A 272,023-nucleotide genomic window follows, 5' to 3' on the forward strand; every position below is an offset into this window, starting at 1 on the left:
TAGGATGCTTTAAGAAGAACAAAACAGGACTCAGAAGTATACAGGTCCAGTACTGAGTTAGTTTGTGCCGAATAAATATTTGTCAAAAGAATGAATTCATTGACAGGGATTTTCCGCCTGTGCCAGCAGCTCTACTGTGCTTCAAGTCATGGGTCTGTGAGCCTGGAAGGATGATTAGGTTTCTTCTAAACCACCAACACTCCTCCACTCAGAGAAAAATACTGCCTCTGAGGTTGCCCTCGCTCTCTCCTCCTATTAGACATCTAGTGACATCCTCCCCTCTGTTCACTTGGGCTCATATTTTACAACCTTTCCCTGATCCACTATTTCACAAGTTCTGAGGAAGCTGAACACACTGTGAATGATCATGAAGTACCTGAGCTTTGCAGTCCCAGCTCTGTCAACTCCAGCAGGCTAATTCTCCCCACAACCACCCTGCTCCATGGCCCAGGTTTTCACCCCACAGCATCAGCCTCGCCATATTTTCAAACTGCAGGTCAAAGCCATTGGTGAGTCACAAAGTTAATCTAGTGGACTGCAGCATTTTTACAAAATAGAAAATATCCAAAACATTGTATGCAGTAAGGGTATTTTTTTTCCCACAAAAACCTCTACTTGAATTATATATATTGATGAATGTACAAGGCTATGATGTCAGATTTTTTTCTAAAAGTGTTATAAAAAAGTTTAAAAATACTTCCCTTGGCTTTTGCATTTGCAGAACATTCCATATTCGAAACGTCATTCACTCATAGATATCTATTATTATATCTTCTCACTTTCTACTCTTCATTTACCCATTGATGCAGCTCATTTTGGTTCCATGTGGCCCATCAGCAAACAGGTGAAAAACTTAGCAACAGGGATTTCGCTGCATTATAAATCTCCTACTCCATGTTGATTCCCTCTGATATACACACACCACACACACACACACACAAATAACACAGTACTGCACATACACAAAGATTGTCTAGGGTATCGTGTGTGTGTGTGTGTGTAAATACTCACACTCTAATGGAAATACAGAAGGGAGCCAAGTTTCACATATGAGCTGTCACAGGACAGAATAGAATCACCACAGGTAAAGTGAGACAACCAGAAGCTCACACAAGGTACACTGCAGAAATCTGTGGACTTGGGAATTTGAATTAACCTCATGAAATTAATTCAAGGTGCAGGGAGATTTCAGCTGTCATCCATATTACAAAGTTATACTAGAAAGGAAAGTTCAGTATTAAAAACTCAAGCCATAATGTAACTTTGAATCAATGTAAATTGTAAATTCAAATTTTCCCTTAGATTGTAGGATACAGCAAGATTTCTCAACCTCGATACTATTGATATTTTGGGTTGAATAATTCTGTGCATTCTGGGATGTTTAGCAGCATCTTTGGTGTATGTTCACTAGATGCTGGTAGCACAGCCCCTCCCCATTTGTGAAAAACAAAAATGTCTCCTGACACTGGGGCAAATTCACCCCAGGCAACCACGGATACAGCGGTGATATCAAAACAATGCTGTGAAGTGCCTCATGGTTGGGAAGATCCTCTGCAGCCATGACCTCTTCTGGCCCATACAGCAGCCCTGTGAGATAAGAGGGCCCTGCTGGAGTTCGTTGCCCTAACTGCTTGGGGTATCTCAGTACTCTTAGCAGCTCAGCCTCTACTTTTCTGTTCTGAAGTAGACAATCTTGGCTTCGTATTGTGAATCAATCACAAAATGAGCCACCGCTTATCTCGTGTTCAATCTTTTGGCAATGCTAAGCAAGAATCAAAATACCAGGTCACAAAATATCAAAAGTAATTTAGGGGGCCAAGTTTGGACACTCCTGCCCTGCCTCGAATCACAAGAACACAGACTGTTAACATCATTCATATTTTTCATTTATAGGAGACTGAGGCCCAGTGAAGAGAAATAACTTCTCCTACATCAAACATGTTTCAGTGGTGCCCCCTGCTCTGGACCCCAGGTCCCCTCACCCCAGGCAGTACTCAAGGAATGTAAACCCCCGGCGATCACAGTCTCAGTCCCTCTGCACCCTGGGAGCAAGTCATAGTGCGGATCTCAGGATGGTGGCATTGCAGAACTCCAGGAGGCACTATTCACATTGACTATGGAAATCCAGGGTACCTCGTTCCATAGTATAAACAGGATTTCAGGGGGCCACCCCATGGCTAAATAGCAAATCTCACAGAAGGGGTAACAAAATAGATACTTCAAACAGTGTCTACCAAAGTGTTCTCAAGCAAATCTAAACTTGAATCTTCAGTTCCCTCATTCCAATTTGACAATTTTGAAGCATGGCCCCTAAATTCTTTGCCACTTCTTCCATTGAGAAGTATAGATTTCTCTGCCTTCCCTCGAAACTGGGCTTTGTGACAGTTTGACTGGTAGAGTCCGGTGCAAATTCTGCTATGCCAGTATATAGACCCAGGTCTTAAAAAACTGCTAATTTTCACTTTATGTCTTTCTGCATGATCGCTCTCGGGACCCAGTCACCACACTGTGAGGAAACTCACATAGCTCCTAGAGAGACGCAGCAGGATGGCAGCACCAACTTGCCCGCCAGGTGAGTGAGCTGTTCACCCTGCAGCTTCCCCTCAAATTGTCTCAGCTTATTCCTTATGGAGCAAAGAACAGCCTTCCCCATGGAACACTGCCTAAATTGCAAACCCACGTGGAAAATAAATGATCGTGGATGTTTTCAGCTAGCTATATTTTGGGGCGGTGGGCTATTATACAGCAACAACAAGGAATATTCATATTTTCAGCCCTCTTCATGTAAATATTATGAAAAGTGAAAGCTTTTGGTAAACTCCAGAGAGTCAAATCAGCTTTATTTTGTATTATTCCAAGATAAACAGGCAGCAAAGCCATGGTTCTCCCAGCCGAGTCAGCAGCTGGCCCATGTTCAGGAAAGAGGAGGTGGTTGCTAATGGCAGTGACCAAAGGAGCCAGGCTGGAAGAGGAGCAGGTGTGAGGAAGAAGCAACCTGGGACAGAATTCTGCAGTTTATCAAGTTTCAGGGACAAAGGTGACCCTGTGAGGTTGTCTGAGACCCTTCCTCCAGACAGATACATGAAAGATATTGACTTTATTTTAAAAGTTCTACGAGGAAACAAATGTCAGTGTCTAGCACTAAGTTTGAGTTATTCCGTCAGGAAATTCTAAACCAAGTCTCACTGGTTTCCTACGTGGCATGTAACCTTGGGTTATATTAGATAAATTAGGGGACAAAAGTAGAAAGTCTGAAAGGAAACAATTAAGGGGAATTGGCTGGAGAGGAAAAGCCAGTTGAAGAGACAAGCTGGAGGATGGGGTAGCACATTCTTGGCCGCAAGGAGACTGCGCCAGAGGGCGTTGCCAAAAATCTCGATTACTGCAAACGGCTATTGTATTGCTGTCTTTTAAAAATATTTTCTCCAATTTTTTTTAACATACATTTTATAAACCATGTAGAAATCTAGTATCCAGGTGCCAATTTGGTGATTGAAATTCATGAATTATTTTGCACCTCAAAGTACGAATACACCAAAGAGATCTTCCTGACCAAGTTCAATGTCTGGTCATTGCCCTTTGTTCTTCCTCCTTTGCGATTCAGAGGCAGGTCTGAACTTGGTGAAAATGACCTTGGACCTTCTTGCTACACTGTATCTGCTGAAAAGCTGAAGGGGAGTGAATTGCAGCTGAATATATACATGTCCTGAAAACCAAAACAATGTAGGCGCTGGCGTTACTGCTGCCACATACATTAGTACTTGAGAAAGTCAAGACAGAGGCGAACTCAGGGGTGAAAAAAAAAAGAAACAGAACTGAAAAACAAAGAGAAAATGAGCCCTGAGGACAGTCTGAGGTTCATGTCCAGCCATGTCTGAAAGCAGTCCTACCCCTGCACGTTGCAGCCCACACAAATCAACACATTCTGCTCTTGCCAAAGACAATTTGAAATGGTCCTGGTGTCACTAGCAATAGTCCTAACTGACTACTCGTACAAAGAATATTTCCTGAGGTGACTGAGGAAGGAAAATCACACATAAATGGTTTACTCTTCAGAAATACTGTAAAGATCCGCATCCGAGGGGGCACTCTTTTCTCTTCTGCCCACCTTCTCTGAGGCAGAAAAGGGCAATGGTGGGGGACTCTTGGGTTTCCACTTTCTTCTCAGCCTGAGCCGCGTGGTCCTCAAATCAACTCAGCTGCTTTCCCACCGCTGACCCCTCTTATCTCTACAGTTAGGGTTGACCACAGCAGTGCATGCTTGTGAAAGAGCCTCAGGGTGTCAAGTAATAAGACACACATAAAGTTTTGGAAAGTGTATAGCTACTTTTAAAGCCAGCCCATAAACCTCCAGCAAGTCAACAAAGAGCACAAGCTGTTCCCAGGTGGGCCCATGTTACCTTAAGCACCAGGCTGAGGACAGGACAACAACCTCACCTCCCATATTTTCTGGGACTGTCTCATGCTTAAACATGCTATCCTGTGACCAAACCATGCATCTTGATTTCGGATTCTGAAAGTATGCCTACTGTTTGTAAAGCAGCACCCGAACAAGTCTGTGCTCTCGGGAAACGAAGCTCCCGTCACAGAGGGTGGGCACTGCCCGGCTGTGACTCAGGGACTGTTGCACTGTCACTGTCCTTTCCAACACCAGGAAGGGGAGGAGTTGGCAGCATCCAGCTCTGAGAGCCCTGAGTACAGAGAGCCCCACACAGAAGAAGAAAGAGTGCTTGGTCCCCTCGAGCCTCAACTGCCAGAGTGTGGCACTTCAGATGATTTACGAGTACTACAGAAATACTCTGCAATTGTCATGTCCTAATTTAAGGGTGTTTTAGAGAAAGATATAACTAGTAAGTAATTTCGTGAATATTATTACCCAAGATAAGGCCAAAATACTTAAAAATCAAGTTAAATTAAAATATAAAATAAATAATACCTCAGTTATTGCTGTTACATCTTCAAAGGGGTCTGCTTCTCTAGATCAATTTCTTAGAGCATCTAGTTTTGCTTTCCCAGTGTTAACCTCTGAATGACCCCCAGCTGAACCCAGAAGTGTCACATTTGGCTATGTAAAAATAGTGACAAGGCAGTTGAACTTACCAGAACTTCCTAAACTACATTCAAAGAACAATGAGTCACATTATTAAGTGTGCCACAGTGGTGATGCCTTATGTGATTCTAACACACACTTCACACGTAGACTTCATAGGAGGGCATATAATAAAGGTTTCTCTGTTCACAACTTAATTTTGACTGTGATTCAACACTTTAACTTCTACTAAAGTGAACTGAAGTGCTAGGTGCCATAGTGGGAGAGGACTGGAGTGGGGAGTTGGTGCAGGGGAGACGGCACTCTCCATCCTCAGTGAGAGAAGGATGGCAAAGCCACACAACCCATTTTATCTACAATCTTCTAGCCCTGGTGTGGGCACCTTTCAGTTACTCTTGCAGGATAACACTCTATGGACCATCTACCTATGTCTCTATATCTACACCTATAGCAAAGGCAAGGAAAAGAGCCTCTCCAACAACAGAAGTAAATTTTAGAAAAAATAATATACTTGGAGTCTTAGAGCTAGTTGTAACCCTGAGGGTGCACGGGAAGTAAAACTATAAGCCTGAATTTCAAAGTCAGAGAACCTACATTCAAATCTTGACTGTCTCGTTGGCTACGTGATGTTCATTGACTTATTTCTTATATTTTTAGGCCTAGTTTCCTCATGTTTAAAAGTAGGTTAGCACACCAATCTCCCCTAGTTCCTGTGACAATTCAGCTATATTGTTTTATGTATAGCACATGGCTCACAGTTGGCAAATACTGACTGTTCATTCCCTACTTCACTCCTCCTTCCTCTTTCAAGTGCATAAGCCCCGTGAGAGGAAAGAGAGTTGGTCGCCTCTAGGAATAGGCTGGGTGGAGGTGCAGGGATGGCTCTATGCTTAAATGTGGTTTGTGGGACAGAAAGCTGCAGCTTTCTCTCACCCCTGCCCCTTAGAGACAGGAACATTTTGTTGGCTCGCAAAGAAATCAGCTCCTCTCCCGCCCAAAGAATCAGACCTCATTGAGGAAGACAGGTCAGGCAAGGACAGAGAAAGATAGGCTGAGACAGGCTGCCAAGGCTGCGCTTCCCAGCCTACTCTGCTGGGGGCCTCTCCCTTGCCAGAGGATACGTTTGGGATCTTCCTCCTATGGATGCTTCTTCTTTCTGTCCAGGGGCCTGTTTGGCGACCAGACTCCAAGTGATGGGCCTGACTTGGCAGGTCACATGGCTTGGATGTCTGTCCAGATCCTGCAGTTTGGATGGATGTTCAGCTACGGCCATGGTGTAGAGCACCTGATATAAGTTAGAAAGGAGACATACATAGGCTTCGTGTCTTCATTATTAGAAAATGAATATATGCCAAAAAATGGAGCAGAAAACTGGAAAGTAACCAGTGATCTCATCCCCTGGAGATAACCACTGTAAGTGAATCTTATCTGTAAGCATCTCACTCTCCCTTTTTAAAAACTAAATTACTCTGTCGCTCTTATTTAAAAAAAAAAAAAAAGTTTTCTTTCAAGATAACACAACATTTGGCAAGTGGTTTCTATAAGGAAGTTTCCGATACAATTCAAGGCTATCAGTTCTGGACGAGCCCCTCATTTTGGAGGTGACAGAGTGCCCTTCAGAGGCCAGTGCTGGTGAGGGGCATTGCATGCTGTTAGAAGCAAAATAGCTGGCCCTTCCTGGGACTCAAAAACTCAGGAGAGAGAAGAGTTGGAGACTGTCGCATCCAGATTTCTGCAGTCACCGGAAGACAAAGACAGGAACAGAAATGGACTAAAGAGCCCCAGCATTCCTCCCCTCTGCAATGCCTCCCATTCACATACTCTGGGCATTGTTCCCCAACTGTAAGGCCTCTCAAGGGCAGTCCATTCTGCTTGCCTCTGCATTTTTAAAGGGGTGGGGGTGGGGTTCGTAATTACTCTATATTGCTAGGAATTAATATTCAATTAGTACATCGTGCAATTAAATGACTTATTTATGATGCATAATTGATAGAGTTTTGTGTATACAGCTTTGCTGAATCATTTAAAAGTTTCAAGGCCTCAGATGACAACTAAGCTTTCTTTTGGCTTTTGGCAGCCTTGCCATCTGCTCTTTTGGGGCAGGTTCCACCAAAGAGGTAGTCGTCCTTGCAGCTCCCAGGTCTGTGACTTTCAAAGCAAAAATGGCTGCCTCTCAGCTGCTGAGAAGCCAGGGCGAGTCCTTGTATTCCTGCTGCCAGCTCAGGAGGAAAAGAGAGTAAACAGCAGGTGTGGAACCTAGACCTCGTCCTCCAGGAGCTAATGGAGCAGAAAGAGTAGCTGGCTGAAGTGCCACCACAGCAAGGGTGAAGGGAGGGCTCCCACCACGGCCCGTGCCTCCAGCCACTGTTTCAGGGAGGAGTGAACACCTGCATGGTCTGGCTTCTGGTGGTGAAATCTCATTGGCTGCCTTCTTCAGGCACAAGATTGCAGCCCAGGCAGGCCGAGCAGGCAGAAAAAATGGGCCCAGGACACGTTCATCTTTGAAGGCTGTATTAGTTTGCTTCCATAAAAAAAGTCCTGCAGACTGAGTGGCTTAAGCAACACAGATTTATTTTGTTATAGTTCTGTAGAAGTCTGAGATCAAGATATCTATCTGCAAGGCTGGTTTCTTCTGAAGCCTCTTTCTTTGACTTGTAAATAACATTAGCTAGGCCAATCTGATCTTCTCTCTCAGGAATGCAAATAGGAAATCTGGAGAGAGGCTATCCATTGGTAGTGGGAAGAGAAAGAAGATGCATGAATAGAAGTTGTTGAACCATGTAGACTGAAGATTGTTTCTGACCCCACCGATGGAAGCCTTTGAGCCACTGTGGACCTATGAGCACTTTCCAGATCCAGTCATCATCCTGAGCTGCACCATCACTGGGGTTTGGGTTCCGAGGTTTGGGGTTAGGGTCTGAGCAATTATACATATATCCAGATAATAAAACCCCTTGTTTGAGCTGATCCTGCTGTACATCTACCTCTTGCAATGGAAAAAAAAAAATACCTCTTGGGCAGTATAGATATAATATAAACCACATGTGTAATTTTTAAGTTTCTAGTAGCCACATTAAAAAAAAAAATTAAAAGCCAGTGAAATTAGTATTAATATCTTATTTAACCCAGTATGTCCAAAGTATTATTTCAATATATAAACAATACAAAAATATTTAATAATATGTGTATGACTGAAAAACTCTAGAGAACCATCCCAGTGTTACTAAGTATATATGTAAAGCTGTTACCTGGATCGTTCAGGTCCTAAGCTTGTCTTTTTCTTTGTTATCTAAATTGAGTGATTTTGTTTCTTTAAAATCCCAACTCCATTGATCTTGGAACACAAAGACATATTTACTGAAGTGTATGAAGCACTCTTGCTTTTCGATTTAGAAATAAGGGGGAAGGTTGGGATGATTTGCCAGCTTGGAAAAATGTACCAACGATTCAGGATCATCTGAACTTACCCAGCTTGTACCATAGAGGTAGGGAAACCGTGGAAATATAACAGTGCCCAGCTCTGTTTCATTGTTAAGACAGTTATTGCAGAGTGAACACTGTTTCCTCCACGGATGAGGAAACTGAAGTTGAGAGGTCACGAGATTTGCTGGAAGCCACTCTGCAGGGCCAAAATTCAAACCCTGAATTCATAAATTGGTACTTTTCATAGTACCCAACGTTCCAGGGACTTAGTTTTAAAAATAACTGTTGTAGAAAATAAAATCTAAGATAAAGTATTGTTGTTATTGTTTTAGCATATTATTCTGGTCCTAACCTCAAGTACTTTGCATATGAAAGCCTCCCCTAGTTGAAAAAGCTGACCCTGGCACAGAGAGGAACTGAGGTTCCATCACCTTCTTGATCTGCTGAGAAGCCTGGGGTCAGGCCAGCCCAGACCTTGCTGGCCACGGTGCTGAACGGAAAATAAAAGTCGTCCTCCTTGTTGGGTGGAGTAAGATGAATAAAATGATGTCAGTTAAGCATGTAGAGCATCTTGGAATAATGGTGCCCTCCCAAGCTATATTTATGGACTCTGTGATCTGCCCTTAGCATGACATGTGCTGTCTGCAGTAAGATTATTCTCTCCCTCCAATCCCAGCAATTGCTCTGGCCTCAGACCCAGCCCAGACCTCCTGGTCCCTAGGATGTATTAAAAAACTCACCTGTGTGGATCTGAGTTTAATTACACTCGCCAAGCAAGGGATTTGGGGAGCTTTAATTTAAGGCTGGTGTTGAATGCTTTTAAATTATTTTAAATTTTCCAAGGCACCCAGGTGCAACACATATCTTTTATAAATTATAGACCAACTGCTGTGGAGGCTGGATGCACAGAGGGGCCAAGGGTCAGAACAGATCCCCAAAGGATGAAATATATTTCTGGGAACGAGAAAGAGCTTAGCGCACACCTATCATTATTGTTAATGGGACTGGGGTGTTCAGCTCACCCTTCAGGCAGCACCATGCAAATCTGACTCTCAGAATTCAGTTTCTTACTGCTCCCTGCCCTCTCTGTAGCACTGAGCCCTGGTGGAATGTGTGTCAAGTTCTTCAAAACAATTACTGCTGCTAGAGGAAAAATGATCAGTGAAGTACTCTGAAGTTAACATCTCCTCAGCGCTGGAAATAGAAATGAATTCTGGAAATGTTTGCATTCTGTTTAATACGAATCTGCAGACATCTCTGCTGCTGTGTGCAAAACAGAAAAGAGATTTTTAACAGATGATAATGAGGTTACGAAGGCGCTTGCAAAGTCTAAAAGCCAGAGTAATGGAATGATGGTCACACTCCAAGTTCTTGCCACAGTAGTGCTGTGTGACCATGGATGAGTTACTTAACTTCTCCGGGCCTCTTTTCAGGAGTCTAACTCACAAAGATATTTAGACCAATAATTTGTTAGAAGCTAAATAATGATGCACGTTATTGGTAAGAGTACAGTAAGTCCCATCATATGCCACTGAAGTCTTCCCAAATGACCACAGCAACAAGGCAGCCAAATGAGTGCTCCTGCGGAAAGGTAAGCAAGCACCTTTCACTCCTGGGACCATTGTGGCCCAGATCCTACTGATTCCTGGACAGAGAGGTAATTTGGGGGAAAAGCCCAAGGATGGAAGGGGAGACCCCTCCACCAAGAAGATTCCACTCACAGTTAGAATTAGAACCAGAAAATTCTGACATGGACCCCAAAGGATGGCCCAAGATGTTAAAATGGGACTCATGTCTCAGTTTTGGTTAAGGCCCCAGAGGCTGAAAAATATCAGTGAACAGTAGGACCCAAGAAAGCCCCAGTCCAAAGTGGGGTGCTAGAACACTTATGCAAGCCATCGCAAAGATTTGTCCCCTAACCATAATCTGCCTAAAGGATTCAAAAGGACTGAGGCTATGGAAGCTGCCGGACTTTCTTTGGAGAAAGGTGAGAGGGTGCTGAGTCCTGCAGGTGTCCCCTCCTACAGTGGGGTCGAGAAGGAGGGGAGCGAAGTCTCTCTTTTCAACCCAGCTGAGATGGGCTTCGAAAGAATCAATTCGGGAGTTTGACTTGTATCCCCTGTGTCATCTCAAGAAGTCCATAGGCAGAGGCTTCCTGAAGCAACTTGGTGGCATAGTAGAGACTTATTTCATTTTCTAATAATAAAGAGACAAAGCCTATATATGGGATAGTAGAGAAGTATAACATGAGGGCTAACTACATGTCCACAAAGGCAATTTTTCTAGATGTGGGACCCCAGGAAGTGAATTGGCTTGGCAAAATCTTAGACTTTACCCACATGGGCCCCTCTAGGGAAATGGGACCCAAGAGGACCATCGGACTGATGAATGTGCAGGGACTGGAGGAGAAGAGAGATTTTAACAAATGGTAATGCCTGTTGCAGCTGAAGGTTCCCAAGAAGAGAATGTCCCCCACAAAAACCAACAAAAAGGTCCCAGTTGGGAACCTGTCAAACCAGAAGACAACCATGTGAATTATAGATATGCCATGAAACACCACCTCGCCTGCCGTCATTCTCCTCTCTCCACCATCTCCAATCCCTGGAGGAGCCAGAAGTACCCAGGGGAAGTAGGGAGGGGGAAATAGGGGAGTATCCAACCATTCTCTCTCGCTTGCTGCTCAGGCCCAAGATGAGAGGAGGGAGAAAATTTAATTTTTGAATTAAGTTTGAAATTTTAATTATTATGGCAATTATTGAAATGAAACTATTCTTAAAACTTAAAGCAATCAGAAGACTTTTTATTATCTAAAAATAATAGGAAATGCCATGGGACTTTCCCAAGCATTCATTCCATGGGTGGATACAAATTTATCGATAAAATAGATTTGAACAGTCAACAGTGAGAAAGAGTAAAATTTTCTACCTGCACCTCACCAAGTTCAAGTCATTCAATGTACCAGTTACATATACCTCAGGGACTGCAATGTGCTAGCAAGGATTAAGTTACTACCCTTTGGTCCAAGTCTGACTTTGTGAGAGCAGATAGTCCGTCCATTCACCAAGCCAGCCAGACGTATGGGATGGCCCATGATGACTATAAAGCCACACTGCTCCTTGTATGCAAAACTTAGAAAGGTTTGGAGATCTGTTCCCTCTCTCTGATTTCTGAATGTTTACTTGGTGTCCCAGAATAAATACACTTCTAGAAGTGCTTCATTGCCACTAGAATGTATATTTGAGTTATAATTACTTTTAGATAAAAAGAACCTCATTTCACTTCATTTAATCAATTATATGCTGAAGCCCAGAGAGGTTAAGACATTTGCTAAGGTCACTGTTCTTTTGGTTGCAAATAACAAAAACCAAACCAGAAACAGGAACGAAGGAAGGAAGGAAGGAAGGAAGGAAGGAAGGAAGGAAGGAAGGAAGGAGGGAAGGAGAGAGGGAAGGAAGGAAGAAGGAAAAATGGGGAGAAGAGAAGAAAGGAGAAAACAGAAAAAGGCAAAGAGGAGAACATTTACTAGCTCACGTATCTGAAAAGTCCTAGCATCATTTGTACAGGTATGGCTGTATCCAGGTGCTTGATTAATGTTATCCCAAATGTATTTTTCTCCATTTCTTAGCAATGCATTTGCTTTTCTATGAGGTGGCAAAAATGGCCACCAGAAGCTCTAGCCTTGTAGTCGATCTACTGGACAACCCCAGCAAAAATAAAGAGAGACTTTTTAGTAGCTTCAGTAAAAGTCACAGCTTGAATTCCATTCACCTGGTTTAAACTGCATGTCCAGCACTGAACTAATCACCATGACTCTGAAGGCTCTGGCCTTGCACATATATCCCCTGGGACTGGAGTGCAGGAACAGCAGCCTCAGAGAAACGTAGGAACAAGCTGTTATTACTTGAAGACAGGGACATGGGTGATAGGCAGGCAAAAGATGTCCACTCTGGACACAGAGACAGTGAGTAAATGTCAAAGTCAGGATTGAAACTTATACTTTTCCATTTCTAAATGTAAGATTTTTGTGGCCCCCAAAGTAATTTCAGTGATGTGCCCCTCTTTTTATATTTTATTAGCCAATAGTGGTAGGGTAAATTTGGAGACTAAAAACTCAATTTATCCTGCCTTCCTAGGTAAAGGACCTGCTAAAAATAAACCCATGTAAATAATATCATTTCATATACAAGACAGCAAATGAAACCATCGGCCTCATTTTATTAGTATTGTTCAAGAAAATAATTTGCACTCTAATTTACTCTGACACTAGAGAAAGCTCTAATTTGATAAACTCCTGATTCAGGATTACGAAGTGACATTGCTTCCACATGAGTGAGACAAAATTTAGAGTAAGCTGGCAATAGAGTCAAATGTATTCTTCAATGCTCTCTGGAGTTCTGTCAACCTATCACAATTAATTCCAAAGTCGAGAGCTGAACAAGGCTTGTGGAAGTGACAAAGTTGTTAATTTCTCAGACAAGAGATCAAGAGCATAAATAGAATGTCTGATGTGAAGTTTCGAGTTTTTCTTTTGTTTTGTTTATTGATTTGTATATAAGAAAAGAAAGCTCTTTTTTTTCAGAAAAATAACTAGATTTTTAAAAAGTCCATATTCCTGCTACACAAAACTTCAGAAGTTTCAATGAAATGAGTGAATTTATACTGGCAGTTGGCTAGTCACAATTCTTTTCAAAAAATATTTTTATTAAAATTTAGCTAACATACAATATTGTATTAGTTTCAGGCGTACACCACAGTTATTCAACACTGATATACCTAGAGAAGTGATCACCATGATAAATCCAGCAACCATGTGACACGGTACAACACTATTACAATACTATTGATTATATTTCCTGTGCTGTGCACCACATCCTCATGACTTATTTTATACCTAGAAATTTGAACCTCTTATTCCCCTGCACCTTTTTACTAGTCACTAATTCTAATCATACCATGCTTTACCTGACGTGCAGAAACATTGAAATGGGAGGCAGGTGGGCTCTGATCCAAATGGAGACTATTTCCATAATCTCTTATTGACTCTCTGCTTCCCGAATATTACACTTAGGATTAAACTGCTCTGCCACAACCTCAGATGAAGTGAGAGGTAGTTGGTAGCTGGAGACCCATGTACCCTGATCAGGTGCCTTCAAGACCCTCAATGTGAGTTATGGTGTCTGAAACAGACACACTGAAGGGGCTTTGTGCTGTTTGAGAGTGCAGGAATCAGTGGATATAATGTTCAACTTTTAAATAAAGTATTATTGTGCACATAGAATTCCTGAGAAAGATGGGCTTCCCCCGACTTCACTAAGGAGAAGCTTGCACCTTAGAGTGGTAAGTGACTTATACTTGGTCTATCAGTTACCAGTCGGTACTGAAGTCTAGCCTAGGGCCAAACACTCAATGAAGGTAACTTTAAAGCTTGACTTCCTTCCTTCCTTCCTTCCTTCCTTCCTTCCTTCCTTCCTTCCTTCCTTCCTTCCTTCCTTCCTTCCTTCCAACAAATATTCCCAAGTGCCCACATTTGCCAGAGTGCAAACGAGACACACTCTCACATCTGGAAGCATAAAGCATCAGGGAAGCAACCATTTGTTCAGTGTTTACTGAACAAATGGTTCCAAGAGTGATGAGTATTACAGAAGTTTAGGACCAGGGGCCTAACCACTCCTCAGGGTCCTGCTTTCAGGAAACACTATTGCCCCAGGTGTAGGACTCTAAGAGTGTCACAGCCAACATGGGGCAACAGCTGGAAGGATGAGGCTGCCCAGGGCACCCTGCACAGAAGGCAGGCTTTGTGCTAGCTCAGTGTGGAAACTGTGACTAGGGCACTGCAGGCTTTCAGATGGATTTCCCATCATTTATCTTCTTATCAAAAGGTTTAATCACTTTCCGCTCTCGTGACTGTATGGGAATAATGAGCTTATTCTATCCCTACCAATACAATGCACAATAGAAACAGTTCAGAGACTATTCGACCTCTAGAATGAATGTTTTTATTGTATACACATCATTAAAACCACAGTAAAAGGAATGTTTAAAGAAGAAAAATAAATCTCAGTAATCCCATGCACAGCTATTACATTTTGCCTGCTGTTCTTTGTGGGAACACCAAAATGAATTTTATGTGAAAATTAGTTATCATGTCATTTCCCCAAGAAGCTGAATACATTCTGACATGAAATGGACCCATAGCTTTTGGAAAAGAAAGTAGACTCCCTCATGATTTTCAGCTTCTCTGTCCAGAATGAAAAAGTACTCAGAAACTGAAAACTAATTGCAGTGGTTTCTGCACAGAGTTGGGTTGCTTAAGTCTTGTTCTGGAAACAGTTAAAAATTGTATTATGTACCTAGAGGGCAAGGTCTATATCATATACCTCGGTGCCTCAATTAACTCACTCCCTAAACAAAGCTTCTTTCTATGAAGTCAGACATATTAAATAACAAAAACAGTAAGAAACCTGAGACATTCTGAGAGGTGGTGGTTGCTAGGACTCTAGGCTGCCCCTGTGCAGAACAGTCAAGTGATTCTTCAAAGTGATTCTGGCTTCCCCAGGTTCCTCTGTCTGCCTTCTCTCCCAAGTCAAAGTCAGGGCCCTTATCCTCTCTTCCCCATCAAAAGGAAGAGAGATCTTTGCAACTCATCAGTCAATTCACCCTGTGGAAGAATTCATGGAAGAATTCATATCTGATATTGTCACTTCAGCTGTATTTAACTTTTTCTCTACTTCAGGAGTCCCAACTAGGTGAGTGGTGAGTGGTGGGCCAGTGAGCAAATCTTCATCTGTATTTGCAGCCGCTCCCCAGGGCTAGCATCACCACCTCAGCTCCACCTCAGATCATCAAGCCTTAGATTCTCACAGGAGCACTGGTCCCTGGTGCCAAAAAGGTTGGGGACTACTGCTCTAGTTGGAACAATTAAGGTGGATTTTAGGCACTTGAAAGTAGGTAAAGAGGTATGGGGGAGGAGGCAGATGAGCCCTAACAGGACTCCACAGCCTTGCTACTCAAAATGTGGTCCCTGTACCAGTGCACGTGCATCCCCTGGGAGCTTGTCAGGAATGCAGAAGCTCAGGCCACATCCAGTGGCATTGGGCCAGAATCTACCAGACCTCCAGGTGGTGCTGCTGTTGCTGGTCAGGGACCACACTTTGAGAACCACTGCCCTGAAACCATTCAGGGAAACTACATACCTGGAGTATCCCCCTGGAGTGTTTTCCTGTTGGGGCAGAAGGGACAGTTAGTGGGCTTTCACTTCCTTGCTGGCGGAGGAGACCAACTAGCAGGGCAGCACCTTGGGGTAGAAAAATTCCTTCCCATTCCTTGCTACCAGCTGTCTCCCAGGTCCAGCCTACCCTGAAGCCACATCTCATCTCCGCCTCCCCTCATTTCTGCTCAGGCCTATCCCTCCGCCTGCAAAATTTCCAGTGTAAATTGTCAGGGACGTGGGATCCCAGTTAATTATCACAGCATGGTCACGGCAAATCTGAACCATGTGATATAACATAGTATAACTTGACTGTCTCATGTTATATACAAAATTGGAGTATGAATTGTCCAAAATTGTAAAAAAAAAGTCCATCAAGAATTGAATAATTTCAAAACCAGCAGAGGTCCTTGGAAATAGTTTATACTTTTTCCCTCACATTAGGCCACAGAAATGCCTACCATCCTTTTTTCAGGATCTGTAATCTGTGAACTTTCTTATTGTTCACATATATCAGAGCTTGTTAGTATTTTGGTGAAAATTTTGCTAATAATAACCTTCACTGGTACAATTTATTATCTTTTAAAAATCTATGATAGTATTATCATCTATAAGATCCCTCACACTAAGACGGATAAAAAGCACCCCAAAATCGAAATCCTTCCAAGGGTAGTTAAGATGTGGTAAAATGCCACAATGAAACTGGTCCACATACTCTGACATGCTCTTAATGTAGAAAAAGGCTCTGCAAAATATTAAAGATAATGCTAGGGTGGAGAAGCAGTTTAAAGCAAAAAGACAACATAGTAATTACAGATTTATGCTTTCCTGGAACACATTCCTCTGATTTTACATTTATTACTATGGGAAAATTTATCTTGAATTATGCAAAGTCTTCAGAAAAGCATCCGTTGCATAAAATGTGACCGTGATACATGAGAATATTTTATTCCTCAGGTCGCTGAAGCCAAAATGTATCCTGATGTGTCTAACATGATTTTTCCCATGGCTATGGAACTCATCCTCTCCCCTGGGGGAGGCCTCGCAGTCTCCCTTGGTCTGTTGGGACCCCACACATCGTATTGCATACAGTTGACATCCAATAACATGATAGTTATGCCATTACCAACAAGAAAGATGGTTTTTAACTCGTTCTCTGTTCTTTTAAATTCAGGCTGATTTTTTTGAGCTCTGGCTTTGAGCATGGCTCTTATCTTCTTTGCCAAATGGAAATTTTACTTCTCAGGGCCTCAGTTGTACATCTTTGCAAAGAGATTTGCTCTCAGCCTATCATTGCTTGGAGGGAATTGTAGGAAGGATGGTGCCCTTCAGAAGTGAGGAGAGGCAGGGGCCTCAGCTGTGTCTCCAGCAGTGGGAAACGGCGGGCACGCATCCATCCACACTCCTGTGTCCATTCTTGCTCTAGGGTGAGGGGGCCATCACAGGTGGGCCACGGTCATCGCATTCTTTGTAATGGCAGGACCTCTCCAACAGTGGGATATATTAGGGTTGTATCTCAGGGCAGAGGGTGGAGTTTGCTCTGGGATCTCTCCAAAAAGTGGCTAGTTGAAATTGTGAGTGATGAGCTCTGAGTATTAAGAAGTAACCAAACCTTGAGGTTGGAGCTGTGGAAAACACTCCCATTTGAAGTTGGAGAGGAGGAGAAGCTAAAGATTATTAAAGAGGTGTGGTGATGGGCCCAAATGGGATAGTTCCTTTGCCTCTGGTTCATAGAGGCCAAGGGAGAAGTGTTCAGTTGAATCATATGAAATTGCCATTTTTAGGTACAAAATGGTTGACCGTTGGCAATTTCATATGGTTTAACCTGGAATTACCTAGTAGAAAGGCTTGAGAGGGGAGTGTGGGGGCATCTGAAGTTTGCCTGTGGAAAGAGGCGGACATAGGGAGGATGGTGGACTGTGAAGCTGAGCTGCAGGGGGAGCTCCGTCTGTACCAAATAGCGGGAGAGGTGTTGTACAGTGGGGGAGTAGGTTTCAAAAGCGACCCCTGCCCCTCTGGGTAGTAGATGCAGATGACAGAGGGGACTCTTCCTGTGCGCTGTCTTCACACCAGTGTTGCCCCCATCATGCTGCCTGTTAATGATTTGTTTTCAGATGCATCCCAAGGGCAGGGACAGTGTCTCAGGCACCTTTGTATTCCCGGCACCTTGTCTGGGTGCCTAGCACCCAGTGGAGGATCCAACAAATGGTGACTAAATTCAAGCAGAAGCCTACAGATAACACAGCATTCCCATGAAGAACTAATAAGTAGGAATCTTTAAGAATAAGGAATAGGATACAGTATTTCCTAAAATTACTGGGCCACAAAATATGGTGTTTTCAAGGAGCATTTCCCAGGTGTTTCCCAGAATGTATTTTGGTCATTCAGACAGGTTGAACTGAAATATATCAACGCATCATCTATGAACAAGAAATTAATAGCATAACTAGATTTGAAGATAGAAATAGTAAAATGCTTAGGAGGAATAGAACTGTTTTCAAAGACCTGAAAAGTATTTCAGAAGTACCAAGTACATATAAATAATTGATATAATATTAATAACTTAATTATTCATTAAAGAAGGTTCTCTAAAGATATTGAAGAAGCAAGTAGATCAGCCTAGTTGAAGATACATACTTGAAAGTAATATGACTTCATTGCTTCAAATACATTCTAACTTTTCTATAATTCAAACTAGTTCCACCATTTTATTCTGTCCTTAAAAGATTTTAATCTATCCATTTAATTCACTAAATCATTTGGAAATATGTGAAAGGTACTGTTCTTGATATATGTAAAGATGAACTGGGAAGGGAATTTGCCTTAAGGAGATTTCTGTGAGAAGAGGTGCTAAGCCCGGGAGATTAGATTAAATGAAAATTCTTCAAAGTACAAAGTGATAAGTGGTATATAAAAGACACAGACAAGTGCCAGGGGCTTCTGTGGGAGGGAGAATCCTTCCGGTTGTGGGATGAGAGATGTCTTTGAGCCGGGAATTCTATCTGGGAAGGTGGGCTGTTGATAAGGAAGGCCATGAATGACAGGAGGAAAGAGCGTCCTCTAGTGGGCTCCATGGACCATGTTAAGCCGCTCTAGCATCATGTTTGTACAATCAAGTAGCCAAGATTTGAGGCTTGATTCTGTGATAAGGAGCCACCAAGTGTGCGATCAGACTGACCAGGGAGCAGCAAGTAACAGTGGGTGTGGGAGAGGTAGAACTGATAGCTACAAACCCATGGAACGGGGCTTGCAAGAGGTTTTAATGGAGACTCATGGGTTCAGTGTAGTGAAATCTTCAGCTTGGGTCTAACTGCCTTGGTGTTAACACGCTCCACCAACCCATGCCTAAGAGTAACCAAGGAGATCCTGGCAATGTGCACCAGGTGAATGAGAATGAAAAGAGTTTTGTTTAAGAGATAAGGGTATTGCAGGAGCTCTGCAAAGCATGGTTTCTTACTAAAAAAGCAGAATTGGCAGAGCTGGGCCATAATGAGAGACACACATTTAAGGAGGTGGTCAAGGGAGGTGGCCCTGAAAGAAGCTGGAGGAGTTAAGAATAAACTCCAGGATCTCCAGATTTAATTTAGGCCATCTCTGGGTCCTAATCGTGTGGGACTGAAACACTCTCCCCAGCTGTCCTTCCGACAGGCCCTCAAGCACTGAGTATAACTCCAAAGGTGTGGGCTAGTCCTGCAGAACTCCTTCCCTGACTACAGCTTCCTCAGGCTGCCCCCATGCATCTGTCCTCGCTAGCCTGGCCCCAGGCCTCTGGCCAGGTGCTTGTGCTGGAGCCAAAGCTACCACCAATAACACTGCTGAGGGATTTGGTCTAGGTCCATGAAGTTGTCCTGCCACCAAGAGAGAAATGTGTACTGACTGATGCCAGGAAGCCTTTCTTTCTCTGCTAGCAGAGGAGGTTTGTGTCTCCCCACAGTCTGCACAATAAATCAGTTCAAAGACACCAGCTTCGAGGCCATACGGGGGCCCTGTTATCATAGGCCAAACTCAGTCAGTGCTGCAGGATTTATTTTCTAGTTCACAAGTCCTGGTTGGCCAGAGCATGTCTTCCCAGCTTTGCTAAATCCTCTCTAGTGTAAGTTGTGCATGAAGCCACAGCCACTGTTCTGGGCCTTTGCTCTTTTCCCCAGGCCAAGTCCAGGGCCATCAGAGAAGGTATCACTTACCTAGCAAACCATAAACTTTTGGGTTGAATTTTGAGTATAAAGATTATTGGGGGAAGGGAGGGAGTTCTACCTAAATTATCAAGAAAATGGTCTCTGCTTTCTGCTCAGCTTGGGGTAGAGAGTTGCTCTTCAGGCCTTTGTGCTGCCCACCACGGAAAACTCTCACCAGAAATTTTTCCTAGTTTCCAGACTCCTAGGTCTTTGGCTGGGTGTCAGCGGGTCTGTGAACTTCCTTAAATTGTCTGCAACATATCTACATCACATGTGTGTATGGCAATGAGGATTACTACTGGTCCTCTACTGGGGTCCTACCAACTCTATATTTTAAGAGATCCATGACTTAAAAATAGGTAAGAATTGTTGCTCCAGGAAGATAAATATCCTCTGTTCTTCCTCTCTGAGAAGCAGGACATTTTGTTCCCATAAGTCCACGAGCTGTTTTCATCTGCCTGGAGCATTAGCTGCAGACAGGGGCCACAAGGCAGCTCTGAAACTGGTATTTAGCTTTTCAGAAACTGGCAGCACTTTCTTCCTGACTTACAGGGGACGTTCTTGGCCCCTCAGCCTCATTCTTCCTGGCCCTTCCCCCTCATAAAACAGGTTTCTAAGGGTGGAAACACACTCAGTTACCTCCTGGAGTAGGTACAAACTGGAGAGCTACAGGGGTCTTCTCAGGACAGAAAGTAATCTGCAAAGAGACTCCAGAGCCTCTTTGTATTCAGCTGCTGACTAGCCCCAGGAAAAGAATGTTAACAGTTTACACTGAGCTGAGTACACTACATAATTTGTCTTAAGAGAAAGAATACCCCCTATAGGTAAACAAGAACTACGGAAGGCTTCAGCAGCAGCATCGGCCCTGGCCAGGAGAGACAAGGCAACAGCGGAATCCTAAAGAGCTGGCAGAAAACAGCACAAGGATGTGTCTAGATGCAAAATATTTGCAATGCAAGGAGAAAAAAAAAATTTTTTTTTTTCAGAAGCCAAGGGGATTTAGTCAACATGAGCACAAAGGAATCCTGGGAGTGCCTTTCTTCCAGTCTCTCCGAAATAGATGTCCTGAGGGTCCTTAAAAATCAGTAGAACTCACCAGAGGAGCAGGGAGGACTGGGCGCTGCACTCCAGTAAAAGCCCAGGAGCCTGACGGCATCAGGGCTGTGCTGCTCTCCCACTCGGGAATGAAACCTGGAAAACTTTTGATGTTAAGAAAAGCTTCAGGTCCATGTCATCTCCATGATGTCTTCCAGATCCTCTCTTCTCAGCAGTGCTGCGCATCCTCGCCACTGTCGACTGCTTCTTTAGAGGAATGGGGAAGTGTGGAAAACAACTCTTTTTAAGAGTGCATTCTGCTCCCAGCTCTGCTTCTTAAGGGGGTATGAGAAGTGGGGCAGCAATGGGCACCTCTGACTTTGGGGAACCGCTTTTTTCATCCCTTCAATATACAATCTCTGACAGGCATGTGAAGTGACTGGAATTGGCTACGGACTGAAGCAAAACAGAGAGCAAACTCAGCCCCAGCAGCTTGTTGCCATGAGAGAATGTGTGTCCAACATCATTAGATAGGCTCATTTTTCAAGAGAAGCAGGAAATCTTCATTTGTATATAAAATATTCCGTTTATAATTGTTGTTTCAAATTTTGGAAAGCAGATTTGTAGGACAAACTCAGCCAGGAGCTGGCTCTGCGCTACCTGCTCTATAGGTAGGAGCAACCACAGGGCACCACACTGCATCACCCCAGGCCTCTCTGTTCCCTCCAAGCTAGACGAGCAATGCCCAGAAGCCTCTCAGAGCACAGCCCGTGCAGCATCCGGAGCCACTGGCTCTGGGAGGTCTTAAGGCTCAAGAAGAGATTTCCTCATTCTATAATGAAGAATTTACCAATCTGCGCAATAATTCTGGCCCCTCCATGAGCACCATTTCTAGTCTGGAACAGATTAACCATCTTTGTCTGAGACAAGAGATGGTGGAATGGCACCCACTTTTGCCTCCTGTGTCCACATTAACATGCATTTAGAGCTTCTCTGAAAACAGATAATCATAAGTTTCATAGCATTATTATACTGAAGTAATAGTTATGGATATCATCATGAAACCTTAATACTCATGTCATGTTACTCTTGCCATGTCCCTGTGAAGTACCAGAGACAGCCACTATTTTCCCTGTTTTATGGACTGAAGCTGAGGGATGAAAAGGTCGAGAGGAATGAAAAGCCTTGGAGCCCCCATTGCAGAGTCAGATTTAGGATTTGGCTCTTGGGGATCTCCTCCCAATACTGCTACCATGAGGCCCCCTCAAGTCCCTCAAAATCTGTGGACATTCTTTTTTTATCCTATGGCAGGGATGGAACTTTCCCCTTCCCTCTTCTTCTTCTTTCTTTCCTCCACTCACCCCTTCTCAGGAAATGAGAACAAATATTCAAAGGCTTATCGTAAAAAATCACTGAAGTCTTACCCCCAGAGGGCTTCAGTAGCAGCAAAAGAAAGGGCTGCTTTGCTAGATTACTTACTCTGAATGAACTGAGCCTCATTCTTCCTCCAACACACTGAGGACCTCACCAATTGGATACCTGGATACTCACCCCTCCAGCACCCTCCACACCCCTCGGGGCCCCTTGAGTACTCATAATTGTTGAAGGGACAAGCTTTCTGGCAATGGACTGTACCTACATCTCCTCTGAAATATTTCACACGAAAAGAAGGTGCTACCCATTTTATGTGGTTCCCTGAGAAGCATAAACAATATGAAGCTAAACCGGAAAGCAATTAGGAGTGCTCATGCAACTTCTCCTTTAAGTAAATTGCTCTCTGATTTAGTAGGATATTACATATGATTCACGAGAAAACATATGGGGGGAAAACACAGCACTGATAGTTATTGTCTATATTCTTATGTATTCCAGCTTTGCTTTTGAGCATAAAAATATTGCTCATGGCCTTCTTTCTCAATCAGTCAATTAGCCAATAGTTAACAACTGTCCCTTTCTCAATCAGTCAATTAGCCAATAGTTAACAACTGTCCCCAGCTCTAAAAGACATTTAGAAAAAATAACAGAAATACTGGGTCCTTCCTAAGTAGACATTTCTCTAAAAAGAACATACAGAAGGCCAATAGACACATGAAAAGATATTCAACCCCACTAATTATCAGAAATGCAAATTAAGACCACAATGAGATATCACTTCAGACCTGTCAGAATGGCTGTCATCAATAAGTCACAAAACAAGTGACGATGAGAAAGTGAAGAAAAGGGAACCCTCGTGCACTGTTGGTGGGATCATAAATTGGTGCAGACACTGTGGAAAACAGCACAGAGGCTCCTCAAAATATTAAGAACAGAACTACCATATGACCCAGTGTGGTTCCCAGGTCTGGCTGTGATACGGGCTCACGGCTAGAGATAGGACTTACGATTCTAAATGTTACATTAATGTAGGAAGGCACCTGTGCCTAACTTATGCAAGAATGACTCAGCTGATTGTTTATCACACACGTGTGGCAGAATGCCACTACTGTTCTCGGACATATGTAAAGCCCATGCGGTCCCCTAGCACAGAAGTGCGTGCTCCCAGCAATAAAGTCGGTGCCTGCCGTTTCATTCTCATGTTGGCTCCTCGTCCATTCTTTCAACTGGGCATCTCACCGAAACCTGCCCTTCTTGATCACTTCAGCGCTGACACCCAGCAATCCCACCTCTGGGCATTTATCTGAAGAAAATGAAAACACTAATTCAAAAAGGTATATGCACCCCTATGTTCACTGCAGTATTTTTTTTACAATAGTCAAACTATGGAAGTGACCTAGGCATCCACAGATAGATGAATAAAGATGTGGTACATACATATAATGGAATATCACTCAGCCATAAAAAAAAAAAAAAAGAATAAATCTTGCTATTTTTTACACCATAGGTGGACCTAGAAAGTAAGTGAAATAAGTCAAAGACAAATACCACATAATCTTAGTTATATGTGAAATTAAAGAACAAAATAAAAGAATAAATAAAACAAGAGAAACAAACTCATAGATACAGAGGACTGATAGCTGCCAGATTAAAGGGGGCAGGGAAAGGGGGAAAATGGGTGAAAGGGATAAAGTACAAACTGCCAGTATTAAAATTCTGGGGGACATAAAGTACAGCATTGGGAATAGATAATATTGTAATGATTATGTATGGTGGCAGATGAGTACTAGTAGACTTGTGGTGATCACTTCGTAGGGTACAAAAAATGTCTAATCACTGTGTTGTGCACCTGAAACTAATATACTATTGTATGTCAACTGTAATTACAAATAAATTTTAAAAAATACTGGGTCCTTTATCCGTCAATGAAATATATATACGTGTGTGTGTATATATGTGTGTGTGTGGGTGTGTGTGCGCGCACACTAATTATATAAAAGAAATGACAGTTAAACTGCTAAAATATGGGACAGAAACAGCAAGTTCTCAGGGAGTTCAAAAGAAAAGGCAAAAGGAGAGCAATGAGAGCTAGAGATATCAGGGAACCTTCCTGGAAGAGGAGATATTTGAACTAAAACTTGAGTAATGGAAACAACCTGACTGAAGCCTCAGGCGCAGAAGTGGCCTTGTTTTAGTTGGCTGGGAGAAATGAAATTTCTGACTGAGTTGCAGTGGGGAAGCAGAACCCTCTAAACAACACAGAGAAAATTTCGGACAATGCAATGGGGAATTAACTGGCTATTTAGTTCAGTACCTTTTTGCACAGAGTTTAGGAAAACTGAACACAGATACAGAACACAGATACCAGAAAGGACAAAACAGTGCTAAGTCCTGGACTGGGCAACTAATTCCTGTTAAGAATAAAGAGATCTTATAAATCAACAGGAAAAAAACAAAGACCTTCTTTGAAAAAAAGGGCACAGGACAATATTCAGCATGTTGTAAAAAAAGAAAAACATAAGAAAAGGCACAACTTCACAAGAAAAATATAAAGTTAAAAAATATGATTTGGCAAGATTAAATAAGAGCAAAGTCAGTGTAACTGACGAAGGGGCACCGTCACCTACTGCTGATGAGAGTACAGACTGGTACAGCCTCTTGCATGAGGTACGCAGATCTTCAATTCAGTAAGTCTACCTTTTAAAACAAGCTAAAGAAAGAATTAAGAGTTTAACAAAAAGTTTGTGCAAGTATCTTCATTCATCCAGTTTATTATGGTCAAAAATTAAAAGTTTTTAAAATTTGAAAGCCAAGAATAATGCATAAGAAATATGTTTATTAACATGGAAGGTTGTTTGCAATGTATTATCAAAAATTTTAAAAGGTATAGAGCAGATCATACCACGGTGTTGCATTGTGTATAAAACTATTTGTGTATAAAACTAAAATGAACAAAACTATATAAACCCAAATACACAAACATATAAAAAATATATACATGTATATGCATACATCTCTATTTATTTCTCTTTACATTTACCTACCCATCTAACTAGATCAGGGGTCCTCAACCTCCAGGCCACTGACAACAGTCCACGGCCTGTTAGGAGCTGGATCACAGAGAAGGAGGCGAGTGCCAGGCAAGCAAGTGAAGCTTCATCTGTAATCTGTAGCCACTCCCCAGCACTAGCATCACCACCTCAGCTCCGCTTTAGATTATCAGGCATTATTTTCTCATTGGAGTGTCGGTCCCTGGTGCCAAAAAGGTCGGGCATCAGTGATCTAGACAGATGGGTAGATAGACAGACAGACATACATGCATGCACACACACACACACATAAATACATAAATGTCTATACACCTAGATGGTAACATTCCATACCTTTAAGTAGTGAGATTGAGTAATGCCTATTTCCCTCTTCTGCAAACGTTTTAAGTTTACAACTTTTCTACAATAAGCATATATAATTTTTTAGATTAAAAACAAAAAAGCTCAGCTTCTTCTGTCAGAAACCTATGTTAGTCCGGTGGTCAGGTGTGAGAGTAATTCGCTGCGATATAAAATGATGCTGAGGGACAGGGCAGTGGTGAGAGGAGCATCTTTATGTTTACAGTCTAGACCTCAGCACTGGTGTGACCTAGCAGGAAGAAATATTGCTCTGCTTCCTGAGACGTGTTGCTTTTCCCAGTGTGTATTTCAAAGAGCAACAGGTACAGATAAAAAGAGAAAACAGGAAAGTTAAGTGACAAACCTGAGACCCAAAAGGAAGATAGTGGCAAGAGGCACAAATTCCAGCATCAAAAGCTGCCATTTTGCAGATAACACCCTAGATATCTAAACTATCCACTCATAAGGGTCTTCTGTGTTTCTGAAAAAGCCGAAAAATGAATCCACATCACAGAAGGGAAATACTTGTTCTAGAATCTCTTTCAATGGACCAGCCATTTCAATTTAGCTCAACAAGTTTGCTCAGTGTCCTCTCCTGAGATCTCAAAAACAAGACTCCCTGCTCTTCTAGAAACACCAATGATAGCAATGACAATATCCTACGCTTATGAAACATTTCTTATATTCAGTGATTCACTCTTCACAACATTATCATGTAGATATAGTAGGTATTATTGTACTCATTTTATAGATGGAAAAACTGAGGCTTAGGGGGAACAACCAGGACTTGACCTAAATGTACTGACTTTCTCCTCCCCAGGTAACTTATCAGAGCATTTAAAAAACGAAACTCAATTGAAAGCAGCCAGTTATTCTAAACATGCATTGCAATCCTTGATATTTAAGCGAAGGAAAAGGCACAATTGTGCAAACTTTATTTATCATCTTGCCTCATTACACAGTCAAATAAAGTTGCTGATACACTGAAGTGTGAACCCAATTTTTTGTTTTGTTTTGTTTTGTTAATACCACAGTGAAATTTCTGGTCTACTAACCAACCTTAAGCATGGCCTTTTCTCCTCTAGAGCAATCTCCCTGGGAGGAGGAAGCAGGCTGTTGGAGGAAGCTGACCTGGCCAGTCCCAGCTGACTGGGAAGCTGAGTGCACCCAGGATCTCTGCCCTTTCACCTCTCACTGCTAGAGCTGTGTTGCCCCATCCTGGTCCCTTCCTGGATGGGAGGAAGAGAGAGCAGAACTAATTTCCTCCTTCATTTCACATTCTCTGGAAGAGGCTGATGTGTGCTTCCTCACAGCTCCTGTGCAGCTTCTTCCTCCAGCTTTGAAACACCCTGATGCTTTTAAAGTAGAAGCTGCAATCTTCAAAGCTATCCCATCCCCAAATACCCCTCATAGGAGAGCAGAATATACTCTCAGTTTCCTTTTGTGCTGAAAAATAAACCTGAGAGGACAAAAGACTCTTGTTGAGGGGTGGCGGCCTCAGGGTCGGCCGGATGGCGCTCTGCCGGGCGGCCTCCAGCCTGGGCAGGGCTCGGCTTGGTTTAGAGAACAGTGTCAACGGAGCCGCTTGTTTGGCTTGGCATTTCCTCTGAGGTCCTTTATTTGTTGGTTAAACTTTAGAAAAAATGAATTTATATGTCTTTCACTTTAATTTTTTTGACTAGGAAGTATATTTGCATAGTTCAAAAACAAAAATAATGTAAAAATGAATACATAGAGAAATTCTGCTCACACCTGTGCCCTCATCTCCCCAATCTCTCCCTTCCTCATAAGCAACCATTTTTATTCATTTCTTATGTTTCTTCCAGTTATATAATATACTTATTTTCTCCTTTTCTTATTGAGCAAACATTCTCAACAGGGGTGATAGCACCCCCAAGGGAGTGAAAATTGAGTTTTGCAAGTGAAAAATTCTTACTCTTTTTATGATAAATTGCAGATATATATATTATACATATAGCACATAAACAAGTATACATAGTATTGAAATTTCATGGGGGGAGGCAATTATGAAAAAAATGTCTTAAAAAGACTTCTTGGAGGGGTGATAATTAAGAAAAGGTTGACTAACACTGTTATAGAAAGTAAGAAAGTAGTATACAATATACATTGTTCTGCACCTAGTTTTTTCCCTTTACAATATTTTCTAGAGATCTTTCCAAATTCATACAGATTTACTTTATTATTTTTTAAAGGATCATAGTATTCCATTATGTAGCTGTACCCTTATTTGTTTACCCAGTTCCCTATTAATGAATACTTGGGTTGATTCTAATCATTGGCTATGCACAGGTATATCTGGATATAGGTGCCTGGAAGTGGGGTTGCTTGGTCCAAGGGTAAACTTCTTTAAAACACAGATAGACATGGCCAGATGCCCCTTCATTCTGAACTCCCAAGCAAGTCTGTTATCCAATGAGTAAGAAACAGGTTAGTTATTCTTTAAATGGGTTAGTCTGACACCTACTGAGGGTCATGTGAGTGGTTGCTAGGCTAGGGGCAAGGTAGTCAGTGGGATCTGGGATCTTTCTTTGGTTGTGCTATGATCTGGGTGTCCCCAGCCCTGAAGAGGGCCAGTATGCCCTTGGTTAAGTAGAGAGATGGCCTTTTGTGACAGTACTTCAGGCAAGGAAGGAGACCCTACATTTTGGATGAAGAGCTTTCAGGCCATGAAAAGGGAACACCACTTGGGATGACCTCAGTTATGGTGTGAGACTTGGCCTCCATCCCCCATAACCAGGAACCTCCAGTTTGCGAGAGGGCAGCTCCCAGTATTAGCCAAACACCACTCAATATTGACTTTCTAGCCTCAGAGCAAAGGGCCTGGCTAGGGAAGTTGTTTCTGCCTGGAATATTCACACTGTTGCACAGCTCAACCCCTGACACAGGTCCCTTCCATTGTCCTAAGCAGGTAGAGAAGTCAAGTTGTAGTGGCCTCATCTTCTCCAGAGACGTTCGTGCTTAACATCGCAACCAACTCTGCAAAATTTTATTTGCTCCTTAAATGATTTAAACCAGTGTAATCATACTTGCTTTCAACGGATATCTCCTGTATTCACAGGTCTGAAAGCAAACTAAATGAAGCCCCTGTGTGGCTGGCTGTCTGCTGCTTTAGGCTCTATTTGGATCCCTGCCTAGGACTGTCAGCTCAGCAGGGGCATGCATCCTATTTTCTGGTGCTTGTTAACTGAGGTCAAATATATCGCAAAATACAGAAATTTTGTGCTTCATTACAATCACATCTAAGCTATTGCTGGGCAGGATTTTGACTCTTCTAATTTATTCAAGATTTCCTCCCCTCCTCATCTCCCAAATCCCTGAGTCGACCTAGTCTTCCCTGCAGTTCTGTAAGCAACTTGGGACTCCCACCCCACCCAAAGAATACTTTTTGGTTGAGAGAATGGATTTAAATAAACAAACATCTGCCATAAACATGACTTTACGGATAAAGTGGGCACAGTGCCTATCCTCACCTCTGCAGGCTTCTCTCCATGAAGCTGAATGCGATAAAGCTTTGTGCTGGTGAGAAACATGATAGAAGTGTCAAACTACATAAATTGTGAATCATAAGTCACAGTTCCATTTGCTCTGTCACAGTGTAAAAATTGCAAATTTTTCATCAAGAAAGAGAAGAACTATGAGCGCTTCTGTATAACTCAGCTGCCATGACACTTCCATCACTCAAGAATGGATGAGTTTGGAAAATCCAAACTATCAGAGAAGCCTTCCAGGTAGAAATGATGTGGTCTTAGAAGTGACAGAGAAACACATGGCTTGCACAGGAATAGTAAAACATCCAGCTAACGAATCAAAGGAGAATCATGTGAGGAAGAACTGAAAATGATTTTGAAACATTGTAAAATAAATCTTGCAAGCATAGGGCTCATTTAGGTCTGATTCTCTCGCGAAGACATAAATAAATGGCAGGATGCAGGACCATCTGCCTGGGGTGGTGGGGGTTGCTAGGAAAAATAAAAGGGCTGGAGGTGGAATATTAAAGCCAGGCAGTAGTCCTTTGGCTGTTGCTGCAAAACTCTCCTAGGGAAAAAAAGTTTTATTATTATAGTTAGGATACGCCTAAACTTATGCCCTAAATTGGCTCAGTTCTCTTTTTAAGGTCAAGTATCATTAAGTTCCAAAGAGATATGACTTGATCTCTGCAGATGGCTGCTCAAGCTGGCTAGTGACCAGTCTACGACCATGTCCTGCACCCTGAGTCTCAGTCAGAGCAAGCTCTGCCGGAGGGAGATGGTAGCTTCTTTCCTCAAATTTAATGGCTTGACCCACTGCTGAAAATACCATTATCAAAACAATGTGGCTGTTGGTGTGCTCTGTTCAGGGTTGTCCCAGCCCTAGGGTTAGAGGTAGAATGGCTTACACCAAGGACAGCTGGCACCTCACTAGCCTGGACAACGCAGGTCGAGAGGTGAGGCAACATCAGGTCCTGCCCGGGCCCAGCCTGAAGCTCTGGCCTCCCCCAGAGCGGGAAGGTGTGCGCAAGTGATGAAGGTTTCGGCCATCCTGAAATGGAGGAGGGCTGGCCAGAAAGGACAGTGAGAGAAGGAACGAGATGTATGAAGGCGATCATCAGTCTCTTCGTTTATACAGGCTCTCAATTGTTTCATCGATTAAATATCTAACTTAAGAGAACGGATGGTATTAAGATAACATCAGATGTTTCCATTTCCTCTACCTTCTCCTTCTTTATCCTCAAGAGTTCCAAATTTTTTTTGTTTTTGTTTTGCGTTGTTGTTTTTTTTTTTTGGGGGGGGTCTTGTTTTGTTTTTTTAACAAAGGAAATTGACAAAGCAGAACATAGAAATCTTTGGCACACTCTGTGAGGGAGAGGGGCGGTGTGTTGTCTTTATAAAAGTGTAGCTAGCATTCTTTTCTGTTCTGTTTAGATCTGTGGCTAAGGAAAAGAATCACACTAGCGAAGAGCAACAGGGTTTCAGTTCCTGGGCGCAAGACGACATCAGGAAAATTAGCTGGCCTTCTGCTCTCAGTCAAAATCTTCCGCAGGGTAGAGCGTGATGAGACAGAGGCGGTATGCTCTGAGATGTACTTCCTGTAATAAATTCTCCATCCGTGCTGGGGAAAATAAAGCATTTTCTTACACATTCATTTGTCAGACATCTTGGGCATACCGAGGTGAGAGAGGGAAAAAAAATAACAGAACCCAAAATAGCACAGCATTGCGTGGGAAGGATGATAAAATTATGGCACTTTGAATGGTGACAGACACTGAGGTTTCATTTTATCACTCTATAAAAGTGCGCCTTGGGAGATTTGCTGTTTCCATTTTCTTTCTCTTCATCCCCATGTTTTCCTCACATGAATATGTACATTGTTGCATATTTTACTTCAATTTTGGGTGTTTTTCTTCACATCATCCCACCTCGGCCCCACGCAGCCGCAGCGTGCTGCTCCGTGGCGGCTGTGTGTCTGCCCCTGCTCAGGGCGGGGGTGCTCTCCAACACTGCGTCTCCAGTGCCCACCCCCACGGACATGTCTGCAGCCTCTGCTGGCCCACGGGCCACATCACTCCAAGACTGAGCATGCTCTACGGCCATGCCACCCTGAACGTGCCCCATCTTGTCTGATCTCGGCAGCTAATAAGGTCGGGCCTGGTTAGTACCTGGATGGGAGACCACCTAGGGAGACCAGGTGCTGCAGGCGTTTAAAAAAAAAAAAAAAACAAGTACGGGGGCTGCTGCCCCTTTGAAGGTAAATGCATCGCCCCATATCTGGGAAATGGAAATCCCTGGATCCCTGGTATCTCTTCCCACTGCCAGTTCACAGAAGCCGGGCGATAAGTATCTGCTGGGTAAGGACACCGCTGCACCTCTCACTTCCAGCCACGGCAGCCTGGAGCAGCTTTGGCATCTTCATCGCGCCAGTTTTGTGATGGACAGGTTGTTCCTCCAGTTGTGGTCAGGCACACACATCTTATCAACTCTACATCTACATCAACCCCAACCTGAACAGGCCAGGGGAAAGAGGGAGTGGTAAACGCCTCAATCTCTCCTTTCTGAAAGAGGGATTTTAAAGGGTCCCCACCTCATCATTTGCATGTGAACTCTCTTAGATAAGGTGTGACCACGGTCTGTACCTGCACACAATGTTATCTGCTGTACTCAATGGATTAGGCAGGGTGCGATCAGAGAAGCAAAAAATGCAGTGGATGATTTAAAATAGGATTTAGAGTTTGTAGAAGTTAGAACTTCTGCAATGGAGACTTCGGACTACCTAATGATGCAGTCTATGCAGGCTGCTGCTTCTGCATCTAGAGTTGAGCCTGCAGTTACCACAGGCCAGCCAGACCATCAGTTGAGAAAGAAGCAGGATGTAGATAAAAGAAAGGAAAAGATGGAACATGCAAAGATGAACTGAGACTCACATAAAACCTTAGGATAAAACTGGAACCTGTTTCTGTCTCTTACCACCTTGATGCTGTGCATGACCAACAGAAGAAGGTACAACCCAATGCTACAGAGCTGCTCACATACCTGGCCCAGGACTTAGAGAAGCTGAAGAAAATCTGAGGGAGTTAGAAGATCAGCAGAGCCGGAGCCACTTGAGAGAGCCAGCAGTGCAGCATCGGTGTGTGCAAGCTGCTATGGTACATGGCGCCCTGCACCCACATTCAGAGCGTAAGACATTGCTCTTGCTTTATCTCACTTTCCAAATTGTATTTAAATTATCTCGTGCAGCCAGGGCTTACCTAGAAAGATGCGGGACGGGAACTCGGGACTGTAGCTCCAGTCTAGCTAAGTTGATACAGTACAAACCACCTTAACACTTATTAAGAGATCTGTGACCTTCCATCTCCAGGTCTCTTACCCCCACCTGTATAAGAAATACTAATCCCAAAGCAATGTATTCATATTCATCAATGTCCATCAAGTAAGGCCCATGGAAACAGGGACCTTGTGATCTGTTCACCGCCCTATTCCTGTGCTAATAGTAGGTGATCAGTCAATTTTGGTTGAATGACTCACTGCCAAAGACAATCAGAACAAATTCTGATTTCTGCACAAGTCTTCAGCCCACTTTGTATTTTTACAAAGGTCTATGAAGTAACAAACATTTACTGAATACCTATTTTGAACCAGATGCTGTGCCAGTACTGAGGAAAATGCAAAAAAAAAAAAAAGAGGCATTCATGCCCTGAAAATTGTAGCCATCTGGCTTAAGAGTTAAGAGGTGACATGGATTCATCTAAGCTAATTAATACCAGAGTTACTTTAGGTAAAAGGCAGGGAGTGCTAATGAATACTCTAGGATTCCTTGTGGGTAACACTTTAGGGAAGGCTTCCCGGAGGAGGCTTCCCAGAGCCAGTGTGTGAAGACAGATGGGGAGGAGAGGGAGAAGGAGGAAGACAACAGCAAAGGAGCAGAAGTCAAAGTTCAAAAGGCCCCTTTGGGGCAGCTGAAAGGCCCCAACCTGGACAGCTTTTCAACTTTGTATAGAGGATGGGAAGACAGAAAGTTGGGACTCGCATCAAGGATGATTCTGCAACTGCCCAAGTATTCCCAATATTGAGAATGGAAAATGTGATCATGTTGATCTTCAGTGATGATTAAAAATGTTAAATAATGACACTCACTAAGAATTTACAGTATGCCATTGCTGTTATTGCCATCACTTAATCCCAAACTAAACATTAGGTAGTTATGATCGCCATTGATGGATGAAGAAACTGAGGCTAAGAAAGATAAAGTTCCTCCCCCAAGTTCACGCAGCCAGCAGGTAGCCAAACTGGGAGCGAATCCATGCCTGCACCTGCAGCTCCGTCTAGAAGCAATCCACCTGCACAGACATGTCAATGACAATTCCTTCCTAACTACCTTAAGACTGCCCAGTCAGGCTGGCAGTTCAAAATCCTAGTGGTGAAGGTGTTGCTGTAAATGCTAAGCAACCAATCAAATGCTAAACTCATGAGGGCCTTCTTCTGTCATTTAATTTCAGTTTTCATTAGGAAAGTAAACACCCCAGACTTTAAACCAGCCACATTAGAAGAGAATTCCTCTGCCTATGAGGTGGTTCTCTCTACCCAGGAGGATGGATTAGGGAGAGAGCCTACATTGTGATACATGTATTTATCTTAGAATAACTGCTTGGTACTTCTTTACTTTCCATTTTATAGGGGTTTCCCCCTGTAGATTATAGGTTTCTTTTGTAAAAAATATTTCAGTTTGTAAATTCAAATGTACTCATTAATGTTAGCACTGAAAATATGTGTGCACGGAGAAATCACCACCTGAGCACCCAGCTTGCAGCTGCCTCCAAACCGATCAGAGCCTTGCCCCGCCTCATGCTGGCAGGAGCCCACCTTCCAATCCTCATACCCAGAACTGCTCCAGCAAGGACAGGCCTGGCTGAGGCAATGAAGCAGGAATGGAGAAGGAGCTCAAGCTAGTAAACGTGTCAATTTATTTGGACTTCCTGCAATTTAAAAGCTGATTTCAAAGGAAAATTACTTCAAGCCTCAGACTCCTTCTGTTGCTGCCAACTGTAGCCTGTTTTTACAGCTGACTGACCATCAGCTAAAAACATGGGTCCCTGGTAGTCTCTGCAGGCCTTGATGGCTCCTTGCTGCCCCAGAGCAGAAGTCATAAGCATAATTACAGCTAATGGAGGCAGGTTGGGGCAGGCCTGCCACCACATAACCACCACCTGCTTCCCCAAGGACAGGGCCCAGGCTTGCACATGCAGCTGTTTGTTGTGAATCCCAAGTCAACAGCTGACATGATTCATTAGAAGTTCACACTCCCCTACTGTAATCCCCTTACGCCTCTCTCACCTTCTTTGCTATCCTTCACACACAGCCCAGTCCGCCAGCTCCAGGCTCCCTGCCTTCCCTCTCTCCCACCCTGGCCCCACGCGACCTCTAAGGTTAATTATGCTGCCTCAAGGCTTCCAGAAGGAAAAGAAACAGTCTGATTTCACTGGGAGTGAATGGGCAAAGGGGCACACGCCTGCGCCCGTGCCCGTGCCCCCCCATAAATCACAGCATAAGTCTTTTTCTTCAGCAGTTTAAATCTGAGTATGTCTCATTAAAAAATCCGTCTCTCTCCCATTGCCAGCCTGAGACTGGGGATTAGAGTTGTCAGAGTGCTCTTTGGTAATAAGAAACATTAATATCACCCAAGTTTCCCAAAAGATTTTTTTGGGGGGAGGGGGGTTCAGAAAGGGTAATTATTTAAATAGAGTTGTTTGGAGGGTGAATCATTAATTAATACATCGTCCTCTCAACGAACCCTTTAAGAACCTATTAACAGAGCCTCAGTTGTTCAGAGGGGTGATTCCTCTGCATGGTTTATCTCAGGGCAACTGGAGTGTATATTGGATCTGCTCAAAGAGAGCCTGTTCTGAGGAAACAGGCAATCTGGAGGAAGCTCTAGGATGGTGCCTCAGCCTCAGCCAGCAGGGTTACTCTAGGCCAAGGTAAAATGTGGGAGGCCAGAAGCAAAAGGAAGCAGCCACCTGCAGGTGGGGCCCAATGAACGCAGGTGTGTAGACCAGATGACCTTTCTCCTCTGCTGCACCCCAGCCCTGGGCTCCTTGCCTGAACTTTCTTTTGTAAAGACAGCAGTCTAGACAAATGGAGATAACCTTTCCAGACCAATCACAACCTTTTGCTGGGATATTTGCATGCAATTCTTAAGGAAAGGTCACCCAGAAAATTCCACAAAGAGCATCCTTCCAAACAACAAATGTGACAATTAAAACAAAGCACCCTTCTCAGTTGATGGCCCGGAAGCAGCTGGGCTCCAGGATGGCTTAGCCGGCCCAGGCCACTGGCATTTGTTACCTGAGGAAAACAATAGCAGCTCTGTAGGCATTTCTGTCGAAAGGGCAGGAGTTGTAAGCAGCTTCTTAGGTCAGGCCAACGAGGTTGCTGGGTAGTTTCACATCCTCCCCAACACTGCGTGTTCTTCTGCCCCGGCGTCCTGGTGCACGGGGTGCGCATACGCACGACGCACGCACGACGCACGCACGCACGCACTGACGCACGCAAGCGCTCATGATTGGCCTATGGTTGTGATCTCGGAGCAGGGCTTGACACTTGGAGCACTGGCTAGGCCTAGAGGCTGTGGCTGTGTCTCTTGCATTCCGCTCTGAAATAGCCAGATCTATCCTGGCTTTGTCTTTGAGTGAGAGAATGTGTGTTGGACTATTAGAACCAAAGGCACATTTCTCACCTTCTTTTACGGTCTCCTATTGAACCTGGTCTTCCTTGGAAGTGATAGTTTGGGGATAGCTTATAACTCCTCTAGAAAGACTCTCAAATGCCCATATATGCTGGCTATGTTGGCGGGTGGGTACTCTATGCCTGCTTGAACCACATTCTATTCAAGGGAAAGCTGACCCATCTAATAAGATTCTCGCTGGTTAGGTGGTCTACTTTTGAACCATTCCTCTCTACCCACACCCCTTCTGCACCGCTCAGTGAACCAGAAGTTGGAGATCTAACCTACAAAAAGAACCATTGATACCCTTCCAATGTGCTATGGCCTATATGCTTTTAGGAAAAAAAAATAAAAATAAAAGGAGAAAGAACCAAGTCAATTGAATTCTGTCTCTCATAAGAACCATTAATCAAAGAAGAATTTCCTATTGGCTGGAGAAATTACTTCTAAAGAGTCATTAAGTAAAGTTAGAACTGAAAATTTTAAAAAAGCCAAAATTAAGGGGGAGCTGGGGCCATCAGCAAGCACAGGGAGCTTCTGATTGGGACTGAGAAAGGCCATCACACAGAATGTAGATACTTGGTCTTAATGATGGAGTGCTTGAATGAGGATTCTTCCAGAGCCTTCCTGACTCCTGTTCGACTTCCAGATGACCCAGCTGTACCTTGGTTTCTGTCCTAGGTTTCTGTTCTGGTCTTCCTCATTGCTCCATATACTTTAACATCAATTCTCCTTTACTAGGCTATTTTCAAGAAGTCTCTATTCCTACCTTAAAAACAAACCTAGAAAAAAAAAAAAGACAGCAATGTTAATGTTAGCACTGAAAATATGTGTGCACAGAGAATTCACCACCTGAGCACCCAGGGGAGCACCCAGGAGCATCTTGGGGAGGCTTGTTTCCCAGGGCCCTACAAGAAAAAAGCAATTATATTAAGAACACATTTAATTGTTGCTATTCTATTTGATTAAAGGAAGGAGGAGAAAAGCCCTGATTTATGAGGCAATCACCAGGTTCAGAGATGATGATCCAGGCAGCCAAAGGCAGTGGCTTTTATACAGATTGAGTAACCTGATTGCCTCAGAGGGAGAAAGATGGGTGTCTGATCTCTCCCACCAGAACAGCTGTCCATTGGAGACTCATGAAACTGAAGTCATGCCAGGTAGCTCTCAGGTCTCTCTCTGGGCAGGGCCAGCAACACTTGCACCACAGCAGACATGGCCTGAAAAAAGGTCAAAACCCTGTTCTGCCTTATTCCTTTGCATTACAATTTTGCCCTTTGAGAGAAACTCCACCTGGGATAATAATCCTGCATATCTAGTATTAGTTCTGGTTCAGAAACTTCTTTTCTTGATACAGAAAGATCTTGAAGTTTCTAACCAATCACTCAGATTTAGCATTTAAAGATATATTCCTCTCACAGGAGGAACCCCTGACCAGACCCCAAATTATACAGCTCTGAAAACTCCTTTCTATTCCTTATACCCTAATCCCAGGCCAAACTCAGGAGTTCTTCCAAATGCATTTGGAGGTGAGGAAGTGGGAGGTTTCATTTGGGGAAATGATGAGGTGCTTCCTTCCTCCTGGGGCTGAGTGAGCTCCCTCTTCAGGACTCCCACGGCCTCAGAGGCCACGGGTCAGGGACCTGAGAAATAGGGTGGAATCAGGTTTCCCTTTAGACCACAGACAGGGGGTCTGATTCCAAACTCCATCCATTGCAACAGATGTATGTAATCTCATGTAATCAAAGTCAAAGAGAGTATTACTAACGGTTACCCTCTTAGGCTCAGAGGTTACCTAATGTAGACAAGCGACTTCATTTACTTAGGCTTTAGTTTCCGTATCTGTAAAACGGGTTTAGAAACAAACCCCACTTCATAAGGTTGGTGTACTAATTCAATGGGATAATTCATGCCAAGGACTCGGCATGTAGAAAGTGGTTAGTAATATGTAGCTCTGGTTTTTATTGTAGCTCAAGGGTCTAAACACTCCTTCCTTGTCCTCCTAATGTCTCCTTTGAGGACAAGGTATGACAGGAGCTAAATTTGATATGACCTACATGCCTCATCTGGGAGAAGGGGTGGGGGCTGGGGTAGGCATGAAGCAGTTCACTGACTGTGAGCCAACAGCTCTGGTTTTGCACCTGTGATTTCACTGCATTCAGTCCCAAAGCACCACCTCTGCCATTTGTAGATAGAGGTGAGAAATGAGTCATTTTTGCCACCCTGCTCAAAGCCCTGATAATTTCAATCGCACCTGTGTTTATTAGTGTTCCATGGGAAAAATAAAATAACTTTTAGTTGAGGATTGGGCACTCAAATGCACCCAAGCTTAATTAGAAAAGAAGAGGTTATATAATTCCCACAAAGAGAAATAGTCAGGGTCTTAGTGCGGCACCTGTGGCTGAACCAGCAGGATCGAGGGCACAGGCACGGTTCTCTCATTCTGGCTCTGCCATTCGCCAGCTACACAGCTGTGGACAAGTTGTTGAAGCTCTTTGAGCCAGCACCTCCTCCTTTACAACGGGAGTAGGTAAAAGCCTAGGAATAACCCCTTCCTGGGGTCATGCTGGAGTCAGTGTTGTGTAGTTAAGCATTTGTTACTGCTGAGTCCACTGGGCTTCTCTCCAAGACACACTGATGGCTCGTAGGCAATTCTGTTAACCATTTCGTATCTCCCCATCAACCGCAACCACAAGCAGGCAGCTCATCCTCCCCTCTGGACCCGTCTTTGACTTGCAGGAAGGACTGTATGGCCCCGAGAAACTCCAAATCCAGCATCAGAAGAGGATTTGTTTCTCTGTCGTCCACAAGTGTTGGCCTGAGAACGAGCTGGAGTCAGTAGAGCCGGGACCATTTTCACTCGATTCCCATTAAAGCTCTCCTGCCCCCGGAGAGAGTCCACATCCAGTGGGATTGTGGTGGGGACGTGAATTAGGGGGATTGTGGCTTTGACCGGATACACAGAAGCCTCCTCCTCCTCTCCTTTCCTCGACTGACTCCAGTTCCTCCCACGGAATTTCCTATCACCCCTCTGATGTTCTTCAAGTCTTGGTCACAGCATTTCCTACCTGACTTACTGTTCATTTTTTCTTACTACTAAACTTTTAGTAATTAATAGCATTAACTCTGGTCTCAGGCTACCTGAGTTTAAATGCTGCTCTACCACTAACTACTTATGTGACTTTAGCTAAGTAACTTAATCTCTGTGTCTCAGTTTCTGCAACTATAAAATGGGGATAATAATATTTCTTCCTTTATAGGGTCATTGGGAGGATTAAATGAGTTTATGCAAGTAAAGCATTCAGAACAGTGTTTGGAACATAGTAAACACTATGTCTACTAGCGACTTTTATTGTTGCGTCCATTATACATCTCGGTAGTAACTCATAATTAGTGGGGTTCTTCAGAGGCTCTATTTCTCAGGAAAGAGGGAATAGAGACTGCCTGGTCAGCTCTGCACTCAGGACATTGAGCTAATCCATCATATTGCAACATATGGTTGAATTCTCTCTGACTGTTTATTGTGATCCCAGAACGACTAGGTTCTTCCTGTTCTTGGAACAGTTCCTCTCACTCCGGAATTATCTGTTTACTCACATTTCTGTATATCCACCCTTCCCCACTTACACAGAGAGAAATATATAGCTATTGTTTACAAACAAGTATATACTAATTTTTAAAAAACTCAAAATACCCTAATATGTCAACCACACAACCACCACCACCATGCTCAACTCCACACCATGGCTTAAGATGGGAGAAAAAGACAGCTATGCTATGTTCCTAATTCTCCCCAAATTAAATTAGTTGGAAATAAGGTTAGCAAGCCCCATATAGCATATCATCCTCTCCCTCCTCAGCCCCCCGACCCTCATAGCCCACAAAGCAGTTTGGAAACAAAGACCATCTTCATGGAACGCGCTGGTGAAAGACGCGCTAGAGAAGGCTACCTCTGCTCTGCCCGGGTGTCTGTCTCCCATGGCAACAGCATGCGTCATGACTTTTCCCAAGTGTCTGTGTGGCACAGGATACCTCCAACATTTCCTGATAATTGCCCGTCATTTACCAGTAAAACAAAAAGGCCATAGTTGGCACTTTCTTTTTTCTCTCCACCCAAGCTGTTCATGCAGAATAAAAATATTTAAAGTCTGCAAGTTGAAAAAGGCTTTTTAAAAAGCAGCTACCCACATTAAAGGGAGACCGTTTAATTCCAGATCTACAGCTACAAGATCAAAAATAGGAATAATTAAAGTCTGAGATGTAACTGTTAAGAAAGTCATTTTTATCCTCTTTGTCAAGTCCTTAAACAGGTAAACCACATATTTAAAGAAAGTACTAAGATCTGAAAATCCCAATGGGAATTTTTTTTTTCTTGTTTAAGATGTAATGAATTCAGTCTTTAGAGACTACGGAGGATGGTTTGTTAAGCTCTCTGAACTGTCAGCTGAATAATTATCTAGCAAAGCCTGTGTGTAGGTGACTCCCTGTGATTCAGCTTCTTTCCTGTTTTGAAACAGAAGGTTACTAACCTCTGGAACAAAATTTGGCAAAGTCAATGAACATCAGCTTTATGCAAACAGTATTTCCTTTTTGTGGCCTTCCTTTTCATCCTATGATATTTGATTTTTAAAAGTCTTATAAATATAATGAGTGCCACTCAAGTACCCTTTCCAAATGCCCCAGAGAAAATGTAGAATTTTTTAAAAAGATCTCCAAACCAACCAACCAAAATTTCTCCCTTTTCCAAGGGAGCTAGAGCCAAGTGAACTTTATATCAAACTCCATGAACAGTCTGACAATTTATATTCCGAGGAGGTGAAGCAGACACACTAAGAGTCATGTGCAAAGGAAGAATTCTGAAAAGAAAAAAAATGTCATTACTGCCAAACCTGTTGGTTTTTAAAAAAATGATTATAATTTTAAACTGTGACTTTAAAATATCTGAGTGCTTGGATGTTACTGCTTTAAAGTCTACACTAGAGGGGTTGTGGCTGAGGTTTCCCTATCACCTTAAAGGAATCTGGACAGCTGAATAATGGGCTCATCTTTTCATTGTGTGGACCCAGGAGACAGATTTCAAAACTAACTTATTAAACCTCCTTCCCCACACTACGCAAGGTACCTTCAAGCAGAGACAATGAATGTCATTATCCTAACTTGATTGAAGGAAGAGCTAAGCAATAAAGTTGAAATCAGATGCAAAACCTGACACAGAACAGAAATCGTACCTGGCTTAATGGTGTCTCAAAAGAACTTTGCCTGAGTGACAGACAGGGATGTTGGCTACACCTGACGAAGCAGGAGATGTGGGATTTGCAGAACAGAATACAACTCAGTTCATTGTTGCAAGGGAGAAAAATTAACAGCCCACCTGTTCCAGAGCTGGCCAGCTTCCCTCAAGCTTAGTCAAACAGGATGTTTTGTTGCTCTTAGCTCTAAAATCAGAAAACTATCTACACTGTTGTTGCTGCTGCTGCTGCTTTCATCTGCCAGACATCAAAATGAGCCAGAAGGCAGTAGGCAGGCGACTTCCTGCTTGGCTCTGGGTTAGAAGTAGAGTTAACAGCTCTCCTGAACTCTCCCAAGCTGGAAATCACCTTAGCTACACAGTCTCCATTATCCATGTAGATAAAGATGTTTAGCAAAGAGGAGCGAATTGCCAAAGTAGTTGTAACTGTTCCCTCTGATGGGACCTTATTTCTAGACTCATCGGCCTGGACTGTGCACCTGGTCCTGGTACCTGGTAGGCGCACTATCAACATTCACTGGACACACCCACGAATGAAAAAACAAACATAAAAGGGTGATTCTGCAATCACATGTCTACTATTTTCCCCCTGGAATCAGGAGATAAGTTTTAGAACGTTTTATTTTATCCTGATTTTTTCAAGTCATACCAGTCCTAAAAAGGTGTGTGTTTATGACTCCCCCTTGTCTCAAGACAAGCTATCAACTTCTTGGGAAACTTCTCTATACTGATGCCAACACTTCCAAGTTAGGGGATGGCATTTACCTCTTTTTTACTCAGGCTGCTTGATTCTCAGTTCTCCAAGAACCTTAAATATAAAAGTCTCTTTCACTATTTCTCCTTCCAAACTTCAAAGCCCTTGAGAAAACTGACCCCCAAGGTCGTCCTGATGTCTTGGAATTCCCAGCTTGGGAATGAATTATGCCTTGGTTAGTCTGCAAAGTAAGTTTCAAATGGGTGGCACACACATAAACCAATGAGAGCTTGACAGCTGCCATTCTGGATGCCGGCCTGCTCTGTCATGAGGAACACTTGGCACATCAACTCGGGCTTCAACAGATGTTGAGAAAATATCTCAGTATAACCAAAGAACAGATATTCCTCTAAACACCCACTCCCTGGCTCTGATTACTGGTGTTACCAAATCATGTTGCAGCCAATCCCAGCCTTTCTCTGCTGCCTGAAGATCAGCCAAGAGCTGCCTTCACTTCTCCAACTTATTTTCTTTCTAGAAACTACAACAGTGTGAAAACTCGAACTGACCAATGAATAAATTGCCAGAGGTCATTTTCCAGGTTCTATAAATCAAATTTAAAAAAAAAAAAAAAACAGCTTAGAGTCATCTGGGTAAGGAGCTGAAATAATAACTAATTTGGACAGGTGAATGAAATTGTTACTTTTAATTTTGGAAAACCTATATGAGAAAAAGTAAGTCATTGGCAAGTCATATGAGAAGTGATTGGTCAAACATCAGAATGTAGACCCAACTCACCCAGACAGGTCCCATTGTAACTCCCTCTACGTCAATACTAAGCAAATTCTTCATGAGGTTTCCTTATTTATTCAGGAAATTGTTTCAGATTTTGTTTCCATTTTTTATTTAGTTTATTTCTTGGTAGCTTAGAGTTTTATAAATGTCATCTTTTTTTTTTTTTCCTCATGACATTTTTGCAATTGCTTATTAATGGGGTTTAGTATCTGGCCACCTTGCTGATTCTTATTAGTTCAAATCATTTTTCAGTTGATTTGCATGGATTTCCTAAATATATATTGTCTGCAAGTAAAAAGTTTGTGTCTTATTTTTTAACACTCATATGTTTTATTTCTTTTCACTGTTTTATTCCATTAGCTAGGATAGCGAATAATAGTGCTAGAGTCCTGTCTTTGTGATTTCAAACTAGTGATACACCATTAAATGATATTTGTGTAGGGTTCCTTTCCTTTACTAAAATGAGGTTGTTTACATTTTAATTTCTATTTTGTTAAGTGGTTTTTTTTAAAACCATAAATGGGTCTTTGTTGAATTCATTAATTTTTTTCTAAATCTATCAAGATCATGTTATAAATTTTCCCTCTTGATTTTTAGATCAAATAAATTGGATCAATTGATTTCCTAATGTTGAAATATCCTGGCATTCCAAGGATAAGCCCTACTTAGTTAAGCTGTATTATTCTTTTAGTATATCATTTGATTTAATTTGCTAATGTTTTAATTAGGATTTTTGTATCTTTGTTCATGATGTGATTGATCTGTAATTTTTTTCTTTTCCCACAGAATCTTTGCTTAGTCTTGGTTTGTGGTTATGCAAACTTCATAGAGGAACTGAGAAGCTTTTAAGTTTATTCTATGGTTCTCAAAGTGCTATAACTCCCAAATTATCTGTTCCTCAGTGATCTGAGCTTTTCAACTAACTGACTTTTAAATGTTTTTGTAATTATTTATCTCTCTTTAGTCAATTTTAGAAATTATATTTACCAGGACATTACCCATTTTTAAATCTAGACTTACGAATTTATTTAATGAAGTTGAACATGGTATTTTTTTATTTTTTAAATACTTTAACAGAATATATATTCTTTATAATTTCTAATGTTTCATTAATTTCTTCCTTGTTCATAATTGGAGTTGCAAAGTTTTGCTCAGTTTTTCTTTTTTGCTTTTATTCAATTAAACTCTGTATTTGCACATGTTTATTAATTCTTTCCTTCTACTTTTTGTGGGATTTACCTTATAATTTGTTATTTAGCTTCTTGATTCATAAGTTTAGTTAATTTTTTAAACTCTTTCTTATTATCTAATTAGGACACTTAAAGCCATAAAATATCCTCTGAATATCATTTTGCATGTATTCCACAAGGTTTCTGCTCACATTTTTATTTATTTCCAAGTTCTTTGTAATTTGAGTAAGATTTTACCTTTAACCCGGGAATTATTTAAAAGTCTGTGTTAAAATTTCCTGGTAGATGAATCTAGACTATATAAAGAATATTCAATAGTGGAATGGTAACTCATTGTAAAATTGGCAAAAAAAAAATTGAACAGGCAACTCACAAAAGAAGATATTTGAATGGCCAGTAAACATGTGAAATGGTACTCAACATTAATAGTCATTAGGGAAATGCAAATAAAAACTACAGTGCGATACGCTTTGACATCCACCAAATGGCTGCCATTTAGAAGATGTAAAATATCAAATGTTTGTGAGAAAGTGGAGTAAAAACTCTTATACATTGCCAATAAAAGTACAAAATGGCAAAATTACTTTTCTAGAGTGGTAGTTGGGCAGTTTCTAATAAAATTAAACATACCCCTACTCAACAAAACAAATTCTATTACTAGGCAATATACCCAAAAGAAATGAATGCATGTGTTCAGAAAAACTTTTGTATAAGAATGTTTATATTACCTTTATCCACAATAACACAAAACCGAAAACTGGGTTACCAGATAGTGATATATCCATACCGAACGATACTACTTAGAAAATAAACAAAGAAATAAGGAGTGAACTGCCGCTGTACACAACAAAAACATTACTCTGAGTGAAAGAAGCCAGACACAAAAGAGTGCATGTTATGATGCTATTTACATAGAGTTCAAGAACCAACAATAATTGTGTCTAGGTGGGGGAATGACTAGAAAGGGGCATGAGGAATCTTTTTGGAGTGAAGATAATGTTTCGGATCTTGATCTGAATGATGGTTACCTAGGTATGCATATCAGGATTCTCTGAGCTTTACACCAGATACTTGTGCATTTAACTATCGATATTACACTTAAAAGAAGAAGAAGAACAACAACAACAAAATGTCCCCCCCCCCTTCCTTCTGTTGTTAATTTATACTATTATTGCATTTGGCCAGTAAATTTATTGACTACATTCAGCTTCTTACTATTTATTGAGATTTTTCTTTATATCATAGTAGATAGTACATTTTGGTTACTGCCTCATGAGTATTTGAAAAAATGTTATTCCATTAGAAATAACTTTATTTTTTAAGATACATCTTGTAGTTTGTTGTTCAAATATATGCCTTTCCTTTTTTAAAATTAAAATTTCTATTCCTGAGAGACCAATGCTAAAATTGTGGATTTGTCACTCATTTCATCCAATAAACATTTGAGTTCCTACCTTTTGAGGAGAAACATGTATATTAAAGGTTGAGAGCAGAGGATATGGAGCCCAACCATCTGGATTTGAATTCCAGCTCAGCTCTCTACTAGTTGTGTGACGCTGAATATGCCATTCGGCCTCTCTGTGTCCCAGTTTCTATGGCATTAAAGTGTGAATAATATAGTACCTTCCTCATGCATTTGTCATGAGCATTAAAGGAGTACATGTAAAGTCCTAGTATGAATGCCTTCATATAGTAAGAACTTAATAAATGTCAGCTCTTATGTTACAGGGAACGTAATGATGAAAGAAAAAATATACGACACGGTCTGAGACTTTATGGAGCTTACAATGCAGTGGAGTCAGACTTTTGTCAATCACACAAAAAAATGTATAATTAAGATGGGATAAGTATAATAAAAGAGAGAAAGCAGAAAACAATGGGACATACTCTATTTTGAGAGATTAGAGAATGTTTTTTGTAAGGAAGTAATTAATGTTTGGGCTGAGGAAAATCTGGTTATGACTTTAGAGTACAAAATGATTTTTAAACAAGTCATAATAAATATAGTCATAAAATTTGATGGCATTAAAATTTATAACTTGTATGACTCAAAAATACCATAAACAAACTATAAAAACAAATCAGAGACAAGGGGGAAATATTGTCATGCACATGGCTGACAAAAGATTACAATCCAAATTTATAAAGAAATTCTATGAATTAATAAGCATGAGTCAAAATGTATAAATGTGTAGACAGATGAACAGGCCATTCACATAATAAACTGAAAAAGTCAAAAAACACACATAAAGATGCTCAACCACATTAGTAAGCAAAGTCACACAAAATACACTAACAACGAGATAAAATTTTCTTCTTGATTTACTGGCAAAGATGTTTAAGTCTGATATTATCACTATTTGGCAGTAGGAACTCTAACGTCAGTGTAAAGGTAAATTAATTTGAAGAGTGTTGAGAAAATGTCTAGTAAAAACAAATAGGCACATTCTTTGACTCAGAAATTTTACTCCTGGGTATATACTCTAGAACTAATTCCTTCTAACCTTTCCAGGCCATGGCCCAAACTGGATTTTACCTAATATGTGAATCTCTGTCCTTCATTAGGGGAAATTTAATTCATTTATATATATATTATGATTACTAACATGATTCTATATACTTCTATAATTTTATATTTTCCATGCAGACTACATGGAAAATATAAAATATATATTTGTTAGTTCTCCATTTTTTGACATCTTTTAAAACTGATTTTGAATTCTTTAAATTTTTTTTTCTCTCCAGTAGTATGGACATTAGACACCCTATTTCCATTTTTTTTCTGGTGGTTACCCTTACATTTTAATGCACATTTAAGCATTTGTTTTTCTAAGAATCTCTGGCACTTGTCACTATCTTTATATTTTCCCCGAAAAGTTATCTATTGATTTGATACAATTCCAAAATTAGTCTTCTTTCAACTATCTTCTCCTTCCCAACAATTGGGGGTTTTAGTTCTAGTTTAGCTCCATTAATTTTTTACATCGTGCTACCAAAAACTTTTTAGATTTAATTATTAATTTTACAGGTTTATTACTGGTTTACTACTTTCTTGTTAGTCATTGATCACTTTCTTCAAACAATTGAGTATATCTGCTCAAAGATATACCTTATGGGTGGACATCTTTTAATTCCTTGCATGTCGTTTATTTTATTTTGTCCTTCAACTGTACTGCTTGTTTGGCTCAGCATAAAATTGTATTTCTCTGCAGCCGTTCTCTTTTCTGCAGGTAAGTGAAAACCAATCAATTTCCGTAAACTGCTATGTTTTGGTTTATTGCTACCTATCCTTAGATTTCAGTTTAACAAGTATTTGTTGAGTGCTACTATGTGCAGAGTATATGTCTAGGTGCTGGGGGCAGAGGGGTGACTGTCCTCAGTGTACTGGGTTCGCTGTCCACCACGGCACCTGAGCCTCCTATGCTTCCCCACAAAGACTGGCTGACCCTTCTCAAGGTAGCCAATGCCTAGGCTGGTCAACAGCATGGTGTGGCCTGATATTAAGCAAGTAAACAAACAAACACCCTTATAAATAACAGCAACAAATGAGCTGTGCTGATTCAGTTCCTATTCTTATGCATTTGAATGGGGAAATGGCCAGAGAATAAAGCTGTAAAAATAATGCTGCCTGCTATTTGGCCCTCTGCCCACCAAGGGCAGGGCTCTGGGCATCTGGCCCCTCTGATAACGCTCTTACCCAGCTCTCACCGACAGATCACATGTTTCTCACTATCACTTCTGAGCGATGACATGCTGGAGAGGAAAAACTAGCTTCTTGGGAAAACGATTCCCCGAATAAAGAAAATAGGGGTGGCGGTGGAGGGAGCAACTGCTAAATTACCTGGGAAAACTTTTCAAAGTGTACATTCTGGGGCCTTACCCCCCAGCGAATGAGATTTGATTCCTTGGGTGTGGGGGAGGGGAGGCGGAAGGGGCAGCAAAGACTCATGTTTTGAAAAAGCATTTCAGGAAATTATCTATATTTTATGTACGACCACTCTGCTATCTCGGCGTTGACAACGACTGATATTATCTAACCCTGCTGTTTTATAGATGGAGAAACCATGGCTCAGAGAGGAAAGGTGATTGATTTGTCTAAGGCCACACAGCTAGTTAATAATGGAGCCAGGATGAGACTCAAGAACACTTGATTCCTACACCAGTGCTTCTTCCGGCATTGCCTATAATTCATCTTCAATCCTTGCTCTTCTGGCAATGACCCGCACCACTATCACCATCATCTTTACATAAAATTATCTCTCAAAACTACAGTAATCCTATAAGGCAAGTATTATCTCCATTTCTCACTCTCTGTCCATGTTCCTAATCTTTACATACTGTATGCCCTGACATTTGGGGTCTGTCATCAGCAAGCGCCTCTATATCTTCATATCTTGCCCTAATGAAAATTTGGCTGTCTGTGCAAACAGCACCTCATATGCAGCCTCTCCAGTAGAGGCCAGTCTGGCCCCACCTCCGTTCTCCTTCTATCAGCGGGCCCTCGGGTGGGGTAGATGTCTCATTGTATTTGCAATTCCATTCTCTTCCCTCCTCCTTCAACACCCTCGGACTCTTTGAAATCCATGCCAGATTTGACCACCTGCCACCCTCACTTGAGAATGATATCTACCAACCCGCTTTCCTTCATTCATTAATGACTTTATAGCACTGGGTTGTCCCCTCCATTCCTGTCACCATTCCTGGTGACTTAACAGCCTTATAAAAAAGAGCGACCCAAACAATACCTCGCTCTTTGAGTTATGTGACCTCCTCGTCTCCAACAATCTTTCATCTCCACTCCGCCTCAGCCACACTCTCAAGCTCGTGTTCTTCACTTTGTCATCGCCACTCTCTGATATCAATCCATTGACCCTACTACCTTTATTTCTCTACAAAGACACAAAATAGTTACACAGATATCGTGTGTGTGTGTGTGTGCGCGCGCGCGCGTGTGTGTATTCTTCCCCTCATATCTTCTCTTACCTTCTTGTTCTGTGTAATTCCATGGTTCAACATTATAATTACTGTTTCATGAGTTCTCTTGTTTCTCTTGCATTTCTCCTTCCATCAAATTCATCTGGCAGAAGTGCATTCAAGATTAAGTCTACATCCACATCTTTTGTGACTACACCTGAGATGCTCAGAGTTGTGGTAGAAGATAACTCCGGCCAGGGAGTTATCTTAAACACATTACTTAAACATAATAGGAACCTGGTATGCTTGGCAGTTTTATAATACTTCTCTAATGTGTCCACTTTCCCAGTCTGTAAAAAGATTGTTTCACATCCTCCCCTTCCTCTTTAAACTTTATTCATGACTATCTTAGTCTGAAAGCTGTGCCTGAGATACAGGCTTACCTGAGGTAGTTTATATAGGAAGTGATCCCAGGGATGCAGAGAGAGGACCTGAGCAGAGAAAAGGGGAAACGTGGAAAAGGCAAAGATGCATGGCTGAGTCGGCTGCTTCTATGAGAAACAGATCAATCCATCCCATGGGACCTTCTGAAAAACTCGTTGGGATGCTGCTCAAATTTCTCTGCTCAGGGAATGAAACGGGTGAGCATTTATCCATAGGCTTTGTCTTCCATTGGTCAAGGGTGGCCCCCTGCACAAAATCCCCCAAATCCTGGGCGGGTGCTCAGTGGATTCCGTGGGCATTTGCATAGCAGCTTCAGGGGAGCACTGCACAGACACTGTCACATTGCTGCTGAGCAGAGCTTTTATTTATTTATTCTTCTAACTCTTTTGAGCAGAGCTATTTTGAAGCCTGTACAGAACTGGTCCCTGGACTCTTGTACCTTCATATCTGTTATGGACCCTCTAAGTCTAATTGAATATTCAAGGGTGCAAGAGAATGGGTGAAAACAAGCTCTGGTCCCCCTGCCCCAATACCACAGTAGTGACAGCTGACAGCATGTGGCTAGGAGCGGGCAAGGGTGCAGGCAGGACCCAAATTAGAGACTCTCTCATTAAGAAGAGGCAGGGACAGCAGCCAAGTTCCGGAGCGTGCTAGTCCCACTTAAAGTGCCAAGCGGCTGGGGAAGAGCAATCCGATGGAAGAGCCCTAAATCTGGAGATGTTTAGCAGGTAGAGCACCGCATCTCAGGGGCCACCGCCAATCCCTTGGGCCAGTCAGAATAGACTGTGCGGGTTTCCACAGCAGCCGGCAGGGGGCGCTGTGGCCCGAGCGAAGTGGCCTGGGCAGCCTGGCTGACCCACGCTCTGTGTCCCTTCACGCAGCCGGGGCGTCCTCACCAGCCTTGCTTGTGTGAGTGCGTGTGGCGCTCCCTGACCCAACCGTCTCTCCTCATATCTCATTCTTGTACTCTGTTTGCCGGCTCCCACATCATTGTTCTTCCAGATGGTATAGCCGGGAAATAGTAGGAGTAAAGAATTCTGTTTGGTGTGTGTCTCCCCCAGCCTGGGGGGTGCCAGGAGCTTCCTCACTTAACACAGCTGCCTCGCTGTGCCGACGCTGGGTAGATTCCCTGCCCGGAGTCTTGGCACTGCCAGTTTAGCCACTTCCTGGCTGTGAGACCAGGGACAAGTCACTTAGCGTCTCTATGTCTCAGTTTCCTCCTCCACAAAACGGGGATGTGATGGTGATGGCGATGCTGATACGGCCTTCCTCCTACGGTTATGTGGACTGAAGGAAGTCATATGTGTGGAGTCCTTAGAGAGCTGCAGAGTTGGCGTGTGTTCTGAATCAGTTAATCTTCAGGACAATACAATTTGTCACATTTCACAGATGGGGAAACTGGGGCTCTACAATGATTGGCACTTACCGGATGACACAACCGTGCAGGAGCTGTAACTTAAAACCCAAACTCTGTAACTCTAAGGCGCATGCTCTTTTTGGTCTCTCGGCCAGAGGCACAGACAGACAGGTAGGCAAACAGGCAAGGAGCACCTCTGCCGCGGCCGGCCGGCCCGGGCCCCTGCCAGAAACGGGGATTCCAAACGGCGCTGCTTCACTCTTCCTTCTACTCACCTCCTGGAACAAGCCCAGGGCGGGGAGCCAAAATCCCTGCTGCAGAACAAGAGGCCGACTCCAAACTAGACGAATGCAAAAGTAGAGACACAGGTGATCTTTTCTGGTCCTTTCCATCTCCCCTCCTTGCAGGCAGGGCCTCGTGGTACCCTGGCCGCCTGCCAAGAAGCCCTGGGCACTGTGTGAGAGAGAGATGGGCCACTGGAGCTGAGACTGAAACAGGATGAAATCGAGTTTCAGAATCACATCAAATCCTTGGCCTTCTTGAGGTGCGGTTTCTGGACAGATACCAAGCGAAAAATGGAGGTTGTGGATTTTCTGCACTGTGCAAAGGCTCCAACCGACCACGTTCTCCAAGCTCTCACAGTCCTTGCCTTTCTCCTCAGTTTAGTACTTGCAGCCCCGTGCCAAGCATTCCATTGGCCACCCTGCCTTTCCCTCCTCCCCAGCCAAATGGGTACCAGATGCACCGTGCAGACCTTGGACAAAGTGGGGAAGAAAAACTTTACTGAGACAAATCAGCAAAGAAAACACAATTAGGCAAAGCAAACAGCTGAGGCGGCGGTAGGCAAGTCAAATGGCCAGGAGCCCACCTGCAACGCATTTTCAGGAGCCCCTCAAAAACATCCTCTTCTAATGGGGGTCATGTGGAAGCCCCCAACCAGAAAAGGGAAGCTCTGAGCATAGCGAATCCAGACAGATGCCACGCCAGGAACTGGGGAAACGGGAAGAGGTGAGTTTGCTTGTGTTCCACCCTAGAGTCTCCAGGAAGGATGTAGGGCCTGCAGCTGCTGGAAAAACACGAGTGCCCGGTGCCAAGAAGCAACGAGAAAATTGGCTCAGCTCCTTCCTTATCTGGCAATCTAGACCTCCAGCCAGAGCCAGGAGCTGCAATCGCTGGAAGAGGGAGGAGTAAAGTTTGGGTTTGCATTAGCTCTTTCTTTGGGGGCCCTGCTCAAACCTCCAAGCTGGGAATAGTAGCTGCTCCCATGGGGGAGTTGGGGGCTCCCTGATGGCCTGCTTGAAGCATTGGGCCAGCCTGGAGGGGCTTCTGCCAATAGCAAATACCCGGATCCCTAGGTAGTGTGGTCCTGCCACTCCCTGGGAACAGCAGCTGAATGCAGTGCCCGTTTGTCTTCTGCCAATATCACTGACACTAAAGTGAGATGTGAAGAGCTGCCTCTTACCTAACAGAGCAGTGCAGAGCCTGGAGGCAACGCTGGGAGCACACTTTTAGGATCAGACAGACATACCCTCAAATCCCAGTTCCACCACTTACCAGAAACTGTGCAACTTTGAGCAAGTTACTAAACCTCTCTGGGCTTGTTTGTAAACTGGAGATGTACGCCTAAAGTTACTAGGAAGATTAAATGAGACGTGCATATGTGGCGCTAAACACATACCTGGCACAGAGTTGGTATTCAATAAATTGCATCGGCTTTGCGCTGCGCTTATTAGAAGGACCTAAATACCTACAGCAAAAAGGAGATGGGAGAGAGGGGAGTGAATATGAATAATACATCTGTAGCTGAGAGGTATAAGGAGATGAAAGAACTATGGTTAAAGAAAACAAGAAAGTGTTGGTAGAACTACATCATCCACACCATTTTATAAAAAAAAAAAGAACAGAGCTATGCCAGCTTATTAGCGGGGGAAGTGTTTTATTTTAAAAACCACACCAGCCCGAAGCAGACATCAACTGTATGGTATCAAACATGGTGGAAATTATCACCCAGCTGTTTCTTTTCCATTTGCAAAGCTTCGTGTGATGCCTGAGCTGGCTCCCCACGCCTTTCCCGAGCCTTTCACCCATAAGGGCTGCCTTTCCTCTTTTCTATCCAGCTTCCCTTTGTTATAGAAATGATCCCAGATGAATGCGGTGGATTCTACCTGGAAAGGAAGGTGTCCCAGGGTTCTGCGGGAGGCTCGGTTTCGTGGTTCAGTCCCAGGAGCTGGTTCTGACAGCCCAGAGCTCTGGCTGACCTCAACCTCTGCCCATGGGTCTGACATCCCTGCACCCCTCAAGTGTGGCCAGCAACTGCTAGGAATCCTTCCTCAGAGATGACCAGAGTTGTGGTCCCTGAGCACTCATCAGAAGAGCTGGAGCAGGGAGCCATGTGGCTGAAACCAGGGTAAACCAGGCAAAGGTCTGTCACCCCACAAAGCTTGTGCTTTGTATCACTTACCCAGTCACGTTTGACTGAATAAAGTACAGTCACATTGCATTTTGGGCTGGCACTTCCTTCTAAATCTTCAAGGCAGAATTTTGCCAAACCTTGTAAAGTCTGCCTCCTGTTTCAGAACAAGAGCTGATGAAGAAAAGCTCCACAATGGCATGATCATGTCTCCAGTATCTGCCCCAAAGCCTGGCACCGAGTAGGTGCTCAGTAAATGTGAGACTGAACTCCTCTGGTCTGCTGTGGATCCACTTGTGAGTCAGACAGCTCCGAGAAAAGAGATAGCACAGGCAGACATTTTCATCTGTTCCACGGGGCTTCAAAGAGTAACAGAGCTGTGTACAGGAAGGTACGTAGAGATAGGGAGTTGGTAAAAGGCATGGAGTGGAGAGGCGATCTCAACTGCTAGAGTGCTCACTTGTTTTGATAAGGAGAAACACTTGAAAGTCCTACATGAAAGGAGAAATACCTGGAGGCCTTATGAAAACAAAAATTGTCATGACTCGGACAATGGGTATTAGATTCTTTCCAGGCATAAAAAAAGAGAAAGGGGTGACCTCAAATTTTGGAAATTCCACTAAAATTACTTATCGACCTAGCCTATCCCAGCTCTTCCAATCCAGCTGCTAAGAAAGAACAGCTGCTTACCACTTTAATACTGTCCAGGATGCTAGGGGCAGTATGTTGGACCCTCCCACCCCACTGGTGGGTATAGCCTACTCTGTCCCTGCTTCTGTGCTAGAAGAAAAAGTTGAGCCCCAAGGCATGAAGCTTCCTTTCCTGATGCCAGGCATACGGCCAGTTTCCCAATTGGGCCTCTACTTTGGTTTCAGTTCTCTGCTGAATGCAGGTCAGCAGAGTCACCTACTTGTTACTAGAATTACCTGAGGTAACACATGTGTTTCAAGAAAATTCTCCCCAAGTAAAACTGATTGGAAGGTGGAATTCTTTGCTATTGAAGGCTACAAAGTAATACCACCATAACTTGGGAGGGGGGAGGCAGAGAGCAGGTGATGAGGGAAGAAACACTTAAGTTACAAAGTCAAGACATGAGTATCACGTTTTATCAATAAATTCTACAAAAAAAGTCCTCATCAAATCCCCAACATGACCAATATGCCTGCAGGGTGAGTAGCTGCCCCCAAGGGAACATGGGACTAAAATGAGATTTATCTTACCCTTACTCCCAACTAGTGCAGCATTTTCTAAACCTACCTTACTTTAACAACTATAGCATAAATTAGTGCTAACTTTAATCTCTAAGAAGTGAGTGAACATGGATATCCAGCAGTTTTTAGTAATCATAATGCATAGGTACAAATAAGTGTTTTCTAATATAAAACATGTTTTTCCATGTATCTCCTCAGAAAACTTTGTATTTTAAAATCTGGTGTCTCGTTTTTCCATAATTATCCACAGATATCTTGTGACTTCAGTACTGAGAGTTCTGTGTAATGTCCAGAGTTTCCTTTAGCCTGTTTTTTTTTTTTCCTTCTGTCCCTTGTATGAGGCAAAAAAAACAAGAACTAAACAAAACCAAACCAATCCAGAAATGGGCATCTCACTTCAATCCATTTTTGCTCAGTCACCTTGATCCCTTCTCGATCAGTGAGTGTCACCTGCCTCTATTCCCTGGCTTCTGATCTGTTTATGCAGCTTAGTTTTAATAGCCTAAACTTACCCTTTGGCATGGCTCTCTTGCTTGCATTTTCAGTTTATAAAAGTGCCCATCCATTGGCATCCTTTTTAGCACTGAGTTTTGTCAATATTTTCCTGTTTTAATGCTCTGAGCATTGAAAAACAGGTATCTCATTATTGTATTTTCAAACTGTGCTTAGTGAACTGTTACTGTCTAATGAGCTATCTGGATTCCTATTTGCTGCAGTTCCTCTGTTCAGCCTTGGCTTTGATTGTGGTTTTTTTCTCTTTATCAGTTTGTCCTGTGGAAAGTTCAGTTCTTTGGTTTCCTTTCAGAACAGAAAGTATTCTTCAGGATTTAGAATCATTCAGTTTCTCCTAAATCATGTTTTCTAATTAAGATGCAGTTACCTGAGTGACTAAGATACTAATTTCAGAGCTGCTATTCTTTTCCCTCTTTATGCTCCAGAATATGTTCAACTTCCTCTCTTTTTTCTCATCAAAGAGGCTGAGTGATTGGCAGTATCCCAGCAGTTTTTTTCCAAGCCCATATAATCTTCTAATTATGGTATGGGCTTTTAAACCTGTTACACTATTGAAGGTGACTCCTATGGTCCATCTAAGAGCTGTTATGGTCGAAGAACTTCGTTCTAGCAACCAAAGCAGAATTTTCAAAACAACTCATCCCTCCGTCCCTTCTTTCCTTCCTTTCCACGTTTCTTGAATGCCATGAAGATAATATACATTCCATAGGAACAATTCTTAAAACCCTATCTCTCTCTTCCTTCTACTTCTCTCCTCCTATATTCCATATCTCTCCTCATATTTCTCTTTTAAAATTCCCCCCTACAGCTTGCCAGTCACCTCTTTTTCTCCCCATACCCCCTCCTCCCAAATCTGCATTTCTAAAGCTTAAAGAATACCTCTAAAAATGGCACAGGCTTCCTTGGACAGCAAGGGAGAAGAAAAAACTGAGCAGAAAAAACTGAAAAGGCAGAAACCTCTTCTAAAGGAAATGCGAATGCTGAGCAATAGAAAAATTTTGTGGAAACGATTTTTTTGTTCTATCAGAAACACAAGTGCACAGTGTTTTAATATGCATCCAAGTACTTTCTAGTACGTTTCCTGCTGATGTGCTGCTGGGCAGGAGTGATAGTGTACAGGTAAACCCTGCTGCTGGGCTGGAGGTAGTCAGGACAATAAAGTGATCAGCCGTGATTTATGGCCTTAGGGAAGAGAGGAGAGTTAGGACAGCCCCTAACTAGTTCTCACTGATGTTATAGTGAGCCAATGACATGGAACCCAAAATATTAGAGATCAGATAAAGGGGCCTCAAAAGTTCCTGAGATCATCATATTTTAAACTGTGTTCTTTGGAACACTAAGCCATATTTAGATATTTAGAGAAAGGGAGGGAGGAAGAGAAAAAAACTATAGGTTAAACAGTTTTTAAACATTTTTTTTTTTTTTTTACTGCAGGATCACTCAAAAACTTTAATGTGGTAATGTTAATTACATATCCCTAAGAGGAAAAGACCATAAAATACAGTTTAATGTTGTTTTATTTGACCGCAGAATCTTCTCTTTCCAGAATCCCCACTTTTAAAAACATAATTTCGTAATAGTGGATATATTTGTATTTTTGCCTTTATTTTTATAGATGTTTTATAGCTCTATATGTTTTATTTGGCAACAATGTATAGAGTGATTGGGAGGAGACTGTACAATAGGATGCAAGGTGTTTCTTTGTTTGAGATGCTGTAAAGCATCGGAGTTCAATTTTTCTAAATATAATTTAAGCCGACTTTAAAAAAATGCTCATTTAAAGAAAGGGATGGAAAAATTCATGTTTTTCTTCCCTTTCCATTGATTTTTTTTCTCAGTTGCTTTATTGGTATCTATGAATGAATAAAGAGAAATATATTTTTTAAAAAACATGCTAATTATAGAAAATTTGAAAAATATAGTCAATTATCAAGAAGATACTGAAAATCATACCAAGAAACTGAAATGCCATGATGTTAAATGATCAACCAGAGACAATCCTCTTAATATGTTGTTTATTTTTCCCGTATTTGTATGTATATATAAGCATGTTAATGTGTACACATTGCTTTTCAGCAAAATAAGGGTCATTCCATGTGTGAAACTTTGCATTTTACTTTTCTATTTATAATATTTTAAACGTTATTAAACTTTTTCAAGACTTTGTTTTTAATGGCTATTCCTTCAGATGTATGGCTGAACCAAATTTACTTAACTATTTCCATTTCACTGACCATTTAGGTTATTTCTAACTTTTCACTGTTATAAATAACACCATGCTGAACATCTGGTATATAAATTTTTGTTTTTATCTCTGCTTATTTTCTCAGGATAGATACGAAAAGTATAATTGCTATATTAAAGAGTAAGAACTACTTAAAAATTCTCATTACATATTACCAAATTGCTTTTGAGAAAGATTATTCCAACTGCATCATCATTATATAAAACAGCCTCTATCTCACAATACACTGACATTTTTATGACCTTCAGATTGAACTTTTATTTACCTATTAAGCAATACTGTGCATAATGCAGAATTCAAAAAAAGTGTTGAAATACAGTGAAATTTCCCTCCCACTCCTATCCTCCAGGCATTCCACTCCCCAGAGATAACTGATACTTCTTCTGATACTTTCAAAGATATTTTGTGCACATGGTAGCAAATATATGTAAATATATTCTCTTCTTCAAAATCTTGCTTATTTTAGTTAAAAATATTTCATGGATCTCATTATAAGTTAGGACATAAAGGACGTTCTCATCTATTTTAATAGCCGCATGGCACTCCACTGTATAAAATGTACAATTTTTTAAATCAATCCTCTATTAACAGACATTTGTGATTATTCCCAGAAAAAAATGCATACCATTTCACACATGTGCAAAAATATCTAGGCCATGTTCCTATAAGTAGAATTTTTGCTTTAAAGTGCACAATCGATAACTTTGCTAGATATTAAAATGTCATGTGGAGATTGTGCTGCTTTATACTCAGAACAACGGTATGAGCGGACCATTTCCCCCCACTCTCACCTGGTGGTATGTTGGTTAATGATTAACCGTCTTTCAGGGGAGAGAAAAACTTGATTTGTAGCATCTGCCAATTTCCAGGATATAAATACTTTGAATCATGGCTGATTTTAAGCTATCGACATGAAATCTCTGTATGTGGAGCTGGGAAGAGATGTCCACAATTAGCTTTTACACTGTCCTCAGAGTGTTAGCAAACATTTGTCTTCATCACTTGACTGAAAAAAAAAAATGATATTGTGCATGAGACTGAGTATACTTTCATATATTTAAAAACACTTCTTTTTCTTAGAGCTTTTAATGTCCTGTTCATTTTTCTATTGCATTAGTGGTCTTCTTATTTGTGGAAGAACTCTATACAATGGTTGTCAGTTTCTTATATGATTGGAGTAGCAAATATTTTCCTTGGTTTATTTAATTTTGAATTTACTTATGAAGGTTTTTTCCATGAAGAAATTTTTACTTTCATATAGTTATATTTATCATCCTTTTCTTTTAGCTACTTGATTTGCACGTTATAGCTAGGTCTTCTTTAAGATTAAAAACATAATAATTCTCATATGACTTTTTTCTCAGACTTTTATAATGTTATTTTTTATGCATAAAATTGTTGAAACATTTTTTTCCTGTGTTTCATTTTGGCTGGCACATTCTCTAAGTGTTTTTTAGCTCAAGTTTGTTGACAGTGCTGCTCAAGTGTCATACTTACAGGTTTTTTTTGTTTGTTTTTTGTTTTTTGGTCTGCTGGTGCTATTAATTGAAGTCTTCAATGACATATGTAGGTTTGTCCTTTTCTCTTTTTGGTCCTATCAGTTTTTGCTTCATGTTTTTTGAAGGTCTGTGATTAGGTGCATACATATACAACACTCACTTTTTGATATTTTGACCTCTTTATCATAATGTAGTGGCCTTCTTCATTCCTGGAAATATTACTTGTTCTGAAGTCTATGTTATATCCTATTAATATAGTCACTCTAGGTTTCTTTTTATTAATGTCTGTATGGGATATTTTTCCTTTTTTTAAAATTTTTAATCTATTTCTTTCCTTATATTGAAAGTATGTTTTTGTAAACTGTTATGAAGTTGGTTCTTATTTTTTATTTTATAATCTTTGTTTTTAATTACAGTGCTTAGAACACTTATATTTAATATAATTATCAATACAGCTGGGTTTCTAGTTACCATATTCCTGTTTGTTTTTTTGGTCACATTTGTTCTTTGCCCTCTTTTCCTGCCTTATTTGAATTGATTGACTTTTTTTAGTACTCCATTTTTTTTTATGTTATCAATGCATCAAGTGTTATTTTTAAATTTAATTAATTTTTTTATGGTAACATTGGTTAACTAAATCCAATAAGTTTCGGCTGTACACTTTAGCAGTAAGGTGTATATATTTACACTGTGTGTTCACCTCCCATAGTTAGATTTCTTTCTGTCACCGCATATTTGACCCCCTTTACCCTGTCTACCTCCTCCCACCTCCTACCCTCTGGTTTTAGTATTCCATTTTATCTCTATTAGCTTATTAACAATATGTTTTGTTTATTTTTATTTTTAGTGGTTGCTCTAAGATTTACTCTCTCTCTTTCTTTCTCTCTTTATATATATATATAATTATATATAATTATATATATATATATAAAATTAATCACAGTCACCTTCACATAACATTGTACAAATTCTCATATGGTTGAAGAACCTTACACCTTGTATGCTTCCATTTCTCTCTTCTTATCCTTTGTTCCCATATATTTTATTACTACACGTATCTACATATATTAAAAGCCTCCCAGACCACCGTTACTATTTTTGTTTTAAACAGTCAATTACATTTACAAGACAGTAATTGGAAAAATTATATCATTTCTATTTACTCACATATTTACCATTTCCAGTGCTCGTAATGTGTGTGTGTGTTTTCAAATTTCCATCAAAAACCATTTCACTTCAGTCTGAAAAGCTTCCTTCAACAATGCTTTCTAGTACAGATTGAATTTTCTTAGCTTTCATTCTTCTGAAAGCCTTTAATTTTAAATAACTTTCATCTTTTAATGGTATTTTCATTAGGTTTAGAATTCTAGGTTGACAGCTCTCTCCCTCTTCCCTTGCACTTGAAAGATGCCATTTGAATGTATTCCTGAGGTTTGCGGTCATATTTATTTTATGTCTCCATATGTAATGTTTATTTTTACTCTGGATGCTTTTTACCTCCTCTAATGGTCTTTTTTTTTTTAATGTAAATACAAGTTTCTGATCTACATAATTTCTCTTCTCTTTGAATGTTTTATTTTAACATTTCTTGTAAGGCTGACCCACTGGCAATAAGCTTTCTCATTTTTTTTTTCTGAGAAAGTCTTTATTTTTCTCTTTTAAAGATATTTTCACAGCACACAGAATTGTAGGTTCTCCCCGCCCCCTCAATACTTAAATATTTCCCTCCACTCTCTTCTTGTTTACATTGTTTCTAAGGAAATTTTGGACATAATTCTTATCTTTCCTCCTCTATAGGTATTCCACTCCCCACCCCCACACTTTCAATATTTTTTATCTTTTAAATTCTGCAGTTTGAATATGATATGCTTAGGCATAGTTTCTTTTTCCTTTTCTTTGAATTTATCCTATTTGCATTTTCTGAGCTTTGGATCTGCGGTTTGGTGTCTGATATTAATTTGGGGAAAGTTGTCATTCATTATTGCTTTAAATATTGCTTCTGTTTTTATTCTCCTTTTGTAGTTATCCCACAGTTCTTGGGTATCCTGTTCCATTTTTTCTCATTTTCTCATGTTTTTATTTACACACCCTCAAGCTCAGAGATTCCTCCTTTAACTAGATCTAATCTAATGAGCCCATGAAAGGCATTCTTTCTGTTAGTGTTTTTGAATTTGGGAATTCCTTTTTAATTCTTTCTTAGGATTTCTATTTTTTTCCCCCTACGTTACCATCTGTTGTTGAATGTTGTCTACTTTTTCCATTAGACCCTTTAGTATATTGATCAAGTTGTTTTAAATTTCCAGTCTGATAATTTCAACTTCCCTGTTATATTTTAGTCTAATTTTAATGCTTGCTTTATCTGTTAAAACTTTTTTTTTTTAATTTTATTTTATATGTCGTATTGGGTCAAAAAAAAAGACTCAGGTAAATAGGCTATTATGTAGTGGTAAGACAATGAAGAAAGGGGAAGCATTCTATAATTCTATGATTAGTCTCAGTCTTTTAGTGAGCCTGTGCCTCTAGGCTCTTGTGAACTTCATGAGAGCTTGTCAGTTTTTTCCCCTCTTAGGTGGGACAGAATGGCAAGAGGGGGCTGGAGTTGGGAATTTTCCTTCCCCTAGCCTGGCTGGGCTCTAATAAAACCCAATTGGTTATTTCTTGTAAAATATTTTATCTTTTTTAAAATTAATTATTATTTTTCAATTATAATTGATATTCAATATTATTTTATACTAAAATAGTTTATCTTAAAGGCAGGACTTCTTAAGAACAGAATGTTCTAGCATATTTCAAAATGGTTCTTTTCCCTTCCCCCTACCGGAAGCATGAAAGATTTTTTTTTTCCCTCCAATATTTACCATGAGAACCTGGTAGGGTTCCTAGAGGTAAAACTCAACCAAAGTGCAGAGGCTCCTCTATGACTAGTCCCCTCTGGAGTTTTTCGCTCTCACACTTGTCCACAATGAGCCTCCAACAATATGTCAATAACAATTTGGAATTTCTACCTGGTATTGGTTCCTACAGAGCTCTCTGCTCCAATTAGTTGTGGTTCTCTGTAACTGCGTCTCTCCAATTCCGGGGACAATGGTTTGCCCTGTAACCTCACTTCTCTGACAAATTTAAGAAATTGTTGCTTTTTCATTTTGTTCAGCTTTTTATTTATTGTTCTGATTGAATGATGAGTTCCAAGCTCCTTATATACCAAACCAGAAGCCTGGATTCTTTTTAGGATTTTCTCTTTATCACTGGTTTTCAGCAATTTGATTATGATGTGCTTTGGTGTGGTTTTGTTATGTTTCCTATACGTGAGGTTTATTGAGTTTCTTGGAACTGTAGGTCTAACGTTTTTGTCAGATTTGAAAAATTTGGCCACTTCTTCAAACATTTTTGTCTATTCCCCATATTCCTCTACTTCTAGGATTCAAATTATACATGTTTGACAGCTTAATATTGCCCTACAGCTCATGGATGCTCTGTTCATTATTTTCAAGTCTGTTTTCTCTGTTTCTTTTTGGATAAATTTTTTCTGTGTTTGGATTTACATTTCTATAACTCGAAGTTACTGATTTTTACTTTTGCAATGTCTAATTTGCTCTTAAATCTACACACTATATTTTCACTTCAGATAGTGTATTTTTCATTGAAGTTCTATTTAGTTTTTATTTCTTCCATTTCTTTCCTCATTATGTCCATGTTTTTCTTTAATTACTTAAACAGAACATATTCATAATAGCTGTTTTAACAATCCTGTTAATCTCATCATTCTATCATTCTTGGGTTTATTTTTACTGATGCTTTTTTCTCCAAAGTGCATTTTTCTGAATTTTTGTATATAGTAATTTTTTATTGGTTGCTCAGGTTTGCGAATTTAACATTGCTGATACCTTGATTTTGTAGTAGTCCTTTAAATAGTGTTAAACATTTTCTGGCAGGTAGTTAAGTTGCTTTCACCATTAATTTGACCCCTTTTGCAGTATTTTTAAAAACTCTTTTTAAGAGGGCCTAGAGGAGCCCTTGTTTCGAGCCATCTTGCCCCACTTCTAAGACTTGGCCCTTTGGAGGTCTCTAGTAAATGTCCAATTTAACAATCTATCTTTTCTCTGGCTGGACATCAGTCAAACAACTTCCAGTCCTGTTTGAGCTCTGGGAATTATTTATTTATTATTTATTTCAAAGTAATTATTTTACTTTGAAAGTTGTTCTTGTCCAACTTCATGGGATGTTTTCCCTTTTTCTCCTTATTATATTCATATTTCCCTTTACTTCTTTGAACAAACAGTGGGTGCATAGATTGTTAATCAACCAAAGACTCAAGGAACCCCTATCAGACTTCTATAGCAGTTAATCCCTCATGAATAGAAGCTGAAGTTCTATCTATGTTTAATGGAGATGGAGGGAGACACAGGAATGTACTATGTTCTTGTTCTCAAATTCACAGTTCCCAAAGACTCAAGGGACTAAAGTTTATTTCTGATAAATATTCTCCAAAACATTTGTCTTAAAGGTTTAGACCTTATTCCTAAAAATAAGCCATCTGTGATCATATTTAAATGGCTTAATATCCAACATCAGCTTTCTGGTCTTTACTCTCTGTAAAGCAGAGAATACATGGTGAAGGGAATTAATGCTTGAGCACAACAAACGGCTCAGCTTCTTAAAGTTATGTAAAATCTATTGTGCACTCTATGCCTTAGTGAATAGGGCTTAGACTTAAACCTCCATAATGTAGTTGGGCCAAGTCCCACTACCTGATGACAATGAAAGAAATTTAGGGATAACATCCCTTCCTCTTGTCTCCTGTCACTCTGAACAGAACTACTCACGAGGGATACATTATTACAAAGACCTCTAACCATATCTCCAAATGTCACCTGGGTTGTCCTACCCTTCTTATGTCAACACTACAATACCCTATTCTTCTCTGACCTGTGAACGGCTCTGGCTAGGCATATCAGGATTTTGGAAAGAGAATCCACTGCCCCAGGGATCCCAGCAGCAATTTTTACAGCTTTTTTTTTTTTCTTTTTTTTACAATTAATGGCATAGTGCTGAATCCTGATAGTATACCTAGCTAATCCAGACCTCCTTTCTGAAGATAGAGACGGGAAAGCAGTATTTTCTAAGATGAAATAGTGGAAAAGAAATAGATTATACATAATCATTTTAAAAGTTGGTATCAGCAGAGCTGGAAAAATCCTCTGGCTAAATCCGTGGTGAAAATCCACTAATTTTGAGGGGATTAAATTAACTGAATAATATTGGATGGGCAGATAATGGAAGTAACCATTCTGACAGTTAAACTACTCCAGGGAAGGAAATTTAATTTTTAAGTCTCTGGCAATAATTGCAAAGAGAATTTGGTATTTTTTAAGTTACACAATTGGAACCGTTTCTTACGAGACAATTTACATTTCTATAATCTCTGCATGACAGTAATGTTAGCATTTTATTCAGATAGGAATTTATAGTTCAACTATTAATGTCTGAAAGCCATTAGATAGTAATCTCCCTATTTACCTTATCGAAAAGGACCAAGGCATGATTTGATCTGACTGATATATTAATCCCTATAAAAGATTTTCTTTACCATTTTCAAAATAGTGGCAAAGCTCTGAGAATGATATCAATGTGTTTAGCAGAAGACAGTAGCCTGTGGGATCACTTTTAAGCTGTATAAAGCACAAAACTTTTTTATTTCTCTTGCTTACAGCTTTCTGTCTGGTTGGCATGAACTGGAGAGATAAGTTGACAGAAGATACAGACAGGAAGGAGAAACAAAAGACATCTCATTAAGTACAGCACTAAAGTGCTTCCCTTAGAAGCTGCTAGCTAGGCCCTCAAAAATGCAGAAAAGTGGTGACGAGTTGGGGTCTCCTTTGGGGCAGAGACGTGTGTCTCATTTTACTCCTGTGCTCCTCAGTGCCTAGTGCACTGCTGGACAGAGCAGAAGCTCAACGCATGTGATATATGAACAGTGGTAGATCTGATGTACCTAGAGAGAGCCCTGCCCCCCACCCCTTTCCCTCTTTCCTTGCTGAAGCGGTGATCAAGTGAAGGAAATGGACTCAGATGGAGCTCACTCCTCCTCTTCTCGAATACATGTCTTCCTTGATGGACTCCTTTACCTTTATGGCCAAAATGTGAAATCTTATTGTTTTTATCTGTCTTCATGTCTTGAGACTTAGGGCAGGGGTCTCCAACCCCGGGCTATGGACACAATTATTCACAGCAGCTTTACTCATAATAGCTTCAAACTGTAAATAAAACAAAATCATATCAACAGATAAACAGATAAACATTTTGTAGCATATCCACCCAGTGCAATACTCCACCAATATAAAGGAACAAATCGATACAACAACATGGATAAATCTAAAAAATATGCTGAACAAAAAAAGCCAGACACAAGAGTACACACTGTATGCTTTCCATGTACCTAAAATTCTAAGATAGGCAAAACTAAACTAATCTATAATAGTAGAAAACAAATCAGTGGTTGTGTGAGGCCAGGTGTGGAGGAGACTGACTGTAAAGGAGTTTTGGGGCGTTTTGGGGATGGTGGAAGTATTCTATATCTTGACTGTAATGGAGATTACACGGATCTCTGTATAAGTCTGTCAAAAATTATTGACGTGTATAATTTAAATGAGTATATTTTATTGCATGCAAATTCAATCTCAACAAAATTAACCAAAAGTGAAACAATCTTAGTTTTTTTAAAAAAAGAAAAAAATTTAGTTTCAGAGAGTAAGCTAGATCTCAACACCCAGGGTGATACACTGCAACACTGCAAAGGAGCAAGCTATGACATTCCAAGGCCTGAGCTCTAGCCAGATGCTGGACCAGAGACCTGGGACTGCCTTCCTCTCAAATGCAATGATATCCTAGGTCTAGAAGCACACGATTCTGCATGTTTCTGTTTACAGGTGTTAGGAGAGGATGATGAGGTCTTTGTTAACAAAGAAGTCCCATGAAGAACTGTTGAATTCCCAGAGCTTGGCACAGTGCCCTTTGAATGAACGAATAAGACAAAAGTAAAAGACAAATATTCCCAGAGGAAACCTTAGATCTCTAGAACAGTGAGAAAGTCAGAGGCGGGAAGGGAGAGAAACAGTGGCTTTGAAGAAAACCATTAAGCCAGGAAGAGCCTCGGTACTGGCTCTTAGAGCAAGCCCAGCCTATGAAGTGCACAAATGAAGCATGTGCGAATCCTGGCAACGTCCTTCCTTACTGGTTCCACTGGCCAGGTAAATAGAGCAATCCCCACTGCAGCAGATTTCCCAGTGAGGGACATTTTATTTCCTGTGCACCTGCAACTCCCAACAAGATGCACTTCCAGCCAGGGCTAGCCTGCAAAGTGCAACTCTCATTTCACTAAAGCTCCTTGCAGAGCATCTGGCCTCTCCCAGGACGCTCACAGGCAGGTCTATTTTCTCTGGACCCATGTGCCTCTTGCTTCCCACCATAGAGGTGTATGCACATCCCAAATCAATTAATCAGCATGAGTTCCTTCTCAATGACAGCCAACAAAGACATTCTAAACATGGCTTGACTTAGCTCTCACAGCTCTTGCTTCATCTACATTCCTCCTTGGCTCATATGTAACCCATCTGTTAATGAAATATTAATGACACACGGGGTGTCACATATGCCCATACGTTTATTGTTGGATTCAAGCTAGAAGTCATGCTTTTGGGGAAGCTTCAGAGAAGTGTATGAACAGGCTCTGTTGGCTCTCCCCACTGACTAAAAGATTCCATGCCTTGGCTCCCTGGAAAACATCTGATCAGAAATAGCAAAATGTCCTGCTAAGTAAACCAACATGATAAAGGAAAATCATTAGCACAGTTAAGCTGCAGATGTTGGAAAGGATGAGAGAGAGGCTTTATGTGGGGGTGTAAGACCACCTCAGAGAAACCAGTGATGCTCTGAGGCGGATAGGACAGGGAACATTTTGCTTTGCTCCAAAAGCCTGCGATGCTGTGCATTAACAAGTGGCCAGTTACCTTCAGGGAAGTCAAACCCAAAATTCAACATATTTGATAGACCACTAGTTGCCTTCCCAAAGGTAATAGCATTGGCAGGGGTACTCTTTGGATCCTCCGAATAGACTCTTTTGAACTAGCTAAGGGATAACCATGTTTGGGGGTATTTTACCCCACTTCCTGAGATGGCAGTTTGCATCACCACCCCTTCGTACCCACTTGAAGACTCACTGGAATGCAATGGTGAGGGTCTGGACTGAGAGGATCATGAGACCTGCTTTCTATTTCTGGCTCTACCAAGGAGTGGCCACATGACCATAAATAAGTCACTTATCTTTTCTGAGACTCATGAGTAGTTAAGATTCCTTGGTATTTCCCCAGTTCCTTCTGGGTCTTTCCATGTTGTTTCCATTCTGTCTTTCAGAGAGTCACTTTAACATCCTCTCATAGCAACCATCTCCCTTGAGGGCCGGTGCTGCTGTTTGACCTGCCAGTGGGGCAAATGCCATTGCTCCCAACTGGCATTTGATCAACTTTAATGGACAAATGAACAGATTCCACATGCATAAACAAACTTCTTAGTCCTTCCAGCATGCTGGCTCGCTCTGTGGGCTGCTATTGCTTCCCATCGAACAGGATGTTAAAATTAAACCGTGCTCAGTTACCAGTCCTTATTCAGAACTGTCTGCGTCACAGAAGGCAGGTACATGCAGTGCTCAAAGACATATGACAAGATCCTTGCCCATGAGAAACTTTAACTATTTCCTTAACCTAGTCTGTGACTACACAGAGATTTAAATAAGGGAAATTTAACATAAAGAATTATTGTTATGATAAAAAGTAACTGTATAGAATATATGAGAACTTTATAGGGTATCATAGGGCTGAGGGAGAGTACCCGAGGTAAATGAAATTGGAAGAGGATCCCCCTCCTCAAGGCTGGGTTTCATACCTGACTGGAGAAGGTATAGTTAAAGTACATTGGATAGAAGAGAAATTTCTTGGTTTGCCCAGGCCAGAAATGGTCCACAGTCGCTGGGTGAGCAGGAAACAATCCTCTAGGAAGTAGGTAAGCTACAGCTAACGAATGCCACTGTGTGTAGGAGCCTTGGCACACACGGTGTCCGTGTCAGGACTGCAAACTTGAGGGGCAGGGGGCGTATGGGCAGGGGGTGTATGAGCAGGGGAATTAGGGCACAGGCGAGCCATAGTCGGTGGGTAGGGGAGTGGGATAGAGGCACTGGTCTGGGCAGGAGGCCTGCAGTACGCAGTGTCTGTGCTGGGAGAGCCAGAGGAAAGTGTTTGCCACACTAGGCCAGGGCTACAAGGCGGTCAAAAGACTGTGTGTTCTGGACCCATGGCTGAAGAAGAGCACCTCTAGATGCCCTCACACCCACACCAGTAACTGACAGGACAGCTGGTGGAACCTGCAGAAGCCCTTTCTTCCTGCATTGTCCCTCCAGCACCCTCCATGAGAAAGCTTAACATGGTTCTCACTGTAAAGGAGGAGAGCTTGAACAGATCCCAATCATCACTGCAGAGCAGGTTCAAAGGCCATTCAGAATAGAGGCAAAAATTGGTATTAAGCATTCTAAACTGGAGCTCAGAAATTCTGAGTACATCTGTGTGATCTTGGGCAAGTGACCTGGTGTCTCTGTTTCAGTTTATACATCTGTAACGAAATGAAATAACACTTGTCCAATTTACTAAACAAGAATATTTTGAGGATCAAATAAGATTAGGAGCATGAAAGGGCTCTGTAAACTGTAAAGTGCTACACATTTCCAATGGCTCAGTATTACAACTGCTGCCCCAACAAGTGGGTGATGTTTCGCCTGATATTAAGGCTACGGAGATGACAGCCTGTCTTATTTGGAATTCTTGGCATCTAACACACTAACTGGCACAAAGCAGGCAGTTGATTAGTCTTTGTTACCAGAACTACAGTCTTTTACTTACTTATTGATTGTCTCATTAACTGAGGAGCTGAAGCTGAAGGTAATGCTATGCCTGACCAATCAAGCACCAACTGTAGCTACTCAGAAGTGGCCCACACTGATGCTTCCCTTTCTTTCATCTTACCATCAGAAAGCTGCTGGAGGAGTCAGTAGGGAGAGCCTTTTCATCCCCTGATCAGCCTCTTCCTAAGAACCTAGGGCAATGCCTTTAATGTAGATCTGATACCCAAGAAGAACGAGAGAGTTCCAGCAGGACCTCACTTGTTGGCATATTAGTTGATGAATGAATGAACGAATGAATGAATAAGCTAAGTTCTTGTCCAGCATCTTCATTGAATATGATAATAAAAAGGCTACCAAAACCCCCTTTTCCTTAAATATGATGCCCTTAAAAAATATACAATATTCGTCCATTCCTTTCTCCATTATTCCCTTCCTTTTCTTTTCTTTTTTTTTTAAATAAATGAAGAAATCTGGGTATAAATACAAAGCAAGTGCTGATTTATTAATTTATTGTATTTTTGCAGCTGAAAGCTCACAGTAGACTATTTCAGGGCTCTGTCTCAGCATCCTGGGCACTGATGTCTAAGGTCTGAAGCTGCCTGAGATCTGAAGAATCTGTCTGTGTGAAGGGCAAATTCCTAACGGTCTAGGCTCCCACTCTGCCTGTCCTGAGGAGGCTGCCAATTTACGTAGGAAGGAAGCTGGGAACAAGCGTGGCTGCAGGGGGCAAAAACTGAGGACATGCTGATTGGCCTGGGAGAGGAATCTCTGCCATCTGGCTCTCCTTTTCCACCATGTCAGTCCTGAAGGAGAAGCAGGACAAGGCAAGCAAGTTTAATTATGCTGAAACATGTCCTGGGACATTGCAGAGCTCCCTGCAGGGGACTGAAATGTTGTTGCATGCTCTTTAAAAGCTAAGCATCGCTAATATAATTAGAAAAAAATTTTAATTTTGTCTGGCCTATAACATATTTTGTGGATGAAGTTCTGCCAATAAGCACTTACATAGATATGGGCATGGTAGTAGTTAACTGAGGAAGAAACAACTTGGCATTGCAGAATCAGTTTGTTCTGCTTTTGATAGACATTGTGATGGGTAAATACTTCAGGGTGAAACTAACAAATGAAGAAGTCTTTCATTCATTCATTCCCCTGTCTGAAGCAAATATTGTGGGTTTCATATGATGTAAATCAGCCCCACTTGCAGGTAACTAAACATTTTTAGTAAAGGAGGCACAAAAGTAGCCCTGAAGGGCTTGGATGTCTGTTACTGGAGCATGTAAGGGTATAACATATTGGTTAATATATCAATCCCCCTTTTCTAAGTTTCCTACTTAGCTATGTTCCATTCTAAACACTTAGTCTGGGAAGGGAGGAGCACTATTTTTGATTGTTCTTTTTCTTCCACAAATTCAACAAATAGTCAAAAGAGAGAACCATGTCAGGCTACCAAATGTACAGTCATATCTCTTTAGCTTCCTAGGGAGCTGGAGGGAGATGTTAAAGTTCAAATTCTCACTCTGAAATGTAGAGGAAGGTGGGAAGGTGAGTATGAGGTTAGTTTCCAACTTGCCAGGAACTGGTCTCACTGGTCTATTGTGGCAGGTAGGTAAGCAATGAGTCTTTGAAATGGACTCGGCAACATCTCTCCCATTTTCAGAGAAGTGGTTATTTTGCTTATTTAGAATGGATGGTTAGAAGTGTCAAGTTGCTCTTCAGAAGGAATGGGAGTTGTTGATTTAAAGCTTTCTCTTACTCAATGCCCACTTGAGAGTTGACAGGTATGAATGATTTCTTTGATATTTTTGTCCACAGCTCTCTATACATTTACCACTGAAAAATATGACAGATTTGTTAAGAAAAGCTATAAAGCAAAGAGGGGAAATTGTGATTGCATTTAATGGCACTTGATTAGAGAACCTTCGGATGCCCAAATCTTGTCCTGCCAATCACTCCTTAACCCTTGTTACCCCCAAGGGAGCTGCATACAGAAAGACTAATATCAAATGGTAAACAAAGTGACACTTTATTATTGCCTTTCAGAGCTCGAAACCTAAGCCAAAAATTTTAGCAAAAGCTAGCTTTAGAGCAATGGTTCAGTCTTAAGTTTTAAGAAGGAGCCTCCTGCCCTCCTCACCTACATACCTCAGATTCACTTCAAATTTTTGGTTATAACTAGTCCTTGCCACATGGCATGAAACTAAAGCAATAATGCTTTGCTGAGGCAGAGAAAGATGCTAGGCCCAGAGGGATCCCTGTCATATAAATTATTTCTGAATTTGGTACGAATGCAATTGTTTTTCAGTCTTTATGGCATTAGTACCAGAAGCATGTTTCAGTCAACAGCATGACTATCATAAATCTCCTCATAGCAGCGAGAGAACCTGCTCTAGCATTCTGAATGGGAGAAATCTGGGTCCCTAACAGGTTATCAGGCATTTATTCTCTTCATGCATATCTCCTGTTCCATGAATGAAAGGATCAATGACTTCAGGAGATCCTCCCCAGAAGAGATGTGGGTATTCTCTAACGGGATTACCAATGTATTTAGCTAAAGCAGTTTAAAAACTACTCTTGTAAATCTAAAGTTTATGATAGTTTTGTTTGTTTTTAAGAATTCAGATGGTGCTGTGCAAATAAGAGAGGCAGAGGGAGAAAAACTATTTATGTACTCCATTAATTCATTCAGCCAATATTTTTTTAAGTACCCTGATGTTCACAGGACTACTTATATCAGCATGTAATAGAGTGAGAGGCTGGATTACAAAGTGGAGCACATGGTCTGGGATGTATGAGTCACTACTTTCTCTGATCATTTGGAAAATTACTGTGCTCTGCTGCCAAAGCACAATCATATTCCTGGACAGGGACAGATGCTGAAGCTTCCAATGCTGAAGTGTTAGCGCAGCCTGTTTCTGGGGACGGCTTTTTGCTTTGTTAATAGGTAGACTGGTTGAACCTGTAGGAAGAATCCGAAATGTGGACTAGAAACAGCACAAAAGAAATATAGCAATTGCAGAAGCAAGGAGACATGGGGAAGAAATCACTGGGCTCCAAGCCTCACAGCAAATCCACAGTTATTATACATGAGAAAAACTTTATTATTGGCTTTTTCCTTAAACAATTCAGGTAGGATGTATTGTAGTCTTTAAAACTCAGTTTCAAAATAAATGCAATTATTAAATTTACTATTAGCTGCTTTCCTCTTTTTTTCCTTTACTTAGGTTCTTTTGAAGAAAAAATATTTTTTTAAAAAACCAAGCTGTTTATAAAATGAGATTCTCAAATTCTCATTAAAAGATGCTAAAAATGACTAGACTCTGGTTTTACTAAGGAATGTTTATATATATTCATTATTTTTCCTATCTTGGAGATTAAAACATTTTCTTTAATCTTGTAGCATCCTGTTCCTTACAGATTTATAGACTGGACCTGCTTCAACTTTCTTGTCTTTGCAGACTATTTCATTTGGAACAAAAACAAACAACTTTCCATTTCAAATAAAACAAATAAATCAGGCTATGAAAAGTGCCATCATTTAAATTTGAATCGTAGGCCTCCAGTCAGCTTATATCACAACCTTACAATTCAGAGAAAAGCAAGAGACATTTTAAAAGATTCAAGAGTAGGGGTGAGGGTGGGATGTGAGGAAGCCATGATAAAATTCCTGAAGTTCTCCAAATTTATAAATGCCATTAAACTTTACTATAAAATCCCTCAAATTAATGTGTTCCTAATTTTAGCATTAAATGAGGCTGGTATATTGAGTAGAACTATTTGCATAATAATGACAAAAATCAAAGTTTTAGGGAAGCAAAATTGACTCATCTAAAACTTAAATTCTAATTCCTGAGCAGCTTCTGAATAATGAGCCTGAACAAGTCAAAATTGTCCTGGCCTTCTTCAACAGCAGAAAATGGATTATGTTTTCTCTAACATTTCCTTCCAAGAAGCCACACTGGGAGAGTGGGGTGAATATATCCTCCTAGTAGCTCTGGAATTTAGCCTGAAGTTGCATGCTGCTAGAACAAAGTGTTTTTGTTTTTGTTTTTTTTTTAAGTTTCCATTTTCTCTTTAATATTTATATGGATTTGAACTATATGATATAAAATATTCATCTCTCTGTAAAAATATAAATGCTCCAAATTGCTGGCTAATTAAAATCATATTATCCTCTTATTAGTTAGGCTAAGGGCTAAGCTGCTGTATTAATATATGCCAAATATAGTTGTTCAAACTAGATGTTTTCTCATGTAATGGTCTGGAGACAGCACCTTGTCAGGGGCATATTGGCAGCAGTGCTCCATGAGGACATTCAAGGACCCAGCTTCCTTCCACGTTGTTCCTTCCTACTCCTTAAGGCATCATCCCTGTCTGCTCAGTCAAAACTCACTGAGCTCCAAATCTATGTTTTGGTCAATGAAAAGGGAAAGAAAAATTGGATAAGTATCATTTCTACTTACAATTCATAAGTGAAACCTAGTCACATGGCTGCAGTAGCTAAAGAGGCTACAATTTCCATAAAGCTGGCAAAAATTAAAAAGTGATGCTATGGCAATATATACCACATTCATCTTGTAGATTTATATATCCTCTATGTACAATATTCCGCTAGGGATGCCCCAGGGAAGTATGGTAATAAGGCACGGGTCTGCAAATTTTCCTGTAAAGAGCTAGGTAGTAAATATTTTAGGCTTTCTGGATCATGCGCTCTCTGTCAAAACTACTCATCTCTGCTGTCCTAGTGCAAAAGGAGCCATAGACTACATGACTATACATAAACAAAAGAGCATGGCTATTGTTTTAGTTCTCTATTATAATATAACAAATTGCTATAAATTTAGGAGTTTAAATTAATACACATTTAGTATCTCACCATTTCTCTGAGTGAGGGGTCTGGGTTCTTGATGTGTTCTCATCTGGAGGCTTGACTGGGAAAGAATCCACTTCCAAATTCACTCAGGTTGTTTGAAGATTCATTCTTGGTGGCTGGAGTGCTGAGGGCCTCGGACCTCAGCTCCTAGGGGTCACTCAGTTCCTTGCTATGTGGGTCTATCCACAACCCCTCTCAGAACATGGCAGCCTGCTTTTTCAAAGCCAAGAAGGGAGAAAGTCTCTAGAGTGAGTTTGGTAGTACAAAAGAATTTTACATGATGTAACAATCATGAGAGTGACATCCTATTACTTTTACTATATTCAGTGGGTTAGAAGCAAGTAACAGGTGCTGCCCATACTCGAGGGGAGAGGATTATACCAAGGTGTGAATCTCAAAAGGCAGGAATGATTGGAAGTGTGTCCACCATAACTGTGTTCCAATCAAACTTTGTAAAAGCAAGTGATGGGCTAAGTTAGGATCACAGGCCATAGTTTTCTGAACCCAGGTATAATGAATAAAGAGAAGAAGACTTTGTTTAAGGTAATAAGAGACAGAAATTCAATGAATAGGATTAGAGAAAAGATAGACTTCTCTAATCTAGCCAGAGAGTTATGTAGAAAGGGAGTCACAGAAAGAAGAAAAAAATTCTGATTCTAGTCTCATCTCATAATATTCCTATTACCTTATTTTGTTAATAAAAAATTAAGAGTGGGGTAGATTGGCATTATGTTTGAATCTAGTGATCATAAGACATGGTTATTGGAACTCCAAGTAAGTTCAAAGTGACAGGGCTTCATAGCAAGCTTTTTGCAATTTTGACTTTAATTCAAATGTTACCTGGAATAATTTTAACAGAAAGCCTGGTCATTTTATTGAAGTGATTATGAAGATGACAACTTACATTTATTATGATTATTACAAATCAATAATTATGCTAAGTCTTTAACATGAATTATCTGGTTGAATTCTCATAATACTCATGTTATTTAGATTATGATTTCCATCTTAAAGATGAGGAAACTGAACTTTAGAAAACTAAATAATACAAAAAGTAGTTGAACTAGCATATGACTCTCAGTCTGTCTGACAGTCCAGACACTTAAATTTTATTTGAAGTGTAATGGGAAGTCTTTGAAGAATTTTAAGCAGAGAAACAATATAATTAATGTGACTACTGTTTCAAAAATATTAACTCTGTCTGAAGACTGGACTGAAGGGCGGGCTAGAGTGGAAGCAGAATAGTCTAGGACACAGAGGATGGTAGCTTGAAAAAGGTAGTATCCTGAAGAGACATTTGCAAGGATATTTTATTGGTAGAAGAGAACTACCTTTCTAACTGTATTGTCCTCTGCTATCTCCTTGTTCATTGCTACACTCTAGTCACACTGATCTTCTTTGGTTCCTGAAATGTGCTAAGCCTTTTCCAATCTCTAAACGTTGCCTGGGCCATTCTGTCTGTCTAGAATGCTTTGCGCACTATACTTCTACTGCTTCATTCTAACTCATCCTACAGGACTTGGCTCAAATCTCAATTCCTCAGAGAATCTTTCCTTGATGCCTCAAGTTCTCATCTTTTGATTTCTTAATAGAATTAAATCATTTTCATCCCATACTTGTTCACAAGTTATTACATTTTGCTTTAAAAAAAAACTGACACACTATGCTTCAAGGAGCAAGGAACTATATTTAATTTGTTCATTACTGTTAACGTGGTGCTTTGAGTACACAGTTCCTAGCACCACAGGCACTCAGTGAGCATGTTGAGGAAATAAATGCCTAACTTCAATGCCCTTATACTTATATACTGTGCTTTTGCCTCTTACATTTACTGACTTTAGAGGAAATCTCTTCTTCAATGCCTCTGGAATTATCAACGAGACATAGCCAAAGTAATTAGTGATGTTCCTGTCTTCAACCCACTCTCATCCCACACTCTTCCCAAAACCTGACCTCGGGTTAAAAAGAACTAAGAACGAAATGCACAGTAGAAGGAAAGGGCTGAGGAAATTGGCTTGAGGCAGATGAATACTCGTTTGTTGTTGGTAAGAATATAAACTGGTATGAACATTTGCGGAAACAATTTATCAATATGTAAACATGGCCTTAAAATAAACATGAATAAAAACATATAAAAAGAGGTATGTGTGTGTGCGTGTGTTTGCATTTACATAAGATATCTGAAACCATATAAACCAAACGTTTCTGAGTAGTTAGTAGGTACTTTTGGTGAGTGAGATGGCAAAATGAAGGAACTTTTTTTTCTTTTTACAACGAGCAATTATTATTTTTATAATCAAATCCCATTAAACATAAAAATAGAAAACAAATCTTCGTAATTTGACATAATAATCCTACTTCTAGAAACCTATACTAACAAAATTACAAGAGATGTGGCCTACGGTTTTTTATATAATTATATTAACCTATGAGTTCTTCAGTAAGTTAAAAAATCAAAAATAATATAAATGTCCAAAAATAGATTGGATAACTAAATAAAGTATAGCTCATTCAAATAATGGACTACTTAATATATATTAAATTATGTTTAGACAATAAGAACATGAAAAATGCTTAAGTTAGAATGTCATATAAGCAAAGAGAATAAAATAGTAAACTATCTTTATGGCATTATTCCAATTTGTTAGGAAGAAAAAAAAGAAAAAGAGAAAAAGAGAAAGATATATAGATAGAAAAAGAACTTCAATAAAATCTATCAAAATAACATGAATTACGTTGCTTATGATTTTTGGTATTCCTTTATTAAAAATAATCATATTTTATAATTGAAGAACTGCAGATATTTGTAGTAGGTATAAAAATACTACATTGGTCCCTTTCGAACAAGTAATTCTTTTTTTTTCCAATCCTCATGTCAAGCACTCATACAAGACATGTTTATTGCTAAGATACTAGGTCCCAGTCCCCACTTATCCCTCTACTCATCTTTTTCTATAAAAAAGTAATGTGCATTTAATACTTTTTGAGAATGATATTTTTTTTGACTTGTGAATTGTAACAACAGTTACATAATACAATTATCTGCAATTAAGTATATTTCAGGAATAATTATGTTCTCAGTTGCAATTAGACCTACTTGTCCTTTCTTCAATGCCTTTGGTCAGACTTTCTCGAACTAGTGTAATGGAGAGAATTATTTACCATATTTTGTATAGGTTTAGATATACTCAGAGAATATATAACCAGCTCTATTAGGGGGCATAAAATGAGCTACTAATAGAAAATTTAATTTTGAGCTGTCACATTTAATCTAGATTTCTATATTAGGAGTTAAGTTGGCTATTAAACCAATAAAAACTTCTACTTATCTACACGGTCACTGTCAGGAGCCCTAAAAAATTCAACTTGAGATGATATATGTTTATTTCTATATAAGAAGACTGAAAGAATATTTATCAAAATGTTTATAGTAATCAGGTAGTTCTCTCTGGAGACTGGCAGAAGAGCATAAAAAAAAAAAAGAAAGAAGATAGATCTCACAAGCCACATATGGAAACAAATCCTATTACATTATAAATATGTTTTTCAGATATCCTACAAATGGAAGTTTGAGTTTAAAACTTTTTAATCGACTATGAACAGCAACCATGACATTTACTTTCTGAAATAAGCCAAATTCCCCATCCTTCTAAGCAACAACACAGAAGCACGCATAGGAATAAATAAGGGCATAAATTCTATATATTGAATGTTTATTTGGGAGACACGACACCTGGGTACCTCATATAAAGAATGTGATTTAATATCAATGGTTCTGTTTAACTAGGGCATTTCTAAAATCAAATTCCTTCATGTGAAAAAACGTCACATTTGAATCAACTCCTCTCTCTCTCTTGCTCGCGTGCACGCGCTCTCTCTCTCTCTCTCTCTCTCTCTCTCTTTCTCTCGCTCTCTCTCTCTCTCTCTCATTTTCTCCTGCCTCCCCGTCCCTTCCCTCTCCCTCTTTCCTCCTCCTGTCCCTCTCTGTTTCTCTGCAAACAATATAGGACAGATATTTCATTTATAAAAAAATCAACCGATATTATTTTTTACATGCAACCATACCATATTTATATACATATTCATAGCATAAAACGCTGTGCACTTCAGTTCAACTGGACATAAAAATTTTATTGACTTAAGTTAATTAACTATTTACAGAAAGAGAATGTAAAAGGTATGTGTTCTGAAATTTTAAGGATATCCATTTAGCACACATTACAATTCCTTTTATTCATGATCTAAATCTGTCTCCCACGCTATGAATTGAACCATTATTAATCTGCAGTACAAAGAAAGGCATACAAAAACCAGAATTGTTATTAAATCATTAAGCAGAGGAAAAATAAAGCACACAGAGAAGCTCACACTGGAATTACCTGATACACTACTACTAGCTTTATTTTAAATTTCTTTCCTATATTATTTCCAAAGTAAAATATACTCATTATATTCAAGGAAAAATACTGTAATGTATTTGTTGCATCTGGCTGCTTTCTTAATTTTATTAACACACTTACTGGAGTTCTGTATTCTAAGGTATACATTATACCTTGTATCCATGGACTCTCCTTGATATATATATATAGGCACATGTTTGAAAAATAAACTGGTTAGGCAATAAAGCAAAAATAGGACAGTAAAAACAATACGGTATTCACTTTTGTTTCCTTTAAAGCAAAAGTATTCTTAAGAATTGCTGGCTGTTGGCTCCAGAACTAGAGAATGTATATTAGAACCTCAGCCCTCAGAACAATGATTTCCCTTGGCTGTTATTTGTCTAAAAGTGATAAACCGTATAATTTACAAGAAGAAAACTACTGAATCCTTCAGAAAACACAACCTGGCAGTCTATCTTCAAAGCAAAATAATGAGGTGGCAGGAGTGTGATGGAGAAACCAGTCTTCAGGAACATCATGTAAGGGAATCCAGCTGTGCTTGTATGGTCTCTAGCTATTTACAAAGACAAAAAAAAAAAAAAAAGAGAGAGAGAGAGATTGAGAGAGAGAGAGAAATTCTTATGAAGTGTTGTTTAGAAACATGCAAATAGAAGGGAAAGAATGATGGCAATTATATACATTAAATCCAGTCACATATAATAAATATATCGTAAATTTTTTGTATTTATATGAAAATATTAGAATTCATGCTTGCTAAATTTTCAAATTTGTAAACTAGGATTTCTAAATATTACTGTTTTTATTTTAAATAATCACTATATAAGATTTTTAAAGGGGGGGGGTGGTTTCCTGAATTACAGAATCAATATTTGGGAAGAATCATGAAATATGCTCATGATAAATATTGAAAAGACTGGCATCTTCCCTTTCTCATGTGCCGAGAAATTAAAATATATAACCTTACTTATATCTAAAATGCCAATGTGGCTAGGTAACGCATAGTGCATTACTTAATGCTTTAAAAGCAACAATCCTCCTGCTTTAATTTAAAACAATTTCCATTTTCTTCCTGATTTAGTCTGTCAGATTCTTTTCATCTCGGCACTGCTTCCTACTGTGAAACATAAGGTATTTACAAGTGACGTTTAAAGAACTTAGCTCTACAATAGGACATTTAAAAATAAAAATTCATAAAATTAAGGAAAAATGTACTTATCAAAAATTATTTTAAAAATATAGACCTTGTTATAGAAATCAAACAACTCCTTGTGATTGAATTCCACAAGAACTTTCTCCAGACTCTGTAAGAAAAAAAAGAAAGGAAAGAAAAAAGAATTTATTGGTATACAATTTACATTGCAATTTTTTCTTTCCACTTAGCCTCAAAATATGCCATTTTATCCTGAGTGGTTTTTAAAAAAATACTTACCTGCTCCATTGTTCCTAGAACTCACGAATGCACTTAATAACACTCCACTTTAGCAATAGGTTTCAACTAGGGATATCTGTTCTTTAAGTTGACTCCACAAAGGTTAATAAAATATATGCTGGCAAGAGAACTATTTCATTATCTATTTTTTCAAGACAGAGATAATATCTGAGATTATATTCCGTCTTTCTCAGCAGTGCATTTGAAATCTAGTAAATACTATTACATAAAGACACTGGAGGCGGCATATCTGATTGAATCTATCCAGCCATTAATGCCTCACATCAGTACAGCTGCTGCCTCCAAGCATCTAACAGTTATGATCTTAACATGCTGAGATTGCTACCTTTTTTAATGTACAGACTCAGCAAAAGTTAACAATTAACACAACAGCTTCAAAGCTGGGACTTAAACATGCTCTTCTTTCACCTCACATGCGATAGAGAAATCTTTACGGATGCTACAGATGCTAAGTAATACCGTGCATTATCTGCATGATGGTGTAGTAAAGTGCAACATTAACCCAACCCGCTCCAACCTGCTTGGGTTGATTTTGTAAACTAAGAAAACACTTAAACTAGTTTCTGAGGTTGTTCGAACACATCTATTTTGTTCAAGGTAACTTTGGGAAATAAAAGTTAATGAGAGATTGCAGAGAATGTGCTGCCTGCTCTGATCACACTGTCATGCTCACATGACATAAAATAAGCACCATGAAGTGAAAAAGTGGAAAATTGTTGCAAACAAACATTGGTTCAGGTACTTAATTGCTTGCGGTCATTTCCAACATGCTATTAACCCTACTTCTCAGTTTCTATGTTGAAGTTCTTTGTTTTATCTGCTTTAATGGTTTCCATTTCTATTTAGAAAGCCGACATTTTCAAAACAAGTTATCTCCAGCTAACTCCAGGAGAGTCAATGGAGCTATGGCATCTCCCTTTTCATGAAGCCTAAACACAAAGGATCAAATTCTACACTTGATTTTCTCTTAAATACAACTTAAGTATTTCAGCTTTAAAATGAATGAAGAAGCCTGTCTTCTTTAAAGTCTCATCCTTTAGGAATAATTTAAAACTGTAAATTGTTCAAATTGTTTTAGAAAAATTAGTTGGCTAATTGGTACATATTATTAAACCTCCAAAGGCTGAATCAGCATTATCTAGCAGTCCTGTATTTCCTCCCAGCAGAGGCCTAGGCTCCCCCTAGGAAAAAGCAGGGCAAGTTCATCACTCTCTTCCCCACGTACCCTACCCTTAGCCAGGCCAAGGTAGGAGGGACTGAAGGAAAAGTTTATGAAAACATTAAATAAGGATGTAAAAAACTCATTTGCTGTTCCCCAACTAAGTTCTTGTTTCCTGAATTTTACTTAGTTTTGTTTCAAGGTAGTGTTTCCTAAAATGTTACATTGAGGAAAAGGAAGAAAGGTAACTTTGAAAATTTACTTCTTAAAATTCAATAGCTAAAAGAATTTGCATGTGTGTATGAGTGTGTGTGTATATATATAAATTTAGAGTCTTGTTTTACTGAAATACTTGGCTCTAAGAAGAAAAAATGCTGTTACCTATACAAAATATTCAGAGAACCTATACCTATTTCTGGCATAATCACTGGTAGCTAGTTATCATTATCATTTCCCTTTCAGCCCACAATGGCTTAGAGAAGACCCTGAGAATATGGGAGAATATGGAAGTGATCTTAAGTGTTTTATGTCTAATGTGCAATGAGATTATCTTTAGAATTTGAGAATCTATGTTTATCCATGAGCTGGCCAAGGGCAGTTGTATTTTAGGAAGATAAGAATGGAGCTTAGGTGTGGAGAATAAAAAGGGAAGAGGAGCTGGACAGGGGCCAACTCTCCACATTGTCTTGTTCTGACATGGAACCTCGCAGAGTTCAAGAATTTTAAATTCAAATCTGGCCTTCTAGGACATTATGAAGGTATCTTATTCATAAAGAAGTATAGATCACATTTTATTTAACTGTTTGGTAGCTTTATTTATGACTAATTTTGGACATACAGTCCATGGCCTCCACTTTTACTCTTGCTTCAGGCTTGCAAATATTACTAACGAGCCTAATCAAAATCTTTCCTGGGACCGTGACATTTTTAGGAGGTAAACACACGCTAAGCTTCCTTCACTGTCACTAGATAATGAGGCTTGACTATTTGGTCCTATATTTTTTTCCCCAAAGAGTCAGAAAGATAGGCTGAATAATTAAATGTAGCCTATTATGTCATATTAAATAAGAAATACGTTAGTGGCATAAAACTACAGTTGTAAATTATCAAATGTATCATCATCTTGTCAATCATATACAAAAACTATTTTAAATGTGAACTATATAACTCTAATCACTTGGTGAACCAAGTAAGTACATATTTCTAAAACATATATACATACACAGTCACACATCTTTAGATAATGTGGGACTTCACTTTTTACATAATCAAGTGTTTAGAAAAAAATTTTAAGAGAACATTACATCCCCATTCTTCCAGTAATCAGATACAAAAAATATTTTCATACAAGGAAAACTATTAAGCTAAAACATTTTAAAGACATTAAGTATAACAGTTTATAATGTCTTCCAAAGGAATATAATGACTAGATAATTTATACAAATTATTTCTGGATTTTTGGTGTTTGTTTAACAGGTAGATATTGCTGTTATCTAGGACAATTCATGGGAAAACTTTACTAGATTTGGTAAAGGAAAAAAAAAGTAATTTAATGATAGCTAAATAGGCCAAAGATATTGCCATACCTACTCTTAAATGAAGAATTTTTAAAACATAAAAATGAAGTCAGTAAATAAGATAGTGTTTTGTTTTACGTTGCTTTGCTGTTATCATTTTGCTGGGGATAAAGAGGGTGGTTGATTTGTATTCAATCATCCACACTACTGCATGGTCCCTCTTGAGAGAAAAGTACCTGTATGTAAGATGTTTGGAGGCTACTGCAAATGACACCTGCTCATGTGTGCATAAAGCAGGATAACGTTTCTCTTAGTCTTTTCTTCTTGGTTCTACAATCTTCCCTAATCTAATTTTCTAGTTTTATTTTCCACAAGACCGTCCAAAAACCTCTGCTCCAACCAAACTGGTATACTCACTTTCTCCCACATGTCTCACACTTTGCTGCCTGGTTTTGCTCATGTGGTTTTACTTTCAGGTGGATTGTGGTTCTAAATTAGTAAGGTATATAAAGACTCCTTTGAAAACACACTAAAATATATGAACTATATAATCTTGAGCATATACGCTATCAGTAAATATACTAACTATAAATAAAATGATCGATAAATTAGAATACATTAAAATTCAGAACTTCCATTTATCAAAACACATCATCAAAAGAGCACAAAGGTTAGCCACAGAGATTCATATCCAGAATATATAAATATCCCCACGAATCATTAAAAGAGACAAAACTCAGCTTAAAAATGGACAAGAACATATGTCGATTCCTTATACACTAAACTAATACAATATTATGTCAATTATATCTCAACTGAAAAAAAAGCAACCTGGATGGTAGTGTTTGGCTGGGGAGAAGAAAGAAACTATCAGAAGACTCTTACAATGCCAGATTAGATTGTTAAAAGGAAAACCAGCTAATGTGAATGATCTGGAGGCCTGGCTGGTGGTGGAATGCAACAGGGAGAGGAATTAACAATGAGGGACAGTCCTTTTCCTGTTGAGTTTCTTGGCAGTTTCTCCAGCTGAGATACATCCAGGTGCATCCAGATTGCCCAAGAACGCCCTAGATTGACAGACTTGCTCTGATGAAAGAAAGAAAAGAAAAGAAAAGAAAAGAAAAGAAAAGAAAAGAAAAGAAAAGAAAAGAAAAGAAAAGAAAATTAAAAGAAAAGAAAAGAAAAGAAAAGAAAAGAAAAGAAAAGAAAATCAAAGAAAGAACATAAAGAAAAGAAAAAGAACAGAAAAGAAAGAAAAGAAAAGAAAAAAGAAAAGAAAGAAACGAAAAGAAAGAAAGAAAATAAAAGAAAGAAAGAAAAGAAAAAAGAAAAGAAAAGAAAAGAAAGAAAGAAAAGAAAAGAAGACTGAGAGACTTGAACAGACACTTCACAGAGAAGTATGTCCAAAGAGCCAAAAACATGAAAATAGTAACTATACTGCTGGAAGGGATAAAAAGTGGTACAAATACTCTGGATATATGCACACCCCGTGACCCAGAAATTCACTAACTATTAACATTGTGCTCAGTAGAAATGTACATATTTTGAACATCATGAGATTAGTGCATATAGTATAGTGATAGTACTATTATACAAAAAAAAAAAAGTAACCAAAATTTCTTCCAACAGAAGAGTATATAAATAAATTGTAGTACAGTAGTACAGTGAAATTTTATACAGACACAAAAATAAACTATAGCTATATGCAACATTATGCATGACTCTCACAAATAATGTTGAATGTTAGAAACAGGCACCAAAGAACACATACTGATTTCATTTACACGAAATTTGAAAAAAACAATAATAACAAAGGTTTTAAAGACAAATACTTATGTGGTAATAAAATTATAAAGTAAAGCAACAAAGATATTACTAGAAGTGTCAGAATAGTGATCACCTCTGGGTGAATGGACGGAGGAAGTAGTAATAGGGAAGAGACATAAAAGAAGCTTCTGAGGTAATGGCAGAAATTTATTTCTTGATCTTAGTAGTGGGTAAAATGTGTTCTTTTTATAACACATCACTGTGCTCCTTTTTTGCATGTGTGCTCTATTTCCCCAATAAAAAAAGAAAAAAAAGGATAGTATTGTTATATGTTAAATTTATTCATTCATTTTTATTCAATAAATATTTATTAAATATTTATTAAATGACTACAAGTCCTGTTCTATGCACTACATACACAGCAATGAGCAACAGAGACAAAAAATCTCGCAATCCTAGTTGATGAAGACAGACAATAAACAAGATATATAATACTAACAATAACAACAATAGTAATAATTAATCACATATATCATGCTGAAATGTTAGTGATAAGTGCTAGGAAGAAAAATAAAGAAGGAATGTGTATTTGTGGCTGGTGGTCAGGAAAGTTCTCACTGAGATAGTGGCATTTGAGTTAAATAAGATTTAAAAGAAGTGAGAGAGTAAAGACAACCTACAGAATAGGAGAAAATATTTGCCAACCATTTATAACAGTATAATACCCAGAAGATATAAAGAACTCCTATAATTTAACAACGAAAAGACAAACCAATTAAAAATCCAATTAAAACAATTTTAAAAATAGGCGAAGAGCTGGAACAGACATTTCTCTAAAGAAGAAATACAAATGGCAAGTAAGCATATGAGAAGATACTCAATACCACTTCACACCGAATATGAAGGGTATAATTTTTTTAAATGGGAAAAAAAATGTTAATGAGGATGTAGAGAAATTAGAATTCTCATATATTGCTAGTGGGAATGTAAAATGCTACAGCAGCTGTGGAAAACACTGGCAGTTTCTGAAAATGTTAAACACAGAATTACCACATGACCCAGCAATTCCAGCCCTATGTATACAGCCAAAAGAACTGAAAAGTTGGACTCAAACAGATACTTGTACATCAATGTTTATAGAACATTTCAACAGCTATTTAAGGCGATATGTTAAAATTCTGATGAAAAGATAGAGAAAGCAAGACAATAGGAATATAGAGACAATGCTCAGAATAGTGCATTTTGGACATGCTTACTCTTCCATCAACAATCAGTTTAAGCCCTGTTATAGAATTATGTCTCCCTAAAATTCATATGTTGAAATATTAATCCCCAAATCTCAAAATGTAGCTATGTTTGGAGACAGGGTCTCCAAAAAGGTAATTAAGGTCAAATGACATCATGAGGGTGGGCCCTAATCCAATATGACTGGTATCCTTAGAAGAAGAGGAGATCAAGACAGACTTACACAGAGAAAGACCACATGAAGACACTAGAGGAAGATGGCCTTCTACAAGCCAAGAAGATAGATAGGCCTTAGAAGAAATCAATCCCACCAACAGCTTGATATCAAACTTCTAGCATCCAGAACTGAGGAAATAAATGTCTATTATTTAAGATACCTTGTCTGTGCAGCCCTAGAAAACTAATATAGACCCTATAGCCTCTTCTAGGACAAAAGAGAAGATCTTTAAGAGCAGTGGAAAACCATTAGAGAGTTTTAAGCATAAGAATGATATGAATATATTTACATATTAACACCTCACTTTGGCTTTTATTATAAATGGATTGGAGTTGGCCAATCTGGAGATGGAGAAACCAGTTAGCAGGCTACTGCATTAGTCCAGGTGAAAGATCTAATGTGAAAGATCTAAGGTGAAAGATCAACAGTGAGAGAGAAAAGTGAAAAACCTGAGCTGTGGTTTAGAGGTAGAGGGGACAGTAAGTACTTAGTGACAGATTTGAGCTGAGGCGGAGAAATGAAGAAATAGAAGGAATCAAGAATGAGTCTCAGGTTTCAGGCAAGAGAAACTGGATGGATGTAACTGAGATAGGAAACTCTAGAAGAGAAGATTTGAAGAAGGGGAGAAGCAAAAGTGCAATCTCAGACAAAATTAGCTTGAAATGTCTATGGCATTTCCCTGAAAATATATGAAATAAGTCTGGAAAGCCAGAAAAGAGATTTAGGTAAGAGATATACATTTGGGAATTACTGGTATATTGATAGTTAAAACTGTAAAAGTAGATGAAATTATCCAGAAACAGAATGCAGTATAAGAAAAGACGGTAGCCTCGGGCCGAACTCTACAGAATGCCAATATTTAGGGTAGGTAGCTGTTCTCTAAATAATGAGTATCACTAGATTTACATATATTTTCTGTGTATGATGTGGAAATATATGGTGGGCATTTATTACACAAACCAAAATAATTTGGTAAGTTAACATCTAGGCGATAAAACTGGGTGGCTTATGTTTAAATATGCCTTCAATCTTCCATTTTTCCAGTAAAACCCATTAAAGTCACTAATATTGTTAACTAAACATACACACGCTAGAAGATTTACTCTATTCTGCCTTATACATATAAAATTACAACCGAGAACCCATTTAGAAAATTAATTACTTATATTGTCTAAGCTGGTTTCTTGCATTAATACCGAACTTAAACTTTCTGCACCCTATCTGGAAACACTGCAACGTGAAAATGAAAGTGCAAAGATTACCATTCTGCCAATTTCTTAAAAGAGAAGATATACTTGTTCACCCATTTCTTTCTTTCTTTTTTTTTTTTTAATTTGTAATCTTGTCTATGAGTACCTGGATAATGTTGCACATACCCATTAGCAAAATTCCCATGGAAACAGAATTTAGTTAGGTCTTCAGAGAGGTCTAACTTGATGAAAGCTGACAATAAAAATACCCTTTCCTTTCCCGTTAGTTAAGAATTAGGAACATATATTTTCCAAGGGAGAAATGCATTAGCCTCTTCACAAATTATTTAAGCAAAAATATCCTCTAAATAATACAGATATAAACTAAATAAGAATTAAACAAAATTTACATTGCTTAGCTTTTAAACAAGTTGGACATCAGAATAAGAAATGATACAATTATCTTTTCACATAGAAAATCAGTCGTAGAGAATTCTAGTAAAAGAAAAATTACTAATCTCTTATTCTACTTGAATTGAAAAATACTTTCTTTACTAGATAATGAGGAAGTTTTCTCATTTAAGTTACAGAAATGAAGGGCAGTGATAAAATTTAAATAATATTTCAAGTTCTACTGAATGAATTCATAAATCAAAATACTAGGCACCATTTATGAAATAAATACATATATAAATTATATTCTCTGTAACTATAACTATATATAATTATAAGTATTTGTAAATATATTCCATTATCTCTATTATTATTTGTTGACTATCTTTGTTCAAAAAACAAGTTATTAATTTAAGCTCCCACAAAGACTGAAAAAACCATGAAACCATACATACAAACATTATCCATTTCTATCACTCCTAATATTCAGTCATTCAGTAAACATTTAAAGAATACTGATACAAAGATGAATAAACCATGGGAAAGAATATACTCTTGACCAAAAAAAGGTCCTTCTCTAGGTAGGCAGAGTATCTTTACAGCTAAGCGCCCAACTACAGGAAGAACGTACATGGGAGGGTAGGAAGGAAGGGATCCTCTGCCCATCTGTGAGATAACTGGAATCAATGCTGGCAACCAGAGGGGTAATAGATGTTACAATTAGCTCTGATTCATAAGGTGCCAGCTTGAGAGGTGTAAGCATGAGCATTCTGGGTAGAGGGAAAGAGCAAATTTCCACTTTTCTGTGAGGCAGCTTGACTACTTGACTTTCCAAGGTTCTTCTTAATTCTATGACTCAAGCACATTGAAAAGCACACTTACCTAAGCAAATTTAACTGGTGAACTTAAGTAGTTAAAGAACTACAAAATGTCAGTAAGAAGAGCCTTGGCAATAACTTCATTCAATCCTCTTATTTAACAGATAAGAAAACTGGTCCCACAAAGATGAACTAACTTTTAAAGTATATAATGGTGGAAATAGTCATTGTTCTATCTACTTCATTATTATGGCAACTCAAGATAAAACAGTACTTTCACTTGCATATTAAGTTAATTTATAGAAAAAATTTTCCCTGATGAATCTGCACAATTACTTCCCTTCTCTAAATTATTCTACACAGAAATACATAGAAGTTATGCTGAGGGCAAATATTTTGACAAATATGGCCGATAAGGTATCAAGCTGTCTTAAGTAATAGAGGTATAATGTGAGGTTTAAGTCTTCAGTTTCTAGGAAATATGCAGAAAACAAAAAACCATACATAAGCTGATCTCTTTGTCTTGGTTTTATTAATTTTTTAAAAAGCCACTGTGAAAATTTTCACAGAAGTTAATTTAATACTACCGCCATGTTTAAAAAAATTCTAATTATAAACAAAAACATGTTAACCCAATGAATATACTACATATGGAAAAAGAATAAGAGAAATTATCGCTTTTCACCTACATATGGAACTGATTTCTCTTTGTCTCTCAAGCCCTGTGATTCCAGCAAGCGCCAAAACCTCACAGGCACGGATAGCTCTGCTGTTGGAGGAGAGCAGTGGGAAAGCTGAAACGCATGAGCTTATATCAAGGCTTGATAAAGTTACAAAAGGACAACTGCTCCAAATAAATGGAATACAAGCCACAAAAGGCATTTTCCCAGGGTGAAAACAACCAAATTGTAACTTCTCTTTTTTTCAATCTTTGAAAAGTACAGTTCAACAAAATGCTTATGTATTTAAGAATATAGTCAGTATATAAAGAGCAAAAGCAAATTTCAAGCTTATTAGCATGGCATTCAAGACTTCCAAAATTTGGCCCATGTCTCCTCCTACAGCCTCATCTAGTATCCTCTTAATACACGGTACACATTAGCAGTACCAGCATGCTTTGCATACTGCCCTTCTGGTCTTTGTTCACGCTATTCCCTATGTTCTCCCAGCAGTGCTCCCAATTGCTCTTATGAGTACACATATACACGCACATGTACGTGTACCACTTATTTCATTTAGTTAGATCCTAAAACTCACTTTAGTTGACATCTTAGCACTTAATGCATATCTAACATTGCCTTTTCCTACTACATTGTATGTAATTATCTACCTTTGCACCACAGACGGGAGGCTCTTCAAGGCTATGCTTTATTTTCATTATTGTAGTCTAATAGTATGGTATCTAATCATAGCACTTAATAATTTTTATGTTTATTGAGCTTAACTTTAAGAAAGGAGGTTGCTAAATTTAAACATGCTTTTTTCCACCATACAGGAAAAAAATACTATATATGGAGAATATCAAAATAAATGGATTTTGTCTAAATGATGACAGTATTTTCCAATGATACTACAGTATTTTCCCAATGATGACATTAGTCTTATAACTCTTTTTTACTTGGTAAAAATGTGGGCTAAATATCATGGTAATTAAACTATGTAATGATGCCCTAGTTAGTTTGAAAAATGACTTCTCACACTTGAAGGTCCCAAGTTGGAAAAAAGCAGATTTGAGGTTTTGAACATCATTTGCTAAAAAGACAATAGTCTTGGCTATCAACATAACAACAAACTATTTTTGACCAGAAATCTTTATTCAATATAAAAACTGTGTAATATGTGTGCATGAAATATTGTCACTAAGTGTGTAATCAGAAATATCTACTTCAGCTGCCAGGACATTTAACCCATTATCTGTATATGCCCTTTTCATTCTGGCTAAAATATCACATTGTTCTTATGAAGACAATGCAATATGTTTGACAGTCATATCATCTTCATATTTTTTTCTGTCCTCTTAAAAATTACAATGTGCTATGCATGAGCAGATCACAAACTTGGAGCCAATCAAAACACACCTCCTATAGTATTCATTAACTGTAATTTATTATGTGTATGCTGATATGTCATTATGATTTTCAGCTTTGGTATTAAAATATTTAGCTATGGTTGCTGAAGGTAATCAGCAAGATAAGAGGTTTTGAATGTGATTACATGAAGGTCCTTAAATATAGTGAGAAATTATGTTAAGAAGAGCACTGATGACTAAAAAATTGAGTTTTCTGTAATAAATATTATAGGTGATGCTATCCTTTTCTGGAAATTATATTTTATTCTAATTATATGTGCTTATCTGATTACTGAAGCATTATCATTACAGATTTAGAGTAGCTGCATTACTTGACTTTTCAAAACATGTGTTTTGAAATAACATCATAACTGAGGAATTCCAGGTAAACTACAGATACCAAATTCGAATCTTATTATGTTTCCAGTATATAGTTTTAAAGACTATGAGCTCAAGGCCCAAATTTGGGTCCTTTCTTTGTTTATAAAATCACTTTATTCATATATAGAAATTTGGGTAATATGTGTGTACTTTCAAGAGCTATTATGTATTTTGCATTCTAAATTAAATAACCTAATATAATTCACAGTGTTAAGAAAAAGGTAATTAAAAACATGTTGGTTTAATTTTTTTCTATCTTGTGCTTTCATGTCAGTCTTCAAGGAAAAGAAGACTGATATGTACACTTAAATGAATATTAATTTCTCAATTTAGTTACAATTTACATTTCTTATCAGCTAATTGGAATACCTATCTCTGTAAAATAAAAAGGGTTGGTTTGGCATTTGCTTCATATTATGAAGGGTACTGAATTTATCATATAAGAGGCACCTAAAAACCACAGCCACAGCTAAGCTGCAGTATAATAATAGGGCACTCCCTGTTTTACTCTCGACACAACCCACAGTTCTAAAGACAAGCAGATATAATAACTAATTTGATTCTGGGTTAATTAAAGGCAGTAACCATCTAGACAAAATTGTTAACTTGTAATCATGTTCCATTACAAATCTTTAACTTGTAATGGTGACAGATTAAGACTGAGCTCATTTTTCCATCCACATTAGTGCCTTGCTAACCTAATTACCAGAAAATAATTTGCAAAATCCTCTTGGAATCATCAAATGAACTAACAATGCATATTCTAAAAATGAAATGGTTCTAATGAGCTAATATTTTCCTCTAATCCTGAGTATATCAGGAGTTCATAAATAAGGTTTTTATTTTACATTTAAAATATAGTGTCTGGGGCATACTACCATGAATTTAACACAGATAGATGGCACTGGCAGATAGTTCAGTCTGTACTATGGTACTTAAGTAAAGGGTGAAGCAGAGGTTTTACTTTTAATTTAAGGAAATATTAACAGTGGAGAATTTAACTTATAATTGTTAACAGCTTTAATACACTATATAACTCACCCATTTAAGGTATATAATTCAACACTTAGTATATTCACAGAGTTGTACAACTATCACTATAATTAATTTTAGAGCATTTTCATCATCCCTAAAAAGAAACCCCATACCCTTTAGCTATCAACCACCAATTTTCCTAACCTCCGTTGCCCTCGTCCCCCTAGTCATCATAGGCAATTGGCAATATACTTTCTGTTCCTATAAATTTGCCTATTCTGTAAATGATATAAATTTTAAACAGATCCCTAATGCACACCAATATTTAAGAAATGAGCTATAAAAAAGTGGAACTCTGCAAACAAAAACTGAGGAATGCCTTAAAAGGTAGGATTAAAAACTAGAAAAGTGCTAAGGGAAGAGAGAGTTTTAAATAGGGAATAGTGGTTCAAGTGTCAAAGGTTCCCAAGAACCAACTGAGACAAGGACTAGTACATTTTTATTTGAGATTCAATGACAAAGAGAATGTTATGGATGTTGGCAGAAGTATTTTTGGTTGATTGGTCAGGAGAAGACAATTCCAGTTGATTAGAGGGGTGAATATAAAGTGAGGAAGTCAAATGAATGTAGACCAAGGGCTGGTAAACTAGAGTCAGTTTTTATAAATAAAGGTTTATTGGAACACAGCCACACTCATTTGTTTATTTATAGTCTATGGCTGCATTCGTGTTACAATATAGCCTGCAAGCTTAAAATATTTACTATTTGGCCTTTCACAGAAAAAAAGTTTGCCAATGTCTATTGTAGACAAATGTCTCAAAGTATTAGTTCTATTTACCAAAGGTTACCTAATAAGCATCCATAGTCCTCATTATGTTTACTACTGCCACTTAAAAAGGACTGGCTGTTTACATGTAAGTGGAAATAAGTAAGATCAGCTGTGTTGAATACAACGTAATTACTCAACTCAAGGTTGAAATTTCAAGCCCTCTTCACTTCTATCTGATGCACTGCTATTTTACAGAAAAGACTGGTGACAGCTGCAGAGATTATTAGATCATATCTTTGGAATAAACAATATATCGCTTAGCAGCTCATATTTATATAAATTTTAAAACAGTAAAGTGTTACATCATGCAAATTCTTTAAGAGACTACAAATGATTTAAAAACTGATACTTGAAAAAATAATTTTGCTTCAAGTTTTCTCTTTCCAAGTTTATTAATAATAAATGCTTTTTTGAATGATTAGTCCCAAGTATTTTATTTTAATTAGTCACATATTCATATAAAGTCCATAAAAATTTTGAATGTCAGTCTTAAAACTCCAGTTTATTGACTTTAAAAACTAAGAAGCCAAAGGTTTGAATCAGAAACATTAACATTGAACTGTTCAGCTTTTGCTTGTTATATGTGGTCTTAGCCTGGAATGACTCAACATAATAAAGCTACACATTTTGGTTTAACATTTTGTATCTGTTGATGATTACAGAAGCTAAATGTTTCTCTAGTCTAGTCATTAATATTAATGAGTTTTGTGACCTAGGGCAAGTTAATAAAACAAACATTTAAATATTCTATAAAGTTCTCAATAATAATTTTGAACCCAAAATTACTTTATAAAATTATTCTACAGTGCTGAAAAATAAACAAGGGTTTCAAAGGCATCTCCTATCCTGGACAGGAAAAAAAAATGACAGAATTGCAAGAACACCTATTACACATCACTATTTGGTTATAGGTCACACAGTGCTTCAAAATCATAGATTTATAGATGAGGGAATTAAGACATAGACTATTCCATAAATGAATGGAATACAATATGAGGACAGGTTAAATCTGTTTAACCTCAAGATGATTACAAGTAAATTTTACTTTTAAGTCAGATGTGAGTTAACAAGTAAAAAATAGATAAGGTTGGTGAAATTTAACCAATTGTGAAAAAATTACTCATTTGTATTATGAAGTTGGAAAGGTCAATGATATTTTAAAAATATAGAATGTGTGGAGAAATGTTATTTAAGGTGGGGTTAAATAATGGCTGAAGGGTTTCTCTTTTAGACATTTATGAAGAGACTGGCTTAAATAAAAGTTTGCATAAACCTGTAGAAGCAGCCAAGGACTATGTTGCAAATTAGAACTCCTCCAAATAGACAAAGGCTACTCATAGATGTGCCAGACTAATTTGAAACTGGAATTATTGGTAACAGAGCTAACAGATACCCTTCTTAGGAGGTGATTTTCCACATGGGTGCTTTAGGAGTAATAACCATAGTACTGGTTGTGATCTCAGTTTGGTTTGGAATATTAACTCAGCTTATGGAGAGTGCTTACATTTATGCAGTAAAAACTAGATTTGAGACAGGTAGTAAAGTATATAGAATGCAAGAGGCAGGACTGGTAATACACCCTAACTTTCATTTGGGAATGCCCACCAAAATGATCATATAAAGAAGCAGTATCCCTTCCTCTTTCCTTTCTATTCTCAATATCACTACCTGGTCTAAGAACTTACTTCTCAAAACTTGGAATGCTTAATTTGCTTAAATGCCTTTTCTTCAGTCTTATTCTCTAGATCCTTCTAAATACAGATGCCCAGTTCAGTTTTTAAAGTGCTACTTTTATCAGGTTGCTCTTCTACTAAAACTGGTCAATATCTCCCCCATTACCAATGGTCAAATTCTATCCCTTTTGCCTAGAAGTCAAAGCAAATGGAAATAAAATGATCTCAGTCTACCTTTTACTCTTAAATTATGAAATATTTAATATTCATTAAATATGTAAAATACTAAAAGTACAGGGATTAATACAAAAGATATTCATGTAACCCAACACTTAGGTTAATTTTGTTACATCAACTCAATTATCTAGTTAAGCTATAGGTAATGTCTTCTTAGATATAAAAAAAAAAGCAACATTAAAATCTGTAAAATATTTTATAACATCTTTATGAGAAGGCACTGTTAAGCCTTAGGACCTTGGCCAGATTCTAGTTTGGATAATTGCTTTATATTGAAAATTTCTCTGACAGTTAAAGAAGGAAAGTGTAACAAGTCAATGTTTAAATAATATATAATTTGGATCAATAATTTGCTAATACCTCAAAAATGATGTAAAGTTTCCAATTTCAAATTAAAAATATGCAGTATATTCAAGGGTCTGTATAAGCACAAAGATTTTTCTTTTCCATATATTCAAATTAATTTTGGTCACCTACTTTCTTTTAGTTACAGAGTGAAATATGTGTTAAATATTTGATGCAATTCCTAATTATAATCTCTGTCCAAGTTTTAAAAAGTATTAGGGCCACTCTTGTTTTCCCCCCTTCAATCCATCCAACTCTGATCATGGACTTCTTTTTCTAGAGTTTAGACCCTTCGAAGATTCTTCATTGCTGGCAGAAGTTCACCCTAGGTTGCCACTTTAATCCTTCCACAATTCAAATTCAATTATTTCCTCCTTACTACCTCTCCAAGTATGCTATAAAAATTTGCTTATTATTACCCTTGAACATTTCTATATTTTCTAAAAACAATACTCCTCTAACTAACTTCTACATGGCAAAATTGTGCCATTCTTCAAGGGTCAGCTAAAACACTTCTTCCTATCTCCCAGTAGGAGTGCATCACTCCTTCTGAGGTCCTGTATTCTATGTTTGGACCAATAGCGCAGCACCTAATACATTCTACCCTGTATTGCATTTTTCCCCTAAGTATATCATCACTTTTCTAGTAGGATAAAACTTCTCTGGGGTAAAATATGGTCTACATTTTAATATAGCACAATGGTTATTAAACTGTGACCTCTGGTATCAAACTGCTTGTGTTTTAAACCAGTCTTCCCAAGGCACTGTCTTGAGCAAATTGAAATGTGCTATGCCTCAGTTTCCTCAGTTGTAACATAGAGATAATAATAGTATTTACCAGACAGGAATATAGGATTGAATAACTATTTTGTGTAGAAGCACTTAGTCTAGTGGCCCAGTGTTAGCAATCACTGTTATCATCATCATAATTATTTTTTATGCTTCACATGTATCTAGCCCAGGGCCTTGAATCCAACAAACATTTAATAAATGCTTGCTTAAGTTGAATAGATTTTTTTTTGGCTTTTCAAATTGAATGGAAAATAAAGCCACATGTAAAATGCTGAGAGGGAAAACAAACCTCTCTCAAATATAATGTTTTAAATAAGCAGTAAGTAGCTAAACAATTACATACAGAGTTATGCTTTCCAAAATTACTTTTTGGAAAGGTTGTATCACTGCTTGGATATAACCTAAGTAAGGCCACAATTCTGAAAGCTATTTTCATACCTATAGAGGGTCTGAGGCCTTATCCATATATAATGAAGGTCAACTTCAACAGTATCATCAGAACTGCATGAAAAATCCTCACTTCAGAGAGAGTGAAAAAAAATCCAATACGTAGAATATTATGCTCCAGGCAGAAGGCATAAGGAAGGTTGGGTTCCTTTCCCATGTGACATTGCTTCTTACTAAAATAGCAACTTCCAGCTGTTTTTAGATATAATGTCTCTTGAACCTAGCCCGCAAATAATGCAAAGCTGTTACTGCTTTGTGAAGCAGATGAAATGTATTTAACAGCATGAGTCTATGAAGTTCATTTTCATTGGTGACCTAATTTAGAGATTAAGCCATAATATTAATATCAGAAGTATTTTCACTACTCTTTTTCATGAACATATGAAAACAAAATAAAATGCCAACTACACTGAATATAGTCAATAGCTGAGATTTCCAGGAAATGAACTAATAATATAGAGTTGCTTTAAAGAAGTAAATATTACTCTTAATGGCAAAGCAAATAAATCAAATGATGTCTTAGACTAAAAGAACTGACTATATTTTGTATTTAGATGACATCTATCTTTCAAGGAGTTCAAGACATTTTGCAAAACCTGAAATGGTATCTCTCTCCATCAAGCTCCTAACTAGGAAAAATACATGCTAAGAAAGGCAAGTGAGAAATTAGCACTGTGGTGCAGGACTGAGGCCCAACAGTCAAAAATGATCACAATGCTGTGTCTGCTAGGTCAAGAGGTGGGCCTCAAAACTGTAGGCTTTTGTTTTCAAATTAAGCCTTCATTTGTCTTTTACATGGCACTGTAGTTAATGCCTTCATCTTCTAATAAGAGAGGAAACTGAGAGTTGGTGGAAAATCAAATCTTTGCATGCTAAGCGCTATGCTGGAGATAACAGTACTGTTAGGTGCTGTGAAATGAATTGTAAAATGACAGAGATAGATTTTAGTGAAGGGATATCCTGACTAGCTGAACTTTCACTAAGCAGTAATTTTTGTTACTACTGAAGGGAATGAACTCGAATATTAAACAGTATTATGGCTTCATAAGTACATTCAAAATTTGACCTGAATTACAGTTGAACAACCCTGAAAAATAAAACCCTCTTTCTTCCCCAAGCATAATGTCCTGCACTTTAATCATTAGGATTCACTGAAGAAAAATGTACAACTCTCTGAGAAAGCAGAGCCAGATGGATCCTACATGGCAAGATGTAGCTGGGACCTGGAACAGTGTAACTTGATTTAGGGGCTACGCTGTTAGTTAAAGGCTCTGAAGCTCTGACATTTTAAACACCAGGGTACAGGGTCACACTCTGCATAAAGTCCAGCTTTCTCTCTTAATCTCCCCGGGAAGTATGGTTTGGTGCAATTTAAATGTATCTTAGTGTTTAACATATGTTTTTTAAAGAAGTCCTCGAAGAGCAACATATAAACTATTCATTTCTAAAATGTATGCGTGTGTGTATAAATAAAAACTTGCTTATATAATAGTGAAGAACTTCTGTAATCCATTCAAATTTTCAGTAGTGACAACCAAATATCGAACCTCATTTGAAGTTTTTTTCTTTACTATTACAGAGACTAAAGAGCACTGTTTTCAAATTATATACTGATTTTTAAAAAGGAAAAAATGGTGTCTGATAATATATTGTCCATTTTAAATGCAAGATTTTATTGACATAAAAATATTATCAAAATTATACAAATGGCCTGATTTTACCTCATATTATTTTGGAAATGAGTAACCATGTTACAAAAATATTTTACTTTTGCTGGTACAAAATGTAAAGAACAAAATGCACAGGAATTTCATCCTTAGTTCACTTCAGAGTCAAACACTTGAAAATGCATAGACCAGGGCTAGACAATTAATACTTAGACAATAATGCATTTTATAATAAGTAGAGTTACACATTTTCAAATAATTAACACTAAAAAACCTGGCCCTAAATTCAATCCTCTACTCTAAGAAATCGTACCTTAATTGCTAACGATGAAACCCAAGTATTATATCTTGTACAGTACTGGCAATTAAGAAACTGAAGAATTATGAATAAAATAAAAACACATATGTATGCCACCTCTAAATCCTTGTAGGTCTCACTCTGAATCTAGTAATGATTGTTCTCCTTAAGTTTAATTTCAAAGGGCAACAAAAAAATTTGTTTATAAATTGTATTAAACTCCCGCTCTGTTGAAAATTACATGAACTTATACTTGGAAGGTTTTGCAGGATGTAAAATTTTTAATGTAATAGGTAGATGTGGGCCAAATAAAAATATAAAAACCTAGACTCAAACAGAAAAAGACGAGAAGAAACACTGATTAAAAAAGGAGTATAGTATCTGGAGATTAAACACTCTTGAGTCAGATTGCCTGTGTTTGAATCCTGGTTCCACCTCTTACTAGTGGTGTGGCTTGTCTTCACACAAAGTAATTAATCTCTTTGTGCCTTACTTTCCTTATCTGTGAGTGGGAATAATAATAACTTATCTCAGGATTGTAGTGAAGATCATATGACATAAAAAGTGCTCGAAATAGTGAAAGATACAAAGTGCTCAATAAATATTAGCTAATATTATTATACAACTAAGGTAAAAATAATATTTCTGAAGCCCAAACACTAAGAATGGCTGGCTAATAATACCAGAGGTTGACAAGATATCTAGAAGACACAGAACTGCTGTGTCTTAAACACAGCAGGTAAATCTGCTGGTAAATTGTAAACAAGAACAATGTAAGTTGATAAGTAAAGATCAAAGTCAGACGCTAAAAATTAATGTTGGCTGACAGGAATTAAGAAAGAGATCTGCAAAAGTCTTTGAAATAAAAATGAAAAAAAAACATGAAATGTAAATGAGAGACAGGACTCAGGTGTTTGGGTCAGTAATAACCAGAAAGATATCAATAAATGCACTGAAATGAAAACTTTTAGTCACAGTAAAATGCTATTTTGGAAGTACCCAACTGCCTGATCAATTTGATAAAAGAGCTTTACTAAGATATGAAAAGAATACACATTAACACCACTCTAACCTAAAAATAAATAAATAAAATAAGCAGCATCACCTCCCGCCCCCCAATAAAAACCAAGAAAATCTTCCAAATACTGGTAGAAGAACCACTTAGTATTACCCTGGCAAGATTAGTAAAACTTATATAAAGGAAAAAGCAATTGTCACATCAAGATTTTCAGATTCAGTATCTCCATGGGTATACCTCTGATTTCTGATTGCATCTAACTTTTCTGTTCAATAAACACTTTTGAACATTATAATCAGCTTCTTTTTAATCAAAACTAGTCATATTGGCAAATTAGGTAGCACTAAGAAATGTAATTCATTATGGTAGTTTTCTTTTCAAGTATGTTTTTAATCAGTTTTGGATGCAGGTGCACTTTTAAAAGAGAAGCAAAAATTTTCCATGGGATACTGATCTTTAAAGTAGGAACTGGTTTTGCTAGAAAAAAATATAAGACAAAAATTAAATCAAATTTTGTAAGTCTTCATGAAGCAGTTTATGTACAAAGGCAATCTTACTGATTTGTTAATAATTTTAATTTTCACAAAGAGAACATGTTGTTTCATGTCTTTCTATTTTTGAATAGTTTAATGAAAAAGCATACCATAAACTAAAACTATGTAAACTAAAATCTTTTCTTGTTCTCTTCCATGAGTAAACTTTGTTTCAAAATAAAACCATGAAAAATATGACAAATTCAAGCCTGAGGTCTACTTTTAAATTGCATTCCTTTGTCAAAAAATGTAATTAATTAAAAATGAGGTTATAAACAAATCAACCTGTCCACTTTAGCAGATACTAGTTAATTTACTTGTACAGACTGGCTATTGCTTACATGGCTATTAATATGCTACCAAGTCTTCTCTTTTTATTGAATCTTGCCTACAACAAGACAGTGAAGTTCTTTTAGAATCCCTGTTAAAGGCATAAGGGTTTACTTCTATTAATATTGGCAATTTAAAATTTACCAATCAAAATGCTGACCTGTCATGCTACTTTTGGAAATAACATGCTTAACTTAATAAAATAGGTCAATACTGAATATAACAAATAATCCATTTGTTACCATGAAATAAAAATACCACTTAAGAAGTTCTTCTTAAATAGGATGACTAACAGTAAACATTGCCTAAGAAATTTCTCCCCAATCAGTGGTTTAAATTTGTTTTCTTATGGAAAAAGAAGAAAAAATGAACTCATGAAGGAGGTTAATGTTAAACAAATGGCTTTTGTAAACTCATAAAATTTAGCACATTTTTCTCTTTTAAAAATTGTTGACAAACTTCATTAAATAGTTTCATAATCTTTTTAGTTTGTCTTAATTTCAAAGTCTGTACTTGTACATTTTACTTAAAGAGAAAATGGATTATGGCAAATGAGGACAGTTACCGCTTCCTTTTCCCATTAAAACTCGACATACAATATATTTGTTAAACAAAGAAACATCAATAACTCAGGTAAATAAGAATACCATTGAATATCAGAAAATTTGAGGAAGTTTTATAAGCCCAAATCAGAGGAGATTTGATTAAAGGAAAAAGTCAAATCGGAGAAAAACACAACTAAAACAAAGGAGGTTACTGTAGAGACCCAGAGAAAACAAAGTTCATGGTCAATAAATAACAAAAGCAGGAATATATTTTCTCAAATGTGATTCTGACCATGAAGAGTCCCAGAGTGGTCAGTGGGATTTAAGATACAGAACAAGGTGGCAGGTCATTTATGAGAAGAGGGTCCCAGACCCAGATGATAAATTCCTGCAACAAGGAACACTGTGCCCAGCCATACTCCCTCCTTTTGCCCTGCAAGTTATTAGATGAAGGCTTCTGTAATAAGAATTTCATTCCCCCAAGAAATAAAAACGGATGAATTCATTTGGGCTGAGGAGTAAATACTCTCCAGCCACTAAAAAACTACTCATTCTAGGCTTTTAACTATATATACTAACAACCAAGAATTACCAATTATTTGCGAAAAAAAATAACAAGAAAATCACTGAATTTAAATTGAAGAAATAATATTTAGGCAGAATAAAAGAAACAGAAGAACACTTTTAATATAATTGACATTCTCAATGAGATGAAAAGATAGTACATGAATAATTACAAAAAGAACAGGCTGTTTTTAAAAATAATTATACAAAATTAAAACATGCCTGATAAAAACAATGACAAAACAAAGCCTAAAAGAATGGTCTGAAAATTTAAAGGATCCAGATAAAGATCAAAGTATTGAGCTAGAAGGTTAAGAGATTCTCCACAATCCACTGCAAAAATGAAAAAAAAAAAAACATAAAAAGAAATGGAAGACAAATTTAGAAGCTCCAGCAGCTACCTAATAGAAGGATCAGAAAAAACTAGGTAAAAAGTAATCACAGAAATAAAAGAAGTTCCCTTAACTAAAGATAGATTCAGCCTTTCAAACAAAAAGAGGCGGAGGCACCTAAAGAAGACTTAATACTGAAAACAGACAGTTAGTCATACCCTAGTAGTAATATCAGAACTCCATGGATACAAATTTTAAAATCTTCAGGGGATTGAGGGGGCTGTGGAGGGAGAGATGGAGGGAGAGGGGGAAACAGGTTATCTGTAAAGGTATGAAAATCATATTGATATCAGAATTCTTTTTAGCAAATAGCAATAGAAATCAAAATTGTAAGGTAAAATTATTTAAATGTAGGATTCTGTCAAGTCTAAGCAATCAGTTAGTGATTAAATACACATTTTCAGTCATGCAAAGACTCAGGCTAGCTTAAAATCTTCAGACACAATCTAAAAGAATTACTATATGGTTAATTCTAGTAAAAACAAACAAAAAATCAATGAGGAAGATGTGAAAAAAAAATTGAGTTGTACAAAACCAGTAAAACTAAATTTACTAAATTAAATTTAGTAAAACTAAATTTAAATTTTTATTGATGTATAACATTTAAAAAATAACAACCTAAAATTAAAGTACAAAGGTATTTTATAATGATTATAAGGGAGGAATACATATATACTAAAAAAAAAAAACTACAGACATTGTTAGAAAAGAATACCAACATTCCATAAGAGAAAATTTTTGAATGTCCTCAAAAATATTCTTTTTTTTCCAGTTATACATAGAGATGCCTGACGATGGTAAAAAGAGCCAATTTCTGTAACTTTAGATGTAATGTTTGCTTTTCTTCAGATATAGCCATATTTGTTCATCAATAAATTCTTACTGGTGTGTAAACATCACCATTATATTATTCCTGGATCTGAGGAACCCTCTTTAAAACTAATTAGACAACAAGGATTATATATGGCCTTGCACATCCTATTTGGAATGTAACCGAATAATGAAATCAGGCATATGAAAATTTTGACTCAGAAAGCTTCAATATTAATTCTTAGAAAAATTTACCTTGAAGTTACATTATATAAAATCAACTTATATTTGATAATCTTCAAATTACCTATTGCTAATGATCTAATTAAAATTGACCTGAAGCCACCACAGTAGTCTTCATCTTGTTCAGTAAATAAGTTGTCTTATTCTTTTTTTTGAGAAAATTACCTAATTTTGAAAAGAACTGGTATTTTTGAAAAATAATACCAAATTTTAAACTAGCACCATGATTTAAGGTAGAGGGCCTGCTGCTCATGAAAATTAATTTTGAGGGTCTGAATGAGTCTTCAATTTATAATGTATTCATTAAGAGTAAACCAAGTGTCAAAGCTGTCTTCATTGTTTTGCTAAAATGCCTTCCTGTACATTTTCCTTTTATAAATTTCAGATGAAAATAAATGTTTTTACAGCACAAGGCATCTGTAAATGGGAAATACAAGTTTAAAATATTAAGTAAACAAAAAACAATTAGAAGTCTATCTTTCTATCCAGCAGATAATGTCATGTATTTAAAATATCTATGAAGGACCTGGGGAAGAACTAGACTTGTTTTACCTTGAGGGGAGAAAAAGCCTTGAAACATAAATCCAAGGACCATTAACAAGACTCTTCAGATTTCAAATGTCACATAATTTCTATAGCACCCAAAGTATAAAACATTAAAGTATATTACAGGTTAAAACCAATACACACTTTGGGTGGTAAACACAACAGAATATACAGATGTCAAATTATAACGTACATTTGAAAATTATATAATTGTATTAACAGGTGTTACTCCCAATAAACTTAATAATAAAAAATAAAATAAAACAATATGCAAGTTATACTTCAGCATAATCACATCCATGCTTACTGACTTTCAGGAACAGATATAATAGTATTCTTCATATACTCAGTAACTCCAAAATGAATAGAATTTGGAAACTTTATGACTTGAAGTTTCCATCAGTCCCCTAAGTCAGTCTCATTCAGTGAGACAAAATCATTTTGGACTTTACAACAGTAATAGTTAGCTTTCACTACATTTAGATTCTTTCTTCTGATCATATATCCATCCAGAAGCCAGGTACTGCATTTGAATAAAGCAAAATATTATGGACTTGCTGCCCTTGGGATATTTTTCATATGCTTTTGGAAATTTTTATAGGAGGCAACTTGTCATGAACATATGACATATTATTTAGCTGAGAATGAATACAAAAATAGCTTCATATGCATATCCATGATAATTTAAAGAAATGAAAAAAATTAAGATTGGGTCTAACTGAAATGGTTCTGAACATTACAACTCAGTTCACATTACTAAATGTTTTAAAGACAAGAAAAATGTTCTTCCCTTCCACTTAATGAAAACAAACTTTCTCATTGTTTTTAATAAAGCTTTCTATATCTCTTATAGGTAAAAGAGACTACATAAATCAGAATTTTCAGTTAGCATATATGCATACTATTAAATATCACTATTAGCTTATGCTAATATTAATATTATCATTAAATTCAAACTAAGAATGTAGAATGTAAATACTATTTAATTGTCCTCAAATTATATCCTACCAATATATTAGCAAATAAAAATATCTTCAAAGGAAAAGCAGTTTCTGGTAGATTCTTAAGACTGAAGTACCAAAAGTGAATTACTCTTGAAAATAGAGCTGACTTCAATTTGTGAAAAATCTGTACAATGGGTAACAACTACTTAACAATAAAAACAAAGATGCGAGCCTAATGGAAAATTAAGCATCTGTAGTAATATGAGGTTTTCAGAAATGATGCACAAGCATAAGAATGAAAAGAGGTTTTATCTATTTGTCTTCTTGCCTACTTCGTAGCATTAACTAGGAGTCTGTGCACATGGGGATAGGCTTGGACACAGGCAAGCTTCAAATCAAGCAGGAGCTGTAGTGGGCAGATGGGAGGAAGCCAGATGTCAGGCTCCAACCCCTCAAAAGCCAGAATAATGTAGGCTTATTTGTGGAGTGCCAACATACATAATAGAAACCTTATCCCATATGGTTCAATCCCTTTCTTCTGAGATAAGACTGGTTTCTAGCCTAGGTATACAGAAGTGGGGGAGGGGAGCCAATTGTCTTAGTTTTCTGTACAGACATTTAATTAATTCTCCTGTGTTCAATTTGACATCTTTTTCCTGCTCTTCTTCATACTGGCACATTCTCAGCCTAGAGGCTCTTTTAGGTTCAGGCAGGCTGATAGTTTCTTCTCACCTCAGCAGCCTCTTCACAGTTTGTTTCATCAGTCAGCTCACTCCCATCTTTCCTTCCCCCACTAATTTCTTGCAAACTTCCAAGTACTAATGAGTCTCTCTGCTTCTCTTCACTGAATGGACCCATTTCTTTATGTGCGTCTATGCTTCTATTTTAGTGAGGCCTCAGGAGAGACAAGAAGTCAACGTGTATGCCCAGGCCTTCACCTTATACCAGTGGGATTACTTTAAATTTTTTTTTAACCAGACTACTTCCATCTAGTACCTGTAACTGTGTATAAAAATTTTTAACTGCTAATTTATAGAAGAGCTACCCTTTCTATGATCTAAACAAATTTAAAAACTCTACAGCATTTCAATTCAATATCGATTATCTACTGGATGAGGAATCATTTATTTTCATATCTAAAGAATAGCAAATTATTATTACTATACTCAATGCTTCATTAAGAAAACCTAATCCATTTGATGAATCTCAAAAAAGTTGTTTCTGTTTCAAGTACAAAGTTTTCCTTACAAGCTAAAAGATAAAATGTATTTTTTCCAATTATCTCAGCAACTGAATAACAATCAATTAGTTGTAAGATAATGAAAACTAGATGCAACTAGAGAAAACTAGAGCAAAAATTTTCCTTTTTTTCCCCCAAAGATAATGAGGGAAAAGGATAAACTACAATAGTATATGACAGTTCAGGGAAATACAAATTATCGTTATTCATAAAATCAAATTTGAAAAAAGGAGTATAATGCTTAAAAATTCTGGAAACATATTAACTTCATGACGAACATACCAATGAATAACAAATATGATTGTTAAGTGGTTTATGTGAATCACAATTAATTGAATCATTATGTTGATTTACTACTTTACTGTCATTGTCTCATTGTTGGTTCATAAAATCAGATGTGGAACAGACCTCAGCCAAGAATTCCCAAAGAAACAGAAATATAACTAGAAGCACAAGTCATACAAAGACAGCTTAAAATCTGTACTATATTATACTCTATTTTTAATATTTTAATTAGCTCTAGAAAAAAATACATTTTTAAAAATTACAAAATATAGTTTATTTGATATAAACCCATGGAATATCTCAGCTATGTTGGGATTATCTTTTAATCTTTTAGAGGTCAAACTACATGTAGTGGAGGAGGGCAGCAGTGGGGACAGTAGAGAGGATAAACTGACCTTAACTATCTCCTCTCGTTTCTGAATTCTCAAATTTTGCGTCCTCGGTTCTTTATTTATTAATACTGTAATACTTTATTACCATTATAAATAAGTTACCTTTAATTTACTATCCCAGTAACTTCGAAATCCTACATTAAGACATGTGAGTCCTGAAAAATCAGTTGTGGTTTGCTATCACCAGGTCATCTGATTTATTCAGAGATCTGACAGATAAAAAATCCAAATGCTAATCCATAATAATCACTGCAATAATGTCTGAGAACCTCTCTAATTGTTGTCATAAAACAAAAAGTAAAGAATTTTTCAATAAAAAGTAAACACGTATAATCATTTATATATTTGAAATAGCCCCAACCACAGGAATCCTAAGTATATCAAGGAAAAGAGAATATGTGATAAAAGTTTTGATATTAAAGGAAAAATATAGCTGATAACCATGCTTCAAAGTGAACTAATAAAATACTATAATAAATGTTTTCTTCTTTCACTAAAAACAAGAAAAATCAGTAAAGATAATATTATTGACATTTAACACAGCATAAAATTGTAATAATAGATATTGTACTATTCTTGGTTTTTATTTCAGTGCTATTTTAAAGATCAGTGGGAAAGTAAAGAAAAATAAGTTGATCTACACAGCCAGACCACAGTAGTTCTCAACTCTGGCTCTAACGGAACCAACAGAGATTTCCGTTCAAAATTTGCTATGAACAGGGCCACTCTCAAAGATTCCCAAGATAGATGTATGAAAACGAACAAAACGACATTACATCAACAAAAACAAAACTGGGCAGACTACTGTGATGCCTAACTAGGATCTGGCCTAATTGGCACAGACCGTTTTTACTTTTTCAAGTCTTCCTTTATCTCCCCCAAATCTTTGTTGCAAAAATCTTCATTCTTTCTCTGTAATCCAGTTTATCTACCTAACTTTCGAATTATACTTTTTTCTAATTGTTCCTCACAGGGTTACCTTGCAGTTCATCTGTATCAAAACTGAAATTTTCAAGGTTTCCCCAAATTGACACTGAAGTCAATTCAGGCACTCTAAAATTTTATTTAAGGGGAATTTAAGGTCACAGAGAGATGGATGACTGGTTAATAAATATTCTTATGTGAGCACATGGTAGTACAAAGTATAAGAAAAAATACTCAGGTTTTGATCCTTTATGCGTTTAAGAAAAGCAAGACATGACAAAGGACATGAGCTTCTGGAGAAAAGCAGTTCAAGTGAATTCAGAGCTAAACCAGTTTATATCTAGCAAATTTCATTACCCCAAAATATGTTGCTTTGTAACTCAGCAATCTGAGGAAAAATACTTTGATAATCTTTTGGTCAAAAGTAATCTCTCATTAATAAGCAGGTATTTATCAGTTATTACAGGGAGCTATTGTAGTGGTCTTGCAAAGTACTCCCCCCCCCCCGCCTTTTTGGATTTATTAGATTACGCAAGCTAAAAATGGCTAGCTGTATTGTGATTCAGTTTTAAATTTATGTCTCACATTTTTTAACATTTTTGAAAATGCTTATAATGCTTTTCAAACACTTTATTTTACTTTAATAATTTCTAATTTCTTATTTATTCTGCATTAGTAAGTTCGCATGAATATCAGAATAACTACTGGTCTTATGATGCTAACATACATAATTTACCAACCTTCAGACTATGTATGCATGTTAATGAAATTCATTATATTTCAGAACTTGCCCTGAGTACAACAAATTTAAACTACATTAGACTTTTACCTTTATTTTTTACTCTTTATAAACAAACCTAAAACTTTTTATTCTGGCTCAAATCCATTAAAATTCTATCTTATCAGAATTCAATTTTTTTGATAACTGTGTAATCACCTTTAAAAACTAATGGCTACACAGTGGAGGTTATTGGAAAATCAAATGCTAAACTAATTCCAGCAAACCCACCTCCTTTGTGATTGTTATAACACCTAATTAATACTATGATATTATTTAAATTGTTTTTCTTTTTAACTTATTTAACATACAGATTTTTTTAAAAGGTCATAGAATTTTATTTTTGATGCAGGGGGAATGCTATAACACTAAAAGAAAACTTAAGGGCCAGAATAACCCGTATTTTCTATTTTTTTGTAAACATCTTAAATTAAGTTGTCCAAGATATGAACAGATTAGAAGGTCAAACAAAGAAATAAATTTGAGTTTGTTTCAAGCTAAGAGAAGATTTCTTTTAAAATATGGCAATTCTTGCAAAAAACAGATAACATAAATGTGCTTGTATTGCAAAACACCATTTGTAGATGGTTTAATTTGGGGACTGCTGATCCCATATATAAGAAGCTGTGTGAGAGGAAAAAAAGAGTTAGAGGACATTTATTGGGCTTAGTGACTAAAATCATCATAAGCCACAAACTTATATGTTCGAAAGTAGAATAATTCTTTAAGGAAAAAAAGTCTGCTCAGATATTAAAAAAAGGAGATAAAATTGTGCATTTTTTCCTTAACTTTTCATGGTTAGTTCAAGCTTTTTGACTAAGCAAATCTTATAAAAATAAGAGAAATTTTAGACATATAAGGAACTGTTTGGTAAACCATTTGAGGATTTAAAGTAGGGAAACGAAATGATTAAATCTGTATTTATTTTTTAAATAAGTATTTGCTGAGAGTCTATTGCATGCCTAACTAATTTGAAGCTACTGTAGTTCTTAAATTGCAATATGTAAAAATCTGGCGAATAACTTTTCTTATAAATTTTTTTTTCAAGTTAATATCAAGTGAAAATTTCCAAATAAAAGCTTCCTGGCTGGAGTGTCAATGAGTTAAGTGCCCTACCTGACAGTTTAAATAATTTACTTAACAATATTATTTGATTCTAAAAATGGCTGACATGAAGTGTGGTGTGTATAAATCAGGAAATCAAAAATATAATACTGGATTGTGAAAAAAGTAGATACTATCTAATTAATTTTTCTTTTCTTTTTTTGTTTTTATGTAAAAATGAGTATACTGTACATATGATACATATAAATTATAGCTATATAGAAGATGCATATCCTAAATTTTTATTGATAGGGTATACAATAAAAGATGGTTGGAGTAAAACAATAAAATTTCTTGACGGTAACACTGGAGAATCTTTCATCATATTAGAATAGAATTAGTTTTTTAGTAAGTCATGGAAAGTAGGATCCAAGAAAGAAAAGATTGTGAAATAAGTCAGATAAATTAGATCTCATTAAAATTAAAAATTTCTGTACCTCAAAAGATACCCTAAGACAATAAAAAAGTAAGCCATGGAATGGGAAAAGATAATTTCAACATACACAATCAACAAAAGGCTAGTATCTAGAATACATACAAATCAATAGGAAAAGCAAACAACTTAATAGATAAATGAACAAGAGACCTGAAAAGGCACTTTATATAAGTGGATATCTAAATAGTCAGTAAATATGTCAAAAAGTTCTCAACTCGTTAATAATCAGGGAAATGCAAACTAAAAGCTCAGTGTAATAACTCTACAAAACCACCAGAATGACTGAAATTGACACACTGACAATACCAAGTCCTGAAGAAGATGTGTGACAACAATAACTCATACACACCTGCTGGTGGGAAGCAAGTTGGTATAGCCAAATTGGAAAACTTGACTATCTACTAAAATTGAACCTGTGATCCAGTAATTCTTATTTAAGTATATACTAAAGAGAAACGAAGCACAGGTGTACCAATCGTAGTAACAATTCAAATTTCTACCAATGTGAAAAATGGCTAAATACACTGTGGTAATGGTCATACAATGGAACACTATGCAGCCAGGAATATAAAGTATTGCTACACGAAAGATATAGGAACCTCACATATGTAATATTGAGCAAAACAATCTAGAGACAAATAGTACATTCTGACCGAATTTATACAAAGTTTACAAAATAGGCAAAACTAATCCATTATTTTAGAACAGTTGAGAAAATGGTTAATTTTGGGAATAGAGAAGGGACAGTGGTTAGGAAATCAGGAAGAGGACTTTTGAGGAAGCAGATCACATTTTCTTTCTTTAAAGGGTTGTGATTACACAGGTGTGCCCATTTTGTGATAACTCATTGAGCTGTATGTATGTTATACTTCAATAAAACATATGGCTCCCAAAGGCTAACTTTAGCAGTTTTAGTCTGAAGATGAATTGATTATATTCTTAAACAACGGGCAAATTTTTCTTCTAATTTTTCACAGAATCCTACTGACTAAAGGGAAACGTAAAACTATTTTAGTATAACAGCTAAAATATTCTCTTTCTTTTTAAATCATCATTAGCAAGTATATTATTTCATTTTTATATAACGCATTGGAAACTTAAAAGTCTTCAAAGAAATCAATTGAGAAGTAACAGTTGAACATGAATACTGGAGTAATTATTTCAATTCAATCCAGAAACTAGCAGGTAAACAGAATAAAATGAAATATTTTTAACATAAAAGAAAAGCTAAGTTGTATTTAAAGGACTGTTTAATATACATATGAAAACAACTACTTCTGAACTACTTCATACTCTCTGCAAGGCAGAGAGAGATTGTCTAAAATCAGCTGAGCTCAACTATGTCAAGCTAAAGAACCACTTCATACTAAACTGAATTTTACATGGGAGCTGGAGAGCCACAAACTTTACTGCCACATTCTAAAGGGCAAAATCCTTGTTTCTGACACTCTATAAACCATCAGGATTACGAGTGTATTTATTTCAGAAGTCCAAGGTTACATTGCATTTTTGTTGTGTTACCAGCAGCAAGTAAGCTGCTTTTTGTAATTTATCCATTGGCATACTGGTTTCAACTAAACTGGGTTGAACTGAAGCAGCTCTGATTAGAAATGGAGGGCTCTGAGATGTTACAAGTAATGGATATATATAACTTGTCTATATAGTTTGTCTGAAGCTATGAGGCATGCTGGAAATTCGATGAATTGTTATTTCCTAAGCTGGAAAGGAAAGTTCTCACTGAAAAGGTGACATTTCAGTAAAGATCTGAAAGAAGTGAAGGGATAAACCATGAGAATATCTGGGAGCAGATATTTCAAACAGAGAAACCAGCAAGTACAAAGTTTCTAAAGAGAAAGCTTGAATGGTGTCTTCAAGAAAAAACAGGAAGACAGTATGACTAGAACATAGTAAGCAAGAGGGAAATTAGTAGATGATTAGGTAAGAAAGTTAGTAGTGAGGATTTCGGTTATCATTTTCAGATGGGAAACCATTTGAGAGATTTGCACAGCAAACCAAAACTTTAAAGTATTTTGGGCTTTAAGGGTTCAAGAAGAATCCCTGGTAACTGGAAAAGTGAGGTTTTGCATAAACAGAAGAGGGGAAAAATAATAAACAAAAATAAGAGGATTGTAATCAATGAAGTTAACATGTCTGAAGGGTCACAGTCTCTGGCAGTGTAAAAGGAAGTGAGAAGAGGCTAAAATTCACGGCATTATGGTTAGGAAGACTGGAATCTGAATCAACATCTACTAGGGAAGCCAGGTAACAGTAGAGGCAAAAGTAACAAAGGAAGGTAGAGATATCTGTACCCGATTCACAATAATATGATGAATTCCTCACAGAAATACTCAAAGGGAAAGACAGAATATCATTGGACAACTATGCCAATCAACCTAGGACAGCTTTGCTAACTAATAAACACTCTTACATCAGGCATTTGAAAGACCACTTGTTTTAAAAAACAAAAAAGTACTGGATCTCACTGGAAAAAAAATTCAGTTTTGTAATAATTATTAAAACAAGATCACATGAACAGGAAAAATACCTAGTTTGCTGTAAATCCTCATGCTAGTAATAATCTAATGCATATGGCTTTGAAGATGGGTCAAATTATTACTTTAATAGAGTAAAATGGATGAATAAGAAATGATATAGACTGTTTACACAAATGTTTTGAAATGAAGTAAAATTCAGTGTTCAAATGGAGATGCTATTGAAGTAGCCAGTAATGATGCATTTAAATAAGGCTATGTGGCTGTAACTGCATTCATCTGTAAATAATTTACACATAGTTATGAACTAGCTAAAAAATAGTATGAGTTCTAAAAACATACTCAATAGAATAATTTCATGTCTTAAGGTTAAAGAGTGCTAATTTTAAAAGGGTCTCGGAGTTCCTTTGTGCAAATGGCTGGCAGAGCACAGGAAACTGCTGACTTGGAGCCTCGGGAGTGCTGGGGGAAAAGGGCCACGCTCCACTAACCAGCCACCCAGAAAAGAGCTGGAGGGAGAACAGTCTTTGCAGGGTCTGACACTTTTCATTTTGCTGGAAAACACTCTTAGTCCTAGTCTACCCTACTGTCTACATCCTACCAGTGAACTTCAATCCTGAAGATGTTATTTGTAAGAGGACATAGAAATCAATTATTTGTATGCTCTAATTTCAGATCTGTGCTTTCTATACTTTTTACCATTTGTTTTTTTATTTATGAAATGGGCCAGAATCTACTTTTTTACATAAAAAACAACAAATGAACGAATAAAAAAAAGAACACTGATATAATCAAGAAAAGAGAGTGTGGGCTAATAATAGGAAGCTCATCAGTCATAAACAGATTATATGAAGAATAGGTTGATAATGAATACTTGTTAATTCCTTTGAAGACTCTTTTTGATCCTTCAGGATTCAGAATTATAAAAGCTGTAATTCCTTTTGGCTGGAAATTGTAGGACTGCTGCTTGTTTGTTAGATATGGAGTCTCAATTTCAGTTTTCTTCTTGGATAGCTGCAAAGCTGCCACTTATGTATTTCAGGTATTTCACTTTCCTATCACACTCTTGGGTTAGAGTCACTGTTTCCTTGTTCTCACTTCATCTATTGTGATTTTATTGGAGATTCACTTTCAGAGGTCTTGCATAGACATCTTTGTTTGCTCTCACATTTCATGGAGAGTTTGGCTACATATATAGACTTCTAGTTTCAAAACCATTCTTCTACAGAATCCTGAAGACATTTTTTTTCTCTATTGTGTCTTACTTAGAATTTAGGGTTGCTGATGGGAAGTATAACACCAGTTTGATTCATGTACTTTTGTTGGTAACCTTTTTCCCTCCTCTTTGGAATCTCTTAGGGTTTTCTTTGTCTTTGGTGAACTGAAACTCCAAGAGTATGTATTTACATGGGAGTTTTTTATTCATTTATTCTGCTCGATATGTTCAGCCCTTCCATCTGAAGACGAATAGCATTCTTCAGGTCTTGTGATTTTTTTAAATTACTTCCTTAACTTCCATTCTTTAGTGTACATACATCATCTTTGAACATACTCCTATGTTTTATTTCACACGTTATGATCTTAAAAAATAAGAACATTATACAGTTTGTTAGAAAATGATAGATGCTATCGAAAAAAGTAGAGCGATATAAGGAAGTTCAGATGCTGAGGGTGGAGTGGGAAGTACGGGTTGTGGTTTTTTGAATAGAATAATCGAGGTAGGCCGCACTAAGAAGATAACATGTGAGCACTGAAAAAAGTCTATGTGGCTACGGGGGAAGAACATTTAGGTAGAGATACTAGTACAAAGTAGAGAAACTAAAGCAGAAAGTCCCTGGCCTGAATGAGGAACAGTCAGGAGATTAGTGTGGCTGAAGTGACCTGAGTGAGGGAGAGAAAGTGGTTTAAAATAAGATGGACAATAAACTAGTGGTTACCAGAGGTTAGTGAGGAGGGGAGGAAGTAGATGGGATAAAAAGAGTCAAATATGTGGTGAAAGAAAGAAATCTATGTGGCAGTAAACACACAATGCAATACATATATATATACGTGTATATATATGTGTGTGTGTGTGTATATATATACACATATATATGTATGTATGTATATATATATCTTACTGTGAAATTGTACCCCTGAAACTTACTGAATTTTGTTAACCATTGTCACCATAACAAAAATAAATAAACTGTAAATTTAAAAAAAAAAGAATAAAAAAATAAAATAAGATCAGAGAGGAGACCTTGAGGGTACCAAGTCATTTAGGATTTTGTAAGCTAAATGTAGACTTCTCAGTTTGAGTTGAAATGGGATGTCTTTACACAGTAGAACAGTAACGGTTCAATTTGAGCATTTTCTCTTTGATTGGTAGTATTATTAAAATAGAATCAATGTTCTATTTATAAAGATTACATGATTTATTTTTATTTTATTTTTATCACAAGATCAGAAATTTGGGGGGGGGGGGACCCAATATCATAACATGGAGATAAAATGTAGATAAGTGTTACAGAAAAAAAATTATATGCAAGATTTGTATACAGAAAATACTCCAATCATATAAATACTTATCTCTAATTTGCTTTTTATTATATGGTCAAGTTATTACTTTGCAAAGTTCATAAAGAAAAAAAACAGAGTAAATACATTTTGCATTTCTTGCAAATCAACACTGTTAAGTCTTACATCTCCTGACTTGTACTAATAGCATCAACTGCTTTGCAGAGTTAGAATAGAAACCTTGGGAAAGATAAAATGACAGTGAAGCTAAGGGGGGGTCAGAATATAATATCATCGTTTCAAAGCAATTTTCTTAGTTGTAATCAAAGCAAATTAAATAAAACTAAAAACAATCTGTTCCTAGAACATTACAATCTTCTGTTTTGAATAAATTCACATGATCTGGAAATCAATATGGCTCATGTTGCACACAAAATCTGAAAATAGTAGTGCCCCAGAGCTCCAACAGGATGCCATATACTTGAACTTTTTAGACCAATATGAAAAGCTATTTCCTGGAAGAAATGATGCTTCTGAGCAAGACATTTCTTAAAATACTATTTCCAGAATTACTTGTAACCGCTATAATAAAACATTATCAGGAAATCATCAGCTTTATTGTTCACAGCACTAGTATTATAGAAAAAACTGCTCATATTTACTGGACAACATGGCAATTAAGAAAAAACACTTTCATAATTAAGAAGTTAAAAGGCAGGATATTTCAATGAACCTAGATTGAGCAACGTTCAAAACTTTGGTGATTGTCCTGACCACTTTTAACTGGTTTAATATGTAATTTTAAAATGTCTCCTTAAATGTTACATCTGTTAATAGTTAGAAGCCAGCTTAAATTCCCATTAAATTTTATTCATCAAACCTCAAGGTTCTACTCCGAGAACCTCATAAACAAGTACACTCTATGCTATAACAGGATTAGTAGTGTATTTCAACATTAATCTAACAGTTGGTTTGGAAAATTTTATAAATGTGTAAGCTCCCCAGGAGTGCATGTCTAACTGAACAATATCGATTCTACTTGAGCCATAAAAACCCATTTCTACTGGCAACAATATAAAAACCAAGCCCATAATGTTTATATACGGCAAACTTCCAGGTAATGAGCCGAACAAAACACTGGACTGTTAGGGAAACTTAACTTTGATGAAGTACCACTGTATAATACTTAAACTGCTAACCATTTCTGTCATTTACCAACATGGATCTGTTTTAATGTCTTCAGTTGTTTAGGCTAACCATTTGATGATCCTAAACTGCTTTGGAGCCTCTGTATTTAGCTTTCCATGGTCCTGTTTTTGGTTTTTGCTTCAAGCCTACAGTAATTCTAGCAACCTATAGCAACACAGTGCATGAATAAGTTGATTATTTAAAAATGTCTTCTACTGAGATCAATATTCTTAACTATTGTCTGTTTAATTAAAGGGAACAGCAAAGCTTAAGTGTCAAACACAAATTTATACTCAATTTAGGTAATAGATTTTAACCAAGAATCATAGTGATCTTACACACTCTTAGTTAACCAACAGTCTTCACAAGATTTAATAAAAAATTTTTACATGAACTTCTAGTTCTCCTTTCCAAACTCTTATTTGCATTCTACTTGGTATTATAAAAAATGAGCATAAGAAAGGACAGGCAGATAACAGGAGACCACTATATGAGCCCAGGGTGTAGCTTTTTTTTTTTTTTTTTTTTTTAGATATGCCAAAGAGAAGACAGAATGGCAAGTGAATATGGTATGTAAATATGAGAAAGGAAGTGACTACAGGGGAATACAGAACAGGAGAGGAAATGGAAGAGGTAACAGAGAGGAAATGGAAGAGGTAACATGGTAAAAGGAAGATAGGTAAGCGGAATAAGAAATATGAAGAAAAAAAAGGAGAGGTTAGGAGAGACAAAATAAAACAGAATGGAGAAGAGAGAAAAAAATGGAGTCTTCAAAAAAGAAGTACATCTAAGGTGGACCTTGACAAGCAGATAAAATTCTGATTAAATTGAAGAAACTATCTGGAGCCACATTAATGAAATAGTCTAAATTTTTAAATGATAATTAAAATGTTTTAAAAATTTAATATTCTCATTTATGTTTATAAAATAATTCTCTGAACAGCAATTAGAGGCACAGCATGAAGTGACCGTGATGTGTAAGTAGTACCCCTAATGGAAAAACAGAAAGAAAAAAACTTATATTTCGAAATTATGGCAAATACTGACCCTATTATGACTATAGAAAAGTGCAGTTGTAGCTACTACATTCTGCAACAGAAAACATCCTAAATATGATTTTAGTGCTTTTAAGACTATCTGACTACAGTTAGAACAAAGCCCAAACCAGAATGTCTCAATTTGCAATTGAAACGGGTGTTCAGAAAAAGCTTAGTTAACAAAAACAAAAATTTCAAATTTCACTCTTTTAAATAGAACTAGAAAATTTCTTGAATTCACTTCCAGGAAATATCACCTACAAAAATAAAAATTTTGATACTTTGATAATTAAAATAATGACTGAAGAAACTAGTTCAAAATAATAAAACTATAAGAACTCCTATTTGCAGAGTATATGATCTCCAAATATCCTGATGTTTAAGAACTTAAATAATAAAAAGTTTGGCCAAAATAAACTAGCTGACATTAAAAAGCTCTGCTATGAAAAACTGTAACACCAAAAATTCCAGGTGAATAATCAGTGAACTTATTAACTGGATTAATAATGATTGTATTTCATATCAGAAACATTTAGCCAAAATTACAGCACCATACCTACCACCAACAGGCTGTGGAATCATCTTGACCTTATTTTAGAATATATGAGAGGCTCTAAAAGCCAGTAAAATCATTTTAAGGGTATGGAGTAAGCTGTGTTTATGATGGATTTGAACTACTCCAAGCCAGCTTTAGAAATATCCTTAAAAAAGAGGAGCCGGAGACTAAATAATAAAAAAAATTTAATGCAATTTGAAACTGTATATGGAATCATTAAGTCATTGGAAAACAGAGAAAGGAAATGCCAATCAACATTTGAAAAGCTGTTTCTAATAAGGATTTGTGTGTGTGTGTGTGTGTGTGTGTGTGTGCGCGCGCGCGCACGCGTGAATGTACTCACAAAAATTACATCAATATATCCTATTTATATGAAGACTGATACAAGGAGTCTATATGCCTGTTAAGGCAACTTTAAAAACTGCTGATGGTATAGAGAAATAAACATCACAGCTTTTCATATCAGTTTCTTGGAGAAAATGATGTGGTAAAGGTGAGGGCTGATAAAAAGGTGAACATTTTTTTTTTTAAACTACTTCTACACATCACTGACTTAAATATCCATACCCACTGGGCACTTAACTACAGGATGTACCCCATGTTTACTGTGAGAACTAAATGCAGTAACAAATTCATGCTAGCATTGTTATGTATAACAACTTCATATGTTTTATTCCTTCAATAAGTGTTCAATAAGAATCTTTAATGTACCAAGAACTATGTGAAGTCCCAGTGATATGGCAAAAAGCCAATCTAGTGAATCAGACAAATGATTTTATTAAAATATAATACAATAATTTATGTCATGATAGAGATGTACAACAGGCCTGCAGGTACAGTGGAGAAAAATACCTAAGGAGAGGTAAAAAAGGAGGAAAGCTTCTTGGCCAAAGTCAAATTTTAAAAATATATTGAAGGAAGATGCAAAATTATTTGTCTGCAGATAATGTAATCTTATATGCAGAAAACCATAAAGAGGCCACACAAAAATTGGATAGAACTAATAAATTCAGTAAAGTTACAGGATAATAAAAATCAATATACAAAAATCAGTTGCATTTTAATACACTAAAAATAAACTATCCAGAAGAGAAATTAAAAACATTTATAACAGCATCAAAAAGAGTAAGATATATAAGAATAAATTTAACTAAGGAGGTGAAAACTACAAAACATGATAAAAAAAAATTAAAGAAGAGCCAAATAAATGGAAAGACATCTCATGTTCATAGACTGGAAAATTTACTATTTTTAACATGTCCATACCACTCAAAGTGATCTATAGATTAATGGCATTTCAAAATTCCAATGACATTTTTTTACAGAAATAGAACAAAAAATCCTAAAATTTGTATGGAACCACAGAGGACCCTGAATATCCTAAACAATCTTGAGAAAGATCATGGCTAAGGACCATACTTCCTGATTTGAAAAAGTATAACAAAGCTACAGTAATTAAAGCAGTATGGTACTGACAAAAGACAGAAATAGACCAATGGAACAGAACAGAGAGCCCAGAAAGAAACTCATGTATATAACTTCAACAAGGGTGCCAAGAATACACAATAGGGAAAGGATAGTCTCTTTAGTACATGGCGTTAAGAAAACTGGATATCCACATGCAAAAGAATAAAATTATCTTATATCATACACAAATATTAACCCAAAATGGATTAATGATTTAATTGTTAAGACCCAGAAATATAAAACTTCTAAAATACATAGGAGAAACACTTCATGACATTGGTCTTGGAAATGATTTGTTGTAGAGCACACCAACCACACAGGCAACAAAAGCAAAAATAGACAAGTGGAACTACATCAAATTAAAAAGTTTCTGTATAGTAAAAAAATTAAAATAGTTAAAAAAAGAAAGAACAACTTATAAAATGAGAGAAAATATTTGCAAACCATATATCTGATGAGGAGTTAATATCCAAAATATAAAAGGAACTATTCCAGCTGAAGAGTAAAAACCAAATAACTAGGTTAAAAAATAGGCAAAAGGTTTGAATAGATAATTTTCCAAAGAAGACATACAAATGACCAACAGGAATAGTAACCTCTACTTAGCTGCAGTTTCTCTTTCTATGGTTTCAGTTACCCACTGTCAGCTACAGTCCAAAGACATTAAATGGAAAACTCCAGAAATTTTTTTTTTAAAAAAAGTTTTAAATTATGCACCAAGCAGTGTGATAAAATCTCATGCCATTCTGCTCTGTCCTGCCTGGGACATGAATTGTCTGTTTGTTCAGCATATTTATGCTGTATATGCTCCCTGTCTGTTAGTCACTTAGTAGCTGTCTTGGTTAGCAGATCAACTGCTGCAGCATCACAGTGCTTGTGTTAAAGTAACCCTTATTTTACTTTGGTTAAACTCAAGTAACCCAAAACTCAAGAGCAGTGATGCTGGCAATTCAGATATGTCAAATTGAAGGGTAAAATGCTTCTTTTAAGTAAAAAGGTGAAAGTTCTCGACTAATAAGGAAAGAAAAAAATCATATGTTGAGCTCGCTAAGATTTACAGTAAGAACAAATCTTCTATTCATGAAATTATAAAGAAGGAAAAAGAAATTAGCGCTAGTTTTGCTGTCATACCTCAAACTGCAAAAGTTATGGCCAGAGTGCATGGTAAGTGCTTATTTAAGATGGTAAAGGCATTAAGTTTGTGGGTGGAAGATGTGAACAGAAAATGTGTTCTGACTGATGGCAGTGTGTTGCATCAGAAAGTATTGAGCATATACAAAACTTCAGCAAGGGATCCCCTGAAATGAGGGATACCAAGACATTTACTGCAAATAAGGGGTAGTTAAACAGATTCAGGAATAGGTTTGGACAGAAAAACATAAAAATATTGTCATAATTATTCTATTTTATTATTATTTATTGCTGTTAATCTTTTACTGTGCCTAATTTATAAATAAAACTTTCTATAGGTATTTACGTATAGGAAAAAACATAGTATCTAAAGACTTCAGTGCTATCTATGGTTTCAGGCATCCACTGGGGGTCTTGGAATGTATACCCTGTGGATAACAGGGGACTACTGTATAAAAAGATATTCAACCTTACCATTCAGCAGGGAAATGCAAATCAAAACCACAGTGAGATATTACTTCTCACACCTATCAGGCTGGCTATTTTCTGTTATCCAAAAAACAAAAGATAACGAGTATTGATGAGGATATGGAAAACTGGAATTCTTGTACACTGTTGGTGGAAATGTAAAATGGTGTAACTGCTATGGTGGGTGTATAAAGGCTCTTCAAAATATTAAAAATAGAAATATCATATGATCGAGCAATCATACCTCTGGGTATTTATGCAAATTATTTGAAATTGGAATCTTGAAGAGATATTTGCATTAATGTTCATTGCAGCACTATTCACAATAGCCAAGATGTAGAAACAACATAAAGTGCCCATCAACAGATGAATGGATAAATAAAATTTGGTATACACATACAATGGACTATTATTCAGCCTTTAAAAAAAGAGAAGGATATCCTGCCATCTGTGACAATATGGATAAACTTTGAGGATGCTGAGATAAGCTAAATGAGCCAGTCACAGAAGGACAGATACTAAATGATTCTACTTATGTGAGGTCAAATACATAGAAGCAGAGTAGAATGGTGGTTGCCAGCGGTTAGGAGGAACAGGAAATGGGGAGTTGCTATATAATAAGTATGAAGTTTTGGTTATGTAAGATGATTAATTTCTAGGGATCTGCTGTACAAAAGACCTAACTATTGTGCCTATAGTTAACAATACTGCATTATACACTTAAATTTTGTTAAGAGAGATGTCACGTTAATTGTTCTAACCACAATAATAATAATATTTCCTAGACCATTACCACTTAGCAAGCAATGAAGAAAAAAATAAACAAAGAATGCGGTGAGACTGCTCTGCCAGATGGCCTCCTTGTACAAAGGTAAACAGAAAACTATGCTCTTTGAGGCCTACTTTCAAAAACACAATTCAGAATACCTGGACATTGGAAAAACAAACTGTATTTTGAATATACAGAAGATTTTCTGCAAATTAGAGTGAATGAATCTTTAGGATATTAGAGGCAAAGAAAGAATATTGGATAAACCCAATAAAGTTTATGCTCAATGAATTGAGCCACCGAAAGGGAACAAAGTGTTGCTGAATTAATTTAGTGTCTCATGTTTAAAGTGATCATGTACTTAATTTGTGTGTAGGCTGGGCTAAGTATATTTTAAAAGAACATTTTTTAAATTACTTTTTTTCATTTTAAACAACCAAAATTCTCAAATAACCCAAGCTATGTTAGTTTGTCACCATACAGAATTTTATATCACACAGATATGTCTTTTCACTTGCCAGACAAATAATTGTGCTTGTTGTTTGTTGCACAAACCCACACTCAATTATATATTGTCATATTTTGCTCTCCAGCTGTTTCATATATGAATCATTTGTCTCCCAAATTAGATGGTAAACTTCTTTAACACGAATCACATTGTCTTCTCCTTTTGTATCTGTTAGTAACTAACACAGTGTTGGGTTACAGAACTGCTCGATAAATGCTTATTGAATTGAACAGTACCCTTAATCGCTGCCATTTCTTTTCTCTGAACTACAGTTGAATAGATTTAATGCTGTGGCGCCGTCAGCTTTTATACTTCTGCTTCTGTGACCACCTTGCTAGAAGAAGGCAAATTCAATCTTTACATTTATTTAATCAATGCTGCTTCTGCCAGAATTATGAACGATGACAATCAATGCCAGTCCAAGTGGTGAGTATTATTTATTTACACACGAATACCTGCCACCTAGAGATTGAACTAAAAATACTTATATTAGACTTAGTCATTTATGTCTGCACCTATCTCAAAACAAATGATCAATATTAAATATAAGTTCACTGCCTGTACCTTTCATCTATAAGTGGGAATACAAAAACAGTGAAAAGGGAAAAATACAAATAATTATTTTTTAAGTTGATAAACTGTAAATGTTCTCCATGTACTTGCATTTTTATGCTCAAAAATGAAGGTAAATTAGTTTCTTCTAAAGTGAAATTCCTCTATTTTAAATTTTAATACCTAGAGGCAGATATTTACTTTACACTATTTTACAAGAAGATAAGATAATCTACCTTGATCCTATCAGAAGCTGGGAGTCAAAATCAAAAATGATTCTCATAGCAAGTTAACCTTCCAAACATAAGACTACATCTTAATGCTTACTTAACCCACTGAAGAAAATTTTCTTTGCTAATGCAGAAAGATTAAACTGAATTAAGACATAATTTAAACTCATTTATGATCAGGGCTAAGCTATAACATGAAATGAAACTACCAAGGAGATAGACACAGCGATCCTAAAAGCTCCCGTTTTATTAAGCTTGAGAGGAAAAGGATCAGAATTCAGACTTAATTGTCATTTAGAATCCTACAATTTATGACAAATTACAATTTACACAAATATGAAAACAATATTGTAAAATCATAGCAGGACTATCTTATCTCTTTAGGTTTAGCTGAAACTTGGAAGAAAAAAATAGCAGTGGCCTATTAAAGTTTCATTAACAAATCTATTCATTATACCTTTTATATCTATATTTCTTTGTCTTGAAATGAAAAATTATCATATGTGAACATGATATGATTTTCTTTACTTTAATTACTCTACCTAAATGAATTTAAATAAAAATTATCATTTAATTTGCATTGTGCAAAATCAACATAATGAATAAGATTGAATTTTATTTTTTAATTTTAGAACTCTGGCCTAGAACATGAATGATGTTAGTATCAAAATGGTTGTTTTGTGATTCACACTACATTATATTTCATTTCTCCTAACCCAGTTTTTAAAAGTGAATTAAAAGTGTATTTTAAAATCAAACCACTATAATGACTGTTATCTCACTGAAAAACTCTTATCTGTACCAACCTTCAATAGCAAAGCTGAGATCTTTTTTACAAATTAAGAAAAGCAGGTATAAGTCCAAAATGAACATTTAAGAAAGAGTCATTGTGACAGTAACTGTATTCACATTTATTGCTACATGAAAAAAAAATCCCTTCTTATCCTGATTCCTATAAAAGATTTTAAACTCTATTGAAATGTAAGCATATGTGCATTATTCTGATGAAATTTTATTCCCTCTCTTGCCTTGTTGACATTTATAACATGACCTAGTTCAGCTAGTGAAAAAGTAGCTGCATTGTGATAAGTGATTTTACCTAGACATGCTGTCTGGTTCCCACTGGTATATACACACTGACATCCCTGGGTGAGAGAGACTAATTCCTTCTACTTGTCTTTTTCATGATAAAAGACATCAATAGTGGCTTTTAAAAATTCCTTGCTTCTAAACTGAGAAACTGAAAAGCTGTGAATGCTCAGCATCACCAGTCAAGTCAGAAAACTAAGTCCTGTAATACAACAAGCTAAAAAAATATCCTGGAGCTAATACCCTGGGAAATGAAGATAACTAGAATGAAATGACCAAAGTTTCTGGTCAGTATTTCTGGATGTTCCTTACTTCCCACACGTAATAGTGAACTGGAAGCTGGGATGCATTTGAGACAAAACATAAAAGTGGAATTTCAAGGTGAGTACTAGTCCGGAAGTATGAATTGAATAAAAATTCTTTGCAGTAGTACCAGATTAAAGAGATAAAAGAAAGGGGTCTCTCAAAGATCCCGTGAAAGATGGAAAAAGGAAAATCAAAGAGTACCTAAAATAAACTGATGGAGAATAAAAAGAATGGGTAATCATAATCAATTTACTAGAGTTATTAAAATTATTGGTAGAAATAATAATGCCTGCCTAAAGAGATACAAACTATGTTGACTGAAAATGCAAAGCTATATGTGCTAATCAAATCTAGAAAATCAGAGTGTGGATTCTACAACTTCAAGATCCTCCCCCAACCTAACCACATTAATATGTTCGATTGTCTGTCATTCACTTCAGACCCAAACACTACTCACTTTCAAAAAAGTTAAAAAACTATTTACCATTTGAACTATAAAAACTCTCTGTATACATTCCACAGAAAATATACTACATAAATTCCTCAAAAATAAGTAATAAATGATAAGCATCCATGATACAAAATATCACGAATAAGAAGACCACATACAAAATGGTTAAGCTAGTTTATGTATAATCATTTAAAAATGATAAATCTTTCACCTTAAAACAAGACAAAATTTCAGTTGATAAGTAGTATGGAACACTAGCATTTAAATTTTTAAGACACATTTACAGTCTAATGTTATATACTAAATGTCATATTTAATAGCGCCAAAATAAATTTGTGGCTACATTTAAAATGCAAGACTAGATAAAATCAAATACATTTTGTATGTTCTTTTTTCCCCTCAGACTCTCTAGCTCGAGTTGAACTACTTGTCCAAAGAACTATAACTTGCATTCAAGCAGTTAGTAAAAACTGAATACTTATTATGGACTAGATAGTGTGTTTAGTGTCTTTTGCCGTCATGAAATTTATGTTTTTGAAAAACAAACAAAAAATACCAAAAAAAAAAAAAAACAGGCAAAATCAATGCAAGCTGTAAGAATGGGTAAAAAGGAAACTAACAATGAATTGGGATGGCCATGATACTCATGGTAAAACTCTCCAAGGACATAAACATGGCCTTGAGTTGAGAAAGTGAGCAAAGGAGACAGCTATGCACAAAGTTGAAAAGAGTTCAGAGCAGTTGAAAAAGCATATAAAATAGACTGCAGCAGAAAAATACTAGTGTCTGAGGAATTACAAGGACATCGACAGGATTGTAGTTAACGAACAAGATAAAGCTGGGCCCAGTAAGACAAGGTATCGTAAGTCACAGAAAAGAATCTGGATATTATACTAAGTACCATGGAGAGTTATTAAAAAGTGTTTAAGCAGGGAGTGATGTGATCCAAATGACATTTTGAGAAGGTCAACTTTAAACTATGTAAAAATGGATTAGAGAGCCTCCAGTGGGAGTCACAAAAGTAAAAGAATGATAACACTTTCGTATAGGTGGCAGTAAATATAAAGAGAAGAGAGTAGACTCAATATATAATTTGAAGAGAGAAGCAATAAAGCTAAGAAATAATGGATATAGAACATGAAAAAGGAATTGAGGAATGAATCCTAGATTTCTGCCTTGAGCGACTTTAAGGTAATTGTTACACCAAAAGTTCTTCAAACCAAATATCCATGTTCTAGCACACTCAACGGGCTGTTGAAATAAAAGAGCTATGATTTAGAGCAAGTATTTAAACTATCCCAATAATTAAGGAAGGTAAGAAGGAAGGAGGGAAGAAGGAAGGAAGAAAGGAAAGGGAGAGAGGGGGAGAGAGAGTAAGGGAAAGGGGTAGGGAAATGGAGGAGGAGAGAAAAGAGTAGGTGGAGAAGAGTGGAAATCCCTGTCATTATTTAAGGCATTCCAATATTCCAACCTTATGTTATAATACTGGATATGGTATTGCACAACATATCTAAGCTCATTCTTGTTATTTATCTGCCCATCTCTAGAATGATTTTCCATTTGATATATAATTTGCATAAAATAAGCATGCTCTAAGATTAAAATTCATGTTAGAACTAATTTCTTTTCCAGTTTTTAGAAAAGCCACACCTACATATTTATTGATGTTTCATTCGAAGTAAATTTTTAAAATATGTATTTTGCCGCTTATAAAAACTTTGAAACCTGAGGAAACAAAAGAAGCTCTATGTGCTAATCAAATCTAAATAATTGGAGTAAAAAAATTTTACATTATAATAGTTCAGTAGGATGGTTTCTTGAAAGGGACATGAAAGTTTCTTAAAAGTGACATCACCGTAATTTTTTTGAGTAGAATAAGTAATGAAGCAGATTTAGGTTGGAAGTAGGTTGTGGTACTAATCATTTGTTTCCCTTCCAGCTCTAAAACTCAATAATTTTATGAAACTATATTTAGAAAACTTATAATTATAGAGTTACTATGTTAGAAAAGCTGGAGAAATAAAGTTCTGGTCTCATCAAAGAAAGCACATTTCCACATGTAAACAGGGGTATTAATCCACATCAAATACAAAAGACAATAACACATTATTTATTAATTTAAACTGGGAACAATTCAATAAATTCTGAGTGCATATTAGGTCTAATGCTAGCCATTATAAAATATAAAAATATGGGTTAGCTTACAATAGAATTAAGTGTCCAATAACACAGTGTGAATTAAAATGTTCCTTTGAGAATAAAAAATATTTGTACTGCCTTTTAATTCTCAGTTCCCCAATAACATCACCAAGTCTAATACAAAACTCTTTTACAACTAAATGCCTAGAAATCTGACAGTAGTAAAGAATGATTAGTGACTTTAATCACACTATTACACATGCACACATACACACACACAGTACAGAAACTGAGGAGAACCCACCAGCTGAAATATAAATAAGTTGTCCCTTTAAAAAAAAAAAGTAAAAACTGTCAACATAAATCTGGAAGAATTGAGGTATAAGTTAATATCTAAAAAGTTAACAAATTTTATTGAATGTTTAGAGGCTTTTAAAATATGCTATTCATGGAATATAGACTAGTGGTTACCAGAGGACTATAGGCTAGTGGTTACTAATGGATTGAGTGGTGGGGGGAGGAGGTAGACAGGGTAAAGGGAGTCAAATATAAATGATAAAATACTAGATTAATACAAACAAACAAACTACATAAAGACACTAGAAGGCACTTAAAAGTAGACATTAGGCTGAAAAGAGTTTAATTTTGAAAAATGAGAGTAAAATGGATAAGAATTGAGAATTTATGACTTATGGTCTCAGGGCACTGACCATGCTCCACAACTATAGCTGCAAAAAGGGAGGAAAATAATGCAGCCATATTCACTAAAAGTTCTAAAAATTAGAGTTTAGGACTGAAAAAGCAGCTGAAAATTTAAAGGGGAAATCTTGGTAGAAAGTCAACCTCAGAAGGCAAGAAACCCTAATTCAGGGCATAATAACACTAATTCTGGCTTATGGCAAATTACACATGAGCAAGAGAGATCTGCAAAGCCTGGTGAAAAAGAGGGAAAAAACATATTTTTGAACATGTGAGGCTACTGTGTTAATTTATTAGTCATTTGCAGCTTGAGTAGAAGGAAGATGAATCTGGATAGGCTTCACTGTCAAAGTATAGAGCCCAATGCCAGCACAGTTACTTTCAATTGGGAGAAAATCCGAAGTAAAGAAACAATAGAGAGAGCACCACCTTAGGCTAAATCCTTGGGCTAAGTGCCAAATTTTGTAGGCACAAGTTTACCTATACTGATGTTCAAGATAAAACAAACAAACAAAAAACAGTGATGGGAAGCTATAAGCTATACACTGTACAGAAACATTTACAGTTTCAGTTCAAGCAAGTTAACTGCCTACTAGATCAAAAAACCAAGGTCTTGAAAAGAATATTACAAAATGCAGAGTCACTTCAACATCTAATTTACAATGTCTAGTCTTCAACCAAAAATTTCTAGAAATGTGAAGAAATGAAAATTGTTACTTACACTCAGGAAAAAAATACAGTCAATAAGAACAACATGTTATCCATAAGTGAATGCAGAGTAAATCTCAAGAGAATAATACACACTAAAAAAATGGAAACTCTAGATCTGAAAACTACGACCAGTAAACTTGAAGTTGGATTAATAGAATTTGTCCAATCCAAAAGTGAGAGAGAAGAAAGACTGAAGAAAAATGATCATAACACCAGAAACCTATAAGATAATATGAAATAATACAACATATGTGAAATTGAAATCTTAGCAGAACAGGTTATAAAGGGAAAGAAAAATATTCATAGAAATATGGCTAAAAAATTCCCAAATTTGATGGAAAAGGAAGAACCAAGAAATTCAGTAATATCTAAGCAGGGTAAACATAAAGAAAATTTATACTAGAAATAATTAAACTCCTGAAAACCAAAAATAAAAAACTAATCTTGAAAGAGACCAGGGAAATTCCATAAAGGAATTCAGCTGAATTCTCTTTAAAAACATATGGGAGCCAAAGAAATTAAAATAACACATTTAAAGTACAGAAATCAAGAATTCTATTTCCAGGAAGTTCATCCCTCAATAATAAAAGTAAAATAAGGACATACTCAGATAACGAAAACAGAGAATTTATTGCCAGCTGATCTGAATAACAACAAGAGATGCTAACACACTCTTCAGTCTTAATGATATCAGATGGCATTTCAGGTTGATAGAAAAGAAGGGTATGAGTAAATATATGGATAATACAAAAGGTATATAAAATTTTCCTAACTTCTCTAAATTAGAAAAATACATGATTTTTAAAAAAGTTATATACCACTGTATGAACTTTATGTTAATAATAATGTATTAACATTGGTTCATCAATTATGACAAATACACCACACTAAATGTTAATAGTAGGAGAAACTATGCAGGGGGAGAGGGTACAGATGGAAATTCTGTACTTTCTGTTCAATTTTTCTACAAACCTAAAATTACTCAAAAAATAAAGCCTATGAAAACTTTTTTAAAATTTAGTTTCAAGTATACAGTACATTGGTTAAACATCTTTATAGTTCATGAAAGGATCCACCCAATTGTCCCTTCCTCCCTGATCCTCCATCTAGCCAATGTACTAATGCTAACTGCATTCCCTATGCTGTGCTCCCCATCCCTGTGACCCTCCATTAGCTACTAATTCATACTTCTTTAACCCTTCACCCCATTCTCTAAGTCCCTCCAAACTCCTCTCCCCTCTGTCCAACACTAAACTGTCCACTATATTTGTGAGTCTGTTTTTGATTAGTTTGTTCTTTTTATTCCTTAGATTCCACATATAAGTGAAATCATGTAGTGTTTACCTTTCTCTGTCTGACTTAAATATCTTCCAGGTCCATCAAAGCAATATCTTTTTCCATCTCTTTCCTTTTCACACAAAGGGATCTTGTTTTCTTATCCTTTCGGCCACTCTACCTTTTGGTTGGAGCACTTAATTCTTTTCCATTTAAGGTACTTATTGATAGAAATGTAGTCATTACCATTCTTTATTCCTGTTTTTGATACATGTTTTTTTTTTGTTTTGTTTTTTTTTGGTCTGGGACGCTCTTTATCTGTCTTTCTAAATGATAAACTCTAAATGACAGCTTTGCTGGATAAATTATTCTTGATTGTAGATCCTGGCTCTTCATCCCGTCGACTATTTTGTGCCAAGTCCTTCTGTCCTGCATAGTTTCTTTTGAGAAATCAGCTGCCAGTCTTATGGGTGTTCCCTTATATGTAATTATTTATTTTTCTCTTGCTGTTGTTTATATTCTTTCTTTGTAATTAACCGTTGGCATTTTAATTATGATGTGTCTTGGTGTGGGCCTCTTTGGATCTCTGATTTTTGGAATTCTCTAAGCTTCCGGAGGTTTTATGTCCCTTTCTTTCATCAGGTTAGGGAAGTTTTCCATCATTATTCTTCAACTAGCTGTTCAACATTTTGATTTTCTTCAGTTATACCAATCAGATGGATATTTAAGTCTATGAAAATGTTAATTACTAACATAAGGTAATACAGTAGTGATTATACCATGACCAGTGTTTGAATAATTGTTTGGTGTAACAGCAATTCTAGCATTAAACAAAATCATCTTAAAAAAAAAAAAACAAAACCCTAATGAACTAAGTAGTAGTAAAAGAAAATTTCCTAAATGATATATAGGCATGTGCCATACAACAAAGGTTTGGTCAACAATGGACTACTGCAGTGGTCTCATAAGATTATAATAGAGGTGGAAATTCTCATTGCCTAGTAACATCATGGTGCAACACATTTCTCGCATGTTTGTGGTGATGCTGGTATAAACAAACCTACTACACTGCCAGTCATATACAAGTATAGAACATACAAATTACAGTAGTAGGTTATCTACCTAGGTTTCTGTAAGTATACTCTCTGATGTCTGCACACTGACAAAATTGCCTAATAATGCATTCCTCAGAATGTATCCCCATCATTAAGGGGCACACAACTGTATATGAAAAACCCATAACTAACATCATAATTATGAAAGATTGGATGCTTTCCCCCTAAGTTCAAGAGCAAGGAAAGGATGTATGTTCCAATAATTTCTACTTAACATTATATGGGCAATTTTGGAATGTGCAATAAGGTAAGAAAAAATTAAAAGCAAACACATTAAAAAATAAGAAGTAAAATATTTGTAGTCTCAGACAACATGATCCTACATCTAGAAAATTCTAAGAGGGGGAAAAAAAATACTAAAACTAATAAATGCATTTAGCAAAGTTGCAGGTTACAAGGCCAATATTAAAATTATACTATTTCTATATAATGCCAACAATTAAAAAGTGAAATTAAGAAAATAAATCTACTCATAAGAGCTTTAAAAAAATCCTTAGGAATAAATTTAGCAGCAAAGGTACAAGACCTATTTACTGAAAACTACCAAATATCACTAAGAGTATTTAAAGAAAATGTAAGTAAATGGGGTTACATTCCATGTTTATAAATTGTTAGACAATATTGTTAAAATGGAAATTTTTCCAATTTCATTTATAGTTAAAATGTAATCTGCATCGAAATCCCAATATTTGTAGAAATCAACCAGCTGATCCTAATTTATATATGTAAGGTAGGGAAAATAATTTTGAGAAATAAAAGCAAGATAAAAGGAATTATAGAATTCAAGTTCAAAAACTTGCTACAAAGGTATAGTAATCAAGATAGTATGTTATTGGTCTAAAGACAGACGTATACATCAACGCAGCAGAATAGAAAGTCCAGAAATAAGTCCTTCCATTTATGACAAATTAATTTTAGACAAAGGTGCCACTAGGTAATTACATGGAGGAAAAGATAGCCCATAAGACTATCCAATTGTCCTTATACCTTTGTTGAAAAACTAGCCTTTCCTCTATGAAACTATAAAACTTCTGGAAAAAATAAATGAGAAAATCATTTTGACCTTGGGCTAAGCAAATATTTCCCAGACATAATACCAAGAGCTAAATCTATAAAAGAAAAATTTGGTAAATTAAACTATTAAAATTAAAAACTCTGCTCTTGAAAAGATATCATAAGAAAATGAAATGACATATCACTGACTAGGAGAAAACATTTGCAAATCTGATTCTACCATCAAAGCTAATCACATGAAAATATGTTTAATATCATTAGCCCTTAAGGAAATGCAAATTTAAAACCACGATAAGATACCACTATGATCATAAGAACTGATGATATCAGGTGCTACTTAAGAAGAGAGACAGTTTCCTACTTTACTGGTGGGAATATAAAATGGCTCAGTCACATTGGAATAGTTCAGCAATTTTTTAAAAAGTTAAAAGTAAATTTACCATATGACTTACCAATTCTACTCCTATGTGTTACCATAAGAGAATCGTAAACACATGTCCACACAAGGACTTGCGCATGAATGTAGTTACAGAAGCATTATTCATAATAGTCCTAAACTGGAAAAATATCTAAATGTCCCTCCACTGTTGAATGGATAAACAAAATAGGATATATTTATACAATGGAATACTACTAAACAATAGAAAGTAATGAACCACTGATACTTTCTACAACATCAAGGAACCTTAAAAATATTATACTACGTGAAAGAGTTCAAACACAAAAGACCATATATGATTCGTTTACATGAAATTTCCAGAAAAGACAACTCTATATATACAGAAAGCAGATCAGTAATTGCCTAGGGACTGGGTGCAAGGACTGCTTATAAATACTTCTAAGTGAACTTTTTGGGGTGATGCAAATATTTAAAACTTGACTATGGTAATGGTTACATAACTCTATAAATTTGTGAAACTAAATTTTATACTTACAATGGGTGAATTTTATGGTATGTACATAAAGTATTTTCAAGAAGGGGTTTGATATAAACTAGTAAAATTTACAGTCTCCCTATACATGAAAATGTGGTATTTTAAAGCATATGCCTGCTTTATCTTATCCCCAATACAATTAAAATACAAAACTTCAATCCAATTCTTATTCCTTTTACTCTCCAAGACATGTCTTAAAACCAAACTCACACTGATTTCAAAAGAAGCCTCATAAACTGAAATTCATATATGGATTCTTGAGTGATACATAAAATGTTAAAATAATATTGTCACCTATCTTATACATAAATTTTAAAAAGATTACTCAAATCATACTGTAATATTTTATTCACTTTAGGCCTAGATTTTATCACAGGACCATAGAACTATCATATAGTAGAACTTAAAACAAAAATAAAATTTAGTATTAATTAAATCAGCAAATATTTATACGGCAACAATGATATACCACCAATGGCTGAGCACTGAAGATACAATGATGAGTAAAAACAGAGATGAGTCCTATCTACATGTAGTTTTCTAATTCTAGTGAACAAACAAAAAGCCATTTCCCAAAGTCCTCATATATTAATGACTTACTGCACATCAAGATTTATGGATTAATTCTCAATGAAAATGTATTGGTTCAATTTGTAAAAAAGAGTTGAGTTAAACTTCCAAACTAAGTTTCCTTAGAAGACTTGGGTTGAAGGACAGGAAAGATCATAACTAAGTGAACAGACCTGGAGATGAAAATTTAAAATGCTTTGTTCTTAAAAAAGTACAAAAGAAGAGATTAATAGTAAAACCATTTCCATGAACTTATAATGGTGCTTCTAACACACGTTTCCCTTTAAGAAATGAATTTAGCACTTAGAAATATAAAAATGCTTCTAGGCAATTACTCAAGGAGCACCAATTAGAATTCTTAAGGCTATGCTGAGTACCTTATTTTAATAAGATGATCTCAAATGTTGCCTTTTGAATCATTCCAGTCTGGCTTCACCTTATTTCACTGCTTCCATTCCAGTGATCATAAACATCTTTCAGAGCTCCCTACAATACATTATAGTTTCCTCGGGGTTTCTGAGCATACTATTTCCACTGTCTGCATAACATTCTCTCCAAACCCTTTCTCTCTCTCTTTCTCTCTCTCTTTCTCTCTCTCTCTCTCTCTCTCTCTCTCTCTCTCTCTCTCTCTCTCTCTCTCTCTCTCTCTGGCTCTCACTCAATCTTACAGTTTCAGCTCATACTCAGCTTAGATCTTTCTTGAGGTTCCCTGGAGAAGGTTAAGGCTCCCTGGACTGTATTCTGAATGCATTGCACCATGAGCTTCTCCTTCTTAAAACTCCTAAAGTTCCTAACTATAAATGTAAGGTTTGTTTCGCCAATATGTTTGCAAATATAGTCCCAGAGCCAAGGAAAGTCTCTAGCACCTAGTTTGGGACTCAATAAATACTTGCTGAATAAATGATGTTCAGGTGAAATATGAATAATCATACTAATTTTTTGCCTTACGTATTATACAGTAGTGAAAACTCTTTTCTCTGGCATATGTAGTCATTTTACACTGTTCATCAATGAATAGGTAGTAACCCACTGATGATTCTGAAGTATTTCCTAGATTTAATTTCCTCACATTTCATCTGTTTTTATCAAGAAAAATATCATGTAATACAAAATATATCTGATTCCTATAATGACTTGCAATGTATAATTTATACGTGGAGAGTAAAAATACAGTGAAAATGTCAACTTGAAAGAAATAAGAAACAGACAAAACTAAAATAACACAAAATATTATTAAATATTTTATATAGTCTAATCAAGAGCAATCTGTGAGTATCAATCAACTAAAATAACCATAATGTAAAAGAAAGTGTAAATATTGTTTTCTTTTGAATTCTAGTTTCCTTTGTGAATAAAAGGTCAGAATTAATAACAGATAATTTATTTCAAGATCATTTTTCTGACTAGCCTCATGTTCCTGAATAGAACATTAAATTCACTCACAAAATATTTTGTCAACTTTATGACAAGTAGACTCTATTCTATTTCTAAAAGCATATTTCTATTTAACTAGATAAGTCAATGAGTCAATTTAATATTATTTGAAATATGAGAGTTTGATAGTTTAATGGGTACAGAAACTATAATTGTTAACCAAGGTAATTCTAACACGTATTATAAGCTTTCATGTTTTTACCCAGAGAGATCTCAGTATGAGTAGATTTCCAGATTAAACTATTAAAATTTAATCTCAACAATCAAAACTAACTTTTCTTAAGATCCACATGAACTGTCTTACTATTTATGCTTTTCAACTCTCATAATATGAGAATAGAGTAACAAGCTAAAATTGGACTTAACATTAGAGAATAAGATATCACAATTTCTTCTTAATTGTGCTCTGTGCCCTCCCCCAACTCAATACTCCAGGGATTATTAACATTTTCTCCTTTCATCACATCTCTATTTGGACTATATCATGCACTTATCAATGATGGCTGGTACACTGATGCTTACCCATATCCACTTACTCTCTAAAGGACATGCACAGATCAATGGACTCAGTACTTCTTATCATAAACCTACTATACAGGTTTTATTTTATTTTATTTTACTTTATTTTTCTGGTTGAACTATCTGTTTGTCTTCTCATCTACTAGTTATTTTTTCTTCTGGCAATAAAAAATCTGAGAAAATAAACAAAGCACTACAAACCACCCTTATTTTATTCTTGACTTACTATCCATTCAAACAAAGAATAGCGACTAGAACTAAAACATAACATCCAAAATAATTAGCAGTGTGACTTCAAAAATAGTTTACTAAACTGACATGAAAAAAATTAATTTGAGAACAATTTCATAAAAACAAGAGCAAGTCTATAACTTTCAAAAAGCAATAACATAACTTTCGATCTACGCGTAGCCCAGGGTCAAGAGATGCAGGTATCTATATTTTTGGCAAAAGTTAAACACCATTAATTAATAGTATAGCCTACTACACACCTAGGCTCTATGATATATAGTCTATATTGCTCCTAGGCTACAAACATGTACAGCATGTTACTGTACTAAATACTATAGGCATACGTAATGTATTGAGCTATGACGTTACGATGGCTACAATGTCAGTGATAAGAATTTTTCAGCTTCATTTTAATCTTATGGTACCACCATCATATGTGGTCTGTTGCTGACCAAAACACTGTTAGGTAGCGTATGACTGTATTTCATCCAATCTCTATCCCAGTAATTGGTGATTGATAAGCAAGAGTGGAGGTATAGGAAATCTAGTTCACTTACTATTTGCATAGGATTACAAAATGAAATCTTATTTTTCCTAAACATTATGATAAAATCTTGCTAACATAACAGGGTGTCACATATTTCACTGAGTGCATTTCCATGTTATATGTAACAAAGTCTGGGATCCTGACGCCCTAATTTAACCACAGATAAATAGGCAAGAATCAGAGATACATAGATATATATCAGTGTAATTCAATTTCATAAATCAAGCACCTATTATTGCCTGGTTTTGAAGGTCCCAAAGAACACCTTGAACAAGCTACTCTGTGTTTCAGAATTCACATCAAAATGGCGATATTATTTATCTCAAACAGTTGTAAAGATTGGATGAGGTTATATGTAGAAGTGCTTGCTACAGGGTAAACACTCAACAAATAGCTGTTAATTCTAATAACCAATGTGCTTCCTTTCTTTGGTGACAGAAAATGTCTTGTTTTCAAAACTCTAATTTCTAAATAACTAAATAGCTCCACATTTGTTCATTAATGTAGGTAGTAAATTTCGTGACAGTGGGTGCTGGAATTTTGGAATAAATTACAATTTAGTTTGAAAATATTAAGGTTAGATTGTAATTACATCTCCTAATTCTACTCTTGCTCATTTTCAACTCTCTCTGTAGTTCCACTTTCTAGGAAGTTGGCTTCCCTTAGGCAACAAAAAGGTCCAGGAAGCAACAGCTAACGCTTTAAAGATGAAGTCTGACTCTATCATAAAGTCTTGTTCAAACAGAATAAAGTGTTCACATACACTCACATACCGTACTACTATTTTCTGTATAAGATCCTATTTCTACAGAATGAATTAAGGTTATGTACTTCCATAAAAGCAGGTATTTTCTGAATGTGAAAATGTTAAATTCAATCTAAAATTTGTTTTAAAATATTCCACTTCATGAAAAGAGCTAAATGTTAAATATGAAAAATTCCTTCTTTTCCTCTTTAATAATGAATTCGGGTACATAAATAATAAAACTATGTAAAGTACCACTCATGTTTTATCAATCACATTCATTCAGTGACACTGCATTTGCATTGAAATATTAATTCACATAAAAAAGAAATACCACAGTATTATGAAAAGGCCACAAATTCCTAGACTGAAAAATTAAAATAAGACCAATAAACACACATAGTATCTTTATTCCTCCAGTCATATATGCTGTATATCAAGAAAATGAGATGGCAAATGTTTACTCAATGTAAAAGACCTCTAAAGAGGTTACAGATATATTGGTCTTTAACCTTTCTTGGGTCAAAGACTTAATAGTACTCATAAATGCTACAGACATCATAAAAAAACATGTATGCACATACATACAAAATGTAGCTGACAATTTCAGGAGAATCGTAGGCCTTCTGAAGACATAACCCATATGGGTTAAGAATCCTTACACAGACCCTTGATATTCAGTGACTATTTTCACCATGACCCACAAGACTAGGGCCTGCAATAATCTGTCATTTTGCTGAGGCACATATTTGAATCACACTGAAATAATGCCCAAAGACTGATGTGAAGTAGCAAGTTACCCTGCTAGTGGGGGCCTGGCATTCACATCTCAGTTTGACTTTGGCATCTTTACAACTTATCATTAGCAGAATAATTATCAAGAAGTGCTTTAATGGTAATCATTAATATATTCAGAAGGTCTTTGAACTTCTCATAATAAAAAGGGTACACTGCTTTCACAGACTAAGGCTCCCTGGCAAGTTATATTATGATAATTCTCTAAAAGAAAGCAGGCTTATAAAAGATGAGAAATCAATAAAAGAAATGAAATATATTCTCTCCATAGACAGTCATTCATTAACATATTTATTAAATCCCTATTTTTATAGGAGGTACTTCCTTGTCATTGTGTAGCTTACAGAGATAAAAGATACAGACCCGGTCTTCTAGGAACATTTAATATTATGCAGCAAGTTTATTTCTAAAAATATTGACCACAAAGAAACACAGAATGGAAGTTTTATTATGGATACCCCCCAAAAAGTAGCTATGTGTCAGATATATTTATAATATCCTTCAATTCCTATAATCATTAAAATTCTAACCTGGGTTTGTTGACATACTTCAATGCCTACACTAACTTATATACCACTATCATATTAAAACAATTAGAAATTCAGTTTATTTTCTTAAAATAAAGATGGTTGGGATCATGTAATGAATTGATTGTCTAATTTCAACAAAATGCCAAAAGTAATTTCTTGAAATAGAGTAGAGTACGCATGTTTTTTTTAAATCAGAAGTTCTATTACACCTATCACCCTGGCTTACCACTTTACACCCTCCTTCATTCATCCCCCACCCCAACGCACCTTCCTCCAGCACACAGATGGAGTTTCAGCATCTCCTGCTATTGGAACCTCATTTCTAATCTTCATTCCCCGGAAGCCCCACTTTGTAAAAAGCCCCAGCTCCAGGCAATTACGGCCATCATCACTGGCTTAGATATATGGGTACATTTACTCCCACTTCTCAAAAAATAGAAGAGTGCCACGCATACCTTAATAAAATTAATGATTCCAACCTCCGCTCACTCAAGGGACTTTATTTATATATCATTTATTTTACTCTGCCTAATGTTAATTTCTCGCTCCCTCATTAAGTTAGTTCTTTTAAGGCAGGGATTGTCATGTTGTAATATTTTTAAGTACAAACATTAGAACACCCTAAAAGTTCCTCCTCATATCCTCTGACATCTAACAATACAGATTTAAACTTTATGTAAGATTATATAATACATTTTCTTTTATCTTTGGCTTCTTTCACCAAACATTATATTTATGTGATTCATCCATGGTGATAAATATAACTACAGTTCTTATATTCTCATTGATGTATAGTATCTCATTGTATGATCATACTACAATTTATTTGTCCATTCTATTGTTCATGGGCACATGGATAGCTTCTATATTGAGGCTATGTATCACTGCCTATGTCTTTTGGTGAACCTAGATAACTGCATTTCAGTTAAGTATACACACCTAGGAGTAGAATCTCGGTTATGTGCTATACAGATGTTCAATTTTAGTAGGTACTGACAAAGAGTTTTCCAAAATAGATTACCAAATCTAACTTTTGCATTCATTCATTCATTCATTCCCTAATTTTTAAAAATGTGTTAAGCAAATATGTGTTCGGCACTATGGCTGACACTGGTGAAAATGGCCAGCACCATTTTCTATATCCCCATAGCATTCATGCCTTCCTACATTCATTTTCCTGAATACCTAAGGTGTGCCAGGAGTTGTTTTATATCTGGAGACCATTAGATTAATAAGAAAGACAAAATCCTCTCCCTCATGGCACTTACATTCTAATGGAGGTGAAATTCACAGTGTTTTAGAGAAATAAAAAACATTGAGAATAAGAAGCAGCAAATATATAATTGAGAATATTAAGAAAACAAAGTAAAAAACAAACAGATGTTTAAATATATCTAAACCAAATTAAAAATTCTCAAGTTTTCTTAATATCTGTGATGTTATGTGAAAGAATGTGGTTTAACAACTTGGTTTCTTAAAATAAGCCAACTTGACCTTAATTTTTTGTTATTTTATATTTTTTCCAAAGTATGAAATAGAAAGGAAAATACAATATATCCATACACATAGATGTGTGTATGAATGTGTGTACACATACATACACACATACATATGCATTTACGAATGTGTATGCATGTATGCAATGTGTTTTTTTTTTAACACGTCATGTAACTGAGTAAATATACTTCTTTTTTTTTTTTCAATAAATCATGTAACTGAAAGAAAGACTAGAAAAATTACCAAATGAAACAGAATGCTGAAATCTTTCCCCAGGTAGGAATGATTACTGTACTGCTTTTAGATGCCAGCAAAAATTCAGTAACACCAGATGCTACCATAGGTAGTATGGCTAATCAAGATTTAATGACTTTTCTGCTTCAACAATTAAATGGGAGGGACTGCAGGGAATTGTTTCATATTGCTAGGAAAATCATATAATAGTCAGAAAAGTGAAAAATAAATTTCCATGAAAATTTATGTTTTCTTTCATTTGTTTGAGAAATGTTTTCAATTATGAGGAAGCCACCTTATTCTTTTCATTTGGAATTTAAAATTTATGGTGTAGATTTTAGTGCTTCTAGAGTAAGAAGGTTTTGGACACACCAAATGTATGACCATCTAGGAAATCAATGTTTAATTTGGAATAAAAAGAAGAGCTGCTAGAGCTTGGCAGTCTGATTTAGCAGCATCTAACAGAGATGGCAAGTGTTATCATGCACCTCTAACTACTAAATTCACAAAATAAACAGAAGGCTTACCATGGGAGGTAGAGAGTGATCAGACTATATCCTCTGGTTACTCTTCCAGTAAAACGGCATGTGTTGTCTAAAATTGCTATGGGAACCTGGGAGCTCAAAAGAAAAATCAAGTCCTAGTTGAATGTCTTTCCTATACTACAACAGTCACAGTAAATAAAAAGTTTACATGCAGACATCCATTATAAGCAAAATCAAGTATTAACATTAATGGAGTACAATGATGTTGAACTTTGCAATTTAATTATGGTGCTGAATTTTTATTAAGCATTCATAAACAGATTCACTGTATGATATATTTGTTTGCATATTACAGTTGATTTTAACATATTCTGTGAATTCAAAAGAATAAAAAGGAAGACAGATATGTGCTCCAGTTTTCTTTCTGCCTATAGTATATAGAAAGAAGGTTATATTATATTACTTTTCTCATCGAAAATGACAAGTGTTCTCCTAAATATTCAGCACAATCAGGAATCAGATCCAAAAAGGAAATTAATAAAGAAGGTACAGTGAAGTGGGAAAAACACCTAAATGAATATGACATCAGAAATAATGACTTAAGTCTCACCGAACATTTCCCTATACGAGACATTCATATTACTTTTCAGAAAAGTGGAATTTAGTGCAATGAAAAGAGAGTTTAAGAGTGTAAATATTTAGGTTCTAGTCCCCGCCCCCCATAATTTACAATTGTGTAGCTTTGTGTAAATCAAAAAACTTCCTGGTGTTCTCTTTACAGACTTAAAACGAAATGGCAACTTATTCTCTTCATTTAACGCTGCAGTGTAGTCAGGGTGTCAGTTTATGAAATTAAAATGATTTCCAAAGCCACCAACTGATGTCAAGACAGTATTAGAAATTCTTTATAGTAGCAGTCAAAGGCAAGAGACTAGCTTCTAAAGGTGATCATCTACTAAAAGCATCCATCTCTAATATATAGCAAGGAGAAAACCAAAATGTACTTGAAAATTAAACTGCTCTTTTAGATTTCTTTCCTCTTCTCTCTCTCTAGCTCTTTCTAACATTAAATTTTTCTCTTTAATGGTAGCAAAGGACATTTCTGAGGATAACTTCAATTAAGGTTATAAAACGAAGTTTTAAAAAAAGCAAAACTGTGTGTGGGGTATATACATGTGGTAGAAAAATTATCAAAATAACCAAGACTATATGTGTGATATAGAAAAAGAGAAGAGAAAGACGTGACATGAGGTGACTATATTTTTGGTTGTCCAGACTTCCATATAATAAACACAAGGAAAGAGAATCTACGGTTCTGTGCTGAACTGACTTGAGAATCGGGGCCTTGTATTTCAATTCTACCTTTACTATTAACTCAGTATATAACCTTGGGCAAGTCATGTAGTCTCCCTGTGCTTCTGTATTTGAACTGAATTTTACTTAAAAGATAACTATTTCTATGAGGGCTCATACAGTAATTTACACTTTAATGCACTTTCAGAAAAGTAGAAAAAGTAGCAGAGTCCTTCTACAGATTTTCCACTTTTATAAAATTCTCCTTATAATTCTTACTGGCAAAAAAGATTTTAAAAAAACTTTACGTGAAATACAATGACATTTTAGGAAGTAAAAAATGTTGCCTGGGGTGTTAATTTCATATTAAATCTGCAAAGCACATTACCATCAAATGGATGAGGGAATGAATGAAATAACCTTTACAGTCTCTTCTAAAACTGAATACTCTATGATTGTGAACAAGACTCTGAGAAACGTGAAAGGCGACCCCACATTAAAAAATCCCAAAAGCATTTATTGCAGAAAATATTAAAAAGTGTATTTAATTGGCAGAAATTATTATCCTGTCTTGATTTATATACTTACATAAATTACTGACAATCTATAAAGAGAAAGCATTTATCATAAAGATGTTACTTTTAACAAGCTGAAAGACAAGAATACAGGTATATCAATGCTCCTAAGCTTTATTTAGAAAATCATCTGTCATACTAAAACAATATCCATTATTTTTTAGGTTTTGTTTAGTGACATGTTTTCTTGATAAATGTGAAAATTAGTAAATGCTCTCCTTTATATATGAAGATAAAAAGTCACCATTTATAATATAGGATATTACTAATTTTTCTAATCATTATTATATTAGATTGTGTCAAGCCATTCATATGCATACATTGAGTAGTTCTGTGACTAATAATAGTATGAGGAATGTTTGAATATAAGCATGCTATTCACTATAGCCATAAATAGTAAACTTTCTTCCTTAAAAGTAAGCCAGTACAATATCAACACCATAACTCTGACTCTTCCTTAATATCATGTAATAATTACCTACATTAACCAGAGCAGGCATGGGAGTATTAATAAATTTGGCTATTTTTTATACTAGAAAGACATCATTACATCTGTGTATTTCTGATTGTTCATCCTGAACTTATTCTCATTGATGACAAAATAGTTGACAGCAGTAAATAATTTTTATAAATATATATATAAGTACAATTAGTCTAAATTCCCTGAATATGAATAGCCTTTAAAATATTCATCTGTATTATATATTATTGATAAAACAATGGACAACAGACTCACCTGACCATCCACTATGTGCCTGTGTACATTTATTCTGACATATCTTGGTAATTTTCACTGAGATCAGTTTTCATAACAATGAATTGTCCCAAGTTCGGGAGAATTCTTTGTCTGCTTCTCATTGCTACATTTCCTTATAGTGAGTCAATCCACACACTATTGTAGAGGGCCACAAGTTAAGACAGAACTTTTAAAATGAAATGGGAAACATCTAAATAGAAAACACAATTAAAAAGCTTGAAATTTCATTTATAGCTTAATTAGGCTTTAAGTTGAACACCTCCCAAAGCAAAGCACAAGATCATGATACAACTTCTTATAGGAGTCAGCAGCCTCTGAGAATAAATTTTATTCTGCTAGAATATACTTTAATTCTAACATTGTATTAAATGGATCCTGATCCTTATTTACTTGATTCCTGGCCCTCATAAAAGGAACTAGATATATTAAAAAAAAAAAAATAGAGGCAAACTCCATCGAAAAATGAGTTATGTTACGAAATATATTTTCTTCAACTTGAAGAAAATTTCCCCTAAAGAACCAGTGTTATAAACAGTAGTTAGACTTTCAGACTCATTTGTAAGATTTCATATGAACCTTAATTTAATTGAACTATAGAACCATTTAAAACTCAATCCTAGGTAGTTAGGCAACATCTGAGAACACGGGTGGCAAAGAACAGTGTTTATTATTACTGTTATTGTGGTGGGGATACTAATATCAGCTATCATTTACTGAGTACCCACTATGTGCTAGGCACTGGATAAATGCTTTACATATTTTATTTCATTTAATTTTCATAACCATTCTATGAGACAGGTATTATTTTCGTCTTACAGGTTAAAAAATCAGGGTTTGAAAAGTTAATTGACCTAAGGTCATACAGCTGGGAAGTGGTAAAGGCATGTCCAGGACTATATGACTGCCAAAGTCCATGCTGTCTGTCACTTTACTACAGCACCAACCTTCAAATACCTTCTTTCCTTTTCCTTACACTGCGAATCCCCAATTCTTCAATATAGGTGATCTCAGCTACATATTAAAAGAAACCACTCTGACCTAATTTACACTATATATAAATATATTTTCTTTTTGTTAAAATTCTACATTCCATTCAGTGTGGTTCTGACAGAGCTATTAATTATATGGTCATCCTTTCCCAAGCCCTGGTGGCCACGAGAACCAAGCTGGTCCAACATCCCCCCACAAACTGAGACTTTTTCACTGGAGAAAACAGCAGTCACTCACACTTATCTGAAATCTGGTACTATAAGAATTATATACATCTGGACACATGCAGTCCATAGACTGTACCTGTGAGAGAATAAATCCAACACAGAGGAATGTAAAATTGAAGGATGCAGAGGCAAGGCTGTGGTGATATTCTCTGAGCCCTGGATCCTGCTATGACTGGGATTAGAGAGTCACCTCTTGTTTCATAATAGCTACTTAACCAGAAGTTGTGACTAAGTTAATTTATTTAGGTCTCTGATACCAGCACCCAAAAGAATCCTAACAGATTTCAGGGTTTGCTCTTAAGGTCATCTTCCTTTGTGAGTGCTTTCATTAGTTTTTTTCTTCATCCATTTCCTTACCCAAGAATAATAAAGAGAGAAGGAAATGAAGAAAATCAATTTCAAATCAAGGATAATTAGTAAAGGGTAAATACAGAGATATAAAATGAGGTTGGGGCAGTTAAAGGTAGTATTCATAAATATATTTTCCTATTTAAATGTCTATATAAAAAAATCTGGAAATAGCATGATTCTCATCCATGAACTCATATTTTTAGTCATGATGTTTGATTTAAAAAACACATTACTATGTCAAAACTATGTAGAAAGTAATATAAGACAATAGAGTGTGTAAAATGTAGGAAAGCTTATTACAAATCAAATATACCCAGCAAATATTTGTAATACATTTGTTTAAGTTGACTTTTAAAAATATATATTTTATATGACTTAAATATTCTTTTTAAGTTTTGTTTCACAACTTGTTTATAGATTTAAATCATATAGAAAATAAAAATGCAACTATCTGAAAGTTTTATAGAATTTAAGGTTTGAATTTTCATGTTCTTCTGTTTTTGGATTAGTACTTCACCTTCAAGCATTAGTTGCTTTTCCTTGTTAACATTCAGGTACAAAAGTTATATATAACTAAGATATAAATAAAAATTTAATCCTAAAAATGTGGTGGCAATATATCATGATGCCAATTCAAGATGATTTAACATTTATGTTCCAAAGAAACTAGGCTCTTGGTTGCCAATGATAGAAAACCTAACCCAAACTGGCATAAGCTAAAAGGTAATGTATTGGCTCATAAGATTAAAAGTATAAGAGTACAGATAGCTTCTGGCATGGCTGTATTTTGGCCTCAAAAAATATCAGGACTCAGCTTCTCTGTTTACTCTGAATCACTCTTTTGGCTCTAATTCCAGGAGACAGAATTCCTTAAAAATAAACTCCATTCCTTCTCCCCAAAATGTATCCTGCCTATACAACATACTTTAAGTAAAGTGGGCTTAATAAGGGAATAAACAAACTGGGGAGGCAATCTGAGTTTGACATTCTGGGGTACATTATGGCAGGTCATGAACAAGTTACTTCTTTCTCCATGAGTGGTAATGGTCAAGTAAATTCAGTACTTACTTCAAAGTAGGTACTGATGTTCATCCAGGTTAGTTTCCATTATAGCTACTAACAGAGTCAATCCTCTGTTGTAAACTCACAGAGTGATATGTTAGCTTACTCCTAAAGATTCCTGTCCAGACTATGAATCTATATACTTGGAGGAAAAAGTTGTTATTTGGCTCCTATATTACCAAACTGCTTCTGTGATTGCAGAGTAAAGTTCATTATTATTCTCTTAGAATTCTACCCAAGACACAGAGCTATAATTTAAAGAAAATAAAGTATATGAAATAAAAGAAGTATTTAAGAGTAAAATTTGGCTTACAACATACAGTTATTGTTTTAATTAAAGTACAAATACTTGGAAGCCAGAAATTTTATTTATAAAAAAGCTTTTTTTTTTTTAAAGGACAGAATTTAATTACCACAATATATTTTCTCAACTCAGTTAAATACAAACTACATTCATTTCTACATTTCTGTTGTGAGTTTGAATTGGAACATGCTAGAAATATATTTACATGTAAATGTTAATTCATGAAGTAATTAAGAGATCATTTAATCTACTTTGTAGTGGTAGTTCCTATTCTGTCACTCTTCTCTATCATACCCATTTGTAGATAGGTTGATAAGGCTTTTTTTTTTTACATCAATAAAGTAGCTGTGCAAATAATATAAGGTTACTTTTAAACACTAAAATATCTCTAGAATTCCATGCTAACACTGTTTACCAATCCATAAAATGTGGTAGCAATCTCTATACATATGTATAACATTAGATTGTATTTAAATGAACATATTATTATTATTATTTTGTATATAAATGGTAATTCTACAGAACAAATATACTGTCACTGCTATTTGTTCCTTTATATACTCATTAATTTATCTTATATTTTTAGCTGTAGTTTTAGCTACCAAGTAGTTCTTAATTGTAAAGGTTTTATAACAATTTATTTACTAGAGCATTAGGAATTCTACCTAATATAGTTAGGTAAAAAAGAGAAAAAAGAATTTCTAAGGTCTCTTTTGAATATATTTATCTGTACACCATTTTTAAAGTTTTTTTTTTTAAGAAATTCGAATCATTTATCTACATTTTAATTTTTCATTTAGGGGGAGATACCAAATAGTACTCAGAAAATATGTGATTTAATTCAAAATGTCATAAGAAACAAAATACTAAACCATTCCTAATAAAAAATTTTGAAATTATTACAAACTTCTATTTTTTTAAAAAGCAAAAAGCAGAGGACAATAAGAAAAAAGTATATATGCTGTGTAGCTATAAGGCAGTATTAACAAAATACTATTTAATAATTCAAATAATAATTCAAATAATAATTGAATAGTTTCAGCTCCACTTAAAACTTATTACACTGCAAAAGTAAAGAAGTTCTCATAAGGTCAATGACATTACTGGCTTATTAAGCTAGAGAGAGATAAAGTTGTTCATTTATTCAGTCATTCCTTCAACAAATATTTCTTGAGCTATTAAAAGTATCAGGCTCTAAGACCACTGAGATCCCTGCTCCCTAGAAACTAACATTAAAAGACATGGGAAGAAAGACATGAAATAAATTATTACAAACGTGATAAGTGTTGTGAAAAAGACTAAGCCAGGTCAGGTCAGGGAAAATCTCTCTAAAGAGATGACACTGATAACTAAACAGTAAGTTTGAAGGAGCTGGGGAAGTAGAGGAGAGTATTTTCCAAGTAGAAAACATAGAACATAGAAAAACCCAGAGGCAAAAAATATTAGGTATATTTGATGAAATGATAAAAGTGTGTATGAATATTAAAGAAGTAGAAGAATGGTATGAATATAAAGCTGGGGATATGTGACTCTCTCACAAGGTAATAAGAAAGCTGTTAAACATTATTAAGTAGGGAAGTGAAACAAATTTACAAAAGTAGTTTTAGTAATAGAAGCAGAAATTGTATTGGAGTTGGCTAAAGGTCATGAAAATAAATAACTTGTTTAAAAAGTTTGTGAGAAGATGAGAGAGAGGGTTGTACCTCAAATGGCAAATGGATTTGCTTGTTACTTTCATTTGAAGCTTGGATTCACTTGAGCATATTTAAATGACAATGGTAAGAAGCCCAGAGGGAAGGTTAATGAAGATGGGGGAGAAAGAAGCCACTCAGATAAACTGGAAGTAAGGGAACCCAGAAAATTACAGGTAACTAATGAGCCCGGTATGTTATTTTCTCCAACACTGCTTGATGGCGGAGTAACGTCAGATAGATTCACCCAGAGTCACAGTTCTTGCTGGTGGGTACATAGAAAACTAATGAGGAAAGAACTTTAGGACGCTAAAAGGATCCACGAAGTGATAGATCGGTCTAAGATGGATAAAAAAGAACATGAAAATAAGAAGGATCGACTAAAGAGATCTCAATAAAAGCAAATAAAAGGAAGTAATCAGAGATAAGATATTTGTACTCATTATTTCAAAGTTGGAAAATTTCTTTTCTTTTCTCTTTTCTTTTCTTTTATTATTATTATTTATGCCTACAGCACCTGATCTTCCTATGTGGTCTCCCATCCAAGTACTAATCAGGCCAGATCCTGCTTAGTTTCCAAGATAAGACATTGGGCTTGTTCAGGGTGGCATGGGCATAGACCATGGACCGTGGTGGTTCCACTGGGGCATGAACACAGGACCTTCTGCATGTAAAGCAAGCATGTTAACCGCTACACTATGGAACCACATCCAAAAAAATTGCTGATGATGGCTCCAAATGTGGCTTTGTGTGACTGGAGATCGATGCTAGAGCTAAGGAGGTCAAGGAACTTTTCTATCATGAGTACCCTTTTTGCATAGCGCCCTTTTTGCATAACACCCTTATCCTTTCATGATGCTTTGCTGGCTGAGAACTTTACCAATAAGAGGGCCTGGCACATCTTCTTTCCCCCTGCTCACATTCATTTCCACGAACTTTAAAAAGGCCAAGAAGAAAGCAAAGCAGAACCAGAGGGCAAACAAACCAAAACCAACCAACCGAACAACTCATACGCACAGACAACAGTATGGTGGTTACAGGAGGGGAATGTGGATGAGGAGAGGATAAAGAAGGGTTCAAATATATGGAGATGGAAGGAGACTAGCCTTTGAGTGGGGAGCATCAATGTAATATATGAAAGATGTATTATGGAATTGTATACCTGAAATGTTTTTGTTATTAACTGATACTACCCCAATAAATTTAATTTTTTAAAAAAAGAAAAAGAAAGGGAATCAAAGAATAGAGTGCTAGAGACTACTTTTGGTTTTCCAAACCTTTTTAAAGACAGAGATTCTTTTGTTCAATCAATAGCATCCATGTAAATACAAAAAGTAAAACATAAAAATGTAGTTGTTCTGCTGGAAGTAGGACCAGGGGCCTGTTAAAATCCATTTGCTCAGCCTCCTCCTTCCCATATCCTTATATTTAGCAGCCACTTAGGACCTCAGAGCCCAAATTGACCTTTTGTTCAAAGCAAACAAAAAAGTAAGAATTCCATGCCTTCTTAAAACACACATCCTTGTTAGGATCAATGTGAATCACTTAGGTTGAGACAATATGGAGACCTATGGGCACAATGCACTAGCAAATTATGAAAAAAACTTTTCACACTACTTTTCTATACTTAGCAACTTAGAATTTACTTGTCTTCAGAGAAAATCTGCATTGGCCAAAAGTTTCATTCAACATTTGTGTATGTAATTATATTCAATTCTGTCGAAATTCTTCTCAAGAAGTCACATTATATCTACTTCGCAAAACAGGAAGCTGGGGCCCAGAGAGGTCAAGTAACTTGATTACAATTTCAAACTAATAAGTGAAGGAGTCAAGATTTAAAGAATATCATCCCAAAGCCCCAAAGTCCATTACATCACATTGCTTCCAAGTTCATAAATGTTATGCTGTTCCTCTATTAGTATTTATATATGTAATTCTCTGGTTGAAATCTCATAAAATGTTTTCTTCTAACATTAAAAACATCCCAACCCTTGAGAATCATAATTGTTTTACAGTAATAGTGCATAACATAGTCACTCTTAACAAGATCTTTGCTCAATCTGTTTTCTTTTGGTAAATAATGCTTCTCTCCATTGCACTAGAGCAAAAGTTGATGTTGCTTCTTTAGTGTTCATTACATTCTAATTCTAATCTACATGATCGATGAGGTTCTATCCTAGTAGTTAGTGTAAACCAGTTTTATTAATCCAGAAAGGTTGGTTGGAGATGAAACTGCAATGACTAAAATGTATCTACATAAAAGTAACAAAGGTAGTAGAAACACATATTTGAGAAAATAATCACTGATTAACAGGATCATAAGAAAAAGGATCCCAAGTCAATTCAATTTATTTTAAAGAAAATTTATATTAATCAAGAACTTCAGAAAAAAAAAAGTTCAGATACATAATCAAGAGAAAGCAAGCATGGACACATGATTAAAGAGTGAATATAAAAGAACTAATTTGGCCAGATAGGAATGTTTGTCATTTTTCTACATTTGACTATAGTAATAAGTACAGCTACCACACTTCCAGAAATAAAACCAAGTAAAATGAGGTCTTGGGATATCTCATCTATCATCCATAAAACTTCTTTCAATAGTCATGATAATAATTGTCTCAAAAGCATCATGAACTCAATGCTTTAGTATCTGGAATTTAGGAACAACAGGAAACTGATCAAAAAAATTAAAATCCACCACACATATTCTAAAAGGAATTTAAAGTTGGCTTAAAATAACACCAGTATTCTCTGTAATGCATAAAAACACATAATCTCAAAAACATTCTACTCTACTAATACTACTTGGGTATAGCTCTGATTCTGTATAATACTTGAGTGCAGTAATGGTAGAGAGGTCTCAGGCACCACGAAAGAACTGCTTTGTAGATTATCAGCTTTCCACAAAAACTGAAACTCAATGTAAAAGTCGTATTATTCATTCAAGTATTTACTAAATGCTTAATATGTGTCTGGCACTGTATTAATAAGTAAGGTCAACACACTGGTGAATAAAACAGAAATGGTGTATTTCCTTCAAATGTAAAGAAACAACATTCTCTCAGAACAGAGCCTTCTTTTGAGTCACAAGTTTAAACTCAATACTACTTAGAAAGTCTCTATCCTTATTAATTTCAAGCCCTATAATTCACTTTCATATGGATATGGATTATTTAAATCCTTCCACTAGTCCCTTGGAGAACTGGAAAATATCACATTAAAAATAAAAACAAGACTGACTTTTATTTTAATGAGTTCACATTTTATGGAGTCATTGAAATTCTAGAGCATGAGCTAGCTAAATTCAGATTTTTAAAACCACTTCAGTCATTTAAATTTCATTCTCGAGGAGTTTGCTAAGATCTTTAGGTTTTAGGTCCTCTAGAAACTCTTTTTTTCCTTTCATTTTTGTCACCTTTTAGTACTCCCTATGAATACTAACATTTCATATTTGAACTATAATGTTAGAAATTCTGTGTTCATGGTACTTATTTTCTACATCCTCTGATAAGCCAATGTCCTCTCTCACCAACAATGTCTTTATGATCATGTATTAATTTATTATTTTCACTTATCTTTTGGACAATCTGCCTTTTTCCAGTTGGCTAAAATTTTAATCCCTTTTTACTTAACTAGAACTTTTAATCTTTGTGGGTGTCAATATTACTATAAACCTACCAAAATGAATTGCTTTTCTCTTAATCCTTGATAGCCTTAATGTTTTCCCTAGAATACTGCTTTATTTCCTTAAATTTTATTACCTTCTGAGGGATCTTGTAAACTTTTTTAGCAATAAAGTTTTTATTTAGTGTAATCGATACAGTAACAATTTTAATAATTTCGACTGACAGCTTTTTTGACCAAACTCTCAAAACACAGTTGAGCTTCCTCTGAGCCTGCGCGCGCGCGTGCACACACACGGCTCTTCCCTATTTCCGTAAAAAATAGTTCATCTATTTACGTAAACCAGAAGCCTAAGGATTGACCTTAATTTCTTCCCTCTATTCTCCCATCTCCAAATTAACAAACTGTCAAGCCTGCTTTCAGTTCTTAGAATAAATATTTTTTATCTTGCTTCTGGACGTATGGGTATATTGGTCTCTACCAAAATAATGCTACTCCTTCCTTCTTTTAACAGACCTAGTTTCTTATCTTTCTTAGGTTTTAACTACAATGTCATCTCTTCAGAGACCACTGTAATGATTACAGTTGCTCTTTGATCTCAAATTTGTTGGTGCTGTTCAAATAACATACTTCAACTGGAAACTATATTAATATGTCTGTTTAGCTGTTTTTGTCCAAATATGGCCCTCAGGAGAATGTAAACTCCAAGAGGGCAGGCACTATGTGTGTCTTACTCTTTATCTCCAGCTCTAAATATGCCTAGCATATATTAGATGTTTAGTAAATATTTATTGAATAAATACTTGAATAAATATGCTGGAAAATTCAGATGATGAAAAACACACTTCTACTGTGGTAAAGAAGACCATGGATGCTAGAAGTTTAAGATCACTTTCTTAAATTAAAACATCTTCCTTCTCATTCTCATCTTGATGACTTCAAGTGGGTTTAGCAAGATCTGTAACAGTGGTTTTCAAAGTATGGTCCCTAGACCTGAACCATCAGGATCATAGTGCTTTTTCAAAATGATGGTTCTCTAAAAATGTTTGTTGAATTCAACTGAATAGACATCCCATTATTTCCTTCTTTCTTTATGTGGATTTTCATTATTAACTATGCTTTATGTTTTTTAAATATGTGACGTAAGTAATACATACTGTACATAGATTTAAATTACTCTAAGTCCTATTAATTTCTTTCCCAATACTTAAATCACCAGCTTCATTGTAATGTACTTTATATTGCTATTTCATACAATTTCAGAAGATGAGAGATATAAAGCATAATCTTGGTTTATAATAAAGATCCTGTAAACAAATATCCGTAGGCATAAGTCACTTTTTAGAAGTCTCATATTTAATATCCACAGACCATACACCCACATACTAGTTAATATGTTTCCAAAGATCTTAATTTATCTAGCAGAGTAGTACACCTAAGAAATAAAATTAATTGGTGATTACAATGGATGTGTGGCAAAAATAATAAAGATTTTTAAACAAACATTTCTCCATTATCTCCTCAAAATTACACAAAAAATTTCTTCACAATAATGGGAATAAAAATACTATCAGTTACTGGCAGGGTACGATAATATATAAGCCCCCTTCAAACATCCCTGAATCCAAAGCACTGATGTTATGAAAATAGTTTTTAGAAAGTCATTTTTTTAGCCACAAAGGTCTCTTCTTTTTATTTTAGTTTTACTACATTTGTTTTTCAAACAAACTTTAAAGTTAGAGGCCACAAAAGGATAAAAGCTAATGATTTCTAAAACATTTATAAATTAATTGTTAATATAAAATGCTACAATAAGTTATACTCTCATTTAGGCAAGTATTAAAAATGTGAGCACCGTTAAGAGTCTTGTATGAAAAAGTAAATCCATTATTCCAAGAATAATGCAGAAAAAAAATGGAACTTGAAAAAATTCCTGTTTCTTATATTTTACTCTGTGTTTCAGTAGTCTAGGACCTAAACAAAAGACAAAGGAATAACTTATTTGGAAAACAAATCTGCTGAACATGTTAAAAAATACATTCTAAGCAATGGAGCACTGGCAATAATAAATTCAGATATATTATTGCTATTAGATTTAAATAACATCCATAGCGGTTTTCATAAACCTGAATCTAAGTAGCCTTCAAATCAAAAATGCTACATATAACAAAAATGTACAGAGATAATCTAATAGTCTAAGTGTACACAATAGGGACAACTGATAATTAACCCTAAATTAAAATGTAAAAACTTCATTATTGATTGTCCAAAAATATAGGAAACTCTCAAATGAAAACCTAAAATCTTATTTTTAGTTAAATGTTAATACATTTATAGTATGCCTTCATTAGCACTCGGTAGTAATCCTTTTAATATCAAGAACAAAAAAAAGCTTCCTTAATTTTAATTCTTTGAATTAGAATCTTCTTAATTCTGCTTCGAAGCTGAGTCGCCACTGTACAACCTGCATATAAACGTGCATCGAATTCAACTACATTAGGACTCCACTACTTTACCTAAAACCCATCTTGCAGATGTTAACCATCAGTTTCTTTTTTGTTTTGTTTTGTTTTTCATTTCTTTATTCTTTGTAGAGTCTATGGTCTTATTTATCTTGTAACATTTATTGAATGTACCTATGTGTCAAGTACTGAGCTAAGTTCTTTACTGGCTTTATTTAATGCTCTCAGTAATCCTTATTTAAAATGCAGGTATTCTATTTTACATATGAAAAAAACTGAGTATTTAAAAAAGATGACTTTCTCTGTCTGACATTTCTCTTAGCATAATACCTTCTAGGTCCATCTATGTTGGCACAAATGGTAAGATTTCATTCTTTTTCACAGCCAAGTAATATTCTATTGTATATATGTACCACTTCTTCATTGCCCATTCATCTTTTGATTGATGCATTTAATTCATTTAAATTTAAAGTAATTATTGATAGGTAATTATTGATAGGTAGTTATTGCCATTTTAATAACTTTTCTGATTGTATTTGTAATTCTTCTCTGTTCCTTTCTTATTCTTTTGCTTTCTTTTTTTGGATATTGATGGCTTTCTGTAGTGTTGTGTTTGGATTCTTTTCTCTTTATTTCTTGTATATCTCATGTAGATTTTTTGTTTGTGGTTACCATATGCTTCATATATACCGAGATATGTTTATAGCAGCCTATTTTAAATTTGGTTAAATTCAAACACATTCTAAAATCACCACCCTTTTTACTTACCCCCCTTCATATTTATGTTTTTGTCATTATTTTTTACATCTTCTGTATGTGTGTGTTTGTGTGTATCCCTTAATTTCCTGTTGTAATTACACATGATCTTCCTATTTTTGCCTTTTAACCTCTGTAACTTATATGTGGAATCTAAAATACAAAATAAACAAAACAGAAACAAACTCATAGATACAGATAACAAATTAATTGTTGCCAAGTAGGAGGGGGACTGGGTGGATGAGTGAAAAAAGTGAAAGGATTATGAAGTACAAATGGGCAGTTACAAAATAATAACTGGGATGTCAAGTATGGCTTAGGGAATATAGTCAACACCACTAAAATAACTATATATGGTGTCAGACGGGTGCAAGATTTATCAGAGGGATTCTTTTTTAAGGTATACAAACAAATGCCTACACTATGCTGTACAAGAAACACTAATATAATAATAAATCTCAACTGTAATTGAAATTTTTTAAATTAAAAACATTTAAATCAAAAAATAAAAAGAATTAAAAAAGATGCTTTATCTAATATAACAAAGCTAACTGGAGGTAGATGATAGATGTCACCACAGGTTTGTGTAGGACCAACATCCATGGTGCTTTTAACTATTTTTCCGCCACACTTTACATTTCTAATTCACTCTAATTCTGTCTGCTTTTTAGCTCCTCCCCTCTTCCTTTCCCCTTCAATTGTAACATCCAAGACTATCTCTTCTATGCCTTTACAATCCCTATTTCTGTTGTAAGCTCATATATCCTAACAATTTTAACATATTATACAGACAAGATTCTAAAATTTATATTTTGGTCCTTTCACTTCAGTACTTTATTTCCTAATCCCTAAGGGATATATTTAGTTCGATGACCTAATAATATCCCTAAATTCTGCACAGATGATTTCCAGAATTTACAACTTAATCTTAATTTCATACAAAAAAAAACCAAACAAACTAAATTCATCATAGTTTTTATCCAAGTTATTTATTTCTGTTCATGGAAATACTATTCTATGAGCTTCTTCCCTTCATTCTCTTTAGAAAACAACAATCTAGTTCTAGTGTTTCACACTCCATCCTCCAAGGAAATGCCTTGTGGGTTTGAATTTTCTACTTCATTCCGATTACCACAATCTGACAATGCAACCCACCCTTTCTTCTAGCTACCAGTATTACCTACTTCAATCCTTCATGTTCACCACCACCAATTATTCTTCCCAAAATACAATTTTTATCAAGTCATTCTATTTGAGAAATCTATAAAAGCGCTCTAGTGCCTACAACATAAAATCTACCTGGTTTGGAAGGATCTCCTTAATCCTAAATTACTAAAAATTCTTACTTTATTCCTTCTATTCTCATTAGGTCCTTCCCTTTGTTCTTCCTCAGGTCTTCTAAGCCCTTGCCATCATAAAATACTAGTTCTTCTCCCCACTATCTATACATACTCTTCAATATCTCATTTCTTCCATATGTATATTGAATCAAGCCCATTCCATATATGCTCATGGGTGCTTATAAACAGAAAGTACTAAGCAAAAGTCAGAAACCTGGGTGTTAATTCTGATTCTGACATTATCCAGTAGTGTGACACTGGGCAGATTTTTGAGGTAAAGAACTTCTGTTTCCTCATCAGTAAAATGAGAAACTGAATTAGACTGTCTCTAAAATCTCTTTGGGTTTTAAAATTAAAACTTTCACTCTTACACGACTTATTGTCTTCATACTTTAACAGTTAATCCTACATTAAATATTTTACCTATATTCAATTTTTTTTACTAGTTTATAAACTTCTTGAGGATAAAAGTTATGTATTATTCATTTTTTGCAAACTCAACAAGACAGAGCATAGTGTTTGATAAATAGATCCTTAATAAATACCTGCACCTGATTAACTCTGACAACACCTCTGTTTATATCAAGCAAGATAAATAAAGCAATTTGCTTTTAAGTAATAAAACTTTAAAATAATCCCATAATATTCAATGTCATGAAATTAGGGTATCAGAGTAGTTTTTTTTTCTTTTTTAATTTTTCCTTTTGTTTTCAATTAAGTAGCAAAAGATAAACTTATATCTGAGAATTTCTTTTTAGAAAGCCCAAAGGAATATATTTGTTTATGCCTAGTTATAATCAGTATTTTAGCTCAGCCATTACAGGAACTTCTATAGAAAATTACTGCTCATTTTATGTCAGTTCTCTTTCGGCTATTTTATTTTGGTTATTCATCATAAAATTATACAGATAAACACTGGCCAGAAGCATGATGAATTACATTTAAAAACATGGTTACTTTGTATCCCTTTAAAATAGAGTATCTGAAATCCATATGTCTCTGGTCCGGATGCATTATAAATATATAAAATGTAAAAAAATATATATATAACTAATGCAACTGAATGATTAAAGTGTACATTATGTTTTCTGACTCTTTGGAATGGAAGATGTTTCTATGAATACATTCTAGTGGCTGTTTTCATCGACCACTCCTGAGAATACGTCAGAGCATCAAACTTTGTGTTAAAATCTTATTATCAAACTAATTTTCCTTACGGCTATTAACAAAAGCACAATCAACTGAAAAAGACCTTATCTAGGGTAGAAAACAAACTTTGCCAACGAGGATGTATTTCCTGATACTATAATTTTAAGTGCTTCTCAGGAATTAGAATGGTATGATCTTTTTTTTTCAGAGACAGAAACTCAAAAAAGGAGCAGCATTATCCATATTTTTAAAAATTATAAATTTATGTGCTAATTTTAGAAACTATAAATGTGCACCCATATGTATGTGAGTGAACATAAGCATGACCAGACATATAAAAAGATACATTTTTGATATCAGAGAGTACAGAATAGTATCTGCTGCATATAAATTTATTGTACTTTATTTAACATGTGAGCATTTTACAATTTTAGAATAAATTGAAATATTTAACCTAACCACCCACTTCATTAAAATATTTAAATAAATTTTAATTAAGGCTTAAAATAATCACAGAATCTTAGATGTAGAAGAGAACCTAGAGTCACAGATCTAATACAATATGACACTGAAGGGGCTCAATAAATAAATATTTGTGTATTTGATTTTTAATACTAGAAAGATTAAAGGAAGATAACCGAAACAGGGGTTTCTAATTTCAATTCCACCATTCATTTAAGCAACTGGCTCATTTTTACCTCACTTTTCCTTATCTCTAACTTGCTCTACCTATCACATAGCAATACACATTTAAACATTAGGAAAAAAAATTACAGAAATTAAGGCATTATTTTTTTTTACAAATATAAAGCTCGCAGAACCCCAATACTTCGCACTTATAGTGTATATCCCTCTGAACTCTTTTTTCTTTAAGTTATGGCAGATGATCATGTTATTTGAGTAAACAACTATTAAAGCTAGTCTAAATGGACAAATTTATTCATTTATCTAACAAACATCTAACAACCACTATATGCCTGTGGTACATTAAATACCAAAGACAAAAGATGAAAAAGGCGCTGTGGCCTGAATGTTTGTGTCACCCACCCTCAAAGTCATATGTTGAAATCCTAACCCCCAAATTTTATAGTATTGGTAGATGGAGACTTTCGAAAATACTTAAGACATGAGGATGGTACACTCATGAATGGGATTAATGCCTTATAAAAGAGGCTCCAGGGAGATCCCTAGCCACTTTCACCCTGGGAAGGTGTAATGAAAAGTCTGAGACTCAGAAGAAGGCCCTTATCCGGCCATGCTGGCACCCTTATCTCAGACTTCATCCTCTGGAACTGCGAGCAATAAATTTTGGCTATTTAGAAGCCACCTAGTCATTATTATTTTATTATAGCAGCCTGAATGAACTAAGATATGAGGTGGTAAAAAAAAAATCTCAATTTCATTGTAGAATGAGACACACATAAACTAATAGAAATATGTTAAAAGTGAAATGGCCTCCTAGCAGTGAGAAAGGCTTGGGCAGAGGGAAAGAACAGATGGCATTTAAGTTGTAAAGGTTGAGTAGATATTTTTGAAATAGCAAGGTGAGTAAAAGACAGTAGAGGGGACAAAATATGCGAAATTCAATATAGAAGATGTCTAGGGTGAGTGGTAGAGGGCAGAGGTTTGACATACTTGGCCTCTCTAGGAGTTTGTAGTTACTCAACAGTAGGTGGTCGCTAAAGAATTTTAGGCAGCCAAATGTCATGTCAGGTCTTTATTTCAGAAAAATAACACTAGATTAAAAGAGGAAGATTCTCAAAGCAGGATGATAAATTAGGAAAAGACTTCAGTCCCATGGGATGAAGATGATGAAAGCCTAAGCTAAAGCGATGAGGCTGGGATAAAGACATTAATGGAAAAAAAACATTTACTGTAAGTTGGCATGCATTTTAAATACATGAGGATTAAAAGAGAGAGAAAGTCTCTGTCTTTCCTTTTTCATACCCCATTCCAAATGTCCCAACTTCTTTGTGCTCCACCTAAAACCATTAACCCCTCCCAGGTTCTTCTTCTCCATCAGCAGTCTTTATTCCTAGGATGCTGATCACTTCATTGTGTCACTTCCAACACAGACACTATGCATTCTAGGCCTCATGCTGTCAGTCAGTGGCACCCTGACTACTTCTGCATGCTCATCCACCAGCCTCAGCCTGACTATGCCCCAAAGGGTTGTTTCCTGCTTGTGCAGCGACTGTGGACCAACTCTGGCACCAGCAACCAGGCAAATTTTTCCACCATCCAGTAGGCTGCAATCACATCTTCTCTCAAAAGGTCTGAACTCCAACTTTGGGGAGGGGTTCCCTCCTCTGAGCTGTTCTTCCTTGAATTTCTCTTTTATCCAGAGGGTATCTATTATAGTTCTCTTTACACTTTTGTAGTTACTCAGCTATCACAGCTTAATAATTCTTCATATTAAACTTCTCCTGTTTAAATTACTTTGTGGTTTCTGTCTCCTGATTGGGCCGAGAGAAATACTGACGACAGCAGTCAAAAATAAATAGCTTATTACTTGAGAATGAATAACATGGGAACAACTAAGAAATGCTTTTACAAATAATAAAAGGAAAAAAATGAAAGTAAGCTATCTATTAAGAATACAACCTTACGGGAACTAAACATTAGATAATATAATTTAAGGCTTTAGAATAAGAATTTGAGATATATAATAAAGTTTTACTTAGCATAATCTCTTCAAGGTTCATCCACATTGTAGAATGTGTCAGAATTTTCATTCCTTTTTAAGGCTGAATGATAAACCACTGTGTGTATGTACTATATTTTTATCCATTCATCTATCAACAAACACTTGGGTTGCCTCCGCCTTTTGCCTATTGTGAAAATGCTGCTATGAACATGGTGTACAGATATTTCAGTTTCTGCTTTCAATTCTTTGGAGCACATACACAGAAGTGGAACTGCTGGATCATATGGTAATTCTATGTTTAATTTTTAAAAAATCACAATACCATTTTCCATAGTGGCTGTACTGTTTTTCATCCCACCAACAATGCACAAGGATGTTTATTTTTCTTTAAGGCTGCCATTTAAAAACACCTATTCTATGCCATGTACTATGCTGCATTTTCATATAAGGACATCTACTTAAAACCATTAGTTAAATTCATATATAGTTATTTACTGAGTAACTATTATACATTTATTGTTCTAGCCTCTGTAACTACAGCAGTGAAAAAAAAATGCCACTGTCCTTACAGGGTTTGTATTTCCATGGGGTGAAAAAGACACTAAAAAATAAGAGACAAATATATGTCAGATGATGATAAATTCAATGGAAACCAAACAAGGTAAGGAGATAGAAAGTATGGGGAAGTGTTTTAATGGGGTGGTAAGAGAAGTCCCCTCTGAATGGTGACATTTAAAGAGAGGCCTGAGGGAAGTGAAATTGTTATGAGAGACTGAAACGAGCAAAATAGATTTGTTCTCTAGCAAACTAGTTCTCCCTTTCTTCCAATCATCAGGCTGTATTTTATTATATTGCCATAAAATAAATTATTAAAAAGAAAAAAATTTAAATTGTTTAAAAGAATTTCAAACATTTAATAAACATTGATCATTTCTTTATAGAGAAGTTAAAATGGGACACATCAATAGACCTAAAGGAAGACTGCTAGTTTTGATAAACGTGTCACAGTGGCTACTATTCTGGGGGTAACCGGAATGGTTAGGAAAGGGTTTCTGTTAACATAGCAAGTGAGAGCAACATTAAGTTATCCAGGTAAACTATGGCATCTTAATTGCTCAGTGACTCCACTTTCTCTCACACTTTATAGCTAACCAACAAGCCCCCCATCCTTACCTTCAAAGTATTCCAGAATCCCCTTTTTACCACCTCTACCACCATCATTTTGGCCTAAACCACTATAATCTCTTGACTGAATTACTGTAATAATCTAATTGGTCATTCTGCTTCTACCATTGTACCCCTGCAATCTACTCTCTGACCAATAGCCACAGTAATCTTTGTAGACTAGAATTCAGATCATGGATCTCTCCTGCTCAAAATTATCTACTCAGAGTAAAATTCAAAGTTTTACCAAAGCTTATTAGGCACTATAAGATTCCACGTCCTCTCGCCCCTATTATTACTCACTGTATCTTCTGAAACTCTCTTCTCATGGACACTCTACTCCTGCCACAGTAGCCTCCTTGCTATTCAGGGAATACTGCAAGTACCCTTCCATCTCAAGGCCTTTGCACTTGCTATTCTTGCTTCCTGGATTGTTCTGCCACAAGAATACACACATCTTTCAGATCTCCAGTTAGATATTACCTTACCAGAGAGAAAGGTAAAGTAATATCCTGACCACTCTATCTAAACCATTACCCCATTGTTACTCTCTGTTTCCACACTCCACTTAGTTTTTCTTCGTAGCATTTATCACTACCTAAAAGAGTATACACTTATCCGATCTGTTTATGTTTTTTCTGTACCTACTAGAATGAAATTACCTAAGAAGACAGGTCTTCACTTTCATTACTATGATATTCGCAATACCTAGAAGTGCCTGGCCCATGACATACTTTCAACAGATGTTTGTTAAATGAAGAGATAAATGAATTCCGGGGGGGCGGGGGGAACAGTTCGAAAATGCATTGACAAGGATATTAATATCCAATGCTTTGGCTTCTTTAGTTAGAACATGCAATTCTATTTGTATTTGTACAAATATATCTACAGGAAGTGGATGATTTAGGAAGCTATCACTCCTCTATTGAAAACAAAGCACCAACTGGAACTTTTGGAATAACTTCTGATCATAGCTAGAGAGGTAGAAATTAAAAGCTACTAAAACTGAAGGGCAAACACCAAATACTTCATTATCTAGGATGAAAATTAGTCTTAAAAAAAAAAAAAAAGCTATTCACAGTGTGATGGCTGAAATAACCACTATTTCTTTGAGTATAATATATCTATACTAATTATATAAATTTGCATGATCCAGTTTGCCAAAGCAAAGTAAAAAGTTAAAATGTTAAATGTCAAGAAATTCCAAAGTTTATACTCCTTGAATATTAACTTGCTTACCTTGGTTTATACAGCATTTGAAAGGTATATATAACAGGAAAACTGAAAGTTACTACACTTACAGAAATAATGTTGAAATATGGCCACTAGAGGAAGTATAACTTAGGAATTTCATGATTTCTAAAAAATGGAGTTGAATGCCAAGGTTTTTTTCATTTGTTAAGTACTTTAAGAATGAAATAAATAGGTAGCAAGAAGCAGCTGTTAGATGAATTAAGATTATATGACTTTGTCTTGATCTTAACTCATTTATTACCTAAATATTTTCATTATATATTAAAAGAAAACATGAATACAAATCAGTCATATATATTTATTCACATTATTATAAACCTCAATGAAGGCTACAATTATGCTATAATTTTACATAGTTTAAATTTTACAAATTTTACAAGAGCAAAAAAACATAAATTTGATTAAATTACATAAAATTATTAAACATGTCCTCTCATGCTAATGCAATCTATGTTCTATTCAAATTTTTACAAGAATAACATTGAAATATCATTAAACAACTTTTTCAAAAAGTTAAAAAGGATGGGGAGTTCATGACCCAAAGCCTCACTGCTTCAGATGAGGAAGTTAAGTTAGTACTTTTAATTTTAACCTCAGAAGCACAGGTCCCTGTTCCCCTCCTCCCCATGGCTTCTAGCCTGGCCAGGGCTATGGCTACAGGAGAAGATACCCTTGAGGCATGGTTTCATGATATAGACCACAAGTAAATCCTTTTATCAACTGAGAACTCAGCTCTGTTTTCTAAGGTATCAGCCTAAAACTCTGTAGTACTGAAGAAGATGCACTTAAATATTTCCTACCTATGACAGACACCATAAAACCATAATCAGTGTGAGTAAATGCTCAAGTTTGAGTGAATTCCTATGCTTTTATAGAACCGAAAAGTTAAAGGTGTCTGATAATTCAGGGTAGCAAATTGAGAGGAGGGAAAAGAGGCAGTATCGATATTCCTACAAAATACAATTAGCATCAGAATAGAATTTTTCATTATATAAACTCTCTCACTCTCACTCTTTCTACCTTTCTACCCCTTATGCTGTTGTTATCCCTGAGGTAGTGTAAATAATATCCTCCCACTCCTGTAATAATAATCTAAAGCTTTTCTCTCCTTCCCTCTCCATCTCCATCTAGCCTTGGATATTTACTTAAATTAATTTTCTCTCTATAAAAATGCCAGCTGGTAAGCCAATATGAGGTTTTTTTTTTTTTTTAACATTTTATATACTTTTCAGTATGTAATATATAAAGTGGCTGGGCTAAGAAATGTAGTTTTCCAGTCTGGAGTTATTCTGTAACCTCTAGACATATCACTGGGCAAAATCTTTTATTTTGGGCAGCAACCAACAACAGCTAAGTTTAGATATAATTCACAAAACAAAGCACTGTATTTGATTTATTTGCCTGAAATGGTGCAAATAAAACTTGCTGGGATTTCCTGCAAAGTATTTGCCCATATTGAATTATAATTACTTTGGGAAAATTGGCATGTTTGGCTACTCACAGATTCCTAAACTTAGAATTAGAAGAGTTGGGTTCAAGTCCTTAAGTTTTGCAAATAATTAAAATAACACTGTACATCTTTATAAAAATAACTAATCTTTGCATCTTATTTTATAGTTTTCCCTTAAAGAATCATGACCAACAACAACTCTGTGGAGCGATTATCACTGCCATTTTACAGAGAAACAGACTGAAGTCCACAAAGCTAGATGTGCCAGAGTCAAGAACTGAAATTATAGAAATAGCTTAATTGCTGGTTTTCTCAGCCAGACAAGGTCCAAGTATGTCACGAAGGATGCAGAATAGCTCCCAAAGAGCAAAGAATAACATGCTTAGTGAGTTTGCTATCACAGTACTCTCACAGCAACATAAGTCCCCAAAACCTAATTTGATTAAAAAAGAAGTGTAACAGACAGCTATCTCTCAGGGGCAGATACAGAGTAATCAAGTCTTATGGGCTGAATGTTTGTGTCCCCCCATCACTCCAATTCACATGTTGAGGCTCTAACCCCCAGTGTGGCTGTATCTGGATGGGGCCTCTAAGGAAGAAATTAAGATTCAAGGAAGTCGTAAGGATAGAGTCCTGATCTGATAGAATTAGTATTCTTAAAAGAAGAGAAATCCCTTATAAGAGAGCTCACTTACTTTCTCTGAATGCACAAACTGAGGAAAGGCCATATGAGAACATAGTGAGAAAGCAGTCATTTACAGTCAGGAGGAGAGCCCTCGTTGGAAACTGAATTTACTGGTTTCTTGATCTTGAATTCCCCAGCCTCCAGGACTGTGACAAGTAAATGTCTGTTGTTTAAGCCACTCACTTTGTGATATTTTGTTATGGCAGCCCTGGCAGACTGATACACTATGTATATGACCTACAAGAGTGGCTAATTATTAATTTACAATAAGAAAGTAAAATTACCAAAACTACGATATAGTCAACTGTATTCCTTATTAGAACCATGCTTGGCACCAAGAACTGAAACCAGGGGAGCCTGATGTACTTGACATTTTAATGGTCTGAAATAGCCTTCTTACCACAGGTGTCCCCTCAGTAAGAGATCCAAATTATTCACTTTTCTGAATTAAATTTCCTTTCCTCATGCACTGCCAATTCTGGTCCTTGTCTCAGACTCTCTCTGAGCTTTAACAGCACAAAGCACTTCAGCAACTTTGAAGGTGTACACACTTTTTAAAGACATGTTAATAAATTGAAAACACTATAAACTATAGACCTAGATAAATAATGGCTTTTCAGTGACTTTTCATATCTTGGTCATAATTCACTTTGTGTATAGACAAGATAATTCTCAGAGGGCAAAGCATTTTCTTTAAAGTTTTAAAGGTGTATTTTACTTGCCTTCAAGGATTCCAGGGCTCAGACTATAACCCCTGTTCATTCTATTTTACCAGAAGCACATTATAGCTTCTTAAGTAGTTGTTTAGAAAACATCATATCTAATCTATACCAAACAATCTCTCTGAGAAAAGTTATACTTTTTTTCCTCAAAAGTTATGAAACTAGGTTTCAGTGAGTGGTAAAGCCTAGAACCACACTTTCTTTTTTTTACTACTTCACATATTATGAGTAAACAAATGAAGTATTTAAAAATTCCTTAAAATAAAAATATATATGCTTATTTGTAAACCATGATGGTTAGCTTTTATAATTAATGTATTAAAAGCTAGAAAGGTGCTACTTTAGCTTAACATTTTTTATTTCATTAGCACTGATGGCATGAATATTTGACAATTTAGGCATGTTTAGAAAGAGGACTTACTATAAATTGAAAATTTCATCATAGATCTATCCAACAACTGTCAAATATCCACACTTATTTGGAGGAAAAGCTAACCAGTAATTAAAAATAGAGACCAATCCAGAATTTGTTTCTACTGGTTAGGGAAAATAATTACACAAAGTCATAAACCTAGCTATAAACCTAGAACTTCAATGAGGAAAGGGAAGAAACAATGTTTGTTTACTCATATTCAAGGCATAACCAAAAATTTACACATAAATTTCAAATGGTGACTGGGTGGGTTCTTCTTTTGTGGATCATTTAGTTTTTAAATTAAAATAAGTATATAATTTAATTTTTAAAAAACATAGGCAGTATTCTATACAAAAAAAATGGTTTTAAAAATAAAATACCAACATTTGGTACTTTATAATAACCAAAGAGCAATCTCTTACTAATTTAAGAATGTAATCCCACAAAAGAAATCCAATTATAAACTATTCACAGATTAATCAAGATACTTTCCTCATGTTGGTTTTTGAGGGTTTTTTTTTTAAATATAAGATCTATTTTATATATATATATATATAATGAGAGTTGATTTGCATATGTTTGGTCCAGCTGAATTTCTTTATGTGGAAACCTCCAGATGTTTAAAGCATATTGAAAAAGGCCCTCTAACATATGTAAATTTAAAAAAATTTAGTTGCTCATAAACCTGGAAACAAAGTACCTGGGTCACCTATTTATTCTAACTGTCTACACCAAGAAAAATTTCCTTTGGATGATTTTATCCAACTGCCATGGCAACAACTGCTGTCATTGTATATCAGCTTAAGCAAGGGAGTTTAGTGATTAGATATAATCTGCTTCAGAATTATTAAGGTCATTAATGTGGCTTTGGGGAAGCCATTCTTTCTTTTCGTAAAAGTCCCAACTTATAAGAATAAGGATTAAAATGTTTCATAGGAGGCAAGAGAGAAAAGAAAAATGCCTAAAATACACTGGATCCTAACACAGTTGTCTTTGTCATAAATAAAAGCACAAAAACAAAAAAAAATAATAGTTATCTTAAGATCTAGTCTGATTTTCACTAATTAACTATAACTATACTAGTCACTTAACTATATTGCCTTCAGTTTTCTCACATCTATTATTATTAATAAAATATTAATATACATAGTACATACATAGAAGTGTCAATAGAATAATGTGTGAAAACACTTTAAAACAATAAAGAACACATTTGGATTATTATAAATTATAGAATAAGTATAAATAATAAGATTGGGAAAAATTACTTCTAATGCTTTCCTAAAATGACTTAGTGTAAAAATGGTGGGTTCATCACCACAGTATTTTTTCATTACCTGTTTCACTTTACTACAACAATAAAATTTTAAATCTTTGAATTTTTCTCTAAATTTAATTTGTTTTTGTTTTATGACTCAAATATTGTACTGATTCCATTATCCAACATTTTCAAGTAATTGAAAATTAATACATATTTATTAAATTCCAAATATATACAAGGCACTAGGCCATGTCCCTTTATCATCAAACTGTAGGTTGCCAAGCTCCTTCCTTTCTTAATTTTTCTCTCTTGGATTTACATTCAATTTGAATGGTAACTTTACCTAAGATTCTCTCCTCCCCCAACTACTTTTAAGAAGAAATAAGGGAGGAAACTAAATTTATTCAGCTCCTATTACACACTTGGCACCATACCATTATACATACATTACCTCAGTCACAACAGCCCTCAGAGACAGGTATTTGCATCCCATTTTAGAGATTAAAAAAAATAAGAATCATAACAGAGAAAGAATTTAAAACCAGGTTTGCTAAATCCAAAACCTATAATTTTTTTTTCCACTAAGTCAGTAGTTCTCATATTTTTGTTTCATAGAGCAGTAAAATACACACACGCACGCACGCGTGCACACACACACACACACACACACATACACACAGGTGGACCTAATAAGGTTGGCAACATTTTCTTTTTCTATGAAATAATATATATTTTTAAAAGCCCTACCATCTACCATCAGTATTATTTTATAAAACGAAAGATAGTAACATGAAAAGACAATCTCTAAACAAGTAATAAGCCTTCTGAAGAAAGAACAGTTGACAACCTTATACTGATATTTTCCCCACAGCACAGCACAGGTCCTCCAACACTGGGCACTGAAGCACAGTGTTTCCCATAAGAGAGAAGTAGAACACAGAACCTAAAGCACTGTCCTACATATTCTTCCCTCCTCATTACAAGGGTGATAAGAATGCATGTCGCCTTGACTAAAGTCATGAGTTTTCTCAAAACTTTATATACCAAGGTTCTGAGGACAAAGAAAATTACAGAGGCCTAAAAGTAAGTTAAAGAAGCTCTTGTATCAATAGTCATCATTTTCAGTATTGCTATGTATTTTCACAGTGCTTCTTCAGGCTTTTTCTTCAAATATAATCTTTATATTTGATGCAATCAAAAGAGTGGTTAAAGAGTATAGATCTATTACCTCAAACCTAACCTAAGGGGTTCATGCATCTTCAGTTGGTTTCCTGTCTTTCCAGCCTTATCTATCACATTTAAGTAAAAAGAGCGAGAACCTTGTCTTCCTCCTGTTTTGATGCAGCATCTGATATTAGGATGCTAAAGTACTATTTGAGGGTCAATATGCAATGAATTTATTAGCTCATTGCCAATGCCAGAAAAAGTGTAAAATATTAATACATTTTACCTAAGTTTTCAAAAAAAATTTACATTTTTTAAAAATTCATAGTTCATCCTTAAAACAGTGACCAGCAGCAAAAGTCATAACAATTCCAAGACATGCCTATCTAAATACTCACTACAGTCTCTTCCATATCTATATTTCTAATTTTATCTATTTACTAGGCAGAGGATGGGATCAAGGATATAGGGAGAGAAGCAAATAGAATAAAACCGGTTGTTTGTTGTCCAATTGCACTTGGAACCAACTTCCATAATTCATTACCATTTATGAGCATATAACATATCAAGTACCACAACAGGTATTTTATAATTTCCAATTCCTGATCCGTCACTATTCCATCCCGAATTGTCCTCAAAAGTCTAAGAACGGAGCATATTCACTGGACACCTACAGCTTTTTAATGATCACTTAGAAATAAAGTTCATAGTTTTATAAAATAACTTTTAGGCCAAAATACTTGGCAAATTCTTTTAAAGATTAAATAGTATCCTGATTGATCTACTACACTTTACATGGTACAGTTAGGTTATGCATCTATATTGCTCAATTAAAAAAAATACTCTCGATTTTGTCACTGACTCCCTTTAAGGTCATGATGCAACGTTACTGAAACAATCTACGATAAATAAAATGCTTTCTAACTGTAAAAAAATAAAAAAGCTACTAGGGAGGTGGATTACGCATTTTTCTGGATAATCTATTTAGGTTGCAATCTTACTGAATTTCGTCATTGCATAAACTCTTTCCTTTGCTCAGACTGTCCATTCCTTTGTTTCACTTACTTTTTCAGCCTAATTTATATGTGTCTTCCTTTATAGAGCCTTCCCTACGGATCTAGATAAGATCCAGCCCACACATCTGTGTGTCCACACTCTACTTTGAGTAAACCAGTATTTCAGTATCATTTATAAGCATCTAGTATGTTGAGAACCATTTCCCAATTCACTGGGCACTGAAGCACAATCCTTTTTCTCTCACGTCACTGTGAGTCTGTCCAGAGGAGGAACCTTAATACCTATTTTCACTACTCAGCACCTATCACAGAATTTGGCAGATAATAGATTTTAAACAATGTTCATACTTTATTAAAAATATATATTTAATGAACAGAAATATATAACCATATTTGCCTAAAATATAAGAACTATAATTTGATCAACATCTTCAAGTTTTATTATTCTAATTATTTAATTAGAATAATAATTATTTAATTAGAAACTGACATAAATTGTTTAGCATCAATGTTTTCCACATATATCCTCATTCTTGACTTTTTTCCATTTTATATCGAAAATCAATTTCTAAAGTAATAATTTTATCTCTAAATTAGGAGAGTTATTCATTGAATGCTTTATAGTAGTCAAACAGATTTGAGTTCACATCTCAGCTCAGTTACTTACTAACTGTATGGTCTTGCTCAGTTTCATTTATAATGCACATAATAAATACTACCTATTTCATAGAGCTATTATGAAGAGTAAATTAATATATTTTAAACATTGGCACATCTAAACATTCAGTAAATGGGCAGCTGTTGTCCCTACAATACAGATTTAGCCTTAATCCAGTAATAATTATGGTCTTCTTTTAGACCACTGAACTCAAACAGATGTGTCTAACAAAGAACACAAAAAATACTTGTGTAACTAATAAAAATAACACTTCATTCTGAGTTTTTTTTAAATGGTGGAATGACAAAGGAAGTAAAGTATAGGCACACAGAATTAGAAAACTATCCTCCAATGACTTTGAAATAACTATTTTAAATATTAAGTTTATTAAACCTTGTATCCATTCCCAAATCCACTTATTAACAGTCAAAATGTTGGATTTGTTAAAAGGCCGAATTTGAATTTTTCTATTATCCATGAAAATAGACATATTTTTTCAACAAAATATTTGTCAATAGAGCCAGCTTACTTATCAATAAATGCTTAATTTAAATAATGTACTTAAATCCTTATAAAGATTAAGATGAAGAAAAAACTTTCTCCTTCTATAATCTATTTCTAATTTGGGGTTTATGAGTTTTTAAAATCAGAAAGGCAATACTCTGTCATTACTGTCATTGCATGAAGAGAGATATTTAACATTATCACTGTGGTCAAGGCTCGAAGCTGCTCTTCTGCTATGTCAGAAAGGTCATGGTATTGTCTGTGGGTAAAGTTTCTATGTTTTGTTGTTCAACTTAGTTATTTAGCACAGTATTTTAGAATAGTCTGTGAGTGTAAAATAAAAATATCACAGTAGCCACAGATTAATTTATTAAAAATGTATTAGTAATTGAAGGTCTACCATGTGCTAGGGACTGTTTTAGGCATCTTTCTACTCTAATGGAGTTACTTTCTAGAGGAAGGGAACAAAAATTAAACAAATAATCACTAATATGTAGTATGTTAGATGATACTACTTCTATGAAGAAAAATAAGGTAAGTTAAGGGGGATAAAGAATCACAGGCGAAATGCTACTATTATTTGTAATGTGTTCAGGGAAGGCTTCTCTCTGATTAGATATTTGAGTAGAGACCTAACAAGGGGAAATAGCAATCCATGTGCACGTAAAAGGAAGAAGCATTCTAAAAGAGGAAACAAAGTACCAAGGCCATAAAGCAGAAGCATATTTGAAGTATTCCAGGAAAAACAAAGTGAATTCCATGGTTAGGGAAGAGTAGAGGGAAAAGGTAACAGACTAAGTCAAACGGGGAGCATGAGATTATTTCACATATGATCTCACAGGCTATATTAAGGTCTTTGAGTCTTTGAGCTACAAGGGCAGCCCTTTGAGTGCGCTGAGCAGAGAAACAACAAAATCTGAATTACATTAAAAAAATTATGACTATTGTGTGAAAAATAAGCTCCAGACAACAAAGGAAGAAGCATGGACACTAAAGGCAAAGGTGACAGATTCATGTCAAATGTAAATGACTGGCCACAGAAGAAATAAAATTTCCTGAACTTAATGAATGAACATCGTGGCCCAGACCCTCTATTCCCTGTGATAAGATTACAAAAGATGTTGGCACCTGTTACATGTCAAAAACAACAAAACTGTTTGCCAACAAACTAATCAGACCTAAGGAAAAAAATAATTGTTTATATGGTAAATAACACTCATTTACCAAAGTCTTTCCATGTTGTACATTAATCCTTAAAATTTTAGGTGTGCATCCTCCAATCTGTCAGATTCAAGACAGGCAAACTATAAATCTAGGAATGAATTATTCTACTTCTGGGAATGGCAGACTAATACTAACTCTCCCACTAAGGATTAGCTAGAAAAACTTGAAAAAAAATTAAAAACAAAAATTAAAAAATATTTGCTTGAAGGTATTAGCGAGCTAACAGTGAAGTAAGTAATGATTTATAATTCAGAATCCAGAAGCAGCCCAGAGAAGTAAACTCCGCCTTTGGAGGCACTCCTGCCCTCCTGCTTAACAAAAGTAGATATTCGAATGGCCAATAAATAAAAAAAGAAAAGAAAAAGGCAGAGGCAATCCATCTTATTAGCAATTAAGAAAATAAATATTAAAACCACAATAAAATACCACTGGACACTCACTAAAATGGCTAAAACTAAAAAGACTTATTACTAAATTCTGATAATGATGTGGAACAATCACAACTTTTTACATTGTTGGTGTGTAAACTGTACAACTACTTTAAAAGTATATAAATATATGTAATATGTATATATTTCAACAGATTGTAAAAGTGACAATTCTTCACCCTTTGCTAAAGACATTACCTCTGAAATGTGACTCAGTAGCATCTTCCATCAATAATTAGAATCTATTTCCTTAGCCTTTGAATCTGACCTGACTTTTTGATTTACTCTGCAACAGGATGTGAGTTCTCTGCCAAACAGTGTGCCAGTTCTCTGCCCAACCTTCAAAAGCCTTGTGTCATTTCATGCTCTCTCAGAACCAAGTGAACAAGCCGAAGTTAACCTATTAAATGAAGAGCGAAATGAAGCCCACTCACCCCAGTTGATGCAGTGAATAAAGCAGTCTGAAACTAGCCTGCTCCCAGAAAACTGCTGAGATTAGCCAAGCCCAGCCGGCAAACTACCTCGCTCACTCACAGCCTCTTGAACAGTAATAAATGGTTACTGTTTGAAAACACTACATTTTGGAGTGGTATGTTATAGAGCAACTGATGGTACCAGAAGTGAGGGTACTGCCATCATTTAAAAAAATAAAATATGTGGTATTGGCACTGGAACTGAACAATGGCCTGAGACTTGAAAAATGGTGAGCAAACTGGTAGCAAAAGCTGGAAGGGTAAGAAAATTTTCATTGGAAGCTGAAAAAATAAGAATCTGTGTTATATAGCAACAAAGTAATTGGCAAAATTGTGTTGTCTGTAGTAACTTGGAAGATGAATAAGTTACTTAGTAAATATTTGGATATGCCTGAGCTCTCCAAATTCTGGAAGTCAGCTAGTTGTTCCTACCTGTCTATGATAGGGTAATATGACCAAAAAAAAAAAAAAAGAGCTAAAAACAAAACTGATCGGTTTATAGACAAAATTGAGAAGGAATTAGGAGAGGCCAGGATTAGCTGGGTTGGAAAACACAACTGCTTTTCATCTCCAGTCTCTCAGCCAGCAAAACATTCTCCAAATACAATGTAGTCTTGGACTGTAGATCAAATCAAGAAAGATGTATAACCTTTTGTTAATCCCTCTAAAGAATTATGGAGGGGCCCAATGGAGCTTCTCAGTTAAATTAAGGCCTTCTACATTCTTAAAGGAATTGTCTCACAGCAGTCTGATATACTCAAAGTAAGTCTAGAGAAAAGGGTATGTCTCAAAAACAATTTCAAGGCTTTTGGCATATTGTAATACCCAGCGATGCCATTCTCAGGCAGATACCCAACAGTAATGGGTGGTCTTATGTAACAAGAGGCATGTATAAGAATGTATTTATATTAGCTAAAAACTGGAAACAACTCCAATGTCTATTAACATTATACTGAATAAATAAAATGTGGTCTATTTATATAATAAAATGCTATATAGCGATGAAAATGAACAAACTACAGCTATACATTACAAGGATGAATATCGCAAACATAATTTTAAAGAAGCCAGAAATACAAGCACATAATCAATATGATTCCTTTTAAATAAGGTTAAAAATAAAATAGTCAAAACTCAACTGTGGTGTTTAGAAATGTATGATTGGGGATAAAAATTTAAGGATAAACAAGAAAATATTATCGTAGAAAGTAGATAACATGAGAGGGGAGAGAAGAGGAAGTTATTTTAAAAAGGCCAAGGAGACTTCTGGCATTCTGGCAATATTTTATATCTTGATCTGTGTGGTCGTAACACATTTATTAGTTTTGTAATTTACTGTACATCTGTGTTTTATGCACTTTTCCATATGTACATAATTTATCACGTGAAAAAGATGTAAACAAGTGAGGCCAAACGTCAGACTGTGGTAGCCAAAGAACTAAGAACATGTCCAGGTCTGCAAGCACTTTGGAATAAATTTCTTTCTTTTCTTTTCTTTTTTTTAAATAATATACTCTGCTGAGATATTATTGAATTCACATAATCAGAGCAACACTGATTTAGTCTGTCAGCCAGTTTAAGACTAAACGGAGAAAAAATGATTCCCTGTGTTTGCTTCATCATTCAATAAAATCTAGCAAGTACTATAGTAGAAGACAAACTGTCACTGTCTTATCAGGGGCACTAGTCATTCTCAATAATAGTTTAAGATGTGTGTTTAATAGCAATTCAAAAAGTCCTGATAAAACATTATTCCATCATTTATCTGGTTGCTCTTCAGAAGTCCCGCATAAAATTTTACTGTGAGGAGGAGCATTTGAGCAGAATTCCCTCCTAGCCCCACAACAGCTGAAAGCACCAGACCTAGCTCCTTCTACCGGGAAACAGCAGGGCTGAGAGAGCCTACATCTGACCTTTCTCAAGGCTTCAGTACTATACCCCAGCAGACTATCAAACTTGACATATGTGATAAGAGATGTGTGCAGCACAAAGTAATATGTTATATTGCCTAGCTTCCATTAGAACTTTCTCTTTAAAAGAAAAAGACACCACTATAAAACAAATGTTAAAGAATCATAAATAATAACTCATTTTTGTCCGCTTCATATTCTAATGATAGTTTTTGAAATCTGTAACACAAAGCATAAAAGAAGGTTACAGATTGATTCAGTTAAAGGAATACTTTCCTTTAAAAATGTAAACTCATTAAACAAGAAAAAAAAAATTCAGCCTGAATTAGCACCTAATAACTTTAAACAAATTCAGAGTGTACCAGTTGGTTGATGTTATTAGTGGATATATTATAAGGCTATTATAAATAAAACTTTAAATTTTCCTATGATTCCATAATTGTGAAATGGGCTACAGGTTGGTGGTATTATATTTTGCAAGAGCATTACAAATCAGACAAATTGTGATTTTAAAATACAACTTAAAATATTGAGATTTATGGCATATTTAATCCTCCAAATATAGACACAATATCTCTTATCCCACATGTTCCTCTTAAAATATGAACTGAACACTTCCCCCCTAGAGAGGTAGGGTCATTATCACTCCGCCTTGAACCTGGCAGACCTTTGTGATTGCTTCATCCAATAGAGGACAACAGAAATTATGCTGTGATTTTTGAGGCTAGGTCATAAAACTGTCATGCACCTCTATCTTAGGATGCTTGCTCTTAGAATTTAGAGGCCACTGGCTTTGGAACTAGGTGGAGACTATTAAAATCTAAACAGTCTTGAGGGTAATATTAGTGGAAGCCTAAAAGGCTTGGAAAGGGTGGGTGAGGGTTTAAAAGAAAGTAAGGAAATGTGATTAAAAGCTGCAGGAAAGGGGATCCTTGTTTTATTTTGGAAGAAAGTTTGGAAACGTTGTTGGGTGTGTGTGTGTGTGTGTGTGTGTGTGTGTGTGTGTGTGTGTGTGTGTGTGTATATAAAATAGAAATGTTCCTCATGAAATCATTGACCAAAAGTGCCACTGGGCTTCTTCTCACTGCATAATATAACATATGAAAGGAAAGAGTCGCTAAAGAATGAACAGTGAAATCAAAAGGAGCAAGGACTTGCTGGGTTAAACAATAACACAATGTGAAGTAACAAGGCCCTCCAAATGACAAAATGACTCTCAAATAATAAAATGGCTTCCAAGTAAAGATCAAATTCAGGGTTGTTAAAAGAACATATGTTAAAACTTCAGAAAGCTCTAACGGAGCCTAAAAGAAATATTCACATTGACAAAAGGTCTTACACAGTATATTAGTTTTTAATTGCTACGTAAGCAATTACCACAAACTTAGTGGCTTAAAACAACATCTAATTATTAGTTCATAGTTCTATAGGTCAGAAGTTCAGACAGGCTTGGTTGGCCTCTCTGCTTTGGGTCTCACAAGGGTGTAATCAAGTGTCAATAAGGCTGGCTTCTTATCTGGAGGCTGTGGGGAAGAGTCTGCTTCTAAGCTCATTCAGGTTGGTGGCAGACTGTAGTCTTGCTGCTGATGGTCTGCTTCCTTGCTGTTAATGATGAGCCACTTGGCTTACAGCAATACTTGAAGGAGTCCTTGCATACTTCGAATCTTTCTGACTTTTTCTTCTGCTACCAGAGGAAACTTTTTGCTTTTAAACAGCACACCTGATTGAATCAGGCCCACTCAGATAATCTCCACAGCCTAAGCCACCTGACTTGGGACTTCATTTAAATCTCTTTAAAAGATAATTACCTGTTTAAACAAAAATAATAATATAGTGTGAAGTCTATAAAATGTGTAAGAAAAATGTATGACAATAATAGCAAAAGGTCAGGATAGAAAAAATGAAAGTATACTATTATAAAGTTCTTATCAATGCCTGGAACCTGACGCAAAAAGGAAAACGTGTGCCCCTAGTCACATGTTTTAATGGATAACGTCTTCCAGAACATAAATTGAAAATATGAAACTTGGAACAATTTAAGTTTCAATATTTATTTATATCAATGACAGAATTTGTTATAATTTTATATTTCTGGCTTTAATGGAAGCAAACTCATCAATAAAATCTTTAAAATCGATTTCTTTGCTTGTTATTTTCAATTGAGGGAAATGCCACATTAAACAGTTTCTCTTAAACAAGGGATGATTGCAAGTAAATTAGCATCAGTTTATTTCTTTCACAGGGCAACTATAACTAGTATTTTTTTTTTTAAATTCTCAAGGTCACTTACACATTTTTATAAATTTGAACTAAGCAAATTTCATGAACCAGTTTTAGAACGTACAAATATCATGCTGATTTTATATTACAATTTTTGATACTTCATGCTGCTAAAACTATTACAGATGCCATTTCTACAGGACTTAAGTAGTCTAAATATTTAAGAACCAGGTTAGTGGCTTTTTTTTTTTTTTTGGTAAATAGATGTATTCATAAAAATAACTTTCCTCTAGTTAAAAATACAAAATCTGAAGAAACTTCATTTAATTTTTCATATCTTCATTACAAATGTTAAATTAGGATGCCTATAATGTCCCTAACATCTATCTTCTATATATCTTCCCATAATAATTAAAATTCTTATCTGGTGATTCATACATTTCTAATTTACTTTTTTGTTTTAAAATTGAGTAGGTATATTTATAACTCTTGCTAAAGATTTGCATTCAATAAACATTCAAAGTTTTCCCATTTGTTGTAAGCAGAGGGATAGGCTTTCTATTAAGTATACAGCTTTATATATTGTGTTTTGAGGTTTTTTTTTAATTGTAAAGATTTCACTTCTGCACTTTGTTCAAACAGCCACCATGATGAGCCCAAAATTGTTACCACAACCTCAGTGACAAAAGTTAAAATTTTACAATCCTAGCAGAAAAATAACAGAATGAAACCTAAGTGCAAATACAACTACTATGTCTAATATACCAAGAATGTACTTATATAAAGTGATAAGTATCTAGTATACTCAGTTCAGGACTACATGCAAACCAGATTATCAATAAATATCCAGTAGTTTAAAAAGATACCAACTGTAAAAATAAGGGAATAGCCACAAATTCAAAAGAGAGTCCATTGCATTAAGATTTCCTACCATTAAGGGGCTAACAGAGAACATTGACAAGTTACAGGCTTTTACTATTTGTGTCTGAGTGAGCCATTTCCTCCAAAATGTTCTGATAGTCCCTATTCTTTGATTTTATATTTCTAAATATAATTAATTTTCTTCAAATGTTCAAAATATTACATATGAAATTGACATTATTGCTGAAGATGTTCATAGTTATTGAGGACTAGCTTAAAGTCATTCAAAAAGTAATAGAATTGGATTCAACTTTTTGTCTGAATGTTTACTTAGTATTCTCTTCCAATTTAAGTTAAAATGCTTAACTAAAAGAAGGTCATTAGCACCAAAGAACAAAATTCAGTAATGTCTTTAACAAACCTAAACATCTCTTAAATATTTTCTCCTAAAATGCTGTCCAATAGCAATTTGTCATAAAGATATTAGAAAGACTATTTAAAAAATAGAAGGAATTATGTTCTTTATGCCTTCTACTTCTGCGGTTAGGTCCACTTTTGACAAGACTCAATAATGGCCTTATAAAGAGCTGGGCATTTCAATTCTCCTGTTCTAACCTGGAAAGACCTATTAACTGAAGACATCAATGATCTAAAACTGTGCTGTGATAGACATGTTTATATTTCCTACTATATTTAATTCTCAGAAAAACTTTGCAAGGTAGCTATTATTATCCAAATTTACAGATCAGAATTTGAGCCTCAGATAAGTAACCTGCTTGAGATTCTTCAGCTACTTCCTAAAAGGCAAACACTGTGATTCCTAGACCTGTTTCTTTACTACCTAACAATGCCACATTCAAAGTCCTTCACCTTATTCTCTTTTATCTGTCAAAATGTAATACAGAGGTTTTTTTTTTAGTTCTGGTAGAAATCACTTAAACTCAATCCCTTTATTTTTTTTGCACATGAAAGCACTAAGATCAGAGGGTAAAATGCTTTGTCCCAGGGCACATGTCTAAGCCCTCTATAACAACCTTAATATCTTAAAAAAAAAAAAAAAAAAAAAAGAGAACATGAATACTAACCTCCAGCCAGACCTTTTAAAATATAATAAATTATATGTTACAGTTATGCTCAAAGGTTTTAGGCCCTTAATTTTTTAGAGTAATTGACTTTTATAATTCTTCTTATATTAATAAACATGTGTTTTAATTACCTAAAATGGGAAAAAGTTAATAGGTGATTAATGTTGCTAATATAAATAAAGGCAAACTCCTATTATATAAAGCAGTATAAGTAGAGCCTACAAGAGTGGAAACCATGGAAGACAGTCATAATCTAAATCTAAATCCAATTAAAATAACTTGGCTGGTAGCAACAGACCCTACCTCAAGATATTTGGAAGAAAACGGAATCATATTAGAATTAGAATTCTTCGAATTGGCACTAACTAGGTCAATATACTCATATTCCTGTCAATTTTTAAAAAGTTAGCACCTACACATATATTCTCTTACCCTTTCTTTTTTTCACTAGGATGTACGAAATGTTTATACGCAGGATTTTTACAAAAAAAAAAATATTTATCTAACAAATGCAGAACACCAAAGAGTTTATATTTAAGAACGTTTCTCTCTCCTAACAGGCTATAATCCTATAAATTAATGAGAAATTAGTAACAGGCAAAAGACTTAATGAACATATTTTTTAAATAGTATTTTTAAATTCCAAGGAATGAGGATCTGAAGATTCTGAAGGCATAAAAAATAAAACAATAGGAACAAAGCCCAAACAAGTCATCAGTAAATACAGTGGAATGATATTTATGTGAATTTAACTATGATTCACTTACATGAATTCATCTATACACTTCACAAAGATAGAATAATTAAGTAATGCAGGCAATTAAGTCTACCATTTCCTTGAAAGGGTTTGTAAGTTCTGGGGTGAGTAGAAGATGGAAAATATGAATCTGCTGTTTCCTCAGTCAATGAATGATGAGGTCTCATGTGTTTGGAGGGTGTTTCTAGTGTTAAAAGATGTACTCTAAATGTCTAAGGAAACAGCAAACTGTTCCAACAAAGAAAAATAATATTACTGAAAAGGACTCATTTAGAAATGTTATGCCAGAATACAATGTGGTACTTATGAAGGGATTCCCTCTCCCTCCCAAAAACAGTCTTCTGTTTGTGAGATTATCACCTCTACATTGTTAGACTTTAAAACCACCTCTCCAAAAGATGAGGTTCTACTGGGGGGGGAGGGGGGGGAAAGTCATCGTTCTCTTTAACATTAATATCCAAAAATAAAAATAAGTTTTATGGAATAGCCAGGCAGAAAAGAGGATTGTGGGACTAATAAAAGTCTTTGAATATAGATTTGAGTCAAATTGCTATGTAAATGTGTTGACTGAGAAGAATATACCTGCCAAAAAAGACTCCTTGTGGTTAACTGGGCTCAAATTCATAACCAGAGTCTAGCAGCCATTGTTTGCAGAGGCCTGTTATGCACACTGCATTTCAGTGAAAAGCCAAAGACTGGGCTGCCAATCCTCCTGCACTGTCCTTCTGCTGTCTGGAAGTCAATCCTAATTAAGAGAGCTCTTGGGATCAAAATTCAACCAATAGGACTAAGATGTTCCCTGTCCAATTGGAACTGCACTGCTATAGTTGGACCAATCAAATTGTGAGGATTTGGAGTCCTTATTTGCATAGAAACAGATCAATAAGGGACCAGGGTGGAGACTCCTCTCTATGTAAATGAGCCTCTCCTCTGTCTCTGCAGAGTGCATTTTCAGCTTCCACTGAAGACTGCGTTTCCCAGCCAGGACTATAACATCCAAGTTGGAACTGCAACATCAGCCAGAGCTGTAACACTAGAATGGAGCAAGGCTGTCTTACAGACTGAAGCTGTAACATAGGGGCCACCTCACCCAAGCCACCTCACCAAGGTCACCTCAATAGATTCACCTTGCCTGAGCTGTTTCCCAGCTGTGCTCTATCATAATTGAGCTGTATCACTATTGAGCTGTCTCACAGCCATACTTTTCCACAGTTGAGCTATATCACAGTGCAGCTGTTTGGACTGAATAAAATCTTCCCCTTCACTACACTCCAAATTGGGGACACCTACTGTCTTTGAATTGGTGGCAGTGACATTCAGTTGACAAATGTTAATTATAAAATAAGACTTAACTATTTGAAAGAACTTTTATATCAGAGACTCAAAAATTACCAGAAACTACTAGTAAACCAACCTTTCCCAAAAAGAATATTGAAGATGAAAACATTCTCAGAAAACAAGTTTGCCCTCTCTCAATACATACAATCAACTGGTAGACATATACTGGTCAAGAAATGTTTATATTTTTATGTAAGTCACTACTGTTAACAATATGTTGCCAAGTACAAATTTCAAGTCCTAAATTCAATATTACACTAGCAATTAATAATAGAGAATAAGGTTTTTCAAAAAAAGTAAAATATTTTACAATTTCTACTTCTTTCCATTTCTGAGGAAATTATGTTTCTTAAGCCTAATTGACATTCTGGCACTGACAGACAGAAAATGATGATGTTTGTACCCTACACTGTGGCTAATCAACAAAGCAGCTTGAGACTAGGTGACTGGCTAGGGACTCCAGTTCCTCCAGACACTACTGCCTGGCTGCCTCAAGGGCTTAAGAGGTCAATCAATATCTCAACTGACCTGTTACCTACTTCAACTTTAGTTGAGTAACTATGTTCCAAAAAAACCCAGTACAGATTCTTGTTTTAGTACCAGAAAGTCTCTGATTCTCTAGTACTATAAGTACTTCCACACTTAGCCTTGTGAGAAAACAAGAGGAACAATTCTCAGCCCAATCCTCTGTCAAGGTAATTCTCTCACTCCTCATACTTCGGAAATGGAAATAAATCACTTACCCTCAGGAGAGTTTCATAGTCATTAAAATAAAGGCAAAATAAAGCAAAATAAAACCATAAAGGCTGTGAGAATAGGGTTTACTAGACTAGCAATGCACCTCACTAAAGACAGATGGCAAAGTAATCACTATGGAAGCATAATGGTTCTTTATTAAACTGTACCTAATTTTTAGTCCTTCTGGGACAATTAAAAAAAAAGTGAATCATTGATTATTAATTTTAAGAGTCCAATGAGACAAAACATAAAAGCACATAAAATAATAGCTGGCACATATTAAGTGGTCAATTAATGTTATATATTGTCATTATTATCTTCTTGATGGTTTGAATATGGTATTATCAGGTATAGTGGTTACTATTTGTACACTGTAGCTATTGAGACACTCAGCTTTGATGAGTTTCACCCACTCAGGATAACTAGAATTCAGAATGAGAGAAGGTGGTAGCATTTACAGAAGAGACGATGAGGGATCTAAGCCACATGCAAATATTACAACACTATGAAGAAATTAGACGTCCCCCCTCAGCCTCCAAATGGGCCCTGACCCATAATAATGGACCCAATGCAATTTATAATTTTACTTCTTAATATAAACAAAATTTTCTTTTGAGAAATGTGTATCTTTTTTTAAGAATTATTATTAGGCCCTATTTTAAATTGTATTTTAAAATTTGCTCTGTATCTTAACCTATATAACATCTCCCCAACTCTGAAGATCATTACTCTTAAGAAACAGCTAAAATATATAGGATTAAGAAATACTTTATTCATAAAGGGTATGTGTATTATCAAAGAGAGCATAAATACACTATTGTGACAGCAGTCCTATTATTAGTTGTTATGCCAACATAAAATATTGGAGGTGGTGACTATTATGTAACTTGCACAACTAAATATACAAATAATATCCACTCTCAAAGCTGAGAAATTTATAAATTATTCTACTCACCTGTCTACAGCAAAAGGGACTAATAAATTTAAATCAAACTACTCTAGGTACATACTTACAATTTTCATTTTTTCTTCTACTTTAGAATCAAAAGAAGTCAATATGCATTACAATCAGTTGAAAAGTAGAGAAAATACCTAAATTAAAATGGAGATAAAATTTGAGCATCATTTACATGAGGCAGGAGAACTTTCGGTTTCTCGCTTTGAATTAAGGCCATTTTATAACTAGCAACATTTTTATTAGACTATTTCTTCTATTATAGCATTAACAATTAAATAATACCATCCTCCTCTCAACAAAAATGGATGATTACAGTATGCCTGCCTCAAAGAACTTTGAGGCTCAATATCTTATAAAAAGTATTAAGCTCTGTAGCTTCAAGCTACTATGAAATTTACAAAGTGTTATAATTGAGAATGATATGAAAGCAAAGATGGCTTAATATAATAGAAAATTACATATATAATTGGCACATTGCCACACTACCACTGTGGATTTGTCCTTTCAGAGCACATACTCTCTGTGAAAGGTCACTGTAGGTGAAAAAAAAAAAAATCCCACAGGGAGTTCAAGTAGCCTACAATACAATACTAGTAATTAAGGATGTGTATTCTTCCTCTACATTCATTTGGGAATCACTGCTACTAATTAAGAGAAAAGGAACAATATTCTGTTAAAAATGATGGCTAAGACAATTCAATCTCAATTCTAATAGTCTGCTTACAAATAGAATATTGCAAAACAAAACAATTTTTTTCTTAAAGAGCAAACTATTATACAAGCCACCAAGTCAGTACTCAACTGTCTTCCAAGATGATATATTCCTAAAAATATCTTCTGCAGTAATTTATGTTTCTAACACAATGTTAAATTACATCATTGGAAATTTGAATTCAATTAACATTTAGTGCCTACTATGTGAGTTATAATAAATATTTCACATACATTATCTCATTTAATTCTATTAACAACCCTAGGAGGAACGTATTACCAGCACATTTTCAAATTGGGAAATATTCCACAAAATGATTCAGATTCTTGACAACAATCTAAGAATTTAAAATCAGCCTTTTTACTTTAAATCCAATGTTCCCTCCATAGTGTCAGTTAGGGTCTCTGGCAATGCCAATAATTAGCTGACAAATCAGTTAACCTCATTAGGTCTGAACCTTCTCAATCACTAAGAGTGTTAAACACTCCTAAAATCAGTCTTCTCCATTTTCTCTCTTGATCTTGCTCTAAAATGTACAGTTTTAAGCATTTCAAAGTACACAAATCACTGGCTTCCAACAGATTCACAATGTTGTACAACTACTCTACACCTTTTCATCACCCTAAAAAGAAAGTCATAACCTTTAAGTTGTCACTTCCCATTATTTCCTATCCCCAGGCCCTGGCAACAGCTAATCTGCTTGATGTTTCTATGGATTTGCCTAACCTGGATTTCATATAAATGAAATAAGATAATATGTAACCTTCTGTGCCTGGCTTTTTTTATTAAGCAAAATATTATTGAAGTTAATCCACATTGTACCATGTATCAGTATACTTCATTTTTATGACTCAATAATATTCTCTTGTATGTAATATACCACAATTGGTTTATCCGTGCATCCATTGATGGACATTTGAGTTGTTTCCACCTTTTGGCTATTGTGACTAGTAGTGCTATAAACATTCATGTATATGTACTTGCTAGAGTCCTTATTTTCAATTCTTCTGGGTGTATATAGATAAAAGTGGAATTGTGGAGTCAGATGATAATTCTATATTTGAAAATTCTGAGGAACTGCCAAACTATTAAATGTCATACAAAGTTACTATCTTTAGGTAAGATTATAGGTGACTATTATTTTAATTTTCTGATTTTTCTACACTGTAAATTATTTGTGTAAACCTAGAAAAGTAAAAAGTTTATTTTGTAAAAGAGGTAAAATCAAAAGAGATAAAACCAAAATTCCTAAAAATAAAATTTATAAACAAGAATTTCTTTCTACACATTCACTTATTATGTTTCATCTTCACCCAGTACATGTAATTTGTCAGCTATGTTTTGATTAACCACACAATAAACATAAATATACAGAGCATTTCACTCATGTTATAACAGCATTTATTAAGAAGCAAATTTCATATAAATTCCAGATAATATCAACAAATAATTTTAAAAACTTAAAATATTATACTTAAAAAATTGTTCATAGTTTGTTATTTCATTAATTAGACTAAGGGATCAAAACTTTTTTGAAACAAGAATTTATCAGGGTTTAATAATTAGATTATATTAATTTTGTCTGTCTCTTGTTTTTGCCAGTAGTGAGAGGTGAGGTGAGTGGTAAGATTAAGAATAACACTGTTTCACCAACCCTATTTCTACCCCTTTGTTCTTCTATTGCACTAGTTATGTTCCCACTGCCTATGGGTATCATTCTCCATTGTATAATAAGGTGACTAAAATTGACTGTTTTCTGTGTATTAACTGAGCAGCTGCCTTCTGACCCTCAAACATATATCTAGATACAAACTGAAAACACAGAACTGATAATGCTCAGCTATGCTAAACACAAAGAAGAAAATAACCTAACCAGACTTATAATCACCCATTAGGCATCTTAAGACAGCCACATTTCCAAATAAGAAGTCAGGTGATGCACAATTTAAAGATCTGTTTAAACTCTTAAAGTACTTTATATAGAGAGATGAGATTTTTTTAAAAGATTACAAAATTTTGGATCATAAATATCAGAGTTGAAAAGCTCAAAAAAAAAAAAAAAAACCACCATAAACCACACAACATAAAGATGCTGCATGTGAATCTACCTGAAAAATATTCACTTTCCCAATACCATAAAAACCAATAATTTGTTCTGAGAAGAGAAATATATTACAAAGTAAAAGTGATTCCTCCTCTTCATATAAGTTTAATTTCCTCTAAATAATTCTCATATAAAGGAAAAAATCTGAAAGAAACATAATTTGCAGAATCTATTAGTATATTTAAGCACTCATATGGTACACCAAACATGCTCAAAATCTTATTTAATTAAACCAGAAAGCAAAGTGATTGTCAACTCCTTTTTGGCCAGAATCACTAGGATTGAATTCAATATTCAACAATGAAATTCAGTCATGAGAAAATTTAATCTAGTCATTTTTATTAGGTCCTTAATCTAAAATTTATAATACCATCTCAAAATCAGAATACTAGATTCGGAAAAGGAGTTCAGAAAATCACCAATGATGTTCAAAGCTAACAAATTCAAATGAGACATAAAATATTCATATTTTAACTGATTTCTGGCTATAGAATCATTGGTATTTTCTAGCAGATGCTGGGTATATTATCAACCAAGGATGGACTAGATCAAGGAATAGTCATTGGCCATACATGGAGAACTCCTAGGATACAGAGCAAATCTTCATATACTTAGACAACTTCAGTCTCCAAGTTGAGTTAAAAGTTTAGGAAATACCAGATATCAGGTTTTACTTGCATCTTCTTTTCCATCTTAAAGGTTATACACCTGACCAAGGCGTAGAGGTCTAAAGACTCAAATAAAAAATCCCAGAGTGATCCTGAACTAATATGTCTATCTGAGGCTCCTCTGTACCACATAATGCTCTAGGGAGGCATGGCAAGGGTTCCAGTTCTATCTCCAGTCAGTTTCTCACTCTCCATCACACACCCTCATTCTCAAAACATATCATATCCTCACTTTCCATCTGATATATCTAGCAAAGATGAAACCCTGATTAAACCCAATTATCCACCTACTCCACATCTGCACCAAAGAAACTAAAAACAAATGAAGAAAAATGTACCACTTTCCTACAGCTCTCATTTTAAATTCATGGTTCCTGATCTCAAAAGAGTAATCAGCACTGGTCTGTAACAGAAAAATATACTAAAATACCAAGTATGTTCATTTTCCCAATATCAAAACTATTTCATGCTTGCTCCTCTGTTCTCAAACCTCCTAGACCTTCCCACTCCAATTAGTGACTGAATTGAGAAAATAAGAGTAAGCAGACACAAGTTTCTCTTCACACCACCAAAACTTCCTACCTACACCATATTCTTCCTTCTTTCCTGTTACAACAAATAATGTATTCCCATTCCCATCAAAGTCCAACCCTCCCATGTGCTCTGGACTTTGTATGTTCTCATTTTCTCAAGTAACTTATATCCTCTCTGTCCTGCATCATCAATTTCTCCCCCATTGGATCTCTGGCATCAGTATACAAGCCTCCTCTAATATCTCCAGTCACTGAATCCAAATTCCGCTACATTGACTATCCTATTTCTTTTCTTCTTGACAGAGTCACCTATAAGGTTGCTTTCACTTTCTCTCCTCACAGTTGTTACTCAGTTTACTCCAATCAGGTTTCTTCTACTTAATTGTAATTGAGATTACAATTGTCAAGGTCATCAAAGGCCACCTACCAAATCCAAGAGTTGCATGTCTGTTCACTTTCCTGACCTCTCAATAACATTCAGTACTACCCTTCATCTTAAAAGATCTCCTGCCTCACATAATAATCACTGATGACCTCCATTTCACTAAATTTATTTATTTATTTTACCACTATATAGTGTTGATAAATTCAGACTATTGAGTCAGAGGTACCTTCGTTCAAATCTTGGCTCCATTACTTTCTAGCATCCAATTTAGGGAAAGCTATTTAACCACTGAGCCTCTGCATCTTGATCTACAACCTAGGGAAAATATTAGTACCTAATTCATAGCTGTGATGGTTAAATTAGTATCTCTCCCCCATCTCTTTTACCTCTTCATAGCAGGTGACACAATTCGTCCTCCAAGAAATACCCTCTTCCATTAGTTTCTGGCTCCTTCCACTCATCACTGTCCTAAGCTCCTCAAACTCTATTTCTCTTCTAAATTTAGGAGTTCATTAATGCTCTATATTCTCTCCTTCAGTGATTAATCTCTTTCATTTTCATAACTAAAATTATAATCCAAACTTCAATGATATCTAAATCTCAATTTCTAATCTATAATTTTCTCCCAAGCCCTAGCCTGCCAACCAAACAATCTCTATTTGGAAATCTCAGCTACTTCATACTCAACTTGCTAAAAAAATAAGTCTCTACTCTTTTTCATGTGTTCTTGTCTCCACATGAAACTCTCTTGCCTGTCATAGTCTCTAATTCCTTGCTGTCAGTTTTGATAGTTCCATATATTTCCTGTTTTGTAATAGTCACTAAATTTATAATTACCAGCTTAATATATAGATTCCCTGCAAAAACACAGACTCCAAGAGGGAAAATAAAACCTGTTGATATCACTAATACCTTGTACAGTACCTCTTACATAGTAAATGCTTAATACATAGTTCTCAAATTGCATTTGAGTTATTTAAAAAGTTACTGCTTATTTACTTTATTGAATTTATTGGATTTTATTTATTTGGATATCTAATTAATTGTTAACATATTTATTTCAAAATAATTAAACCACTCATTTACATTATTATCATTTATAATCCACAAAAATACATCAAATAAAATTTAAAGATACTTCTAAACATATTTCATTGTGTTTGAGGAATTCTATAATTATCAATTGCCTCTAGATTTCAAAAATTAAAAAAGTTCAGAAGCTAGAAAAGACAAGAAAGGGTGATATTATTTGTGTCCCTACTTTGGAATTCCACATAATTTTTTTTCTTAATTTTACCAAAAAGATGATTTTAAAATCCTGAAATGCATAAATTGTCTGGAGTATTTGTAAAAAGGACTTCCCCTTTGAAGACTTTTATCATTTTCTCCACAATATTAAATTCTGTCACACTCTAATTGTGTATTAATATTTTGTTTGTTTTTACTCAGCAAAGTTAATAGTGTCTAAAGCAATATTTTTGTTAGCTCATAGTCTTATCATGGATAAATGCTAACTTTCCATTAGGTAATGTGAAATATGGAAAAAAGCTTAATAAACACACAATCACATGCTTTCACACATTCAAGGGAGTTCACGTTATGATATCAAGGAGTTATACAAATATGATTTGAACACCTCAATATATTTGAATACATAAGATCTTTTAGAAAGTCATCATATTGATCACAAAACTTAAAAAATACACTACATTGAGAAAAGACATTTTTGTATTACTCTTAGAAAATATAACACCTTGAAAAATATTGTCATTGAAAAAATTGATCACAATAAAAAAAAAATACAAAACAAAATTATGCATCACAAAGCCTCAGGAATATTTAAACAAATTTGATTCCAAAGAACTAGACTTTTGTTTTCAAAGTATCTGGTCAATTATCTATCAAATAAGAGAAGTTTCTATTTTTTCTAATTGCTAAAGTATTCGATAAGATTGCTTCCACATGTTCTATGAAAAAGTAAACACATATAACAAAAGCTTGTTTAATTTGTATACTAATGAAATAACAAAATTATTAAAAAGACAGCTCAATAATATTACAAAAATAACTAGGCTTTACACTGGTCTCCTAAAATTATCCAAATTAATTAACTAGTTATCAAAGGACCTATTTTTGAGATAGTAATGCTATAACCTTTCTCCAGAATCTCTTAAATCCTTTAAGTGTAAACTTTGAGTTTCTGTGTGTTATTACAAAATGACTATGGAAAGCCATTTGCCAAACTATAGCAAGACTAATTTTTGGTTTACACCCTCTTATCTAGTAAGTATACTCCGAGGGAATGACCCTAAATATCAAGGGAGCTTCATTCATTCATTTATTCACCATTCAGTAAGTATTCATTGAACAACTACTATGTATGTATACACAAAGATGTTTATCACAATATAATAGAAAAATACTTCAAACAAACCCATTACATGATAATAGAGGAATTGGTAAAAAAATTATAGCACTTCTTAGCCAAAAAATGATAAAGTCATTTAAAATATATTAGTAATGAGTTTGAAGTAATATGGAAAGATTTGTTACAGAGGTAAGTGAGAAAAGTAGGATATAACATCAAACTCTCAAAGGAAAGTATGCAAGAACAAACACTAAAAAAAAAGAGATCCAATAGATTGGCTGCATCTTGGTGGTAGCATCCCAATTGATACATATGCAAGTATCCTGACACAGAAGTGTTGAAGACAAAGCTCATTTTATAAAATTTCTGATCAAAATCAGTGAGTAAAGAGCCCAAGAATCTGTAGAATGTCTCCTCAGATCACATGACAGTATATTGTCGAAAAACAAATAAATGCTATTTATCAAAAAAAAAAAAAATCTGATTGAAAAAGGAGATTACCTTCTCATAACCATATCTGATATTGAACAATAAAGATAACACTTCAATTCTTTTTCCTAGGCCAAAAAAAAAATCACTGTTTTTTTAAAAATCACTTATAACTTAATAGATGCATAGGAAAAAACTACTGGAAGGTCATGTAGCAAAACATTACAGTGTTGTGGGTACTGGAATTACATCTGGTTTTAATGGAACTTTTTCCCTATATTTTCTGGAAAGGCCGATTTAAATATGTACGGCTATTATAATGAGAAAAATGAATTAAATCATTAAGAGAATATGCTGAAATAGTTTCACTATATGGATTAGATTAATAAAAATACAACATCTGTAAAAGTCATACTTGCTCATGAGAGTAGCTCAGAAAAACTTGAAGGTTCTTTAAAATCATACAACACAAATATCACCTTTAAGGAAATCAAAATACTTTAAATTTTTAATACAAGAGTTCATGATTTGAACAGCATATGTATTTTTCTCTTACTGAGAAAGCTGTTATAAATAGATTTAAGGATGTGTCTTCTTTTTAATGATATTGACTATTTCTTCATAAGACATCAATGTCAGTGATGTCATCTAACCCTTAAAATAAGGTGTGCTAATAAATGCAGCTCCTATTAAACTGAGACAAAATGAAAACATACAACTTTACTTACTATATAAAAGTATATATTAGTGTCTCTCTTTGACTTAAAGTATAAAATTGTTTCAACTTAATCAAAAAGGAAAATAAAATTCAGAATCCATGTAACTATAGTTTTACAGAGTACTATAACAATAAAACAATCATTGCATTTTAAAAGTTTTTAGCACTTTGAAACATACAAATTACAGGATCAATAGCTAAATTATTAAAAAAGCACAATGATACAGTATCCAAATGATGAGTATAGCATAGGAGCCTGAAATAAAATTGTCTAGTTTCAAATCCTAGTTCTGCTGTTTATTAGTTGTAAAACGTAGAAAAATGATTTAACTTCTATGTGTTTCCATTTCTCCATCTACCTATAAAATAAGGATAACAATAAGAATTCATGTCTGGTAGAGGTGTTTTAAATGTTAAGGGAGGTAATACTATCTCTGGCACGAAGTATTAAAAATAGGCTTATCCCCCCTCCTCACATTTTCTCATTCTAGATAGAATTTGTTATAAATTTTGAAAATGAAAATAAAGATCTCTAACTCAAAAAATTGGTATTGAAAGTCCTAACTTAATTTGAAATCATAATTACCCATCCATAAAGTACCTTTTGCAACCTGAGGATAATACAGTTTAACATTAATATAAATGAAAGTACTCTTATCAAGATGATTTCATCCTGTTTGTTTCAAAAGAATGAAACACAGGATTCTTTCTTAAAAGATGGCCAAAAATAATTAGAATCATTTATTAACAATTGTCCTGAACAGCAAATTCATTATGGAAAAGTACAATAATACAAGATTAATAGCAAAATTTAAATATTTTACTGTTTTTAGGATATTCAAACTTAACATTTTGATATTATTCTAAATTATCAACATTTGTTACATATAAAATTGCTATTCTCTGTAAATAAATAAACTTTAACTGTCTCTGATTCATGGAACTAGTTAAACTATCACCTAATAGAGCCATTCAACTATCTTGGGGATTATTTTATTCTCTTTTCTCATTAATACAGTAACAAAATGTAACAAAAAAAAGTCAATAGTGTAGAAGGCTTTTAATAAATTTCATTTTGGCAAATGATTATATAAAAATTAACAAATACTGAAATCATGATAATTTCATTTACTTGTTCTGTACGTATCTGATTAATAGGTATTAATTTTGTTGATGGAGATGAGAGAATTCTATTGTTATATACAGATCAGAAATGTAAATACTTAGCATTTTCTACAACTACTGACTTCACAAATTATTTTGAATATTATTTCAAATAATACTGTGAATGCCAGAGTTTAGGTAAGCAAAGAGCTCTACTGCCCCCTAACGAAATAAACCAACAAAAAAAAACAAACAAAAATCCCCATAAAACTCCTTTTAAGTTATCTGTGGTACAGGAAAATAATCTCACTTTTCTAAGTGTAATAGATAAACACTAAAACAATTAACTGAAAACAACTAGTATATCAAAATACTATAGGAAAAAACTACAGTCACTGGTTCTTGTGATAAACTTAGTAGCAAAACAGGAAAGCCTTGAGACAAAAATGTTCTAAGAGAAAGGAGACCAGTACAACATGGTTATCAAATGTGATAGCAATTAAAACTTCACTGCAGGCTACACTTTTCATGTGTATGTTGGAAGTGAATGAGAAGAGATTCTTAGAAACCACACTCTTCAGTGCATTTTAGTAAGTTTTCAGTTTAGCAGCTAAAAAGTAAATATCATCAAAATATTCTCTATTTGCACTGCCTCGAATCCTCTCAGAATTATTTTAATATATGTACATTTTCAGGATAACCACCCTGTAAAATATACATTTAAAATAATTTTACCTAATGCTTCCTGTTTTAAACAAGCGCCAATTTCATAAGTATGACAACTTTGTACTTTATGGTACTTTCCATAATAAACTAGTGATTAATATTTAATCTCCTTTTAATAACAGCTCTCCTTTCCTTTAATGAAGTTGGTTTTTAAAACATCCTCCATACTCCTAGTCCTTTCATTTAATATTCCAACTTGTCAAGAATTCCTAAATTCTCATTTCAGAAAAGAGTAAATGGGGGAAAGCGGTGTGTGGTCCTTAATAACAGAAATTAACATAACAATCAACATCAAAGAATCAGATGTAATAAGAATACAAAAATAGAATACTAGATCATAAAAATACTAGATCATAAACAAAAGAAAAGTAAAAATTCCAGGCATCATTTCACTGAGGAGAACAAAGGTGTAGTAGTTAATTGTTCTTTTATGAATAGGGTGCGCTACATCACTTAGAGATGACATGTTTCTGTCCAGGGTGACAGTGGATGTACACTCCACTAAATTTCTATTGTTTAGGAGATATAAGAAATGGACCAAATCCACACAATGCTATAGGGGAGTTTAAGCGATACAAAGAAGTTCATGCAAATCTATATACAAAATGAAAATATCCTTTACATTTGTGTGCTGCTGCTCTTTTCCTTAAGTGTTTGTTTATCAATGAAAATGCTTCTCTAATTCTGCAAGTTGTAAGAGTAACCAAATGTTCTTTTAAAATTTCGGAATAGTAACACACAAAAAATACAAATGTACTCAAACCAATAATTCAAATGAGCTGGATCTCACATTTGTATGGATTTCCTAAAGAATATGATTTTAAAAAATGACTCTTGCTAGAAGCATTACTCATTCATTCCTACTGCCTAAAAATATGACAGAGACAGAGGCGTATTTTGAAGACATAATAAAGTTACTGGGAGGTCTCAAGCATCCCAAAGTCAAGCATTGCGAAAGTTATGGTGCTTAAAGCATATCTAATATATATATATTTTCACAACAGTAGCCTTACGACCTATAAATTGTATTTAGCTACTCATACTTAACATATGGTACTCAAGAAAAATAAGAAAAATAAAACAGTGAAAGTAATAACTATTTGGAGGATGAATACATGTACATATGTACATATTGTGTGTTTTCACTCATGGAATAGTCCCAGTCTATATCAGTGAGTTCCAGATTATTTTCCTAACCTAAAGGAATGCCTTCCCTAGTGTGTGGGAGAAAAGATCTTTCCAGGCCGTCCTTTGCTTCCCTGATTCCCAGTAAGAATAAATATGAAAAATATGATCAATAACAAAAGGAAGGAATGATGCAAAGGAATGAAAAAAAGAAAAGGTTAATTTCATCAGGAATGACAGCTTTGGTTTAAAACAAGGAGATTCATTTCCTCATTAGCCAACAATGTTTTACTGATGATAATGGATATTGTAGCAGCCAACATTCATTGAGCATTTACCATTTATACTAGGCAATGGACTAAGCACTTTACATACACTGGGTATTTAACCTTTGTAGAAACCCTGGAAGACAGATATTTTTATGCCCATTTTATAGATGAAGAAACTGACACTTATAGAAATTAAGTAATTTGCCCAAGGTTACACTGCTACTAAATGGCAGAGCATATATACCAATCAATTTGACTCTTAACCAATGTGTGAAATGAAATAGTTTTGAAATACTGTAATAAATTAACAAATTATATATAATAAGACTCAAATCAATTGCCTAAAATTGGGCTAGGCACTGGTCTCAGTTCTTAAGGAAGACAGAATGTGCCTAATATAATAGTCAAAGCACTAACAAAGAAGTCATAATATTACCATCCTCTGATGTCCATCATAAACAGTAACATTTCTTCCATTATTCTCTGATCACATCAAGCCATAGTAATCTCTCCTTACTCAGATCTTCCTATCTCATTTTCATCTCTGTTTTATTTGTCTTAAAATGAACAGAGTCTCATTTATTTAGGGGAAAATGGGTTACTCCCCCTTTTCAATCTTAAAAAGATAATCGATTACAATTTGAAAATATAAAAAATAGCTCTTATTGATATCTGAAATATTCTTTTCTCTATATGAAACAGTAAGAAAAACTATTGCATAAAACTCTTTAACTTTTGATAACACACTCAAGTTTTCTGAAACTAAAGAAGAAATCACCATGTGGTATATAACTAACCCAAAATTCTACTTTGCAAGAGCTGGAATTTAACCACATGCATACAAACTACAAACACATAAATACAATTCAGATCATATCCATATTCCAGGCATTGGCTGGACAACAACAACATTCCCTTACCAAATATATTTAGCTTAAAATGCAAAACATCCAGGAATATCCACAAATATCTAAAACATTAAAATCATAATTTTATATGGCTATGACCAGTTTTTCCATTGCAAGATTTAAAAGAAAACATTATACAATGTTCCTGAAAGATGAGCACCTTGCAAGACAAGCAATTTCTTCAAATAAATAACAAAGTGATATATGTCTGACATCAAAACCTGTCACATATAAAGATCTGTCAATTTGTTAATCTTTGTTTAATTTTAATTGAATTATGTTTAAATTTTCAATCCAAAGAGAAAAGGCTCTTCTAACAAAATATAAGACCTAGTAAAATATACATTATTTCAAAGGGCTACCATCTCTTACCTTTGAATCTTCATTGCTCACTCCTAGCTGTAACACAGCTTGAGGAGATTTTAGTTTTGCTTGAGCAGAGTGAGCCATCTGAAGGTTAAGCTGCCATCCGACTGTCTCGAGCTATAAAAGACAAGTGCAGATTAGAATCAGATGAGGCAGAAGGAAGAACACAGTCAACTTTAAGCAAATCTCCACTCAGCAGGAATCAACATGGATAGCCTGGACTTTGTGGAAAGTCAGCTCCAGAGTTCCTTTAACCTGCACACTCTGCAAATTCTTCTTTTAGGCTCATTAGATTGGCCTCGTGCCATGCCTGTCAAATTCAAAGTAAAACTGGTCTTTAAATACACTCTGTTCTAAAAACAAAAGTTCTAAAATTAAGCAATAAAGTATACTAAGAGAGTCAATGGTTTTTAAATAGTACATTGCTATTTTAAAATATTTTAAAGCCAATGATTTTTAAAGTCATAAATTTTAACTAGTAAATAGCATATATTAGTGACAATCACTTTAATAACCTTCCATTATCTTTCAAAACTCTTTGTATTACCTAAAACACAGATAAGACTTTTTTTTTTTTAATTTAGAGGGAAATCGAAGTACCCAGATGGTAAGAGGTTCACACATTTAGACACAGTTAGTGAGACTGGAATACGGCCAGGCAAAGAATTGATATCTACTAGTGAGCAGGTGTTACCCAATAGATTATCATCCTATCCAAAGAACTCTAACTTACTATGGTTCCCAGTTATGACAGAAACTAATTAGAACATTTCCTTTGCATTTATTAATGAACACAACAGCAAAATTCAATCAGGTAAGACAAAAATAATAAAGACAGACTAGAGAAGCATAAATATGGCTTTATTGAACTTGACAGATTATTGGTTTTTTCATCCTCAGAACTATGATTTAATTTCCAGTAAATCTCAACTATCAATATTTAGGAAGTTCTGTGAAATGCAATTATAATATGCCTCTGATATGACCCTACTAATTGATTTAGTAAAACTACCTTAGCTGCATTGGTAAGAATGGCAGCTTCACAACAATTTTTACTTAACCAGAATACTAATTGCTAACTTGAAAGCCTGTTCAACAGCTAGAATCAGAGCAGTGACTCAAAGCCAAATTGGAAAGAGAGCAATGGAAGTATTATCTATTCCAGAGAGGATGTGATGAGAAAATAAAGATACAGTTCTGTTCTCTCTGGCACTGAACCTTTCAGAAGTTATGGAGAAGAAGAAGGAAAATGTTGCAGAAACATAATCCATAATATCAGAAGTAAAAAAAAAATCAATTTACTAGTGCATAGTAAGGATCCTTAATATACTAACCTTTAAGACTGACTACAGTAAGCATAGTCTCTAATATTTTCAATACTCAGTCACATGCAATATACCCTCCAATAAAATAAGAAAAAACATATCATAACCACTTTCATACATACAAGCATTCTGACACACTATTTTAACTAAAAACACCCTCTAGGCAATCATATGGACCTATAAGATACTGATTTGATCTAATTTAACTGATCCTATCCTTGTGCCTTGAGTAGTTAAGATAAATGATGAAGATAAAAATTAAGTAAATAAATTAAGTATATCCCCATTGTGGTCAGGCCATTGCATGAATTAATGTATGCTTAATTACTACATAGAAGTGGTGTGGAAGAATTAAAAAGAGTACTGAATTTAAAGCTTATGCCTTGGTTCATAGTCTGTCACTCAACTAGATATGTGGCCTTGGTTGTCACAATCTTTTAAGCTCGTAAATTCCTCATATAAAATGGAAATAAATATATCTGAACTATCTACTTTTCTGAGTTACTATTATTATCAAATAAGAAACTGCATATTTAAAGTGTTTTGGGAAACAAGAAAGCATTATAAATATAAGGCATTTTGATCACCTAATTTTTTCTACTTTTAAATATAGTAGGCACTCTATTTCTATTGAATTGAATTAAATCAAATAACATTCACAAGGAAAGGTAATTTTAAAAAGAGTCAAGATGAAAAATAGTTTCTGGGTTGGCTTTCTTAAATTCCATAGTCTTTCTATTAAATTTTGTGATTTAAAAAATATTGGTCCAAGACACATGAAAGGGTAATTTAGAAAGTAAATAACATTGCTAAACTCATATGAAGGTATATGCATACATACACATCGACATGTAAAATTTCATAAAAAATCAGCCATATTCAAAAACCTTAAATTTAGAGGAACTAAAAAAAGAAAATTAGCATTATAAGAGAACATTTTACAAAACAATAAGAAAAACAAAAACAAACTTTTTTTAGTGAAACTAGAAGACAAAGACAACAAATACGATGAGAGAGCTGTTCTTATTACTCTTATACAGATTAAAAATGTAAAATATTAACAAATGATGAATCAGATTATACAGTATATGAAAGTTCCTTATGTTATTATTGCAACTTTTCTCTAAGTTTGAAATTATATCAAAATAAAAATCAGAAATTATAAGAAATTGATTTACGTAAGAATCATCAATGGATACTAAATCTAAATGGTGAAAGTTTCATTTGGACCACACAGTCACAACGTATCTACCCACAATTTCTTTTCAGTCACAAGCGAAAAAAAAAATAATTATACAGTGGGAAAAACACAGAGCATCTTAATCAAGAAATCAAATTAACATCACCAAAAAGTGGCAAATAGACATCACACGCCTCTAGGTGTGATATCCTGCAGACCACAACATCATTTACACAGCTTTCTAGACAAAATATCATAACCTAAATTTGATCATAAAGAAACCAAAGAAGAATAAAAATTGAGAAATAGCATATAAAACAATTTTTTGAAGTGGCACATACACTTCAAAAAAGTCGATGTCCTAAAAGACAATGAAAAGCTGAAGAAAGAAGTACAGCGGACCCTTGAACAATGCAGAAAGGTTAGTGGCATCGACATCCCTGCAGTTGAAAATCTGCATATAATTTCTGACTCCCCCGAAACTTAACTACTAATAGCCTACTGCTGAGCAGAAGCTTTACCAATAACAATTAACACATATTTTGTATGTAATATGTAATATATACTGTATTCTTACAATAAAGTAAGCTAGAGAAAAGAAAATGTTATTAAGACTTATCATAAAGGGAAAATATATTTCACAATATTTATTGAAAAAATTTGCATATTAATGGACCTGCGTTGTTCAAACCCCTGTTATTCAAGGATCAACTGTAATTCTTTACATTGTTTAGAACATAGTATTATATTATTTGTCAGGTCTATAATAGTCATTGATGATATAAATATGAATAAGGCAAAGTCCCTTTGACAAGGCAAAGATCTCATAGTATACTCTTTAATTATTCCTCTGAGACTCATAACTGAGAAACAAATATGCTAGACATCAATATTTTAATTACATATAAAACAACAAACTCTAGTGAGAAATTTTATTTAACTTAGCTAAACTATATTTGCTTCTATTTAAAATAAAATTCTGTCTTGTGTACATCAGACATTTGTACCTTAAAATTCTAGGAACTATTTTAATATAATTTGTTTTGTTAGTTCATATTCAATTTAAATCTGAGGATCCTATATCTTAACAAACACCCCAGGTTTAAATGTCATTAAAATACATAAAACACAAGGAAAATAAGATGATATTTTTAATGTTTTCAACCCATGTCAAAACTGTTTAAATGATAGTTTTGGAGCATCTCACAATACTTCTTATCTGACAATGTTATTTAGATGCCAGTTCAAAATATAACTTCATTCTCCCTCTAATTTCCACATAACAATTTAAACATAAGAGTAAATTCTCATAATTACTTTGTAAACCATAATTCCAAGCACATGCAAAATAAGCCAAAATTACAAAAATATTTTAACTCTTTTAAATTGAAAAAGAAAATGTAAAGTTATCACTAGATTTAAACTTGTGGCTCTCTACCATGGGAGCCACTGTTTGGACCATAATGTATAATAAGAAATACATTCCTAACACACACACACACACACACACACACACTCTCTCTCTCTCTCTCTCTCTCTCTCTCTCACACACACACACACATACACACACACACACACACACAGTTCTACAAAACAATTTTTACCCAGAGCAATAATCTCTATTAGGTTTCATTTTTTTAAATACTATTTTGAAACTTTCTAAATTGATTCTATTACCCACTAAAACACTAACAGATAAGGCTATCTATGGTTAGAAAAATACTCCTCAGAAATACGAAGTGAGTTTTAAGAATGATGTGTGTGAGCATTCATAAAACAATTCTTTTTTATTATAATAAATCATGAAAATACAAACATAAGAGCTGTAACTGCTAAAATAGAAAAAAACCTATATTCTGTTGCTATAATCTACTGTTTATTTTATAACTGGTAAATACCGTCAAGCTGAAATTCCTTATATGTGTGGCTCATTATAGAAACTATACACCACTATTACTCTTATAAAATATAAAAATGAGGAAGTTGATTAAATATTTAATACAAGAACATAAACTCACCTATTTTTATTCTTTTTTAAATAAATTTATTTAAATTAGTTTCAAGTATACAGTACATTGGTTAGACATCTATAATGTTCATAAAAACAATCCCCCCAACTGCTTTTTATTTTTTAACGCCTATAGCACCTGGTATTCAAACTTATCTATTTTTAAGGCTTAGTTATATATTCCACAAATTTTTTTCTTAACCAATTCTCTTGACTCCAATGATTTCTTTCTCAATAATATACTAATTAATTATATAAAATTCCCAGCTTCAAAAACAGTGCCTTCTGGTATCTAGAAGTATATGCCTAAAAACAAAAAAAAAATCTTTCCACACCTTATATAAACTCTTGACAAAATATCAAAATAAAACAACTATTTGAGCGCCCTATTGAACAAAAACACATACATTTTGGATAACTGAAACATAATGCAATGTTAACAATCCATTGGTCAAAGAAGAAATTAAAAGAGAAATCAAAAAATACTTTAGACAAATGACAATGGAAATGCAACATACCAAAACTTATGGGATGAAGCAAAAGCAGTTCTAAGAGGGAACTTCACAGCAATAAATGTCTACATCAAGAAACAAGAAAGATCTCAAATAAACAACCTAACTTCACACCTCAAAAAACTAGATAAAGAACAAAGTCCAAAGTTAATTTTTAAAAGGGGGAAGAATTAATAAAAATCACAGTGGAAAAAAATGAAGTAGAGACTAAAAAGACAGTAGGGAAAAAAATCAATAAAACTAAGAGCTAGTTTTTTGAAAAAGATAAACAAAACTGACAAATCTTTAGCTAGATTCACCAAAAGAGAGAAAACTCAAATAAAAAAAGAAATTAAAGAGGAGGCATTACAACTGATACCACAGAAACAGAAATGATCATTAAAAGACTACTATAAACATTTATATGGGAACAAATTGAACAACTAGAAGAAATGGATAAATTTCTAGAAATCTTACCAAGACTGAATCACACAGAAATAGGAAATCTGAACAGATTAATTACTAGTTTGGAGATTAACTCAATAATCAAAAACCTCCCAACAAACAAAAGTCCAGGACCAGATGGCTTCATTAGTAAATTCTACCAAACATTTAAAGAAGAATTAATAGCAATCCTTCTCAAGCTCTTTCAAAAAAGAAGAGGGAACACTTCCAAACTCATTTTATAAAAAGAGCATTACCTTGACTCTAAATCTGGAAAAGGAAACCGTGAGAAAAGAAAATGACAAGTCAATATCTCTGATAAACATACATAAAAAATCCTCAACGAAATATTAGCAAACTGAATTGAGCAATAAATTAGAAGGACCATATAAGGATGGTTCAACATCTACAAATCAATCAATGTGATATGCCACTTTAACAAAATGAAGACTAAAAGTCATATGATCATTTCAATAGATGCAGAAAAAGCATGTGATTTTAACATCCATTAATAAGAACTCTCAATAAAATAGAGCGGCAACATATCGTAACATAAGGCCATATAAGACAAGTTCACAGCTAAGACCATACTTGATGGTAAAACTTAAAGCTCTTCCTCTAAAATCAGGAACAAGACAAGGATGCCCACTGTCACCGTTTTTATTCAGCATAGTATTGGAGGTACTAGCTACAGCAATTTCGCAAAAAAAAAAAGAAAAAAAGAAAAAAAAAAGGAAGTAAAAGGCATCTAAATCAAAAAGAAAGAAGTAAAACTGTCACTGTTTGCAGATGACATGGATGGCATTATACATAGAAAATCCTAGAGACTCCAGCAAAAAAAAATATCCCTGGACCTAATAAACAAGTTCAATAAAGTTACTGGATATAAAATCAAAATACAGAAAAATGTTGCATTTTTATAAACTAACAACTATTAGAAAGAGAAATTAAGAAAACAATTCCATTTATAATTACATCAAAATAATCCCATTTACAATTATATCAACAACAACAAAAAAAGAATAAAATACCTAGAAATAGCTTTAACCAAGGAGGTAAAAAGACCTGTACATTGAAGACTATATAACACTGATGAAAGAAACAGAAGACACAAAATAAGTAGAAGGATATACTGTGCTCATAACAGAATTAACATGGTTAAAATGCCCATATTAAAACTCCAATGATATTTTTCACAGAAACAGAACAAACAATCCTAAAATTTGTGCGCAACCACAAAGGACCGAGAACAGCCAAAGCAATCTCAAAAAAGAACTTCACTAAAAGCATCGCACTTCTCGATTTCAAACTACACTGGAAAGCTATAGTAAACAAAACAGTATGGAATTGTCATAAAAACAAACACAGAGGCCAGAATATACAGTAGGGTAAAGACAATCTCTTCGATAAATGGAAAACTGGACAGATACATGTAAAAAAAGAAGGAAAGAAAAGCAAGAAAAGCAAGAAAGCAAGAAAGGAAGAAAAAAAGAAAGACTGGACCTTCTTACACTATGTACAAGAAGAGATTCAAATGAATTAAAGACTTAAATATAAGACCCAAAACCATAAAACTTTAGAAGAAAACATAGGCAGTAAACTCTCTGATATTGCTAATAGTAATTCCTTTTCGCATATATCTCTATGGACAAGGGAAACAAAAGAAAAAATAAATGCAACTATATCAAACTTAAAAAGCTTTTTTGCAGAAAAAGAAACCATCAACAAAACAAAAAGACAACTGATTGAGTGGGAGAAGATATTTGCTTATGATGCATCTGATAAAAGGTTAACATACAAAATATATAAAGAACTCAGACAACTCAACAACAAAGAAAAACATACAATCCAATTAAAAAATAAGCAGAAAACCTGAATAGATATTTCTCCAAAAAATAAATACAGATGACCAATAGACTTATGAAAAGATGCTCAAGGTCACTAATCATCAGAGAAATGCAAATTAAAACCAAAATAAGATATCGTCTCACACCAGTCAAAATGGCTATCATCAATAAAGCAAAGAACAATAAGTACTGGCGAGGATGTGGAGAAAAGGGAACCACACACTCTTGGTGGGACTGCAAATTGGAACAGCCACTATGGAAAACAATCTGAAAGTTTCTCAAAAAATTTAAAACGGATACACCTTTTGATCCATAAATTGCACTTCTGGGTATTTATCCAAAGAAACTAAAACAATAATTCATAAAGATCTATGTACCCCTATGTTCATGGCAGCACAATTTACAATAGCTAAGATATAAAAGCAACCTAAATGCCCATCAACAGATGATTGGATAAAGAAGTTATGGTTCATATACACAATGAAATATTACTCAGCCATTTGAAAAAAAAAATGAAATCCTACCATTTGCAATGACATGGAGGACCTAGAGGTTATTATGCTGAGTGAAATAAGTCAGAGAGACAACGAAAATACCATATGATTTTGCTTATAAGCAGAATCTAAGAAACAAAAAGAAAAAAACTAATCAAAAACAGACTCACAAATATACAGGACAATCTGGAGACAGCCAGATCTGGAGGAGAGGTTGGGAGTTGGGAGAAAGGGGTGAAGGGTTAAAGAAATAAAAAAATTAGTAATTGATAGATGGACATGGGAATGAGGAGCACAGTATAGGGAATGTAGTTAGTATTAATGTAATGGCTAGGTGGAGAGCCAGAGGAGGGAAAGAGCAATTTGGGGGATCGTTTTAAAAACTATATAAATGTCTAACCAATGTACTGTATACTTGAAACTAATAATAAAATAAATTTAAAAAACACACACACATAGAGATCAATGGAACAAAATAGAGAATCCAAAGATAAACTCATGCATATATGGTCAATTAATTTATGACAAAGGAACTAAGACTATAAATGGAAAAACAACAGTCTCTTCAATAAACGATTTGGGGTAAAATGGACAGCCACATTCAAAAGAATGAAACTGGACCACTATCTTACACCACACAAAAACTAACTTAAAATGGATTAAAAACTTGAACGAAACCTGAAATCATAAAACTCTGGGAAGAAAACATAAGCAGTAAGCTTCTTGGTCTTGGCAATGAATTTTTGGATTTGACATCAAAAGCAAAGTCAACAAAAGCAAAAATAAACAAGCTAGATTAAATCAAACTAAAAAGGTTATACACAGTAAAGGAAACTATCAACAAAATAAAAAAGGCAGCCTACCAAATGGGAGAAAATATTTGCTAATCATATATCTAATAAGAGGTTAACATCCAAAATACATAAAGAACTCATATAACTCAATAGCATAGAAATAATCTGACTTGAAAATAAGCAGATCTAATAGACATTTTTCCAAAGACATATAGATTGCTGACAAGTATATAAAAAGGTGTTCAACATCACTAATCATCAGGAAAATGCAAATCAAAACCACAATAAGATATCACCTCCCACTGTTAGAATAGCTATTAGCCAAAAAGACAAGAATAATCAGCATTAGTGCAGATGTAGAGAAAAGAGAACCCTTATATACTACAGGTCAGAATGTAAATTGGTACAGCCACTGTCAAAAACTGTATGGAGGTTCCTCTAAAAAGTAAAAATAGAATACCATATGATCCAGCAATTCTACTTGTGGATATTTATCCAAAGGAAATGAAAACACTAACTTAAAAGACATCTGTACTCCATGTTCACCACAACATTATTTACAAGAGCCAAGACATGATATCAACCCAAGTGTCCATTAATGAATAAGTGGATAAAGAAAATGTGATATGCAAGTATGTGTGTATATACATACATACATACATACATACATACAAAATGAAATATTATTCAGACATAAACAAGGAAATCCTGCCATATGCAACAACACGGATGGACCTCGAAGGCATTGTGCTAAATGAAATAAATCAGACAGAAAAAGGCAAATACTGTATGATCTCATTTATATGTGGAATCTTGGAAGGGAGGGATGGATGGACGGGGAGAGTGAGGAAGAAAGACCTTAGATACATAGAACAGATTGGTGGTGGCCAGAGGCAGGGGGTGGGAGACAGTGAAATAGGTGGAGTTCGTCGAAGGTACAAAATTCCAGTTATAAAACAAGTAAGTCCCAGAGATATAATATATAGCATGGTTACTATAGTTAATAATACTATATTATATATTTGAAAATTGCTAAGAGTAAATCTTAAAAGCTCTCATTACAAGAAAAAAATTTGTAACTATGTGCAATGATGGATGTTAACTACACTTATTCTGGCAAGCATTTTGCAACATATACAAATACTGAATCATTATGTTGAACACCTGAAACTAATACAATGTTCATGTCGATTACGTCTCAGTTTTAAAAAATGAAACACTTCGAATATAATGAGATAGGCAATTTGGAAGTAAAATAATAGAAAAAAATTTATCATGTAAATGTTAATCAAAACAAAGCAAGGAGGGCTATAAAATTACCAAAGTTAACAAAGGACATTAAATAACTAAAAAAAATCAATCCATCAATAAGACAAAGCAATACTAAATGTTCTAATGTATATACACCAAAAACAAAATATGCGAAATATGTGAAGCAAAAATTGATGGAACTAAAAGAAGTAGACAAATCTACAACTATAGTTAGAGACTTCAAAACCTGATTCTCAACAATTGCTAGAGTAACTAGAAAGAAAATTAGCAAAAAATATAGAATATTTTATCATCATCATCAGTGAAAAGAATCTAATTGATCTTAACAGAACACTCCACTCCACAACAGAATACACATACTTTTTAAGCACCCACAAAACATATACCAAAACAGACCATATTCTGGGCCATGAAACACCCCTTGACAAATAAAAAAAGACTGAACTCATACAGAATATATTCTCTAACCATAATGGTAACAAACTAGAAATCAGCAACAGAAATATCAGATGAATATCTACAAACACTCAGAAACTAAACACACCTTCAAATAATCCATGAGTCAAAGAGAGAGCTCAAGGAAAATAAAAATATATATTGTACTAATTGAAAATAAAAATAGTGTATCAAAATTTGTGAGATACAGCTAAATCAATGCTGAGAGGAAAATTTACAGCTTCAAATGCTTAAATTTGAAAAGAGGAAAAATATCAAATCAATGACCCAAGAATCTCAAGAACCTCAGCCAACTGACACACCTTATGTAAAATTAACTCAATAGAGATCATGGAAATAAATGACAATATAAAACAATAAAATTTTACATAATAAAAAAAAAACTAAGCAAGGAGTTCTTAGATGAACTAGGGCAAGGGAAAGAGTTCTTAGGCTTGACATCAAGAGCAAAATCTATAACAAGAAAACACAATAAATTATTTTTCATCAACATGAAAAATTTTTGCTTTCCAAAAGCCCCTTATTAAGAGTATGAGGAGATGGTCAAGATGGTGAAGTAGGTAAATGCTATGTTTGCATCCTCTCATGACCACATCAAAATTACAACTAAACTACAGAACCACCATCATTGAAGTCTAGCTGAACAGAAAGAAGTCCTACAACTAAGGACATGCAAAAGCCGCCATGTGGAGACTGACAGTAGGCGGTGGAATGCGCTGCTCCCACACCTGAGTGAGGCAGTTAAAAATTGGGAGAAATACTTGACCCCTAAAAGGGGTCCCAGCCCCAAATCAGGATCCCCAAACCAGGGTTCAGTGTCAGGAAGAAAAGTCCCCACAACTTCTGGCTGTGAAAACCTGTGAAGACTGTGGCTGAGTGACACGGATGGCTGCTGGAGTCCTAGGCATTCCTCTTAAGGGGCCCATGCACAGACTTACTCGCTGAAGGACTTACTCACTCTGAGCTCCAGTGCTGGGGCAGTGCTTGATAGGCCCCAGATATATATGGAGAGGAAGTGAATTGTATAGCTTTAAGGCAAGGGCTGGAGGGGCATCTTTCTCCCAGACAGAGGGCATCATTCCTTTGTTAAGCCCTTCCCACTCCCAGCCTGCATGTACAGGCAGGAGCCACATGAATCTCCATTAACCTAACACCGTTCACTCTGCCATAGTGATTCCCTGAGACCTGCCCCACACAACTTGCAGACCTACCCATGACATTTCCAGTGGCTTTTCTATATAAATGGCCTGTCTTGGCTCATGCTACAAACTTTCCTAAAATCTCTGAAAAGTTCACACACCCCAAACAAGCAGCATCTGGCCTCAGCATGCCCTAGACGTCTTGGTGAGTATCCCCAAGCCTGGCTGTGGCAGTAGCCAGCCCCAGTTCAAGGCTTGGCCACTCCCAGGCACCTCCAAGCCCCATGCAGATGGCAGCCACCTGTGGATTGCTTTGTGAATCATTTCAGGTGATCCAAAATACTATTTTGAAAGGACATGCAGACCGTGTTAGAGTAGGACACAGTCTGCAGCTTAACCTGGCCTATGGTGGGGCCCCTCCGAGAAGGCCCTGGAGCAGGCATGCCCAGTGGCCAGCTTCTACTGGAGCAGAAGCACCACCCAGCTGCCTTTACAGACCATACATCCAAAGGGCAGACTGGACAGACAGCAGAGCCCCTGCTAAAGCAAATCCTGCTCTGTAAGGTCAGCCTCTGCACAACAGCTCCTCCACTGTAGTCATGGCCAGTCCTCACAAACAATTAGCCTGAGGGACAGCCCCTCCCACTGACATGCAAATAGCAACCAAGGCTCAACTACAACAGGAGGACACACACAATCCATACAGGGGACACAACTAGAGCACGTGGCTCAGGTGACCAGGGAGACTGCCACTGGGCCCACAGGACACCTACTATATAAGGGCACTCTACTAAGATCGAGAGAGATAGCAGCTCTATCTAATGCATAGAAATGAACACAGAGAGGCAGCCAAAATGAGAAAACAAGGAAACATGTCCCAAGTGAAAGAACAGTGGAAAACTCCAGAAAACAAACTAAATGAAATGGAGACAAGCAACCTACCTGATGCAGAGTTCAAAACACTGGTTATAAGGATGCTCAATCAACTTAGGGAAAGAGTCGATGAACTCAGTGAGAACTTAAAGAGACAAAACACAAATATGGAGATAGAAAACAAAAAAGAATCAATCAGAAATTAAAAATAACTGAAATAAAGAATAGAGGGAATCAACAGTAGATTAGATGAAGCAGAGGATCGAATCAGCAATTTAGAAGATAAAGTAGCAGAAAACACCCAATCGGAATAGCGACAAGAAAAAAAGAATTCAAAAAAAAAGAGAGAATAGTTTAAGAGTCCTCTGGGACAACATCAAGTGTACCAACAACATTCCCATCACAGGGATGCTAGAAAGAGAAGAGACAGAGCAAAGAATTGAAACCCTGTTTCAAAAAATAATGATGAAAAACTGCTCTAACCTGATGAAGAAAATAGATTCATAAGCCCAGGAAGCACAGAGAGTCCCACACAAGATGAACCCAAAGAGGCAACACCAAGAAATATCATAATTAAAATTAAAAGTTAAAGACAAAAAGAGAATTTTAAGAGCAAGAGAAGAGAAGTTATCTACCTACATGGGAGCTGATTTCTCAACAGGAACCTTGCAGAAAATATTGGCACAAAATATTCAAAGTGATAAAAAACTAGGACCTACAACCAAGATAATTCTACTGAACAAAGTACCATTTAGAATCGAGGACAGGTAAAGAGCTTCCCAGACAAGAAAAAGCTAAAGGAGTTCATTGCTACCAACCTAGTATTATAGGAAATGTTAGAGGGACTTCTTTAAGAAGAAAAAATTTAAAAATTAAAATATGAATAATAAAATAGCAATAATTACATATCTATCAATAATTAAACATAAATGCTCCAATCAAAAGATAGGATGGCTGAATGAATAAGAAAACAAGAAGATCCTTACGTATGTTGCCTACAAGAGACTTACTTCAGATCAAAAGACAAATACAAATTGAAAGTAAAGGATGGAAAAAGATGTTTCATGAAAATACAAACAAAGAAACAAACAAAAAAGCTAGGATAGCAAGACTTATACCAGACAAAATAGACTTTAAAACAAAAGCTCTAATAAGAGACAAGACAAGATTATCCAACTTCTGGGTATTTATCCAAAGAAACCAAAAATACTACTTTGAAGGGACATGAGAATCCATATGCTCATTGCAGCATTATTTACAATAGCCAAGATATGGAGGCTACCTGGGTGTCCATCAATGGATGAATGGATAAAGAGGTGGTACATATATACAATGAAATGTTACTCAGCCATAAAAAAAATGAAATCTTGCCATCTGCAACAACATAGATAGTAGACCTATAGGGTATTGTGCTGAGTGGAGTAAGTCAGAAAAAGAAAGACAAATGCCACATGATTCTACTTACATGTGGAATCTAAAGAACAAAATAAACAAACGAAACAGAAACAAACTCATAGATACAAAGAAAATTGATGGTTGCCTGTTGGGAGGTAGGCTGGGGGTATGGGTGAAAAACGGGAAGTGATTAAGAGGTACAAATTGATAGTCACAAAACAGTCATGGGAATGTAAAGTATAGCAAAAGGAATATTGTCAATAATCTTGTAATAACTAGGTATGTGTCAGATGGGTACTTGATTTATTGGGGAGATCATTTCACTATGTTATATAAATGTCTTATCACTGTGTTATACATCTAAAATTAATAAAATATTGTATATCAACTACAATTGAAGAATGAAAAAGTTATTTAAAAAAATAAATCACCCAAATCCTCAGCTTTGAGGGGCCTTTGGGTTATATAGTGCCTAGAACAAGAACGGAACTAAGAATAATTATATGTTTATATTTTTTAAAAAATAGAGCATGTACTTGGAACAGAATGTAGAAGCCATTTTGTGTGTGTGAAATCAAAGAAAAAAATATTTTGGTTCATAGTGTAATGAAATGTAAAACATTAAATAAAAGGATGAGAAGTCAAGCTATATACTGGGGTAAATATCTGCAAACCACCTATCTGAAAGAATTAGTATCTAAAACATATAAAGAACTTAACAGAAAAAAAAATAATCCAATTCAAAAATGTGCAAAAGACATAAAGACACATTTCACTGAAGAGGATACACAGATGTCAAACACAAGAAAAAAACTTCAACATCATTAGTTATCTGAGAAATACAAAATAAAACTACAATGTATAATCACTATACACCTATTGAAACAGTTAAAAAAAAATTGTGACAACTCCAAAAGCTGGCAAGGATTTGAAGAAAGTGGATCTCTAATACATTGATGATGAAAATATAAATGATACAACCATTCTAGAAAATGGTTTGGCAGTTTCTTATAAAACTAAATGTACAACTACCATATAACCCAGCAATTACACTCCTGAACATTTATTCTAGAGAAATAAAAACTTATGCTTATGCAAAAACCTATACACAAACGTCTATACCAATTTTATTTGTAAGAGTCAAAAACTAGAAACAACTCAGATGTCTTTCAAAAGCTGAATACTTAAGCAATTTGTTTTATATACAGACCATGGAATACAACTTAGCAATAAAAGGAATTAATAACTATTAATACATGTAACAACCAGACTCAGTCTCCAAAGGATTATAGTGAGAAAAAAAATGAATACCAGAACATTACTTACTACATGATTCCATTTACTTAACATTTCTTGAAATAATAGAAATTATAGAAAATAGTAAATGGAGAACAGATTACTGGCTGCCTGAGGGGCACAGTGTGGTCACAAAAGAAAAGCGGGTATAGTAAAACAGTAACGTATGTGAACTTTATGATGGACATATTCTGTATCTTGACTGTATGAATGTCAATGACCTGGATGTGACATTGTACTATAGCTATGCAATATATTACCATTGGGGGAAACCAGGTAAAGGGTACTTGGGATCTCTCTGTATTATCGTATAACTGCATGTAAATCTATTCATTTAAAAGAGAAGGGACATGAAGAAGAGAAAGATTATTACATGTATATAATTATGGAAAATTTCCTAAGTTCATTTTAACACCTCAATCTTACAAATATGATTGTGGCATTTAAAGCAAACCTACTCCTCTAAAAGGTCCTTATAATTCTAGTTGACTTTTCTGTATTCTTTGTTTCCTAAAATGATACATTCAGAATGAAGCATGAGTAAGAACTTTTCTAAACCTTTCACATCGAGAAGAGCATTTTTCAATTTGATGTAATCTACTTAATCAGGTGAGCATTTCTCATTATAAACCTATATCACTGAGAAAGCAATATGTTATGAAATTATGAGCTCATATTTATGATACCTTAATAATAGCGTATGTATCTTTATGTGTACGTAATGAATCCTTTTGTTTAAAATAATAGATTCAGAGTAATTTTACATTTGTCTAAAATACAGAAGTCTCCATTATTTCCATTATAATGTATCAAGATTTATATCCTTAAGCAATATACATATGGAGTTTGCCAAAGGCAAAGGATGGCACCTCCAATTTAGGAGTACATGTCATTGGAAACATTCTATATACCTGTCAACAATAAGACCACCCATGATTGTATGAATGAGTGTTGGTGTGTGTGTGAGCGAGCCCTAGGATAGAAAGGGATCCTGTCCAGGGCCGGTTCCCAACTTGGGTCCTGACCTCCTGGGATATGCTCTGGCATCCTGTGACTCTGAACTGGAATTAAGTGTGCTGGAAAATAATTGTCTTATCATCTTTATTAATCTTTCTTAAATGCATATATAGCTCACATTTATTTCAATGTTTAATATTATGTTTTGAGTCTTTATTTAGAAAGTTGGTGATATTTTTATGACAAGAAATATGCAGCAGAAATTAAACTCTTGTTTATAGAAATCAGTCTGTAGTAAACTTGGTTTCATTACATCATTTTGCTTAAAGTGAGAGTTTCCATGAACGAACCTATCGATGATATTAAGTAAGGGCTTACTGTACATGGGTATCGGCCTTAATACAACAAGCATCCAATTTGAGGAGAAGCCTGGTGCTTTCTAGGATAGTAATGATTCCCATTTTTATGTAAATTCCATTAAGTTTATGAAACCTACACTTATCAGTACAAGTAGACTTTACCATAAATGCAATTCCACTTATAGTAGCAACCAAAATCATGCAAATACATATACCTTAGTCTAGGTTGCTATAACAAAATGCCATAGACTGCATGGCTTAACAATAACAAACATTTATTTCTCAGCATTCTGGAGGCTGTAAGTCTGAGATCAGGGCACCAGTATGGTCAGGCAAGGGCACTCTTCCAGGATACCGACTTCTTGTATCCTCGCATGGCAAAAGGGGGCAAGGGACTTCTATTGGGCCTTTTTCATAAAGGCACTAATCCCATTCATGGGGGTTTTGTCTTCATGACCTAATCACTTCCCAAACACCCCCCTTCCTATTACCATCAACTTGGAGGTTAAGATTCAACATAAGAATTTTAGGGAGACACAAACGTAACGTAAGGATAATTTTAACAAAATGTGTGCAAATCCTAGTTATTGAAAAACTACAAACATTACTGGAGTAAAATAAAGAAGATATCAATAAATGAAGAGATATAAAATGTCCATGAATTTAAAAGCTCAATGTTGTTAAGATGTCAGTTCTTCTGAAAGTGATTTAGACTTGGGGCAATCCAATTAAATTCCCACCAGGCATTTTTTTTTTTTAACACAAACTGACAACCTGATTCTAAAATTTAAATCAAAATCCAAAGGACCTAAAAAAACCAAGGCAATTTTTTTGAAAAAGTTGGAGAAGCTATACTACTTAACTTCAAGATTTACTATAAAACTACAGCAAAAAAGACAATGTGACACTGGCAAAAGGATAAACATATAGACCCATCAATTGACTCCTAACAAAGATGCCAGGGTAGATGACGCTGGAACCGAGAGACACCTATATGGAAACAAAATGAACTACCCTTACCTAACACCAAACACAAAAATGAACTCAAAGTGGATTATAGACCTAACTGTACATGCTAAAACCATCAAACTTCTAGATGAAAACACAAAAGAAAACCTTTGTCATCTTAGGATAGGTAAAGATTTTAGACAGAACATTAAAAGCATGACCATTTAAAAAAATTATAAACTGGACTTCATCAAAATTAAAATTTCTGTTCTTAGAAAGTTATCATTAAAAAAAAGATAAACTACAAACTGATAAAATATTTACAATACATATACCTGAGAAAAGACTTACATTCAAACTATATAGAATTCTTACTACTCAATAACAAGACAAAGAAATCTATACAAAAATGGGCAAAAATTTGAACAGATAATTCACAAAAGAATATATACATTTAAATATCCAGTAAACACATAAAATTGTGTTCAACATCCTTATGTTCCATTTCTTTACACCCATTAAGATGGCTAAAATGTAAAAGACTGGCAATACCAAGTGCTGGCCACGATACAAAGAAATTGCTAGTAAATGGAAAACTGGCAGTTTCTTACAAAGTTAAAAAATACACCTATCCTACAACCCTGGCAACCCATCCCCAAGTATTACCCAAGATAATTTAAAATATATATCCATACGATAATGTGTACATGATTATTAATGGATTTGTTCAAAATAGCCCCAAACTGGAAATAGTCCAATATGCATCAACATTTTGTGAGTGAATAAACAAATTGTGATATTTCCATATGATAAAATACTACCCTGTAATAAAAAAGAACAAACTACTAATACGTGGGTGAACCTCGAAATCATACTCAGTGAAATAAGCCTGACAGAAAAAAAGTACATCTATATGATTCCACTTTTATAAAATCCTAGAAAATGCAATCTATAGTGATGGAAAGCAGATCAGTGGTTCCCTGGGGCCAGGGTTAATGGAGGAAGGGACTGTCTGCCAAGAAGCATGAAAAAGTTTTTGAGAGTAATGAAAATGCTGTGTGTGTTGATTACGGGAGTGATCTCATTGGCATATAGCTATCAAAATTCATTGAACTGTACCATTTAAAAGGATACAGATTATACTATGTAAATTAGAAATTAATAACATTATTTTTTAAAAAAGATAAAATATACTAAACCCTGTAACAGAAAAATATGTAGGTGTAATGGGAGAACATCTTCAGCTGCCTGCTACTAATCACCTGCTTTGCCCTCCTCTAATCATTGGCAAGAACAGAAGGCAATAAGCCTCCCAGGACCAAGCCACACTATTACGTGCCTTATAGAGAAAGCCTCCTTTACTGTGACATCAATAAAGTATACAAAGACAATGTTAAGATCTCAGAAATGACCATTATATAGTATGGTACCCATATTACACAGATGTAAATATATTATCATATATCACACAGATGCAAATAGGTACATTTCTTGAATCAATATTGGAGTTGTCCTATATCCAGGATAACCCTACCTCCAAAAAGTATACCGTACAAATCACACTGCACAGAGTAACCCGTTAGTCTCCAGAGGACATCAAAAATCCAAAAATTACTGATCCAATGCCTTTCTTCAATGCTGCTGCTTTGCTAAATCATAAGAGGTACAAATGCTTTATTACAAATATCATAATTTGGGATACTTCCTAACTTATACCCTTAAGTTTAGATGCCACAAAAGTCAATCTAGTCTCACTGCTAGGGTGACATGGAACTTAATTATACTCCTTGAACTGCAAATTTGGTCAAAATACCTTATGATGGTCTCCATATCCAAGTTGTAAGATGTTGAGGGAAAACATCAATGAACATCCTTCGAACTATTTGCCATCTATGCACACCAAGAATATATAAAGTTAATAGTACAAGTTTGAGGACTCTGAAATGTAATTCAACTAATGCTCTCATAATTGGCAACACTCTAAAAAAGTACATCAACACTGTTTAGCATGTGCACATCTTTAAATACCATGATATAAAAGAGTAATTTTGCTAACAGCACAGTTCTTTGGCATTAGTAAAATCTTTATTTAATTTGTTAATGGTTCTGGTTTTAGCCAATTATTTATGAAGCAGAGAATACGTTCCTGTTTCATACAAGATTGATTAAGGGTCTCTTAGAGCTAAAGCTCTTTAAATTGATTGTTGCATCAACAGCTAATGATGTCACCTTTTTTTTTCCTGGAGAATTTCTATTTCAAGTTAAAGCAATTCTCTCTATATTTCTACTTTTAAAGAGGAAAAAAACGTTAATGATTGAATCCAGCAAAACTCAAGTCTTGAAATACATGAACCACAAAAAGGCTTAAAGTACAACCAAAATGAAAGCACAAAAAAACTAGAAAATAGAAAATGTAAGTCACACCCTCCTCACTTCACTGCTCTTTTCTCTAATAAATACAAATATCTCTTTTTATAAGAAAACCTAATAGACTGAACTTCAAATGGCACAATTTGTAAAGCACAGATATTGTGCATTTATTCATTCGACAACTGTTTATTGAGAACCCACTATCTGCCACAGGCCATTTAAAGTAGTAACAATATAGTAGTGAACAAAACAGACAAAAATTCCTGCCCTTGTAGAGCTTACAGTTTAGTAGTAGAGACAAACAATAATAATAATAAATAAATAAACATAAATAATGGGCCAGATAATAAATGTTATGGAGAAAAGTTAAGAAAGTATTACAGAGGTGGGGGCATGCCTCATTATGATAATCAGGGCAGGACTCATTGATTCATGAACAAAAAGCTGAAGAAGATGAAAGAGCCATCCATATGAAAATCCAAAAGACTTTCTGAGATAAAGAGATTAGAGGTATCCAAACTGAGCCAGGTAGAAGATGTTAACAGGTAAAGGTCAAGAAGATAGGTAGTGGGCCCAGGGGGATAATAGATCATATAGGGCCTTAAAGACAATTGTAAGAACTGTGATTTCTATTGTAAGTGACATTGAAAGCCTTAGGTGGATTTGGAGCAGAGAAAGGATAAAATAAAATTAAAAATTTAAAAGAATCACTTTTGGAATTCCTAATCTGGTATTGCAAATAAAAATTATAACCTAGACAAATATTTAAAAAACAATCATTTGAAGGCATTGGAGAATGACTAAATTCTCCAGGAAAGGAATTTGACTTGTGAAAAAATGGAACCTACTCAAGGCAAGAGATTCATACTTATGACTTATGACTCTTCCCAATCTGTACTGCATAGGGTGATTAAAACTCTTCAATAGAAAGCTTCGAATTTGGCTTGAGGGGTCAGCAATCCCATTCCTAGATATTTACCCAAGGGAAATAAAAACATATGTTCACAAAAAGACTTGTACACAAATGTTCATAGCAGTCTTATTCATAATCACCGGAAACGAAAACAACACAAATGTCCACGAACAGGAATACGTACAGTGATATTTTCATACAACAGAATACCATTCAGCAACAAAACAATTACTAATACAAAGAACAACATAATGAATCCAAAAAAAACCAAAAAACAAAAAACCCATGCTGAGAGATATTATCCAGACACATTTATTTGAGTCTATTCATATTAAGTCCAAGAACAGACAATACCAATCAATCTATAGTGATGGAAAGTGAGGGTGGAGGGAACTGAACCTGGGCACTTTTTAGGTCATGAAATTTTTCTCTTATTTTGTTATGGATAATAATAATATGGGTGTTTATTCTGAAATTCATCAAACTGAACACTAAATCTCTGCATTTACCGCAGGTAAATTATATTTCAATAAAAAGTAGTAAATAAATATAGCAGCATTTAAACCTCACAAACATTTATACTCAGTTAATTCCAGCACATGGAAAAACTTTCTTTTCCTTAGGGTCTCAGAGAAAAGATATATATCGATAATATTTGATAATTTGATATATTGATAATATTCTACATTTAGTTTAGTAGAAATATGTGTAAAGACACTCTAAACAGAATTCTAGTAGTAAAATTAAACATAGTATTCAAGTTCAGTCTGCAAAGGGTTTCATAATCTAATAAATGACATGACCATATGGGCATCATAACAAAAATCAAACAGAAAACCCTTTTAGAAGGACACTGTTGACATAGTCAACACTGATGGAAGAGAGAATACAAGTTCTAATATGCGGTAGTGACATTTCAGTCTCAAGTCTCCAAAGAGATTAAGATAAAGTATATTTTTTTAAAAAAGTAAGATGGGATAAAAATTTTAAATCCCTTCAATCATATCCCCAAAAAAGCTATCACTAAAATTAATTTTTCAACCTGCCTCTCAATAAATAATAAAAGATAAAAAATAAATAATAAAAGATAAAAAATTGAATTAAAAATAAGTACCTTTTGATTTTTAACTTATTATTTAATTGAATCTGACTGAATTTAGAGTTATTACCCACAGATGTTCCACTGAATGCACCACACAGTTCATGAGTGAACCTCTAAATTTCTCTCAAGTAGTCAGGCATTGTAAATATACCTTTTGTTCATTATATAATAAGTTATTGCCATATATTTTGTTAAAATTTAAATGACATGATCTATATTCACACATGGCTATTTTTCTCACCATATCCTAAATAGTTATCAAGGCAAAAGGAAGATGACATTATAGCTGCCAGAGGGAGCATGATATTAAAAAAACAAGGCTTAAGAGAGAGACTTGATTTCCATCTCAGCTTTACCATGGACCACTGGGTTAACATGGAAAAGTTACACTTTCTAAAGTTTTATTTCCTTCTTTTTCAAAGATATAAAACATATACACACACAACTATGTAAACCACCCTTTATATTGCCTGACAAAAAATTTGCAGGTATTATCTAAGTGGTAGCACAGTATAATGGCTTAGGAGTGTGACTACGTGCGTCAAATCCCAACTCTGCCACTTAGCTGTATGACCATGGACCAATTATTTAATCTCTTGAAGCCTCCATTTTATTTTAAATATAAACTAGAACTATTACTGGGTTTTATGAGATATAAAGCAATTAGTAGAGCAGCTGGTCAAAAATAAATAAAAGAAATGTTAGCTATTATTATATTATCTTAATTAAGCATTAAAGGCATTAAAATAATGCATTAGCTATCCTCTCATATAGTGTAAATTGGCAAAAAATTTCTAGCATTCTCATGGGGCCTATTTGCAATTAATTATGTTCTTCCACCTTCTTTTTTGCACATTTTACATGACATCTGATTAAACCACTTCTAAAACAGAAGTTAATGTAATGTAACATAATATGGGAAAGAAGCATTACTTTAAAAAAAGAAACTATCATCCAGAAGATATTGAAAAGTGACTTACTATTGGGAGCATAAAAAGAAATATTTTTAACTGTACGGATATATTGTACTTGTACAAATGCAAGAAAAAATGGACCCTATAAAATAGAAGAAAATTATAAATAGAGAACAGGCAATATCAAAAGGCAAGTGGAGATTTCTTTTAATGAAAATAGTTGAAAGAAGAAAGAATATCACGGATATAAAATGAAAAACTTAAAATCTATACAGGATGTAGGAAAAGTGGAAATTGAAATGAAAATGAAGCAATGATGAGAAAGTCACTTGAGAGCTCTCAGAATGAAGAGAAGAAAGAAAGAAAGAAGAAAGAAAAGAAAGAAAGAAAGAAAGAAAGAAAGAAAGAAAGAAAAGAAAAGAAAGAAAGAAAGAAAAGAAAGAAAAGAAAGAAAGAAGAAAGAAAGAAGAAAGAAAAGAAAGAAAGAAAGAAAGAAAGAAAGAAAGAAAGAGAGAGAGAAAAGAGAAAAAGAAAGAGAGGGAAGGAAGGAAGGAAGGAAGGAAGGAAGGAAGGAAGGAAGGAAGGAAGGAAGGAAGGCAGGAAGGCAAGCGAGAAGAGAAGGGAGGGAGAGAGGGAGGGAAAAGGACAACAATAAACACAATAAAAATGAATTTTCCAAAAACCTACATTTAACAATGATGAGACACTGAATGCTTTCTCTCTCAAACTGAGAACAAGGTAGGATGTTTCAAACTTACCACTCTTATTCAACATCATCATATTAGAGATCCTGGTAAGTGCAGTAAGGCAAGAAATACAAGTAAAAGCTGAAAAGACTGTAAAGGAAGAAATAACACTGTCTCTTCATGGACATCATGATTGTCTACAAAGAAAATAACAAGGAATCCACACAGAAAAAAATGCTATAACTAGTTAGTGAGTTTATGGTCATAGAATACAAGATCAATATACAAAAATCAATTGTGTTTCTATCTACTAGCAATAAACAATTAGAAATCAACATTTTAAAACCAGTACCATTCACAACAACTCCAAAATAAACTAAATACTTAGGTACAAATCCAACCAAATACGTGCAGTATCTTTATGTTAACGAATGAAAAATAATGACATAAGAAGACATACACAAATGGGAGAGACATACTCAATACTGTTAAGAAGTCATTTCTCTACAAAGTGATCTATAAATTAAAAATAATCTCAATTAAAATGTCAGCGAGATTTTTTATAACTTCTATGGTTTTCAAATTTCTATGAAAAGGAAAAAAAAACTAGAATAACCAAAACAATGAAAAAGAACAAAGCAGACTCATACTACCCGATTTAAAGAGTTACCACAAAGCTTACAAAGCTACATAATTAAGGCGGTGTGATATTGGCATAAAGATAGACAAATAGATCAATGGAACCAAATAGAGACTTTAGAAAAAGACCTATACTAAAAGATGTACGTCAAATGATTTTTGACAAAGGGGCAAAGGCAACTCAGTGACAAAATCATGTTATCAACAAATTAAGCAGGAACAAATGAACATCCATATGCAGAAAAAAAGAACTTTGACCCATACCTTATGCCTTATACCTCAAACTGGATCTCAGACCTAAATGTAAAACATAAAACTATAAAACATTCAGGAAAAAAAAAAAAGAAAATCTTTGTGACATTACATTAGACTACAAATTCTTAAATACAAAACCAAAAGCAGGACCAATAAAAGAAAAAAAAAAACTGACATATCAAACTTCAGCAGAATTAAAAGCTTTTGCTCTACAAAAGACATTGTTAAGAAAACGAAAAGAGATCTATAGACTAGGAGCAAACATCTGCAAATCCCATATCTGACAAAGGGCTTATACCTAGATTATATAAAGAACTCACACACACACACACACACACACACAGAACTCACAAAACTCAATTAAAAACACCCTACACACATTGTAACAACCAAAAAAAAAAAAAACTATGCATTTCCATATGCTAGTATTTATACCTGTAATTGTCCTTTATATTATCATAATGGGACTTTTACCTGTCACAATGTGCAAATACAGGCCAGAGACTTGGACACGTCACCAAAGAAGATATATGAATGGCAAGTAAGCACATAAAAAGATCAATGTAATTTTTAGAGAAATGCAAATCAAACACAAGCCTAATAGAATGATTTTCATGAAAACAACTGTCAATATCAAGTTCTAACAAGGATTTGGATCTACTGGAACTCGAAATGCTGGTGGAATGCAAAATAATACCAATCCTTTACAAATTCTTTCAGAAAATAGAAAACGGGATGGGAGGGCACTTTCCAACTCATTAATGAGGCCAGTATCACCAAAGACATCACAAGAAAACTACAGGCCAATATTCCTCATGAAAATAGATTAAAAAACATTTAACAAATCATTAGGAAATCAAATACAGCAACACATAAAAAGGATTAGACACCATGACCAAGTGAAATTTAACCCACGAATACAAAGTTAGTTGAAAATCTGAAAATCAATTATTTAATATGACATACTAACAGAAAAAAGGGAAAAATCCATATGATCATCTAACCTCCATTAAGTGACTAAAGGTAACTAAAGAGTTTTGTGACGCTACTTTATATTTTTCCCAAAGTGTTCATTTTGTTCACTATTTGCTACACAATAAATATTGACTACCTATGGCATGCAAGTCACTCTGCTAGGCACTAATACAGACACATGAAAATAAATAATTATGTGATTAGGTAAAATTATAGTAAGTTTATACATAAGCACACAGTTAAAAAAATACCATACTCTGTCCAAGGCCTCAAGTGGAGGGGTGGGGAGGGGAGACCATCTCATTCCTATCCTTAAGTTACAGAGGTATATTTTAAATTGCAAGTTAAAATTAAATCACATGGTGGTAGTAAATTTATATGGGAATGATTTTATAGGAATACTGTATATAGACTTTGTTTTGCCTGACTCTTCCTCTCTAGAGAATATTATCACCTTAAAAACTTTTTAGGTATAATAATAATCTATGCCATACATTACTAAAAAATAGCTTTGATGTAACATATTCTATACCTTATGGGGAGCAAGAATCCTCTGCCTGAATTTTTCAACTGTTTCTTGACCCAGAGAAGACCAAGCGCTGACAAATGCTTCTGCTTTGTCTTGACTAAGATGAATGTTCTCTAACTGCTGCTGCAGAGCTGCTGGCTTCACGTTGTGATATACTGCCTATTGAAGAGAAAAAAATTTACTTATATCTCTAATATTCAGAGTTCTAATATTCTTGATCTATACTCAAACATTAAATTATTTTTAAATGATTTAAATCAAAAGAATATTTTATATTTCTATTGCAGAAATGTTTTATTATTTTACAAATAATACACCATTCCAAGGTCTGAAAGATTTAGGATTAAATGGCCTAAATTATTCAGGCTAAACTTTTTCGGTTTTGCCTGTGGTTTAAGTAATCCTAAGTCCACCTAACAAAAATTTCTTTGCTTTAGTCTGTAAACAGTACCTAATTAAAATTTCATTTCCTTATTTCACTTAATTAGTTCAAAGAAGTATACAACAGTTTTGTTTCTCAACTAACAAAATTTTTCCAAGAAGCACTTTTCTGAAACTACTTCCCTTCTACTATCTTCCTAAGTAATATATAATTAAAAATCATAAAATTTTTAACAGTGCTCTCTGTTCTATTTCTTACATTATTCTGGAACAACCTTCTCATAAACCCCATGCTGCTCTGTCCTATCCCATTCCCCTTTTCTTCTGTTGAAAGCCCACTGAGGATAGACATCTTTATGACCTGTAATCTGTGTAAGGCCATATGTACTAGATGCCTAGCAGCTTGTCATTTTAACGGCATTGTTCACTAAAATGCTCATGAAACTAAAATATTATTTAAAATTTTATTTTACAAGTATTCTACTTAATTAACCAATAGGAATTTTGTGGGCATCTATTTTAAGCCCAGCAATATGCAATGTTTATAGAAGATGCACACACACACACAAAAAGATGCTGGCCGCTAGTGAAGAAGACATAACTGACAAACCATGAAATAATGAAACATTAACAATGTGCTCTACCATGATGAGTCAAGGATAAAAGGAATCCAAACAAGGGGAAGACTGCAAGTATAAAGGGTCACAGCTGCAATGGCAGAAGTTGTGACTTACCGGGAACTTAATCAATGAACTGAATTTAGGTGAAAAGAGGGATGCAGAAAGGCAGCTCAGTAGGAAGAAATAGTATGACACAAAGTCATTTGACAACTACTTCTCTTCTAAATGTTTTATCATCTTAGTCAAATAAATCCCCCCAAATAAGTTATTCAAATTTTTAAATAAAGTGTTCATCTTTCCAAATTATTATACCAAGTAACAATCAATTAAAAATTAACTGTCTCAAGTCAATAAAGTCTTGATTCATATCATCAAATACCTTACTCATGTTACTCAACATTAAGATTGTTTGGTAGAAAGCAAAACTGGGTGAGGGGGAATCATACATTCAATTTTTTTTTTTTTACCACATTGAAATTTTTGATTAAAATATGTTCACAGCTTCCATCATACATTTTAAAAAACATAAAATATTATAGAGGTCATACTACTGCAAACATGCAGTAAACAAACCATGGTTGAAAAATTGGGGGCAACAAAAATACCTGTTCTAAAACGAATGATATTGTTTCAAGAACTAGATGAAGATCTTGTTTCTCTAGAGAAAATGCAGCTTGAAGTTTTTCTTCCTCTTCTTCACTGAAACTATTCTCAGCCTACAACACATAAAACAATCTATTAGCACATATTCGGGTATTCAAAACTCAGATACTTGACAGAAGATTCATTTATATACGGAATGAGAGCTTGAAAGAAAAAGTGAATCCATGGTGAAAAAAGCTGATCTGTTTGTAAATTTCCAAATCTCAAAATCACAGTACAGTTCAATAACTGGAACTTACCAAACGAGATTCATTTTTAAAAAACAGTGTTGTAAGTTCTATGATTTATAGGAAGTGGAAAATAACAGTAAATACCATAACAAATGGACATTTAGGAAAAAAAACTTGAAAGTTAAACCTCAAAATGTTAACAATAATTAATAGTAATTTCTATCCTCATTCATTCAAAAATATTGACGGAGTATATATTTTGTGTTACAGAGACAGTTAATGTCCTCAGGTATACTGCAGTTAAAAAGACACAAAAACAAATAATTATTCAAATAATATCCATTTTGATGAGTTCTGCAAAAGTCAGATATTATAAGAGTATATGTAAATCAAGAAATTGTCTTTTTGATAACTTCAATAATTTTCAAAACTTAAACATTACACAATTACTTTTATAAGCAATATATGATAGAAAGGAGATAGCCCCTGAATATAACCTCTAGCTAGTCTCCTTTCTTTCATTTCCAAAATAATCTTCTTGATCTAAAGATACTGATTTATCAAGTATGAAAAATATATACAGAAAAATGTAAAACAGCTTTTAAATAGAATACCTTATCCACACATACTAAAAACAACATTCTCTGCTGCTGCCTCTCCCAACAACAATATGAAGGAAGTTTCAGAAGTCCTATGAGTCCCTGCCTTGATAGTTTAGAATGATGTACAACTAAAGTTATTCAACTGAAGCCATATTAGAACTCAAACTGGCATATTTTTAGTTTTTTGGAGGCTAGTCATGAGGACTCCCGGAGAGCTTTTTTATGACTGAGAAAAGTATAAACCCATTTGGCCAAAATGCCAATTACTTACCTGAAGAGTGATGTTTTGACTTGAAAGTTCCAGATTTCCTATGATTACCATATATTTTCTTGATATAATGAGCTACAGCACCAGATTTTATCAATGTAAGAAATATAACAGCATTACTTATGCATAATTACTGCACCACATATTGCATTTAAATCCATCATTATTTACAATTTAATTTTCAAGTTGGTCAATCTGATTCCTTTTAATATACACCAAAATATGCTGTTTTGAAAATTTTTTTTTAAATAAGCATGTAGAAAAATAAACTTCAGTGTCCCCAAATATGTACGAGGAAGTGAGATTTAAAAAGAGAAAAAAAAGAGAGAGAGAGTGTGCACACGCACAACAAAAGGAATATTCTCAAGATATTCAAAGACAATATATTAATACAGTGGTTGAGAGTGAAGGGAAACAAGGGGATATTTATATCCCCCCATCCACCAGTACATCAGTCATGCACACTTAAAATAAAGAGGAGTTTAAAATGAGTGAGCAGAACAGCATATGGAGAATATAGCTATAAAACAAAATTTCAAACGCATATTCAATACATCTTGCTACAAAAATGACTATGGGTAGATAAATATTAAATGTAAATTCCTCTATTTGCTTTCAAACAGCAGTAGTTTAACTTCTTTCTACCTACCAACAGCAACCCGCACACACCTGGGAATTAAAGAGAAGGTAAAAGAGATATAGTCTTTCTTATCCTCTCAATGGGAGAAAATTAATACCCATGTTTATAAAGTTCTACAGATTAAGTATCCAAGAAATTTTAAAATGGGAAGTGGGATGGTAATTTTTTCTATATTAAAAGAACATATGCTACAAACATATATACACAGGCAGAAAGGAAGAACAACACTTAGAAAGGATAAGGTAGTCCTAATATGGATTGATGTGGAAAGATCACCGATAAAAGTGAGTGAAAAGATAAATAGGGCAAATATACAGTATGATACCACTTATAAAAACATACAGGCAAATGACATATTTCTATGTGTGTGCACATCTGTATTTATTAATACATGGGAAAAGATCTGGAAAGATAAAAACTGAATCAATAACAAGTCTACCTCTAGAAAGTTGCGATGGTTTTATTCTGCTCATTCTTTAACACTCCTCCCTTCAAAACATGGAGCCTATTTTCCTTTCCCTTGAATGTGAGCCAAACCTAGTGACTTACTTCCAACAAGTAGAATGCAGTGAAAACGAAGCTATGCAACATCCAAGGCTAAGTCATAAATAAGACAGCACCTCCTTTGCTAGGATCATTTCTCTGGGAAAAGCCAACCTCCACGTCCAGAAGAAAGGCCTGTGTGGCAAAGAACTAAGGCCTCCCATCCACTGCTGCCCACAGCTGGCCATACTGGAAGGAAATCCTCCAGCCCCAGTCAAACCTTTAGGTGACAGCAGCCCCAACAAACAGCAACCTCATGTGCAACCCCAGGCCAGAACCACCCAGCCAAGCCATTCCTAAATTCTTGACCTAGAAGAACTGTGAGGCATGTTTATTGTCATTTTAAGCTGCTAAATTTGGGGTTAATTTGTAATTCAGCAATAGATAACTAATACAGGAGAGAATTTAGATGTAGGGGGGACAAGAGTTAACCAAGGGGGCATTTCCATTTGTCCACACTGTTTAAATTTTTTAAAACAAAAACTTATTCATAAGTTATTTGTGAAATTTAAAATGTTATTATAATGTTTAATTAAGCACTCTAAATAGTTTGACCTTTAAGGGCACCAAAAAGGCAAATTAAAAATTCATTCTTCTAACTTTTTTTTTTTTAAAGAAGTCATTTTCTTAACATGCATGACGAGAGACTAATCTCAATTCCACTTATGGTTAGAATCAGGTCACATCCCTCAGAAAATTATAGAGGTCTTCTACTCTAAGACAATAGTGTATTATCTAAATAATTATGAAAGTAATTTGGTTTTTAAAACTCAGAGTATGGATTTTGAGACAGAGAGGATTATGGTCCAGAGTCCAAGCTCTGATTCACATACAGTAATACACACATACAAACACCACAATGGAAGAACACAAGCTACTAGTACTCTGCATACGTCATAACTTAAAGTGTGTATATAGATACATAATTCTCACACAATAAACAAATTTTAAAGAAGCCTCCCACTTTATATTAAATACAAAATAAATGCATCTTCGGAAATAAGCTACCTTTTTCTTTTTTGTCCATATGTGGGGCCAATTCTTCTTTGTGCAGAACTGCCCTGCACATGTAAGACATTTAAAGTCCCAAGGCATTACATGTCTACAGCACCCTCCACACACTGTAACAACCAACAAAAAATCCTTATGTATTTCTATTTGCTGGGGTTTGTATCTCTGATTGTCCTTTATGTTACTATAATGAAACTTTTCTGTCATAATGGGAAAATATAGTGGTACATATAAGTGAATATATCAAATAAATGAACTTTTAAACTTTTAAAAGAAATATTTCTAAAATGTATGGTATTCATTCTAGAATTTTATAAACAAAGTATATTGGATTAATTTCTTGTGATGACTCAGGTCATAATTACAAGCACCAAAGTTCTGGGCTGAAATATCTTGAAGAACTCCTAAGATACATTGATGATGTCTTACTTCAAGGAAAAAAAAAAAAAAAAACCTCAGATGTCAGTGCTTTTATATTTTTTCTGTCTGAGTTTCATAATTCTTCCATTTCATTCCATGATCAGTAGTCAATTCTTGAAACTGCCTGAGTGCCTCATCATAGCAGCACCTTCATTCCCCCCTTTGCTGTTTCTAATCTGCCATGGCCAGGAACACAGATAGCTGATCTCTCAGAACTACACCTACGGCATGGTTATATTAATAGCTTTTGTGTACAGGCCTAAAAGTCTCTCCTATGTATCAAAGTATATGAGTTGTTTTAATTGCATGAGCTGTGATAGTTATTTTTGATATTCAGAAGCTATAAATGTTTATTCCTAAGTTCCCAGCTATGGTACCTTTCCATTCTTTCTTTCATAGCAAGCAAATATTCACATATGTATGTTCTGTCTTCAGCTCCTTCAGCTCTCAACAACCACTTCTCATCTCTACTGCCCTACCTCAAAGCATTCAAGCATCTCTGTGGAATGCTTTAGCCATTCAGTTACTCTAAAATAGATATTAACTTATTCTCAACTCCAGAGATGACTAAAAGGGTCAAAGACAAACCACACATCACATTTCTCTACGAATGTTCCATAGTCCTTCAGCATGATATTCAAGGTATTCAAGGTCAGAGAAAGACCTTGTAATTATGAAGCAAATATTAACAATGCAAATTAAAGTGAGGTGAGAATGCACTAAGTTTTAGAAGCACAGAAGGGAGAACAATAAATGACTGAGAGAGAGATTTAAAGTCCTTGAAAGATGAATACTAGTTTATTCAGTAAAGGGAAAAAGTTCATGGTATATTCTGGTGAAAAAGCACAGTCCAGTGTTACTGGAAGACTTGCACAGTGGCAAGAATATAGGTTGTGGCCATATTGTAATGTTATTATAATGTGAAGGATTTTGAACTTTTCTCCATGGGGCAATGGAAAGTCACTGATGGCTTTGATATGACCAGTTCTTTGTGTTTTTTTGGTTTTTTAGGAAAAAAAATTTAGAAAGATAAATGAAACCGAATTATGAAGAAGCAATAGGAAGGGAGAAGACTAGAGGCCTTGAGATACTATTTTGAGGGTAATTATTGTAGTCCAAAGGAGAGATAATAAGAATCTGAACTAGGACTATGAGGAGAACCTGGATTTGGGAGACACCTCAGAGGGAGAAAGGGCTTTGGGGCTGTCTCCTGGCCAGGAAAAAAGAGAGGAAAGAGTCCCAGTTCTTTTTTAATGGTGATGCATGGCACCAAGCAGAGTGATTAGTGGGTGCTCCATGAACATGCATTGGATGGACTTAAATTTTTATAACCTGATGAAAAAGTTAACTTAGATTGGTGACCAAGCAGTGAATCGCTAAACATTAGTACGTCCAAAATAACCACACCCTTGAAATAAAAGTGAAAGATAAAATGACAGATTAAATACTGATTGATAGCAAGACCACAGAATTATTTTTAAGAGGAAGAATGAACTCATAAAATCAAAATTTTCCCAAAGCATGTTCAACGGAACCTTAGTCCCAAAATATATACCATGATAAAACAGTTCCAAGGTCAAACACATTTGGAAAATTTTGCACACCACATTCACCTTTAAATATTTACTATAAACAGTACCATATAATATACTCTGAAAAGTTCCCCAATAAAAAAATCAACTTCAGTGAAGACAGTTTCCCAAACTTTTCACCATAGGACATTATCAAATTTTCTAGAGATCCAGTGTTCTCAAAGACACACTGGAGCACATTATACTTTGCAAAAAAAAAAAAAGTTTTTAAAGTAGAAACAGAGTTTCAGTAGAATCACAATTAAGTATAAGCTATAGAAATGCAAAAGTACAAACCTTCAGGTGAAGTTTTTGAAGAATCCGGGTGAGCAATCGTGGAAATCTTCCTATATCTATTGTATTTATCAGCGACACTGCTTTTTTCATGCTAAATTATTAAAACAAAGTTTAAAGTGAGTTTTCAAGTGAAACTGTACTTGTTCTGAGTACAGTTGTCTATACCTGCAGTTGTCTATAATTTCATTTTGACACTTCTGATTGCTACAAGGTAAGTCTTAGTGAAATAAAGAAAACATGATTGCCAATGAAGGAAGCTGGGCATTTCCAGATAGATGCCCCCGAAAAGCACATCTGTTGAAAAGGTTCATTTGGCAAATTTTCTCTTTCTTTGGGCAAGGCAAACTTCTAGGTTAAGCATACACTCTGTGAGGAATGGCGTTAATTTAGCAGGAGGTGTTAAAGTAACAACTTAATCCAAAATGGAACTTGGAAAAGGGGAGGAGGGAAATGGCTTTTCACCAAAAATATAAAGAATGTTGAATGGCAGATAATAGAATTTTTAAAAAATACTACATACAAAATGATTTGGGGTCACTACGTACACAGTTGTTTAAAATCCTGCTTCAATTTTAATAATCAACTTTATGTGATAAGAACAATTCTACTGAATCATATTTTTTATGTTTTACTGATGTGATGTGTGTTATCCAGGACACGGGTGTGAGGAAAGGAACTAGCTGTCAGAACTCCAGGAATCCAGGAAAAAGAAAAAACTTTAAAATGACAACTCGTGTCTTTAAGATTCCTGCCCAAACCAGGCACGAAAAAGTTATATTCCAACTTCCATTATTTGCCTATATATTTCAGCCCTTTTCTCACATCCACACAGAATTATTATTTAATTATTTTGAATTAAATAGAGTCGTTTTTACTTAAATAATTTTCTTTTAAAAGGGACTTTATATCACCACCATGGACAGCGGACCTTATCTACCATGGGTGGAAATTAACTAAAAAGAAATAGAATGAAAACAACAAAAAAAAATGTTTCCAGATTTTAACTACATAATGTTACCAACCCAAAACTCCTGGCCTGAGGTCTCTTCTACCTTGATTGAAAAGGGATATTAAGACGTGTTAAGTATTATATTAAAGACGGTGCGACACCAATGGGAGTCTCTCTCATAATCAGGTCTGAAAGAATTGAAAACGGAAACGGAACACCCTTCCACTTGAGTCGGCACTACTCCAGGCAAGCCTGGGGACTTCTGACTCTACACTCTGGGAACAGGGACAGAGACCACACACTGTCGTCCCGACCTCAGCTGCCAGCGCACTGAGACCCCACGCAGGTGAAGCACCGCGGAGGGGGAGGCGCCCACAGTCCCGTGCACCCCTGCGGGGTCCGCACTGCGACTCCGGCAGCCCCGCGCCCGCCCTGCCGAGCCGGGCCCCGCGTCAGCGCCACGGCGACAGACATGGGGCATCCTTGCGCCGGCCCTGTCCCCGACTATCCGCGAGCAGCCACCGCCAGTGCCCGACCGGGCGGCTACCTGGGGCTCTCGCGCAGGATGAGTGTCGCGGACGCCGCCATCCTCGAAGCTCCCTCGCCCGGCCTCAACCTGTCAGCTGCTCCGAGCCCAACCAATGGCGGCTGCGGCGGACGGGAAGCCGGAAGGGCCCAGCCGCGCAGCCGCCTCGGGCTTCCCGGCTCCTGCGGCCCTGGAGGCGCGAGGGCCGTTGGCGTTGTCCACGCTGGCTCTCTAACTTGTTCGGAGTTAAGGCTGTACGCATATTAATTCATTTATATTTCTATACTTACTTAAATATACCTGGATATGGATGTGTATGCTTTTATGTATTAGGTATGTAGTATGTATGTACAAACATACATTTAGTCGTAAGTACATATGCCTGTTATATATGTGTGTGTGTGTGTACGTGTGTGTACACACACGTACACACACACACACACACACACACACACACACACGTGTATAATCTGAAAAGTTTAAGCAATCCCGGCCATGTCTGGCCTTTGCTGCAGAGGGGAGGCGGTAGAACGCTCTCCCCTGAACAAGGCCAGGGCGCCATGCATCACCCCTCCAAGAGGTCATGCTGTCAGCTCCAGCCTATGAGCCCTGTACTATCAGCGCTTCCTGTACCCACTTCCCTGGATCCCTGCAGGGCGCCATAGGGAGCTTGCACTATGTATCTTCATTTGCTCAACAGTATTCCTTGAGCACTTACTATGTGCCAGGTACTGTGCTAGGCACTTGAGATATGAAAGACCAAAATTTCTGCCCTCTTTTTATTTGTTGTGCCCTCTTTGAGGTCCGGCACTGAGCTAGGGTCCTGTTTAGTGGCAGAAATGAAACACCGCAGAGGTTGCCATTAAGGATTTCACAAAAGACTCTCTGGGTTTGCAAATACCTTGGTCTACCTCAGAGAAAAACTTGTAATATGTTAAGTGGATTCAGAGGTGAGAACAGTGATAAGGCATCAGACGTATAATCAAGAAGTCTTCTCATAGCAGGTGGCATGAAGAACCTTGAATGATGAGTTGTGGCATGTGCACTCAATCTGGTGAAAAATGGGGTGCCATTAAATATTTTTGAGCAAAGAAATTTTTGTGATGAGCCGGGTTTTTTGTTGTTGTTTATTTATTTATTTGTTTTAAGATTACTGTCAGCAGAATGATGATTGGGTTGAAAAGAGGTAAGCAGAGAGCCAGATAGGAAACTATTGCAATAATCTATGGAAAGCAATAAAATCCTGTGGTAGTAAATGGCATTGCAGAATAAAAAGCTAGTAGATGGATTAAAGTTATATTTCAGCTGTAGAATCTTTAAGAGCTGGCAAAAGATTAAATTTCATTTTCCTACCTAATTACATTTGACTTAATTATTTAAATTAGTTGGCATTTCTAAAACAGCCTAAAACCATCCTAAGTGGAAAAAGAAGCCAGATTGCAAATTAAAAGTGAATAATCCCTACATGGATAATTGAGACAATTATACAGTGCGCTGAACACATACAAATACATTTAGTTCCACAACACTCCACATACTCCCCGGTTTGTGCAATATGTGAAAAAAGATATATGTGACTACATAAATTATAGGTTCTGATACAAACACATTACTTACCTGGCACAACTTTAAAAGGGTCCCAGGTCAATCACCTTTTGAATGGTTTCCCTTTTGTTTTGATTCATTGTCTGAAGTAGAGCCACTCACTAACCAGTTAAAAACATTTTGAATCTCTAATGAAGTTTACTTCCTCCTCAATTGTCTTCAAAACCATAGCTGGGATTTTGAGTAAAAAAGCATCAAGTCAGTTTGAGTCCTGAATCCCTGTAACCTGGAACAAAGCACTTAACATTACTGTTTCTCATTTCTGATCTGCATACTGAGAATGAGAACAATGTCTGCTCCCCTGCACTGGGATGAGAATTAAGTAATGTCATATATATACAGGAAAACACTCTACCCTCCCTTATAGAACAAAGCACAGGCGTCCAAGCTTTTAGCGAAAAAAAAGAGTCTCTAGTGGACACAAAGTTCTCTCTAATTTTTTTCATTTTCATTGATGTGGTGATCACATCTCACTACCACTTATCACTATAAAGCCTTGATGCAGTAAATAATTTCGACCTTTAAATGAGACCCTCACACAAAATAGTTCTGTGGTCTCTGGAATATAGACATATATCCACAAAAAAAAAAAAAAAAAAAAAAAAAAAAGCCCTTATAGTTGTCTACCTGCTGCCAGCTGCTAGAGAACAGGAAATGTACTTCCTAGGGGTATAATTCCACAACCGTACTTTAACCCTAACCCCAAACTTGTCAGCCCATCTTTATGATGGATCCAGAGCCCAGATCTGCTGCCCCTGATCTAATTATGGCTACTAAACATGCTGAATGCCTTAAAAGGTCTTTCATACTCTTGCCTTCATTGGAAACTTCCTCCAAATCTTTTTTTTTTTTTTTTTTTAACATTCTGCGTTCTCTAGAAAACAATCTGATTACAAGTTAGTGCTTCACTGGGGGCTGTAATTGTAGGGAAGTAGGAGTGAGGAGGGCAAAAGGGAAGGAAGGAAAGAAGGAAGCAAATACAAACTCATAGGTTATCCACTAGTCACGGCTTCAAAACCTAACTCGTTTTCCAGTACTTCAAGATATTTCCAGAGAGACTATTTCAAGTTATTGTGTCTTGGAACAGCCAGGTGGTAGGAGGGAAAGAAATTTGTTTGCAGACTCTTTCCAGTCTCTTCTCTCTTGTTGGTCAAAATTTGTCCTATGACTTAAACCTCCCATTGTATTTCTGGGGTGTGTCACCTGGTGCCTCTAGGCAGCCACTGGAAAATCCAAAGCTTCCATAAGTCAAGTCTGATAAAGTAGAAGCTGTAGGAGAAGAAGAGCCCATGGCTCAATCCCTGCCCATACGCATCTCCAGATATCTCCTCTCCCCACCCTCCCCGACACCACCAAGGGTAGCAGCAAGTGGCAGGGGCTTTAAGATCATGGGGAAAGTTCGGGGTTCCCAGGGGCCACTTTATTGAGAAAGTGGACCAACACACCGAAGCCTGGGATGCACTGCAGCTGAGCATATTTGGTAAGGTACATAACTTGGAGACAGTTTCACTCCTTGAGTGGAACCTCAACACAAGAGTTGCTTGGACCCTGAGTGCTTCAGTAATTTAATGATGCAGTCTTTCAATTTGCATATGCCTAGTTGTTTCACCAAAGTCTATCACAGCATGGGTTGGAGTGAGGTTAGTGACAGCCTCCACTGTGTCCTGGGAGCTAACACTTCCTTCTGGGTGTGGCCTTTGTCCTGTTTGGAGCCCCTCCCTTTTGCTGGGTTCCTTCTCAAGGGTGTCATGGCAGTCTTCTGCAATGTAGTCTCAGTCTGCACCTACCCTCTCCCCACTAGGCATGATTTATCTATTCACCCACCACGAAGTAGACCAAAGTCTGAGACTTTTTTTCTCCAAAAGTCTCTTCCAACTCTGAAGTAAACCCTGAGTCAGATATGGTTCCATAGTGTAGCAGTTAGCACATCTGCTTTACATGCAGAAGGTCCTGGGTTTGTGCCCCAGTGGAGCCACCGTCCATGGTCTATGGCCATGCTACCCTGAACAAGCCCAATGTCTGATCTCGAAAGCTAAGCAGGGTCTGGCCTGGTTAGTACTTGGATGGGAGACCACCTAGGAAGACCAGGTGCTGTAAGCATAAATAATAATAAATTTTAAAAAAAGGTAAACCCCGAGCCCTCCAAGGATCTCTGCCTAAATCCATCCTTCAACATTCCAGCCACGAATACAAAAGATTATTCTTGGAGGAAGGGTAACACCTACTTACCCATCAGAACAATAGCTGAGTCCCAGGAACCCAGTCCAGTTGAAAGGACCTTGATATATATTGTCTAGTCAGAGGTGGGTTGGGGGGAGATAGGCATTTTATTATGTACCCTAGATTATTCTGACAATTGTTTAGCTAAGTATGTGGCCCAAGTCCTCAACACTTGGAAAGTCTGTAATCCTCCAATGTACCTTGAGTTTCCCAGGTGCATCTATCAAAGATCGTTTAGAGTCACATAGCAGAAGGCTAAAACTACCTGCTTCCCATGCCCAATTCTCAGGTTACTATCAAATACAAAATTCATATTCAGCTGCTTTGTCACAGTCAATTGTAGAAGCCATTGGCCCCATTTTCCTCCTTCCCACCACCACAGCAACACACAACTCCCCCTCTCTACACCATCACTCAGTCAGTTTTCAGCCTGTTTTTAGCTCTATAGTTAGCACTTGCCTCATAGGTGTGAGAAAATCAATTGAGATATAACTGAAAAACACCCTTCTAAATGGTAAACATGTGAATGTTTGTTCTACATTTCCCCCCAGTTCTCAGGAAAATGAAGTTTTAAAATTACTTATTTTTAATTTATGAGTTGATTATATGAATATTTCTGTTTAACATGAGATATAACGGGAAAAAAGAAGTCATGAATATAATCTATTCTGATTATTTGCATACCAGGTTGTGATGTGGAAAGAAAGAAAAAGCTTAGAAAAAAAAAAGGGAAAAAAATAGTATTAAGGTTATAGGTTACTTTTACCCACACACACAAAAAAATATTATTTATGTTCTTCACCCACCCTTAATAAAATGGAAAGGTATGGGAGGTAAACTTTTATTAAAATGCAACAAAAATGTACTTTGTGATACATAAACAGATCTCTTTCTATTCTCCAACTTAAAGTTGAAAGCCATCTCAAATTATCACCCCTCCATTTTAATTTGCACCTAGTTCCCTCCATCCTACCTCCCAGAGGTCTGCGCCATTAGCAGGACTGATATTTACACATAGGATGTGTGAAAGATTGAGTGGTTTTTTCAGTAATTTTCACCAGTGAACACAGTTTGAAAAAAATTAAGTGGTGTTTCCCATATAGACGTCAAATGAGGCACAATTACAGATTCCCTTTTACCGAATGACTAGTAAAGGAAATAAGAATGCTAAACACCACTAATATGCAGCAGAAAAATAAAAATCCACTTATCAACAGTAAGCAAACAAGAAAAGAAGCACAACTTAAAAACACACTTGAAAAAGAGTGTGCCGAGAAAAGAAACAGCATCTGCATTAGCTAAACTGAAGTCTAAAGGTGACTCCCAATCTGCTGAAACAGGATACCTTCTTTTCTGTTCCTAGAGAAGGAAAGGAAGGCATCCACAAAGCCATGAGAATTATCTGTATATCCTCCAATTTGAAAAAGACAAGAATAGGAGGTAAATAGTCAGCCAAGGAGAAGACCTGAGAAACCCCCAGAGAATATAAGTCTCTGAGGGCCAATGCAGGACTCAATGGAGGCTAAAGGGACCTCCAAAAGTCACTCTTTTGGTACCTCTGGTTGGGGGGTGGGGGAAGAGCAATAAGGCAGAAAAAAAAACTATATCTAATATCCCAAATGATAGATAAGGAGATAGACATTTGAAAAGAAAATGTAAGAAGAAAAGACACCGTGAGGCAAAAAGCCACTGGAGAAAGTTACATTCGAACCTCAGTGAGCTAAGCCTTCCCTTCACCTCTCCACCTCTTGGTTAATGCTGGTTGAACCTCACAGGGCCCCCAATCCTTCCCCCACACTAAGTGGAAATGAAATAGGGAAGCGAACAACCAGGGCTGACCCAAGAGGAATCAGAGCCTTTGGGAACCACGATTAATGAAGGGCTCAGCTGAATCTATCCCCTCTCTGGGATTGGACATACCCCCAGCTAGTGGAGTGAATCCTGATACCGGACAGTTAACTAAATCTTGGAGTTGAGAAAGTAAAAATGAAATCCACCAACAAATGCTACTCTCAGCCTAGCTTTCCCTAAAACTTTCGTAGAAAAGTAGATATGATGCAAAATTGCACTATCGAGCTGGCATCCTGGATGGAAAACAAACAGATCTCACAGTAAAAGGCAAAGGAACTAGGAGACCTTGGCACTACATCAGAAAAACAGATGTCTGGGCAGAGCTGTCCATGCTAAACACAGTAGGATGGGAAGAAAGGACATGACAACTGTGTCATTATTCTAATACACACACACACACACACACACATATATATGTATGTATATATATACATATACATATATATACATATATATATATGAGAGATATACACCATAAAAAAAACAGATGAAAAATTCAATCTGGATTAAATTACAACCTAATAGAAAGAAAATATCATGTGAATGCTTCTTAAGATAGAACTTAATAAGAAAATAAAATCAGTGGTACAAGAGCTAAAAGACAACTTGAGAAAACAACAAAATTAGATGTAAAAAGCATCACAAAACCAAAGAAAGAAATTGAGGACTAAAAGCACACCCTTTCCTATCTAATGCATAAATTAGAAACTGAAAGAAATAGGGCATGATTGCAAATTGTATTACTGACAGAAAAGAAAAGGGGGGGGGCTGTTCATAGCAAAAGCAAAGGAAAGAGACAAACACAAAGTAGATACTGAGAGCAAAGAAAAGCCAGCCTAAGGAGAATCCTATCACCAAGGCAAAGAACCCAACAAATAGACACAAAAATCCATTTCAATATTGTGAAAAGTACGATTCCATTTTTGATGTCTGACTGCTGACGGTTTTTAAGACCCACCTCTCCCTCTTCCCTACTGCCCACATTTGGGCAAACTGATAAGGAAGCCCAGCCGCCCCTACTATTAGCACTGCAAGAGTTCAAACCACACAAGCCCCTGGCTGCGTGAGACAATCCTCATCCCCGGCCCACTCCCTAACCACCATGAACCCCAAGCCAGTAGCCCTTCCCTGCTCTCTCAAGCCATTTTTAACCTGTTTTGTAGCCTGAATCGTTCTTCTCAGAAAGCCCGATTAGTTGAGTAATAAATTTGTTCATACCTTCTGAGTGTGTATGTATGGCATCATCAATCTCAACACTAAACCAAATTTGGGGTGGGGAGGCCATCCCACTTCTAAGGGATGATCACAGCAAATATCTACTAGAAGAAAATCTCCCCGTAATGTTGGAAAAACTGAATCTGTAGTTTGATGAAAAAGCATATTGTTTTCTGGAAGAATCTGATATAGAATGATGATGCTAAAACAAATTCTGGTGAAATTATCAAACTCTAAAGATAAGGAAAAAATTCTGTAGGCATCTAGGTGAAAAAGTCATTTACAAGAGGGGGAAAAATTCAATGAATCTCAGACTTTTCCAAAGCAATATCTACAAAATTTTTAGAAGAATGCATTGTATCCAGTCAAGATGCTATTCGATTACTAACCCGAAGTTAGATACTATCAAACATAATTGCATTCATGATTTTTGTGAGTTCTTTTTGGGAAAACTGATGGTTGAAACCAAGCCAACCAAGATTTTAATAAAAATAAAGAGCTCAGGAATGGAGGGGCTATGGCATGTAGTGACTATTCAATTCATATAGAACTAAGATTTAGTTAAAATGGAAATTATGTTTATGAGATTAAATATAAATATTTTAGTGTTTTGTAATATAAAATTAATATACGCTAAGAGAACTAATTTAAAAATGGACAGAATAGGTGAAATAAAGTTTTAAGAGTACTAATTTCTTAATCTTTCATGCTATCTTAAATATATCACTTAAAAAATAAATCGACTAACTTCTTAATCCTTTTTCATTTTGGCAAGGGTAAGAATCTGGAGAACTGTAGTCTGAATACAGCTCATGGACTGAGGAAATATTTTGCCCAATTCGTTTGACCTACTCAGCGATGACACAGACAATGTAATCAGAGAAATCTTTACTTTGAAAACAATACCTTAGCAACTTAATATCTAGAGCTTGCTTCATGAATCGTTTTGTCACTGCTCCTGAAGGCACTTGAGTTTGTGACCCCTGCTTTACAGGAGTGTTTTTGAATATACGTATATTTGTTAAAGAAACAACTATCTAAAATAAAGCGATTTCTTCAGTTTCTTTTCCTTCTCTTATCCAGTTTAATAAAATCATTTCTATATGTCTATGTATAGAATATATATATCATATATGGATTGAGATTTATATATAAATATCCATATTGAGACTGCTGGAATTTGGTTTGGCTAATGTTCACAATATTATTTCTGCTTGGGTAAGATTTTCGGTATTTTTTACCTTCTACTTTGTACTTCCCTATATTGCTTTAATTTCTGAAAATGAGAGTATATTATTTTGACAAAACAGTAAAGTCATTATTCAAAATATAATGAAAATAGAGTGAATTAGTTATATGGTCAGGCTTTTATATATTAGGTAGAAGAAGAGGTCACATATCAATAAAAATACTTCGGGTGACCCAAATATTAACATCGTTCTCATGGTAATTTGTAGATTCATTAATCATTGTCGAAATGCACTTAAGTTTGTTATATTAAAGGAAGGAAAGGTCCACGAAGTAAATTATTAACACTACTGGATTTGAAAAAGAATGCCTTCATTTATCTTTTCAATATAACTGACTATATTTTATTTAGACAGAGTTTTAAAGGTTTTCTCTTTACTGTTTGCTTAGATTAGTAAATTGACAAGATGAGCACAGCTACTTTCCTTCAGCATCAGTCAGCATAGCGTTACTGAAGATAAAGCGGTGCTTCTAATAAGTCAAATAGCCAGAGAGGTCCTCATCTGCCTCATCAGAGCCACAGGTAACTATGCAGAATTTATTTGACTCTTCACCGTTTCCTCATTGTTCCAACAACATGCCAGCCCATTCTCAGTTCTGTGTCTAGGGTCAGGTCATTTATTCTTTGTGATAAACTCTCAAACAAAAAAAGGACATTAGACAAAAACGAATAGATTAGAAAAATGTATGGATTTTAGTTAATAATAATGTATCAGTATTGGCGCAATTGTAACAAAAAACATGTCATATTAATCTGAGGTGTTAATAGGATAAGCTGGGTTTGGGTGTAAGGGTGCTCTTTGTACTGTCTACAATTTTTCTGTTTTCTAAAATGTCTAAAAACCAAGTTTATTTTTTAAAAAGCTATTGACTATTTGTAACTTTTTGCACTTAATCTTAGCCAAAAGGCCAAGAAGCAGTTGTAACTTTTTAAATTATAAAGAAAATACTGCTCTCAAAATAACACAAAACTTAGAAATATCATCATCTCTGTGCTTCTCATAGCAGCACATTGGGCCTGTGTGGGTGCTGCGCTGAGCCATCCATGTCCTCCCTTCAGAACGAGGGATATATTCCCCCAGCTGCTGGGGAGGTTGCTGGCTGACAGCGCTGAACTGTCAGTCTTCTTTAGGAACTGTCTCACCTGAAGAGAACCACCAAGCTCAAGGTCACATCTGCCTCTCAGAGCAGCCTCTCTCCAATAATTGGCTATGTTTAACAACAAACTCTCTGAAAAAAGAAAAGCCCTAATCTGCAACATTTGCCAATTTCTACAGTGTAAATGTTCCTACCATGGCCCATTTCAGGCTACCAATGTTTCATTGGTGAATGCACATTTAGGAAGAGATGCGTACAATTGCCTCTCCTGGGCTGGTAAGGGCCAGCTCCAGCATATGAGTGTGTCTTCCTGAAGTCGACTTGGGACAACTTCGAAGAACCATTACAACTGCAGAGCTTCCTGTGGGGTCAGCTGAGAGCTTGGTATGATTGCCTGGCAGCCCATTTTCTCCCTCTACCTAATCCTGTTTCCTTCCCACCCCTTCCAGGGTGTTGAACTCAAGAGCACTCTTTAACTCCCTGCATGCTAATGTCAGCTCAGATTTTGCTTCCTGGGGAACCTAACTTGTAACAGGGATTTCTTGTTGGGCAAACTGCTCAAAAAGATTTGTATTCAATGATTATATAAGGTACTTGAAGATAATTATCATGGGGACGATGATGATAGTGGGGGTGGTGATGGGAAGACAAAAGAAAGGAAAAGCTTTTGTCTTATAGCACCTTGAATTTTATTTGAACAGGGTTCAAGATATCAAGTGTGAGTGAAAAAATAAAAATGATAACCAAATATCATAATGAAAAGAATTTATGTTACTAAGAAACTCATAAGACCTTTCATACCTATGTCTTCTTTACTTTTATATTCCCCTCATGATAATCCATATCTATCACTTCCACCAAATATGTATTTATTGAGTATCGACTGTGCTAGGGATCTGATATTTATTGAGCATCGACTGTGCTAGGGATCTGATATTTTAACAACACAGTAATTCCCTCCAAGAAACTTACAAATGAATGTGAGGCAAAAAAAAAAAAAAAAAAAAAAAGACAAAACAAAGTAAAAAAGTGCCATGACTGTGTGAGCATGTGCAAGGGTGGATGCTCTGAATACACAATGATAGCCACCAGTTACTAGGCTAAGCTTACTGTGTGCCAACATTGTCTTAAATGCTTTATAAGTGGTATTTCATGAAATCTCACAACAATCCTCTGGGCAGGCCCCCTTTAACAGATAAGGAAACTCATATCAGAACTTTCTCACGGTCAGTGAGTGGTGGGTAGAGCCTGGATTTGAAACCCACACATGTGCTAACTCAAGACCTAGCGCCACTCTTAACCACTCTCCTGCTGAGAGATGGAGAAGGACTGGATTTAATGAGTGTGCAAGTGGGCTGACAGAAACTTCATGATGAATGAATAATAGAAAGACAACACAAAAGAGGCTAGGAAGGAATAGTCAGAGAGGAAGGAGGGGAATCAAGGTTGAGACAGTTTCAAAAAGCAGAATGTTGCCAGCAGAGTCAAATACAGAGAAGAGGTCAACCAAAACAGGGAGATATAGGTCCTTGGGCTTTAACCACAGTGAGGTCCTTGGGGCATTTGGCATGGGAAATTTTGTTTGCATGGTGGGTAGGGAGAGAGGATACTAGATTATAGTGAGTTGTGCAATGAATAAATAAGTGACAATGAGTGTTGAGTATCATTTCTGGAAGTTTGGCTGTTCAGATAAGGAGTCAGCAACAGATATCAGGTCAAAGAGAATCTTTTTCTACAATTAGTTTTGCTTTGGTTTTTCTAAAAGGGAGAGACTTCAGTGCATGGGTATTGAGCTGACCTGCCTAGCTTCTCTTCCAGCTTTTTCTGCAACAGCCCCTAACTTTATTTGGAATAATACTCTTCTGCTCCTCTATGCTGTTTTGGTGAGACCGCCAATTGGAGGTGAGAGGTCTCTGACCCACCCTAGGACCATGTGGCACTCTCCTAAGGGACTTTATACTTGAGTAAATGACACCAGGACAAAAAGTGGTGAAAACTGATTCACCCCAACAATAATGAGGAATCAAGCTTAGGTTATAAAACCTATTTGTGATTGTTCAAGCCTGACCGTTGGCAATCACAAGTTTTCTGTGGCAGGCCTCACAGGGAAAAACCTACCCTCCCCACAGCAGCCTGAGGCACAGCCAATGAACTGCAGTCTGAGGATGGTACAAAGATTCAGGCCCGTCGGCATCCCACTCTTATCACATTTGCATTTCTAGCCCCGGTGGCTTCACTCCTTGGTCTCATAACTAAGGCAGTAAGCAGAGGTCTTCAGTAAGCTGAGCCTTCCTTATCGAGAAGATACATTTCCCCACTCAGACTCAGTACCTAGTACATTTCTACTCCTAGCCTTTAGCCTCCTCACCTCTGTCGTCCCATGGTCCATAATATTACAGGACCCTTTTGTTCAGGGCTCCCTTGACAATGAGATGATCCCCATGTCTGTGTACCTGACCCTCTATCAGCGTCTGTTCTATGGGAGAAAATGAAAAAGTGGGAGCTGGCTCTTTGTCTGGTTTTAGCCTCTTAGACCATCACAGTAAGTGATTAAAGACTTAACTCTTTCCTTTTGGCTCTTTGCTTTAATCAACTACTCTGCCACCTGACAGTTCAGCTCTCAGTCTCTCCCAGCTCAGCTGAACTCCTAACAATTGTCCTGGAAGACACTGTCCATGATACAGTGCCACCCAGCTCCACAGAGATGCCCTGGTACCTGATCTTCCCAAGGTAGTTTCTTCTACAATTCCTTACATGTGGTGGGGCCTCTTTTTTGCTTAGCCAGAGATGTTGGCAGATGAAAAACCCTAGCTGATATAAGCATGTCACATGCCAATCAGGAAAAGCCAACAATGAGTAATAGTGCAAAGATATGGAAAAGGAGGAGGAGAAATAAACAATAATTAATACAATGTGGCTCCTGAAAAATCAGAGGAAATGGGATCCAGAGGTCATTCCAATTGGCTGGACTTTGACAGAAGAGAAAATTGTTTCTCTGAACCTTGAGGAATATAGGCAAGAAGAGACATGGATAAAGATTTGTATGTGGATTTGGGACAGAAAAAAGGATAAGGATGTCAAAGTTATCTGTGTCGTATGACCTCTAACCTTTCTAAAGGGGAAACTTGGCTGAGAGGATAAAGTGGTAAGTTAAAGAGGCTAAAGGTTCAAATAACTGCTGTAAAGAACGGCTGAGAAATTGATTGAACCAAGAGAGTTGTGGCCATGGGATACATAAAACATAGGTCTGCATAACTGGCTATCTTATCCGTAGCACAGACAACTTGAGAAAGAGACAGTGGGAATCATGCATTTTATCTGAAGTATTTTCTAAACTATTTTTTGTTAAATGTATCCTTTGTTTTCAGTTATGCTTTTGAAATGAAAAAGGTACCAAAATAAAAATATATTTATCAAGTCTTAAAATGTCATAAATTTAAATTTTAAACTTAAATTTAAAAAATGAAGTAAACTCTGGGGGGGAAAAACCAAATCTATTTCAATAGTGATATCTTGGTTTTATTTTCTGGGTAAAACTTAAAGTACATACAAATGGCCAGCAGAGGGAGCCAAAACCATGTATGGAACTTTTTTCTACACAGCTTTTAGGAAAGTGATTTAAAAAATGCAAAATTCAAATGCACCTCATCTTCCAAAAACATATGTAAAAATCACAGAAATCACATAATTTAGTGCTACTCTGCCATCAAGTACTGCATAGAAAATCTCAAAGCTAAAATAAGATTCAGAATCCCAACTAGTTCAAAGAAGCATTCCTCCTTCCCTTCCTTCTCTTTTTCTCTCTCTCCTTCCTCTAGGACCTGTTTGGAGTAACTCGGCTAAATTAGGTAATTTGTATTCTATTTCAATTGAAACATTCTACGAGTTGTGTCAACACTTTTTCAGTTTCTGTTGCCAGTTTCTGTGATCATATTGGTTCTTACTGGCTCCAGTTGTGTTGAAAAGAAACAGGTGGGCCTCTAGCTCCAACCTCTTAATTCAGGCCTTATGTATGTTTCGCTTAGGAGAGGGAAGGAACACATTTCTTGTGAAAGTTTGTTGAAAAAGTATTGGTTGCAACTAAATGTAAGTGTCTCTGTTTTCTGAATGACGTCTGCTTTAGGGTGTTTTGTTTATAAGCGAGAGAATCTAACTTTGATTAACTTACAGGGAGAAAAAACTTTATTGAAAGGATACTGATTTGTACTATCTTTTCAATAGTTTAAAACTAAAATCTGGGGAAAATATTTTATAATTAAGAATGATAATAAGTTTATTTTGTATTGTATTTCACAAGTTCAAAAATTTAGATAAAATGAGTAATTCCTAGAAAAATGTAACTCTCCAAATGACATGAGAACAGAAAAAAACAGAATATTTTTATAAATGAATGTATAATTTAAAACATTCCTATAAAAAAAAAAAACAAATAAAAACCCTCGGAACCTTGATGGCATTACTGACAAGTTCCAACAAATATTTAAGAAAGAATAATGTCATCTCAAACAAAGGTGACAGAGAAGAAAAAAGACAAAGCAGTCCCCAATTCCTCTGTGAGGTTCACATTACCTTGATACCAAAGCCCAGCAAGGGACTTCAATTCCAGAAAGATTGGGTAGGCATACTATTTTACTTCTCTCAGTAAGTACAGCTAAAAAGGCTGTAAATAAAACAAATACGACAACTTTGAAAGGTGGAGAGAGGAAAGCAGGCTGGATAGGGACTTCAGACACAAGGAATGAGACAATAGTAAGTGGCCTGGGTTTTCTTTTTACTTCATTTATCTGTTTTTTTTTTTTTTCTTACTCACTATATTCTTAGCATCTCATAAAGTATCAGGCAAATAGGAAGTGCTTGACAAAAGAATGAATGAACAAATGAATGAATGGATTAAATGAATGAACAAATGAATGAATGAATGGTTGCCAAGTGGCAACCATTAAGCATGCAGGGCTAGTGAATGCACTATTGAAGGCAAAACAAACTCAGGCCCAGATCTCTTTGAATTTATTAGAACCTACCTAAGTACTGGCCAATTAAAAAAGAACACACAGATAACCATACAAAAGTGATGGAATATAAATCTGCTAAAACTACAAACTATAAACACAAAATAAACTTTTTGTTAGACATAAATAGTGAAGATCTGAGAGTCACTTCCCTTCCACAGAGTGAAGAAAAATACTGTGGAAAAAGCAGTTTTAGAAAACCCATAAATATGTAAAAGAATATTCCAAATCTAAGATTAAAATGTAGACTCTGACAAAGAAACAAAGTATGAAAACTGCTTAGGCTAGATCAGCTATATGGACCACTTTTCTAAGTGACTTGAAAACTGTCTTCTGCTATTACAGACTCCATGGAGAATGAAGGAAAAAGAAGAAAAGGTAGAAGGGAAATAAACGATGTAAAGATCTTCTTTTCATTATTTTATACAAGAATATAAGCTAATCTAAAGAACTCAGTGCCTAGAACATACTTAGTGTCAATAAATATCAGACAATCAAGAGATCCACACATCAAATGGCACCTGCTTGCAGGGCCACTTTGCTATATAAAACACTAGAGGGCATTGTTGGCAGGGACACCTCTGTGAAAGGCACCCTACGGACATGAACAGCAAACAGCCTACATGGCCAAACACGGCACCCCTGCTTATGTAAACATTTAAGTTTCCAAGGCATTACAGAAGTACAATCTTGATATCCACAAAACATCCAAGCCAGCATTTCTTTCCAGAAAATCAAATATATAAAGAGGTTAAATGATTTTCCTGTTAGCATCCCAAGGTTTCTACCTACGTGCAAAGGATCCAGGACACTGTGGGAAGTGAGGGGGTTAGGTACAAATGGATTGTCTCAGATACCGTATGGATATTCTTAAGCTCTTACAAATTAGACTCAGATAAAAGTTATTCTGCAAAATGATGTGATATGGCATTCCAGTTGCAAATCCTTGTGTAAATCGGTACAGGGTGACTTGCCTAAATCCTTTAGTATGTAACACTTTATATTCAAATGACCTTCTGTGAAATAGCTTTCCTTACAGTTTCTATACTGTAAGCAGGGGTGCCGTGTTTGGCCATGTAGGCTGTTTGCTGTTCAGGTCCGTGGGGTGCCTTTCACAGAGGTGTCCCTGCCAACAATGCCCTCTAGTGTTTTATATAGCAAAGTGGCACTGCAAGCAGGTGCTATTTGATGTGTGGATCTCTTGATTGTCTGATATTTATTGACACTAAGTATGTTCTAGGCACTGAGTATTCATGAAGACACACCATCAGCACTGAAAGATAGCCAAGCAGAAAGAGAAAAATCCTAACACATTGACAATTTTCTTAATGTAATTAGATAGTACAGCTAGCTACATTCCTTGTTAATCTGAATTTAGTTCAAATAACTAAATAGCTTTGTTCACTTTGTGATAAAATTAGACACTTGCAAAATAAGTTTCTGTCAATTCGCATACATTTATTTTTGCAATAATCAGTGCAGGAAGCTTTTTTAAAAGGCATAGAATTGGCATTAGGTTAAGATGAAATAACCTGATTTCTAAAAATTCACTTCATTGAATGTCTTACTAAGTTTCCATAGGAAAGCAGTATAAGGTGTCTACTTAGTAATTATGCAATTTTTTGTACCTTATTTCATTTATTGCTTTACTTGGAAAACTTACCAACATAATTTGCCAATATATTTTTTTTAATCAGATCATTTTAAACCAGATTATCTCATCTAATGTTTAAGACTGAATCCAAGAGGAGACAAGAAGGAAAGGTACTTTCATGTTAATTTGCTTAAAATTACTCTCTAGTATGAAAATAGGACAACTAGTGATAAGGCAGTGTTTCCAAACTTAGCTGTTCATGAGACTCACCTGGGGTGCTTGCTTAAAAGTGTGGAAATCTCAGGTCTCATCCCAAGAGATGCTGATTCTTGAGGTTTGGGATGGGGCTCAGGAATGTGTATTATTAAAAGCACCTGGATCAGTTTTACAATCAGGCAAATTTTGGAACTGCTCCGTGTCGCAGAAAGAACACTGACCTAGTCTTAGGGTTCAAAACACCAGGTTTGCTATCTCTTCCATGTGTCCTTAACCGAGTCATTTTAACACACTGAGTCTAAATTTCCTCAGCTGTGGAACCCAAACCAAACCAAACCAAAATGACCAGTTTTATTCCATAAGCCCCATGAAGATAGGAACCTCCTGCTCACTACTCATCACTGGTTCCTACCCTGGTGCCTCTTGGTTCACAGCCTCTTGGTTCGTATTTGTTGACTCACTCACTATGTAGATAACCTGTAGGATTCCTTTCAACTTTAAAAATTACATTATTCTAAAATATATAAGTAATAAAACAATTCATTTCATCAGCCATTTACAAAATAACAATTACTCTCAAAACAAAACATAAAGCAAAAAAGGCCCCTACTCCTATTGACTGGTTCCAGGGCTGCATGTTCCTGGTAAGCATTTCAAAAGATCTGACTTGGGAGATTTGATTTCACATCTTCCTCACAGCTGCCGTGATGGTTAAATGTATAGAATTGGAAGCTTTTAGCATAATGTTTGGCTCAGTAAAAGTGAGTACTATCTGGAAAACTCAGTGGAAAACACAATAAATTCTTCTGTTACACATGCAGGAGTACTGTAATCACAGATTTTTAAGATTTTTGTTACTTTAGCCCCAAAACATACTATCAAGTAACAACTCTAGAATTATCTGGAACCTTCTCTGGCACATGTGGACTTTGCAGAAATAAGTGCTTTTGAAACTTATTATGATGGAAAAATAAGCCCTGAAAACTCTAACATTTTGAGTTTACTTTAAAATTAAATGTTCTTATTAATTTTTAAATAATTTATTAAATTATCTATTTAAACCCTTCCACATAACTAATATAATTTAAAGAAGTGGTTTTCAAAGTGGTTCTCACACTAGCAACCTCAACATCACCTGGGAAAAGCAAATTTGTGAGCTGTACCCCAGATCTAATGAATCAGAAATTCTCTGTGTGGGATGATGAAATCTATGATACTAGTCTTCCAGGTGATTATGATGCACACGGAAGCATGAGAACCACTGACTGAGGGTAAAAAAGACTCTATTATAAAAACGAATTCAAAGAAAATTGAATTCACTCTCTATAAGCCTCCTACGAGGTATCACATTGGAAAAAAACATCTTATATTATTCAACTGTACAGCAATAACCTCAGTTAGCAAACATACAACAAACGCACTTTAATATAACTTGTTTCCTCCTTTTGAAAAAAATTCTGAAATACTGATCCTAAAATGAAAACAATATAAACCACTGGCTTTTAGGAGAGTCAAGTCCTAATTTCTCAATTTTACAAGTAAAATAAAAAATGTTAATAAAAACACTACCATTTATTACCAAATTTAACTTTAATGTTATTAAAACTTTAACAATAAAAAATGAGACTATGAATATACAATACAAAATCACAAAGTTTGGGTCTCTTTTTTAATACAAATAGCAATTCTGATTTAGAACTAATGATGTTTAAGATTCTAAGGGTAACTAGATATTATAAACTTATGATTACATGTTCCATGTAAAAAATAATCTCTCTGCTATAAAATTCCGAAAATCTTAAAATGACATTTTCTCAGATACCAGCAAAAAGGAAAGACATTTTAAATTTGAGGGGAGGGTAGAGATGGGAGTATTGGTGAGAGATACTGAGATCCACCCACTGTCACACTCCTCGGTTACAAGTGAAGGAATTTGAGAAGACACGGAAACTTATAGAATGACTGCTCATTCTACATTGTTCTCCAGCTCTGGAGAACATAACTCAAGTATATTTCTTGAACATTTTTTCCCAAGCCATAGAATTCACCAAGAGAAAGAGATTGACGTAATTGTGAAGAAGAACGAACAAACCAGCTCCTAGTCGGGAATATGGAATGGCAGCGTGCTGATGACCTCTCCAGATTCGGTGACAATGGCATCGTAAACCCACCTTCGGTTGCAGCGGCACTCAGGCCCACACTTGTTGGAGTTACACTTGGGGCAGGGGTAGAAGCAGCCTAGGCAGTTCTTCTCCAGGCAATCGCACAGATCAGCATCATTAAAGATTAGCCTGCCACTTTTGTCATACTTCCTCATAACTCTGCAAAGAAAAAGAGTGACACTAAAATGATGTTTTCTTTAACGATGAGAATAAATTATTATGCAGCAAACTTCATAAATAAGATCCTTTTACTCTGAGGAAACAGCACCCTAGAGATTACCTAGCAACACTTCAGAATATCATATGGCAGTGATGTCCTGGGACAGTCAGCCAATTCGTGACCAATTCCTAATGTAGCCAGGCCTGTCACCAAGAGTAACACGTCACTTTTTCAGCATGCTGGGGAAAGTAATATTCCACCTAAGCAAAGTATGAGGAATAGCTGACTAAAGCTTCCTCCTATAAATGCTCCAATTTTCATTTTAAATATAACCATTTTTGAAGGAATTTTCCCTACTAAATTACCCTCGTTTTTCTTTCTTAAGAGAAAAGCACTATAGTGAATACATTTACATTTTTAGTGGTGAGTCAAGCATTACAACTTAGTTACTACACCATCATCGATAAAAAAGTAAATAAATAAAACTCCTTTGCTAACAGTCTCCAGTGCCATTGCTTCTGTTCCTTTCTGATTATTTTATACCCGGTGTGAACCGAGAACACAGGTGACCAAGATGGTAGAATCCACTGTTAGCTCTGAGTGGAGGCAATACATTCTGTACCACAGGAGAGCACCAGAGTCTACACCTTGTTTCAGGTTCCCACACTTCCTCTGTTAGCCTCTGCAATGTGCCCAGGAGGCAAAAGGCTTTCACAAGAATTCCACTACCATCTCAAATCCAAACCATTTTGAAATAAATCCTTCAAAACTGAGCTTGCTTTAAAGCCTCAGAATGACAAAAGTACTTCTGTACAGCCTATATTCTTTATTACCAGTTAAAATAAGAAGAAAAAAAAAGTTTGTCCCTAAGCTAGTGTGGTTATGAACTTCCACCCTTGGTCCCCGAGCAGACATAACAACTCCTCTCTTCCTGTTCAGATAAGTAATGCTGTTCCATCCTCTTCTCTCTCCTAATAAAGCAAGGAAGGTTGAAGGTCATTATGTGATTATCACATTTCAGTAGGAATACTTCCAATGAGGATTTATATTTGAAGCATTTCATCTGTGCAATGAAAGCTTCCCTACCTCCTTCCAAGCCCACCAGCAAATTCAGGTGTCACTTGAATTTAAAATTGATAATGGGAATAATTAGAGTGGGCAGTCTTGAAGTCAAAAGGGAGACAGATCAGATTTCACCTTCTCCCTTCGCCTTAACCCAAATATTCCCTGCCTTAATTAAGACACAGATTTTATAGTTTCCTGTCCATCCAATGCTATTTTTTTTTGTAAAATTCTGAACTATTATACATATAAAAGCATAGAAAACATACATGCACATATAAAAAAGAAAAATGTGCCCACTGCCCAGTTTAATAAAGTATTAAGCCTTCGAAGCCCTCTTCATGCCCCATGTATCACATCCCTGTCCCCAGCCCTCCAAGAGGAACCACACCTTGAAATTATAAAAACCATCTCCTTGTTTTACTTTTAGTTATGCCACATATGTATGTATCACCAAGCATACTGTATCTTTCCTTCTTTTTTATTCTTTTTTGTTTGCTTTTTTATCCTACTACATGATTTGAGATTCATCCCTGATGGTGTGCGTGGCTGTATACAAATGTTTTTACTTCTATATGCATTTCACTGTATGAATATACAAGTTACTTATCTTTTCAATTATGGATGGGCATTTGGATTATTACTACTTTATTTTCTTTGCTATTGCAGCGATGCTATGAATCTTCTTGGACATGTGTCCTGTTGTATGCGTGAAATGGCTTTTCTAGGATATAGATCCAGGAGCGAAGACGTTAGGTCATAAGGTACATAGGTAATGCCATACTGTTTTTAAATAGTGGCTGTACCATTTTACTTTCAATTCATGTCCCATAGCTTCATCAACATTTATCTTCTTATTAACTTGCAGAATTTGCTCTATATTTTAGATATTCAACTTTCAGATGAAAAATAACTTTTCCTACCTTGTGATTTATCTCATTTTTTTAAGGGTATCTGTTAGTGGGCATACATCTTCATTTAAATGTAGTCAAATTTATCAACCTTTTCCTTTAATGAGTTACTTAGTTTTCACTTCTGATGCACTAGCAGTCATCGTTCTTATGATAATTCTGTATCCATTGATACCTGAATCCATTCCCATGGATTATTTCTCCTTTGAATGATACATCTTTGTTACTTTTAATCACCTTTCCTCCTGAAGCTATTACTCTAATACAAGGACTTCTGTAGCCTTTAAAAAAATTATTCCTAGTTTGGGATCACAGTTTATTTCTTGAAGTTGCTAACTTCCAGACACATGGAGTGATACTGTATTTTAGAAAACATTTTAAAATCATAAACAAGGGGCAACCTTTATTTGCTTTGTTAAGGAGAATTTCATATATTTTATAATCCCACAGATCAAATATCATATATCATAATCTTACTTGTATTTTACAGAAAAATACTCATTCATCTTTGACATCCGTGCTTTCTTTTTCTGCTGCCTTGTTTCAGGATTAAAGTCTGCTACTTGTGGTCCAGGGTTTTGAAATGCTAAGCATCTTAACTGCCGCTCTATCTGTTGCTATGAAAGAAATAATGTGTATTAGTAGAGAGAACTAGATAGTTTTATCTGTTTTACATTATGTCAAAATAAATTTCCTATATTTTTTATCATAATGGCATAAAAGTACAAATGTTTTACCTAGATAATTAGTTTTGTCTAATTTTCAAAAGATGTTAGGTCATTCTTTCTAAATAAAGAAGTCCACCGTATAAAACTTATATAATAAAAATGTAAAAAACAATCCAGTGGAAATAGAATTCTTTTTATATCTAAAAAAATCAGTTGGCTTCTCTAATATCATGGGAATGAAAGTCAGAATTAGCATTTTATGGTGGAAAAGGACAAGGGAGCAAAGGCATTTCCACAGTTGTTAGCTGAAAAAGATCTGCCGATAAAAAGTGTCAAACCACAGCTAGAGCCCAAGCACACACAGTCAGTCCTTCCCTTCCGTGCTCTGGGATGGGTTTCAGAACTACTCACTGCCCTGGGATGTGGCTCCAGCAGGGCTCCGAGGCACAACGCAGCCACCTGACGTTTCCACTGTCAGTCAAAGCCACATAAGAAGAAAATCTTGCTAGAATGGCTTTCTAGAGTGTTAGTGGAAAACTTCAAAGTCTCTGGGGATCCTTATAATTCTAAATTAAATGTGGCCTAATTAGGAAGACAAGTAACAAAGATGCTTCAAACGACCCTGATAACTTATTCTGAACATGTAAAACATATGTCATTAGGGAAGAAAATGCTCTTTTGAAGGATTTTAGAAGAAAATAATCTGAGTGGCCCCAAAACACATAAGTTAATATAGACATGAAATACTATATCTGGAAATGAAAAGAAAACTTTCAATGTATGAATTTCAAAGTAGCAAATTAGTAACAGAATCTCTGGCTTTTCTAAAGTGTGCTTAGTTTAATAAATGTCTAGTCAGTCCAAAGTAATATAAATACAAATAATATAAATCTTCAAAATTTCATTTTGGTGTGTGTATATGGGTTTGTTTTATAAACTTAACCTTAAGTTGTTAGCATTTAGGTATAGCTGTGAGGTAAGTACAACTTAGTTCCATCTATAACTATTCTCAGTAGCCTAGCAAGAGTTAAAGAACATAGACAGCAGGGTAAGCCAACCTATATTCAAATCTGGGCTCTGCCACTTGTTTTGGGGGTGCCTTGAGCAAATTCCGACTTCTCTAGGCCTCACTTTCTCCTTCTGTGAAATAGGGTTAACAATAGTATCTTGTGATAAGGATTAGGTGAAATGATATAAAGTTTTAGAACTTGGCTAGCACACATTAGGACAGAAACTAAGGCTTTGTTAAATAAAAACACTCGAGCATATTCCGTAAAACAGTCTACTCCAACGGCAGGATTGTAATGCACAGTACACTGGCTAACAATCAGGTGACTCAGAGGCACAGAGGAGATAATGTGAAGTGAGTTAAGAGGAGGGAAAATGCCATCTGCATGGGGAGACCTGACTGAGTCCAGCTTCACACCCAAATCCGGGGCCTCTCAGAGATGCCCAAGTTGGGAACTCTCCGAATATCATAGAATCATAATAGCCAGATGCCATACCAGTTGCTTTTGTCCGATTTGACCATTTTTCTCAGGAGAACTTTTACCGGTGGGTCCCTCTTGAGTAGAATTGTTTTTTTCTGATTGTTCACTCATTTCTGATCACTAAAAAAGTAATTAGGAAAAAAATAAAGTAAAACATTAATTTTATATATCCCCAATAGCTTAATCCTGTGATTTTCCTGTTCTCTCCCTACATTTTAACTTTCTTTCAAAGCCAGACTTTCATCTTCACTTCTGGTTTCTTTTTTACCACTTACTCTTTTTTTTTTTTCTGTTTTGATTATTCATTTATTTTGATTTTTAGATTAGATACATGAAATCACATGGTATTTGTCTTTCTATGTCTTATCACTCATTCTCAAATCTTGTATCTGACTCCCCCAGTCCACTTTACCCTTCTCTGCTGGCGTTCCATGACCAAATCATTTGTACCTTTTACAGTTCTTAGCAAGAAAACTGAAAGTTATGCTTTGCCAAGTTGGCCTGGGTCATTTGGCACCATCGCTCTGCCTGCCAACTGAGAATTCCATTTCTATCAATGTACCTTTATATTCCCTATATCTAGGGTCATTCAACATTGACTGTTCTCCCTTCTAATTCCCAGCATTAGATTAGGAAGTCAGGTTATTTTTCCCTCCTAGTATTGACTGTTCTTTTTCATTCTCTATCAGGTAGAATCCACCTTGAAGACAGTAATAGTAGTAGTAATAGTACTTTACCCTTGATGAAAATAGTCTTAACCTTCCTGTCAGCTTGACAAACTTTAGACAGGCTTCTTCCAGACTGTAGGCCTCCCTTTTCTTAGTGTGTTTACCTCAGAAAATTTGAGATTGTAAATTCTTTCTCTGCTCCATTGAGATGTAAATCTTCTCCCAGCCCCTCCCAGTTTTACAACCCAGGAGCCATCCCTTTAAAATGTAACATCCAGAAAGATAGTGCCCTATTTGTCAGTTTCTGTGAGAAGGTAGAAGTCTAACTCGCTAATTGTTGTCCACCACTTAGCAAACACAGGCGTCCAAATAACAGAAAAAAACATTTGCAAACTCAAGAATAACTCAATGTGCTCAAGTCATAAGTCATTCCATTGACTAGAGTACTAAAGTACTCCCTTAAAGTACTCTAGTATTTTCCTCTGGCTTTTTAAGTGGAGTTGAGTTCAGACTGAGTTCTGCTTTATCTCCCCTATTACAACAGCCTTAAATAAAGTCTTCACTGCCTGTTTGACTTTGTCCAGTGCAATTTCTGTTTTGACACCCTCACATGCTCTATCTCATCTGATCTAACTTGTATGAAGACAAAATCACATGCGGTTGTTTTAAAATGATAAATTTCCTACCAATAAATGGTGTTGGGAAAACTGGACAGATACATGCAAATAAAATATAAAATAAAATAAAATAAATAAAATAAAATAAAATAAAACAAAACTAGACCACCTTCGTATTCCATATAAAAGAATAAACTCAAAATGGATTAAAGACTTAAATGTAAAACCTGAAACCATAAAATTTCTAGAAGAAAACATAGGCAGTTAACTCGCTGACTTCGCTCTTAGATATTTTTGTTGATACATGTCCTTGGACAAGGGAAAATAAATATATAAACAAACAAATGGAACTACATCAAACTGAAAAGTTTGTACAGCAAAGCAAATCAACAAAATGAAAAACAACTTCCCAATTGGAAGAAGATATTCACCAATGGTACATCCAATAGGGGGTTAATATCCAGAATTTTAAAAAACACATGCAACACTCCCTGAAAAAAAACAAATAATTCAATTAAAAAATGAGCAGGGAACCTAAATAGATATTTCTCCAAAAAGGACATACAGGTGGCCAACAGACATATGAAAAGATAGACATTTGTAAATTAAAAGAACAATGAGATATCACCTCACACCTGTCAGAATGGCTATCATCAATAAATCAAAAAACAAGTGTTAGTAAGGAAGTAGAGAAAAAGGAACTCTTATTCATTGTTGGTGGAGCTGCAAATTGGAGCAGCCACTATGGAAAATAGTATTGAGATTCCTCCAAAAATTAAAAATAGAACTACCTTATGACACAGCAATTCCATTTATGGGTATTTATCTGAAGAAATCAAAAATACTAATTTGAAAAGATATATGCATTTCTATGTTCACTGCAGCATTATTCACAATAGCCAAGATATGGAAGCAAATAAGTGCCCATCAACAGAACAACTAAATAAAGAAGAGTTGGTATATACATGCAATAGAATATTACTTGGCCGTAAAAAGAATGAAATCTTACCATTTGTGAGGACATAAATAGACCTAGAGGGTATTATGCTAAGTGAAATAAGTCAGACAGAGAAAGATAAGTACCATGTGATTTCACTTATATGCAGAATCTAAAGAACAATATAAATGAGCACACAAAACAGAAACAGACTCATAGATACAGAGAACAAACTACAGGTTTTCTAGATGGGAAGGAGGGTAGGAGGGTAGGAGGGCTGGGTGAAAAAGGTGAAGGGAAAAGAAGTTCAATTGGTAGTTACAGAATTGTCATGAGGATGTGAAGTACAACATTGGGAATATAGGCAATGATATTGTAGTGACTGTATAGTGTCAGGTGGGTACTGGATTTATTGGGGGGATCACTTCTTAAAGTACACAAATGTCTAACTACTGTGCTGTCCACCTGAAACTAATATAATCTTGAACATCAAATGTAATTGAAAAATAAAATAAAAATGATAAATTCCCTGTTGAATCCCAGACCTACTGAGACTATAATTTGCAGAGAAAAATTTTAGTAATCTATATAATTAATAAGCTCTCCCTTAGGCAGTTATGGGAGATGTTAGGGCAGAGAAAGCAGGTATAATTTTCTCCATCCAGTCTTACCATTAGATCTTAAACTTATTGTCCATATTTTCTTCCCACACTCAATTCAACCAAAACATGTGGTCATGTTGATATTCTTATTATCAGAAATTTCTTTGTCTCCTTCCTTTTGAAAGACTTCACTGACTTCCTCTGCCAATAATGTCCCACATCCCTAGCATATCAGCAAAGGTCTAGCACAACTGTCTCCAAACTACCTGTCTAGGCTCACCTCCATGCATACCTTCACTAGGGACAAAGCTACCTGATTTACCCATTCTCATTAACATACCTCCCATCTCTCACCCAACCCAAGCTTTCCTCTTTGAACTGTGGTCTATTTCTCTGCCCAAGAAGCCTCTCTGATCCCTCTAGTCCTCCAAGATCCTTTTCTCTCTTGGGCTATTTGAAGGTTCCTCAAGAAAATTCCCCGAAAGGTGACCTAAACCCTCTAGCTTCTTTGTGTAACAAATTTTCCTCCTCCTGGGAATAGATATGACCTTATGATCATCTTTGCAAGCAAGAACTTTTCCTGAAAAGCCATCTACTTAATTGCATTGAGAGAAATGAATATTTCATGCCAATCCTCTGCCTAAGATGCCTTTGTTTAAGTCCTTTGTGAAATGTAGGTCTCCACAAATAGATTAGAGGACAAGCATACTTCTTTGTATGCCAAATAAAGCAAAAGGAAATTATAATAGAATCTCACCAGGGACTTAAATTGTAATTGAATTTTATTACAAGCCCAAAATATCTGTCCCAGGAAAAGTCATAAAAAGGTTCAGAACTCCCCTTTTTCTCTGCTTGGTATTCCCAAGGCAGGGGCTCTTAAACAAAGAATAAATGAAGGGGGCTCTGAATTTGGATGAGTAAAGAATACATATTTATTTTCCCTAACCTCTAACTGAGATTCTGGCATTTCCTTCTATTATAATGCAACCAACAAACCAGAATAATGTTAGCAGTACTGGTGACTTTGTTGCCTGGGAAAGCATAAATGTTTTAGTAGCACATCGGAGTTGTAGATATGTCAAAATGTTATTTATGCTCATTGCTTCTTCAAAATGATGGTAGTTTTTAGACCTGATGCTAAATTTCATTATATGTTAAACATGAAACACAGATATTACTATCACAAATTGTTTTTAACATTTTGATAAATACATTTCAATATAATTGGTTTCCTTTGTAACCTTACAGATTTTATATGATTAAAAACATCATTCTAAGAAATGTTGGCCAAAGGGGTCCATGACACAAAAAAAATAAGATTAAGAACACCTGCAAAGAGACAGGGAAAACCCACCATCACCACCCCCACTGATCACAGTGCTGAGAAACTACTGCTTCTGGCCATAACAGATACTTATCTTCAAGCATAGGGGTATAAGCAGTGTGGTATATCCTGGGTTACATTATTGCGTTAAAGAAAAAAAGTGTACAACATCAATTTAACAAACTCTGTATTTTGTCCTAACATTATGCCAGATTGCCTATGAAAGATCTAAAATATGGTGGAACACAAAGAGAAGAGGCTCCCCCGGTGGCAGACCTAACAGACTCTAAGAGCATGGATCCTCGGAGTGTGGCCCAAGAATGGGGGCAACTGTTTAGTACCAGGCGTGGGTCAGAATGGAAATCAACTACTTCACTAAGTACACTGGGTAGGTTAGCTGACATTTTTCTTCATAGCAAGACTGTCTTCCTGGAGGAGGAGGTTCATCGATGTCCTGCGGGCACAAGCTCCTTGATTCATCATGGACAGGAATCTTAAGTGGCACCAGGGTTCATACTGGCTGTAACACTCATCTTCCTTCTGTAATTAGTTCAATTTTCACACTCAAGTTCCTATTTCTATTAGGTCTATACCTCTGGAAACAGTCTTACACCTTTCTTTACCCCTCAGCAAGGCTAGAACTAGTATACAGTCAATGATCAATAAATCCCATGAATATTATGTCAATAAGGGTAATTATTAGGCACCAACTATGTGTCAAGCACTTTGTTAAGCATTCTGCATATTTATTTCATTTAATTCCAAAACAATATTCTGAACTAGATATTATTATCTCTATTTTACAGATGAGTAGACTAAGGCCTAGAAAGTTCACTTAGACTCCATAGTTACTAGTAGGCTGCATGAATATGAAACCCAGATTTGTCTAGCCTCCAAAACTAAGCTCTTTTCAGGATGTTACAGTGCTTCCAAATGTGTTTTAACGATGATTACCATCTGTTCACAGGATACTGTGAAGGGATGAGACATAATCAGTGTCAGCCACACAGAGTCTTTTCAGAAGGAAGCTTGGAGAAGTAGAGGAGAATGCGCTTCAGATAATCTCGAGTTTGCCTCCTCCAGCCCTTCTGTCACAGCACACATCTCAAAGGCTATGCTGGGAAGAGACTCCCATTCATGCACCTGAGCTGCATCTGACCTCAGGAATGGAATCAGAAGTCAGCATAGAAGAAGAAAGTCACATAGACAAAATTATCCTTGAAAATGCCTTTGGAAAATGCTGCATGGGAATAGCCCCCCTATACAGCCAAGAATTTCTCCAACACTGATGTCAATTATTGTTTCTTAGGTTAAGCATCAGATGAAGTAGGAGTCATCACGGTTAAATTATGGTTACCTTCAAACCTCACAATCACACGCCCTCAAAAGTTGCTCACTCTGTGGCGGCCTCAGGAACTAGGTCACCATAGAAGCAGCACCAGGTCCAGATCTCCATCTTCCCACTCACTCTGAGGCACAGGTCATTGAGGGAGTACGGGCAAAATGACTCACACTTTAATCACTTATGCTTATCTTTAAGATGCCCCCCAGCTCCATACGGTTGAATGTATTTGAGCTGACTGTGTCTTGCGTAATATAGAATAAGTATTTTTTCTACTTTTAGCCCTAAGGACACTAGCAAATCATTGAAGCAAAAAAAGTGTTCAGTTTAAACTTTAGCTCAAAAGTTGGTCTCTACTGTGATTCAGTAGCAGATCAAGAGGTTTATTCAGAGATACTATCTGTAAAACACCCGTCAGAGGATATTTAGAAATAAAAGACACACATGTAGGCATCCACATAGAACATTCAAATGGGTAATGGAGTCACGACTTAATTAAAAGGTTTTCATTAAAAGCAATCATAGTAGAAAGTCAAGCTATTTTAATCTCATTCTGTCTGTGGCCTTAGTTCCTTTACTCCCTAAATGTGACAGGTCACTGAGATAATTGATAGGTGAGTGAAATCCCACCAGGAACATACTTGGTAAAGAGAAACAACTGCTGTGCAGGTGATCAATTAAGTTATTCCCTTGCTGCTCCCTCCCAGCCGAATCAGCTGTTTTCAAAGCCACAAAAACTGCTCAATAACCTCTAACAAAATCTCCATTGCCATTTGTCTATAAGAATTAAAAGTAATTTTGACCCAAACCTTTGAGGGTGTTTTTAGATGAACAATGTTAATGCTTTATAAGCAACTTTATTTACAATATATAAAATTTCCTAAGGGCAATTTCATTGCTATATTTTCCAGCACACATGAGCGCGCGCGCGCGCGCACACACACACACACACACACACACACACACACCTTTCTATGGATCAATATATAATAATATGAAAACAATATCATGTTTTCAATATAATTTGAAAGGGCACTCGACAGAGAATTTGATAAGCTATGGAATACAATGTGACCATGTAGTTGTTTTTGCTAATGCTGGGAATTCTGCAGTCTGGGCTCTGAAACCAAATTCCCCGAAGGGCCTGCCTGAGTCAGTTACAGATCATCATCCCTAAGTACCTCTCTATAAGTACCTTATTTATAATCTGGATTTCTTGAATTACATTTTAAATTCTTCACTGCAATTTTAAGGATTATAAAAACCAGAAACCTGTCTGTTTACTCTGCCCCAATGATGAGAAGTAGAAAAGGAAGACAATTATTTTATGAGACCAGAAGACTGGACCATTTTCTGCATTATCTTGATAAATACACTTGGCATTTTGTTGATAAATTTACTTCAAAACCATTCACCCCAAATCTCAAGTGTGGAGGTTATGTTCTCACATCCCTAAGTCTCCTTTATGTTCCACTCTTGCTTTCATTTTTATTTCAGTCCACACTGAAACAAAAGAACACCAATTTTCCCCCACTGTCAACTACAACACGTCAATATCTGATGGCTTGTATTTGCCTCTTCTCTACCAGCCTCAGAGGGACTCCAGTTTAAATACATATCTGGAATAGGAGTGCCTTTCTAATTATGACTTTCCACAGTTCTATTACTTTCTATTTCTTAATGAGAGTTGCCTTGTTCAGCTGAAACAGTAAGTAGTAAAGAGAAAGTACACATACCTTTGAGTTGGATGAAAAAGAAGAAAAAAATACTGAGGAAAAAGAGAAACTATACTGCCTTGTTTCCTGTTTTGCTGAGAAACCATAGAACCCTCTAGGGAAAAAGTCATAGGTCTCTAAGGTGCTCTGATAATTGAGCGCCTTAATAATATTGGCTGAGAGGAGGAGAGGTAGAAAAACAAAGGGGTTTGTGGGGGCAGGGTATAGGTGTAATCATCGTTTACTTTCTCTTCCACCACAAGTCTATTCTAAAATCACATAAAACCAGGAAATGATGACCTATCTCCTCATTCATTTTCCATTTGCAATGAATCTAGAGTTTAAGTTTTGACTCTACTACTCAGTCTCATATCTCAACTTCGGCTGTTCAACTAATAGTAACACCAAACTTCCCCCTGGCTATTTTTATACTTTAGTGTAAATAGCACACTACACACACACACACACACACACACAAACACACACACACACACACCCTGGCAAGCTGCTAAAATATGTATTTATAAGCTAAAAACTATTTAAGAAAAAAACTATGCTGTCCCAAGAGAAAACTAAACCATGTTCATAAGCTGTGTCTAAGACATTTATTAATCTCTAAATTACAACCCTCTAACCATTGTCCTCTGCCACTAGGACTCAGATATTGTGCTGTGAGTCATTAAAACCACTCTATTTGTGAATTATAGGGTAAAATCCACCACTTCATACCTAATTATTTTGCTGCAAAGAACAAGGAAAGGAAACAACAAAAAAAGAGCTTCCAACAGCAATGATGGGAAACCTTAAGGTGGTACCAGATTTAAGTATATTTGACCTGTACTTTATATCCATTAAGCAACTGCTATTTTTTTTTTTTGAGATTACATTTTGTATGAGATTACATACAGTACATTTTGCCTATCAAAAATTTGCTATCTTGCCACTTAAGGACTGTCAATTCCATCTTGCCAGTTAATAATAAACATCAAAGGTAAAAATTCTACCAGATTTTCCACAATCACAACTTACAAAAATAGATTATTTAGCCAACATTTGGCTTTGTTTTTACACAATCAACAGAAGAAGGCACTCTTCACTGATCTAATCACTTTTTTTTTTTTTTTTGCTATAGAAGAAACAAGCATATCAAGAGCCAAATGCAAAGACAGTAATCCTCTTATAACTGGATGGAGGAAAAGCTTTTAAAGGATGAAGACTGTGACCAACTGCAAAAAGTTCCAACTGAAACTTTAAAAAAAAATTAAAGTGCTATGAAATAATAGTGTACCACAGAATTGAAAGTTACTTGCTCTTATTTCTTCAATTTAAAAAGAAAATAAATCATATAAAATAATTATCCTGGATTATTTCTAAGTTTCTCAAGCATAATCTAATAGCTTTTCAAACTAATAGTGTTTAATTGACAAATCTTAAGAACTTTATATCATGTTTTTAAAAGATGACAATTTAATTTTAAAAGATGAAAGAATATTCTTCAAAGTTAAGTCCTAAAATTTACTGATCTAGAATTTATTGCACTTTTGACATGACTTTTACAAAGAATATATATTTCTTTCTCTTCAGATATTCTTAGGTTTTCTAGAGGATAACTTGGATGTAATTTAAAATTGGTTGTTTTTTCAAAGAAAGGATTCACATACTAAAACACTTCTCAGCTTACCTATTAATTCCTGGAGAGTAGAAATCTTTATGAGTTGTATTAATTTATTTTATAAGTTTGTAGTTATCTATATATTAATTTGTAATATACACTGTACTTAAAAGTAACACAACTCATAAGCTCATTTATTATAGTATTGTTTATAATAGCAAAATATTGGAATGCCCATACATAGGGAAGTGGTTGAATAAATTATAATACATTTACATGTACCATAAACATGGAGTACTACGCAGCTATGAAAATAGAATAAGGAAGAGCTCTATGAAGTGAAATAGAGTGATTTCCAGAATATATTATTAATTTAAAATAGCAGATATAGTTAACACTGTGAAACTGGAAGAACTATACTTTTGAAAAGGCAGACTTCCTAGTGGCAATCATCATAGAGGTCCAGAAATGAATGGAATTGGTAACTTGAACCAGGGCCAGTAGCTCTATCACTGGAAGCACACAAGTGTTATCTATCACCAGGACTTTTTGAATTATTCACCCAGGAAGCACTGGTTAAGTACCTCTTATCAGCCAGGTACTGTGTGAAAATGAACAAAGAAATATAGATAGATAAAGAGTAGGAAAGGCATTATAGGAAAATGGAGCTGCTTTGAGCAGGAGTTTTATATAATGGAAGAGAGAATACCAGGAACAAATTTAGGTACAGCAAATACAAAATGTTTTCTGAGAATGGGAAGTAGTCTATAAAGTAATGAGTGTACTATGATATTAGTAAATCAAATTAGTAGAGCAACATTAGCATAATAATTATGTTAATAGTAATATTAAATCTTAGTAAATATATAGTAATTATAATAAATAATAAATATAATAGTACTAAACAATTCAATAGTACAACAGTAAGACAATCCTTTTAAAAACTGTTCACCTACACATCATGCATACTTACACTGATCTCTGTCCAGATTAAAAATTGTGTAAAATCACCTTAATGATTTTCTAAAATGGAGATGCTAGAGGTCCTGAAATTACATAACTCTGCTTATTCTCTTCTGCCTTGCCATATTTCATCTGCCTGCCAGCCACTCCATTTTTGTCATTGGGAATGACATTCATTAGAGTCTAAATAAGCAAACAGCTGCTTTTGCAGTACACCTAGAGTTCATCCTAATTATAGCCTGGACAACCCCTCCCACCCCAACTAGAACCTTCTAAAATATGTAGACTTCCCCTACATCACAACTTAAAAAAAATTTAGTCATTGTGTAACAAAAGCTTTAAAATAGGAATCTTTAACCCAGCAATTTCTCTTTGGGGAATTTCTTCTAAGGGAAGATAAAGCTCTTTGCAAAGATTTAGTATCTTGTATTAATTGCTAGAGTGAAAATTTAGCAATTATCAAACAAAATTAGAGAATTACAACGCAGCCATTAAAAAATTGTGGAAATGTCTTTGTTGAAAGGAAGATATACATATTTAATTGTTAAGAAAGTAGAGTCCCTATGAGAATCTAGAGGTTCCCCCACCCCTTTTTGATACAGTTTTGGTAGATTACATTTTCTAGAACCTTAACCATATTTTCTAAGTTTTCAAACTTATTGACATAAATTTGTTCATAATATCATCATGTTTTCTTTTATGCATGGAGCACCTATGGTTATGTCTCCCTTTTTACTCCTACTACTGTTTATGCCTTATGCCTTTTCTCTCAGATTTCTCATCTTGTCAAAGAAAAGCTAGCTTTTCTTCCTTCTTCCATCCTTCCTTCCTTTCCTTCTCCCTTTTTTTAATTTTTTCTCTTCCTTCCTTTCTCTCTTTTTCTTTCTTTCTCTTCTTTCCATTCTTCCTTCCCTTCCTTTCCTTTCATTTTTCTTCTTTCTTTTCTTTCTTTCTCTTTCTTTCTTTCTTTCTTTCTTTCTTTCTTTCTTTCTTTCTTTCTTCTTTCTCTTTCTTTCTTTCGTCTTTCTTTCTTTCTTTATTTCTTTTCTTTCTTCTCTTCTTTTCTTTCTTTCTTCTTTTTCTTTCTTCTTTCTTTCTTTTCTTTCTTTTTTTCTCTTCTTTCTTTCTTTCTTTCTTTCTTTCTTTCTTTCTTTTTTCTCTTTCTTTCTTCTTTCTTTTTTCTTCTTTCTTTCTTTCTTTCTTTCTTTCTTTCTTTCTTTCTCTTCCTTGTATTTTTATTTTCTATTTCATATTCTTCTATTTGTGGTATATGTTTATGTTATTAACATTAATTTTCAATCCTTTTTTTCCCCCTAATATAAGCATTTGTGGTTATAAATTTCATTTGGTCTGTCTCTGCTAGCCAAATTTACTTATCTTGTCTCTTTTTCGATCATATCTCTTTTAAGTCCTATTTCTGATTTGATCTCATTTCAAAGAAGAAATATTTTCTAATTTTTTTTTATTACATGGAGAAGTTTGTTCGTATTTTCTTCTGATTTATAGTGTATTTGTTCTGCTATGTATTCTTTAACAATTATCTGTTGTTTTTTCCCAGTGCCTTTGCAGAGGTCCCATTCTGATCCTTTCTGATTATCTGTAATCTTTACGTGGAGGCCGTTCTTTCTGGGACAGCTATTTGTGGAATGATAATGGGAAGAGGAACTAGGGGGATGACGGAAGTGAGCAAACAGAGATATGTTCACTTGGAAATTTCCCCACCGATCCCCTGCTCCAAGCATAAGCCTCCACCCCAGGCTGACGAGTGCTCCTGGCTTACATTTAAGCCTGGTCCATTAACTAATCAAGACTAGTATCTGCAGGGCTGATTGTCATCTATCCTGTCTCCCCTATCCTACCCCTCCAACAGTGAGAGTAACTTGTCTATGTATTTCCCATTCTGCTCCATTTTCTCCGTCACTCCATGATGTTTCTCAGGCTCCAGGGACTCAATGGAAGTCTATCAGAGACATGCAATTCCAAGGAAACGGTTTCTAGTTTGATCCCTCAGGGTGTGCTACTTAATTCATGGAAGGCTCTGCATATTGTTAGAGATCCATAGAACCATACATTTGCTCTCAGATTTCTTTCACAATTGAGTCCAAATTTTACTTTAGTTAGTAGTAATTATTCATGATGTGGTTTTCCAATTGTGCTGTTTCCTATGTGCATTGAATAATGAATTTTTGCCTCTGTTTCACACCCCCACAGATTTACCAGGTCAGCTTTGGACCCTAACCTGGTTTCTCTGCCTTTTGTCTTTCACATCTTCACACATCACTAGCACAGTTATAACGTCTTAAAATCATTGTGTCACTTTCCTCCTACAAAACCTTTGTGGTGCTTTGTGATTCTTGACATGATATTCTAGGCCTTCCATGATGTAATCTAAGTCTATCTTCCCAGCCTCGTTGTCACAGAATCCTCCATTAACCTGACTCTAAATGCCAGGAAAGTTCCCACCTCCTGGACCCGCTTACGCTTTCCTCACAGTGTACTTTGAACATTGCCACTGTGAACCATTCCCTGTTGCCCAGTCAGGATAAGCATTCTCATTTCTGTGTTTCCAAGCTTTTACTGTAGTTATTTACATACTTGTCTCCTCTCCTGGACTTCTCTCACTTCAGCTCAGTATCTATAAGACTTCTTCATTCTATAAGATGTGTTGCAGCAACTAGCACAAGGGTGCTCAATACATATCTATGAACAGAAAGGAGTTATGCCACATTTACCATTGGGAATAGTAACTTGGGGATCTGTTTCCTGAGGATCTGAGCAATATAAGGCACTTTTCCAGGGTCTAACCCACTCTCCCAATTCTATCTCCACTCCCACCCTGCCCTGTTAAATTAGGTCATGAGATTCTTGCCTTGCATAATAGGCAAAGTAAACCTTAAGGTTCACACACATGCAGGGACTGAGAGCAGTCCCTCCTACAAATCTCATATCTCTGTAATATGTCTTCTGCTTTCATTATTGGCACAACCTAAATCGCCAGTGTTAATCTCAAATTTCTGTTTAAAAAAAATTAAGCCGAAACACAAAGCTAACATCTTCTTCTGTGCATGGAAAGAAATAACATTAGATCTTACTAGTAGGTATCTCTGAATTGTTGTCTTACCCTTTATTATTTTCTACTCTTACACATATCCTATAATAAATATATTTTACAATTTTTTAAAATATTAATATTTTAAAAGATAATTGACAATAAATGTACAGTTCTCTCATAGTATGTAAAAATTAAATATGTCCAGCAGATGGTGCAAAGATCCTAATCCAGAATTAAAAGATTTAAAAATAATAACCCTTACTACTTCAAGAATGCCATGTGGAGGGCATGTTTCTTAGTGACCGAGGATCAGTCAAAATGGACACTGGCTCCAAAATTTTCATGTATATTAAATATAAATTGTTTGACCTCTTCTACAGTCAAGGGTGAGTCATTTCAGAGAGAAGTAAAGGAACTCTGAAGTGGGAATGTGGGAAAAAAGGGGATGATTGTGTAGAAGATTTTTGAGGAATGAACATGCCAGATGTCAATGTGATTTTGCACCAGGAAAGGGGTTTAGAAATCACATAATCCATGAGTCCTCAAACATTGCTTTTTAGATTTTCCTCTAAATAAATCCCAATATACAAAAGCAACAAAATTGGAGCTATCCTAATTGAAGGGGAGGTTGAGGAGAAGAGACTTCTCTTTACCCTAATTTCCCACCCCTACTTCCTTGGTGGCTGACAAAATAAAGAATAGCTGTTCTTAATTAACAACTATAGAATGAAATACTTACAAGAAGCCCAAGAGAAAAACACTAATGCAGTGTATAGTTTCGCTTTATTACTGAGAGACACCTAGAGGAGGAGGAATTATCCATTTGAAAAGGAAAACTATATGAAAAGCAAAAGAAAACCCATTAATTGTTTTTTAGGACATTCAAAATGTGTCAATATATTCAACTCTAATATTTTTCAAAAATTGACATATAGATCACTTACAATTTATATTGAATTAAATTTTTGATATTTTAAACTGGATTGACTTCAAACCTTTTTATGGTTGTATACGGTTTATGAAAATTATAGGAACTCAGCATTTCAGCTAAAGCTAACGTTCATAAGCAATGTAAGCATATTCTTGGGTTATATTTATATACTAAAGTTTATTTATATCAATAAAATGTCCTTAGGCTGTACTCCCTGCATAGTCTATAATTTTTAAATGTAATTGCAAACCATAATAAATGTTGATTTGACAGCATGAATCTAGTTAAGAATTTTGTAATCCTGTAAAAATCTGTCTAAACGATGTTTGCAAAGTAGATACAACAATCTATTTAAACGCATTTACCTCAAGTTTGTTTTTAATACAGGTCTAATTTAACTCTTTTAAAAACCAGCCGTAGGAAAAAAAGAACCATTCTAAAAAAAAAAATTCTTAGCAAGTTTTTTTTGAATGGCCACGTCTACATGAAGCACTGCCTGTCCAAGGGCTGCCTATTTGACACGGGATATTTCTGGTCCATAATAGACGTGTGTGGATTAAATAACTTTCAGATGAGGCTTCTCAGTATATAATAGTATCTTAACCGTGTCCCAAGTTAACAGGTAAAAGAAAAACCCAAAGTAAACAGGGTTCGGCAGTAAACAGTGAGTTTTAAATTCTGGCTTCTGCTTGGGCCAGCATTGTGGCCTTAAGCCTGTTTCCCCATGTGTTAAAAATCAGAACAATTATACTTACCTGAGTTGGTTATTAAGCCACGCCCTCGGTTCCAAATCCACCTTTTTATTCTCCGCGGTGTGTTGTTAGGACTCAGAGTCTGCAAGGGGCATTTCCGCTTTGCCCGCTCCACCAATAGGGGGCGCTGAGGGCCACAGGAAGCCTGGAGGAGGGAGAAAGGGCTTGCTTCCGGTTTCTATCCACATCACTCCAGCGGTGATTCTTCCTCCTGATTGTGGTGTGGCTGTTGGATTTCAGTTCCCGAGACTCACCCCCGCCCCACCCCCAGTTTTCCAGACCTTTCCTAGTATGTTCTCTCACAGATACCACCACTCAGAGTCACTTCCTCAGAGGTCCGGGTGCAGCTCCAAGGAGCTGTCATCTGAGTTCCCGGGGTGTTGGCGCCAGTCCAGCGGATCCCCTCCTTAAGTGCTGGATCCCGGCTCCACCTGACTCTTGCCAGCTTCTGAGGAACCACCATTAGCTTCTAGGTTCTAAATAACCCCATTCCTTCCCTTTGTTGTTCTTGCCCTAGGGGTGCTATTTCTTGCAGTGCCTATCTTGGTGTTATCTTGGTGTACTGTTTTGCCTTTTCAGTCCCCTATATACAAATTCCTTATGATAAGTTTTCTTAGTCAAAAAAAAGCTGATCTGGTTTCTGTTTTCCTGACTGGAGCCTGAATGATACCAGTGGACTTCTAGGTGCCCTGTCCTTGAACACAGCAGTGATCCTTGTGCTACCATGATTAATCAGGTGGTTGATGACAATGAAATGCCTACTGAAGCAAGTGGCTTTGGGACCCAGTGGCTACTGTGTCTAACCACTGTCTGTGACTGCAAGGATATAGGATAGAATGGCTATTTTTGAGTGTGTTGGATGATTACAGAAAGAAAATGATCAGCTCAAGTCATAGAAAACCAGAGAACTGCAAAGGCAGTTCTAAAAAAATCTCTTAATTTTTGATGTAGGATGCATCATTATGACAAGTTGAATTCATGGCCTTGCAGAGTCTTTACCATGAGAGTTAGGGCATTGATTGGAAAGGAGTGAGATCTTGACATTTGGAATGAGAACATCTGGGTGGACTCAAACAAAACAGAAAATTTCGTACTCCCTAGGCCAGGCTTCTACATTGTAGTAACTCCAACCTTTGCCCTTTATTGTCCAGCCCTATGGGAAAGAACTACTTCCTGTACTATATCTTAGGTATCTTCTTTTGCTCTTTCACTTCTCTAATAGCTGTTAAATCCCTAACATTAAAATCTCTTTGGTAAAACAAACAAATAAAATGGTCTGGTTTCTGTTTTTCTGACTGGATCTTAATGGATACACTGTCTTATGGGGTTATTCTGGGGATGTGACAAAGTATTCATAGCACATAGCTGAGTATATCATGTAGAGGGCATTCAATCGGTAGTGGTGTTTTCCTGGTGACCACATCTCTAATTTATTATGCTACTTAGAGTTGGATAGATCATAACTTCTCTCTGAACTTATTTATAAAATGAGTATATTTTCTCTAAAATTTGGAGTATGTTTAACTTTGTCTTTAATGAAATGTTTAATAGATAATTTCAGGATTGTGACTAGGGCCATTACCAAGTTTTAAAATAAAATGGGGTTAGAGGGAGATGAGGGAGAACATCTACCTCACGGAGAAATAATTACTCTCATCCTACTTACCCCTTATAGGAGCTCGCAAATACTGAAGCCACCGTCTAGTGGCTTCAGTTAGGAAGGCCTTCTGTTCATGATTGGGAAGTTCAAAAAACACTTTCTGAAAGAAAACATATTTTCTGTTATAGAGCATTCTTAGAACAGTTCCTAAATGAAGCATTGGACCTCAGGCATCACTAAAGATTGTTCGGGTTCATGGGAACTGATGGGACTAACAGACTGTGTCGACCCCAACTAAGATATGCTAACATTGAAGGGCCACTTTAAATGATAAAGTGATCATTGCACTGAAAATAAAAAAGAAGGAACTCCTCCAAACTCCATGCTTAGCACTCCTTTACTCCTCTTATACATATAAGTATAGGTATATGTATATACATATAGGTATACGTATATGTATATGTAATCTATATAAACCCCCATGGTCCAGGACTCATCAAGATAGCTCACTTTCAGCAGTTCAGCATTGTTTGTGAGAGACAGTAAAGAGAGATGATGCCTTCAATTTGTCCCACTTAATATCCTGCTGTTTCTTTTCCAGGGCAATCAAAACAATCAACGTGCAGTTCAGCCTAGGACAAGCAGGCATACAAACACACATACTATTTATGCACGCACACATACGTATACTGGGTTTTATGTACATATGTATACACAAATAGCCTTTTAATTAAAAGAATTTTTTCCAGCATTATTGAAATATAATAGACAATTAGTTGCTCATATTTACATTGTACAATTCAATTAGTTTTTTTTCAATTATAGTTTGCATGCAATAATATATTAGTTTCAGCTAATGATTTGAAATCTATATAACTCAAAGTGATCACCCCACTAAATCTAGTACCCTTCTTCCCCCTTACATATTTATTACACCATTAACTATTTTTCTTACACTACACTTTATATCTCCATGTATATTTTGTAACTATCCATTTGCACTTCTTAATCCCTCCGTCCTTTTTCACCATCCCTCCATGGCCCCCATCTAGTAGCCCTCAAAATATTCTCTGTATCTACGAGTTTATTTCTGTTTTTTTGTTGCTGCTGTTGTTTATTTTGTTCTTTAGGTTCCACATGTACATGAAATCACATGGTATTTGTCTATGACTCATTCCATTCAGCACATACCTCTAGGTCCAACAAGGCAATATCTTTTTCCATCCCCTTACTGTTAGTCTGTATGAATCTTTTAATCTGAAGTGAGTCTCTCATAGGCAGCATATGTAGGGGTATTGTTTTCTTATCCATTCAACCACTCTGTCTTTTGGTTTGAGCACTTAATTCTTTGCTATTTGAGATACTCATTGATAGATATAGTTATTACCATTCTTTATTCATGTTTTTGATACATGTTTTCTCTTCTTAAAGAAATTCTTTCAACAATTCCTGTAATACTGACTTGGTGTTGATGAATTCCTTTAGGTTCCTCCCCCCGCCCCCCCCCCCACCCCAGTTTGGGAAGCTCTTTATCTGTCCTTTGACTCTAAATGATAGCATTGCTGGGTAAAGTATTCTTGGTTGTACATCCTGGTTTTTTCTCACTTTGAATATTTTGTGCCAAAGCCTTCTGTTCTACAAAGTTTCTTTTGAGAAATCAGCTGCCAGTCTTATGGGTGCTCCCCTGTAGATAACTAACTGATTTTCTCTTGCTGCTTTCAAGATTCTCTCTTTGTATTTAACCTTTGGCATGTAAATTATGTGTCTTGCTGTGGGCCTCTTTGGGTTCATTTTTTGGAGACTTTCTGAGCTTCCTGGGGTTGTATGTCTATTTCCTTCACCATGTTAGGGAAATTTTCCATTATTTCTTCAAATATATTTTCAACTTCTTGTTATCCCTCTTTAAGCACCCCTATGACATGGATGTTGTTACCCTTAATTTTGTCCCATAGGTTTCTTAAATTATTATTATATCCTTGGTTATGTTTTCTTGCCATTCCGATTGGATGTCCTTGGCTTCCCATCCTTTATATTGGCAGTTCAATCCTCTTCATCCATTCTGTTGATTCCTTCTAATATATTCTTCATCTTAGATAATGCATTCTTCATTTCTGGCTGGTTCCCTTTTATAATCTCCATTTCCATTCTTACGTTTTTTATTTCTTTGTTAAAGTTCCCACTGAGTTCACCTACACTTCTCTTAATTTCATTGAGCATCTTTATAACCAGTGTTTTGAACTCTGCATCTGCTAGATTGCTTGACTCTATTATTCCTGGATATCTGTTCTGTTCTCTCATATGGTTTCTGCTTCTTTGTCTTCCCATTTTGGCTGCCTTTCTGTGTCTGTTTCTATGTGCTAAGCAAAGCACCTAAGTCTCTCAATCTTATTAGCATGGCTTTATGTAGTAGGTGGCACAGTTCTGAGAGGAGTTTAGTTGCAGGCCAAATTCAGGCCCAGCCTGTGACACTCCAGTGCTACTCGTTAAGATTCAGCAAACAATCCACAGATGCTCTGTTTATAGTTGCCTCAAAAGGCTATGCCAGAAACTGAGGTCAGCTGCCACTAGTGTGAGTCTTGGAGCTGCTCAGCAAGAAACACAGGATTCACCGAGGACCCAACTGAATATGACTTGGGTGGGACCACGAGTTGGGGAAGGCGGACTTTCAGGAATCCTCTGGGTGAAGCAACCTCTGTTATCCAGTTTGATGACATTTCAGCTATGGCAGCGCTACTATGTCTGCACACTGGGAGGGGAAAGGGCTCAACAGAGGGACCATGGATACTGCTGGCACTTCTGCCCAGGAGAGAGCCTAATTTCTGGCTCTTGGTTGGACAACTCAGTGTCACCCTGTAAGTCCCTGGTGTCCCCAAGCAGCCCACCTGGTGCTGGTGCTCAGATCAAGCAGGTCTGTCACCATGAAAATCCAGTTATAGACATGGCCCCTTTAAGAGGCATCTGCAGCTGCCCACTACCACTGCTACAGCCTCTGTCCCACTCAGCTGCTGGGGACCAGTAATCCTCGCGTCCTCGCCCCCTGTTAGCTTCTATCATACAGGGTGATTTCTTATTTCTCTCCCTAGTTTTAGAGCTGCTGTTCTTCTAGATCCCAGGCAACTTTGCTCGCTGTTTGTCCTGTGTTTCTGTCACAACTTTGATATGGTCGCAAGAGGGATGGACAAAGCCTCTATCACCTATTCCAGTTTTCTTCCTCTGCACAAATAGCCATTTCTCACAAAATAAACTTTTAGCAAAGTTATAATATACTTTTAAGAATACAGCTTACATAGGAAAATTCCTATACAAATGCCTGCAATTATTTTAAAAATTCTGATTCAAGGATATTAATTTTTTAAATAGTGCAGAAGTCTCTCTGTATTTTTAATTCTGTATCTCTAAATCACATTTAGAATGTTAAAGTCATGTTATAGCAATCAAATCACAATAATTTTTATTCATCTAGTTAGATTTTATTAATGAGAAAGCAATGGAAGTAGCTCCTATATGTACCTAGCAGATAGTGTTCATTAAATCAAAATAGTAGTTCTTAAGAATACATAGCTATATAGCAACTATTGCATACTATACAACTTCTAGACTTACATATCATTTATCACTAGTTATATGAAACGGCAATGTATTATTGAGGCATTACTGTACATAGGTTGTCGAGTTGTTGCCATAGTAACTTCAAGGTCACATTCATATATGTATATTATATAGTTTTATTTTTTAGTAATTCCAGAAACATAAATGCTACAAACTTACAAATAAGTTTTATATAAACTTTATTTGAAAGTTTAATGATTTACATTTATTTTACATTAATGTAGCTTTGTTAATTTTGAGTAATAAATTTTTAGTCTAATTTTATAGTTCCTTTGGTTTAAGATGGAAAATATTGGCTTAAACAAGAAATTGATTCTTTTTGGACAACTTGTGTTTTTACTTTGTGCTTATTGACATGTTTAATAGATAACTTCAGGATGTGACTATGGCCATTACCAAGTTTGAAAGAAAAAATGATTTAAAAGAAAAATGCATTGTTGTTCTAATAAAAACTTTTCTTTATTTTCAAGTATAATTTGTTTAATCTCAAATATATAAAAAAGTTGGAATTACAGTCAAAATAATTTTTTTCCTGAATCATTAAGAGGAAATTTTCACCCAATACTTCATTCACCCCCTGATATATATTTCCTCCAACCAGAAATTTTTTTCCTACATAAATATAACACAATTACCAATGTTGGAAAATTAACACTGATACATTTCTAGTACCTAATCCTCAGACTCCATTCAAATTTTTACAGTTGTTCCAATAATGTCCTTTATAACAAAAGGATTCAGTTCAGAATCACATTACATTTTGTCATGTATCTTTAATCTCCTTCAGTTTAAAACAGTCCTTCATCTTTCCTTGATTTTCATGACATTGACACTTTTGAAGACTATTTGCTAGTATGAACCTTAGTTTGACTTTGTCTGATGTTTCCTCATAATTAGATTCATGCATGTTATGTGGATTTTTCAGAAATGTAACAAAAATAATGCTGTATTTTTGTCATTTTACCTCATTAACTGTAACAATTTTTTTTTTTTACTTATGCTACTGTAATGATGTTCATAGTGATTTGTTGGTTAAGGTGATGTCTACCAGGCTTTTCCACTGTAAATTACTCACTTGCCCTTTGCAATTTATCAGTATTTTGAGGGACGTTAATTCTGCAGTTGTTTATAGTCTTTTCCACGTCAAAATTTTGAATTCTTCATTATTTAGACATATAAGTATAGATTCATGAACCTCTATTTTATTCTTTTACTGTCTTTATTATGATGCTCAAATTTTCCTAGATTTAATTAATAGGGCCCCTTCAAGCTGGCTTTTGTACCCTGCAATATTCCCCATCTTTGAGCAATTCCTTGTCTTTTGGTACAAAAAGATATTCCATCTCAAATTGTTCCCTTTTTGCCCTAGTGCTGAAATCAGCCATTTCCCCCAAGGAACCCTGGTTCTTTTAGTAGAGCATGGTATTTAGAAGCCAAGATCTGGACACTGGCTGTGCTCAATGTTATTAACATGTTGGTGCTCTCAGGCTTTCTAAGTTGAAAAGCTGGGGTGTCTATATCAATAGTCATAGCCATATCTATTTCTCTCTCTCTCTCTCTATATATATATATATATATCTAAAGCTATATGTATCTACATAGAGACAATGAGCAAGATATATCTACAAATACATATACATGTATATGTATAAACCGATCCATGTATTGAGAACTGTGAGAACCATTCACATCAATACCTCTAATTTCGATGCAACAACAAAAGGTTCATTCTAGTTTTTTTCCTTTTGAATAGCTGCAACTTCCTTCTCCAACAGTGAGAAATTTGGATTCTATTATTATTTGTATATTTTCCTCTTGGATCCATACCCTTGTGGTAACCATGCTCCCACCTCTGCCTCTCCCCATTCCTATGTGGATGCCCTCCTCACTCTCCTCGGTCTCTGAAACTTCATGCTGGGCCACTCCACACTTGGTCTGGACCTCCTTTGCACCCACTAGGACTTGGACTCCCCATTCTCACCCTGTCTGGGCTTTGACTACCCATGCTGGTGGTTCCCTTGCATAGATGTCCTCTTGACTCTGTTTAGCTCTGACTCTCCATGTTATAAGCCTCCTCCCTGTACTGTGTGGTCATCCAGATAACTCTTCTTGGGCTCTGACATCCTGTGCCAAGCTGCTCCCATTGTGTGGACTCCCTCTTCACCCCACTCACACTCTCACACCCTATTCCAGACCAGGGGCCACCACAGCTCCCCTTTGGCTCCGACTGGTGTAGATACCTACCTTGCTCTGCCTCGCCTTTAGGACTAAACTCTTTGTGAAACAAAGAGAAGATGAAGAGTCCAGATAATTCCTAAATATGTTTGTTGTAAGGAATATCTGATGAATGTTATTGATTAGAGAGAAAATCAAGCTGGAGGCAATGACATGTGGTTTCAAATGCTGCTGACTACATTACATAATTCTTTGTGTGTGGAAGGCAGTTGTTATATTTACTTGTAAGTCCCCCTTAAGACTTTGCTTTGGACATATTAATTCTGCTAGAGTTTGGATGGAAAAAAGATAGCATTTACTGGGGTACACAGGAAAAGTAATCAAGTAGAGATCCTTTTAAATCTCGTCTTATTTTGCTTCTTTGTTTCTCATGATAAACTGCTTTTCAGATTGACCCCAAAGCTCTAAATTACAGAGGATCTTGAGTCTTCCAGGCTAAGGCATTCATTTTTTCATTTAAAGCTAAAACTGGAAAGTCACTGATGGGTTTCACCGGGAAAGCAGCATAACATTGTGAGGAGAACACTAGTTTCTAACTACCAAATTGAAAAAAATCATAAATACATTGTAAATCTTGTTAACTTTTCTTAGGACGAACAGTGTAAATTGGATGTATCAGAAAAACTTTTAAATTTGTGCTGTTAATAGATAAGCTGGTTTATTAGTTAATTGTTTACACCATTTAGATAAATATGCCTCGGTATCACTCCCTGACTTATTGCTATCACAGTAATCAATCAACAATTATTTCTTTTTTAATACTAAGTATAAGGTACAATATAATAAAATGTCATGCTTACCTGGAATAACTGGTTTCATCCAAGTCAGAAAAATTTTACATTATTCAAAAAATTTTTTTCATATTTAGAGGAAGGACTATTAACCAAATATTTGAGCATTCGATATTGGATAAACACTTTCAGCA

At 35.6% G+C, this 272,023-nt stretch overlaps 2 protein-coding genes and 1 long non-coding RNA gene across 12 annotated transcripts; all 3 read right to left on the reverse strand.

Annotated features, from left to right (window-relative positions):
- Positions 1-43,708: 43,708 nt before the first annotated feature.
- On the reverse strand, positions 43,709-75,693 carry LOC107498157. 2 transcript variants are annotated; one of them, XR_001593964.2, is made up of 4 exons: positions 73,211-75,693; positions 64,514-64,642; positions 57,681-57,895; positions 43,709-53,297 (listed from the first exon to the last, which is right to left on the reverse strand). It is a non-coding gene; the product is annotated as an uncharacterized LOC107498157 (long non-coding RNA). The 2 variants fall into 2 exon arrangements; XR_001593963.2 differs by having other exon boundaries at positions 64,514-75,693.
- Positions 75,694-77,317: 1,624 nt separating this feature from the next.
- COMMD10 (COMM domain containing 10) lies at positions 77,318-226,773 on the reverse strand. 7 transcript variants are annotated; one of them, XM_016120882.2, is made up of 7 exons: positions 226,652-226,773; positions 225,156-225,246; positions 219,576-219,686; positions 217,973-218,128; positions 192,315-192,425; positions 78,849-78,908; positions 77,318-78,156 (listed from the first exon to the last, which is right to left on the reverse strand). In XM_016120882.2, exons 1-7 carry the CDS (start codon positions 226,690-226,692, stop codon positions 78,037-78,039), a joined length of 690 nt encoding a protein of 229 aa, XP_015976368.1. In that variant the 5' UTR covers positions 226,693-226,773; the 3' UTR covers positions 77,318-78,036. The 7 variants fall into 7 exon arrangements, with proteins under 7 accessions (XP_015976368.1, XP_015976370.1, XP_015976371.1 ...); XM_016120884.2 differs by having other exon boundaries at positions 77,318-78,160; XM_016120885.2 differs by lacking the exon at positions 77,318-78,156 and adding an exon at positions 138,420-138,505 and having other exon boundaries at positions 78,893-78,908.
- A 17,548-nt stretch (positions 226,774-244,321) lies between these two features.
- On the reverse strand, positions 244,322-263,827 carry ARL14EPL (ADP ribosylation factor like GTPase 14 effector protein like). 3 transcript variants are annotated; one of them, XM_016120897.2, is made up of 4 exons: positions 263,658-263,827; positions 249,155-249,259; positions 247,459-247,598; positions 244,322-245,007 (listed from the first exon to the last, which is right to left on the reverse strand). In XM_016120897.2, the coding sequence occupies exons 2-4, from the start codon at positions 249,248-249,250 to the stop codon at positions 244,785-244,787; spliced, it is 459 nt and encodes a 152-aa protein (XP_015976383.1). In that variant the 5' UTR covers positions 249,251-249,259; positions 263,658-263,827; the 3' UTR covers positions 244,322-244,784. The 3 variants fall into 3 exon arrangements, with proteins under 3 accessions (XP_015976383.1, XP_015976385.1, XP_015976384.1); XM_016120899.2 differs by lacking the exon at positions 263,658-263,827 and adding an exon at positions 261,515-261,660; XM_016120898.2 differs by lacking the exon at positions 263,658-263,827 and adding an exon at positions 256,366-256,396.
- Positions 263,828-272,023: the final 8,196 nt, after the last annotated feature.

This window comes from Rousettus aegyptiacus, unplaced genomic scaffold (genome assembly GCF_014176215.1).
Source record: "Rousettus aegyptiacus isolate mRouAeg1 unplaced genomic scaffold, mRouAeg1.p scaffold_m13_p_8, whole genome shotgun sequence".
Taxonomy (NCBI): domain Eukaryota; kingdom Metazoa; phylum Chordata; class Mammalia; order Chiroptera; family Pteropodidae; genus Rousettus; species Rousettus aegyptiacus.

Coding starts and splice junctions, on each gene's coding strand:
- ARL14EPL (XM_016120897.2), bottom strand. CDS start 249,250: ATGAGTGAACAATCAGAAAAAAACAATTCTACTCAAGAGGGACCCACC. Junction 247,599..249,154: donor AAATCGGACAAAAGCAACTG/GTATGGCATCTG, acceptor TTTCTTTCATAG/CAACAGATAGAGCGGCAGTT. Junction 245,008..247,458: donor TATTTTTCTGTAAAATACAA/GTAAGATTATGA, acceptor TTTTCTTTGCAG/AGTTATGAGGAAGTATGACA.
- COMMD10 (XM_016120882.2), bottom strand. CDS start 226,692: ATGGCGGCGTCCGCGACACTCATCCTGCGCGAGAGCCCCAG. Junction 225,247..226,651: donor ATCCTGCGCGAGAGCCCCAG/GTAGCCGCCCGG, acceptor TTAATAATTTAG/CATGAAAAAAGCAGTGTCGC. Junction 219,687..225,155: donor TTCAAAAACTTCACCTGAAG/GTTTGTACTTTT, acceptor TATGTGTTGTAG/GCTGAGAATAGTTTCAGTGA.